The sequence below is a fragment of the Muscardinus avellanarius genome, assembly GCF_963383645.1.
Source record: "Muscardinus avellanarius genome assembly, chromosome: 14".
NCBI classification, from domain to species: Eukaryota; Metazoa; Chordata; class Mammalia; order Rodentia; family Gliridae; genus Muscardinus; species Muscardinus avellanarius.
The window spans coordinates 55,066,613-55,354,970 of record NC_137800.1 but is presented as its reverse complement, the minus strand read 5'-3'; the positions used below and the strand labels follow the sequence as shown (position 1 = coordinate 55,354,970).

General features: G+C 37.8%; 1 protein-coding gene across 1 annotated transcript; it reads right to left on the bottom strand.

Annotated features, from left to right (window-relative positions):
• Positions 1 to 99,381: 99,381 nt before the first annotated feature.
• KCNU1 (potassium calcium-activated channel subfamily U member 1) lies at positions 99,382 to 258,370 on the bottom strand (the record flags this gene model as incomplete). The annotated part of the gene is made up of 29 exons (XM_080710254.1): positions 99,382 to 99,759; positions 102,039 to 102,155; positions 104,680 to 104,877; positions 114,885 to 115,024; positions 118,209 to 118,283; positions 131,423 to 131,609; positions 133,498 to 133,722; positions 137,277 to 137,373; positions 200,423 to 200,463; positions 203,716 to 203,989; positions 204,070 to 204,205; positions 206,087 to 206,184; positions 206,320 to 206,409; positions 209,947 to 210,018; positions 210,389 to 210,501; positions 213,988 to 214,140; positions 215,001 to 215,070; positions 216,600 to 216,682; positions 218,017 to 218,122; positions 221,297 to 221,407; positions 227,574 to 227,665; positions 228,835 to 229,005; positions 233,943 to 234,018; positions 235,306 to 235,381; positions 236,584 to 236,695; positions 238,180 to 238,270; positions 239,750 to 239,811; positions 255,197 to 255,316; positions 258,203 to 258,370. 29 exons carry the CDS (start codon positions 258,368 to 258,370, stop codon positions 99,382 to 99,384), a joined length of 3,732 nt encoding a protein of 1,243 aa, XP_080566380.1.
• Between the last annotated feature and the right edge of the window lie 29,988 nt (positions 258,371 to 288,358).

Genomic DNA, 288,358 nt, shown 5'->3' with positions numbered 1-288,358 from the left:
AGGTTGAAAGAAGCATTTGTAACCTAAGTATCGTCTTATAATAGTAAAACTTTGAACACATCCCTCTATTTCATGACCTTGTCCTTGGTTTGTAGCAGTTGCACCTGACACCCTGTATGCACTGTCAGCTGTGTTGTGCTCTCTTACCTGCCTTTCCTGCTAGTCAGAGCCAGGCTTTTTACTGCAGCTTTTTCTTGCTGGAGTGCTGCCCAATGTGTGGGTTCTTCACACTGAATTTTCATGAAGTGGGGCTCATTCATATGACACTGTTTTCTTTGACCTATAGTTCTCTAGTAAATTCTAGAATATTAGAAAGTATACAATATTTATTTATTTATTTATTTATTTATTGCCATTCTTGGAATTGAACCCAGGACCTTGAGTATGCTAGGCAAGTCTGGTCCATGTTCTAAATTGGGAGGGTTTTGTTTAATTTGATCTTCCCACATTTTTCTTTAGTATTATTTAAAATCATTTAATAAAAAAGTAATAAACAATGATGACAAGGATTTCAACCCCTGTGGAGGTAACAACCGAGAGGTAATTATAGCTGTTAAATTGCTCATGTATCCTTTTATAAATTAAATTAAGCAAACATTTACAAATTGGATTTTATTATACATACTCTTCTGCAACTTGTTTTTTCTTACTAAACAGTAGGTTTTTCCTCCTTGGTTGAGTCAAATGACTTCAGGAGATTATATCTGATTTCTTTGTCCATTGCTATCTCTTGTACATATCTCAAATGGCCACTTACTGGTAAAATGCAACTGGATGGAATTAGAAGACACCCAACTATCACTTGGAATCCAAAAGAACAAGGTTAACTATGTAGGCAAAGAGGCAGAAGTTGAGAAATGTACTTGGATCTTGGCTGGGTTTTGAGGGATCTGAGTAAAGGTGAGAATGGTACTAATGTATTTAGGATCACAGCAACTTAAATTGACGAAAAATCCTTTCAGCTCCCCCTGGCTTTTTCAGCTCTTTGGTTCTTGGATATCTGTCCTGACTACTGTCGGTGTCAGCCTCCTTCTACATGGGTACAGTAAAGTTTAAGGACTTTTTAAAAAATATTTCTCAGGTGATTTTAATACTTATACACACATTTCTTTATACTCTATAAAATAAAGATAATTTTTACTTCTATAACATTATAAAGTATTAATTATTGGTATCAAATAAACCTTGGTTTGAATCTTGGCTTCTGTGACAATTGGCTTTGTAATCGTTTTTTAAAAAATAAATTTTTATTGGTGCACTATAGTCATACATCTTAATGGGATAAGAAACTTGTGGAGATATACATGCACACATCACCCAATTAGCCCTTACCCAACCCCTAACCCCTTTACTCTCCCTCCCTCCTACCCATGCTTGGCTTCCTGATGGACTTTGGTGTGTTTAAGTATATCATGTGCTTTAAAGAGTTTTCCTCTTCCACCCTCCCATCCCCTCAGATGGGTCACCTTAATTGCTCCTCTATAGGATCCCTTCTTCTTCTAGAGTTCCTTCTGATACCCATTTCTCCCTAGTTTTTGCATATTAGGGAAAGCATCTGATTTTTTACTTTTTGTGAAATTTCACTGTAAATGCCATAATTTTGTTCTCCATTATGGCTGAGCAAAATTCCATTGTGTACATATCCCATAGTTTTGAAATCCACTCATCTGTTGAAGGACATCTTGGCTGGTTCCGCAGTTTGGAAATGGTGGCTTGTGCAGCTATGAACATGGTTGCTCATGCATTAGTTTGGTGTGTTGGTTTTCATTCTTTTTGGTAGATACCCAGAGGTGGTATTGTTGGATCATATGGTAAGTTCGTTTTCCTTCTTCTGAGGATCTTCCATATTGTTTTCCAAAGTGGTTGCACCAACTTGCAAGCCCACTAACCATGTATAGAGCTTCTATTTCTCCACATCCAACATTTTTTTTTCAATTCTTGGTCCAAATTTAAAGATGTTGTGAATATCATTTTAAACTCGTGTAAATGTATAAAAGGAGAGAGAAAAAGAGTGGTGTATCTGAACTCCGTTGAAATGGGCAATAACTTGAGGTGTCCCATTTTATTTACTTATTTATGTATTTATTTATTTTAGTGTAGTCATAGCTGCCTAGCAGTGGCTTTGGCATGATGCAGTTTTGGGCAGTGGTACAAAACACATAACAAGAATTGCTACCATTTATTTACCACCTGGGTTTCAGAAAATGCCTACAAAAGGCCTATATACTCTACTTTCCTCATGCGAGATTGTTAATGCCACCAGGTAGCTTATGTTGGAAGGAACAAAGCTCAGACATTCAGTGATTTGCCCAAAGCTTTGAATCTTGCATCAGTAGAGCTTTGCACAAACATCAACATGCTCCTCTAGCATCTGCACTGTCTGCAGTATCACTCTCATTCCCGTAGAGGCAAAAACTTTTTTTTTTTTTTTTTTTTTTTGCGGTACTGGGGATATAACCCAGGAAATTAAAAACTAAATCGTTGTGAAGAAGAAAAGTGTGCTAATAAAATAGGAAAAACACCAATAGAAGGAAAGTCAGCTCAACTTATGACATTTGGGCTAGACTTTGAAGCCCAATTGTATCATTTGCTACCTTTTAACCAGTAGTACCCACAATTTAAGGACTGAAGCCAGAGAACCTATAATAAAAATCCACTCTACTCATAGGAAGATCTAGAAACCAAGCAAAGAGTCTGTAATGCAAGGAACTTTAACATCTCTTTTTAGATTTTTAATTTATTTTTTAAATAGAAGATTTTTGTGAAATTGTTAAGATTAAAAGAGGTTAGTAAGCATGAGAGTTTTATCTTCCAGGTCTGGATGATGTGACAGCCCACCCCTGCCTGATTTTGACTTACCTTCTTCCAGTGTTCCCTTAGCATTTAACTGCTTGAGATGTTTGTCAAAGGAACGTGGTCATATTTTAATTTCTAGGAAAAATACATGCTGCTTTAATGTCATAATTTATGAGACAGCCCAAGAGACTTTTCTCAAGATAGAAATACATGAATGTGCATAAAATCTATGTGTAGACTGCATGCAAGCAGGCCTGCCTTTGGGCTGGGACCAAGCGTCCACATTTTGGCCATGGAGCACTGGTGGAATGATGGGGATCCTGACAGTCTCTGCCAGTGCACAAACTTCTGAGATCAAATTAGCGTAGTCAGAGCAAAGAGGGCATCTGGCTGTGGCTACTGATACTTTGCAGCAGCCTTCAGCAGTTCCACTATGATAATGACCAAGCCCAGCAGTGAATAACCTAATCAAGTCATTACAGGCAACAGAAGCCCTCTGCCCTGTTTGATTTCTTCCCATAATGATATAAAGTGCAGTTTAATGAAGTCAAAGGGGTCCCGGGCCTCTCAGTGTGGCCAGGCCTTTGGAGGCAGCACTATTGAGTCTGCTGCTGATGTTCATTAGCAGCCCAGCCCCCCGTGCTGCTCACCTCCAGGGCCAACAGGCCCTGCTTGCGAGCTACATTTTAGTTGGGGCTTTCTGGGGCAGTTTTTTCCTTGCTGCAGCCCCGCCTGCATTTTGTCTACATAAATTAGACCTTGTGCAGCATATTGGCCTGTCAGGGGACTAAGAAGAAACTGTATATTGTTTCTGGCATCCCTGAGCCCTTCTGCCCCTGACATCTGCTGTGCCTGTGACAGGGAATACATTCTTGACTCATTATCCAAGCAAGTGGAATCCCACCCTGACAGGACCATTAATCAGAATCAAGCAGTCCAGCAAAAAGAGAGAGAGATCCAGCGTGTGTGTGAGGGAGAGACTAAAGGAAAGAAAAGAGACACTTTCTAACTTTGGCTTTGGTGTCATTCCGGGGTCTGGACAACTAGCAATCTATCTTTCTGACTGACAGTCCTGATGGATGGCATTATTTATGCTTTTGTGTATTAAAAGACAGCTCTGGCACTGACTTGTCATTTTCACAGAGGTTTACAAAAAAGTTGAAATTTAATTTGGAGGAAAAGGAGGGCAGAGATCAGAGGAGGCTGGCAAAGTGACAGTCTGCAAAGACAGGAGAGAGGACGAAGACATTTGTGTACAGTGACCGAAGAACAGAGGTGGACGACAGACACTGCAATGTGAGTAGGTGTTTGTAGGTGTGGTTTCTTATGGCTTCATGACTGGATAGAGGAGTCTCTGGGGCTTTGAGAGTCAGCACATGTTAATCATTTTATTGAGATGAATGGGTTTTGTGGAGCAAAGACACAAACGGGAAATATATTTGAGTATCTGGAACGTGTTTGCACATATAGATGTGGAGAAACTTTAAATAGTAATTTCCACAACTAGAGCATTGCCTGACATTGGACCTGCATAAATACAACTGGAACTGCTGTGACTTAGAGCGTATCAGTATCAGCAGACACAGCAAAGCAGTTTGCTCAGTCACCTGGAGAGAAGCGCCACGGTGGCCTTACAAAGGCATGTGCGTGTGAGGAGAGCACTGGGAGAGGCTTCAAGATGCACAGGGGACAAGCAGTGGTACAACACACATTTCTCACACTCTGTCATCACCACGACCTAGAGTAGGACACGAGAGGGAGAGGAATAAAGGATACAACTAAGAGATCACAGCGATGCATATTTATAACCTTCATTTATAACTCCACGCTCTTGAATGACCTTACACTTCCACAGACATCTGTTTTGGGGCCCAACAGCCAGAATGAATCATTTGCTTTAAATTAATAACAGAGAAAACCACTAGTCCTTGCTTTATTCTCCCTTGCTCTTCTGGCCTTGCTGGCGCCTCGGACCTTCTCCCCCAGTCCAGTACTTGGAGCAGCTGCAACGCGAATGACATATCTTGGCGAGGCAGCAAAGTAGCCCCTTGTCCATGAACCTTGGAGGGGACCAAGCCTGCAGCTCAAATGAGCCCAGCACCAAGCTCCTCCTCTCTCTGGCTCTTCCTCCTTTTCTCAAAGGAAGTGTACAGGGACTCTATGTATCAGCTCTGTTTTTTCCCCAGATTCCCCCTAGGTGTTCTCAGCTAAGATCCTGGATGCTGCAGGAACATGAGAAGATTAGAGGAACATTTATAACTCCTAAGATTATATACCTAGCATAGCAGTAGATGGAAAAATAGTCTGTGAGGCAGACTATTTCAATCTGGGGTTAGACTTAGTTTTAAAAGGATAGCTTAGAGCTGGGCATGGTGGCACATGCCTATAATTCCAGTACTTGGTAGACTAAGACAGGAGGGTCTCAGATTCAAGGCCAGTCTCAGCGATTTACTGAGACCCTCAGCAACTTAACAATATCCTGTTTCAAAATAAAAAAAACAATAGAATAGGGAAGGGGTTGAAACTTAGAGGTAGAAGGCCTTTGGGTTCAATCCCAAGTATTGCACACAAAAGAAATGAGAGCTTAGATCGGGATGATGGTCTGACACTAAATAGTGTGTCATAGCAACCACCTTGGTCATTGAGGATGGAGTCTCCTGCTCCTTGCTAGACAGAGACACAAAACTTTAATGTCTAGAATAATAGTCCGACAGTTGGCCAGTCAAGAAAATAATATCAGCTACCAAGTAAAATGGAACAAGCATGGCAGTCAGGATTCTCTAAGGAGGAGAAACTGGTATGTTTTTGTGGCAATAACTTAGATTTCCTGAGCTACCCTATCTATTGGTTTTGTTGGCAGACAGCACTGGGTACCAATGTCAGCTCTGTTCATTTGACTTTTCAAGTGTAAGTGTTCTTATTGTTAAAATAATAATAACTTATTTGGGTTGTAAAAATTAAATGTGATGATATGTGTAAACTATATGACAAAAGTACTGGCACATATAGAAGCCCAAATAATAGCTCAAAGTTAAAGGATCCATGGCTGCAATGAAAACACAGTTCCCTTCTAGTGTTTTCTATACTTTCTATCTGAGGGATCATTCTTTTGAAGGAATATATTGATCTTTCATTTATCTTTATGAATGGCATACATCATTATAAATTGTTTCTCAGTTTAAACTAGAACATCAGGGATTGAAAGAGCTAAGAATAAAGAGTGACTTGGGCTAAGTGTAAACACCAAATACACACTTCAGTGTATTTCACATAGAGCAGTGTTGACATAAATTGTCAAAACAGAGTAACTGACTGTGGGGCACTGGCCTTCATGGTCATAGTCTGGCACTTGGAAAAACATTTGCACAAATGGTCATTTTCAGTGACCCAGACACAGAATCTATGTAGCAACTTTCCTCAACCACAAATATTCTTTTAGGAAACCTTATCATAAATGGGTTGACTTTCATTTACTTTTCTCCAACTGAGTATTTCAGTTTAAGTGCTGTTTCAGTCAGCATTCTTACTGCTATCCTCTAAATACCTAACACAAAAAAACTGAGAGGAGAAAAGTTTTATTTGGGATCATGAGTTCAGCTGTTTCAGTTTATAGCGCTGAAGCATAAATAATGGCGGTGGTGGCAGGATGTGCAAATGAAAGTTGTTTTCACATCATGGAGGCTGGAAACAAAGGTAGAGAAAGGGGAGGGGACAATGGACATATACACAAGGCCACATGCCCAGTTATCTACCCCTTCAGCCACACTCACCTGCCTACATTACCACCCAATACATCTAAATTATCCATCAATGTACTTATCCACTGATGAGATTAGAACACTCATGATTCAATTATTTTTCTTCCAAACATTTTTGCAAACATTTTTGTATTACCAATACCTGAGCTTTTCCAGGGGACATCCTATATTTAAACCATAACAATTATACTGATATTTTTAGTCACTCTGAACAAAGATAATTAGAAGAAAAAAAACTGGGTTGGGAAGACAGAAAGGTGTAAGTGGAATAGATAATAGAATTGAGACTTTTGTAGTTGTAAAAATTACTGCTTTAAAAGAGGAAAAGGAAATGGAGAAAAACTAAAGTTGGCTTTGAAATACATTCTTGCGCTTATTGTAATGTGAGAGCTGAGCCCTGAGAAAGAGAAATGGCAGAGTTAAGTTGGAGTTCTTCTGTGCAGTCCTGCAAAGTCACTGAGAATAGAGCGAGAGAGACTCCAACAGATTGGGGAGGGTGGCAAATACAGCTTCACTTTTTCCAGTGTAAGAGTCCAAGTTTAACTTCATCTCTAGGTTCATGGTAGGACTCAGAAGGGAAGAACCCAGGAGGAGGGAGCCAATAATTGTGAGTCATAAACATCTGGATGGAAGAACAGCCACGGGGTGGGGGGACCCTCTTGGTATCCATATTAAAAGACACTAATTGAAAGGCATTTATATGCATCTCACTGTAACTTAAAAGGAGTGGAGAGCCTGAAGACATTATAGCATGGTGGGGATGGGTAGAGTAAATGGAATTCAACTGTAGAGCAGCCAGTAGTAATAATTAAACATCTGCAGATTGTCTTTTGATAGTCCCCTTAGTGAATCCTCTTCATTATTTCAGCAAACCTTTAGGCTTCCATTTATCTTTCCTGTCCCCGATTATATTTTCTTCATAACATTTTAAGCTTCTTCTATATAAATTATCTTGCTATGAGGATATTTTTGGCTTAGGGAAGGAATACAATAGACATCTGTCCCATTTTTTTCCTGAGTAGGGTAGGCTGGTGACTTCTTGCTGACCAGGTGACTTGATCGCTAGTGGAATGGATTGGTGTCAGCAGCTTGCCCTTATTCCCATTCTAGCCCTTCTCTGGGCCAATTCTTTGATCTTAAGCATTTTATTTAAACCATCCCCACCTGCCCCCAACCCCTGGTCATTCATTTAAAAGTCCTGGTATACTGCTTTCATAGTTGCTGAAAAATAGTTTCTATTCTTATTATATGCCTATGAAAGCAGTGATCAAGTAGTAGTGGGATTTGCAATACATTTTTCTCGAGGGCAAGTGAGACAAAAGCCATGTCAATCTGAAAGACAAAGCACATCATCTCAGGAAGACATTCTATCATAGTTAATGTCCAGACTACATACAAGTGGATTCCATACCAGGTTCAAGAGACAGGCAGAAACACACTCTTTCTCTCATAGTCTAGCAGAGAAAATAAACACACCATACATAAGCCCACTTTATCAAGACAGGCACAGAAGAAGAGAAGGGTCTTCAAAGGAACATATCTTAGGAAAACCTATGAGGCTGTTAGCTGCTCCCACCAGCTCTTTGGAAAATTAGGAGTGCAGGAGCCCTTTGCTGTGTAGAGAAAGGAACTCTTTCCTGCTTTGAGCTCAGAAGTTCTAAGCCCTGGGGTAGTCTCATAAGACAAATCTCAATTAGGCAGACAGTTTGATTCTGGGTCCTTGAGGTTCATTTGGTAGACTCAGCTGTTTGTTGAACCCAAGGGAATTATTCATTAACATCAGTAAGAAACGCCTGACTAACATCTGGCTTGTTGGGGGGGGCTGGGCTTGGTTAATTCCACTTGGAACAACACCAATATTAGTTCTGCTTGGATTAACACCAGCACTAATGATGACACAAGACTCTTACTTTATTAGGCTGATGAAGGAAAAATCTTGCATGTTCAGCCCAAGCCAAAGAACAGAGCCCAGATCCAAGACTCAGAGGCTGAGCCTAATGAGTGAATCAGAATAACTGGACAGAGGAAATGGCCAGCTGGCACATGGACGGAGGGCTACACCAGACTGCTACAGGGATACCCTGAGCCCAGACAAATGAGATGGATACAACTAATTACTTAAGAAGTTATAGGGGTTGGAGGCGTGGTGATACATGTCTTATTTTTTAGGTGCAGGTAAAACAACAGCCATATTTTAAATGTTCAAATACCCACGATAAAAAAGATGGCCTGTGCTCAGGGAATAAAGCCATCTGCATTTGCATTTGGAGTCCTTTCTCTCTTCTCCCACTGTTGGCCTCAAACATTTACATACTTGTAGATATATAGTTTCTCTGCTATCAACCCAGACTGCTGGTAAATATAGTAAATTTATGACAGAAATCTTACAAGGAATGGGGGATATCATGTAGAACAAGATAGGAAGATTTCTGAGTTTGGTTGTTTCCTTATGAAACTCAAATTGGAGTGGGTAATGCCATAAAATAAGCTGTGAGTTGAAGACTGGGGTACTGCAGATGAAAGTATGCTTCACTCCAACATAGAGAGGGGAAAGAGGGTGGGGCAGAAAACCCTTGGATCAAAGGGGCTAATGGGAGTGGGGAGAAGGTGGGGAAAGGATGCTCTAGAACAGGGGACAGCTACTCTTCACAGGAGGGAGCCAGGGTGGTAGAGGGCCTGGGAATTCACCACTGAGGTTTTCAATAGAACTGGAAGTATTAACATCAAGAATGGAGAAACAGTCAGGCGTGGTGGCACACTCTTGTAATCCCAGCATTTGGGAAGCTGAGGCAGGAGGATCACGATTTGCAGACAGCCTCAGCTACTTAGTGAGGCCCTTTGCAACTCAGTGAGACCCTGTTTCAAAATAAAGAATAAAAAATAGGGCTGGGAGTGTAGCTCAAAGGTAAAATGACCCGGGGGTTCCATCTTCAGTACCGGAAAAAAAAAAAAAAAGGAGAAACAGGCAGGCACCAGAGTTATCAGTGTATTGAACTGCGCAGTTTGTCAATGTCTCCATCCCAGATGAAAACTGTTACTGGAACCCAGAAACGTGGGTCAGAAGTTCACTTTAGAGAAGAGTCCTGAAGGCCTACCAGACAACAGGTTCTATCTGTTCTTTCTCAGGTTTAAGATATTTGAAATATTTGTCTAAGTTGTGGCTTTGTGGTTTGAGTTTAGATTCCTCTATATTTTCTTATTTCTCCTCATCTTGAACTGACAAATGTTGAGAGCAATGACTGTGTTTCTACTGTCATTCTGACCTGGCCATGACCAGGACACCAAGTGATGCTACCAGTCTGAGAAGGCCAACAGCCCAGAGTACCCTTGGATCAGGGGTTCCTGGGAAGAGACCAGGGATCCCTGGAAACGATAAAATCCTTCTTTGGGGATTGGGTGCTTTCTCCTCATGCTCAGCTTCAGCTTCCCAGAGTGTTCAATACTCAGCTCCAACAAAATAAACAGTTAATAATTCCAACTGTTTGAGAAACACTTAAGTTTCAACTGCATGTTTATGCAAATATAATTGTAGCTATGTTCATGGACAGTGTCAACAAATTTGCTTTGAGTGTCTTGTCACATGCCATTGAGTACTTCCAGTGCATCAGAAAGTGTTCAGCCTTTTGCTTATATATCGTATTAGGCTAGTCACCAGTGTTAACTGAATAAAATAACCCCAAAAGCTCAGCATCGGCTCCAGAAATGCAGCAGCCAGCATAATTCATTAGTGTAGTAGGAGGCTATAGTCTTATTGAAAAACCAAACATCTAGTTAAAGCAGGATTTGAAGACTACAATTTAATTTCCTTGAACAAATAAAAAACAGTCTGCTGGTGCAACCTAGTTGAGTTTATTGCAATTGACAATATTAAAATTAAAAGAAAAAATTGCTAGTTCTGCTTTCACTGACCTAATGAAATGGAAAGGAACAGTCTGCAAAGACTGGTGATCTTGTTGTTTTTTTCTTTTCATGGCAACAAGCCCAGGTTGGGGACCCGCAGTGGCCTGTTAGCTTTGCTTCTTCCCTTGGCAGCCAGAAATCCTGGTGGGCGGAGCAGTAAGAGCAGCCACAAGGTGAATTCTGGGCTGAGAGTTGTCCCACTTTCTTGCCCTGTTTTTATGGTAGCCCCCAACAGGAGGGTTTTACTGACCTGTGCCAACCCCTGGTAATAAGGGCTAATAGCAGCTGGGCGTGGTGGCGCACGCTTGTAATCTTCGGGCTTGGGAGGCAGAGACAGGAGGATCACGCAGGTTTTAAGCCAGCTGTGCTGGTTTAAGAGACCTTGTTTCCAAATATTAAAAAGTATAAAATAGTTCTGGGAGTGTAGCCCGGAGGTAGAAGGGCTTCTGGGAACCCCAGTACCACACACACACACAAAAGAATAGGTTAATAGCTATGAATGATTAGCAGGTTTTCTGAAAATGTAAACTTTTCTTTCTTTCTTTTTTTTTTTTTTGGCGGTACTGAGGATGGAACAGACAGGCATTCTATCTCTAAGCCACACTCCCAGCCATATTATTTATTATTCTTTATTTTGAAACAGGGTCTCACTGAGTTGCAAAGGGCTTCACTAAGTAGCTGAGACTGTCCACAAACTGCAGTCCTTCTGTCTCAGCCTCCCAAATGCTTGGATTACAAATGTGAGCCACCATGCTGGCCAGAGAAAATGTAAACCTTTAATGAAGATATCCAATAGAAGGACAGACAATCCTGTTTTAAATCTAGGAATTCTTGGCTGTACAAAAGTATTTCCATGAGGTCTAGTTTAGGAGGTGCCCATATGCCTTGTTTTAGCTTTCTTGTCCTATTGGTTAAAATACCTGACAAGAACAACTTAGAGCAGGAAAGGTTTATTTGGGCTCTGGCTCTTAGAAGTTCAATCCATGGTCATCTGACCTCAAAGCAGAAACTGGAGAGGCAAGGTGCACTGTATGACAGCCAATAGCAAAGGAAGAAAGAGGATGCCAGGCACGGGCATTCGAAGTTCCTACGGCCATGCCCCTGCAACCCACCTCCTCCAGCTTGTCTTCCGCCTCTGAGCCTTCCTACACTGGGGGGGGGGCATACTTTTAACACATGAGTTTTTTGAGGGACATTCTAAACCCTAACCATAGCACATTCAGGAGCAAGACATTTGAAGGGAATAGATGCTTGTTACTGAATAAAAAGAACATTCAGTTCTGAGTTCCCCATTTAAAGAAAGCTCTCTTTTACTAACTGAATTCCAAAAGATATTGAGCCAATGTTGCTTTCTAAAAGATTTAGTATTGATTAGGTATCTATATATGAAGGATACCATACATTAATTTAGTTCTAAAACTGTGTATAGTACTTACTGGTTTTTCTCATAGAAGAGGAAGGAGGACTCAGAGAAGTAGCTTGACAAATGATACAGAGCTCATACTAGAGGTGGGACTTTGCTCTACTTGTTTGATTACAATGCTTATTCCCCTTCCACAATACCTTCCAAAGGGTCTGGGGAAACGTGTCAGGGTTTCATGAATGCTTTGTTAGGTAAGCTGTGTAACTAATTTTATGATTTTTTGGGGGGTCTGGAGATAAAGTCTCAATTGTATAGTCTCTTCCACTGGATTGGCCATTGTGGGTAGACTCCTCTCCTCTCCCCTCTAGACTGTGGAGTGGTTAACACACTGGATTGGCCATTGTGGGGATACTACTCTCATCCCCCCTCTAATCTGTGGAGGGGTTAACACCTTTCCTGTTCCAGATACTTCTTCGAGCACCCCATCTGACAAGGAGATACACACAATACACACACACACACACACACACACACACACACACACACACACTTTGATTTCACACCCTAACCCTGAAGAAGGCTGAAGTGATTTTACCGTCAGAAGCCTTGGTAATAGGCTCAGGGAATAGGACCATGAGGTGAGGGTCTTATGTGTCATGTTTTCTTTAGTGTGGGAAAACATCTAGGTTTCAACTGTGAAATAATGAGGTGTCCTATATGTGTATGTTCCATGCTTCCAGAGGACATTCCAAGCAATTGATTCTTTTTCTTCAAGCAGACTACATACTGTATTTGTCTCTTAAAACTGATTCACCATCAAATCCTTTTGTTTCTCTCTCCTTTTTTCCTGACATACTACCCCTCCTTCAGAAATCATTAGATCCCAAATATCTGACAAACTCTATTGTCTCCAGTGCTAACTGTAAACCCAATGTCTTTTCTCTTCCTAGTTGATTTGCTCAAAAAGGGGAAATAGGATGTTTCATGTTCTTGGCAGGTAGGAGTAGGGTATGATGGGGCACACAGAAAGAGTCTTCATCTAGGCTGCAGTTCACTTTCCTCAAAACATCTAAAAATTTAGTCATATCTTATTCTGAAAGGATGAGTTTATTGCTAACAAAACAAAACAAAAAAATTCTTCATGTGCCTTCATAAAGTAACACTTTTCTTCTTATTATTATAACAACTTTATTATACTAAGAAAACGATGACCCCTGCCTAGAGCATGAAATATCAAGGAATGTGTAAGTATTTGGGGGTAGGAGAGGCTATGTGAATCTTTTGATGGGGGCTGTAGAGATCATGAGCACATTATTTTCATGATGTAACAAAGCCTGGTGGTTACTTAGCAGTATGTTAACTGTCTCAGCTTCCAAAATATCCTAGAACTACTCTCCTTTCCATTTCAGTTTCATAGTATCTTCTGAGCCAAAGAGCACATGTCTGGTGTCATTGGGGTCTTACATACTGGAAGCTTTTGCTACCTCTAGTCTAGATACAGATAATAGTTAAATTCTCTGGGGTTTTCCTCTCTTCAGAATTTCTATTCTTAACTCAAAATGTTGATATAACCCATTTATATTAGTTTCTTAGAGCTACCATATAAATCTCTATATCATGGTACCTTGAAACAAAAATTTATTCTCTTATAGGTCTAGAGGCCAGAAGTCAGAGGTCAAAGACTGTCTCTATCAATATTATCATTTCATAATCTAAAACAACTGACCGTACAACTTAGAGGATAGAAGACTTATTTACTAGCAGTTTTTATTTTTTTTATATTTTGGGTGCAGTCCATGTGAGGCCAGGATCTGTGGATTAAGATCATAGTGGTGGGAAGCAGAGAGAAGAGTCAAGGGATCTGCTCTCACATCATAGAAGCTAGAAGAAAGAGAGAAAGGAAATAGAGAATTCAAAGAAAAAAAATTGTCCCTAAAGCCACACATCAGGGACCCACTTTGTCTAGCCAAACTACCAACCTAGGTTACCACTCAGTAAATCCATTACAATTGGTTTATCTACTAATGAGATTATAGCCCTTATAATTTAATTTTATCAACTCTGAACATTAATACATAGACTTTTTGAGAAGCATTCTTTATCTAACTAAAACATTCTCTCCCTGGACCATGAAGAGCTCATGTTCATTTCAGAATGCAAAATACAATTAGTTCATCTCCAAGAGTTCCCAAAGTCTTAATAGTTCTAGCATTATTCAAAAGTTCAAAGCCCAAATTCTCCTCTGAGTCTAAAGACTAAAGATGAACTCTTGGCTGTGAGTCCTGTAAATGAAAATAAAAAAGCAAAATAAAAAGCAAGTTATATGCATCTAATGTACAATGGCACAGAGCAAACATTTGTATTTGAAAAGGGAGGAAGAAGGCCCTGGAAGGAATGGAACCAAAATAGGGTTGAAATCTAGCAGGGCAAACATTTGATCCTGCAACCCCATTTCTGGCATCTCAGGCTTATGGTGGTGAGATGTGATCTTCAAGGGGCCTTGGCAGCCCAGCCCCTGTGGCATGGTTGATTACAATGGGTGGTATACTTGCTCTTACAGCCTGGCTCCAAGGCTCACATCTTGCAGTCTTTTCTTGTAGTAAGTCCATATTTCTGGAATTTTTAAATCACAAGGGTTTTTCTGGCAACTTCGGCTTCACACTCACAGCATTACAAATTGCTCCATTTGAGTCTGCTTTCAGAGATTCTGACAATGTTCAGTGAAAGACACACAGTGAATAGTTTTCAAGGCCTTCCTTTGAAATCTGGAGGTAAACTTCCATGACCTGTTATTGTTTTCTCCACCAAAGCCAGCAATGTCACATAAGTAACAACCAAAATAGATGACCAGAAGGGTAGTCACACCCTTTTCAATCACAGCTAAAAATCAATCAGCCTGCCTCAACCATAGCCACCACTGGGCTTGTCTAAATCCCAGCAGATGCTTATTTGTCTCAATCCTGGGGACTGCTAGGCCCTTTTCAATCATAGCCACCACCACTGGGACCTTGTTTCCATTGTTCTGCACTTGGGCTTGAACTGACTCAACCACATTATTTTTTTGTTGTTGTACAAAACATTCAACCTCCCTTTAGCCATCTTATTTTCTTTCACGGCACCGTTTTTCTGGGCCCCAGCTTTACACATGCCTTTCTGGCTAAACGGAAAATCTATAAACTCTCTGCTTTGCTTTCTGCTCCTGAAATTGGGTGTACAGTTTGCTGAACACAGACATCAATATTCACATGCAGTTTGGACATTTTTCTGTTTTGAGATATTCTCCACAAGCTTAATCTGTCCATAATTTTTAAATTTGGCCTCACACAATGTTTCAGGACATGAGCAAAATGCTGACAAGTTTTATTTTATTTTTTTTGCCAGAATGTAACATGTCTGGTCTCTACTCCATTTTCCTATAAAGTCCTCTTTGCCTTCTAAAATCTCCTGAGCACAATATCTACTATCCACCTTTCTATCGGCATTCTGGCCCTTCCAACTCCTTCCTACAAACCAGTTCCAATGACTCACAAAACATATGGTCAGAGTTAGGTATGGTAGTGACCTCACTTTTCTGATATCAATTTCTGTTTTGGTCAACATTCTCACTGTGTAATCCAAAACAATTGACCATACAACTTTGAGGAAGAAAAATTTGTTTGCTCAGTTTTTTTTTTTTTTTTGAGATTAAGGGTTCAGAACATGTGAGGCTAGGGTTTGCAGATCTCAGAGAATGGAGGCAGAAATCAGAGAAAGGTGTAGAGCAAGGGCTCCATTCTCACATCACAGAGGCCAGAATCAAGAGAGCAAATGAGCACAGGGATTTAAAGACAAAAAACACAGTCTTTAAGGCCACACCCTCATGCACCTACCTTCTCTAGCCTCACCCTAACACCCTAGATTACTACCCAGTATATCCATTAAAATGGATTTATCTACTGATGAGATTGCAACCTTCATGACTTAATTATATCATCTCTAAATATTGATAAATGAGCTCTTTAGGGGACATTCTATATACAACCACAACAAAGGCCGTTCTTCTTCCTCCTTCAGAGGATCTAGGGAAGAATCTATTCCTTGTCTCTCCCTCCTTCTGGTGGCTATCAAAATTCCTTAACTTGTCACATGTCTCCCTGCTCCATCTTCACATCAGTTTTTCCTCTGGTTATCTGTCTCAAGAGAGCTATCCCTCCCCCTTCCACATGTGATGGCAGTTTAAACCTTCCCAGATAGTCTACAATAGCTTCTCCTCTCTAGATCCTAATTCTATCACCTAATTTTCCATATAATGGAAAATTTAATTTAAAAAATTTAAATTTTATTAAAATTTTTTTACATTTAATAAATTTTAATAAAAAATTTTAAATTTTATTTAAAATATAATGAAAATAATTTTTTATTCACAGATTCTGGCTATCAGGATACACTGGGGGCCACTATTCAACCACTGCACCATCTCTGCTTTCCCTATCTTTTCCATACCCCTGTGATCATTTATTCTACTGTGGTAGTCCTCTCTGATCCCAGGGTTAATGGAACACACTTGTGCCTGCCAGTGGTGGCTACCCTTTTTGATGATGATGATGATGATGTTGATGATGATTTGTTGTTGTTGTCATTATTATTATTATTATTATTATTATTATTATTATTATTTTACTACTTGACAAAGAACTGTTAAATCTAATGTAGAAAATTAGAGGCTTTTTTTTTTAATTCAGGGGGCTATGATGTGCTGATTCCATCTTTCCAGACCCATCCTTTCTTCTTTCTATCAAAGCGATGGCAGTTCCCTACAGCAATACCTTCTCATCCACATCATATGCTATAGCACTAAACAGAAATGTTCCTAGGTCCCAGATGATGAACATCAAGAAAGATAAAGAAAAGAAGTGACAAGTATCTTAAGAAGCACTTCTGTCTTCTTTAAAATTACTGATTCCTGTTAACTAAAATGCAGTAGAAATAAAATGAGAAAAAAGTTCCCAGTTCCAGTTGTTACAAAGCAATAGATTTCCAGAAGACAAAAACTTGGCAGGCAAGAACTTATCATTCTAGCCCAAAAAGACAAAAAAAAAAAAAAAAGACCTCCTTTAGAGCAGATGTTCTCTAAGATCAAGGAAAGCAAAGAAGTTCCATCCAGCAATGATGATCTGGGTTCTTATATTTATTCTTTCACTAATAAGTTCTGCATCTAGGAAAAGCAACTTAATCTTTCTGGACCTCAGATTTTTCACATGTAAATAAGGATAAAAACATCAGCCCTGTCTGCCTTGAAAGGTTATTATAAGGATCAAATTAAAAGATAGCTGTAAGAATACTTTAGAAAGCACAAAATACCACCCATCATTTGTGGTCTTGAAAGTAGCCAAGACCTTGAATTTGCATCGTGTAACCTGCACTTCCCGATGCCTGCTGTGTCTTTACCTTCTCTTTACTAAGTCCTTAGAGTTAAATCTGCAGACTTAAAAATGAATCAGTTCTTGCTGTTAATTTAGAGCTGAGATCTCAGGTAAATATTACCTATTTAAACCTTAGATTCTTCATCATTACAAACACTTGTCTGTATTAAATTTAATCAAATAAAGTGATATATTCATAAAATATTGTACAAATAGAAGCTCATGCTATATTAAGACGACTGAATACTCATCCCTCTCATCTAATGGCCCAAACAATCCAGGCAAACTATCAGACATAAATTTCTGTCTACTCCTGACCCCAGTAGCAAATGGTTGGTACTGTGGCAAGCCCTTTTTATTTATATGACAGTGGAGATGGAACGAGAGTAGAAAGGCATCTTGGATTTGTTCTTTTGTGTATCTCATCAGCTAAAAGGATACATTAGTCAGGATGGGATAGCTGCTGGAATAACTAACAAATCTCAGTTGCATAATACAGCTAAACTCTGTTTTTCACTCACATAATAGTCCAAAGCAGAGTGAAGGCAGAAGGTAGTGAGTTGTGTTCCACACACTCATTCAGGGCCAAGGCTTCTTCTGTCTTGTGGCTATGACACCCCCTTAGGCTGCAGAATCTTCCACTTTATTCTATCTATCCAGTCTGTTGAACAGAAAAAGGAATGAGCCGATAGAGCCATTGAGGTTTAGAGGCTAGTTCTAAAAATGGTGTACAATTCTCTTCACATCCCACTGACCAGAACACAGTACACAAGCCCACCATTTAAGACAATGATAAATGAAACCAGGTGGTGTGTTGCATGTGCAAAGGAAAAATACATATGTTGGTGGGCCTTAGTAATCTCTGCCAAAGTGCAATCCTTTAGGTTAATTAAGAGACATTTAAAGTAGGATTTATTTTGCATGGTCCATAGCCAGAGACAATAGACCACAGCTAAAAGATATCAGGTGTTGCTCAAATAACTGTGTGTGTATATGTGTGTGTGTGTGTGTGTGTATGTGTATACACATAAATATTCCATGCCTTAAATAGAGTTGAGGTCCTTAAGATTGATGTGTAACCCAGTTCTTTCCAATTTAAATTAATTTTTATGAAACTATACATAATTGTAGAGTATATAAGTTAAAGTCAAACAGCCTGGGTACAGTTCCCAAGTCATCAGTAGCTAGCTGAATATCACTGACAATATTACTTAATCCAGTGGCTTTCTAACATTTTTGAGTAAGAAACACACATCACATAAATACATAAAAAGGTGTGTGTAAGTATATACATGTATATGCATATGCCATATATATGTTGGGATCAACTTCATTGATTTTTTATCCAGTAATGCGTAATGTCTTTCACTTTGAAATCATTAACTTACTCTCTTTTTATTCTCAGTTTCCACAACTGAAAAATTGGCTTGTTGTAATGATAAACTTAATTCTCATAAAAATTTTATACACTGAGCATTTCATACATGTTAGTAGTTATTAATCATGATAATATTATAATACTTTATATCATACTAAAATTTTTACAACTAGAAAGAGGTAGAGGCAGAATTCAAACAAGGGATTATTCTCTTTGTATTTTACCACAGTAGGATCATCCTAATATAATTATTTCTTCTTTTTTCTTTTCTTCAATCAACCAAGTAGAAAACATTTACTGGAGGCAAAGAATGTGGCAGGTACTGTGATTCCACTGGAAATATAAGGCTGAATGAATCAGGGCTACTGTCCTTATGAGGCTTGAATATCTACTATGTGCTGTGCAGGCCAGGGACCACTAGCCACCTGTGGCTATTTGTATTTACATTTAAATTAATTAAAATGAAATGAAATTTAAAAATTATCTCTTTAGTCATACTATTCACACTACCAGGGTTCAACAGCCACATGTGGCTGCCACATTTAACAGCATGGATATGTCACATATCCATCATCACAAAAAGTTCTAGAGCACAGAGGGCTTGATACGATAGCCACCTATTCCTTGAGCTGGAGGACTGAGGGAAGCGTTTAGAAGAAATGACCTCACATTGTAGAAACCTGAGAATATTTCAGACATTTCAGCATTGCCACCTACTCACCTAGCTGAATGCTTCTTTCATTTTGTCTTGTTCTTACACACCTAGGCAGGTATTCCTTGGCACATGCATCCCACTCAATTCTAAGTAGTTATACCTTTATTGGAAAAATAGAACCCTACTCATGAAGAAACCAAAGAGACTTGCCCGATTCCAGATGCAGACTTCAATATCAGCTGGAGCTTTGCTTTCCAAGCCCTGCTCTGCTGCTGGGTATAAGAAATTCCCTTCTTGGGTCAGGGAAAGCCAGGCCTGATGGCTTTCTGGAGTAGCACCTTCACTGAAGTGCAGTTTGGGGAGTGTTTACAGGAAAATTGCTGGTGACATTATGAGTGCCCTGGTCCTAAAGGCCTGATGAGCCTTTCTGTCTACTACAACTTGTTGACAGTCCCATTGAGTCCTGATTCTTGATGGAAATGGAGCCTGCTGCTCAGCCAGAGACCTGTATCATTTGCTAGATACCTGCCATTTCACCAGGTTAGATTCCACTGTGACTATTAACTGGCTAGGCCTCACCTTAGCTTGGACAATTCTCCCTGCATCTGTGCTCTTTACAGCTCCCAAACACCTAAACTTACTGAAGTATGCAAGAATTTATCATGATATCCTATCCTCACGTACAGAGAGAATCATTGCATAGAAGAACTTTCAGAGAGCAGAAATGTATCTGATTTGGGATGGATGTCTTAGCATGAATGGGGTATATAGTATTTAATATAAGAGAAAGAGCAAGAGCATTGAAGACAGGCCTGAATTCAAAATCATAGTCATTTACTATGAGCTCAAACAAGTTGCCCATTCACATTCCATCTAATGATGGCTCTTCAATCTGTAAAACAAGGGCCTAAATATTCATATATATTGCTTAGGATTTAATGAGGTGAGATGCAAGTGGAGCAACTATTCCCTTAACTTATTCCTGGGCATCGTCATCTCTGCCCTGAACCAGGTCTGTCCATATGCTCTATAACTGGGCCTGTTTTTGTTCTCCAGTTCCTGATCTTCAGAGAACAAAAAAGGCTAAAGGTAGAACCAGTCAAGGCCCCTGTATGTGAGGGGTGACATTGTTCTTTCTAGTCCTGTGGGGTGGAATCTTTGATCTGGGTAAAGCTGGATGGTGGTTTTCGTTCTCCTTTTTTACCTCTAAAAAGACAAGATTGCCAGGGTTACAAAATCCTAGCCTGGGAAATGAGTAGTTATACTTTTATATGATAAGTCATTTTATTTATGTCTCTGAAACAAGCAGATCTTTCACAGATTATGAGGAGCACAAACGAACACCCTCCTGGGGGAAAAACAGCAGAGGATAGATGGAATATGCTGCTGAATCACACTGGCTCTTGTTCAGGTCTTCAAATATTTAAGCTTTATTCATCCATATGATGTTACCATGTGTTGCTCTGGGAATGTCCCCTTCCCCTCCTCATCTATTTTTTGGGAGAGTTCTATTTAACATCACTTCTCAGAAATAAGCACAACCACCTGATAACCCAACAAAAGCCTGCTGTCCTTTCTTCTTCACTGTGCATTTTTTGTTCATAACACTTAGCAAAATATGGTATTACTCTATGTTCATTTGCATGATTGTTTAATATTTGACTCTTGGACTAAATTAGAAACTCCATGAGGGAAGAGACCAGGATTTATTTTTGTACGTCCTGTACATAGTATCTAGTCCCTCAGCATTGGCTCTGTTTTCATCGCATGGTTGCTTTTGACAGCCAACAGGCTGGGTCCAGGTATATGCTGTCCTTGTCCACTCACATTCCTCCTGACTTGTGTGCCAGGCTCAGTAAATCTTTGTTGAAAGAATGACAGAGTTCAGATGCCTTTGTACTAAACTAAAACCACAAAAAACAAAATAGCAAGAGCAGAACAAAGATTAGATGCTTTCCAAAGTTTATTTCAACTAAGAACCAATGAATCTTCCAAGTATACTATTTAATGCTCATTACAAACGAAGTCAGGATAGAGCCCTACAGGTTGAATAGAGAAACTGGTGAAAGGCTCCATATGGGTATAACCCAATTCCTCCCAGTGTCTTTTCAGGGACAACGAAAGATTCCTCTGAGTATTAAGTGTGTAGATGGAGTGTCAGGGCATGTCCAAAGCTAACCTCTCTGACTTCTTTCTCCCCAAAGAGAGAAAGAAGTGCTTCAAATCTGGAGATGCCTCTACCAGAGTGTGATGAACATGCTGACATTTCACATCCTTAACTAAGCCTTGCCTATCAAGTCTCCTTTGGGGACCCAGGGAAGCAAACACCTCTCTTATCCTTTAAGATGCAGTTTAACTCCTTCACTCCTCATCAGATTACTTCCAAACTAGATGTCCTCATCTCCTTTGACCTCTTATTGTTTCCAGGGATCTCAGTTATAAAATTGTGGCAACTCTGGTCTGGTTGAACTAGCCAGGGTGCAGGTGCCACAGGCTTTTCATAGGGGGCATTGTAGTAGACAAAAAATGGTCCCCCAGTGAGGTCTATCTAGGTCCCAATTCCTGTTATCTAAGGACACATTGCCTTATATAGAAAATGGGATATTGCAGATGTGACTAAGTTATACATCTAGAGAGGGGGAGATGATCCTAAATTATCTAGTTTGGCCCAGTACACCCACAAGAGTCCTTCTAAGAGAGTCAGTGTAAGGAGAGGTGCAACAGTGAAGTGACAATGGAGGCAGAGGTCAGAGCCATGTACTTTAAGGATGGAGGAAAGCCTGAATGGATTCTACTCTAGAACCTCCAGGAGAAACACCGCTCTGTCAACACCTTGGTTTTAGCTTGTCTGACTCACTTTGTCTTGTGACCCCCTAAAGTATAAGATTTTAAAATATATGTGTTTTTTAAGCCACTCAATTTTGGGTAATATTCTATAGCCACAATAGAAAACTAATACAGGCACGCTCAGCAAAGACTTGTCTACCTGGATTAATGCTTTGTGGGATGCTCTGCAGGCTAATATTATTTGGAACCTACTTGGAAAACAATGAAATGACCACGAAATTTCTACATAACCCATAAAAAAAGTCTGGGTAATTATGAAGATCCCTGGAGACTCACTAAGAACATAGCTTCAGCCTGCTCTAGAGTCAAGTAGAAGTTTTAGACCTTAGGATCATAGTTAAGGTGGCAGGAGATGTCTACAAAGACAGTCCTTTCAGCTGCCAGGCACCTGTAAAGATGCTATTCTTTATTAATTTAGCTTAGCGTGGGCAAAGTGGCTGTCACCCATGTCACATGGTCTGTCTCAGCCAAAGGCAGCGGCCTCTTTTTCTGCTGGATACTCTCTCCAGAACTGATTGAAGGCAAAGTTGTCATTCCTGGAAATGTCAAAAGCCCAACTGCCCAAGTACTGAAGGAATCCAACTCTGCCTGATTCATGGTTGAGATGGTGGTGGTTAAGGAGATTTCCTCCACCTGAGGAAGCACAAGCCTGCCAGCTAAATCAAATTAAAACAGGAAGGTGGAGAAATGATCTTCATTAAAAGCATACCTGCCACATGACTTCTTCAAGCCAATTTGGCATGGAACCTGCCTCTACTGCTTTTAATAGGTGTGAACTGATGTTTTATTTAACTGTCCACCTTCTCCTGGCTCCTTGCTTTGCCTAGAAAAATAAAGGTTTTAAAATATATTTCTGACTTGTCTGGTCATAAATTCAAGCTATTCCTAGGGTTACAGACTCAGGGAAACATTGGGAGAAATTCTGATTTCTCCTGAATTAGATATGGTATTCAAAAACAACTGGGCCCATATGAATCATGTTTGGAACCATCTGAGCTCTGAGTTTTGGGCGGTAGTTGTGAACTTGTTTTTCTAGTGTTCTTGATTCCTCCCTCTAGTGGCTATTAATCAGTTTAAATGATCTTACATATGCTGATCAAATTCTTATCATTATGCTTTTCTATAAGATATTTTTTATCAATTTTTTAATTTTACTAGTACAGTATCAAGTTAAGTTTTTGTATTATGCTTTCTATTTTTTAAAGTAGAAATTAAATTTAGTTTAACTAACACATAAAAACTTGTACACATTTTTTGGTACCATATGATATTTTAATGACATGTATACATTGTGAGAGTTATTTAATTTTATCAAATCTGTGAATATATTTTCTTTATTGTGTCTACTATAGTGTATTTGAATTTTAAACTGAATATTATTTATTTAATAAATCTTCGTTTAATAAATCTTTGTTTAATAACCATGCTAAGGCTATGAATCTTTCTCTGACTGCAATTTTGTTTGCATTTAGTAAGTTTGAGTGTGATGTTTTGCTTTATATTATTTAATGTGTTTTAATTATAATTTTGACATTTTCTTTGATCTGAGGTTTTTAGTTTAAATTTTTCTGATTGTTTTGTATTTACAGTTCTGTTATTTACTTATCCTTTCATTTTATTGTAGTGAAAGAAAATGTTCAGTAATTTTTGTAATTTAAATTTGGATTTTCTACATTTCTATATTTTACATTTACTTCAATTAAAAAAACATAGCTTTTGCACACAAAAAGTATGTGTTTTTGTATCAGATATGGGAATTTGAAGTGATACAATATGCACCATTATTATATTGACTATATAATTTAGAACAGGTATATTTATAACATAAAAGTCTTTTAGATTTTATTTGGACAATGTTGAGGTTTTCTCTTTCTGGTGTGTTTTAGTAAAATTTCTATTGCATTTTAAACAAATTTTATATATTTTAACTTTATTCTATTTGACACAAACAATAGAGGATAGTTATAGGTTCATTGAGATTGAGTGCTACATCGTCAGTCTTCATTCATAAAATAGGATTCTCTGTCACCTTTAATTATTTGGTTTATAATTTACTGTTGTATGACAGCTATTATGACCACAGCTCTTTCTGTTTTAGTTTTATGTAGTTTATTATTATATTACTTAAAAACTATTGCTCCCTTCAGTAGTATGGGAGAGAAACCCCCAAAGAGATCCTATTTTCAAGTCAGGGTGGGGAAGTCACAGACAGAGGCTAAAAGAAATAACGGGGATAGACTAAAAAAGGAGAGTATTCAACTTCTATTCCTGGAGGAAGCAGAAATTTCCTGGAACTCAAGCATTGCCCGTTCACTCCTTTGATGGTGTGCTGCTTCCTGCCAAGGTAACTGGTAGATATGACGCTTAGTTTGGAAATGACAGTATGTAATAAGATTAGAGGTTGCCTGGTGGTCACTCTGGCAGTCATCTTAGAGACAAGTGGTCTGGGCCAGTCGACCTGAAGAAGAACTTTAAGCATCTTTTCCTCAAATATTAAAACAATTAGGATTGGGTAGAAATTCAGCTAAGTCATGTAAGCAGTACACAGGTTAGCAGAATATTTCATTTATTTGCTACATATTGCTTATCATTTGGGGTGAATCTTAATGAATATCTTCTTGTAGGTAATTTATTTTTGTATACAGAAAGTATATTTTTCTAGCTCCGATTCAGTAGTTTTTCTACAAATAGGTAAATTATCAATTTACATTAACATTAAAAAGACACATATTTGGCATTTCTTAACATATTTCCCTATTGCCATATACTCTATACTTGTGTCTATATGTTTTGTTATTTACATTCTTTGCTGGGATAACTTTTTCAGGACTGCATGCTGTTTCTTCTTAGAAATATTTGATATGCAAAATTGAGAAAGTACATAATTTTGACTTTTTTCTATTATTGATGAGATCAGGTCATTTTGACTTCACTGTCTGTGTTTTGTTGTTATATTATGGCTTTCCTAGCAGAATTATTATTGCTACATTAATTTATGTGTCAGTTATTATATTTTATATTACATACCATGTCTTTGAATAATTAGATATTTACAATCTTTTTCTTTAACATCATTGCCAAATAATTTGTGTTCACTTCTGTTTCTATAGATTAAAATTTCAACATTACCTTTCTCAAACAATTTTTCTTCATGACCTCTTTTTTAGTTTCTTAGACTCTTCTCAAGTGAGGTTTTTAGGGGGATGAATAAAATGGTTAGATATTACAACTTTGCTTAATTTTTAACATTCTTTTAAAACTCTGTATGTATTATACCATTTCCTTTTGGAATATTTTGTTTTGAGGGCATATTCAGGAGATTCATAGGCTATGTCTCAAAGTTTACTGGGAATTTTGATAAATTATGGTAATCTTTTTAGTTTTAGATTGAAATCTTCATTAACTTTAGAAATGTTTTCTTCTATTATGTCTCTTCACACAGTTGGTATCTCATTTTTCTATTTTCTTCTTAAAGCTCATTTGTCACTTATATACTTGTTTTCTATCTCTGCTTCATATATATTACTAATTTTGATAATTTGTGATTTTACTGCTTCTTGTAATTCATGTTTTTTCTATAAAGTCTAGGTGGTTTTTTTCTTTGCAGGCACGATCTCCATGTTTCTGATTCTATTATTATATTATGAATTCTGATTTTGCTGGATCTTATGTTACTTAAATGCCTGCAATATTACATCAAACTGTGTTGTTATTTCTAGACATTCTCTCTTTAAGAAACTAAGTCTAGTAATATTCTCCCTCTTCTGTTTTCAGAGTCCATTTTATTTAATTTCCTTGAAATTGTAATTCTATCTAAATTTTTCTTATATTTTCTTATTAAATCATATTCCAGAGAATGAATTTCATCACATATTTATAATTTATATTCACTTTCATTATTTTTGGGTGCATTTTTCACTGCAGGGATTTGAATTTACTTGCTTATTGCATGTTTTCTTGTTCATTACTTTTCAATGACAGAAACTCTTTCCAGGCTTGCTGTTTGCCTAATTGAAGTGGGTTTTTCATTTTTCCACTTTCAGTCGATTTGCATGCTATTTTAATTCTGCCTTTAACTTTTGTCTGGAGGGTTGGATGACGGGTTGTACTGGACAAGGCAGGTGTTTAGCAGTTGGTAGGTAAGGCGCTCAAGTCAGAGCAGGAAGTTGGAGTGAAAGTTTATTTCTATAGTAGTGAAAACACCATAGGGATGTTTCTGTATCAGACTGTAATGGTTTGGATTTAGACCTCGTGGAAGTGACGTCACAATGTAATCAAATATTCCTTCCTTTAAGTTGTGAGGTAAATTGTTTTTTTATTACAGCAGTGAGAAGAATGTTGACTGTGTTGACTGAGGTGTAATCCGTACATCTCCTTATTATGAGGTGTTTGCAGATCTTCACTTAGCATGACCTTCCTACCCAAAAATTCCCATGGGATTCTTCACCTAATGGGATTCACCTCATTAGTTGGCTAATCAGCTATTAACTCAGTTATATCCAGTGTCTTCTTTCTTCTTATCCAATTTCAGGCTTTTTCTTCTCCTAAAATCATAACTACCTCTTCCTATGTCTACCTGAATTTTATATATTACATAAGACACTAGAGTCTCATCTACTCTGAAATTGTTTGCACCGAGTGTTCCCCACAATATCTCTCTCTCTTCAACATTTTATGTTACTATGTGTACCATGTGGCACCTGAGCATATAAAAATATGTGTTTTATACTTTATGTGCTCTATACTCTATCTGCTCCTGACTATACTTTAATTTCCCAGTATATTATTTTGATATAATAGGTTGCCATGATTTTTAAGTTTATAACAAATGGTTTTTAAACAGGAAAACAAAAACTGTCTTTTCAGTTTTCTCGCCAGTAATGACCCCCTACCCAACTCCTAATTAGACTGACCACTTGTATTAGTTTAAAGTCTAGAAAATAACTTTTATTGCTTCAATGTTTATTTGGTTTTAAAAATTTCTCTAAAATCTCAATTTTAAAGGTCATCAGTAGGTCAACCATTTAAATATCTTTGCTGCAGTGTAAACATTGAATCAAGTTACCTTTTCACTCTGGATTTAATTCCTTCTATCCCTGCATCACTCCCTCCTCTTTTCATTGTTTGTACTCATTTTATCCTTGTGGCAAGAAAAGTTAAATGAGACTGAAAAAAAAATGCAACTGATTAGGGCAGATGAATGAGTTCTGAGACATCTTCCTAAACCCAATCAAGTCTTTAAAACAGATCAATTCCATTTTCCATAGACAGCCTGGCACCTGAGGTATAGGTGACTTTAAATCCTTATTTGTTTGTGCTTGCTGGCTGAGCTTTAGGTTTCTAATGCCAAAAAAGAAAAAAAAAAAAATAAAAGCAAGAATGATTTTTATTTTGCGGTACTGGGGATGGAATCCAGGGCCATTCTACCTCCAAGCTACACCCCCAGCCCTATTTTTAGTCTTTTTTAAATTAATTAATTTTTAAATTTTTGGTGATACTGGGGTTCCTGGAAACCCCTCTACTTCCGGGCTACACTCCCAGACCCATTTTTATATTTTTATTTGGAAACAGGGTCTCTTAAGCCAGCAAGGCTGGCTTCTAACCTGCATGATCCTCCTGTCTCCGCCTTTCAAGTGAGAGGATTACAAGCCTGCGCCACCACGCTCGGCCTTAGTCTTTTTATTTTTTGAAACAGCGTCTCACTGAGTTGCAAAATGCTTCGCTAAGTAGCTGAGGCTGTCCCAGAACCGCAGTCTTCGCTTTCCTAATGCTGGGATTACTAGTGTGTGCCACCATGCCCAGCTAGAAGGACTCTTTTCCAGAGCTTGAATATTTTCCAGAGTCTCCCACTCCTCTCAACAATTACTCACAGGGTCTTCAATATGGCACTGTCCTGAGGGAGGTGAGATTGAGGCAGGCAAATCTAATCCTATCCTATATCTGTACCTCTCTTTGCACACACAGCAGTGTGAGCCAGTTTCACTTTGAGCACTCACTAACTTGTTAGGTTTGAATCAATCTTTGCAATTTTGGCCATCTTGGAGAGCTGTTTGGTAGAGTTCAAGCACTTGCTATTCCTTTAGGAGAGAAAATCTTTAGAAATTTATATTCTGCCCCTTTTATCTCTGTGTCTCTGCCAGAGGTATGCATTAGGGTCTGGCACTTTTCCAAAAGTCATAGGCTCGAGGTTTTGAACTCTTATCTTTTTTCATATGAGAAAGGGGCCAAAAAGAAGTTGACTATCATCTGTGGCTGCTGGTGCCACAGATGAAGACAAGACCCAGAGCTTTGTGTGGGGCAGCTAGAAGAAAATCTCCAGGTCCCCTTGACAATGTGTGTATGTAGGAGAACCCAGGCTTGTTGTCAGTGCTGCGATCTCTGGATTGCCAGATGGGGATGTTATGCTGAATGCTCTGGGTGTGCTAGCTAGAGGAGGCAAGATGGAGCTACACAAATAACTAGAATGTGCAGACAGCTGCGCTAAGCCTGGCATGACCAAAGTCAAATGGATGTAACCATAGTAAATTTATGTTCTGGGAAAGAAAACATGAAAAAAATCCCCCGATGATAAAGATGTTCCACCCAACCAGAAAACGCCGTCCTTCTGGATGGGTGGTGGGAAGTTGCTGACTTGTCATCACTGACCCCCCATGAGTGGAAGTTGCCATAATCAGGGGCCTCTGGAGAGATAACAAGGAGAGCAGGGCTCCCAGGAGACTGGATCCATGAGGCTGTGGGAGAGAGGAAGCTGATCATGCATGGTTCTTTCCATGTCAGCATTCAAGCCTACAGAGAAACCTGAGCAGAACATGCTAGGTGGGCCATCAGCCAGCAGTTTCAGGGGGCTGCAAATGATATGTCAGAAGTAAGGAAAAAAATCAGATTTAAGCCATTTGGGGCAAAAAATGTGACCTTTGTTGATTTCTAAAAGGCATGTCACGCAGGTCAGGTCACAGTCACACCTAGGATCTCTTAAGCAATAGTATCTGGGTTGTGTTCAGCATTTGAATGTTTTGGAACATTATGAGATTGTGTCTGAGGCTTAGTAGGTGGGTCAGAAGACCTGACTTGTAGTGTTTCTACCCTTATCACTTGATGCTATTATTTTTCTGTTAATTATAGTCTTCTGCCCACTTTCCAATAATACTCACCATCTCTTGCTTTCATCCTTTTTTCTTTTGTTCCACTTTCTAGGAGCAGTAATTTTCTTTCTTTTCTTTTCTTTTTCTTTTTTCTTTTTTTCTTTTTGGTGGTACTGGGGTTTCTGAAAGCCCTTCTACCTCCGGGCTACACTCCCAGACCTATTTTATACTTTTTTATTTGGAAATAGGGTCTCTTAAGTCAACGCGGCTGGCTTCGAACCTGCGCGATCCTCCTGTCTGCGCCTCCCAAGCGCAGGGATTACAAGCGTGCCCCACCACACCCAGGAGCAGTAATTTTCAAGTGTGGTTTCCAGGTCAGCAGAGTGCCATCACTTGGGAACTTATCAAAGTGCCTGGTTTCAGACCTACTGCAACGAAACTCCGTGGCAAAGGAAAGCTGTTTCCACAAGTTCTGCAGGTGAGTTGGATGCATGCTAAGGGTGTGTGTGTGTGTGTGTGTGTGTGTGTGTGTGTGTGTGTGTTACCAGAGATTGATACCTCCAAGCTATACCCCCTGTCCTATTTTTTATTTTGAAATGGTGTTTCACTAAGTTGCAGAGGGCCTCACTAAGTAACTGAGGCAGGTTTGTGGCCAGCCTCAGTTACTTAGAGCTCAGACTCTCAAGTACTGAGATTCCAAGAATGTGCCACTATGTCCAGCTACATGCTAAAGTTTAAAAGCTGCTGGCTAGTTGGGCATGGTGGTACACGCTTGTAATCCCAGAATTTAGAAGGCTGAGACTGGAGGATCGTGGTTTGTGGACAGCCTCAGCTACTTAGGTCCTCCGCAACTCAGTGAGACTCTGTTTCAAAATTAAGAATTAAAGCCGGGTGTGGTGGCACACACTTGTAATCCCAGCATTCGGGAGGCTGAGACCAGAGGGTCGCGGTTCGAGGACAGCCTCAGCTACTAAGTGAAGCCCTCTGCAACTTAGTGAGACCCTGTTTCAAAATAAAGAAAATAGGGCAATAGGGCTGAAGGTGTAGCTCAGAGGTCAAATGCCCCTGGGTTCCATCCCCAAACCCGCAAAAAAAAAAAAAAAAAAAAAAAAAAAAAAAAAAAAAAGCTGCTGGTTAGGAAGTAGTATTCTTGCAGTCTGGAACAGGTGGTACATCTCAGAAAAAAAAGGCTCCAGGAATTGTCAATTAATATTTATCAATATTTTTCTGATATTACTTCTGGCAAAGATAATAATTCCCTTAAAATAGTTATTCCAATTTCTCTCTTAAAGGTGACTAGACTTTTAGCTAGACACATCATTCCCTAAGTGAGGACTAAATTCCCAGCTTTTCTTTTGCATTTAAGTGTGACTGTCTGAGATTTGATCAAGGATACAAGTGGATTGGTCATGTTTTATTAATTTTGTTTATCTCAATATTTATAAATGGGTGTGATGATTGCAATTATGCTATTTGCATTGTATCAGATACCAAAGACAACACTCTCAGTTTGGTGCGGCTGAGAGCAGAAAGAAGCTGGATTCCATCCCAACAACTTCAGAACAACCATCTAAGTCTCGGACTTATCTACTTCTGGCTTCTTTTACATGACAAATAAACTTCTACTTTATTTTAATTACTCTTTTCTAGGTCTCTGTTGCTTATAGACAAAAATAATTCTAAATAATATAGTCCTCAGTGGATCTGCAAAACAGTATCTTCTACTTCCACACCCACAATCTTTGAAAATTTAGCCTTTACTTAAGAAAAGAAGGCAATTTCATATTGCTCTGTAGTTGTCTCATAGGAATTCACAGCATTTGGTATGCAATTGCCTAATTTATCCACATAGTTTAGATTTAGCTTATTGACTGTTAAATGAAGCAGTGTGTAAGAGGTAATGATAATTTTCTCATAGGTGACTTTTCATATTGCTGTGTAGCACAGGGAATGTTTAGATGCTGTACAAGGGATGCAGATGGTTCTGTCTGTTGTATAGATGAGCAAATAGAGGCTGAGGACAGCAGAGCTACTTTCCACAGATTGTATAATTGTACTGTGAGTTCTTTGAGGGTAAGAACGGTGTCTTATTAATATCCACAACCTATTAAAAGTACATGAAATAATATAGCAAGTCTTCAATAAATTTTTCTGAATAGTTATGAACTTGAAGCAAAATCAACAGACTCTTCCCTCAGCAGATCTATTTTGATGAAATAAATCAAGTGCACATGAGTTCTGGGTCTTCAGTGATTTTTCTAGACTTAATTTTAGACTTAATTTTAGTTTGAGAGACTGGGTGATGGTTATAAAGAAAGAACCAGTAGAAAATGTACAATTTCCATAAGGAAGGACATAGTAATTTTCTTATCATGACTTTAAAAGATCTCTTTATAGCCTTACTTTTGTCCATGGTAAGTGCTGGTAATTAAGATGGTTGAAAAACTTGGTCCAGATTTCATTGTTCAGCCAGATTCTACTCTTTGACAGTTTATTGTGGGCAGTGTCTTTTTTTATTTTTTATTTTGGTGGTACTGGGGTTCCTAGAAATGCTTCTACCTCTGGGTTACATTCCCAGACCTATTTTTATACTTTTTTATTTGGAAACAGGGTCTCTTAACCTGCGCAATCCTCCTGTCTCTGCCTCCCAAGCGCGGGGATTACAAGCGTGCCTCACCACGCCCGCATCAATGTCTTTTTGATGCTTCTCCTCTTTAACTCAATGGGGGCCCTACTGTGGAGCTATAAATTTGGTCTATTCTCCTCACTCCTCTCTAGACTTTATCATTATTACAACTCAATCTGCAAGTGAGTGCAGGCCTTTGGCACCAATGCTTGGTTCAGTTGAGAGAAATCTAGTTTTCAATGCTGGCCTTTTAACCTACTTAGTTGTGTGTTTGGGCAAAGCATTTGACTTCCCTGGGACTCCTTCTCCTCTAATATAATATTCAAATGATAGTATCACATTTAAACAGAGGGTATAATTATAAAATGAACAAATATTCGGAGTTACCCATTAGGGAGTTTTTCTGGCCTCCCTAATGTAAGCAAACCTGGTAACTCTAGGTTTAACAACAGAGAGTAGTACCCAACCTTTAGTTCTGCTTAAAATTCACATTTGTGGCTCTGGAGATTTACCTTTTCCTTGGAGAATCTTCACTAACTCCTATGACTACCAATGTTACTCACTTTTTTGTCCTGAGGATTGAACACAGGGGCAGTCTATCTCCAAACCACATCCCAAGTCCTTTTCAGTTTTGTTTTGAAACAGCGTTTTGCTAAGTTGATGAGGCTGGGCTTAAACTTGTGATGCTCCTGTCTCAGCCTCCCAAGTAATGGGATTATAAGCCCCCACAAGCCCAGCTTATGGTTCAATTTTAATTAAAATTTTAAGTTTAAATTCATAGCCTGAGCCAGGTGCTGTGGTGCATACCTGTAATCCCAGTACTTGAGAGGCCCAAACAGGAGAGTGACAGGTTCATTGTCAGCCTCAGAAATTTCATGAGGCCCTGCAATCTAATGAAACCCTGTTCAAATTAAAAATAAAACAGGACTGAAGGTATAGCTTAGAGGTAGAATTCCTTGAGGCTCAACCCCCAGTTCCACAAAAAATTAAAAAATAATTCATAGGCTGAAATATATTTATTTATTTATTTATTTATTTATTTATTTATTTGGTGGTACTGGGGTTCCTGGAAGCCCTTCTACCTACGGGCTACACTCCCAGACCTATTTTTACATTTTTATTTGGAAACAGGGTCTCCTAAGCCAGCGTGCGCGGCTGGCTTCGAACCTGCGCGACCCTCCTGTCTCTGCCTCCCAAGCGCGGGGATTACAAGCGTGCGCCACCATGCCCAGCTAGGCTGAAATATTTTTAAATGACTCGCTCTTCCTAAGAAAGAAAGGTGGTAGAATACAAAGTCATAAAAGCATGCTATGAGCTCATAAGAAAAGGCTAATTCATTGCCATCAAGAGATCTAGGCTTGTCCAATGTCTACTAGTTGTCAGATACCATAAGCTTCTGGATATTGTCCACATGGATAATTTAATTTTTGATCTCATGAAGCTAACTGTCCAAAGTACCACCTTGCCTCATTTCCAATATATACCTTATGGTAGGGATTATCTGTCTTCTTCTTCAACTAATTAAACACTTAAGAGAGTGAGGCAGAGAGAGGAAAAAATTCTTCTTAGATAGTTTCAGGATGTTTACAGACTCCTTTCTTAAGTCTTCCTCTTCCATAAATATTTGACATTAAGAAAGTACAAAATTATGTCATTTGCAGCAAAATGAATGAAACTTGAGAATATTAAGCTAAGTGAGATTAGCCAGTTTTATAGAGCAAATAGTAGTATGTTTTCTCATATGTGGAAGCTAGAGAGAAATTGGGAAATAAAAGACCTTAGATAGAGGAGCAGAACTCCGATGGAGTGATGGAGGGGCTTTAAGGGGTTGCAGGTAGGGAAACAGAGATGTAGGAAGGTAAAAGTTTAAATAATGCTATGTACATATATGACATTACCAATGCCAATCCATGACATGTGTGGGGAAGGGGAGGGAGGGAGTGGGGTCTGGAGGAAAATGCACTAGGGACTGTGTGCACTTGTGTTGCTATCACTCTACACCTCAGCATGATGTGTAATTACAATGCACCAATCATAGTATAAAAATCACATAAAAAAGAAAGTCTCACTTTATTTTTTTTATTTTTTTTAATTTATTTTTTATTGGTGCAATGTATTCATACATCATAGTGGTATAAAGAAAATACTTTTGTAGACATACATGCACATCTCGCCCAGTTAGCCCCTACCACGATCCCCACCCCATTCCCTCCCCATCCCTCCTTCCCACGCTTAGCTTACTGGTTGACATCTAGTATTATAGCAATTTATACAATATTAACATTGATAATCTCACATAACAGTTTCATTTGTCTGGTACCAAACTTTTGATGACTTAAAAATAACATTTCAATATTTCTTTTTGCTTTCTTTCTTACCAGAGAATATTTTTTTCTTTTTTTTTTTAGGTGAAACTATCATACATTTATTTATTTATTTTTCAGAAAAAATCTATCCTGATATGGGATATGGACTCTAGATACCCAAAACAGTCTCAAAGAAGAACAAAGCTAGAAGATGTATATTTTCTGATTTCAAACCATATAAAGCTACAATGATTGAAACAGTGTAGCACTGTTCTAAAGGCAGATATATAAACCATTGGAGCTAAATAAAAGCCTAGAGATAAATTCTTCCATACATTGTCAAGTTATTTTTGACAAGGTTTCCATGAACTTTTGGTGGAGGAAATACTAGTCTTTTAACTAAATATTGTTGAAAAATAATAATAAATGAAAAAGAATAAAATTGGACCCTTACCTAACACATATACAAATATTAACTCAAAATAGATAAAAGACCTAAATATAAATCTTAATACTATAAGCTTTTAGAAGAAAGTCTGGGTCATAAAACCTCACAACATTGAAATTGGAAGTGATTTCTTGGATATGATTTCAATGGCACAGGCAACAAAAGAGTAAATAAACTCCCTAAAAAATAAAAAAAATATTGTATATCCAAAGACAATGTAAACAGAGTTAAAAGTTACTGATCCTCTTCCAAGAGTTCCTCCTATGACCCATTTCTCCCTAACTCTCACATATTAGGGAAAGCATCTGATTTCTTATTTTTTGTGCCTGACTAATCTCACTTAGCATAATGTCCTCCAGTTCCATCCATTTCCCTGAAAATGATGTAATTGAGTTTTTTTGATGGCTGAGTAAAATTCCATTGTGTACATATCCCACAGTTTTGTAATCCATTCATCTGTTGATGGACATCTTGGCTGGTTCCATAGTTCGGCTATGGTGAATTGTGCAGCTATGAACATAGATACACATGCATTAGTTTGGTAGTTTTGTTTCTTTTCTTTTGGGTAGATACCCAACAGTGGTATTGCTGGATCAAATGGAAGATTTGTTCCCATTCTTCTGAGGATTCTCCATACTGTTTTCCAAAGTGGTTGCACTAATTTGCAATCCCACCAACAATGTCTTAGAGTTCCCACTTCTCCACATCCTCGCCAGCATCTGTTGTTGTTTGTGTTTTGAATGATGGCCATTCTAGTTGGAGTTAGGTGAAATCTCAGGGTAGTTTTGATTTGCATCTCTCTGATTGCCAGTGATGTTGAGCATTTTTTCATGCATTTATGGGCCATTTGAATTTCTTCTTTTGTGAAGTGTCTATTTAGTTCATTTGCCCATTTTGTTATTGGATGCTTTGTTTTCTTAGTGTTGAGTTTCTTGAGTTCTCTGTATATTCTAGATATTAGTCCTCTATCAGTGGTGTAGGTGGCAAAAATCTTCTCCCATTCTGTTGGCTCTCGATTGAGGTTCTTGATAGTTTCCTTTGCTGAACAGAAGCTTTTCAGTTTCATGCAATCCCATGTATTGATTCTCCTTTTAATTTGTTGTGCCTTTGGGGTCTTGTTGAGGAAATGTTTGTCTGTGCCTATGTGTTGTAGTGTTGGACCTATGCCCTCTTCAAGGAGCTTCAAGGTCTCTGGTTTAATTTCCAAGTCTTTGATCCATCGTGAGTTGACTTTTGTACAGGGTGAAAAAGTGGGATTAACATCCAATTTTCTGCATATGGTTAACCAGTTTTGCCAACACCATTTGTTGAAGAGACTATCTTTTTTCTAGTGTATGTTATTGGCCCCTTTGTCAAAAATCAATTGGCTGAAAGTGTGTGGACTTGTTTCTGGGTCTTCTATTCTGCTCCATTGGTCTATATATCTGTTCTTTTGCCAGTACCATGCTGTTTTTATTACAATGGCTTTGTAGTATAGTTTAAAGTCAGGTATTGTGATTCCTCCTGCGTGGTTTTTGTTGCTGAGAACTACCTTGGCTATTCTGGGCTTTTTGTTATTCCAGATAAATTTAAGGACTGATTTTTCTATGTCTGTGAGGAATGATCTTGGTAGTTTAATGGGCATTGCATTAAATCTGTAGATCACTTTTGGGAGGATGGCCATTTTAATGATATTAATTCTGCCAATCCATGAACATGGAAGGTCTTTCCATCTTCTAAGATCTTCTTCGATTTCTTTTTTCAGTGTTTTATAATTTTCTTTGTAGAGATCTTTTACGTCCTTGGTCAAGTTTATTCCTAGGTATTTTATTTTTTTGTGGGAGATCCTGAGTGGAAGTGTTTTCTGAATTTCTTTTTCAGTGGATTTATGGTTGGTGTACAGGAAAGCTTCTGATTTTTTAAGATTGATTTTGTATCCAGATACCTTGCTGAATTTGTTGATCAGTTCTATAAGCCTTTTGGTTGAGTTTGTTGGGTTTTCTAAATATAGTATCATGTCATCTGCAAATAGTGAAAGCTTAAGTTCTTCTTTTCCTATTTGTACTCCTTTGATTTCCTTTTCTTGCCTTATTGCTCTGGCTAGAGTCTCTAGTACTATATTGAAGAGAAGTGGTGATAGTGGACATCCTTGTCTCGTTCCAGTTTTTAGGGGAAATTCTTGAAGTTTTTCCCCATTTAATATGATGTTGGCAGTGGGCTTATTGTAGATTGCCTTAATAATGTTGAGATATGTTCCTTCTATTCCAATTCTCTGCAGTGTTTTTATCATAAATGGATGTTGAATTTTATCAAATGCTTTTTCAGCATCTATTGAGATGATCATGTGGTTTTTGTCTTTGATTCTGTTTATATGATGAATTACATGGATTGTTTTTCGTATATTGAACCAGCCTTGCATCCCTGGGATGAACCCTACCTGGTCATGGTGAATGATTTTCTTGATGTGGTTTTGAATGCGTGTTGCTAGTATTTTGTTTAATAGTTTTGCATCCAAGTTCATCAGAGATATAGGCCTGTAGTTTTCCTTCCTTGAACTGTCTTTATTCGGTTTGGGTATTAGTGTGATGTTGGCTTCCAAGAATGTATTTGGGAGAGTCCCGGTTTTTTCTATTTCCCGAAATAGTTTGAGTAGTATTGGGATTAGTTCTCCTATAAAGGTTTTATAGAATTCACTTGGGAAACCATCTGGTCCTGGGCTTTTCTTTGATGGTAAGCTCTTTATTGCTATTTCAATATCTTTGATTGTTATTGGTTGGTTTAAGTGTTCTATATCTTCTTGACTCAGTTTAGGAAGGTTGTATTTATCTAGGAAGTTGTCGATTTCCTCCAGATTTTCCATTTTGTTGGAGTATAGTTTTTCAAAGTAGTTTCTGATAATCCTCTGGATTTCTACGCTGTCAGTAGTAATGTCTCCTTTTTCATCCCTTATTTTCATAATTTGGGTTGATTCTCTCTTTTTTTTAGTTAGGTTGGCTAGTGGTTTATCAATCTTGTTAATTTTTTCAAGAAACCAGCTTTTGGTTTTGTTGATTTTCTGTATTGTTTTTTTATTCTCTATTTCGTTAATTTCTGCTCTAATTTTAATAATTTCCCGTCTTCTGCTGGCTTTGGGGTTCAATTGTTCCTGCTTTTCAAGGGCTTTGAGGTGTGTCATAAGGCTATTTATTTGAAGATTTTCTGTTTTTCTTATGTGAGCACTCAGTGCTATAAATTTTCCTCTTAATACTGCCTTCAAAGTGTCCCAGAGGTTTTGATATGTTGTTTCTTTATTTTCATTTGTTTCTAGAAATTTCTTGATTTCACCTCTTACATCTTCTATGACCCATTCTTCATTCAGAAGTGTGGTGTTCAGTCTCCACATGTTTATGTTGTTTCTCTGGGTCTTCTTATAGTTGATTTCTAGTTTCATTCCATTATGGTCTGAAATGACACAGGGAAGTATGTAACATTTTTTAAATTTGCTAGTGCTCATTTTGTGTCCCAGGATGTGATCTATTTTGGAGAAGGTTCCATGAGCAGCTGAGAAAAATGTAAACTCTGCTGTAGTTGGGTGAAATATTCTATATGTGTCCAAAAGGTCCATTTGGTTAATGGTGTTCTTTAGTTCTGAGACATCTTTACTGGCCCTTTGTCTGGAAGATCGGTCTAGTATTGTGAGAGGTGTGTTGAAGGCTCCCAGTATTATTGTGTTGGGATTTATGTGTGGCTTCATGTCACAAAGAGTTTGATTTATGAAAGTAGCTGCCCCTATGTTTGGGGCATAGATGTTGATTATTGTTATTTCCTCTTGCTGGACTATTCATTTTACCAGTAAAATGTGACCTTCTTTGTCTCTTCTAATAAGTTTGGGTTTGAAGTCTAACTTGTCTGATATCATAGTTGCTACTCCTGCTTGTCTTCGAGTACCATTAGCATGGATTACCTTGCTCCAGCCATTTACCTTGAGTTTGTTCCTATCTTTACTTGTGAGGTGTGTTTCTTGTAAGCAGCAGATGGATGGATTCTGGCTTTTAATCCATTTTGCCACTTTATGTCTTTTTATTGGGGAGTTGAGGCCGTTTACATTCAGTGTGATTATAGAGAGATAATTTTTAATTCCCAACATGTTAAGATCTTATTTCTGTTTGAGATACTGTTTATTCTTCTTTGCTTAGTTATCTGCTGGATGGGAATTCTTGTTTCTTTGGTTCTGGCGTGAATTACCCATTTCCTCTTTGCAGTTAATCTCCTTGAGTATTTTCTCTAGTGCTGGTTTTGAAGACATAAATTCCTTCAGTTGCTATTTGTCATGGAAGCTTCTTATTTCCCCATCTAATTTGATGGATAGTTTTGCTGGGTAGGAAATTTTTGGCTGGAAGTTTTTTTCTTTCAGAGATTGGAATATGTTACTCCAAGCCCTTCTGGCTTTCATAACTTGGTTTGGGAAGTCTGGAGTGATTCTAATTGGTTTGCCTCTGTATGTCACATGGCCTTTTGTTTTTGTTGCCTTTAAGATTCTCTCCTTGGCTTCCACATTAGTCATTTTGACAATTATGTGGCGTGGGGATCCTCTTCTCTGATCCTGTCTAAAGGGAGTTCTATAAGTTTCCTGGACCTGTGTATCGACTTCTTGCTCTATGTTTGGAAAATTTTCTGCTATTACTTCCTTGAAGAGATTGTTGATCCCTTTGGTTTCACCTTCTTTTCCCTCCTCTATTCCAATTATTCTTAGGTTAGCTCTCTTGAAATGGGCCCATATTTCTTCAATGTCGGATTCCTGCTGTCGGGTTTTTTTTCTAAATTAGAAACTATGCGTTCATTTTTGGAATGATCATCTTCTAAGAGCGAGATTCTATTCTCCATGTGGTCTAATCTGTTGTTTATACTTTGAATTGAGGCCTTTACTTCATTAATTGCATCCTTTATCTCTTTTTGACTCTCTCTAAATTCTTTTCGAAAGTCCTCTATTATTTCTAAAGTTATTTTCCTAATTTGATCTTCTAGAGATCTTTGGGTTTCTGTGTTATCAGATTCTGATGTTGTGGTGTTGTTGGCATTCACTGCTCCATTGTTATTTCTCTTTCCCATGATATTGGAAGTTTGTGCCTTCTCTGGGTTCTTCCCTGAGTCACTACGAGTTCACTTAAGATGCTCTGGATCTCTAGTCTATGGTATCTCAGTCACCACTACTCCTTTACTGTGTTGTATCACAAAGTCTCAGACCCAGGGAGTCAATCAAGGCTGCTTAGACCGTGGGGGGTGCCAAGTTGGGCATTCTCCAGTGGGTAGTTGTGACTATGATATGATATCTCTGCCACTGCCACTCCCCCACTGGGCTGCACTGCTAAAATCTCCGACACAGGGAGACTATCTGCGCAAGTCCCTGGGAGTGCAGTACTGGGATTTCTCCCCTAGGGGCCGCAATTTGACTCACGGTTGTTGAGTGCACTGATGGAGCTGTAGTGAACTCGGTGGATTCGCTGCTGCCGCCACTGGCAATATGGCACCACTGCCACACCCTCGGCCGTGATGCGGCGTATTTCTTCTCTGGTTTTGAACTGTGCTCTGAGTCCTTGCCAGTTGTGCTGCGCCCAGCCCTTGGGAGCTTTAGATGTTCCCTGCACCAACAAAACTGCTGACTGCCGCCCGGCTGTTCAGCACCTGCTCACCTCGGCTCGCTGTCCACCCCTCCTCTCAGGCGCCTGGTGGCTGGTTGAGTGGGTTGGTCTAGGGCTGTCCGGTGAACTCGCTGCTGCCGCCAGCAGTAAGACGCTGCTTCTGCATCCTAGGCCGCGAGGCCAGAGTACCTCCTCTCTGGATTTGAGCTCTGTTTTGAGTCTCCCTCCTCTCTGGAGCCTGGTGTTGCTAGGGGAGATGTAGGCCGCGCCGCTCCGGCCGCTCCGCGCCGCGGCTCTGGCTGCTCCGCACCACGGTTCTGGCTGCTCCGGCTGCTCCGGCCGCTCTGCACTGCAGCTCTGGCTGCTCTGCACCGTGGGTCTGGCCACTCCGGCCGCTCCGGCCATTCCGCGACGCGGCTCTGGCTGCTCCGGCTGTTCTGGCCGCTCCGCTCCGGCTGCTCTGGCCGCTCCGCTCAGCTGTTCTGGCCACTCTGCTCCGGCTGCTCCGGCCGCTCCACTCCGCGGCTCCGGCCACTCCGCGCTGCCGCTCCAGCCAATCCACGCTGCAGCTCTGACTGCTCCGGCTGTTCTGGCCACTCCGCTCGGCTGCTCTGGCCGCTCTGCTCAGCTGCTCGGAACCGCGACTCCAGCTGCTCTGTACCGCGGGTCTGGCCACTCTGGCCGCTCCGGCCGTTCCGCGCCGCGGCTCTGGCTGCTCCGGCTGCTCAGGCCGCTCCGCTCCGCGGCTCCCCCCAATCCGCACTGCGGCTCTGGCCGCTCCGGCTGCTCCGGCCACTCCGCGCCACGCGGGCGCGGCACTTCGGGCTGGTTTTTTTCCGGTGTCTTGTTTTTCCAGCCCTTTTTCTCTGTCCCTTGTATTTACCGTTTTTATTTCTTTGCAGTGGTGTTTTCTGGCTCTGAAAGGCGCTGGTTTTGAGGTAGTAGAGTTGGATTGTTAGCGGGACTTGTAAGTGCTGCTTTCCTCCGTCGCCATCTTCCCGGAAGTCCCTTAAGTCTCACTTTAAATAGAGAATCCCACCAACTTCAATAGAGGCTACTCTTCCTAATTTATGGCTGCTCCATCAGAACATAGCCAAAAGCAGAATCACAGTTTACTTCTACTATAGCTTATCCCAAACTCATCACATGCATAACCTGTACATGATAGATCTTAGTTCCACCCCTCATAAGAGAATGGAATTCAGATGACTTATATCGGAGTCCTGATCTTCTATCACCTGATCCAGCATTAATTCTCATTATTTCTCCCACTTAAACTGTGTTTCAGCCTAACTGGTCTATAGATGTTACGGTGAAATATGTTACGAATTGGGAGAATATGTTGTGGTATGGGATGATATGGTTTTGGGGAAATGGCCTCTGGGGATCCCTGTTAGGGTCCCAGACACAATTACCCTCAAACCACAACAAAACCCGAAAAACAGAAGAAAAAAAAATGCGGGTTCTTGTCCTGAGCTAAGGATAAGTATACATAGCTCGGACACTTGCTGAAGATTTAAAGAAGTTTATTAAAAAGATAGAAATACTGAAGATAGGGGGGTGGTCCAAGCCAATTCACCACCCAAAGATACAGCACGTGGACTGGACTTTTTATACCCATGACCTCCATCTTGTTTACGTAACAATAAACATCCCTGTAAGGTACCTCCCCTTACCGGGTAAGGTACCTCCCCAGCAAGGTGTGGCAAGGTGTCTCCTTTCATGAAGGGTGAAGGTCAACCCCCTGCTCTGATCCTCCCTAGGCTATCATGTAGATCTGTCTTTAGAAAGAGTAAGCCCTAGCTCCTCTGTCCTACTGACTTGCTAATTACTTTTAGCTAAGTCAATCTAAGTTTCAATAGCTGTTTGCTTCCTGACCAAAGCCAAGCCTTTCTATCTCCAGGTCTGACATTTTGACACAATTACTTCTGAAATATATCTATTAATAATCAAAGCTTTCTCAAATCTTCCTAAGCCATTCTTAATACTGGTACACTAGAAGTATTTTTTATTTTTTATTTGTCTTTTCTTTTCCTTCATGACACAGGATGTCACCACAAAATGGCAACTGTGCCTGTGAGTCAGCAAAATCACAAGATAATGCCTGCATGCCACCATGAAGAGACCAAGATGGCGACTGCAGGTTAGCCTGTATCTCAGCAAGGTCTCCAGCAAGGTTGCCAGATAGTGCCCGCATGCCACCATGAGGCGACCAAGATGACAACTGCAGCTGGCAAGAATCCCTAGACAGCAGTACTTGGGCAGTGGAGGGGTGGGAAGGAAAAGGCAGGAACACTTAAAAAAGAATGTCTGGATATAAAGGACTTCCAACCATTTACTGGACCGCTTACTAAAGGTGCTGAGATCCATAAGGATATTGAAATTCAAAGTACTACTGTCAGGCCACCGTGACCCATTATCCAACTTGTATTGAGGCCAGACCCAACTGCAATAGAAACATAAGCACTCAGGGCATAGGTCCTCCGCTAGACCCAGAGTCTGGAGATTAGAGAGGAGAGGACCCAATAGGGACTGGGAGTCTACTTTGGAGGTTTGGCTTCCCAAAATTGGTCCATGGGCAAAAACAAAGAAAAGGAAACAGGCGTCTCTATTTTCTGATCAATTATTCGGGAATGGGGGTTAAGAGAACAGGAAAGACATCTCAATCCTTTCTCAAAACCAGAGAACAACCTGGTTGTCCAGGGGTGACTCTGACACAGTTGTGCATTTTGAGAATGGAGAAGCTGAAGGTAAGAAGTCAGAAGGCAGAAAGCTGGAACCCGCTGACCAAGGAAAGGGGAGGGAGTTTACCATGTGAGCCCAGTGCGGGACCTCAGGGACACACCCAGTCTAAACGCGGTTAGTCCAATTGAGGGTCGGTCAGAGAGTCTGGGGCTGAAGGAGGGATATAGCAGCAGCAGCAGCAGCAGCAGCAGCAGCAACAACAACAACAACAAATGAAAGAGAGAGAGAAAAAAATCCTATGGGGAAGGGACCCGACCTATCACTGATATGGTAGGAAAGTGCTCTTTGACTGAGCTATACTTCAGCCCCACTATCTTAGTTTCTACAAACACATGATGTTAATGATGAAGAGCACCAAGTAAGGCTGAAAACACAGAGGGAAAAATCTCTATTTTTCGTGTAACTCTTCAGTAAATCTAAAATTAATAGAAAATTAAAAATATTAAAACATTTCACTGGAGAGGCTAAATAACAAATTGGAGATTATAGAAGTGTCAGCAAATTTGAAGGTAGAGTAATAGAAAGTATCCAGTCTGAAGGAGTAAAAATCTAAAACTGAGCTGGAGTAATGTATGAACAAATATCAAGAGGTCTAACAAAACTGAAGTGCTTGGCTGGGTGTGGTGGTGCACTGCACGGCCATAACCCCAATGTTTGGGAGGCTGAGACAAGTTAGAGGCCAGCCTTAGCAATTTAGTGAAATCCTTAGCAACTTAGAGAGACCCTGTTTCAAAATAAAAGGTAAAACAGAGTTGGAGATCCAGCTCAGAAGTAGAATGCTCCTGAGTTCAATTCCAAGTACCAAAAAATAAAACAAAAACAACAAACAACAAACAAACAAACAACTGAAATGCAGGAAGAAGAAGGGAGATTGGAGCAGAAAAAACATTAAAATATAATAGTAAAAGTTGCCGCTGGGTGTGGTGGCGCACAGTTGTAATCCCAGCATTCAGGAGGCTGAGGCTGGAGGATCACAGTTCATGGACAGCCTCAGATACTTAGTGAGGCCCTCCGCAACTCAGTGAGACCCTGTTTCAAAATAAAGAATAAAAAAATAGGGCAGGGGGTATAGCTCAGAGGTCAAATGCCCCTGGGTTCCATCCCTAGATCTGCAAAAAAAAAAAAAATAGTAAAATTTGCCAAATTTAGTAAAATATGTAAATGTCTAGATCAGGAAGTTCAGTGACTTTCAGAAGGGTATACCAGAACAAAGCAAACAAAAATAGTAACACATTATATCTGAGGTGCTGAATCAAAGACGGGGATAACACTGAGTAAAGAAACAATAGTGCTGGGCTATCTTGGTACAATGATTTTTGGAATACCATTGTTGTACTAGAACTGAGAAAAGGGGAGAGAACACAAAGTTTCTAAGTACCTTAACACAGGCTGCACATCTTGGTATTTACATATTTAAATTTTGCATCTTCTTGCTCTCTTGTCTATAGTATGGTTCTCTGACAAAGTTAATTTAGCATGTAATAGCAAATATTCAATGTTCTTATCAAGTATCTTGAGTAGAAGGATAAAAAGTCCAGAATTCAGAGACTGGAGTCATCTCTGTGCAGTCTCCACAAAGGGACTTTCCTCAGGACCCTGGGTTAATCTGTCAGATTAAACTCTTTTGAGAAAACTCAGGAAATCCGAATCCTAACCACACTTAGCTTTTTCCCAAGTCTTAAAATTTCCAGTGTTGACATTACTGCTTGAGAAATAAAGGACATCACACACCTCCCTATTGTGGATTCGTTGCAGCCTTGATCAACTGCCTTTTCTTTCTCCCAGAACATTCTTCTACTAACCCTTTTCCCTCCCATGGGGTTCTATGGTATGTAGTCACTGGTATTGAATGTGCTGGAAGGCTGGCACAGGCTGGGGGCTGGCTGGAGGGGACCAAGGCAGGATGTAGCAGATCTGGAGACAGAAATGAGGGGTGAGTGGGACAGGAGACGGCAACCTGCTGGCAAGAGGCTGACGCTGGACAGGAGGGAGGGATGCCTGCCTTGGCTCAGTGCTCTAATCATCACTGGGTACTACAGACAAAGCTCTACTTCTTTGAATATGTATATTATGAATATGAATTCCACCCTTCATTCATTTCTGTGATGACAGATCTGTCAGCATCTGTGGTTGTTGGCAGCCAGGGGGTGTAGAAGAGAGGGACCCTTTCATCAGGGCACGCCCTGAGGCGCCTGCTCTCACCTCCCCACATGGAGCAGGACTGCTCTCCCAGCAGCAGTGCTGTGGCACTTTCTTCTCTTCCCCACCCTGTCTGCGGCACTCTCTCCTGCCCAGGGCTCTCGTCCACCACCAGACCTGGATGAATGCATCTTTCAGCAAGGGAATTTTTTCCACCTGGTGGATTGATGAAAGCTTTATGAGTTGACATTGTGTGAAAAAAAGAACAAAGTGAAGCCAGAGTGAGTGTGTGTGACTGTGTGTGTGGTAAGGGAGAGATAGAGAGAGACAGCATGTGTGTGAGAGAGCCAGAGAGAGTGTGAGTGTGTGTGTGTGTGTGTGTGTGTGTGTGTGTGAGAGAGACAGAGAGAGAGAGAGAGACAGAGAGAGAGAGAGAGAGAGAGAGACAGAGAGAGAGAGACAGAGAGAGAGACAGAGAGGGAGAGACAGATACAGAGACAAACAGACCAAGAGACACAGAGAGAAAGAGTGAGTGTGTGTGACTGTGTGTGTGGTAAGAGAGAGATGGAGAGAGACAGTATGTGTGATGTGTGTGAGAGAGCCAGAAAGAGTGTGAGTGTGTGTGTGTGTGTGTGTGTGTGTGTGAGAGAGAGAGAGAGATAGAGAGAGAGAGAGAGAGAGACAGAGACAGAGAGACAGATACAGAGACAAACAGACCAAGAGACACAGAGAGAAAGAGTGAGTGTGTGTGTGTTTGTTTGTGTGTGTGTGTGTGTGTGTGAGAGAGAGAGAGAGAGAGAAAGAGAGAGAGAGAGACAGACAGACAGACAGACAGACAGACAGACAGACATGGGGAGAGAAAGAGTGAGTGTGTATGTGTGTGTGTGTGTGTGTGTGTGTGTGTGTGTGAGAGAGAGAGAGAGACAGAGAGACAGAGGAAGTGTTTTCTGGGGCAGAGGTTACAGGAGCTGAAAAGAGCTGCTGAAAACTTTATTACAAACCGAGAGACATTGGGAGCAATAAATCACTCACCTGTCTGCCAGGAGACAGGGAACAGGGCTGGCTCTCCGGAAGAACTGCACACACACTCCCCTTTCCACTTGCATCAGGCCTGGGCATTGTTGTGAACTTTATCCTCTCCCTACTTTTTCCTCTTTCTTAAGGATAAATAAAATAATTGGAAAAGCGAGAGGTAAACGAAAGCCGGAGTCACCTGGAGAATGTGGCTCTTAGCTTTCCCTGCTTACACAGGAAGGCTGAGATATTAGGGGTCGAAGAGAACTTCTTCCCTCGACCTTATTTTCTTAAATTTGTTGGTGTGTATTCACGTAAAAATAAAACATTGTTGGTGTACGCATGTGTGTTTGCATGTATGTGTTTATGTGTGTGCATGCTTCTTCTTGGGTCTTCTTAAATTTTTTTTAAATGGGGAAGATAAAAATGCTTGCCCTTATATCATTGTAAGCCTTTTCCAAAGCAAAAACAAACAAACAAAAGGGTCATTTAAAATAACATAGGAAGTAAAACAAAACAAAACAAGATGGGCATGGAGGCACAGGCCTATAATTCCAGAACCTGGGAAGCTGAGATAGGAGACCACAGGTTCTAGGTCAGCCTCAGTAACTTAGCAACACCTTCAGCAGCTTATTGAGACACTGTTTAAAAAAGGGCAGGGGGGAGTGGGAGGTGACTACTTTCCACAAAAGTCCTGCATTTCTTCTATACTTTTTTAGTGATTTTATTTATTCTGAGGTAGCTTGGACATAGAAAGCTCCTGGGTTGAATCCTCAGTACCACAAGCAACTATTCAAAAGAAACAAAGAAAAAAAAAAGAAAAGTAAAGAAAAGTTTCATAATTCTATCACCCACAGATACCCACAGTGTCCATGGATTTACATATAGCTCTAATAGTTATAAATATTGTGTTTACACCTTTGCTATACATGCAGTTATTTCTGTGAAGCCTTGCAGAAGTCTGAGCAATTTGTTTTACCACCTCCTGCATCCTCCCAAGAGCCATAAAAAAGTTAAAAAGGTAAGTATCTCCTTGGTGGCTCAGGGTAAATAATTCCTCATGCCTTTAAAGGTGGTAATAGGGTTTGGCTTGGGAATAAAAATATCATCTACAGTGACTGGAACACTTTTGATCCAGCCAGCTCCATGGAGAGAGGCCTTCAAGGATAACATCTATCAGAGTTAGGAATAAAGCCAAAATTTCAGAAGAATGCAGTTCATTTTCCTTTTGAAAGGAAATTATTTCTCTTATAATTATTCATACTACTACTAACACCACCCTTGTTTCCCTATAAACGTGTTATTACAATAATGACTTCTAACCTACTTTAAAGTTAGGGAAAGTATGACAAAGAACACTGGTTACAAAGTCTAAGTGCTAAGTGCAGAGCCAGATATATCTCCTTCCTCCCTTCCTTCCTTCTTTCCATCTCCCTCCTCCTCCTCCTCCTCCTCCTCCTCCTCCTCCTCCTCTTCTCCTCTCTCCTCTCTTTCCCTCTCCCCCATCTCTTTCATTCTTTTATTTGTACTGGGGATTGAATCCAGAGATGATGTTCTACCTTTAAGCCTATCCCCTTTTTTTTTTTTTTGTGGGGCTGGAGATGGAACCCAGGAGCATTCGACCTCCGAGCTACACCCCCTGCCCTATTTTTTATTCTTTATTTTGAAACAGGGTCTCACTAAGTTGCGGAGGATCTCACTAAGTAGCTGAGGCTGTCTGTGAACCATAATCCTCCAGTCTCAGCCTCCTGAATGCTGAGATTACAAGCATGTGCCACAACACCTGGCTCATTTACAGGCTCTTGCTAAGTTGCTGAGAACCTCACTAAAGGCTGGCCTCGAACCTGTTATCCTGCTGTCTCAGCCTCCCAAGACCTGGGAGCAGCTCTTGTTCTTCTGTCTATAGTCAGTGGTTCTGTGCTCACATCCCTGTCCCATTGGGTTAGGATGTGAGCACTTCTAAACCACAGTTACCCGTTTCATCCCAATTAATTCATATGGCAATTCTTTCACTTATGATTACTTATCCTAAGCTTTGCCTCATAGTGTAACCAAAATCTTTCCTTTGCCAGGTTTCTTCCCTCTTTGTCATTCCACCTATACTGCTACAATGATGCAGGTTTCTTCTTCTAGTGGATTCTTGGTATGCAAATTTTATTTTTTATTTTTTGGTGGTACTGGGGTTCCTGGAAGCCCTTCTACCTCCGGGCTACACTCCCAGGGCTATTTTATATTTTTGAAACAGGGTCTCTTACGCCAGCGCGGCTGGCTTCGAACCTGCGCGATCCTCCTGTCTCCGCCTCCCAAGCGCGGGGATTACAAGCGTGCGCCACCACACCGGGCTGGTTGAGGTTTTCAATTCTTAATTTGACTTTCAAGCTTGCGAGTTGTTAGCTCCTTTAGTTGATCTCTTCTTGCCACCTGCTTGCTTCCCCATCTTTACCCAGAAAGGGTTGAAATTTCCTTGCCTGCTTATTGCTACCCCTGCATCTTACTAACCTTCCCTGTTGGTGTTCCTTGGTCCTCTGCCCTAAAGTGCTTAGTGTCCCTAGCTCCTCAATATTATTGTCTGAGAGGACTTGTTACAGGAAGTGAAAGGGTGAGTCAATACCTTCCATTTTATGTCAAGGAACCTCCCCTCTGGTATTGTCAACAAAACAAAACAACAGCAACAACAAAAATCACAATGTGTGCTCATGGTGGCTACCTCGGGCAACTAGGTAGATAAGGAAGCTGACTTATTTTCTTCAAAGCTTCTCTGGCTCTCTGCCAGCTCTCCTGGTTGTCTAACAGAGCTAAATTAGGGAGAATCCCCTGGATGAGCTCTCTTAATGGAAATTTCCACCACCACTTTACACCCACCCTGCCCCTTGTAATTGCCAACAGAACCAAATTGCCAAGCTAAGCTTTCTGCGATCAATAAACAAGGCTGGCCCTCTCCAGCAGCCCAGGCTGCTGCGCTCTGCATCGGCTGCGCCTGCATCCAGCCCATTCTGGGTCTCTGGGGTGCGACTCTCTGGGATGCATTTTGCAACATAAGCTATTCTCCTGCTCTGTGAAGCAAAGCAAGGAATTAAAGACAAGCCTGGAATTAGAGTTACCACAGCACTGGGGTTCCGAGAATCATAAAATCATAGAATTATTTTGTGTGTGGGGAAGGGAACATGGAGATCTTTTCAACCTGCTGAATTTACATAATGGGGTGTGATAGGGGAGAAGGAAATGGAAGGAGGAAAGAATATAAAGAGGAGATCAGAGCCTGAAATATCCAGTATTGATGGCAATGCTAAGTTTTAGGTCATGAGTGGGTGACCAGGGTGGAATAAGGGGAAGCAGGTCAAGATTTGCTTAGTATTTCTAGCTAAAGTCTGAGCCTGCAGTTCTTCATGAAAGTGTCATGAATGAAAGGCCAAACGTTGTGAGAATGAGAACTGGAGTCTTCCAATCCCTTGTCCATCAGGTCCATTATGAACTGTTTTCCTCTAAATAGAGTGAGAAGGACAAACACTTTTAGTCTTTAGATCTTGCGGGAAAATAAAAATGTCCCTGAATATCATAGCACATCAAGTTCAGATCATTTATTTGTGTTTTAAAGCACAGCTGCTAAAGGAGAGAAAATGCCCCAAGGGGGCCTTCTTTCTGAAGTCTGTAACGATAGTAAAAGAGAAAAAAAAAATATGAGAATCTTTTTTTCCGTTCTCTATAGCAAAGGATTGAAGTGTTTGGACTTGAAATAAGAATGACATCTGTTTCCACTAGATTTTTTTTTGTGTGTGTGGTACTGAGGATTGAACCCAGGGGCATTCTACCTCTGAGCTACAACCCCAGTCCTATTTTTCATTCTTTATTTTGAAACAGGGCCTGCGATCCTCCTGTCTCAGCCTCCCAAGGACTGGGATTATAAGTGTGCACCAGCACACTTGGCTTGTTTTCACCAAATTTTAACTCTTTTTCCTGATCCAGCTGTGTAGGGCCTTCTTCCTCCAAAAAGTCTTCTTATCTGTGCTTACATTCTATATCTCTTCCTAAATCATCAAAAAGCTTCCAGAGATCTGAGGACATTAGGAACCATGGTGGGTCTTCCAGAAGACCTTGAATGGTTCAAAAACTTCTGCCTGTATGTGCAGTCTCCTTAGAGCCCGCCCCCTTCCAGTGCCATCTCTAAACCAAGAGATGAGATTGTGAGGGCTGGAAGCATTGTGGTCAGAACTCCCTGTCTTGGCTGGCAATGGCTGCCATAGCAAAACTGGGAGGGTAAAACGACAGGACTTTGTTTTTTTACCGTTCTGCAGGCCAGAAGTCCAAGAGCAAGGAGTCTGCAGGCCTGGTCTGAGGCCCATCTTCTTGGCATCTTCTCCATGTATCTTCCCATAACCTTTCTTCTGTGTTTATCTGGGTCATGGGATGCAAGAGTTGACTCTGACCTTTAGATGGAGCCAGATTTGAACACAAGCCAAAGCCTTTACCCCCTACTACTCACCCTGACCTCAAAGCCTGTGTCTTTAAGGAAGGAGTCCATCAATTTAAAGAGATAGACCCACATATAAAGGTTTCATTGACTACTACACATTGCAAATGCAATCATATGTACAACACCTTTATTTAATGGGACTAGGATGGCAGAGTGGTCACCTTTGCAGAGAAAAGATACATGGTCCAAGAAATCCTAAGACATCTGGCCACCAGGCTCTCTGACTCTATAGAAAAGCAGTACTCAGTAGTAGAAAGAAAACTGAACTGGCTGCTGACCTGTCACAATGCTCTGAGCCTACTTTCTACAGGTGGGCTATCCCTGGCAGGTGGGACAGGAGCAGAGGGAGGGAATGGATGTCTCAGTCACCAGCTGAAGGTGGCACATGTTTTTTACTCTGAGCCTGCTGGCAGGTCTCAGATTCTGCAACCTCTTCTGGGCTCCCGCTTTTCTCACGGTAATGAGCTTCCCCTTGCACTTGCTAACACTAACAAATGAGGCCAATTGCAGCCTGCTGTGGATCATCCTTCAATAGTGGTTGACAAGGAGAACAATGTGTTTGTTTGCTGCTGTGTCTTCAAGGAGGATCTTTCATTACTGCAGGAGTGTCAAAGGGCTTTCAGGCTTCCAGTGACTGTCAGAAAGGCCAGTCCAGGCCTGCAGCTGCTGTCAGAATAGAGAGAGGGAAAGGCAAGTCCAGACCTGCTGCGTCTGGGAAGAACTTTCATCTATCTTTTCTTCTTCTGAGTTTCTACAGGAATACCCTTTGTTCTAGTTAAAGAGGCTTGTAATTATAACAATAGCACACTGCCAAGTAGGGTTTTTATTTTGCTCTGGAAGATAGTTACACTATACAACACATTACATTCATAGCTGCATGATAGAAGAGGAGTATCTGCTTCTCTCTATAAAAATATACATTTAGGCCTAAGTAGAGTCACTGTTCTTACCTCAGTTGGTATTATCTGGAGTAGAGATGGTATCATGCCTCTGGGAGATTCATTTCTGCTATTTGGAAGGCAGTAAACAGAACCATGTTTTTTCTTCCAGCCTCTGGTTAAGCCACCCTCCTATTATTTAGGCGATCCAGTGTAATGGCTGTCAGGGTCTCAATTATTAGAAATTTACCCTAGAACACTGAGCATAACCTGCTGACATCAATGGTCTTACCACATTTCTCAAAGGACAAGAACTGGTAGCACATGTGAAGCTGTGCAGGAACCTGTGACCCTGACTTATTATGTGAAATTTTAGCCTCCGACATCTTACCTACAGGAAACCCCCAAAGAGGTGTATCTTGCTCATAGTGTCCCTTTTCTTGCAATGTTTTAAGGTGATTGTGATATTATTCGCAAATTGGATATTATGTCACAGTTTCTGCTTCCAGACACTATTTCTGTCAGATTTCTCTACAACCTACCCTCTTTTTTTTCAAGGCTATTAACTTGAGTGTCTCATGGTACCTCTCTTGTTGGATGTGATGTACCTGTTTATAACTCAGGACTACCTTTTAAAGTGTGAAGTTTTAAAAAAGCAATAAAGGCCCTTTAAAGCACTTAAATTAAGTGTATAGTTTCCTTCTCACACCACCCCAAATAAGTTCTTTTCTTTCAGTTTTAATGGAAGGATCTCAATATTCATGGATAAGCGATTCTACTTGGGCAAAAGAAAATAAAAACATAGAAAAACATAATGCAAAAATGCAAAGATATATGGGAAGGAAAAATTTATTTTTATCATGTTTTTGGTATTAGGGATTGAACCCAGGGAATTCTACCTCTGAGCTATGCACCCAACAATTTTTATTTTTTTAATTTTCAAACAAGGTCCGACTAAGTTGCTGAGGGTCTTGCTAAGTTTCTGAGGCTGGCCTTGAACCTGGATCCTCCTGTCTCAGCCTCCTAAGTAGTATGACAGGCTTGAGCCACTGTGTGCAGATGGGAAGGAACTCTTAAAGATTAATGGGGCAGAAAAGTATTTCTATGATTCAGTTCCTGCATTTGGCTTAGGGTTCATTTGGGTGGCACTTAACTTACATCCTACTATGAGGGTTAGAGATATTTTTTCCTGCACAAGAGCCCTAAAACTTGAAACTCTGTGGTCTTATTAGTTAAAGAGTGAGGTGCTACAACTTTTATCTTCTCTGATGAAAGAGCAGGGTACCAAATCCCTCTCATTTTCCTCCTTCTCCCTCACTCAAATAGGGCTAATCAAGTAGCATTTTATTTATTTATTATTTATTGGTGCCTTATAGTCATACATCTTAATGGGATAAAAGACTTGTGGAGACATACCTGCACGCATCACCTAATTAGCCCTTACCCAATACCACCCCATTCCTTCTCAGAACATCCCTTCTACCCATGCTTGGCTTAGTGATTGATATGTTTGTTTAGGTACATCATGAGCTTTAGAGTTTCCCTCTTCCACCCTCCCATCCCCTCAGTTAGGAAGCCTTATTTGCTTCTCTATAGTATCTCCTTCAAGAAATCGGATGCTTTCCCTAATATATGAAAGCTAGGGAGAAATGGGTATCAAGTAGCATTTTATATTTTAAAAATCAAAAAAATCATAAACTACAAAGCTTTCTATCTTAAGCACTGAGACACTGGATAATTGGCAGTGAATTGGGAAGATAAGAGACTGGCTCTGTGATGGTCAAAATGTGTTCCTCCAAATCCATGCTGAGAATTAATGGATAATATTAATACGTTGGAACCCGGGTGTGGTGGCGCATGCTTGTAATCCCATTAATTGAGAGGCTGAGACAGGAAGAGAACAGGTTCATGGCCAGCCTCAGCTACTTAGTGATGCCTCCACAATTTAGTGAGACCTTGTTTCAAAATAAATAATAGAAAATAGGGCTGGGGGGGGTGGTAGCTCAGAGGTAGAATGCCCCTGGGCTCCATCTTCAGTACTGCCAAAAAAAAAAAAAAGGAAAGAAAGTTCCAAAATTACAAATGGGGGATGGAATTAGGGTCCCATAAAAGGGCTGGAGGGGGTGAGTTTGCACTTCCATCTTTCCTGCCCCTTTTTCCAGGTGAGGCTGTCACAAGAAAGCAGCATGTATGAAGAATAAGTCTTCACCAGACATCCAATCTGCCAACACCTTGACCTTGGACTTTCTGGCCTTTAGTATCATGAGAATGTAATTTGTCTTATTCATAGATACCCAAAGTATTATGTTATTGCTGCTCTACTGGAGTAAGACATCACTGTCATGAAGATACTTAGAGTTTTTTTCTCTTTTCTAAAACTCCATTAATATCCACCCCTGAACAGTACAATCTGACTCTTTTTTTTTGCTCCTCTTTCACTAAGTTTCCCAGAATGTTTGCCCCTGTCCCATTCGACTTCTTTCTTTGTGGTTGGTTCTTTCTTCTTGGCCTTCTCTGGATTACTTGTGAGCATCTATGTGCACCTGTCGTACTAGAGCTGAGCCTATTGTTCATTGACATCAAAGAGCTCTTCTGAGCATTGATAAATGATCAACTGTCATCAATCTGTCACCCAAATAGCAGTAACATCCTTCATGGCAACATGACATTTGCTCTGACTCATAAAACTGACTGGAAATAACAAAAATAGTAGTAATTTCTAATTTCCAAAAACCTTAGTGTATAATGACTTTGCAGGCAGTCTGAGACTCTAGAATGATGAGTATGTTGGTCAAGTGGTAGTGACAGTTGAGGGCCAGAGCTGTTCTCTGGAGGGAGAAAATTATATATATATATATATATATATATATATATATATATATATATATGTGTGTGTGTGTGTGTGTGTGTGTGTGTGTGTGTGTGTATGTATATATATGAGTAAAATTTTTATTAAATCTTATAAAATTTGTAGATATAGAAGAGCTAGGAATGCATGATAACTCAGAACAGGATGCAAAAATAATCAGGATTTATACCATCTCTGGGCTCTAGTTTAGCTCTTATTGGTGAAGGTAAAAGGTAAAGAGACTAAAGAAAAGGGTCCTGATAAAGGCTGGTGATGACTTCTGAAGGAATACGATGTTTCCATTGTCTCTTGGCTCTGCTGGCTCCTCCTGAGTCAGCATGGCAGCTATTACCCGGTGGGTTTCTTATAAAACTCAGGTCTGGCAGCTTGGCAGTTTGTTCCTGGAGAGTGGTAGATATGTTGATTTTCATGCTACAAGTCTAAACTGAGGCTACAGTGTTACACTGAAAATTCCATCAGTAATTTTATTTTTTAATTAATTAATTTTTAAATTTTAATTTGTATTTATTTTTATTAAATTTATTGGTGCATTGTATTTATACATCATAATGGGATAAAAAACTTATGTGGGCATAAATGCACACATTACCCAGCCAGCCCCCACCCAGTCTCCACTTCACTCCCTCCCCATTCCTCCCTCCCATGCTTGGTTTAGTGGTTGACTTCGATATGAATAAGTACATCATGCGCTTTAAAGTGTTTCCCTCTCCCCACCTCCCATCCCCACAGTTAGGTTGTCTTATTTGCTCCTCTATAGGATCTCTTTTTTCACCTGGAGTTCCTCCTATGACCCCATTCACCCTAGCTTTCACATATTAGGGAAAACATCCGATTCCTTACTTTTTGTGACAGACTAATCTCACTTAGGATAATGTCCTCAAGATCCATCCATTTCCCTAAAAATACTGCAATTGTATTTTTTTTTATGGCTGAGTAAAATTCCATTGTGTACATATCCCACAGTGTTGTAATTCATTCATTTGTTGATGGACAGTCCCAGCTACTTTCGTTTTTGCAAAAAGTTTGAACAGTTCAGCTGAAACACGAGGTAAGCAAGCTTTTCTGTAAAGGTCCAGATAGCAAATAATTTAGGCTTTCTGAGGCCACCGTATCTACAGCTCAGCTGTGCCACTGCAGTGCAAAAGCAGCTGTGGAAAAAAAATAGACAAATGAGTGTGACTATATTCTAATAAGACTTTATTTGTGGACACTGGTAGTTGAATTTTATCACATTTTCATGGGTCACAAAAGAGTCTTAATTTGTTTAAGCCATATTAAAATGCAAAAACATTCTTTGCTTATGGTCGGTACAAAAACTACGTAATGGGCCAGGTTTAGTGTTTGGTGATCCCTAAGACAGGAGAAAACTATTTATTGTGAAAATCTGTTCCCCCTAGTACTGGGTGCTGCACACCAGCACTTACCCTGACAGCCAAATTAGGGTGTCTTTTCAAATCTGTGAAGCTAAATAAATGAAGGCAGGTCCCTCTTACCATCTAGAATGCTGTGCATACACACTGGTGTTGTTTCACGTATCAGATTCCCACGCAGAAAACACTGTCATGCCATCAATAATCTTTGGAGGAACCCTTGAAACTAGACTTGCTGAGAGCAGGTTGCAAATGGGCTCTAATGGCTTTTATTTCTCATTCTTGTCACCTCAGATATAATCAGCTGTTTTGTCATTTCTAATTCTTCTTTGCCAGGACTCACCCACTTCTCTCAGTCTTTTGGATAAAGGCTCAGAGGCGAGACAGGCCTCAGTGCTCTTGGGATTGGGAAGTAAGAGAGAGGTGAGGCTGAGCGGATGGAGGGCCTCAGCTCTAGCTGAGTGGTGCAGGCTGGGAAGGTGGTGGAATGACTCCTTTGCCTACTCTCCATTTCTCTGCTGAGGCTCATCTGCATCTTGAAAGTACTTTCTCTGGAAAAAGGGTCTTTTACTCCTTAATTAGAAATGAGGTCTTTTAAGATAGATTTTTCTTCTGCAGAGCAATTGAGCTCTGACTGCTCCCCCAAACCTAAATGTCTGCACCTATTTGGTTATGAGTTACCAAAAGACTGCCTTTTACTATGCCCTCAGCCTTCTTGGAAAGAAGTCAGGAACTGTAAATGATGAGCAAAATTATGAACAAAATCTATTAAGTGAAAATAAAATTCAATTAAATCCAGGAATTCAGTCAATCAATCAATCTATCTATCCATCTATCATCTATCTATTTGGCAGTGCTAGAGAGCAAACTCAAAGCCTTACACATGCTGGACGAGCACTCTACCACTGAGTCACATCCCTATCCTAAGAAAACATAAAACAGGTAAGTGATACATAAAATTAATAAGAGCTAAGAAATTTTTGTGTTTATCATGTCCCAGGTATGATGCTAAACATCACTTTTATATTAACTCACTTTATCTTTACCTCAGAAATATAGGAATATTACTGTTTTCATCTTGTAGGTCAGAAGATGACACTCAGAAGGCAGGTCCTTTCTCCAGATTCCCAGCTGCTAATCAGCAGGAACAGTTATCTTAACTGCCCAATCGGTGGCTGTGCATCTTTGCCAAATCATTTTACTTCACTGAGCCTAAGTGCCTTCAGGTCAGAAACAAAGCCCAAGACTATAAACTTACCTACTTTACTTTCAAGTCAATATTCTAAATCCATTGTTTTCACCCGCCCCCCTTTCAAGAAAGGAAAGTGTGTGTGTGTGTGTGCATGCGTGTGTGTGTGTATGTGTGTGCATGTGTGTGCGTGTGTGTGTGTGTGTGTGTGTGTGTGTGTGTGTGTAATAGCTTAGTAAAAGAACCAAAACTAAATTTCTAAGATGTTTTGGAGTTAGTACTTACTAATGCCAGCTTCCATGCCACTTCCTTCTCTCCTTTCCTCCTCCTCTTCCTTTTCCCCCTTCTCCTCTTTTTCCTCCATCTTTTCCCATGCTGAGGATGGGACCCAGGGTCTCACACAAGCTAGGCAAGTGCTCTTAAGACTAGGATATATCCCTAATCTTCCCATACATTCTTTACATAAACCAGAATGCAATAATAAATAATAAGCACTCACACTCTGTTAAACATAGTGAAGAGATGAAAGGCAGATCTGTTCTGATTTCAGCTTGCAAAAAGCTTGTAAACCATCTTGGATGGGTGATAGAAATCAGACCCAAGAGCTTGTCACTTAAAAATTCAAGATTCTAAAATTTTTAAAAATATTATGCTTATTAGACTCTATTAAGACAAAAAATAGCTGCTAGCTAGGGTTGGCACTCTAGACACTTAGGAGTTTAGCAGAAATGTTTAAGCATTTCTGTATGATTCTTTAACTGAAAGGAATCAATTAACTTAAGTTCCCCATTCCTGGAGTGGTCCAAAGTTAAGTATCACAGACAGAAGAAAGAGCTGGAGCTGAAATTATAAAACTCAAGGCTGTCCTCTGAGCACTTTCAATTTTAAGGTCAAAAGATTGGAATAACTTCTCTCCAGCCAATTAAAACCCCAAATCTAGAATCTATCTTAGGAAGAATGTAGAGGTACAGAAGAGATCTCTAAATCAAATCATTTGATGCTATCCAATGAGCTTTCAGGGAGAAGCCACTACCAACCCTCCCAGGGGATACAAACTGCAATATGTATATATAATCTGGCAGAAGGTATTTCTCCTTTTCTCCTGCCCTGTCTCACAGTTCCTTGTGGAATGACCTGCTCCCAATTTCATTTATATGCCTCATTTTGGTCTTTCAGATATTGATTTTTAAAGTATTCTTCAGGAGAAAGCCACTTGGGGACCTTTACCTTGGGTTTCACAAATGATGCATACCCAGATGCGTTTATCGCTGGTGGAAGCTTTGACTTTTTCCCTCTTTTCATTTCCCTCTACCTAAGTATCTCTTTATTCATTACTTTAATTACCTAATCGTAAATTTCTTTAGGGGGTTACTTAGAAAGAAAATTAGCATCAAAGCTTGGCAGTAAATTCAGGGGCCTTTGGAGACGGTCCAAGCTGTTTCACCTGTGATTAATTAGGTGTTTTTTTTTTTTCCTTTAAGTGCCAGAAGGCTGTTGAGGTCTTTAAGCAGTTACATGACTGCTGGCAGAGACGCAATTATGATTGATGTGCGTCTGGAGTCTGAGACTGCAACCCGGCTTTTGTTGTTGTTGTTGTTGTGGTGGTGGTGGTGGTGGTGTGTGTGTGTGTGTGTGTGTGTGTGTGTGTGTGTGTGCGTGCATGTGTGATTGTGGTGATTGTGAGAGAAACAGAGGGACAGAGACAGACTCGGGTAGCATGAGCTTGGAAAAAGTCCAAGGGTTTTGAAGACATAATGAGGAGCTTTCTTAATACTTCTTACAAATGCATTTCTGGAAGCTCAGAGCCAGAATCTCCTATCAAAATATTTCAGCAATTTCAGACTTGTTGGTTTAGCAAGCATCTTCCTCACCATTAGTCACTCTAAAGTAAGCTCTCTTTATGGTATGCACTAAGGAATGCATATTTTTAACAATCCTTTTGCTATGAAGTAGAGCAGCCAAACCTATTTTAAGAGAGTCCGTGGTATATTAACATTTCATGCTGGTAAAAAAAGGAGAGTGAAGAAAGTGGTCTTTTTGAGTAATGTTAGGTTTGAAATTATCCCCAAAGTCTGGCAATAAAGTCAAAGAAACCTCTTGGTATGTTTTGGGGAAAGTTAGAACTCTTAGACCCAACAATATACTCTCAAGGATGCACTGGAGAGAATTAGTGGTTGTTTTATTATGAGGGCCACTTTTTTTTGTTTTTCTTTATTCTTCATTTCAAAGAGGCTTTGGACTCAGTAGCAGTAATAGTAATAGAAAAAGTCAATGTTTGCCAACATTTGCTGAAGTATATGTCAACTTCTTAGCCCCTAGAACTGAGATCACTACCATCTGACATACACTGCTCCATAGTCTATCATGTCCATGACAACAAAGATGACAAGTTAAACATCTGGCATGAGCTACTCTCTGTGGACCACAGAGACATTAGCCATGGTAGTTTTCATAGAGACTTTTGCCATCCTCATCAGTGTGGCCCACTGGGTTGACAGACTTTCTCTGCAAAAGGCCAGAGAGTAAATATTTCAGGCTTGTTGGCTAGTAGGACATTCTTGCAATAACTCAGCTCTACAACTATAGAGAGAAGGCAGCCATGATCAATAGGTAAACTAATGGACATAGTTGCTTTTCAGTAAAAGGTATCTGCTGAATCCTCACCTGGAGCACTACTTCTCAGGTTTAATGGGCATATGAAACACCTGGGGATCTTGTTAAACTAGATTCTGGTTCAGCAAGTTAGAAGCAGGCCTGAGACCTGCATTCTTCACACAGTACCAGGTGATGGGCATGCTGCTGGTCTAAAGACCATACTTTGGGCAGGAAAGCACTATGATGTCTCCTTAGAATATGTCTTCCCTTTCCATTTCCAGGGTATTTCTAATTACACTGAGGTGTAGAGAACAAAGAACTCTTAGTTCATTAGGGAGACTGATGTAGAACCAGCATGAGATTTAAACCATTCAAATCATTTTTTTTTTGTGTGTGTGTGTGGTACTGGGGATGGAACCCAGGGGCATTCTACCTCTGAGCTACACCCCATCACTATTTTTTATTCTTTATTTTGGAATAGGGTGTCACTGACTTGCAGAGGGCCTCACTAAGTAGCTGAGTCTGTCAGTGAACCACAATCCTTCTGTCTCAGCCTCACAAATGCTGAGATAACAAGCATGTGCCACCATGCCTGGCTCATTTAAATCATTTTCAAAGATTCCTCTAGTACTCCACCTCTCAGGATATCCAGGTATCTGTATTCGGAGCATCACCTTCCAGTTTTTTTACCTTTAAGATTGGTTGTTGAAGGGCTCGTGCTCCTAACTGGGCAGATGGCTGTGGCTGTGGTGCAGCTGCGCTCACAGCTCATCAAAGTCATTTATGCCAGCTCCGCTACCCCTCTGCTGCACCTTCCCTTGTCTCAGCATGCAGGGCTCTAATGGCAGAGCAGAGGGCCCCGCTGTCCCCTGCCTAATTGGCTGCAATGCAAGAGCTAATGTAGGTTGAGAGACCAATTAACTGGGCTTGTTTCTACCAACGCTGCATCTGAACATCAATTATGCTAAACAACATGCTGGATTAAGACATTTCCCTGCCACTATCATTTGCTATGGGACATTTCAGAGCATGGCAGAGAAGAGCTGCTTCCACTGCCTGCCTGGAGGGCTTCTCTCTGTCTCACCACTACAGAGGGCTGGCAGTGGGCAGAGCAGCTTTAGAACCAGGACAACCACAAAGCAAGCACACGACTGACACTAATTGGCTACTTTATCTGAGCATCCCTCTTTAGACCATGGCAATTAAGGTTCAAGAATACTGGAGAATAGGCAGTAAGTGAGAGATACTGGCAATCCCTCTGTAGGACCTGACTGCTCCACTAAGAAATGGAAAACACCAGGCACAAAGATGTTCAAAGGATGATTTGCCTAAAACTTCAATCAATCAGTCACCAAACAAACCAACCAACTAGCTGACCAGGTACAGGAAATTGTTGGGAAGAAGCCATTTGTATTTGCTTCTACAGGTTCAGCTAGTTTTGAATTGCACTCCTCCCTCATCTAATCTCATCCAGTCCTTTCCTGCTTCATCTCATCTCATCTCATCTCATCTATCTCATCTCAGGCTTCTCCCTGCAAATGTACTTCTTGATTTTTACAGCAACATTTTGGTCTTTGAGTGGCTCAGTTTGTTTGATGCAGTCTGATTGTGCAGTTCCTGTGTACTGAACATGCTGAGTAATGAGATTGAAGACAGGATCCCCACCATGGAGTTTAACAGTTTAGTTGGAAGACTGGACTAATGCAGACATCTAGCCATTTGCTAATTCATCCATTCAACAAATATTTATTATCTGCCACTATATTTCAGGGGCTTCACTAGGTACGGTTTCTACCCTAAACAAATGAGCAATAGTCATGGTGTGTGAGCTGTGCTATTGTTTCTGTGGTAATACACTAAGGGGGCACAAAACATGCATAAAAACAGCAGTGCAGTAAAATTGTATGTATGTATTAAGGTGCTGAAATGTGCTGCAGATTTAAAGCAGAGTGTTGGGCTGTCTGTTATTTCCAAAACTGCTCATTTCAAACCTCTACTGTTCTTGTTAAGCCCTTTTCAAACTTTGAGAGAAGACAGACTATCAAGCTTCAGTCCCCGTGATTTCCAGCAACAGAAAAGCTCCATATTTGCATGGAATCTCACCCTTCTTTCTGGTCTTGCAGGAAGAGCTGTAGCTGCCTATGTTGAGGACTGTTCTTTTGCTTTGTGCCTTCAGCCAGTCCTCTTGTCTACTTATGACCTCACTGCACCTGAGATTTTTCTTCTCTTTCCAAATCAGAACCTTTGTCTGGCTTGTTTACTTTTCCTTAGCATGACATTCTGATCATGCTTGTTGTCCATCCCAAGAAAAAAGGTTCTTCTTTACTCTGTACTTTCTTTTCTTTTCTTGCCCCCAAGCTCAGCATTTTTACTTATTGACTTATTTCTTCTATCCATCTTCTACTTCTTATTCTGTGAACATTTGCAATTTGTCCTCATCTATCCCTGCACTTCATAGAAACCACACTTTTGAAAGGTCCCAATAGCCTTCCTACAGCAAGCCTAGTGTGCTATTTGTCTGACATCCTTTTTCTTGACCTTGGCCTGCTGTTGTATATTAATGGCCATCCACTTATCCATGTATCTTCATTTATCTCCCATTTCTTTTACATCACTGGCCAGTCCTCCTATCCTTTGGAAACTCTTATTTCTTTACATGTCCCTAAATACTGTGTTCCCCTGTGTATTTCCTTTGGGCCTCTTTTTATTGTAATCTGTTCCTGAAACAATCTTTTCTAATCACCTGGTGTCAATTTTCCACCATCTGTCAACTTTATAAATACATTTTAGCCAATCTTCCTTCTATCAGCCTCAGCCTCATCTACCTGCCGCTCAGGTGTCTCAACTTTTTACTGCAACCTGTTACTCCTTCTGTATACCCTGTCTTGATGAATGACAGTAACACCTGAATCTTGGATGTTATCGTCACCTTTTTCTTTTCTCACCCTGACTCACAGTTGACCAATAAGTCCTGTCAACTCTTTCTCTAGCATTCGATTACACCTGTCCTCTTGTTTCATTCTTACTTTCCTGCCCGAGTTCAGGCATCATCATCTTTCATTTGGACAAGGGCACTGAGATCACCATCTGATTTCCTTGCCTCTGATATTAGCTCTGATCTTACACCTATTCAGTCTATCTAGTACAATGCAGTCAAGGTTACTTTTCTAAAGTACAAATCTGATTTAAAACAGTGACTGTGGTGGTTCATAATGTAGAGGATAGGTTTGGCAGAGCCATTTGCCTGGCCACAGTGAGGGGAGAGCAGAGAGGGTGCTGGTTTTGATCTAGAATTTCCCCTAAAGGTCCATTATTAAAAGCTTGATTCACAGTCTGGTACTACTGGGAGGTGATAGAACTTTTAAGAGGTGGGGCCGGAACTCATAAGCGCAGAATATACAGTCTTCCATACTCTGCTTAGGCCTGATCTTTGGCCTGATCTTTTACTATACCTTGCAACATACTAAACCGTAATTGTATTGAAAAACTTAAAGATACTTTTGCCCATCCAACTTTTGCCTGAACTAATGGAAGCCTGTAGATCCTATGATTTGAGGAGGATACGACATTGTGCTTCTTCATTGCAAACTGGCCTGTGATTTAAGAAGGATCTTGGGTTGTGTGTGTGTGTGTGTGTGTGTGTGTGTGTGTGTGTGTGTTTTACTAGGGACTGAACCCAGAGGCATTATAGCTCTGAGTTATACCCCCAATCCTATTTTTATTCTTTATTTTGAAACAGGGTCTCACTAAGTTGCAGAACACCTCACCACTAACTAAGGCTGAGGCTGAGGCTGGCCACGAACCTGCCATTCTCCTGTCTCAGCCTCCCAAATACTGGGATTACAAGTGTGCGCCACCATGCTCAGCTATTATTATAGTTCTTAACCACACTATACTTGCTTATATTTGCCTGTAAAATGGGGCTAAAGACAATTTGCTTATCTTTTGGATTTTTATATGGATAAAGGGGATGATACAAGTAAAATACCACTTTTCAAGCTGGGCATGTTGGAGCATACTTTTAATCCCTGCGCTTGGAAGGCTGAGACGGGAGGATCTCACAGGTTTGAAGCCAGCCTTAGCTACTTAGTGAGGCTCTCAGCAACTTAGTGAGACCCTGTTTCAAAATAAAATATAAAGTAGGTCTGGGAGTATATCCCAGAGGTAGAAAGCCCTTGGGTTCCACCCCCAGTACCACCAAAAACAAAAACAAAACAAAACAAAAAACAAAAAAACACGTTTCACTTCTGGAAATGAGCCATCCAGAACCTTTCTCTGTAATGTGAGCCTTTATCCTGGCCTTTTCTTAACTGGGACCCAATTCCCTATATATTCCCCTAAAATATTAGCATAGAGACCAGCAAAAAGCTGTTTCTTTAAAAAGCAATTGTAATAAAGAAAATCATAACCATTATTGCCTTCCATGATTCATTGATATGAAGCCTTTCTTTACCATCCTCTTAATTAGAATTGACTCCTCCATTTTTGTGCGTCTCTAGAAGCTAGTACAGAGACTTCTCTTTAGCTATCATTAAAGGGATTTGTTTAACTGAGAACTTTTTATACGCCAAAATTATGGTAAGTACCACATGAATAACCTCATTTGATCCTCATGACAATTATGTGAAATAAGAGAAACTGAGGTACCGAGGGGCTAAATATCTAAGAGCACTCAGAGAATAAATGAGAAGTGTGTGATTTTGAGAAAATAAATCCTGATTGTTCCCATAGCCTTATTTTTAAGTAATATGCATTGGGGCCTTACCTTCTAAAAATAATTTTTAGCATTTATGCATTGTAATTGTACATGGTAGGGGGATCCACAGTGATACATCTATATATACACATAACATTATTTGTTCTGTTTCATTAGGGTTTTATTTTACTGTGGGGCTTTCCCCTAAAAGAATATTTCTGACTCAGCTGACTGTCCTTCACCCAGAGTCAACAAGGTTTGGGGTCATGGAAAGTTCAGAGTAAAAGGTCTGGGAGAAGATCAGATGGTGATAGCATGAGGATACTGATTAACCTATCTGTAAAATATGTGCTTTGGATTGGTCTTTATTGTATTCTGGTGGTGGTAGTACGAGGATATTGATTGACCTGTAACTGTATAAATACCTCTAAAAAAAACAAAACAAAACAAAACAAAAAAAAAAACCCAGCATCGTCGGCCCAGTAGAGAATACTGACCTAGGAGTAGTTGTCGACCAGGAGAGATATTGACCCAGGAGCAGAGGTCGGCCAGTAGACATAGTAGGCTGGCAGCCTCCCCACGTTAGAATAAATTAAATATTCTGAGAATCAAATTCTTAGAGTTGAATTCTTCATCCTCATGTTTCTCTTCAGAACCCGTACTTTTGCTGGCTGGCTCCGGCATTTTATATACTGCTTTCTCACTGTGAGCTTGGAACTACTTAAGGTGAGATTATTTTTTCCTCTATAATTTTAGTATTTTATACAATACCTAGCATCTTCAAAGATGTTGAGGTAGAAGGAAACAGTTAGAAATTGGGTTTTGTGTTGCAAAGTCAACATAGCTCTTAATGATTAGACATGTTTGTACCTTTGAAAACAATTGACACCTTTCTTTCTTACTGTCTTCTTCATTTTACTATCCCTCCTGCCTTTTCATATGGCCCCTACCATAGACTTACTGTTTGAGGGAGGAGAATGAGAGCTATGGTGTAGAAAGGTTGGAGCCATCATGCCTCTCTGGCCATCTCCGGTCCATTGGAGGAAAGTCTTCTGATAAGCTGCACTCTCTGGCCTTAGGTGAGCACAGAGCTTGCTGTGGGCTTTAATTGACTTCAGGAAAAGGCAGGAACAGTGCAGAAAATCAATGCAAACAGAGGAGATGCTTGGCTCTGTGAGCGCAAGACAAGGTGGAGTTGATGCTTTCGAAAACCCTATGAAACAGTCCTGTGAACACTCATTTTCCCATGTAGAGGGCCCAGCAAAAGGCTACTCTTTCTCAAGGGCTTCCCCACTCGTGCACTGAGGTCCTGAGAATGGCTGGCCTGGAGGCAAGCCCCCAGGTGGCATTGCCTCTATTCCATAAAGCAACCCACATACAACTTTTTATAACTGTGTCCAAATGGATTAGTCCTTCCTGCACAAGAATGTATGTCATTGTCAACATCAAAAACTTCCCTGCTTTGTTCTGGCAGTATCGGCCTTATTGATTGACACCTTTGGAATAACTCACTCACACAAAGCATTTAAACCTGTATGACTTCAAAAAGTAAGGCAGGACAACCCACCTCAAGCAGGACAGCACATACCTAATATGATTATTTCTTCTCTTCCTGGTGATAATAGAATTATGCAAAATCAGACCTGACCCAGTAAGGATTTTCCCTGCAGGATCAAATCTCTGCTATCCCTCACACACACAGACCCTCCCTCCTTTCTCCTCCTCTCCCCTGTTGCTTTCTAGTCGCTCACTTGAGCACAGCAGCAATTCTTTCCATATCTTCTTGCAAGTCCATGAGTTTCTTGCCTGTAAAGTATAAAAAACAATGAAAAAAAGTGGCCATGTGTTTTTAGTGGACAATTGATGAATAAGAGCACCCATCTTTATCATGAATTCATGATGAAATGTTTATTGATTGTCTCAAGTATGACTGCTGTCAGCTTAAGCAGCTACATTTAATATGAGGGAGACTTTTGATAGCAGTCTCAGGACTCTTCCACTTCTTATGTTCCCCAAATTGTTGAATCCTAGGAAGAGATAGGTCTTGCCACTGGACTTTGGTAATCACGACTGGTAAAAGCTGATGGACAGTAATCAAATCAGAGATCTTGGAAGGAAGATCCAGAACTGTTTTTCGGGCATGAGCTGGCCCACATAGCACATGCCTATACCCTATAAGCACCTTGTAAGGGAGGCAGTGACGGAAACTTTTCTAGGGTGGGGAAGACACCAAGTTTATGCTGATGAATTAACAGACCCAAAACACACCCCACCCTGCCTCTCTGCCATTGAACCAGGTTCTGTGTTTACCCTGCATCTCATACATAATTGGTACTCAGACTTTTCCATCACCTTATTGAAGACAATATTTTTCAAATGAGGTTCGATTTAGATCTTTAATTTGGAGTTATTAAAAGGCAAGACTAAAATGACAATGCAGTGAGGATGGGCTTTGAGAAATGTTGGAAATACTTAAGTAGTAAATTCCATTACTTGTGGAACTTTTATGGTCTGCTCTAAACACAGGGATTAAGAAGAAACATACTTTCTGAAGAATATTTTCAAAAGAACAATTCTTTTTAGGCTCCTTGGCAGCAGGGTAGGAAGATTTTCTCTGAGCCTCAGATCAAAATTGAGTGGATTAATATGCCCAAATACAGTATATTTTGTTAAAAAAATGATCAGCATTATTTCAAACTGTTTTTGTTCATGTATTTAGTGGTACTAAACTTTAGGACACATATTCTGACAAAGAATTTATAAATTTATTTGTGAATTAGCTAAGTGAGAATCTGAAAAACTATCAAGCATAACTTTGGTATAACATCTCATATTTATTCTTCATCTATTAAACTAAGAGCTATTTAATATGTAATATTTTCAAAGTACTCTTCTAAGTGTCAAGAATATACAAAAGGGACAACTGAGTCTCTTACAAAATTTCACCCAAGACAAACTCACAAAAAAATTGAAAAAGACCTGTTAGAAGGCCAGGAAAAATAGTCCAGTTGTGATAAACTAGAGTGATCTAAATGGTAGCAATTAATATGGGAGCAATTAATAGACAAAACCAAGGCATTTTTAGAGGCAAAAGTGACTGACCTTAACCAGGAGGTGATATATGCCTGCAATTCCAGTACTTGGGAGGCTGAGATAGGAGGATTGCAGGTTCAAGACCAACCACAACAACTTAATGAGACTCTGTTTCAAAATAAAAAAGGCTGCAGATATAGCTTAGAGGGTTCAAACCCCTATATCCACCCCCCCAAAAGTGACTGATCTTGGTCATGGATTGGATGTGGGTCTCAATAAAGGGAGATCTAACATCTTCCTCCTTGAGCATGAAACAGTTGCATCTATAAGGGTAGAGTTGAGATGTAGAATAATGAAGGAAGAAAGAGTAGGGCCAACAGAATGGTGAAATCAGTTGTTCTTTCTTATATTGAATTTCATATGCAGTGAGATAGCATGGTATGGAAGTCAGTTGATACATGAAACTCAGGAGAGATGTAAGGCTAGAGGTAAGAACTTTGGCATCATCTAGGTGTAGAAGGTATTAAATTTATAGATGCAGATGCAGTTACTAAGGAAGATAATAAACATGAAAAAGAAGCAGCCTAAATCTGAGCTCCAAAACATCAAAAATCTAAAGGTAGATGCCAAGATTTAGCCAATATGGCTGAGAAGCTGTGACCAGCAGGAAAGAAAGAAAACCAAGTGGGTAAGATACTATGAAAGTGAAATGAAGAAGGGGTTTTCAGAGTACATCCATCATGTATGTAAAATGCTGCCGAAAGTGTGAGTAAAATGAGACAGAAGGGTAACCCCTCTGAGAATAACGTGATACTATTTATTTGTTTGTCTTGCTTAAATGCTCAAGCTATATCGAGTGCTATATTGAATAAAAGCAGTAAAAGTAGATATCCTTATCTTCTTCTGAATCTTAGAGGCAAATCTTTCAATTTCTCCCCATTTAGTATGATGTTAGCTGTGGAGTGTTGTCATATATTGTGTTTATATATTGGGTCTTTATTGTGTTGAAGCATATTCCTTCTATACCAAATTTGTAGAGCATTTTTTCCATAAGGGGATTTGGATTTTTAAAAATGTTTTTGGTGTGTCTATTGAGATAATCAGATCATTTTTGTTCTTGAGTCTATTGATGTGGTGTACCACATTTATTGATTTGCACATGCTGAACTGAACTTGCATCCTTGGGATGAATCCCACTTGATCATGACAAATATCAATAATGTACTGTTGAATTTCACTTAATAGTATACAAAGAGATTCACATATCTAAGGACTAAAATTTTATAATCATCAGACATTTGATGTGTAATATAATAAAAACTAAAGGGTAAAATCATAAGTATGCAAGATCCTAATAGGATTAAACACACAAATTTGAAAGAATGCAACTGCAACATGTAGAAATTGTGTATTTAATTAAAATATCTAAATATAAAAAGTCAAGAGAAAATTAGATATAGCTGGAAAGGGACTTCACAACATATAGAAAGTATGTATCAAATATTTTATCAAATATATCCAAAGAGGGAATAATAAATATCCTGGAAGAAAGAAAACATTTAAAGAAACAATAGCTCTAAATTCACATAGGAAACAAAATTCCATACATGCAACATATTACAAGCAAAATAAATAAAAAACAATTCATATCTAGAGGCATTTTAGAATAGCAAAGGCAAAGAAAGGATCTTATAATCAGGCAGAAAAAAAACTAAAGCAAACATTTAGAATAAGTAAGCATTTATTTATTTCTTTTTAATAAATTTTTATTGGTGCATTGTAATTATACATCTTAATGGGATAACTTGTAGAGAGATACATGGACACATCACCCAATCAGCCCTTACCCAGTCCCTAACTCCTTCCCTCCCCCTCCTTCTTTCCCATGCTTGGTTTCCTGATGGACTTTGGTATGTTTGTTTAAGTACATATGCACTTTAAAGAGTTTCCCTCTTCCCCTCTCTCATCTCCTCAGATGGGTCACCTTAATTGCTCCTCTATAGGATCCCTTCTTCACCTAGAGTTCCTTCTGATACCCATTTGTCCCTAGTTTTTGCATATTAGGGAAAGCATATGATTTCTTATGTTTTGTGACATTTCACTGTAAATGCCATAATTTTGTTCTCCTTTATGACTGGGCAAAATTCCATTGTGTATACATCCCATAGTTTTGTAATCTGCTCATCTGTTGAAGTACATCTTGGCTGGTTCCACAGCTTGGAAATGGTGACTTGTGCAGCTATGAACATGGTTGTTCATGCATTAGTTTGGTATTTTGGTTTTCATTCTTTTTGGTAGATACCCAGAGGTGGTATTGCTGGATCATATTATAAAAGTTCATTTTCCTTCTTCTGAGGATCTTCCATACTGTTTTCCAAAGTGGTTGCATTAATTTGCAATCCCACCAATAATGTATTAGAGCTTCTATTTCTCCATATCTGATCATTTACAGTTTCTTTCTTCCTTGGAAGTCCTTCTTTTAATTTCCACACCGATTCCTACTTACTGAAATCCTGAAAGCCAGAAGGTGAGTACTTTGACAAGATGATCTACTCACAACCAATTTTTTTTATAGAGGTCACCTGGGTCCGGGAATCTGCTGAGAGATGAGGTGAGGCTTCCTGGCCACATGGTTGCCAGGATCCACTGGCCATTTGCAGGCTCCAGGCCTGGCCTCACTAGCTCCAGTTCTGGCCTTGCCACACATCAGGCTCCAGTTCCCATTACCATGGGCAGGACATCTATAGAGGTTACCATTGTTTTCTTCCATATGTGTGTGTGTGTGTGTGTGTGTGTGTGTGTGTGTGTGTGTGTGTGTGTGTGTATTTAGTAGGAGAAAACAGCACATGTCATTTGCGGAAGCTGGGTACCCAAATCCCTAGCAGCATTGGATTTTATCTCCTCACCAAAAGCCTAGGCCCACAGCTTTACCATGGAGAGTGAGATCCTCTGCTACAAGCACACCCTGCCCAGTGCGGAGCAGAGGAATGCAGCAGCCATAAACACTGAGGTCTCCCAGGACATGGGGCACAGTGAGCCAGCCCAGCCATGCAGGTGGGGCTCCCTGCAACTCACCCAGGACATTTTCCTTACATAGTATGTGTGTGTTTGTGTGTGTATGTGTGTATGTGTATGTCTATGTGACAAAATTGGCAATTGAACTAAATAGACACTTCACAAAAGATTATAGAATTACAAATAGCCCAACAAATACATGAAAAAATGTTTAACATCATTAGCAAGTAGGGAGATCAAATCAAAACTACACTGAGATTTCATCTAACCCCAATCAAAATTGAATTCACTAAGAATTTAAATAATAGTACACTCTGGCAATGATGTAGGGAGATAGAACCTCTTATACACTATTGACAGAATTGCAAATTAGTGCAGCTACTTTTGGAGATCAGTATGGAGGCTTCTCAAAAACCTTGAATAGATCCACCATACAATCCACTGATACCACTCCTGTGTATCTTTCCAAAGGGATTGAAAGCAGAATATTATACTGATACATGCATACCCATGCATATAGCAGCACAATTCTCGATAGCCAAATCAGGGGACCAACCTAGGTGTCCATAAACACACCAACAAATTAGAAAATTATATGATATAGAAACAATAGAGTACTACTCATCAATAAAGAAGAACAAAATTATGCCATTTGCAGGGAAATGAATGAGCCTGGAGAAAATTTTGTTAAGAGAGATTTGCCAGTCACAGAAAGTGAAAGGCCATGTGTTTTCTCTCATATATGTAAGCTAGGGAGTAATCAGAATTTTTATTTTTTTAGTGTGTTAATGTAGTCTATAACATTCATTGATTTGTGTATGTTGAAGCTTCCTGCATTTTAGAGAAAAATTTCATTTGGTCATGGCATATAATCACTTTAATGTGTTTTTAAAATGGATTGGCTAGGAGTTTGTTGAGTTTTCTGTATCTATATTTATCAAGAATACTGGTTCTTAGTTTTCTTTACAAATGGTATCTTTGACTTTGTTATCAGATGAATGATGGCTTCATAAAATGAGTTTGTAGCCAGGCATGGTGGCACACACTTGTAATCCTAGCATTTAGGAGGCCGAGACTGGAGGATCCCAGTTTGCAGACAGCCTCAGCTACTTAGTGAGGCCCTCTGCAACTTAGTGAGACCCTGTTTCAAAATAAAGAATAAAAAATAGGGCAGAGGATGTAGCTTGGAGGTCAAATGCCCCTGGGTTCCATCCCCAGACCCGCCAATTAAAAAAATGAGTTTGTATGTTCCGTCATTTATTTATTGGTACTGGAGAATTAAATCCAGAAACAGTCTGTTTCTAAGCTGTATTCCCAGTCCAGTCTTCTTTTTATTTTATTTAATTTTTTTTGAAACAGGGTCTTGGTAGGTTGTTGAGAATCTCGCTAAGTTTCTAAGGTTGACCTTGAACCTGTGATCCTGCCTCAGCTTCCCAAGTACTAGGATTACAGATGTGTACCACTACACCTGGGAGTAATTGGGATTTTAGAGGGACTTTAGATAATTAAGAAACTCCAGTGGAGTAGTGATGGGGGATGGAATATAAGGGAGGATAATGATGAGGGGAATTAATGAAGAAAACACTTTCACTGACATTATGTACATATGTGATATTATCAAGGCCATTCTCAGTATCATGTGTGAGGAAGGGAAGGGAGTGGAGAGGAATTTGGGGGAAAGCTCACCAAGTGCCTTGTGCATTTATGTCCCTAACACTGAACTACATTATAATGTGAAACTACAATGCACCAATAAAGTATATTAAAAATAAAAATTAAAAATTAAGCTAGGCATGGACATACACACCTATAATCCCAGTACTTGTGAGGCTGAGACAGGAGTATCTCAGGTTCATAACCAGGCTCAGCAACTTAGTGAGGCTTTCAGAAATTTAGTTTCTCAGATACTCTGTTTCCAAATAAAATAGGGTTGGGGGTATAGCCTAGAGATAGGAAACTCCTGGGTCCTATCCCTAGTACCTATCCAGCATTAAAATAATCAAATAATCACCCCCAAAGATGCAGAAAAGGTATTCGATAAAATATAACACTGTTTTATCATTAATAAAAGGCTCAGTGAAGTAGGAATTAGTAAAATTTCTTCAGTATAAAACTCTAGATATAAAGAGCCTGCAGCTGATGTTACATTTAGTGGTGAAAACAGAAAGCCTTTCTTTTAGAATCCAGAACAAGGCATGATTCCCACTCTCATCACCTTCATTCTACAAAAGACTTGAAGTCCAAGCTAGAGAAATAGGCAAGAAAAAGAAACAAAAGTAACCCAAATTTGAGCAGGAATAAAATAAGTTAGTGTCCAGATTACTTTATCTTAAATGTAGAAAATCCTAAAGATTCCAGTGAGAAACCTGTTAAAATTAATACATATATTTTACATTTTAATCTATTCATCTGAAATCTTACTTAGCCATAAAGAAGGAAAAATATAATTTTTCAGGAAAATAAATGAAATGAAGGAACATTATATTAAGTAAAATCAGTCAGCCTTAGAGAGTCAAGAGTTAAATATTTTCTTTTATATGTGGAAGATAGAAAAATAGGGAAAAAGGAAATTCATGATAATAAAGATTAACACCAGTAGAATAGTGGAAGGGGATAGAGGAAGGAAGAGTGAGGAGATAAAAGAAGCTTGAGAAAGAAAATGTGCCACATGTTATTATGTCCATATATGAAGGTATAATTAACAACCTTACTAGTATGTAAAGGGAGAGAGAAGGTGGCATCAGGATGGGTCTATGAAAAAGCACAAAAATAAATGGTGTCTACATATACATATATACACATACATTATGCATCTGCATGTATAACTTGAATCTCTCTCAGATGCATAATCATCATAAGATATATATAAGATGTATAATTTATTTTTGTATAATTACAATAATAAAATTCTTAAAAAAACTAATAAAATGAATTCAATAAAGTCACAGAATACAAATATAAAATTCACACAATTCACATCAGTTGTCTTTCTGTCTGAAATTATTAATAAACTGTTTACAAGCATATGCCACCACACCCGGATTTTGCCTTCTTTTTGATCAAGGCTTTTTTCTTTTATATACATATATGTATTTTTATTTGTCACAAAATACCCTTACTGTTATGTATATATCAAAGAGTTATATTCAGAAAATTAATTATATTATATATACTTATTGAGTTCATGCTATATAGTATGAATTATTGTAAGATCTGGGAATAAACCAATGAACAAAACAAGAAATAATCTTTTCCATCAGAAGCATACCTACTAATTAAGGTAAGAAGTGGAGCACTAAATATGATAAAAAATTTAAAGTATAGCACATTAGGCAGAGTTAAATACTAAAAAGAAAAAAGTAAGTTGGAAAATTAAATTGAGGGCTCTCATGCAGAGAAAGGTTCACAATTTTAGATAATCTGTGATCAAGGGTTTTTTCTTTTCATTTTGGTTTGCATAGTTTGTGACTCTTTCTCTTTATATTCTTTTAACTCTCTTAATGTTGTTTACCCAAGAGATTATAATGTACATTTTTTGCTTAATAAAAGTATTATGAATTAGCATTTTCACCTATGTTTCCTGCCATTTTCTCAAGGAACAAAGTAGGACATAAAATCATGTTCACTTTTTTCCAGTTCTAATTTTTCCAAAATCTATGCTCCTCCATATCTGACTTTCAATAGCTCTCAATTTCAATTTGTGCTTTTCCTATCCTCATGAGACTACTAAAGAGTATTTTTAGTAGAATAATAAGATTTTATTACCAGTTTGGGGTGATAAATTGAATCAAATATATGGACATAAAGTAATGAACATAAACAATTAAGTTAAAATTTTTTACTGTGGCCAGGTGTAGTGGTACATGCCTATAACCCCAGTACTTGAGAGGTTGAAATAGAAGGATTGCAGGTTCAAAGCTTACCTCAGCAATTTAATAAGACCCTCAGCAACTTAGTGAGACCCTGTTTGAAAATACAAAGTAAAAAGGGCTGTGGGGAGGTTTGGGGGTTGAATTTCCCTGGGTTTAACCCCCAGCACACCCCTCCCCCAAATCACTGTGATGGGAGGGCAAAAGGGAGGGTGCTAGCAGGGGAAGAGATGTGGGGCTGAGCAAAAGTAGAAGTGGCTCTCCTTCAGTGCATTCTTTCTGCCTTAGCCAGCCATTACCCACCTGCAAAATGGATGCAGCAAGGAAATTTGCTGTAAGCAAGCTAGGGAGAAAAAGTATGTTAGCTTTTCCATAGCTGAGAAAGGCTTGCTGGACTGTCCAGAGGCTGAGTTAGTTTGCTAGAAAAAAGAATAAATTAAGAAAGGAAGAAGATGGATTTTGACCACTTGCCTAACCTGAGGAATCTTGTATGAAATGCTACTCTTCTCTTGCCTTTATAAGCAGCAGAGAAAACCAGAAGACAGCAAGACAAAAGCTGCCTGAGTTTCCTTTGCAAAAACCAGAAGAGAGTTGAGACATTTCACCCTAGCATCAGGGATGTGTTAGTTGGCTTCCCAGTAAAATTACAGAAACCACTTGCCTGATAATGATTGTAAATGACAGAGCCCATCAGGAGAGTTTAGTCTGAACCTATATTTAGATTCTCAGGTTGCTTTCTTCTCAGCACACAGGGGCTGGACTTTTCCTGCACTCTTTCAAGCCTTATTAGTGTTCAGGCCTCTTCTCCCGCTCCCTTCTTCTTACTCTCTAGTATTCCCCATGCATGCAAACTGAGAAACTGGAGGAAGATCATACTTAGAGGCTATGGTCTTGTGCATGTATGCTTGTATCACTTTAAATCTCACTATGATGCATGAAAATTATTAAAAAATAAGAAATATATTTTTAAAAATATTACTTTGAACTGGAAGAAACAACTCTTGAGTTTTGAGCTCAAGGGTACTGTTCCTTCATGAAAATATGCACCACCTCATTTAACTCCAGCCTCTCTTAAATTCTTCATAGTTTAATGATTGTGAGATAGAGTATTTCCTAAAAATAATTAGAGATGTTTGGAATTTATTATCAGTCATAAATTAAACTTAACATGCCAAGTAGCAAATGTTGGGGGAGGAATTTTTTTTATTAAAACCAAAACTCTGGATCATTTAAATTTTCCAGAAATCACTATGCCTAGATGTGTATGCATGCATGCAATGTGTGTGTTTGTGTGTGTGCATATATGTGTATATGTATAGTTACATATACATGTGTATGTATAACATATGACATATATATGCCACACCCATAACACACACACATACACTTGTGTGCCTGTATGTAATATATTTCGTACATATAACAGATGTATTACATATACACAAACACACATACATATATGTTCCTTGAAAACCCCGACTCCCAAACTTTAGTGTATGAATCACTCATGGAACATTATTTTTTATTTTTTAAATTTATTTTTCAATTTTTATGTGAAACATATTGAAAATAGCATACATTCAGACTGTGCTTGTTGTCCTCCCCCCCACTTCCTTTTCTCTCCCTTCCAACAATGAGTGTCCAGGTTAACCATGCTATATTTATGCTTTTATATATACTTGGATGTGTCTCCGTCATTAATCAACCTCAGCCTTCTTCCTCTCCTATCCTTCTCTTCTAGCTTTGGTGAGATTTCTCTTCCATTGTATGGGGTCCCTCTGGTATCCCTAATACTTTCTAGTTTGGGCATCTTAGAGAAAACATAAGTCTCTTTTCTTTCCATGCTTGGCTGATCTCACTTAACATAATGTTCTCCAGGTCTTTCCATCTTCTTGTGAATGACATGATTTTGTTCTTTTTTATAGCTGAGTAGAATTCTATTTTGTGTATTTCCCATAATTTGAAATCCATTAATCTGTTTATGGAGACCTAGCTTGGTTCCATATTTTGGCTGTTATGAATTGTGCTGCTATGAACATGGGTATTCATATGTTACTGTAGTTCTCTGTTTCCAACCCATTCAGACAAATACTCAGAAGTGGTGTAGCCAGATTATAAGGTGGATCTATTCCCATTTTTCTAAGGAATCTCCACACTGATCTCCATAGTAGCTGAACTAGTTGCACTCCCACCAACAGTGTAAAAGAGTTTCTCTTTCCCAACATTGTTACCAGCATTTGTTATTTGATTTATTTATGCTTGCCACTCTGATTTGAGTTAGATGGAATCACAGCATGGTTTTGATTTGCATCTCCCTGATGACTAATGATGTTGAAGATCTTTTCATGTTTTTATTGGCCATTTGTATCTTCTTTTGTGAAGTGTCTATTCAATTCAGTTGCCCATTTCTTGATTGGGTTATTTGTTTTGCTAGTGTAGAGTGTTTAGAGCTCTTTATATATTCTGGATATTAGCCCTCTGAGTGTTGGCTGGTAAAGATCTTCTCCCATTCTGTAGGGTATCTTTTTAGATTCTTGATGGTTTTCTTTGATGAGAAGAAGCTTTTTAGTTTGATGCCATCCCACTTGTTAATTCTTGCTTTAATTTTCTGCACTTTGGAGGTCTTGTTGAGAAAGTTATAGCTTGTGCCTATATGTTATAGTGTTGAGCCTCTGCTCTCTTCTAATAACTTCACAGTCTCTGGTCTAATTTCTAAGTCTTTGATCCATCTCAAGTTGATTCCTGTGCATGGTGAGAGGTAAGAATTTAGTTCTATCTTTCTATAAATGGATAGCCAGTTCTCCCAGCACCATTTGTTGAAAAGGCTGTCTTTTCTCCAGCATACAAGTGTGGCCCCTTTGTAAAAGATCAATTGCCTAGGGGTGTGTGGGTTTGCTTCTGTGTCTTCTATTCTATTCCACTGGTCAGTATGCCTGTTGTTGCACCAATACCATGCTGTTTTTACTACTATTGAACTATAGTATAATTTAAAGTCTGGGATTGTGGTGCCTTTTGCCTATTTTTTATTGCTAAGAATTACTTTGGCTATTCTGGGTCTTTTCTTTCTTCATATAAAAATCCATGACTGATTTTTCTAGGTCTATGAAAAATGCCACTGGTATTTTAATAGGAATTTAATTGAATCTATAGATCACTTTTCACAGAACATCCATTTTGATGATATTTATTTTGCCTATCCATGAGCAAGGGAGATCTTTCCATATTTCAAGGTCTTCTTCAATTTCTTTCTTTAATGTTTTATAGTTTTCATTATAGAGGTCTTTTACATCTTTGGTTAGGTTTACTCCTACGTCTTTTATTGGTTTTGAGGTTATAGTGAATAAAATTGCTTATTTATTTCTTTCTTCATGGATTAATTTTTGGCATAAAGAAAAGCAACTGATTTCTTTAGATTGATTTTGTACCCTAAAACTTTGCTGAATTGGTTAATCAGCTCCACTAATCTTTTGGTTGAGTATGTTGGGTCTTCTAGGTAAAGAATCATGTCATCTGCAAAGAAGGATAGTTTTAATTCTCTCTTCCTATTTGAATTCCTTTCATTTCCTTCTCTTGTCTTATTGCTATGGCAAGAGTCTCGAGGATTATATTGAAAAGCATTGGTTATAGTGGGCATCCTTGTCTTGTTCCTGATTTTAGAGAAAATTCGTGCAGTTTTTCTCCATTCAAAATTATGTTGGCTTTGGGTTTATGGTATATTGCCTTAATGATATTGAAATACATTCCTTCTATTCCACTTTTGTGCAGTGTTTTTAACATAAATAGGTGTTGAATTTTGTCAAATGTTTTTTCAGCATCTATTGGCATGATCATGTAGTTTTTCTTCTCAGTTCTATTTATGTGGTGAATAACATGTATTGATTTGTATATGTTGAACCAGCCTTGCTTTTCTGGGATGAAACCAACTTGGACATGGTGTACAATTCTCTTGATATGGTTTTGAATAAATATAGCTAGTATTTTGTTTATAATTTTTGCATCTTTGACCATCAAGAATATTGGTTTGTAATTTTCCTTCCTTGAAGTATCTTTATTTGGTTTGGGGATTAATGTGATACTGGCCTTCCAGAAGAAATTTGGAGAATTTCATCCCTTTCAATTTCCTAGAACAAGTTGTGAAGTATTGGGATTAGTTCTTCACTAATGGTTTTGTAGAATTCAGCTGGAAACCTATCAGGGCCTGGGCTTTTCTTTGATGGCAGAATTTTTATTGCTATTTCTATTTCTTTTCTTGCTATTTGTTGGTTTAGGCTTGCTATGTTCTCTTGGTTCAGTTTAGGTAGGTTATATGTGCTTAGAAATCTATCAAATTTTTTCATGTTCCAGTCTATCAGAATATAAATTTTCAGAATAGGTTCTGATAACCCTTTGAATTTCCTCACTGTCTGTGGTGATGTCTCCTTTTTCATTTCAGATTGAGTTGATTTTCTGTTTCTTTTAGTTAGGTTGGCCAGGGGTTTGTCAATCTTATTGATCTTTTCAAAGAACTAGGTTTTTATTTTGTTGATTCTTTGAATTTTTTTTGTTCTCTATTTAATTTATTTCTGGTCTGATTTTAATAATTTTCTGCCTTCTGATTGATTTGAGATTAGACTGTTGCAGTCTTTCTAGGTCCTTGAGATGTGTCATTAGGTTGTTTACTTGGTGACTCTCTATTCTTTTATGTGGGCACTCAATGCTATAAACTTTCCTTTTAATACTGCCTTCAAAGTGTCCCATTGAATTTGGCATGTCATGTCTCTATTTTTATTTAATTTCAGGAATTTCTTTATCTCCCCCCTAATTTCTGATCTTACCCACTTGTTGTTTAATATTGTATTACTCAATCTCTATATTTTTAAATGATTTCTTTTGGGTTTCTTGTTGTTGATTTCTACTTTCATTCCATTATGATCTGAAAAGATGCAGGGAATTATATTGCATCTTTTGAATTTGCTGGTGCTTGCTTTTTGTCCCAGGATGTGATCTATTTTGGAGAAGGTTCCATGGGCTGCTGAGAAGAATGTGTATTCTGTTGTTCCTGGTTGAAATATTCTGTATGTGTCTATTAGGCCCATTTGGTTTATAGTTTTCTTTAGTTCTGAAGAGTCTTTACTCTTTCTTTTCCTTGAAGATCAATCTAGTGGTGTAAAAGGTGTTTGGAAGTCTCCAAATATTATTGTATTTGGGTCTATATGAGATCTGATGTTCAGAAGCATTTGTTTTACAAATGTGGCTTCACACACATTTGGGGCATAAACATTTACTATCATTTTATCATCTTGGTGGATTGTTCTTTTTAACAAAAGGAAGTGCCCTGCTTTGTCTCTTCTAATGTGTTTTAGCTTGAAGTCTGTTTTTTTGGATATCAGTGTTGCCAGTTTTTGTTCTCCATTGGCATGATATATCTTTTTCCATACTTCCAGTTTCAGTCTGTGACTGTCTTTGGCTTTAAGGTAAGTTTCTTGCAAACAGCGTATATATATATATATATATATATATATATATATATATATATATATATATATATATATATATTTGGTGGTACTGGGGTTCCTGGAAGCCCTTCTACCTCCGAGATACACTCCCAGACCTATTTTATTTTTGGAAACAGGGTCTCTTATGCCAGCACGGCTGGCTTCGAACCTGCATGATCCTCCAGTCTCTCCCTCCCAAGCACGGGGATTACAAGTGTGCACCACCACGCCCGGCCAAATCAGCATATATTTGGATTATGTTTTTAAATCCGCATTGCTAGTCTATGTCTTTTGATTGGTGAGTTAAGCCCTTTGACGTTCAGATTTATAATTGAAATATAATTTTTGTTCCCTATCATTTTGTGTTCTGTCTTCTGTTATTTCTTCTTTACTTATATGCCCTGCTGATCAACTTCATCTCTTCTCTGGTTCTGAAAATTGCTTTTTTCTTCCTTATGTTTTTTTATATTTTATTTCTTTATGTTCTTTATGTTTTATTTCTTTAAGTATTTTCTCTACTTTTGGCTTTGTGTTTATGAATTTTTTGAGATTCTGCTTATCCTGAAACACTTTATTTCTCCATTGTTTTGAATAACAATTTTGCTGGATATAGCAGTTTTGATTAGAAGTTGTTTTCTTTCAAGGTTTGGATCACATTATACCAGTCTCTCCTGGTATTCATGACTTGGGTTGTATAGTCTAGAGTGATTTTTCCCCCCTATATTTTACCCAACCATTGGTTCTCACTGCTTTTAAGATTCTTTCCTTGGCCTCTATGTTGGTCATTTTGATTATTACATGGTGCGGGAAAGTCCTTCTTTGATCCTATCTTAATGGTGCTCTGTATGCCTCCTAGGCATGTAAGTCCAAGTCTCTTTCCATGTTTCTAAAATTATCTGGAGTTATTTATCTGAAGAGATTATGAACGCCCTTGGTATGTACCTCTATCCCTTCTTCAATGTCTTTTATCCATAAGTTAGGACATTTTATATTGTCTCATATTTGTTGGATGTTTAGGTCTTTTTGCTGTAATGACTTCTGTATGCTGTTGACTGTGTTTTCAGTTTTGAATGAATTGTCTTCTAACAGTGATATTCTACTTTCCATTTCACCTAATCTTCCAGAATTTCTTTATATTGCTGTCTTCATTTCCTTTATTGACTCTTTTATTTCATTCCAGACCTCTTTCTGATTCTTTCTTAGTGTCTCCATTTCCTCTTTTATGTCCTGTACACTTGTTTTGAGGCCTTTCATCATATTATAGATCAAGATTTGGAATTCCCCTTCTTGCATTTCTTCTAGGTCACTATTTGTGATTTCTGTTGTTTCTTCACTATTCCTAGTTCTCATATTTTCAAAGTTCTTAGGCTTGTTTTTCTGATGTCTTGGCATCTTTTCTGGGTATTATCTAAGCCAATATTATTGTAGGAATTTAGAGTTGTCAGCAGGTAAGCAGTGCTTTTTCCAATGGTGAGGGTTGGGTAATGGGGGAGGAGATGGGGTGATGGGTACAGGAGTCAGGTAAGGTAGAGGATATGATTTGGTTGAGTAAGAATTTAAGTATAATAAGGTAGTATTTGGTTGAGAATGAGAGAAGGTTAGGTAGTAGGACTCTTGTAGTTAGTAGAGTATATAAGTATGGAGATATAAAATACCTTGAATATTAAACATGGAGATACAGTAAGGGAAAATAAAGTTTTGAGAGAAGAGATTAGATAGGCTAGCATGAGGAAGTTTGTAAAAAAAATGGAAGGAAGGAGAAAACAAACACGAATAAAGTAACAAAATAAGATACAAAAGCTAACAATCTTAGGAAGAACTTCTGCTTTAGGACAAAGCTCCAGCTGTGCCCCACACCTAATTCTTCTTTCCTGGAATTTTTTCCTGGGTCTTCCCTTTCTGTAGTCCTGGGAGCTGGGTAAAATTCAAGTGCTTGGAGATCCACTGTTCCTGGGCCCCTGAGGGGCCGCACACCCATCAAGTCTCCAGTGATAACCGGATTCTTCAGGGTCGAGATCTGCTATTTCAGGTCCTGGAGGAATGCCTCCAAGGACCCCTAATCTGTGCTATGGGGTGGATCCCTAATCTTCACAATGGGGAGCATACCCCTAATCTGCACTATGGTAACCTCCTCCTGCTTCCCAGCTGACACTCCTCTAAAATGTCTTCTCAGCAACTGAAACACTTTTGGTTTTACTTCTGATATGAAACCTAAATGACTCATTGAATTTTGTACTCAGGATTGGCCCTCTTATCCCTTAGATAACCAAAACAAGTGGCCCAAATGTGGGCCATCAATCCCGTTCTTCTCAGGGATCTATCTAACTTCTGTGAGTAATCAAAAAAATGGTTAGAAATTCACTATGTCTAGCCCTTTTCTATTCTACACTCCAATGCCACCCAAATCCACTCATTCTGTTCAGGTTTTGTAATCTGTCTGTCTTAAAGCTGTTTATCCTCTTAGTTTTTCCTTTGCTTAGAAAGCCCAACAAACCATATCCCATTTAGACCTTGGATGATGATTTGGAGGAGGAGAGCTGAAGAAACTCCTTTTTGGGGGTGGCTATTGGGAGGTTTCTTCCAGCCTTGAAGCAGGACAGTATTCAATATCCTGCCTCCCTCACTCATTTTACATCATCAACAAAAGGTCTGGTAACCTCCAGAGGGATTTATCTGCTACAAAGTGTCCTTAAAATTGAAAAAAAAAAGGCTTTACAAATTATATAAAAATTGTTCATTCTGCTTCTTGAATTATTTGCTTGCATGTTATGAAGCAAAAATAGGGCTTTCATAATGGTTTGATATGTCAACATGGGTTCTTGTTCTTATTATCTCTCCTCTCTCATCCTGCTTGATAAATGGTTTTTCTTTTCCTAAATACAGCTGCAGGCCCAGCAGTTATTTTTATCTCTTGTGTTGGATTAATGATTAAAAAAATATGTTATTTTGTTAACAGAGTCAGGGGTTGCATGATACATGCCCACTTTGAAGGTTGGGGTATGTACTGTCTACCTGTGCCCTTTGTGAATCTTTCACTTTTTCCATTTCTTTCTGCTAAAAGTTGTTTATTGTGTCAAAAGCTTGACTTATAATAATAAAATATTCGGGGATATAGTCCTTTAAAATATGAAGGCTTTGAGCTAAAACCCTTTTGTATAATTGGCAATTAATATTGGCTTAATACAGTTTGCTTTTTTTTCTTTTAACTTTAGCCTTAACTATTATAAAAATCTATATAATACCATTTCTAAGTGCAAGTGTTTGTGTTTCAACATTTGGAGTTCAGCTGAGATAACAGCCAGCTTTTAGCTAACCATGGTCAATATTGGGTGTAGCATTTTCCTGACAGCTTAGAGGTAAAGGAAGGATTTTGTTGTTTTGCCTATGTATAAAAGCTTATTTTTGTTACATCTTAGTTCATGTGTCTTAAGTTTGATGGTAAAATCAAAACAGACAAATGTCACTAAAAATTAACATATTTTGTGTTCCTCAGGCTAAGACAAGTAATATTATACTGTCTTCCTTGTAGATGTTTAAATTGTGATGCTCATTTTGAGGATTTATTTTGTTAAAATGACAGTTTAAGCTACTGACTGGCTATTAAAATCAGTAAATTAGGCAAATGTAAGTTAAAAAATTATGTCTAAATAAGGAACTAAACATCAACAGCCAAATATAAAATATATACTTGTGACCATAGATGTATTTATATCGACAAACTAAATGTGTTGTGTATCTAGATTCATCTAAATGTGTCAAAAGTGTTCATAAGTTATAAGTTAAAGTTATGGATTTTATATTTGTATGTGAGCTGACTAATAAGATTTTTTGTCATTTTGATGAAAAAATTCAGCATTAAGACCTGGTTTACATCTGTTTGTCCTGACTGAGTAAATGTCTTATTATTATAAAAAATACAATTGTCTGTCAGGTAACAAGTTTTTTAAATTATTAATGCTGTCCTCTAAAATTATAAAAATCTAGAGCTATCTGATTTTTGTCAATACTATTAGCTTAGTATATTTATAGTTACTAGTTTAGGCCAATGTAATAATGGGTCAATTTTCAGAAAACTCTGCATATATTAATGGATTTCAAAACCTAGCTATTATGTTGACCTAACAAAAATAAGATGCATATCCTGTTGTGTCTCTGACACTCATGCTCCCATTAATCAACTTTTAAGTTTGACCTTTTGGGTTTCTCAATGACAGAGATGAGATAGACAAAATAAAGCACCAGAGGAGACAAATGTAGACAGAGGTTCAAACCAATTTAATAGCCCTGGCATTGGGTGACAAGTTCTTGCTCCCTCAGAGATACCAAAGGCTTCTTCTAGAGAGAGGGAAAGGAGCTGGAGGCCTGGTACCTGTAATTATTACAAAGCACCTGGGCATTGTGTCAGGAATGCCCTGAGTAGATTCCATCTGTATCTGGGCTATGCCACTTCTACAAAGAGGAAACATTAAAAAGCATATTGCCCTCACCTCTGAAGGGAAGTGAGGCTGTCTGCTCCTATTGTGGCTGCCTTCAAAGACTAAAGACCGAGGATGCCCAAGGCTTTGCAAGGCCCCCTCTAATCAGCCCTCTAACCAGCTTGATATTTCAATAAAGAGACCTGAGTGACTCTTGAGGTGATAGTCAAAGTATTGATTTTTTAGATACACAGCTTACTTCTCTGCTTGCTTTATATATTCTAAAGTTCTCTTTTAAAGAGACCTATGTTGTACCTGGTGTTTAGAGTACCCTAAATCCAAATAAATTTGTAATGACTTAAACCTGTAAGTATCTTAGTCTATTGTATGCTAGCAGGACCAATCCTCTAACTAACTCACTCTAATGTAAAATGAGAGCAGATTCATAAGTGAGGAAACTCAGAAATTAGTCTATGTAGTAGTGAGCCTTCAGGAGTTAATAATAAAAAAGAGAGGCTACCTCCTCAAAATACTTTGGGCACCTGATTAAGCATACTCTTCATTAACCTATGTGGCAAAAATACAACTAAGTGATTGTCTTACTCAGATCCTAAAATTGGATTCTCCCTTAGATCAGCTTCTTTCAAAGTGAAAAAGCCCTTTCCAAGTTCTTAACACTCCTGCAGTTTTTTAATCACAAGAACATAATTCCTGGATTAAAACTGTCCCTCTTGGAGACTTTGCAGAAACAAGGTTCTAAATTCAGGGGTATTAGACAAAACACTAGTCAATTTAGCTATCCCAGTTCATCATAGCTGCCTAAAAATTTATGTGGTTCCCTATGGGTGGCATGGCTCCTACTTTTTGGGCCACATCTGATAAATCATATTATAAGTTTTGTTTCTCACAGACTTGAAGCTGTCAAGCTCCAGATGATGCTCCAGATAATATTCCAGATAAACATCTGTCAGAGCCCTTTAGACAGCCATGGACACCTCAAACATCAGCTGATCTAATCCCCTTTCTCAACCTCTCCTGACAAAAGAAGGCCATTTTCCTCCCTGTAATAGCCAGAGTGACACTTGCAACATATCTCCTGGGCACTGGATTGGATGCAACTTTCCTGGGCTTTTCAGGGAATACTGGCTGCTGCCAAACACAATCACCTGTTTGGTCTAGGACACACCCACCTGACATGTGGCTTAGGACTTCACTACCTGCCTGTTGGTAAAATGTTTGGGTCACCACCTTTCCCATCCCTCTCTTCCTCCTCTTAAAATATCACATCCATGGGCTCTGATTTGGTACCAGCTTCTTTTGTGCTATGGTCTAGCCCCTGGATTCTAGGCCTCTATGTTATTCTAATACTTCTTTTCTCCATTGGCCTCTGTGCAGCCAGCCCACAAGATTGGACAGAAAAGAGAACTTCATACTGGATGTCTGCTACTTCCTTATTTGTTCCTTTTTCTTGGTGTCTTTTGCTGGATGTAATAACAGTTCATCTGCTTTTTCAATAGTAATGATGCCTGTCAGCAAAATGCTGCATAGATGATGGTGCTTGTTTCTAGATGTGCTGAGTTGGGACAGCTGGCTTATTCCACCTGTTACTGTGGCTGTAGATTGGGCAACCATGCTGGTGGATCTGTGGCTACAAGGTACCTTAAGATGAAATATACACATTCGGTGTGAGATACCTGGATATTCTTCTCTCTCTAAAGCTGAACCTGCCTATCTTTGCCCCTTCCCCCTACAATCCGTCATCCCCTATGACAGCAGGAAGTAGCTGAAAATGGCTTGGGACCTGATTCCCTCACAATATCCAAAAGGGGGGAATGATAGACCAGTGAGGCTGGTCCTCAGGAAACGCTTCTGCCTTAGGACAAAGCTCTGGCCCTGACCCCACACCTAGTTCTGGTTTCCTGGAAACTGCGCAGGCTCCTTGCATGCCACCCCTGTTCCCGCCCATGCCATTCCTGTGAGCCAGTGATTTCAAAGGTCTACTTACCCTCAATGAGGCACTACCTCCACCAGAGATGACCTATGGCAATCTGCCAGCCCAACCTCTGGTTGGGCTGACCTATGACAACACACCAATTCATCCACAAATCACATATAATCCCATTCATATGACCATTCTCTCTGAATTCTTCTGACCACCCACTACCCCTGCTGCCTGAATAAATCTCTTGGTTGTATGGTTGTCTCCAGTGCAGTTTTTGCCCTTCAAAGGACAAACAAACAAACAAAAAAACAAACAAAAGAATAAAAGGAATAAGAATGAGAAGAGAAATAAAATCAATAAAGGACAAAAATAAATTAAAATGTAAATAACTAGTGACAGCATGAGGTAACAAAGGAAAACAAACAACCAAACCAACAAAAAAAACAAATAAAAGAAACAAAACAAAACAAAACAAGAGCCGCATTTACAAGTCCTGCTAACACTCAATCTCTATTGCCACAAAGTTAGTACTTTTCATAGCCAGAAAACACCATCAAGAGAAAAATAAAAACTGTAAATACAAGGGACAGAGAAAAAAAGGCTAGAAAAACAACCAGAGACCAGAAAGAAAACAGCCCACATGCGGCGGTGGAGCTGCACTGGTGCCATCTTCCTTTGCAGCACCAGGCTCCAGAGAAGAAAGGGACTCAGAATGGAGCTCAAAACCAGAAAAGAAATATGCCAGCATCATGGCCAAGGGCACAGCAGAAGTGCCATATAGCCAGCAATGGCGGCGAGTTCACTGCGAACGTGACAGCTCCAGATCAGCTCACTCAACAACCCACCAGGCTCCAGAGAGGAAAGGTAAACAAAGAGCTGAAGTGAGCAGCTGTGGATCATCTGAATAGAATTCAGCAGTTTTTTGAGCACAAGGAACTTCTAAAACTCCCAGTGGCCAAGTTCAGCACGCCCTCCAGGGACTCAGAACTGAGCTCAAAACCAGAAAAGAAATATACCAGCTTCACAGATGAGGGCATGGCAGTGGCATCATATTGACAGCAGCAGCGTTGAGTCCACCAGGTCCACAACTAGATCAGCGCACTCAACAACTGTGAGTGAAATTGTGGCCCCTAAGGGAGAAATCTTAGGACTGCACACCTAGGTACTTGAGCAGCTTTGATAATCTCCCTGAGATTTTGCAGTCCAACCCAGTGATGGAGTAGTGGTGTCAGAGATACCACACACTAGTCACAGCTTCCCAAGGGAAAACACACAGCCTGGCACCCCCATGGTCTCATGCAGCCTCGATTAACTCCCTGGGTCTGAGACTTTGTGATACAACCCAGTAAAGGAGTAGTTACAACTGATATTACCACAGACTGAGGTCCAGAGCACCCTACATGAAGTTGTAGTGACCCAGGGAAGAACCCAGAGAAGGCACAAACTTCCAAAATCATAGGAAAGAGGAATAACAATGGAGCAATGAATGGCCACAACCCCACAACATCAGAACGTGATAACACAGAAATTCAGAGACCTCCAGAATATCAAATCAGGAATATAACTGTAGAAATAATATAGGATATTTGAAAAGAATTTAGAGAGAGTATAAAAGAAATAAAGGGTACAATCATTGAAGTAAAGGCCTCAATTCAAAGTATAAACAATCGATTAAACCTCATGGAGAATAGAATCTTGCTCCTAGAAGATGATCACTCCAAAAATGAATGCATAGTTTATACTTTAGAAAAAAAGTCCAACAGCAGGAATTTGACATTGAAGAAATATGGGCCCATTTTTAGTGAGCTAACCTAAGAATTGTAGTAGAGAAGGGAAAAGAAGGTGAAACTAAAGGGATTAATAATCTCTTCAAGGAAGTAATAAAAACTTTCCGAACATAGAGCAAGAGATCGATACACAGGTCCAGTACCTTACAGAACTCCCTTTAGACAGGATCAGAGAAGAGGTTTCCCATGCCACATAATTGTCAAAATGACCAATGTGGAAGCCAAGTGGAGAATCTTAGAGGCAATAAAAACAAAAGGCCAAGTGATATTCAGAGGGAAATCAATTAGAATAACTCCAGACTTCTCAAACCAAGTCATGAAAGCCAGAAGGACTTGGAGTAACATATTCCAAACTCTGAAAGAAAACAATTTCCAGCCAAAAATTTTCTACCCAACAAAAGTATCAAATGAGATAGGGAAATAAGAAGCTTCCATGACAAGCAGAAACTGAAGGAATTTATGTCTTCAAAACCAGTGCTGGAGAAAATACTCAAGGAGTATTTTTCTTATTACTACAAATAAGAAATAGGTAAAACACGCCAGAACCAATGAAACAAGATTTTGCATCCAGCAGACAACTAAGAGAAGAAGAAGAAACAGTATCTCAAACAGAAATAAAATCTTAACATGTTAGAAATTAAAAATTATCTCTTAATAATCACACTGAATGTAAACAGCCTCAACTCCCCAATAAAAAGACATAAAGTGGCAAAATGCATTAAAAACCAGAATCCATCCATCTGCTGCTTACAAAAAACACACCTTACAAGTAAAGATAGGAACAAACTCAAGTTAAAGTGTTGAAGGAAGGTAACCCATGCTAATGGAACTCAAAGGCAAGCACTTAAACCAACCAATAACAATCAAAGAGATTGAATCAAAGAGATTGAAATGCAATAAAGAGCTTACCATCAAAGAAAAGCCCAGGACCAAATGGCTTTCCAAATGAATTCTATAAAACCTTTATAGAAGAGCTAACCCCAATACTCCTCAAACTATTTCATGAAATAGAAATAAGTGGGACTCTCCCAAATACATTCTATGAAACCAATATCACACTAATACCCAAACTGAATAAAGAGAGTTTAAGGAAGGAAAACTACTGGCCTATATCTCTGATGAAGTTGGATGCCAGACTATTAAAATACTAGCAACACACATTCAAAACCACATAAAGAAAATCATACACCATGACCAGGTAGGGTTCATCCAAGGGATGCAAGGCTGGTTCAACATACAAAAATCAATCCATGTAATTCATTATATAAACAGAATCAAAGACAAAAATCACATGATCATTTCAATAGATGCTGAGAAAGCATTTGATAAAATCTAACATCCATTTATGATAAAGACACTTCAGAGAATTGGAATAGAAGGAACATACCTCAACATCATAAAGGCAATATACAATACGCCCAGCACTAACATCATATTAAATGGGGGAAAACTTCAAAAATTCCCCCTAAAAACAGGCACAAGACAAGGATGTCCATTATCACCACTTCTCTTCAATATAGTACTAGCGACTATAGCCAGAGCAATAAGGCAAGAAAAGGAAATCAAAGGAGTACAAATAGGAGAAGAAGAACTCAAACTTTCACTATTTGCAGATGCCATGATACTATATTTAGAAAAACCAACAAACTCAACCAAAATGCTTATAGAGCTGATCAACAAATTCAACAAAGTGTCTAGATACAAATCAATCTTAAAAAATCAGAAGCTTTCCTGTATACCAATCAAATACACTGAAAAAGACATTCAGAATACACTTCCACTCAGGATCTCCCACAAAAAAATAAAATACTTAGGAATACATTTAACCAAGGAGGTAAAAGATCTCTATAAAGAAAATTATAAAACACTGAAAAAAGAAATCGAAGATCTTAGATCATGGAAAGATCTTCCATGTTCATGGACTGGCAGAATAAATATCATTAAAATGGCTATCCTCCCAAAAGTGATCTACAGATTCAACATAATGCCCATTAAACTACCAAGATCATTTCTCACAGACATAGAAAAATCAGTTTTTAAATTTATTTGGAATAACAAAAAGCCCCGAATAGCCAAAGTAGTTCTCAGCAACAAAATCCATGCAGGAGGAATCAGAGTACCTGACTTTAAACTATACTACAAAGCCATTGTAATAAAAACAGCATGATACTGGCACAAAAACAGATACATAGACCAATGGAGCAGAATTGAAGACTCAGAAACAAGCTCACACATTTTCAGGCAATTGATTTTTGACAAAGGGGCCAAAAACTTACACTGAAAGAAAGATAGCCTGTTCAACAAATGGTGTTGGCAAAACTGGTTAACCATATGCAGAAAATTGGAAATTAATCCCACTTTCTCACCCTGCGCAAGAGTCAGTTCAAGATGGATCAAAGACTTGGAAATCAAACCAGAGACCTTGAAGCTCCTTGAAGAGGACATGGGCCCAACACTGCAACACATAGGCACAGATAAACACTTTCTAAACAAGACTGCAAAGGCACAACAAATTAAAAGGCGAATCAACATGTGGGATTGCATGAAACTAAAGAGCTTCTGTTCAGCAAAGAAAACTGTCAAGAACCTCAACCAAGAGCCAACAGAATGGGAGAAGATTTTCACCACCTATACCACCGATAGAGGACTAATATCTAGTATATACAGAGAACTCAAGAAACTCAACACTAAAAAAAAAAAATCAGTGAATAACAAAATGGGCAAGTGAACTAAATAGACATTTCTTGAAAGAAGAAATTCCAATGACCAGTAAATACATGAAAAAATGCTCAACATCACTGGCAATCAGAGAGATGCAAATCAAAACTACCCTGAGATTTCACCTAACTCCAACTAGAATGGTAGTCATTCAAAACACAAACAACAACAAATGGTTGTGAGAATGTGGAGAAGTGGGAACTCTAAAACATTGTTGGTAGGATTGCAAGTTAGTGCAACCACTTTGGAAAACAGTATGGAGAATCCTCAGAAGAAAGGGAACAAATCTACCATTTGATCCAGCAATACCACTTCTGGGTATCTACCCAAAAGAAAAGAAACCAGACTACCAAATTAATGCATGTGTATCTATGTTCATAGTTGCACAATTCACCATAGCCAAACTATGGAACCAGCCAAGATGTCCATCAACAGATGAATGGATTACAAAACTGGGATATGTACACAATGGAATTTTACTCAGCCATAAAAAAAAAAACCCTCAATTACATCATTTTCAGGGAAATGGATGGAAGTGGAGGACATTATGCTAAGTGAGATTAGTCAGTCTCAAAAAAATAAGAAAGCAGATGCTTTCCCTAATATGTGAGAGTTCGGGAGAAATGGGTCATAGGAAGAACTCTAGATGAAAAAGGAAATCCTATAGAGGAGTAAACAAGACAACCTAAATGAGGGGATGGGAAGGGTAAAGAAGGAAATTCTCTAAAACACACAATGTACTTAAACATATTGAAGTCAAACATTAAGTCAAGCAAGGGAAGGAGGGATGGGGAGGGAATGGGGTGGGAATTGGGTAGGGGTTAAATTGGTGATGTGAACATGCATGTACACACAGGTTTTTTTTAAACCCCAATATGATATATAAATATAATGCACCAATAAAATTTTTTTAAAAACAGTCCTACTGCTGGGCGTGGTGGCGCACGCTTGTAATCCCCGCGCTTGGGAGGCAGAGACAGGAGGATCGCGCAGGTTCGAAGCCAGCCACGTGCGCTGGCTTAGGAGACCCTGTTTCCAAATAAAAATGTAAAAATAGGTCTGGGAGTGTAGCCCGGAGGTAGAAGGGCTTCCAGGAACCCCAGTACCACCAAAAATAAAAATAAATAAATAAATAAAATAAAAACAGTCCTACTAATTTACAAATATGGGGCTGAGTCCATATTATATCTGTATGTCTAATCACTGTGGTAGATTCTGGAGTATATTCCAATGTCTCCTATTTTCTCTGTACCCTATTGTCAACTTTTGAACCAACTCTCTGCTTGAGCATTTCTCTTATCTCTGGCAGCTATGAGTGGAGGGCATTTATTATAGACTTGGCATGACACCCTATGACTCTGTGCAGGTACCACCCCTTGAGTCCCTTTCCTGTGTCTCTGGAGGTTCTAATTGGACTAACCCGCCAGTCCAATGGCAGGTCCTATGGCTTCTCTGGGCCCACACAGTTATCTGGTTCTGCTCTGGGTCTCTAGAAAGCTCTTTGTACTGCTGGGTCCCATGGATTCTCTGGGTGCACAAGATTGCCTGGTCCTGCTCTGGGTCTCTGGACGGCTTGCTGTGCTACAGAGGGTGCCGCCTTTGGTGAGCACACAGGCTTTTGGCTTGGGTGCCACTCACTGCTTAAGATGTTGGAGCCATGTGGCCGCTTTCAAGCACTTGGGTTATTTTTCTGGATGTCATGAGACTCTTGTTCCAGTGTCGGCTGTAGCTGGTACTCGCAGTTTGGCCCCATGGCCTGAGGTGTCATTGGGTGCCGGTCTGCATCCACAGCAGATCCATCATGCATTTGGGCTTTTTGCAGTGGATCTTGCAGTTGAGAGTTACTGGGTTCCTTTTGCCTTATTTCCTGTTTCTGTTTTGGTTTGTAAGCTGTATTTATTTTGCTTGTCAAGATGCTATCTTCTCAGTAGTTAAATGTTATTTGTTTCACCTACTGAGCTGTGCTGTGTCCCACAGTCACCATTTTAAATTTCTCTTGATAGAACTTTTTAAAATGCAGATTTGGGGATGGGAACCACTTTGAGATGCTGCAGGTTTGAGGATCACATATGAACAGTAGATCTTAGAGTTTTTCATGTGTTTTTCTCTAGCTTCTTCACTTGAACTTACTTGTCTTACTTTTCATTTATAATGGTTTCTTATCATTTCTATAAACTACCTGAACACAGAAATTTATTTGATAGAGGACATTGTTACTATTTTTCAAAATAGCAAATGGCTAGGTATTGAGTCAAGCTGACTCTAGACATTTGCTCTGGTTTCCTTTTCCACTCAAGTAATTGGAAAATACAAAGGTTTATGCACAATCTCTTTAGATTTATGCCAGTTTATTCTTTTTTCTTCAATTTACTAAATTGAGATATTAGTTTATTTCCACATATGCACATACGGTTATAAATTTACTTTTTACTGATTACATATATCACAATTTTTATTGTAATAAAAACACAAAAAAATTTACCACTTTAGCAGGATATGGCAATGCACACCTGTAATCCCAGTACTTAAGAGGTTAAGACCAGAGGATCACAGGTTGAAGGCCACCCTCAGCAATTTAGTGAGACCCTCATCAACTTAATATGATCTTCCTTTGAAATAAAAACTAAGAAAAGCTGTAGATGTACCTCGGAGGTAGAATGTCCTGGGTTCACTACCCAGTACCACCACAAAAATATGTTTACGACTTTAACCATCTTTAAGTGTGCAGCAAGTTAACTACATACATATTATTGTGTAACAGATCTTAAGAAAATTTTCATCTTGCAAAACAGAGACTATACCCATCGGACAACTACTTTGTTCTCCCTTTCCCCAATTACTGGCAATTAGCATCTTACTCTAAGAATTTAACAACTTTAGATACCTTGTGTAGGTGAAAACATGTATATGTGGTGTGTGTGTGTGTGTGTGTGTGTGTGTGTGTGTGTGTGTGTTTGGATCTGGCTTACTTCACTCAGTACAATGTCCTAAAGGTTAATTTTTGTTTTAGCACTAAATAGCATTCCATTATGTGTGTATATAACACATTTTCTTTATCCACCCATCTGTTAATGGTCATTTAAGTTGGTTCCACTTCTTGTATGTAGTGAGCAATGTACAAGGCTGTACAAATATCCTCTGGAGATTCTGGTTTCAATGTTTTTGGATAAATGTTTAGAAGTCAGAGTACTGGATTATATGGTAATTCTATTTTTATTTTTTACTGCTTTCCATGATGCCCATACCATTTTGTGTTTCCATCAACATTGCACAGTGTTTCAGTTCCTGTATTGTCTTGCCGACATTTATTATTTTGCACCCTCTTTTTTTGGGCAGTGGCTGTCAAATGGGAGTGAGGTGATGTCCTGTGGTTTTGATTTGCATTTCCCTGATTACTATGTGCTGTCTTCCTATGTGCCCTGGCTGTGTGTGCATCATCTATGGATCACTTGTCTATCTCTATCTATCTATAATCTATCTATCTATCTATCTATCTATCTATCTATCTATATTTCTATCATCTATTTATCATCATCTATCTGTCTATCATCTTTCATCATTATCTGTGATCATAATCTATCTGGGATGTATATTCAAGTAATTTTTTTGCTCATTTTTAAGTTGGTTTGCAGTTTTTGTTGTTGAGTTATAGTTCCTTATATAGTCTAAGTATTGCCTGTATTATATATACAGTTTTCAGTTATTTTCTCCCAATTTGCAGATGACCTTTTTACTCTGTTATTTCCTGTTAGTAGCTTTTATGTTGAAATAGTTGTATTTGTTCATTTATTCTGTTGCATGTACATAAAAAGCTCTTTTTCTATTTTTTATTTTGATATTTTTAAAGTTTCAACCTTATATTTAGGTATTTAGTCTATTTTGAGTTATTATTATAAATTATTATTATTATTATTATTAGTAGTAGTAGTAGTAGTAGTAGTACTGGTGGTTGAATCCAGAGGCATTTTTCATTTTGAAATAAGATCTTCCTGAATTGCAAGGGATCTCACCACATTGCTAAGGCTGGCTGCAAACCTGCAATTCTCTCTCAGTCTCCTGAATACTAGAATTATAGGTGTATAATATTTATAGGGTATAACAGCTATTTTTTAATACTGTAAGACCAGTATAAATTTTTTTTTGCATTTTTACATTTGGTATTTCTGGTATTATTAAAAGAAATATGCCATAAATTGTAATATGTTGTCTTTTTGTGGATCTCAAAAGTTTGTAATATTCCTATGAAGTTTCACATTTGCATCATAGGGTTGTTGAGTCAACTTTTTTTTTTTATGGTGGTATTGGGGTTCCTGGAAACCTTCTATCTCCGGACTACACTTCCAGACCTATTTTATACTTTTTAAAAAATTCGGAACCAGGGTCTCTTAAGCCAGCGTGGCTGCTTCAAACCTGTGTGATCCTCCTGTCTCCGCCTCCCAAGTGTGGGGATTACAAGCGTGCGCGCCCACGCCCGGCATGAGTCAACGTTTTTAATTCAATGTTTATGTCTTTTATGAATTAGCTTCTTTCAGATGATTTAAAAGAGTTCTTCCTCTATACTTAGTTAATTCTCCAAAATGTGTGTGTGTGTGTGTGTGTGTGTGTGTGTGTGTGTGTGTGTGTGTGTTTCGTGGTACTGAGGATGAAACCAGGGGCATTCTACTTCTGAGCTGCATCCCCCTCCCTATTTTTTATTATTTACATGTTTTAAACAATGCTAACGTTCCACCTTAGATGAGCCAATAAGGTGACCTAATTGAAGGTGATGGAAAGGGGAAGAGAGAAATTTCCTAATGTACATGATATACATACACAAATATTTTAAAGTCAATCACTAAGCAAAATATAAGAAGGATGGAGGAAGGAGGAAACAGGATGGGAAGTGGGAAAGGGCTAAATGAGTGATGTGTGCCTGTATACCTCTACCATGTTGTATCCCATTAAAATGTATGACTATAATGCGCCAATAAACCATTAAAAATTGAAAATAAAGAAACAAAAATTAAACAATGTTAAGGTTAATAATTACATTTATTTTCCTCCACAATAATGCTAGAATAATTTGACTTTGTCATTTTTTATATTTCCTGTTATTTCCTTATTTTAGTTCTAAATTGGTTTTGACCCATCCCAATTCATTACAATTATTGTAATTGATATCCATTCACAATAATTTTCAATTCTTTTCATATCCTTGTTTCTTATATATTACTCCACCTTTGGGGGTTCATTCTCTTCCTACTCAAATATATCTTTCATTAGTTCTTCAGTAAATGTCTCTAAGTTATTTGTTCTCAATTTTTAACACTATATTCATTTATGTCCTCCCCTCTTGAATGATAATTTTTATAATATAATATACCCACTTTTACATCTGTTATTTTTCCCTCAGCTTTCTGGTGTTACTGGTCCATTATAATTTTTCCCTCTCAATTTCTTGATACTAATCTTTTTAACAGAAGGTTGCATATATATATATATATATATATATATATATGAATTATATATTATATTATATACATATATGAATATCAATATGAATATTGATATGTGTGCATGTAAATTAACTTTCCTGTTGATGGTTCACAGGACTTATTAAATCAGAGGATTCTTTTAGAATTTTATCAATTCTTAAAAAACTTATGAGATTTTTCATCTTCCTTATTCTCTCCTTATGGAAATTATTTGTATACTTGGGTAATTTTTTTCCTCCCTATCTCTTTACCTCTCTTTCATATTTTCCATTTCTCGATCTCTCCATCTTGCATTCTAGGTATATTCTTAATAATTTATCTGTGTCTAATTTATTGTTCAATTGCTACATTGAAATTTTTAATTAACAATTTTTGGAATTTTGATTATTTTCAACTATGCCTGCTCATTTTTTCGAAGTTCCCTCTTATTTCATTATGACCTCTTCCCAGATTTTTGAGCCATTTTCATCATAATAAATATATTAATTTTATTATCTTTTTTAGATTGTTCTAATATCCAAAGCCTTAGGGTCATGCTAACCTTCTTGTTTGATTCATCTCCTGATTCTTATTTATGCAGATTTCCTGAAGTTATTTCTAATTTAATTTTTTGACTGTGGGATTATTTTAAAAGTTTAGAACTTTTTTTCCTGATGGTCTCATGTATGCTTTTAATAGTAGAAATCTCTTATGCAAAAGGTTATTTTTTTCAACAAGTAGCACAACAAGTATTACTGGTTTATAATCAGATTTTATATCTTCATTACTTACTCATGCTGCTTCTGCACATGATATGAGTATGGTATTAATTCCTCATAATAAGAGTTTTTCATATTTACATTCTGAAGCAAAGATAAACAATCTTTATTTTTTTTGAGCAGTGAAAACTCCCATTGTTTTTTTCACATATGACCTCTAGTCACAATGGCCTTAAATTCTGTCTTTTCCACTATTGTGTAGGTTCCATGGAGAAATAAATTTTGTCTTGGTTAATACTCTATCACCAGCACCCAGCACAGTGCCTATGGAATGTTCTCTATGGAATATAAGAGTTTAATAACTAAATATTAAAGTAGTGTTCAAAATCTTCTGGTACAACATTCTTTTCTTAAAACAGTAAAATTTACTGAGAAAGTAGCTAAAAATATTTAGTAACTTCCCCAAGAAAAAACAACTTTAATGGGTATCCAAAATATTTCTCAAGTCTCTTGACTCCCTTATGCTAAACATTTTCATAATCTGGCTACAGAAAGTCTTACCAAGTATCGGGGAAGGCAACAGACAAACTATAGTGATTAGTGACTTTCCTCCCACTTATGTGATGGGTTTTGTGAAATACATGCATTTAAAATTTTTATGAGGAAGTAATCTGTCACTTTCATCCAGTTTTGGAAATTAAAAAGCCTAAAACAATTGGCTGATGTTTTTATACACTTTTAAGTTTTTTGAACACTTATTATGAATTAAATATCCACCATATTGTCAAGGGTCTGGTGTTATGACTTGGATTAGAAATGTGTTATTAGTAAGTGAAAGATTTCATTCTAGAGTTGTGGGATCACCTGGGAAATGAGTTGGGGTACTCTTCCAATTTTACTTGTTGAGATTAGTAATAGGAATGCTTACACATTGGCTATACCTTAATATTTCTTTAGCCTTATTCTTTTAACTCATTCCTATAAAATTCTGGAAACTCAAGCATTTCTCATTCAAATTACTCTATTCTTTTGGAAAAGAGATTATTTGGAAGTTATGTTTTACTCAAAAGAACCAAGTTTGTGGTACTGACTCGACAGTATATGTATAGCAGTGGCTTGTGGATTTTGAATATTCATAGGGCTAATTTATAATTTAGTTGTCAGGAATATTTTGTTTTTACTCAACTTTCTTTGTACATAAAATGGCCAGATATATTATAGAAAAAGGGAATGGTATTGTCTTTGTAGTAGACTTCAGTGCCATGTCTTCTAGACCATGAATCATCCTTCGCTCAACATAGTCCTCCATTCACAGGTACCCTGCTCCTCAGACTTTAATACCTGGAATAAAGTGGCCAAAGCTGAGGATACAATATACTTTTAGAGACTAAAATTTGAATGCCGGGCATGGTGGTGCACACTTGTAATCCCAGCGCTTGGGAGGCTGAGACAGGAAGGTTGCACAGGTTTGAAGCCAGCCTCAGGCTACTTAGTGAGGTTCTCAGCAATTTAGTGAGACCCTGTTTCCAAATAAAGTATAAAATAGGTCTGGGAGTATAGTCAAAATGTAAGGTAGAAAGCCCCTTGGTTCCACCCCCAGTACCACACCAAAAAAAAAAAAAAAAAAAAAAAAAAAAGAGAGAGAGAGAGAGAAGAAAAGAAACTAGCTAGAATTTGAGACTCAAAGACAGTTAACCATTTGATGTGTGTTTTAACTTTACCTATAAATTTGAAATTAGAGGAAACTATCTCTTGTTATGTATATGGAAACTCAAATAAAGAAAGTGAACAAAGCAGGATGAAAAGACAGCTAAACTAGTAAGGAAGAAAGAATGAAAGGAAGGAAGGAAAGAAGGAGGGGAGGTTTCCTTGACCCCTGACAACCCTTATTACAATTATTCTATTTTCCACCTAGAGTAAATTGAATTCATTACATCCAAAGCTTAAATACTGAAAACTTTCACTTCCTATGGATGCATGTTTTTGTTTTTATTTTCTAGTGTTTATTTTATATTTATGTTTGGAGCCATCATTTCTTCCTTTGTAAAGCAGGGGCAATAAGATCAAATCATCAAAGATGGTAATACTTTAAGGGCTATAATAAATATTATATGGAACAACTTATGAGAGTTATGATTTATTTTCTTTCTTTCCTTCAACCTATATAGCACCTATCATGTAAGAAGGCTCTCTTACCAAAATAATTATAAGAGTTTGTTTATAATCATTATAGTTCCTCCATTTTGGAGGAAATATTTCCTGGATATGCTAAATGTTTGCTTATTATATTAATAGAGTAACACCTATGTGAAATGACTAAACTGAAGATGAAGTTTACAGAACAGGGAATATGGGTAAATGTTTTAAACCTTTCATGTAATTCTGCTCTTGAATTAGGAAATTTGGAAGGTTACTTATTTCAATATCCTTGATTCATCCACACATCCTATCCTAAGATATGCTAATATTCATTCCTATTAAATGCATATGCCAGACATATATCTAGGTTTCCAAATCCAATCCAGCAGCTTTCCATTTGGATAACTTCTTCAATGCGGCTCAAACTAAATCATTTTCTCTTTAAGAAAAATACAGCATTGATTTTCCTTAAGGGCACTTATATATTTATTTATCACATGATATTCAGTGGGATAAGATTAGACTTTTTCTTTTCCAAAATAGGATAGGCTTGCCAAACAACCACCAAGCAATGGGTACAAAAATGGCATTCTTCCACTGTCATTTTCCTTGCACAAGTTAATCATCTCTGGATATATAGTAGTGGGTTAGGAGCTTGTAGAAAATATCAACAGGTCTGGTTTACATTGGAACCTAAAGCAAATATTCTTCTAGGTTATCTTTAATGTTTTCATTCTCGTTTTCTTTCACCTTTTCACCCAGATTTGTCTTGGATGATGAGAGTTTATTATCCTGACTCAACATTGTTTGCTGAGATGTAGAAAAGTAGCAAGTTAAGGGATTCAGAACTGGCAAAAACAGCTTTGTTGCACTCTCATTCATTGGAGTGGGAAGACAGTTTGTGTCCGAATTCAAATCTGATGCCTCTGGCGTTATATTTACAATTTCATATGCAGGTTGAGCTACAGATGAATTATCACCCTTTTTGTAACAAGCAGTGTTGAAAGGGATGGCACAGAAGACAAGATCTGAAGACAGAAGGTTGAATTCATTGGCTGGTCGAATAATTACAAACCTATAAGAAAAGTCAAGATAAATTCTTAGCCACTGCACCAAAAACAGTCTGGTTACAGGTAACAATCAAAATAAACACATAATTTTGCTGGGCCAAAAGAGAAAATGCTCTTTTTTTTCTTTTCTTTGCTTCATTGTTTTCTGATTAATAGTAAAGATCTCTGGGACACTGAAATAGGAGAGGACCTAGAGCAGGAACTAGGGAGTTTGGTTTTCATCCATTCTGCCTCTGAAACCAACCATCTTTGACATCTCCCTTAGAGAATAGAGTGCAAATGGCCCTCGCCATTCTCATTGTAATAGGAGAGGACTAAGATTGTGTTTTGGCCTGATTGATCTCAAATGGCCTTTCTGACTTCAAATTTATCTGCTTTTGACACATACCACACTGATGAATACAATCACTACAGTACTGAGCACTCAGCCAAGCTTTGTCAAACTGGAAGATTCCAGGTTATTTCCATCCTGGCTTACACCTACCCTAAACTAATGGTAATGCCACGAGTACAAATGATCAGGAATGTAGTAAATCCTCGATAAATGCAAATTAAGTTAATTAACAGTCTGTATTCATGTTACAACACTGAGGCAGATGACCTTGTGTGACTTTCATGCTGCATTTCTCCACTGCTGCCCCAAGTAGTCACCTCCAAGATTGACCTTACTCCCTGAGTAACTACCCGTATTATCTTTCCATTGAAAACACTAAAGCATCTGTCTTCTATTTTAAGGAAGACTTGTCCTGATCATCCATATATTTCTTTTAAATAGAAATTCCATTTCCTTCCTTGAGGTCCCCTCGAGTATAAGCTGCACATTCTCCCAATTACTTTGTTTTGCAGGGTTTTTAGAGGTGTTGAGGACAGGAGTCAAGTTGAGGTAGGGAGAGAAATAGGACATACTGGAATCATCCATACTTCCTGCAATACTCCCATACATCTCTTCTCTCCCAGTGTCTCCACAGTGAGTTCTGTCAAGTCACATAACCTCTCTACATTTCTTTTGTGCTGTCTACAGACCATGTTTAATTAGGTCTTTGGCACTGAAATTCACTTTTTCTTCAAACTCTAAGAACACCATCTTACTGCCCATATACTTCAGAACTCCAACCTCTAGACATTTCTATGACTTTCACTATCAATTTATTTTTGTTTCCAAACTACTCTGTTGACCATGTCTTGGCTGTTATTCTCTGGCACTGTCCCACCTTAACGTGTCTTAAGCTTCAGTAAGTTACTCCTTGACATCACACTTGCTCTCCCATTCCCTTGCTCTGAGTACACCTCTCTTTAACCTCATCGGGATTTCCAGGCCTTTGTTTTTTCACTTTACAGTATGGCATTGCATCACAAATCTACAATAAGCCTTTTTACCACTCCTTTCAGAGTCAATATAAACTTTTACCTCTTCTCAATTCCCTGTATTACCTCTTCCATTTTCCTTCTGAGCAATGGCTATGCAGTGAGAAATTTTTCAGTGCTAAATAAAAATTCCCATCAGTATGACTCTCATTTAGATCTTTATCTTTCTCAGAATTTGTTCTGTTACTCTTTTTCTCTAATTAGTGCAGAACATTATTTTTTACTAGAGGCCACTCCATGTTGCACAATTTAGCTTCTTTCTGAAAAGGATTCCACCAATCTAGACCCACTCTATTATTTTAAAATTCTTCTTCTATGCTAGGTTTATTGTTAATACTACTGTGAGAATCATGGCTTGTGTAAACATAATTGTTTTATTTCTAAATTGCATCCTCTTTTCTTATACCCCATACACACATTTTTTATATTTTCTCAGCTGCTGGAAGAATGATCTTCCATTAATATAATTAAAATCTGAACAAAGTACATCCATGATTTATAAGTACAAAGAACAGTGGCTAGAAGGAAGCACTCCAAACATATTTACCCAATGTATTCAGCAGAGAACAAGTCAATCTTTCCAGTGTAAACAGTGGCTTTCAGCTTTAGAAAGTTGTACAAACATGGATGAAAAGCAGGTTGTGAAAGAACTCAATTAAAATGTAGGTCTACATTTCAATTTTCACTGGGGACAGAAACACCATTCTTCTTATGAGACCAGTACTAATTGAACTCTAACTGTTAGGGTTTCTACTGTTTTTAATGTTTTTTCTTATTCCTATATTATTATCAATGTCCCTAGCATTTTTTCATGCAACTTTAGACCCTGAGCTCTGGACTTCTCCTTCACATCGAATAAAATAGACCTGATTCTTATACTTGAGTGGATGTCCAACACTTTTCATATTAGCATACTCCCCTTTTATGCTCCGGATTGCGTTTTTCTTCATCTATCATGCGGTATAAGCCAACACATAAGATTCCTAAATTATCTAATGAGCCACAGAACAGCTGTCCGAAGGTATTTTTTGGCTGGGGAGAGAAGAGAAAAATTTATGTGTACTGAGCACTTCTATTAAGCAATAACAACAATTACTCAAGGGCCCCTTGCCATTCTTCATAGTAAAAGTTTAAAAGACTAATGGTGACAGTGTGCAATGGCTCACTATGGTAGCTTATGAACTCTAATCCTACTGGTTATTATCATTCAGGTTTTTTTTAAGAACCTCTGGTGGACAGGGGGTGGCATGTGCATGTGCTTAATTTTATTACTCTTGTTTGGTACCATGAAGAATTAATAATAAGTAGTGGACTGAATACTTCTCTTGTTGAGGCGTAAAATGAATTGGATGTTACATGACCTCCAAAGAATCAGCTTCTGATCCCACTCTTACCAAATTCCAGCCTCAGGGTCAAGGTTGTTGACCTCATTCTCCACCTGTGGTCAAGAAGTTCATCACAAACAAAGCAGATTCAAATGCTGTGGTGGATAGAGTGGATGGGTTCAGAAAAGGCAAAAGAGAACAGTCTATGCAGTTTTGTGGATCCTTACAAAATGAGCAAAGTAAGGGCAAGACACCTGGAGAGGGTGAGGGGAGCCCTACAGACTGATTGACTGTTGCTCAGACACCAGCAGGGGCTTGCCAGTGTAGGCTCTGTGGCCAGTCAACTGCAAATGAGGAACACAGGGCTACAGAAATGCAAAGGACCAGACTTGGAAATCTACAGGCCTTTAAAAAAAAACAAACACCAAGTACAGTGTGCATGTATGTACCCATCACGCTGAATCTCATTATGATGTCTAATTACAATGTACCAATAAAAGAATATATAAAAATGCTCAGAACACAGGATGTGACCTTTTCAGTAGCATTTGCTGAGATATAGTGGGCACAAAGAGCATGTTCCTTGTAAATAAAGTTCCATGGATGTCCTCTGAACCCGAAAAAAAAAATCTTTCCATGTTTCCTTGCCAAGGCCTACCCCTAACAATAAGACAGATGGATGTATCCACAGGACAACTGACTATGAGGCCAATCTAAACCACACTAAGAGATACCTCACTCATTAGCAGATCACTCATGTCCATAACATATTCTCCTCTGATTTTCAAATGTCCAAATGGCCCACTAGAATTTACTAGAATTATTATCTTCTTCCTTTGCTATAAGTGATGGCTTCCCAGGAACCTGGCTAAAAATTCAGTGAGTAGTGAGATTTGTAGGCCCAGTCATAGAGTTCTGCCTGATTGCAACTAACCTGATCAGATTTGTTTAACATTTCATTTACTGGGAGAGTGGTCAGACCCTGGTCAGATTGCCTTAGATAAGTCTCTGCTCTGATGTTGGTTGACAACATGGTGGCCTTAAGTAAGCTCTTGCATCTACAGACATTGTTTTTTTTCCCTTATCATTTTTCCTCTCCCCTCCTCTCCTCTCTTCTCCTTTTATTTTATTATTAGTTATTATTTTGTGTATGTATATGTGGTACTGAGGATTGAGTCCAGAGGCATTCTACCTCTGAGGTACATCCCCACCCTATTTAATTCTTAAATTTGAAACAGAGTTTAATTAAGTTGCTGAGGAGCTCACTAAGTTACTGAGGCTGGCATTAAACCTGAGATCCTCTTGTGTCAGCCTCCCAAGTCCTGGGATTATAGGTATGCACCACTGTGTCCATCTAGGCCTCAGTTCCTTGACCTCTTTAGTGAAATTAATGATACCATTATATCTTACTGTATATTCTTGGACAGATTAAGTGAAAAAACCTACAACATACGGGTACATGGCAAGTACTCAATAAGCATTCACTATTACATTTATTATTAGTACCCTTGTCAAGATACGTTATCAAGTTCCTCAGAATATCTGAGACTGAGTAATTTTAAACAACCAAGATTTATCTCTTATAGTTCCAGAGGATGGGAAGTGCAAGCTAAGGAGCCTGCATCTGGAAAGGACTATTATGCTGTGTCAACTCATGACAGAAGGTGGAAAGTCAAGAGACCACATTAGCAAGAGAGAAGGAAAAGGATCTGAACATGTTCTTTTATCAGAAATGTAAACTCAAGACAAAAAATCCACTTCTGCAATAACAGTGCTAATCTATTTATGTATTCATGAATTAATCACCTCTTAAAAGTCTCACCCCTCTATACTGCTGCTATAGAGATTAAGTTTCCAACACAGAAACTTTAGGGAAAAAATTAAAATCATAGCTTCAAGCCTTTCAGATGATTTCTGTAGATTTGAATTTTATTTATCTTTTATATTTACATATATTATTATATATATTTATATGTATTATTTATTTTATTTATATTTATCTGAATGATAGATATAGTAACAACTGTCTTATCTGTCTCTTGAGATTGCTGCAAAAATAAAATTAATCCATGAAAATGCACTGTAAGTTGTAAAACACCTTATGAATATTAGATTGTATTGATTTTTTTGTTATTGCTGTCATCATTATTTCTGTGTGGTAGGTTGTCTATGAACCCAAACAGCCTAGGCCATTTTAGAAACCTGGAGAGTAAGGAAAAGAGTAGACTTACTTGAATATCTGATAAAATGCTTTTGTCTAAGGACAGAAGCCCCAGTTTACACCGTGACCGTCTAGACAATAAGGTAGTGCCTTTTTCTTCATTGACTCCACTGAATTTCTCCTTATCCAGATGTTGCTCCAGCCGAGAGCTAATCCCTCCTGTTACAAGCATCTGAAGTAATTCCAGGACATGGTAATTGTAGAAGGCCTAGGAAGCAAGGACAAACCATGTGTGAACTCAGAAGAGCCAACCTGGGAATTGTAGAGGTGTTGGGACCTGAAATCTCAGTGAGCATCACTGTTTGAGATGGATCTGATTGGACAGAGTTCTGTTTCTCATTCTTCTGATAAAGATCAACTAAAAGTTGATCTTTGAGTTAGGCATAATAAGGAGAAAACCACAATCAACCCAACTCCTGTTTCATTGGAGCTAACACTATAGAAGCAAGAGAAAGTGCTACTCACAAATTATACAAATGATACATCAAAGATGCTCCTCTTCCATAAGAGACCAGAGAAGTGTGCTAGACCACAGATTCCCTCATAATCAGCAATATATATATATATATATATATATATATATATATATATATATATAGTGTGTGTGTGTGTGTGTGTGTGTGTGTGTGTGTGTGTGTGTATTGAGACCTCCTATCCTGGGGAACTACTGATATTATTGCCATCTGTACTTAAGGGTTTTTTGGATGTAAATAACATATTCCTTTTGATGTGACCTGGTTAAGGACAAGTATTGACTTAGTTTTTAATTAATACCTGGATTTTCCATAGATACTATTGTGTATTTAGGATATTGTAAGTGCTGAACTAATAAATTAATAGGGTTTTAGAAAATGACATGCAGGCCAACTTCTTTTGAAACATGCCTGAGTATGATTAAGTCTAGCTACTTTTAGTAACTCCTTTTCTCTAGAATTCTTACTGCAATCACTCTAGACTTGGCATTTACAAGCACATTCATTGTAATGTATTAACTGGGGGGGCATTAAATCTATTTAATATATAATATTTAAAAATTCCCATCCTTTGTTTTATCTAAATTAGACTTTTACTCCAGTTGAAATGAGCATTATCAAAAAAAGAATTAGAAGAAAAACAGTAACTTTATAATCACATAATGGGAATGACTTTGTTACTGTTCTAGAATTTTTACCAATCTTTTTCTCCATTCCTAATCCAGGATATATCTTCTGAAGCCTGGATTATTATTATTGCTATTATTATAATTGCTATTACTCTTAAATCAGAGTCCTGTTCTGCTGCCTGGGCTTGCCTGAAATCCATGGGCATACATGATCCTCTCACCTAATTCCCCTGAGTATTGGGATTATAGACATGTACCACTATGCCTTCTGAAGTCTGCATTTTTTTCTGTATTGAGTATTGAATTTGGGGTGCTCTACCACAAAACTACATTCTCAGACATTTTTCTTATTTTGAGACAAGGTCTTGCTAAGTTTCCCAGACTGGCCTTGAAATTGCAGTCCTCCTGTCTTAGCCTCCAGATTACCAGCATGTGCATGGTGCACAATTTGAGACCTAGATTGTTAAAGTAATCTTTTTACTAGTTTTTCTGATTTTGTTTTCTTCTCCTTTGCAATCCATTGCCCAACATATTTTCAGAGTGATTCTCCAGAACCACAAATTAGATAATGTCACCCACTTCTTCAAACCTTTAATGTGTAACCTGTCTAAAAGAACAAGCCCAGACTTCTTTTGCCTTCAAAACACTTGAGATCTGACACCTCTTCCCTTTCTGGGCTCATTTTCATACACAGCTCCCTGCAGTGCGTAGTTGTCTATCCATAGCTGCATGAGCTCTACTTTTCCTCCTTCATAGTTTTGTTTTTGGAAATCTTGTTCATCTTTCACCAGCCTCAGCCTCCTCATGATGTTTTCCTCTCTTTGTGATCCCCTACCCATTGGCTTTTTACAGTACTTTATTCCTTTTAGAGTTGGTTGTTTGCATAAAATGTCCTTGAGTTTGAATATTTGACTGTCACATTCTGACTGAGTGTCTTTGATCAATTCATTTGTTCTTAGAAGTGGTTCTATAATTTTTAAGTTGACATAATTGTACCCATTTTTTAGCATTGTTTTCAGGATTTAATAAGATCTACCACACCCACTGCTGATTCTTATTCCCTTCACCATTAATTTTCATGTGTCTAGATCATCTGGAGTTATGTTAATGAGTCCAGGATTCTGGTCTCCCAGATCTCCTAGATCAGGGAGTTCATGAGCGGGAGTGGGGGTCAATATTAAATTGCACCCCAGTGGCCTGACACCATTAGTTCTGGGAACAAATAGAGCAATGCTCCTGAAAAATTATGTGTTCCTTTAGAAGATGGATGTGGTCTACTTAACATTCACTTCCTCAAGTGCATTGAACAAAGCAGGTGTTAAAAACTGTAAGAATATTGACTGCAATGAAACGGTGATTTTTAACAAACAAGTATTGATAGTAACTGGGACAAGTTGACCTAAGAAATAATGCAATTTATATGGGTTAAGAGAAAATCAATTGAACTTTTACATATTTTTCAGATTAAAAGGTGACTTCATCTTAGTTTTTGGACTAGAAGATTCTCTTCATGTTTTTTCTTTTTCCCATCTGGCTACCACCCACAAAGATGCTTATGGAATCAGCTCCCTGACATCCAGGAGAAAATGGAAGATATAAATCCAGGTTGAGCCACAATCTGTTTAAGAACATGTGGCCATAGTGTAGAGTGATCAAACATAATACTGTTAGAATAATTCTCTACTGATTAAAGGAGAGGTGTAAATTCTAGGGCTATTATGGTGTTGATAGCTCTAGGGAGATGTGTGCTTTACATATTTAACTGAGAGGCTTAGCTTTTGAATATATCAATTCTTCAGTTTTGACATCAAAAGAATTGTAATTCTATATTGGGGAAAATAATGGGATTTATATGTCACCCTTATACTGTGGATTTTTATCCTTATTCTTATTTGGAGTTCTTTGGTATTGACCTTACTCAAACTCTTTCACTTATTCTTTTCTTTTTCTTTGCTATTCTTTTTCCTTCTGTTTTCTTTTGTTTACTTTATTTTTCTCTTCTCCTGTTTCTTTCTCACTTTCTCCCTCCCATCTCTCCTTTCTTTGTTTCCTTCTCTTCTCCAGAAAATCTGCCAAGTTAAATTTCTTTGAAATACTTTCACACTTCTAAATTTGGATAGCATTTCTAATATAATAATATTTACTAGAATTTCAACTTTCAATATTCAAAAGTGTTTTAGTTCAACGTGTTTAAGTTTTTAGCTTCAATGAAACTTGAGTCCTCTCTTGTGATCTATAATATCACCTAACTGTATCTATGATGACTTGCTAACCACTTCCTGTTTTTATTCTGAGAATCTCAAAGGTCCTAGAGATCAAGCATCCTTTGAAAATGCTCTCAATCCAAAGAGAGGCCATGCTGCAGGAAACTGCAACTAACCAGTTGAGGGAGATTGAGAATTCTACAGAATCTCTGTTCCTCAGTTTTTCTACAAGTAAAGATAAAATGCTCCCTAACTTTATGTCTATTGAAACTCTTCAGTTGTAAAGCCATGTAAGAGTCTCGAATACAGGTCTGACTGGTCTTGCCATGTTTTACTTTTGTAGCACTATGTTGATAGAGGATTAAAAACAAACCTGTGGTGTATTTTTTAGGCATATTCCAACAGCTGGGGCTCAAGTTTATAGGTACTATTACAAGGGATAATTTTAAATCATTCCAGTGTCAAGTGTATCATTTAGAGATTTAGAGGGAAACACCAGTATATCTTATTGAAGAACTGTTACATCTATCAGGAGATAGGATTTCAAAGATCTTATCAAGACAGATAATACTCCAGTCTTTCTAAACAGTGTGTAGGTCATAGCACAACACTGTGGACTTGGCTACCTTCTGAAGACCTACACATTCTTTTTCCTTGGGGTTGTTGGGATGATTCAGAAGAAAAAACTGAGATGTACTGTGATGTTTTCTGAATATACATAGGAAGGAAGAGGCCCCTTAAATATCATAGGAAAAAAATTGCCAAAAATACATGAAAAAAGTTCAACCAGGGAAGTGCAAATCAAAACTCACTGAGATTCCAATGAACTGTAATTATAAATGACAAACAAGAATACAGACAATAGAAAGTACTGGCAAGGATTTTGTTGTTGGAGCTGCAAATTAGTATGACCACTATGGATATCTATATAGAGGTTTCTCGAAATACTACAAATAGAACCACCATATGACCCAGCTATACCATTCCTCAGTATCATTCCTCAAGAATTAAATCAGAATATTATAGTCATAGGGGTAAACTCATGTTTATATTAGTACAATTCACAATAGCTAAGTTGTGTAGTCAAAATAGTATCCTTCAACAGATGACTGTATAAAGAAAATGTGGTCTATACACACAATGGAATTTTACTAAGACATAAACAAAATTATGACATTTAAAGGAATTGGATGAAAGTAGAAAATATTATAAGTGAAATCATCCTGTTTCAGAAATTGAACTATCTCATGCTTTCTCTCATATGTAGAGTGAATCTACCATCTCATTAATATACACAGGGAGGAGGGAAAAAGTGAAGTGGATCCACAGGGAAACACACAAAGTGCTGGTGCAAGTATGTTTGTATCATCTTGAAACTCACTATGATGTATAATTACAATGCACCAATAAAAGTATATCAAAAATAAAAGCTAATTAAAAGTAACATTATGCAGGAAATAGCATTTCACTAATACGGTAGTGGAAACTGGTGTTCTTATATTGTTTCAGAGGTTGCTGAAGTGTAAGCCCCTTCTCCTAAGGGAATCTGCTCTGATGACTTCTAGTTTTGCCCTCCCATTGGTGTAGGCATCATGGAAACAAACATTTAAAGTCAAATGATGTGCACTGATTGTCAAGCAGTGGGAAATGAAACTGTGAAGTAGATTGGAATAGCCAACCCACAAGAGATTCTTTGGGGGAGAATATTATAGGATGTACAAAGTGGGTACATGATCTGTTATGGCTGGATCCTCATTTCACATATGTATTTAAATTGGGATTTGAAAATCCAATTTGTGAAAGAATACAGGATACTCCTATTTTATACCTCTCTGCTAGTCATTATATTCTAAGTTGTAAGGAGTGGTTCTCAAAAACAATTTTTTTCTTTTTTTGGTACTAAGAATTGAATCCAGGGGCATTTTATCTCTGAGTTATACTCCAGGTAGTAAATCTTTTTAAATTTTGAAACCAGTGTCTTACTACATTGCTGAAGGCCTCACTAAGTTGCTGAGGACAGCCTCCTCAAACTTGCAATCCTCCTATCTCAGCTTTCAAAGTAATGGGATTACAGTTGTGTATTATTAAGCCTAGTTTTATAGAATATTAACAGACACCTTTCTTCAAACACAATCCACTGTTGGTGTACCTAAAATATGACACAGGTAAAAGTAGAGTTGCTCTGCTTAACAGAGAGGTGAAAGGAAATATTCTGTCTCATCCTCTCTGCCTATCTCCTCAATGCCTGAGCACCCCCAGAGATGTATTCCTCTCAGCAAAACCTGGAAATTTTTATATTGGAATCACAGAACTACATTTATTGAGGAGTGATTGTGGTAGTGTAGCAAAGTGCTTAATAAATGTGCTTAGCAAAGTCTCTGGCATACAGGAAGTGCTTGAGATATGCTAGTTCTCTCTCTCTCTCTCTCTCTCTCTATATATATATATATATATATATATATATATATATATATATATATAAATATATTAGTATCATCTGAACAACAGAATGTATGAGAAATTCTGCCCTGAAGTCTTTGGGAGAAGACTTACAAATATAATCTAGGGGAGGAGAGCTGTGACCATTAGTGATGCTTGCCCTGAGGATGTGTTATAGAGAAATAATAGCCATGGGGTTATTCTAACTTTATCCCTCCAACCCTCATCTAAGAGATGCTCCAATATGTATGAAAATAAAATTCAGTGTTGGAGCACACTGTAGTGACACTAGATGTTGCCAGTAGATGAAGGTCAATGTTCTCTTCCTCTCTGAGGATATTTAGATGTGATCAGGTGCTAAAATCAGGAGTCCAACTAAGATCAAATGGTACCCAAAGGAGAAGAATGAATGGAATTGGAGGCTCAGGGGCAATGCTGGCCTCATCCTTGAGGTTTATTCTTTCTATGTAAATGGCATGACAGAAAATCACTCCCATTCTTAGAAAGGCAAGTAGAGTCAGCATTAGCAGGCCCAGGGGAAGGGAGAGAAAATTGGTGGCACCCAGTGACTGTGTTTGATAGTCTGGTTCAGCTCATTCTTTCACTCTTATTGTATTCTGTCCATTTTTCTGTGCCACACATCATTCAAGATTCACTAGGTAGACCAGAAGGCTACCAGGTAGGTATTTAGAAATTCAAAGTCCAACCAGCCTACTTAACAGAGGAAGAAATTTTACCCTGATATTCTGTTGTCAAGGACTGACCAGGAACCAGTCATAATTAAGTGTTTACAGGAGTTTTAGGGATTAGCTGATGGTCAATGTGTCTTGTAACCTCATGTGACAACCCCCTTATAGGTTATGATTATTTGGGGGGGTTTGTTTGTTTATTGATTTTTGTTTTTGTTTAGTACTGGGAATTGAACCCAAGGGTGGTTTACCTTTGAGCCATATCCCCAACTCTCTCTCTCTCTCTCTCTCTCTCTCTCTCTATATATATATATATATATATATATATATATATATATATATATAATTTTTTATTTATTTATTTATTTATTTAGTGTGTGTGGTACTGGGATTGAACCCAGGGGAATTCTACCTCTGAGATACACTTCAGTCCTGTTTTATTATTTATTTTGAAACAGGGTCTCACTAAGTTGCAGAGAACCTTGTAAGTTGATGAGGCTGTCCTTGAAACTGCAATTCTCCTGGCTCAGCCTCCCAAGTACTAAGATTACAGACAAGAGCCACCATGCCCAATTCTTATTTATATATTTTTATTTTGAAATAGAGTCTCACTAAGTTGCAGAGGGTCTCACTAAGTAGCTGAATCTGTTCTTGAACTGTGATACTCCTATCTCAGTCTCCCAAGTATTAGGATTATAGATTTGTGGCACCACACCCATCTAGGTCATGGTTATTTGATTTTGTCTATCTCCCTTAGATTTCACCATGGGACCTTTGAAAGGAGCCCTGAAATTTTATATTGCTTATTTGGCTTTCCAGCAAGTAGTCATCATCACTGGGCTTGGTGGTACATACCTATAATCTCAGTGCTTGGGAAACTGAGACAGGAGGATGAAAGATTTGAGGCCAGCCTCAGCCATTTAGCAAGACCCTCAGGAACTTAGTGAGGCCCTACTTCAAAATAAATAAAATAAGGCTGAGGTATAAGTCAGAGATAGAATGTCTCTGGGTTTAATCCCCATTACCATTGCCAAACAACAACAACAACAACAACAACAACAACAACAACAATAACAACAACAACAAAGAAGTCATCTTCTTCTACTGAGTAAAGCCCATCAGTAGACTGTCTGAGACATGTTGAGTGCATAGCATTCCTCTGGCTAGGTCACACTTGAGATGAATAATGAGAGGCATCACTAAGCCCAGGAGCCAACACCTAATTCAAGACTTAATTATCAAGTGTGTGTTTCCCATGCTGGCTTATGTTTCAGACTTGTTTGTCTTTATTTCCACTCATCCAACCTTTAAAGTTCCATCTATCTTGTCTACTATGGTTTCAATATATCCCACCTCCAAAAGCATGTGTTATAAACTCAGTATTCAATGAAATAGTGTTAAGAGGTGGGACCTTTAAGAGGGGCTTAGGTTATGAGAGTAGTCACCATAAATAGATTGATGCCACCATCACTGGTATGGGTTAGTTACCACAGGAATGGATTCTCGATAAGAAGGATGAGTTTTGCTGGGCATGGTGGTACATGCTTGGAATCCCAGTACTTGGAAAGCTGAGACATGAAGCTCATAGATTTAAGGGTAGCTCTGGTTTTTAGCAAGAACCTCAGGAACTTAGTGAGACTCTGTTACAAAATAAAAAATAAAATGGGGTTGAAAGTGTCTATCAGGGGTACAACTGCCCTGCCCTGAGTTCAATCCCTAATAACCACAAAAAAAGCATGTGTTTTCCTGCCTTCCTACCTTTTGACATGAGATGACACAGCAGGAAGGCACTCATCAGATGACAAACATATGGCTGGACTGGATTTCTGAGAACTGTGAGCCAAATATAAATCACCCACTTTTGGGTGTTTTGTTATAGATAAAATGCAGCAACACAATGTTCATCTGACCACCTCTAGACAGAATCGGTGACTCTGTTCCTGCCTGACTGACCCTGTGGAGCAGGGGAGTTTAATTAATTCTCAGGTTTAACTTAAGTCATGGAGATGTTGCCACAGAGGAGTATCTGAAAAGAATTGGGAGCTTAAGTTCATCTAAAATGTTTCCTGCAGACAGGCCAAGTTTGTCAGAAGTCGCCTTCTGCCTGACACTCTAGGTGTTAGTTCCAGGCCAGTTAATTGACATATTAATGAGAGACAGCCTCACAACATTCTGCTTGCAGAGTCACTTTCTCAGAAAGTGACATGACTTGATTCCCTCCAGGGCCACTCTTTTGGTTCAGTCAAGCCTGCATGTTACTTAACCCTTTGGCAACTTCATAGTCTAAGGACTTGTTTGATGTTAGACTATCACTGAAGGAATGGTTTCTGCTGAGAGCTCCATGAGGTTTATGAGACCCTCCACTATAGATAAGACAGAGCACAGAGCCACATAAACTATGTCTTTGAGGAAGGCACACAATTCAGGAATGATGCCCCTTCTATATGGAATTCCAGAAGGCAGAATATTTACTAAACTGTGTTCACAGCCTTCTTTATTTAGTTATGTGTATATTGACACCCAGTCTTTTCATAACCTTTTTCCTGAAAGCATTCTAGTAGAAGGAAACTGCAAGGTAGCAGATTGCCTGTGTTTTCTTTCAGTTTGTTTGTTTGTTTATTTGTTTGTTTCTGGTACTTGATATTGAACTCAGGGGCCTTCTACCTCTGAGCTACAATCCTAGCCTTATTTTCTTTTCACTTTTGAAACATGGTTTCATTAAATTTTTGAAGACCTTGTTAAGTTGCTGAGACTGATCTTAGACCTGCTATACTCTTGTCTCAGCCTCCCAAGTACTTGGATTACAGGTGTGTACAACCACCCAGCTCCTTTAAGTAGTTATTGCAGTTACTTATAAATGCCTGCACAGATTTGTGGCTTTTAGTTCAGTTCCTTGAAGAGCCCAGGTTTGCTTCTGCCTCTCTCCTCTGCCTGGTGAGTTTCTCTCATAATGACCTGAGTGGCACACAATGTTGTCTTCTTTTCAGATATACTACCAGGCTGCCTTCCCTGTGCTGCCTTTTCTGGACATGTACTAAATTGGCATTTCCGTTCCCATATTCTATGTTTCTCTTCTGCTCTTCCCTTAACCTTTGTAATTGGCCTCCCTTGCAGCTACTTGCATGTTGGTTTCCTTCAAGAGTGCAAGCTCCAGGCAGATGAAGAATATAAAAGAATACAGACCTCTCATCCTTGCACAGTGTACAGAGTAGGTGTTAAATAGTAGTTGATGATGTGTGGTCTACAATTAATTGGTAGGTAAAGAGTTGCTGAAAAATGAAAAACCACCATGTACTTGAGAATGCATCCCACCAGAGGGGCAATGTGGAGGAAGATTTCACTTATCTCTGAAAAAAACTCATACTACCGAAGCTTAAGCTTTATTACTTAAAACCCCTGGGTTTTATTATTGATTTCTGCATGAATTATGGTGAAGATCATAGAAAGAAGAGAAAGCAGCATTCCTGAGCTCTGACACCATGGCGCCTGGTCAGCTGAGATGTGCTTGAAGCTGAAGGGCTTGCCTGCATGCCTCCCAGCACCAGGAGCTCCAGCTTTAAGGGCCTCAGGTTTGTAACACTGAAGATGTCATACTTTTGCTCCTCTCATCGGGAAGTTGTGAGAAAAGATGCCATGATGTATGTGGACAGGCTTTATTAGAAAATCAAGGTGAAGTTGTATTGTGAGTTATTAACTACTCAGGTTTAACTCACCCACTCACATCTCTGTCAGGAGTTTGGTTTGGGATGCATGTGGGGTTCTTTGGCTTAGGGGCACTTACTGTGGCCAACAGGGAATCCAGGAAGTTACCAGAGAAGACAGCACCTGTAGAAAAGGAAGTGCTGAGATGCAGGTTTGTTCCTGTGAAGTTCCCATCCAGTCCACCAAGCTGCTCAATGAAGTGGATGTTGGAAGGATTTTCTGAAAGGCAAAAGAGGTAGAAAGGGGAAGCTGACAGAAAAGAAGACTGGAGCTATCATATGCAGCAGAATAAGAGTGACTACCCATTAAAACAGTTGCTGCCTACTTTAGGGTCCATGTGGAATCTACCCTGGCTTTATTTTGTTTTTGTTTTTGTTTCCAAATATCTTCCTCCCCTAAAGAAAGGCATTCTTCTTCACAGGTTGTTTTTCCAAGGAAGTGTCCTGATTATCACCCATACACAATGTCTTTAAAACTAGGACATTTCAGAAGTAAAAAAAGATGCTCTCCACAACTGCGATGGGATTATAGGCATTAATAAGGACCATATGATCACCCTGCTTTAGTCCTTTTTCATAATGCTATGCCACGGATGACTTGATATTTATTTAGGTTCCTAGAGTTAGCTGAGCCAAAAGTGAGTTAGAGCAACGCTTCTTCAAAACTAATGTGTGTACATATCCACTGGGAATCTTGTTGCGATGCAGATTCCGATTCCCTGGGTCCAAGAGTGAGGTCTAGGAATCTGAGCATCCAGTAACCATCTAGTTGCTGCCAATGCTGCTGATGACTGGACAGGACTTTGTTTTTGTTTTTGTTTTGGTGGTACTGGGGTTCCTGGAAGCCCTTCTATCTCCGGGATACACTCCCATGGGCTACACTCCCAGACCTATTTTTTAACTTTTTTTTTTAATGTGGAAACAGGGTCTCTTAAGCCAGCATGGCTGGCTCCGAACCAGCATGGCTGGCTCCGAACCAGCGTGATCTCCTGTCTTCGCCTCCCAAGCGTGGGGATGACAAGCGTGCACCACCACGCCCGGCCTGGACAGGACTTTGAATAGTAAGGACTTAGAGAATTCTGATGAGACCAGTACAAGAGTAACCAAATTAACCATTAGCATAGTCATTTTGGTTCCAGGCTACAACTTAGAGCCCTGAATGCCAGCTCTGCAATGAACTGGCCATTTCTGGGAAACAGTAGAGGCACTGGCTGCTGCTGTTCTTGGACTACTGCTTCAAAAATGTTTGTATAGATAGTGGCATTGGAAGATAGAGAAGCTGTCTTCTGCTAGAACAAAGGAAAGGCATGCACATTTCTATTGTAAAAGATTCTCATTTCTTAAACTCCAGTTCCTCTCTTGTACAGCAGTCCACAGTGGGTGTGGATGTCATTTGGACCCCTTCATATCACTCTGTGGGAAGCAGAACTTGAGCAATGACACAAAATAATGATACTCTGATTACTGTTATTGCTGTGAGTAAACAACTTAGTTTTTGTCTTTTGTCTTATGCCAACATCCAAAAGACTATGGCAGGGTAACTTGTTAGATTGCAGGTAGGATAATGCCTTAGATCTTTCATCATTCTTTACATTACAGTTCTTAATATTACAGATCAAAACAAACATACTGGACATGCAAGCCAGAATATGTTCTTTAGTATGATTGAATTATTCCTTAATTCCTTATATTATTTCCCAGGAAGTTAGGGGGAAATTACATACTAGTGGTATTAGTGAATCATTATAGAACAGCAATATTTTTGTAGAAGATGAACAAATCATGACTAATACACATCTCCTCAAACTTCTACTTCCCTCTCCTGCCTACACACATGTGTGTGTATGCATGTGTGCATGCATGTGCACCCCCCACATACATCCCCCAAGCATTTGTTTGTCCAGATCTTCATCTATCATCTTAGCCAGTTTCCTGAAAGCCCCTGCACATTCTGTACTAAAGTATTGGTCATCAAGACTGTAGCTCCCATATAGATATGACCCTTTTCAGTCATGCAGATATTAAGAAATTAAGTGAGCTGGCAGGTGACTTGTGGGCCTAATTTGACAGGGCTTCCTGCTGCTGCTGCAAGCCTTGGGATGAGTAAAATCTGTGAGTCCTGAAGAGTAGCCAGTTGTAACTCTGGGCCAGTGAGAATATGGTCTTTCTCTTGGCATCTACTCTAGCTGATAGTCTTCTTCTAATTCACAGACTTAGTGTATTTAAACCTAGGGATGATCCAAAAGGAGGGAGAAAAATTAAAACTGCAGCTGACATCCTCAAAGTGGTTACAAATAGCTGGCAAAGAAAGACCTAAGGATCTGAGATGCTCAGAGCCGAATATGAAGAGCCCAGCCCAGGGTCTAGGGTGACTAGATGTTTACAACCTGCTGCATTCACTCCCAGCGCTCATCGCAGACATAGTGGAAGGTGGGGCTTGCCGACTCCCTCCAAATCCTCTGCTTAATTTTTTAGACTAAGAGATCTATTTATCTAATTTGGTGCAAGTCCTGCAGTGCTTAGGTATTCAAAATCATAAAATACCTATTAAGCATGTTGCTATATTATATAATCAGGTTAAATTACATGCCCAGGACCAGCTTTAGAGATTTTCTTTGGGATGCTTCCATCTGGGTTAAAGGCATCATTCTCCTCTTCTACTCAGTTCTTCTCAGTAATGAATCTGAGTATGGTACCATTGCCCCTCCAACACCTTTCAAATGCACATGGGCCCCTTCACTGTTCTCCAGCCTCCTAACTTCCTTCTCCTCTCTCTCCTCATATTTGGAAATGTCTCATGCATGTTCGTTTTCTGTGAGGTATTGAGGAGAGATAACAGCTGATTCTATTACGTCTCCAGGGGTGTTTTCATATTAGAAACTCATCACTCAAGGCTTGGATTCAGATGATACAAAGAAGATACCTGATACGTAAAATTTAAGGACACCCCAAATGAGCATCTCCTCTGTGTCTGCACCCTGCAGGCCTTGCCTCATTTGTCCTAGCCTTGGCCTTGACAGAGCTACCAGAAAGAAAAGATATATCTGACCTCAAGTCCTCTGATGGGTAGATAAATCAGTACTGGGGGTCCTTTCTAGCAGTCTTTGAACCCATCTTCCTCATTTGAATAAGACTGATCAGGTAAATGGTCTCTCTCCTCTTATAGTGGGAAAGCAGAGAAGGGAATTATTTCTGTACTCTGACCCTGGACAGAACAGGCTCCGCCAGATGATGTCACCAGTCGGGTAAAAGCCCACCATGACATCCAGCCAAGCACTTAAAGCTCTTTGAGCCTCACTCTGGTTCTTCAGTTCTTTGATTGTAGATTCTAAAAGAATCTTGAAACATCAATTATGCATTTTAAAGATTTCTCCTTTGAATTTTGCCCTTGGAACACAACTTACTCAGTTCAGTGAGGATGGGGACTCGTCGGTATTTTGATTTCTTATAACTGTCACTGAAGTCATGTGAAATCCCATCTGTAGACACAAAAAACAACAAAGAAGAGATCATAAATGCAAAGCAAAATGATTTATGAGACTTGACCAACATGTGCAAGAACATCATGTAAATTGGTGCTTTATCTTAGAAAATCAGGTCAAAATTCCAAATTCTTTCCTAAAAAAAAAAATATATATATATATATACATATAATCTTACATATATATCTTATATATCTTACATAAATATATTTTATATATATGTATATGTATATATATATATATTTTTTTCTTGGTATCTGGTAGGGAATTGGTTTTCAAAGCCCCCCATGGACACCAAACCCTTCTTATAAAGTGGTGTGGTGTTTGCATATACCTTATGAACATTCTTTCATACACTTTTCTCTCAACTACCTATAATAATGCTATGTAAATGCTATATAAATAATTATTATACTGCATTTTGGGGGAAATACAGGGAAAAGAAGTTTGTATAAATTCAGTACATGTACAAATTTTTATACTTTAACTGATGCATTATAGTACTACATCATAATGTAGTTCACAGTGATAGTGACATACATGCACATAGCACTTGGTGAACTTTTCCCACTTCTCCACTTCCCTATACAGGGTTTTGAGATTGACATTGGTATTTTCATGTATGGACATAACGTCAATGGAAGTGGTTCCTTCATTGATCCTCCCTCCTCATTGCGCCCCCTCTCCCTAAATCATCTTTCGGGCTCCATTCGATTTCTCCTCCATTATCTGAAGTCCCTCTGGTATCCATAGTTTCTGCATTTAAAGAAAAATGCATGCCCCTTCACTTTCTAATTTGATTAATTTGACTAATCTCACTTAACATACTCCAGGTCCTTCAATTTTCCTGCAAATAATATTTCATTCTTTTTTTTATTGCTGAATAGGTATGTATAGCCCATAATTTTGTAATTCATTATCTGATGATAGGCACCTGGGTTGGTTCTATAATTATGCTACTCTAAGTAAGGATATGCCTATATTACTATAATATTCTGATTTCAGTCCCTTTGGAAAGATACCCAGGAGTAGCATAGCTAGGTCTTATGGTGGATCCATTCCCAGTTTTCTGAGGAATCTCTATACTGATCTCCATAGGGCTGTACTAATTTACAGTCCCACCAACAATGTAGAAGATTTTCTTATTTTCCCACATCCTTGTCAGCATTTATTGTTGTTTGAATTCTTGATGATTGCCGTTCTAATTGGTATTGGATGGTATCTCAGTGTAGTTTTGATTGCAACTCACTGCTAATGATGTTGAACATTTTTTTCTGTATTTATTGGCCATTTGTATTTCTTCTTTTATAAAGTATCTATTTAGTTCAGTTGCTTAGTTCTTGATTGGATTTTTTACTATTTGAGGGACAGCTGGCAAAGATCTTCTCCCTTTATGTAGCTCTTTTTTTAGACTCTTGGTTTTCTTTGATGAGCAGAAGCTTTTTAGTTTAATGTCATCTCATTAATTCTCTTAATTCTTGTTTTAATTTTCTGAGATTTGGGGGATCTTATTTTTATTTATTTATTTAAAAATATTTTTATTGGTGCATTGTATTCATACATCTTAATGGAATGCAAGATGGTGGATAGATACATCACCCAATTACCCCTTATCTGATTCCCACCCGATTCCCTCCCCTTCCTTCCTCATGTTTGGCTTAGTGATTGGCTTTCATGTTTGTTAAAGTATATTATGTACATTAGAGAATTCCCCTCTTTCCTCCTCCCATTCCCTTCAGTTAGGTCACCTTATTTGCTCATCTATAGTATCTCCTTCTTCATCTAGAGTTCCTCCTATGACTCATTTCTCCCTAGCTTTCGCATATTGGGGGTCTTATTCAGGAAGTTTTTACTGTGTTTATATGTTGGAAGTACTGGACCTATGCTTTCCTCTAGTAATTTCAAAGTCTCTGGTCTAATTTCTAGTTGACAAGAGTCAAGAGCACAAAGTGAGATATAGGGATTTAATTCCATGTTTTCTATAAATAGATAACCAGTTTTCCCAACACCATTTATTGAAAAGGTTGTCTTTTCTACAACATAAGTGTTTGGCACTTTTGTAAAAAATCAATTGGCTATAATTCTGTAGACTTGTCTCTACTTATTCTATTATGTTTCATTGGTCTATGTGTCTGTTTTTGTGCCAATACCAGGCTATTTTATTACTATATCTCTGTAGCATAATTTTAAGTCAGAAATTGTCATGTCTCCTGCATGGTTCTTATTGCTGAGAATTGCTTTGGCTATTCTAGGTCTTTTGTTTCTTCATATAAAATTTAGGGCTGATTTTTCTATGTCTGGGAAGACTTACCTTGGCATTTTAATAAGGATTTCACTGAATCTGTAGATCACTTTTGGAAGAACAGCCATTTTGATAATATTTATTCTGCCTATACAAAAATATGGGAGATCCTTCCACCTTATAAAATCTTCCATCAATTTCTTTAGTGTTTTATAATTTTCATTGTAGAAGTCTTTTACTTCCTTGGTTAGATTTATTCCTACATATTTGTTTTTGAGGTTATTGTGAGTGAAAATGTTTTATTGATGTCTTTTTCAGTGGATTCATGGCTGGCCTATAGAAAAACTACTGATCTTTTTAGATTAATTTTGTATTCTGGTACTTTGCTGAATTTGTTACTTAACTCTAGGAGTCTTTTGGTTGAACTTTTGGGTTTTTTAAATATAGGATCATATCATTTGAAATTAGAGATAATTTTAGTTTTTTTTCTATTTGAATTCTTTTAATATTCTTTTGCCTTATCACTCTTGCAAGAGTCTTGAGGACTATATTGAAAAGGAGTGGTGAAAGTGTGCATCCTTGTCTTATTCTTGATTTTTAAAAGGGATTCTGAAGTTTTTTCCATTGAATATGATGTTGGATTTAGATTTATTGTATATTTCCTTAATGATGTTGAGGTAAGTTTCTTCTATTCTGGTTTTCTGAAGTGTTTTAACATGAGTGTTGAATTTTGTCAAATGCTTTCTCAGCATCTATTGAGATGATCAAGACATTTTTGTCCTTAGTTCTATTTATCTGGTGAATGACATGTATTGATTTGCTTTATGTTGAACCAATATTGAATTCCCAGAATGAAACTAACTTGGTCATGGTGTACCATTTTTTAATATGTGTCACTAGAATTTTGTTTATAATTTTTACATCTATGTTTTTCAAGGATATTGGTCTATAATTCTCTTTTCTTGAGAAATCTTTATTTGGTTTTAGTACTGAGGTAATACTAGACTCAAAGAAAGAGTTTGGAAGGATTTTCTTTCTCTCTCTCTCTCTCTCTCTCTCTCTCTCTCTCTCTCTCTCACTGGGGATGGAACCCAGGGCTATTTTTTATTCTTTATTTTGAAACAGAGTCTCACTGAGTTTCAAAGAGTCTCACTAAGTAGGTGAGGCTGTCCAAGAACTGTGATCCTCCTGTCTCAGCCTCCCAAATGTTGGGATTACAAGTGTGCATGTCCAGCTGGATTCCATTTCTTTTGATTTTACAAAATAACTTGTAAATTGCTGGGTTTAGTTCTTCTGTAAAGTTTTGTGGAATTCAGCTGGGAATCCAGCTAGACCTGGACTTTTCTTTGATAAAAGCCTTTTTTTTTTGCTGTTTCAATATTTTTATTGCTCATTTTATGTTTTCTGTATTTCTCTTGGTTCAATTTATGTAGGTCTTATGTGTCTAGAAATCTGTTGATATTTTCATGTTTTCCAGTTTATTGGAATATAAATTTTTGAAATAGTTTCTGATGATCCTCTGGATTTTCTCACTGCAGGTAGTGTTGTCTCCTTTCTTATTTCTGATTTTAATAATTTGGGTTGATTTTCACTTTCTTTTGATTAGGTTGGTTAAGGGTTTATGAATCTTGTTAATTTTTAAAAAGAACTAGCTTTTTGTTTTCTTAATCTTTTGTATTTTTTGTGTTGTTCTTTATTTTCATTGATTTCTTCTCTGATTTTAATTATCTCCTACCTTCTAATGGCTTTGGGATTAGTCTGTTTCCGTTTTTCCAGGTACTTGAGGTATGTCATTAGGTTGTTTATTTGGAAACTTTCTATTTTTCTTATGTGGGCACTCAGTGCTATAAATTTTTCTCTTAACACCACCTTCAAAGTATCCAATAGATTTTGGTGTGTTGCATCTCAATTTTTTATTATTTCTAGAATTTTTAATTTTTTACTTTATTTCTTCTATGACTCAGTTTCATTCAAAAGTATATCGTTCAGTTTTCAAGGATTTATGTAATATCTTTATGTCTTCTTGTTGATTTTTACTTTCATTCCATTAATATCTGAAAAGCTGCAGGACAATATATCACTTGGTTTATGGCCCAGAATGTGGTCTATTTTTTAGACGGTTTGATGAGCAGCTGAGAAGAATGTGTATTCAGCTGTTGTTGGGTAGAATATTCTGTAAATGCCTATCAATTTCATTTGGTCTATAATGTTCTTCAGGTCTGAAGAGTCTTTACTTATTGTGCTTGGAAGATTGATCTAGTGCTGTGAGTGGTGTGTTGAAGTCACCCAATATTATTTGAATTTATTTGAGACCTAATGTACCAAAGAGTTTGTTTTATAAAAGTGGGTGCACCCACATTTGGGTGCATTTATGGTTATTTCTTGGCCTCTATGTTAATTATTTTTATTATTATGTGGCATAGAGAAGTTCTTTGATCTTGAATTTTGGTGTTCTAAATGTCTCCTGTACATAGACATCCAAATCTTTTTCTATATGGGGAAATTCTCCAATGTTATTTGTCTAAAGAGGTTTCTAATACACTTGATGTGTGCTTCTAGACAATTTGCAATGCCTATTATCCATAAGTTGGGCCATTTCATATATTCCATACCTCTTGGATGCTCTGATGATATTGTTATATTGTTTTCTCTGTATGTTGACTGTGTGGTAAGCTTTGAAAGAGCTGTATTCAAAGAATGAGACATTATTTTTCATGTAGTCTAGCCTGCCAAAGGTATTTTCTGTTGAATTTTTAATTCATTTATTGACTTCTTCATTTCTTTCAAAGCCATCTTTTTGTTACTTAGGACCTTAATTTTTCTATTTGTATGTTCTTTCATTTTTGTACACTTTTTCTGGTTTCATTTCTGAGGCCTTTCATTATATTGAAAATCAAAATTCTGTATTATTTTTCTGGCATTTTCTGCAGCTAGGTATTGGTGATCTCCCTTGTTTCTGTGTTGTAGGAGTTTATTGTTCCCTCATTGGTCTTTATTCTCATGTTTTCAGAATTTTCAGGTTTGTATTTATGTTATCTTGGCATCTTCTTCTTTGTGTGAGAATTATATGTCTATTTTATAATAATGCCTATGTTATCCTTTTATAGTAAGGCCTATGATGGGAGTATATCTTTGCCTCTACAAATCTGTCTCATATAATAAGACTTTTGAGTTTCTCCACCAAAGCCTCTTTAACAAAATATAACTCTTAGTGCAGGCAAATAGGAGTAACTGATTGGCTGCAGCCCACTGGTGCTCTCCAGGCCCAAACTCAGTAGGGCCAAAGACTATGCTGTTTCATATAGGGCCTGCTGCCTGTTGGTTAGGATTTAATGCCCTACAGATACCACCACTGCTCTACTAGTTGTGAATGTGTGAAATACTGCAAAACACTGACCACCTGGCCTAAGCTCAGAAGGGTCATAGATTACTACGTGCTGAGCAGTGGCCCAGTTGGCTGGGCTTTGATGGTCCAGGTACAACACTGTTGATCTGCTAGCTGATATCTTGTGGAACCCTATCAGTCACTGTGCACATCAGCACAGTGCACATCATATCCATATACACATCAGCCTCAAACTCTGCTGGTGGAGAGAATATTGAATTCCTACCCTGTAGCTATAATCACATGAACCCTGCTGGTCCTGGTCTCCTTGCTTTTAGGGTCCAAGCTCTGGCAGGGAGAGATTGTACTCTTCTAAACCTGGGGCTTGGGCAGTTCAGTTTTTTAGCCACAAGGACACCTCTGCTGGTCTGTTTGGTTATGATCACATGAGACATTATTGGTCTCTTGCACTGGTGGTTGTAGAGTCGAAATACCACCAGGTGCAAGTTAATAGACTTCTGGGTAGGAAATTTTTGGCTGGAAGTTGTTTTCTTTCAGAGTTTGGAATATGTTACTCCAAGCCCTTCTGGCTCTCATGACTTGGTTTGGGAAGTCTGGAGTGATTCTAATTGGTTTGCCTCTGAATGTCACTTGGCCCTTTGTTTTTGTTGCCTTTAATATTCTCTGCTTGGCTTCCACATTGGTCATTTTGACAATTATGTGGCGTGGGGATCCTCTTCTCTGATCCTCTCTAATGGGAGTTCTATAAGTTTCCTGGACCTGTGTATCAACCTCTTGCTCTATGTTTGGAAAATTTTCTGCTATTATTTCCTTGAAAAGATTGTTAATCCCTTTGGTTTCACCTTCTTTTCCCTCCTCTATTCCAATTATTCTTAGGTTAGCTCTCTTAAAATGGGCCCATATTTCTTCAATGTCAGATTCCTGCTGTCAGATTTTTTTTTCTAAATTAGAAACTATGCGTTCATTTTTTGAATGATCATCTTCTAAGAGCAAGATTCTATTCTCTATGTGGTCTAATCGGTTGTTTGTACTTTGAATTGAGGCCTTTACTTCATTAATTGCATCCTTTATCTCTCTTTGGCTCTCTCTGAATTCTTTTTGAAATACCTCTATTATTTCTACAGTTATTTTCCTGATTTGATCTTCTATAAATCTCTAAATTTCTGTTTTATCAGGTTCTAATGTTGTGGGGTTGTGGGCATTCATTGCTCCATTGTTATTCCTCTTTCAACATACAGCAGGGTTGGCTGAGTTATTTTACCTCATAGACACCAGTGTTGATTGTCAATTGGTGATTGCTGGAGATCCTGCAGAGGTGGGGAAACTTCCCACCCCACCTCCACAGGGAGATTTGCAAACTCATCTACCTAGCAATTCTATTTGTTACCATAAGTTCCTATAGCTGCATAGGTTTCCATTGGGACACTTTGAAAACTCATAATCTTTAAGAGTGCCACTCAGGTTTCTGTGGGGGGTGGGTGTGAAACTGCAGCTCGAGTCCTTGCAAGGGGGGAAGGAGTTCAGCTCCAGCTGTAGGAGTTAGCTGGGCAATTTGGATGGTTGGTCTGTAGATTAACAGTGTCCTGTAGCCACTGGGTTTTTTCAGTAAGGTTCTGCCATTTTGTATTTTGAGTTTAGCTGAAGTTGGAGGATTTCACTAGACTGTCTGGCTGGGATGTCTGGAAAGTTATGTCTTGAGGCATCCAAGTGTGGTTCTCTGCACTCACTGGCTCAACAAGATTCTACTTCTTTTTTGCTGGCACTGTTCTCTGAAAGCCGTGGGTCCCGGAAGCTGCCAACCCTATTGCAAGCTCGGCAAGATGCATTTTTCTTAAACCAAATATCTTTTATCTGTGGTTGGGTTGAATCCCCTGACAGAGTTCACAGGTGAAGAAAGCCAACTGTGTTTAGGAGTCTTCAGTATCTCCTTTTGAGAAGGGTGGGGTGTGTGTGTGTGTGTGTGTGTGTGTGTGTGTGTACATTGATGTGTGAGTTTTTAAAATAGCACTTTGAATACTTTACAAAAAGGGCAAAACTTTCTCAGTAGTTGCTTATTGATATCACAACTAAAAATGACTGTTCTCTACAGAGTGGTAGCACCTGGTAATGGTTGAGCGAGGCATACCTCAAAATGTATCAATTTACTTACAGAAACTTTAGTGAACTATCAAAAATTGGTAGTGGTGCTCCATTAGTGTGTCTAGAAACATGGCAACTGGCTCCTGGCACTACCCTTCTTCAGATTCTCTCTGGGTGGAAGTACTTGCTGGTAACTATTTTTTCTGCTCAATGAAGCTGGTTGACCTCCACCCCTGCTGCCCTCTCTGGTAAACCTGCCTGGGTTTCTTTAGACACTGGGATGTGATGTCACTTGGGGCTCATGGCTTCTGTTCTTTGTCTGTAGATAATTTTCCTCTGTGTTAGAAGAGTCCTGTGAGTTTGAATTCTAGAAGGGAGCTGATGGCACAGAACTGGCCTGAAACAATTTTGTTATTCTGTGAACTATGAGAGATTTTTCCTGAAGCATAACTTCAGAGTTTGGCCCTCCAAGTTAAATTAACAATCTAAAGTAAGGAAAGAGAGGACAGAAATGGGAAAACTAAGGTATAGTGTTTTACCAACATAATTATCTTATCATAAGTGATGCTTTAAATTGGTTGGTTATTTTACCAGAACTTTTTTGAGGGTGTATTGGAAAGTTCAAACTCTATTTGTGATTAAGATTCTCCACTGCTTTGGAAGGGTTTGAAAAATTCAGAGTCATTTTGTTTCTTGAGTTCGATGATTAGTAAGGAGAAGAGGGAGAACAAACAGAGGAAAGCATTGTCAATGAGGAACAGACAAATCAAGTGAGGACAAGGGGGCCACCAAAGTGGACACAGGAAAAGAGAAAAACCAAAGGAGCGTCCTATGTACTACAATATTTAACACCTTCTCAATATCCCCAAGAAGCACTCAAAAGATTCACTTCTTGTTAATGCACAATAGAACAGAATATGTTTCTGATCTCCACTAATTCCAAGTTATGGATATAGGAGAAGCTCCATGCAAAGAGCCAGGCATTTTTGGTTTACAGTTAGAACTCACAGTGACCTCAGCAATCTCCCTTAGTTTTACGTGAAGAAATAGAAGTCTAGAGGGATAATTAGATTCAATAAGTTATTTAAGAGGATAGTTTGCATCAGTGGCTAGAGATTCATGGGACCTGAATACTATAAGCTGTTTTTCTTTTTAAAAAAAATCTGAGGTTTTTATAATTCAGGAAGATTTGAGGAAATTGAGATGCTACTTTATTCCCAGAATATATGAGATGCTTTATCTGCTATATGTGTCCTTCCTTCCTTTTTTCCTTCCCCTCCCCTTTCCTCCCTTATGCAAACCCTTGAAAAGTATTCCACTTTAGGACTGTGAACAGTTCTGTCCCAGTTATATATAACCTGTAGTAAACACAAAATATTTTCAAATAGTTCTCACTAAAAAACAAACAAACAAACAAAAAACAACAGCAACAACAATAAATCCCCAGACTTGAGGGGCTGGTAATTGAGGTGGGGAGATGACTAGACAGGCATCCCTGACAGTGGAGAGCAATCCTGAGGGATGACTAAGAGCCTTTCAGGCAGAGAAATGGGGAAAAGAAACCTAAGGCAGGGAAGGACCATGAGTGGGGTGAATTGAGAGAAAATTCAAACTTCACTAGCCTGCAAGGTCTTTATGGCTTTCCGTAATTGCCACAGGGAAGTATTACACAGAAGTACAGAATGGAGATTATCTGATAAGTATTGGTAAATGATCCCCCTGGTGGCTGTGAGCAGTAGGTGCAGTCTGGACAATCAGGAGACTGTCACATCAACCTGGTGAATGTTGTATAATTAGACCTCCCAGCGTAGGGTCTACAAATCTTGGCCAAAATCAGGTGTTTGAAACCCATGGGAGGATTTGACACCTTGATAAGCACCCACTTCTAAGGTTCTTTCTTTCCAGAGCACCTACTTCATCCCTCAAGTTATGCAATGTGTGGCTGGCCTTTATAGTAAGATATTTCAATCAGTTTCTCTCCATGGGAAATCCTGCTTTTTGATTCCAGTTCCCAGTTAAGAGAAGAACTGGAATAGCTAGTTTTCTGAGTTGACTGTTTTAGTTATGTACGGGAAACATCTACATTGCTGAAATGAATAGGTACTGCTTCTGACACCGACTGAAAGACAGAGATTGCCAACTCCACCTTCACCTATCTTTCCTCAGTTAATTTGCATAAGTGTCAGATCATAGCCTGCATACATTTTTAATGCCAATATTTTTGCTACCTAATAGTACACAGTATTATACCTGAAATCTTCCAGGCTGGCAGGGTGCTATTACAAAAGATTGCTTAATTGTAGATTACTACTATACATTTAAATTTCAGTAGCATATTAAGTTGTCAGCCTTAATTACCGTTATATGTTTAGATTATACCACAGATTATTTAGCTCAGTACCTAGGTTTGCCAACCTGTTCTCCTCCTGATGTGACAGGGCAGTAATTAGAACATTACTGAAAAACCTTTGGGTTTCCCTGGAGAGGTCCAGGAGTCCTAGTGATTTATGGTCCTTTGGAGAGTCCTTGTCTGCTGTATCCTCACTCCCTTATACCCTTTGGCAAATCTCTATATGAAATAGCTTTGATGCTCCTCACTTGGCTTTATAAGGAGTTTATTATGGCATGAAGATGTGGGAAAGCACACTAATCACACAAAATGCTCATTTGGTTTGTTAGGAAAAGGTTTCTCCATCTCGATACAATTGCCACTCTTTATCATGGGGGGTTGCCCTGTGCATTGGAAGATGTTTAGCAACATTTCTGACCTCTATCTACTGCATGCTGATAGTATCCCCTGAACTGTGATGACCAAACATGTTTTCAGACACAGTCATAGGGCAAACTTGTCCCTGGCTGAGAATCACTGACTGAGGGAAAGAAAACTATCTATGAGTTGGTTGTGTTTTGGTGCTCAGTGTGGAGGAGTGCTCAGTAGGGGAGTTTCCCAGTCCTTTACACTTTCAGTTCTTAGAAATGAGAGTGTCCACATCTTCAATATGGTACAAAAGTACCAGTAATGTTAAATGAGAAGGATGATTAAAAGTGCCAAACAGGCTTTTCTGAAGATTGGGGATTTCTACATATAAATTTGAGGCTGACCCTATGATGCTACAGTAATTGGTGTAATTCCTGAGAAGTATGTGGGTCCTCCCAAAATGTGCTAAAAATTCAGGGTCACCAATAGCTCCCTACCAGATAAACAGGCTTATGAGTCTGTTAAAGCCTGTGTGGAGTGATGGAATGCATTTTTATTGAGTGATGGAGAGTATCACTTAATGAAATGTGATACTCTCCATCACTAAATGAACATGGTCCCATTCATTTAGGGAATGGTGCAAGGCCCACCCCATACATTATGCTCTACATTTTTCTTTGTATCTTTGGGGAAATTACCTACTCACACTTCGTGATGATTCAAATACTCTGACATTCCTTCCCTCTCTCTTTCTCTCTCCAATACTTGCCCTCTCTTTCCTCTATTTTCTTTTACTAAACCCATTAGTTGATGCTTTATGGGCACCTTCTAGACTAACAGAGAACCTGAGACATCACACACACAAATATATTTTTGTTGAATGAACATATGAATGAATGAATAAATGAAAGGATGAAAATCACAAAACATAAGGAAACCAGAATTAAAATCACAGGTTTATATCTTGCTGGACTATATAGAATGTGATTAAAAAGTTGTGATAATTATCATCCAGATCATTAACTATGTAGTTTATGATGGTTGATGATCCCCTAAGGATTGAATAATGTTTAAAAATTTATTTCTGTGTGAATGATATTGTATTTAAAGTGAGATATATTTTTCTCTGTCCAGTTATAGAGTTGTGAGAATGCAACTCATTCTCTCACCCCCCCTACATATCAAAGATTAGTCTGAGCAGTGACTCTGCTTGCTATACTAAGGAATCATGTGATAGAGTACAATAGCCCTGCCATGCATCTTCCAATTTTCTCAGCTGAGGTAAGATCTCATATCCACTTAGTTTAGCTTTTTATGACACTTTGATATTCACAAAGTGCTTTGTTATGTGTTCTTCTCTGCAAAGCACCCTAAACCCCATGGATGCTTATTGAGGATATGTTGAGTAGCTGACTTAGTTCACCTACCAAAGAGTAGATTCCATCTTTATTCCTTTGTCCTGAGAACCTTGTCTTTTACTACCTAGCAATAGTAGCTGGAAGTCAAAAAGAATTCTTTTGATTTCCATGTTTGACTCATGACCATTTTTATCCATAGCCATAATCATGGAGAGTCTTGCATTATCATTGGAATCTGACTTTCCCCAGTGCTTTGCAAAGCACACTATCTGTGGTCAGCTGTGAAACAGCCTATGGACCCAGCACTTCACCTTGATACAGAACATCATCTCCATGGGAAAATGGTCAGATCTAGTTGGTTCCAATTAGGGGTTACTTTCATTTTTTGAATTGGAAATCTGTTTTAGACACAGAACACTCACTTGAGTGGCTAGTAGTCAGAATTTAGAAACAGACTAAGGTATAAGCCATTTTCCATTTGGTAGGAAGAAGAAAAATCACAATTTTGTAATGGAAGTGTACCTTAAGCATATTTTGGGCACAGTGAAATACAGGAAGTTCTTCAGGAATACAGCTCAAGGGCTCATTTGTTTCAAGTCAACAGATACTTGATAAGCATCTACTAAGGGATAATAAGTATACAGGATCCTGGAAGAAATCCAAAAGAGGAGGAGATATCATCTCCAACCTAAAGAGGTTCCCTCTGTTATTTTCTTCTGTTTTTTCAATCTGAATCCAAAATAAGACAATTTTGTAGAGGTTTGAAGGGATGTTAGAGATAATCTCCTGAAATGTGTTCATTGAAAGAATCTTGAATAAGAGAATTACACTTTATCTTTTATGAAACTTAGAATTGAAACTTGAATATCTATAAGATCTAATGAGAACTGATTACTAATAATACTTCTCATTGACTATAACAACCTATCAGTTGCTTCAGTTAGATTAATAACAAAAATAAAAGCACTTAGTAAGGCATGGTAGCACATGCCTATAATTTCAATACTTGGGAAGATGGCAGGTTCTAAGAAAGCCTCTGCATCTTAATGAAATTCTCAGCAATCTCTTTCAAAATTAAAAAAATAAAAAGGACCAGAGATATAGCTCATGGGTAGAATGCATCTGGATTCAACAACAACAACAACAACAACAACAACACTTTTACTTTTCTGTAATTTTCCCCACAAATGAAGAAAACTGTTATATGCCTTCTAATTATAAGGTAGATATTGGTCTTCATTTGACTTAGAATCACAGAGGAAATAACTATTAGACTACTCCTATATCAGAGTTGGACAGCATCGTAGAGGACATCTTGCCCAATCTCTCATACTCCTTATAATAAGAGAGGAGTTAATTCTTATTCCTTAGCCCAGCTCCTTAGCCTCTTCCCATCAGGGGTATTATTCTGACCTTTTGTCAAAGTTTTCTCAGCAGAGGAACTGACCCGCAGTGACCCAATGTTCAGGGTGGCCATGATGGTCTCTGTGTCTACCAGAGTCTGGCTGCTGGATGGCTTGGATGGAGGTGCTAAGATAGCACACATGGAGCATGTCTCTATGTTGACTGCATGCATATCCGCAGGATAGAGTGCTGATCCCTAAGGAGAGAAACCCATATTGAGAGGTGGCTGGACAGATGGAAGGGTTTTATAATCATGGCTCGTTGTGGTGGCTCTTTGTGGATAATATTATTTTAAAGCTAATGTCTCTCCAACTTCCCCTGGCTTGATTCTAAAACTTAGTTACCTGATTTTTGACACATTTATACTTATTGATCATTAGCATTTTATTCTAAATAAATTCGACAAGACCTTTCCAGAGAGCAGATTTGGATGAGAGAAAGATAGCAGCTTGGGAGGAGCATGGGTCCCTTGGATGATTCAGATGGGAGAAGAGAAGTATCCTAGAGTGCCAGGGTGAGGAAGAGAGTTAAAAAAAAGAGAGTTTATGGATCTAAAGAAAAGTTATGTATCCATACAAACTTGCTAGGGACCCACTCTACTTGAACTCTATGGATTAACTAGCAATATGGCAGATACTTCTTTCCTGTGGTGAAGAAATAGTGAAAGACATGATTCTTCCATCAGGAAATTTGGAGTTTGATATTATTATATCCCAAACTAGTTTGGTATGGAGACTTCTGGTCATTTTCTTCCTTTGTATGAACTTAAGCAAGGAAAGCAGAACAGGGAACATTAGGGTGACTTTTTGAAAGAGTAAATGCAACATGCTTTTTTAAAGAATTATTTCTTATTTTGAAAAAAATATTTCTTATGTTGCCATCATGATTTCATCAAAATCCAAATTCTTTGGTATATTTCACAGTGCACATAATGGTTTTTTTTCATCTAGGGAATTAATGGTATAAACTGGGATAAGAACCCATAAAATTAAGCTGGGCGTGGTGGCTCATGCTTGTAATCCCAGCATTTGGGAGGCTGAGACAGAAACAGGAAGATCGCAGTTTGCAGACAGCCTCAGCTATTTATTGAGGCTGTTTGCAACTCAGTGAGACCCTGTTTCAAAATAAAGAATAAAAAATAGGGCTGGGGGTGTAACTTAGAGGTAGAATACTCTTGAGTTCCAACCCCAGTACCACAAAAAATAACCTATAAAAATTAAATGCAAATATAACTATAATGCTACATATACATAATGGCTCCTGTGATTTCCTACTACTTTGTTTATAAATACTGGATTATTTATACACAAAATAATTTATTTCTCATAGTTTTGCAGTCCGAGAAATTCAAGATTAAAGGATTATACCCATGCAAGAAAGAATAGGGCCAAATTGGATCTTTTATCAGAAACTTGCTCTCACCATAACTAACCCCATTACCCTGATAACATTATTAATTAATTCATGAATTCATGGCAGAGCCCTCAAAACCCAATCTCCTCTTTATGGTTCTACTTATCAACATTGTTACAATGGCAACTAAATTCCAATGTTAGTTTTGGAAGGGACACTCAAACCCTAGAAAAAGCATTTCTCAAAAGTGCAAATCCAATTGCTCCAGTTTATATTTCTAAAAAGGACCATCTGGCACTACGTGTTATGAATAAGATTTCTCCAGAAAAATCAAGAAAGAACCAAAAGACCAGCTGGAACTAGCTTCTAGTTTAAGCATTATATTAGAATCAAACTCAGAAATGCAGAAAATTCTTTTTTATATAAAGATCATTAAAACTTCATGGTTTGAGCATAACCTCAGGAGCCACACATCTGGATTTAAATCCTATTTTTGCACTTACCTGCCATGTAATATTGAGCAAGTTGATTATTCTTTCCATGCCTAAAATTCAATATCTTTAATATCTACCCACTAAGGTTGTTTTTAGCATTAAGTGAATATAAGTAAAATGTTTAGAACAGCCTCTGACACCATTAATGACTATATAACTGCAAATACTTGCTATCATTATTATTAATGACATTATTATTATTATAATAAATATTCATTTTCTTTATGTGATACTTACAGGCAGAATGTATATTTGGGGAAAATTACGGAGAAATCGCCATTCTTTCTGCAAGTAATCCAGAGACCCAACAAACACAATGTCCTTCAGCTCCTGCCGGGTATAGTTGCTAGCTCTTAGGGGCATCACAAAGTTCCGAAGCCCCATCAGGGCTGACTGGGCATCTCCAAATATGCATGCTACGATGTGGTTCCGAAACCCAAGTTTGGACTTGTCAGCTCGTTTCTAAGGATAAGCATGTCGGAGTCAGGTCATTTTTTTTTTTTTTTTACAAGACGAGAATTTCTCAAAGAGGACACCCTGCTTTTATCCTGGCCTTTCTAGGTACAGCCACAGTAGCACTTTCACGAAGCTAATAGAATTTTGCAAATTTCTTATAAAAAATTAAACTTATGCACAAGTGGTGTAATCATAACTTTTTTCATTTTTGTGGAATTTCTTCTCATTTTCTTTTAGTTTTCTGTTGGCCTAGACTGAGTCACTTAAAACTAATGTATGCATTATTACTCAGAGTGTGAAATTACTAGACCAAGTGGGGAAAATATATTTTTATTTTCATTATATGTTTTTAGCCATATTGAATGGTTAAGTAAAAAATTGAGAATGCAAATTACATTGCTAAACTTATGTCTTTTAGACATTACATAAAGTTAAAATATGTTGCTTATTCAGTAGGTTTTCATACAATTGAACTACATGAAGTTGCCTTTTTGTGGGTCAGAATGGTTGAAGCTGAGTGTGGTGGCATATGCCTGTAATCCCGCTATTAGGAAGGCTGAAACAAGTTGATGAAAATTAGTAGGAGAGCCTGAGTCACATAGTGAGACTCTCAACAACCAAATAAGACCCTTTGAAATAAAATATTAGGACTTGGTGTGTAGAGGTAGAACAATACTAGGTTCAACCCCTTAGTACCATACACATATGCACACGTGAGAAAAAAAAGGTTAAGTATTAGTAATTTTATCTTGTGGTTCAACATGAAAACACTAAATTGATTCAATAAACTCTTCCCTGAGACAAGAAGGCTATACAATTTCTATTTAATCCCAAACATGCCAATTGCTAATATCACCTCTATATTCAAGTTGAATACAAAATATGCTAGACATATGCTTAGATTGAGATGCTTCCACATTCATAGAGACTCTTAAAACAGGTATAACTAAAACGTGGATATTTCTGTAAAAAGCTTACTATTGGTCCATGTCTGATTTCTTTTCAGAAATAGATGATGTCATTTCTTATGTCATTGGGATGTAAGGGAAAGAGTCCTGGACATAGGACTGGAAGACTTTACTTTGCATTCTGGCTCTTTTCTTAGCTACGTGTGTAAACAAATAACTTTAACTTCTCTAACCCTCAATTGCTTTATGTTTAAAATAGTAAAAAATAAAATCAAATGTTAATTTTGTTGAGGAAAGTCAAAAACATATTGAAAGTACAGTGCTTAACTCATTAACAGTTATACACTGAATGTGTTCTACATTCCTAGGCACATGAAGATTTAGGATATTTGAATGGACATATTATTTTTATTTATTCCAATTGTGTTTCAAACAGCAGAGCTGGCAAAAATCTAACAGGATGAGTTAAGTAACATCTGATATCTCCACAATTAGAGTTGATCAAATTAGCAAATACTAGGAAATACTCTCTTTCTAAGGAGATCTCCTTGTGAGGAGAAATGAAGCTTCTTGTCCAGAGAGCTTTCCTGGAGAGTGATAGGAATCTTAACCAAATCTATTACATAATTGTCTCTAGTTAACCTGATTAGTTTTAACTTGAATAATGAGGCCTTGAATGGTATTTAATGTAAAGTGCCTGAAGTCCGACAATTGCTCTTCTGAGGAGAACTAAACAATTAGAAACAAGATGCATGGCAGAGTGTGTTTATGGGCACAGCTAGAGAGGCAATTTCTCCAACAAACTGCAGCACAAAACTGCCTCCCAATTAAGAATGATGGTGGCTTTGTGTGGGGGAAGAAGAGAATGTGCTATTTGTTCAAAGTTAAATCGGATACTTCTGCTTGACCCTTCTGCACATGAACCAAGTTTAAAATCTCCATAAATTTTGAAATCTAGATATTTCTTTCCTTGAGGTACAAATTTTAAAATTCTTAGCATTTCTAAGCTAGAAGATCTTCTAAGCTTATTAAAAGACTCAGTTTTTCTCAATGAAACATACTCTATATCAACTATCACAAGGGAAATACCTATAATAGTGACTGTCTCTGTGCTTAATAAATGTGGTCTAACAAGATGCCTATTATTTACCTTTCTTGGTCTCTTGGCTGCCTCAATCTACACCTACCTTCACTTTTTTTTCTAAAGATTTGCCTCTCACTGAAGACATGTTTGATTTCCTACTCAGCAGATGTTTATTTTGCTAAAATGATGACTTTCAGAAACCCCTATAGTCTTCCAGTTGATGTGACAGCTCTGACAATTTTAGGCTCTGAGCAAATGATTGATCATGCTTTTACAAAATTGGAATATAATCTGTCAGGACACTGGCACTAAACCACACATATGGTATGTGTGCATGTGTGCATGTGTGCATGTGTGTGTTTAATAAAAAAATTAACTACTTAGGAAAGCAAGAAATATTTACAATTATTAATTAGTCATAGATGAAAAATTATATATGGTGTATATAGTATGCAAACAATCATTTTTATTAGTTAAATTTACCAGCTACTGCTGATAAACCACTCAAATGATACTTAAGTTTTTAACTCTGAAAAATGAGAATAAATGGGGATCCAAAAAGCAAGCGTCAGAGCCTGGATTATGATACAAGGCTTTTCACATCTTGTATGCTGGGATTTCAGTGAGCTGAGTTAGTTTGTCTTTTTGAGAAGAGAGGGAAAGATGGAACTATAATCTACAAGGATTCACCCAGGTCGTATGGGGCTGGGGTGGGACCACTTGAGAGATACACTTTGGATAATATGTTAAATATAAGTATGGCCAGATTTAAGAAAATATATAGAAAGTTCAAAATTTAAAATCCCAAAGTTAGGGAAATATTTATTTTAAAACAAAGAAATGACTACTAAATCCTTTTAAAGAGTAGGCTAATCTACTAATCAGATTTACAGGTGGTGCACACATTCGGGAGGGAGGTGGAGACCAGAGAATCATGGTTCATGGACAGCTTCAGGTACTTAATGAGGCCCCTCAGAACTTGGTGAGACCCTGTTTCAAAAATTATAAAAACTAGCCGGGCGTGGTAGTGCATGCTTATAATCCCCACGCTTGGGAGGCGGAAACAGGAGGATCGTGCTGGCTTAAGAGACCCTGTTTCCAAAAATAAAAAAAGTATAAAATAGGTCTGGAAGTGTAGCCCAGAGGTAGAAGGGCTTCCAGGAACCCCCGTACCACCAATAAAAAATTATAAAAACTAAAAAATAGGACTGGTGGTATAGCTCAGCAATAAAATGCCCCTGGGTTCTATCCCCAGTACTGCCAAAAGAAAAAAAAATCAGATTTACTAGTAAAACCTCAACGTTTTAGATCATTTTAAGTGAGTCAGTTAAACTTTTTTTAAAAGAAAGAGGTAGCAGCGGAAGACACCTGTATTTTAAGTCCGTGACATTACCACATCGTCATCTCTGTGGAATTTCACAGGGTGATATGACACATCACAGGACATCTTTCATATAGTTGATGAGGTGTTTTTTCTTGCAAATTCAGTTTACAAAGAGACATTACAGGCCATTCTTTATTCTGAGAGATGCTTCATTATAGCTGAGACATGGTGCAAGATCACCTACCAAAATCACATTTTCCAAAGGTGTTGATTTGCACCAATGATACATGCCACTGGTATCAAGCTGTTCAGCCTCTTCCTCTGTATTATTTAGGAGAGCCCTAAGTAAGAAAAATGGAGAGTTAGTCTGAGAACATTTGAGGCTCCAGTGTAAAAATCTAGGATATCTTATTCCTGCTTTTAATTTTGCTACTATCACGATGCCATTACTACTTCGCAGAAATCATGAGGGGTGTTTTAGGTATCTTGGTCTAGAATGTAAAGGTTGTGAGAGCCTTCATCATGAGTAGCTTCTCTTCATTGGACTTTGCCTCTTTTCCTCCTTTCATCTCTCCATTTTTTCTTCTCATGGATGTCTATTGAAATCTTCAGATTTACAAAATATACTTTGCGTTCTTCATGTTTTCTCTCTTTGTCCTGCATCTGTCTACACTCCGTTCCACTCCTAACCTGTTCTTGGCAGAGCCCTCTGCATTGCAGCCCCTCAATGCAAGTAGGCCCAACACTGCTTTGCAATATATTTAACTACTGAAAGAGTTTGATGACCTTTTGAAAAAGTTCACTCAATTTCTAAAGAAAGTATATTTGTTTGTTAGACAATATTAGGAACCCTTCTAGACTTACAGGAAGTTTAGAAAGGACCTGCACAGGCCATATATATTCATATAAACTTAGACTAGATATACTTATATAAATTTAGGACCTGCACAGGTTATATATAATATATAAACTTAGACTGCAAATCAACCTTGGGTTTTCAGGGGCCGAACACAACACAGGCCATTTTTCATTTCATGCCATGTTGTACTCAGATGAACAGGTGTTTCCACTCCATGCAGACATTCAGGGCCTTGAAGTGACAGATTCTGTCCCATCTTAAGGTCACATCCTCTGGAACACACATCCTTCTCAGTGCAGGGGAAGAGGATGGACCAGGAAAACCAACTTTAATCTTTTAATTGCTTTGGCTTAAAGTGACACACATCATTTCTGATTACATGTCTTTGGTCAAAACCAGTTGTCTATCTCCCGCCATGGCAGGGGGTTGAGGAATGTGAGAAACAATTGGAATATTTGGTATTTCTGTCTTTGCCAGACTTTAAAGACCCTTCCACATTTTATGGATAGAAGGGAAGAGCTAACAAATCATAAAGTGGAGACTTGAATATAATGTAGAGGTAGAGGTTACCAGTGTTCACAATCTCTAACTTTACCCTCCTTTCTGAGCATATGAGCAGGTAAGTAGGGCTGCAGGACCAGAGTGTGACTTGGCAGGCTCTCTTCTAACCTGCTACATACAGAATCAGTCTGGGTACATGACTGGCTCTGTGGAGTAGAGCAAGTGCCTCCTTGCCCTATGTTGGACGTACAGCATGAACGAGAAATAAGCCTTCATTATGCAAAGCCACTGAGATGTCCTTCTTGCTACCACAGCCCAATCCTCTCATAAATACCTTGTCCCAAAACATTTTCCATAGCATATCAGTAACTGGAGAAGTTCTGAGGAATTGTTTCATAGCATATGAAAGATTATCAAAAGGTATGTGGTAAATAAATCCTTTTAAAATGGTGTAATCCAGTGTTTCACAAAGTTATCTAACAACATAAAATTTTATTTATATACATTTGTTTTATTTTTTATTGATTTTTCTTATTCAAAAATATTTGTTGCTATCCCCAGAAAAGCCTTTTGGGGCATGCTGAGTCACACTGATGATTCAGGCTAGTGACAGCACTGTCCTGTGAAATTTTAATATACCTCTTGGAAGAAATACAACCTAACGCTATCTGTGCTACAGGGGTTGGAATTTTGCTTGTGGGTTAAAATAACTCCAACATATTAGCAAGCAATTCTGTCTCCCTCAACCACAATACTTTCTAAATTGCTATCATAAGTCACCAGTGTAAAAAAAAAAAAAAACTTACCAAAACTTAGATTGAAATATCAGAATTAAAATAATGGAACAAAAAAAGAGGACCTGGGCAGTGAATCCTGAGCAAGAAGAGTAGAGCCTTGGAGAAGGGTTTAGAAGAGCAGAGGAGAGAGCAATTACTAAAGAGATTGGCCAGTACTTTTCCTTTGACTCCATCTGCATTTGGGACTTAAGTAAAAATTTCATGGGTGTGGTGGGTTCTAGTCATGGAACTATTCAGAAGATGTAATATGACCCTTGAGATCAGCTTGACCAACACAGATCACCTCATTCACTATAACGAGTATGTCTTTTGGTTTTAAGTATCCATAATTCCTGAGCCCAACACTGAGTTCTGAGAGTTCCCTTTGGTCTCCCACTGGCACTGGACAGGACCATAGTGGTAGCATTATGCCAAGCTCACTGAAGTTGTCACAAGAGTGACACCCAGGGTGTGAGTCTGGCTTTGGTTTCTATCAAGATTTGGAAGACTGGCTGCATTACTCAGACTGCTTTTTCCTTCAAATTGCTTCTTAGATACTGGTCCTCAGATTTCTCAAAACACATGATTACATAATGTACCCCCCATGGACACCTTGAAAACATTTTGGAAATTGCTGTCTTACCTTCAGTGAGGGGCTTCCTGCTCTCCACCTTCAGCAGTCAAGCCTACAACTACTACCACTACTTTTCTTCTGTCACTTCTTTCAGCTTTCCCCGCATCCTCTCCCTTCCCACCCCCACACCCTGTGATGAATGAAGAGCCCTTGGTCCAGTAATTAAGAGCCCTTTTGGCAAATGGAAGATGATCTTCTCCCAAGCACACTTTGACTTGACTCAGAATAGCAAATAAATCACTGTATACTTTTCTATCATAATGAAAGCATGATCTATGTATACAAGCTGTCACAAACAACATCTTTCCTCATTCTGATGTTATTGCAAACATCAACTCTGCCTTAAAGGAAACACCTGTTGGAAACCCACATAAAAGAAAAGGCTGGAGGAGACCTACTTTATTACAAAGGCATTCTTCTAGTGTCCTCACCAAAACAAAACCTCACACAATTTAGATCAGCACCCATTGAAAGCTCCCCTAGCATCTGCTCTGTAAATGACATAAAGTTTGTATAAATATAACTTCCCAAGGAGACCAATAAATTATCCACAAAAGTGATGAATGGGACAAGTAGATGATGTGATTGAAGAAGACAGGCATGGAGAACACCGTTACCACAGGCAGAAGTTTCTTGAGTGAAGGGGGTTAGTGTGTAGGAAAGGCTGGCAAAAAAATGTGGTGGGAGTTATCTGGGATATGCTCAGCAGAATGTGCTTGGGATGAGAAGGAGGTTGGTTCCCTGATTGCAAGAGATGCCTCTGACTGCCCATGGAACAGTGTAATATTTCTTCCTGGGAGAATCCAGGAGGCCTTTCAAAAGCCCTGAGTTAAGTCTCTAGATTCCACCTGTGAGAGTTCACAGGTCAAGTGGACCTAGCGAGAACCCTTTTGTGGTCATCTATGTGTGGACGTGCTGTATAGCACATGAATGGGGCCTCCAGCTTCCTTTCCCAATGCCTGCCTTCCTCTGGGCTGCTGTAACATATGAATAAATGTTCATGAGAACTTGCCCCAGTTAAGAAGTGGGCCAGCCGGGCGTGGTGGTGCACACTTGTAATCCCAGCATTTGGGAGGCTGACACTGGAGGATCGCGGTTTGCGGACAGCCTCAGCTACTTAGTGAGGCCCTCTGCAACTCAGTGAGACCCTGTTTCAAAATAAAGAATAAAAAATTGGACAGGGGTGTACTTGGAGGTCGAATGCCTCTGGGTTCCATACCCAGACCTGCAAAAAAAAGAATGTGTGCCTTTCCTCTATGCTTTCAGTAGACATTCTTCATAGAACTTTTATCCTCTTCTACTTCCTCTAAGTTATCCTTTACAAAGTCTATAGCGTTAAAAAATAGTATAAAAGAAGGCCTATATGCCTTTGGATTTCAATGGTGGCACCTGTTGAGATAGAGATCAAACCAGATAGGCAAACCTCCATTAGGCAGGTGGATTAGGTTTCACAGTGCCAGGTCAGGCAGCATGGTTTCCAGGAGTATACATCTCCCATCATTATGTCCTTCACTTTGTAGACTCGACTCAGATTATTTTTGAAGATGAACTGATGGCAGATGAAATCCTCTACTGTTAACAATATCTTAAAGGAAAGTTCAAAAGCAGCTGGGTTTGGTGAGACATGCCTATAATTACTGTACTTGGGAAGTTGAGGCAGGAGGAGTGCAGGTTTGAGGCCAGCCTCAGCAATGTAGCAGGACTCTCAAAAACCTAGGAAAGCTTATTTCAAAACAAAAAAAAAAATAAAAAAATCTGGGGTATATCTCAGAGGTAAAATGCCCTGAGTTCAATCCCTAGTAATACCCCTCCACACACATATCAAAAATATTTTTCTCCTTTGCAGATCTCATTGTTCAGTTGTGTTAGAAAATCCTGGCTTAAGACTCTTGAAAAGTTTTTCCTTTTGTTCAAAGCTTGAGATATACAATACCAAGTCTCATGAAATCTTAACACATAAAGTCTCCTGCTAGTTTCAGTGACCTTCTTGTTTAAATTTTTGAAAACTCCATTCCAGCTGTTTCTTAAAAGTAATGGTAAAGTTTCCACCAAAAATAAAAGGGAAACTTTTCAGTCCCAGAATGCCTTTAATGGTGCTGAGAATTTTGTATCTCAAAGGTTAAAACTTTCTTCTCTCTAATAACTTAGTATACAATAGCAAGGTTATTCAGTCCATATTGACTTGGAAATACTAATTTATTATCAATGATGACTATTATATCCTGTGTTATGAAAAAACTCACCCAAAACTTGTAAAAATAATTAACATCAGAACCAGGAATTGTGGCACACACTTGTAACCCTAGTACCTGGGAGATTGAGGCAGGAGGATCATAGGTTCATGGACAACCTCAGATACTTAGTGAGGCCCTCCACAACTTAGTGAGATCCTATTTCAAAATAAAGAATAAAATAGGGATGGGGTATAATTAAGAGATAGAATGCCCCTGGTTTCAATCCTCAGTACACACACACACACACACACACACACACACACACACACACACACACACAGTTAACATCAAATTTTCACAAACAAAAAAAAAGAGAAATTTTAAAGTCATTCTTATGGGGCTGCCTTTCTTGATGCCAAAAGAGGACAAGGAAATCACAAGACAAAGTCATTAAAGATCAATATACTTATGAATACCAAGGAAACTAAATCAAGAAACACAAAAAGAATTATCTACTATAATCAAGTATGATTTATTCCATGAAATCAAGGTTGGTTTAACATTTAAAATTTATCCTTGTAATAAACCATATTAATAAAACAAAGGTGCAAACCTCCATGATAATTCAATATGTGTAAGAAAGACACTTGAGCAAAGGACAAGATGCTTTTATGATCAAAACAATTAGCAAATTAGGAATAGAAAGTAACTTCCTTATGCTGAAATACATCTTTGAAAATCTTACCACTAACATCATATTTAACAATAAACTTGAAATCTTTCTTTCTATAATTTAGCTACAAGACAATTATATCAGTTTTCATTGTTGTACTAGAATTTCTAGTCAGGACAATTAAGAGTGTGTGTGTGTGTGTGTGTGTGTGTGTGTGTGTGTGTGTGTGCATGCATGTGTGTATATGCACAACACACAAAAGGCATTCAGATATATAATAATATATTTGCATAAAACATACTCTTGCATATAGAAAATATACACACCCCACACAACCATCTAATAAGAAGATTCAGCAAGTTTTCAGGAGACAAGAACGATAGGGAAATATAAATTTTATTTCCATACAGTAGCAATGAGCAGTCTGAAAATAAAATTAAGAAAGCAATTCCATTTACAACAGTGTCAAAGAGAATTAAAATAATTTAGAATAAATTTCACACAAAACATTTAACAACACAATATTTTCTTCAGCAAATCCTGTAAGGTTTTGTTGAAAAAATTGAGAAAGATCTAAATAGATGTAAAGATATTCCATTATTATGGATTATAGGACAAAATATTATTAAGGTGGATAAACTCTTTAAATTGAATGAATATTCAAATAAATCTCTATTTTAAAAAAAAAACAAAATTTAAGCCAGGGGTGGTGTGCACACTTGTAATCCCAGTACTTGGGAGGCTGAGACATGAGGATTGTGCAGGTTTGAAGCCAGCCTCAGCTCCTTAGTGAGGCTCTCAGCAACTTATTAAGAGCCTGTTTCCAAATAAAATATAAAATAGGCCTGGGAGTGTAGCTCAGAGGTAGAAGGCCCCTTGGGTCTATCCCCAGTACAGAAAAAATGCTAGTATTTTTATGGCAAAACCTAGCAAAATTATCCTAAAATTCAAATGGAAATAGAAGGAACTGAGAATAACCAAGCAAAACCAACTTGACAAAGCTGGGAAATTAGATTTCCTGATACTAAAACTTACGTCGAATGACATTAATCATGATAGCAAGTTACTGATACAAAAATAAATATGCAAATCAGTGGAATAGACTTTATGCTCAATTAATTTTGAACAATGGTACCAGCAAGGTGTAATAGAAAGAATGGTATTTTCAACAAACACTGCTGGGACAACTAGATAGATAGTGATATAATAAAAGAAGCCAGACACAAAAGCTACACAATGTATAGTTAGACTTTTATAAACCTGTAATGAACAAACCAACAGAAACAGGAAGTAGATTAGTTGTTGCCAGAAGATGTGTAATAGGAAAACTGAGAAGTGATGGCTTCTGGGTATTAAGTTTCCTTTGTGGGCAATGAACCCATCCTGTATGTCCATACATAAATACTCTATATTAACTACAAGAATCCTACTATAGTACCATCTCTCATTCTCAACCAGATACTACCTTATTACACTTAAATTATTAACTAACGTAATCATATCATTTACTTTACCCTACTCCTACTATACCCATCAACCCAGCTTCTCCCCCCTCAACTAACCCTCACCAATGAAAAATCACTACTTACTCATGCATAAACCTGTTGACACCTCTAAATCCCTACAGCTAAGATTGGTTCAGAAAGGTTATCCATAGACAATACACAAAAAGAAAGAAGGTGCCAGGACAACAGAAATATAATCTTGAGAATTCTGAAAATATAAGAACACAGAACAGTGAGGATATAAGGAAAATCATGAATACTGACTTAACAAGAAATACAAGGAGAAGAATTCTGGAACCTGATCTTTAATATGATGAAAGGCCTCACAGTAAGTGAAGCACTCAACGGACCGCACATCAAGGTTTAAAAAACATATAGGTCACAAAGTATTTTGCTCACACTGCTGGGCTGACTCTTTATAAAGGGAATGGCAGACAGAACAACTGACCTTAACATCTGAAATCCATCAACTCCATTATAACAGCAAGGAGAAGGTACCCCAGAGAAACACAGTATTGATGATCTGCAGGTAGAACAACACTGGAGCGATAATAGACACAGTCGTTAGAGTTAATATCAAAGTGTGAGTGGCAGCTGGAAGCATCTCTCCCAATAGCAATATGGAGCATCACCTATCAACAATGATTCACAAACAAAAAGAAAGAAGATGCCAAGACAACAAACCCAAGAATTCTGAAAATATGAGAATGAGGAAAAGTGAGGAAATAAGGGATATCATGACTATGGACCAAGAAGAAATGCAAAAAGGAAATTTCAAATCCTGATCTTCAATATGATGAAAGGCCTCACAGTAAGTATAAAAGAAATAAAAGAGGAAATTGGGACATTATGAAAAATAAGATATAGGCCTAGAATAAAATAAAAGAGTCAATAAATGAAATGAAGACAGTAATAAAAAGAAAATATGGAAGATTAGATGAAATGAAAAACAGAATATCACTATTAGAAGACAGTTCATTCAAAAGCAAAAGCACAGTCAACAGTATACCAATAAAATGCCTAGTAATAAACCTAAACAATGATGTAAAAGATCTCTACAATGAAAAGTATAAAACATTAAAGAAAGAAATTGAAGAAGATCTTGGAAGATGAAAAGATCTCTCTTGCTCACTGATAGGCAAAATAAATACCATCAAAATGGACATGGTGCCAAAAGTGATCTACAGATTTAATGAAATCCCTATCAAAACACCAATGACATTTTTCATAGACCTAGAAAAATTCTTCATGAATTTTATATGGAGAAAGAAAATCTCAGAATAGACAAGTGGTTCTCAGCAAACTATACAGGACACATCACAATTCATAACTTCAAATTATACTACAAAGCAATAGTAGTTAAAAGAGTATAGTATTGGCATAATAACAGGCATGCAGATCAGTGGAACAGAATAGAAGGTAAAGAAACAAACTCACACACATATCCACTTGATCTTTGACAAAGGGGCCAAAGTCATATGCTGGAGAACAGACACTCATTTCAATAAATGGTGCTGGGAGAACTGGCTATCCATTTGTAGAAAGATGGAACTAAATCCTTACCTCTCACCATGCACAGGAATCAACTTGAGATGGATCAAAGACCCAAAAATTAGACCAGAGACTGTGAGGTTATTAGAGGAGAGTATAGGTTCAACACTCTAATATATATGCACAGGTAGTAACTTCCTGAACAAGACCTTCAAAGCAAAGGAAATTAAAACAAGAATTAACAGGTGGGATGACATCAAACTAAAAAGTTTCTGCTCATCAAAGGAAGCCATCAAAAATCTAAAGAGAAAGCCTACAGAATGGGACAAGAGCTTTACCAGCTAACACGCTGAAAGAGGGCTAATATCCAGAATATACAAAGAGCTCAAAAGACTCTACACTAGCAAAACGAATAACTTAATTAAGAAATGGGCAACTGAATTAGAATAGACACTTCACAAAAGAAGAGATACAAATGGATACAAATTAGATACATGAAAAATGTTCAACATCATTAGCAATCAGGGAGATGCAAATCAAAACTACACTGAGATTCCATCTAACACCAATCAGAGTGGTATGCATAAAGAAGTTAAATAACAACAAATGCTGGTGAGGTCATAGGGAAATAGGAAATCTTTTACACTGTTGGTGGAAGTGCAAACTAGTGCAGCTGCTATGAATATTAGTGTGATGATTCCTTAGAAAACTGGGAATGGATCCATGTTATGATCCAGCTATACCACTCCTGGGTATCCTTCCCAAGGGGTTGAAATCAGAGAACTACAGTAACATATGCGTACCTGTGTCCATAGCAGCACAATTCACAATAGCAAAAATATGAAGTCAACCTAGATCTCCATCAACAGATGAATGGATTGCAAAATTATGGGAAATACACATAATGGAATTCTACTAAGCAATAAAGAAGAACAAAATCATGTCATTTACAAGAATATGGAAAGACCTGGAGAACATTATGTTAAGTGAGATTAGCCAAGCACAGAACGAGAAGGCACATATGTTTTCTCTAATATGCTCAAGCTAGGGAGTATTAGGGATACCACAGGGACTCCAGATAATGGAGGAGAAACTTCAGCAGATCATAACCTTGTAACTCCATGACATTGCTGAGTTAACTAGGTCTTTACAGTGAAGTATTATGTTAACCTAGCTAGAAGTTGCCTAGTTTTTGTTTGTTGTTCTAGATTCTAGAGGCTCCAAATTCTCTGGTGGCATTGCTTCTGTCTTTTCTAGTGTTATTGATATTTTCAAGAACTCTGCCTTGACTAGTCTGTACCTGGCAGCTCATTCAGCTGTAATTCATTTTTGTTACACTGGAGTGCTGTTGGTGAGGTGATAATATGCAGAAGATAGGGAGATTACATACTTTTATGGTTTAGTCTCATGACTTTTAATGACCCTGCGTCTTGGAGCTGTGACCTTCAAAGTGTATCTTCACACAATCTTCTGGTCCCTTACTCTCAATCCCAGTGAGACAAGAAGCTTGGAGGGATCTAGAATAGGAGACATGGCATTTATTCCTCTAGACCAGACAGAGGACTATTGAAAGCTGTTCCCCTGGAGAGTCGGCTGTTGTGATGAGAAATCCTGTGTTTATTTCACAAAAGTGACTCTTCCCACCTTCCAAAGTCTCTGATTGGATTTTTATTTGGCTCTTCACTGTGAGAATTTGATGAGGTTCCTAAAAGTAAAACTCTAATGGGAGTCCTTTTCTTCTTTTAGGTGAGGTTCAGCAATTTCTTGTGCTTCAACTAGTCCACACTCAACCTCCAGTAATTCATCAAAATTAGCCTTTGAGTGACACTAGCAGTTTATAGCTACAGAAGATGCTTCAATGTAAGTGAGTCTTGATGGTGACTCTCTCTAGCTTTCAGGTGACAGTTTGCTCTTTGACCTTAGTTATGTAATGGGCCAAGAGAAGTCTTGAATTTTTTATTTCTTCAGTTTTCTTTTGTTGTAAGGAGAGGAGTGATGACCTCAGATTCTGTCCATGTTGGAGCTAAAGACTGAAATTTGACAGTAGCTTCATTTTTTTTTGCTGTATCATGGGTTTTGGAGACTGGTTTTTCTAGACTACACAATCAGGTAGCCCCTTTTCAAACGTGATGCACATCTCAGCACTCCCCATCTACCTGGTTAGTAGGAGAACTCCTCTTTCAGTAATTAAATACACTTTTTCATGTGTCATTGTGACATGATTTATGACATCTGTGTAATTGTCAGAATTACTATGGGTAATTAAAATATGAAGTGAATACTGCCAGAGGCTCCAGGCCCTCTCTCTGTCCTCATTAAATATCAGGAGTTGACCAAATTATAAATAGGCTGGTTTGCACAAGTTCCTGGCAAAACCTAATTATGAAACTTATCCTTATTCTATCAGAACTCACTCCATTAGTCATGCAAATCCTGAAAATGATTAAGTTATTTTATGTGCTGGAATTGTGGGATTAATAATAAAGAGGTTGATAGCAGTAATTAGACATTATCATCAAAATTTGTGATAGCAGGTTGCTCTGGGTCAAACTTGCATCTCTCTTTGACTCTGGACCCAACACATACACACACACACACACACACACACACACACACACACACACACAAACACACATACACACTTCCCTAAAATAAAGAAATGGCTTGATGGTTTAAGTGAATTTGTAGTAAATATTTAAAAATTATTTTATTGGTGCATTGTATTCATACATAATAATGAGATAAAAAATTTGTGTAGACATACATGCACACATTGCCCAGTTAGCCCCTACCCAATTCCAACCCCATTCCCTCCCCAACCCTCTTTCCCATGTTTGGCTTAGTGGTTGACATCTATGTTTGTTTAAGTACATCATGTGCTTTAGAGAGTTTTTATTTATTTATTTTTTGTTGTATTTTAAATTGTATTAAGAGTAAATTTTATTATTTTTAATAAAATGGGATAAAAAACTTGTGTAGACATACATGCACACATCACCCAATTAAATGAGAGATAAAACAAGGTAGAGGAAAAGGATTTCTTATTCTTTTTTTCCTCTACTAGGGGACATTCTGCCTCCAAACTACACCTCCATTTCTATATTTTTACTCTTTATTTTTTAAACAGGATCTCAGTTTCAGAGGGCCTCACTAAGTAGATGAGGCTGACTTTTAGCCTGTGATCCTGCTGTCTCAGCCTCCCAAGTACTGGTATTACAAGCATGCACCACTGTGCCTGGCCAAGGAAAAGGATTTCTAAATTTTATTTGAGATATTCCCTTGGAACTGGTCAGAGACAGATATCTGGTGATTATCATCAGCAAAATTCTTTTCTTTCAGAATAAGCAAAGTAGCACATGGAGTAATATAATTGCTCTGAAGTTTTCTCAAGATATGGCTACTGAAACAAAAGCAAGTGATAACTTTAAGCTCTGTTTCTTTAGAGGATCATGTCTTGCCTCCTTTCTAGGAAATGGGTGTCTATACTGGAAGAGGTATATAGCTGCTGATTAGTAATCAGGCTTTGGTTTTAGGGCCATACTTGTCTTCCCAGAGGTGTTCCAGGATACAGACTGATGGGGATTTTGTTGAGCACCAGCTTTCTCAGCATGGGCTTTGGTAAGAGAACAGGAACAGCCAGTTCACATCAAGTGCCCAGACAACAGAAAAGGCAAATCACTTGCTGCTTAACTTGGTGAATCATTGTCACGTTTGAGATAAGAGAACTGACATATTGAAATTTTTAAAAAATCATGATGTTTATTCCAAAGGGGCTAAGAGCTTGGGTAACTCAATAAATATCTCTGGGTCAGGAGAAATAAGTAATATGGAAGAGATCAGGAAGGAAGAAAAGAAGGGAGGGAGAAAAAAGGGAAAAGTAAAGGAGAAAAGGAAGAAATAAGAAAATGTATATTTTACAGTTAGATGCGGCATTTAAAAGGTATAGTTTTCTGCAGGTGGGACTCAACCAAATTTCTAATTTGGTCAAGTGGGGTTTACACAAATGTTCCTTTGAAGGGGCAATAGGGAAAAGAGTGAGAGAAGCAGAGCTGTTTTTCACTGGAATTCAGAATTCCAGTTCCACATACATAACTGATTAACTGCCTTTATGAACTCTTCAGCTAGCCAAAGTTTACCTTTCTCTATACTCCCCCTTGGCTCAGGACAGGCAGTTTTCTGTGCTGCTAGATGGGACTTCAAATGAAAGGCAGCAATTTTTCTTTGAACTCTACTTAGCATGAAAAAGTTCTCAGGGTCCCTGCCTACCTCCAATATGACTGGTGAATGTCTACATTTGTCTGAATGGCATCTTCACACAAGTATAACAAGTCAACACACTCGATTGGAAGTTCTTTTGGAGAGGACATAAAAAAAGAAATGATCCAAGCAGGCAAAGTACTCACAGATTCAGTAGAGAAGAATAGGCATAGTATGGGGAAGGAAGCTGCTCAAGTTCAGATGTTCATCTACAAATCACTTCTGTTAGTCATATTTTCACAAAGTACCCAACATAAACAACTTAGAGGAGAAAAGACCTATTTGGCTTGCAGCTTCAAAGATTTTAGGCTTTGTCACCTGGTTCCATTTCTTTGGGCCTGAGATAAGGTGAGGAAAAACATCATGGCAGAAGGGCATGGTGGAGGAAAGTTGCTCAGCTCCTGGCAGCCAGAAAGCAAAGAAGGGAGAGGGAAAGGAAAAGAAAGAAGAAGGGGTAGAGAGAGGAAGAAGGAGAAAAAGGAGGAAGGGGGAGTCATTGTTGTTGGGAAAAGATAAACCCTTCTAATACACACCTCAAGTGATCTACTTGCTTCAACTAGGTCCCATCTCCCGGTAGACTGTTCAGCCATCAGTGGAGTAATACAGTAAATGGATTAATCCCCTGATGAGATCAGAGCCCTCCTGATCCAGTCATATTTAAGAGCCCTGCCCCTGGACTACGCTGCTATGGGGGGCTATATATATTTTTTGGTGGTACTGGAGGTGGAACCCAGGGGCTTTCTACCTCCGGGCTATACTCCCAGACCTATTTTATACTTTATTTGGAAACAAGGTCTCACTAGGTTGCTGAGAGCCTCACTAAGTAGCTGAGGATGGCTTTGAACCTGTGAAATCCTCCTGTCTCAGCCTCCCAAGTACTAGGTGTCTACCACTATGCCCAGCTAATTCATAGCTTTTGGGAGACATTGCAGATCTGAATCATAACACTATTTCCTTACTAAGAGCACTTTTTAGAGCCACTGGAAAGAAATCTCAATATTTAACAATCTGAAAATGAGAAAATGAGCACTACAGACTGTTAAACTCATAAAAATGCAATGTTTTGTATGAGAGGAAGCACGAATCTGGTTGCAACATGGTGAGCCAATTGTCGACAATTGTAGAGGTCACTAAACCTCAAGTGCACACACACACACACACATATATATATATATATATATATATATATATATATATATATATATACCTCCATGTGTTTGTGAGTTGACTTTTCACAGCAACACCATGATGTAAACAAGAGAAAACACTCTTATTCACATTTAATGATGATGAGAAGTTTAGTAACTCATTTGAAGTCCCAAGATGATGGTAAGTGATGACTTTGGATTTTTGGCACCTAGACTTCGTGTCTATTGTCTGTTCCTCTACAATATGCTGGTAATTTGTGGCACTACTCAGAATAAAGGTGGTAATGGGCAGAGCAAGTAAATGAGAAGAAGTCAAACATGCTTCCCCCACTCCTAAAACCTTGGTTGGTGTTTTAGTCAATTGATTCACTTGCTTCAGTGAACATCAAGCCTCAGGACTTTGCAGAAGGGCCCATGGAACAATTACACAGATGTCTAGCCTCATCAGAGAAGGACAGCTTAAGACACACAGGTATACTCTTCAGCCTGGGAGAGCCTTGTAGCTGCTGCTTCAAGGAGATGCTGAAAATTTCCAGGGGGCTCCCTTTGTTCCTTTTACATGGATCACAAAAGCCCTGAGAAACAATGCTCATTGAACACACTCCTTTGTGAACCAATCCCACAAAGATGCTTGCAAATTTATCACTCACGCAAAGATTATTATTATGTATTATGTAATATTATTTATTATTATTATTTCATTTTTCTTGTGCTGCTATTATTTTCTTAGTGTTTTCAAATTTCTCTTTCTTTGGAAAGAAAGCAGTATGGCACATTCACCTCCTAATGTGGATGTGTATTAGCAAGAGGCACTTGGAGAAAATTCATTCAAAAGCTGCATTTGTTGATTCTGCTATGGAGCCCAATACTACTACCTCATCCTTTGCTTAGAATCCAACAGGGCGTTTGCCAGTCAAGGATTCCAACCAGCTGGTAAAATTGGCCTAAACAATTGGACAAAAGGAATACCTTTCCTCAACAGCAGCTGCCCCACCTCTTTCTCCTCTTTGCTTGAGAACACAGTTTTGCACTTGTCCTTCTTACCAATAACTGGAGGGTGGAAATTATTCAGAAGGCTCATGTTTGACACCCCATCTGTTCATTTCTGACAGCAATATATAATGTAAAGCTATAAAAACTTGAAAAATAATGCAACATAAAAAGGGATTGACTCAGCTCCAAGAGGCCATAAATGGTAACAAATACCACTGGATGATTTATTTCATGCTGCAATCTTTACAGTAAGTCATCTTTCAGACATTTCCTTGTGACAGGTTTTAATAATATTAATGCCCAGAGCAATCCAAATCATCGCCAATAGACGTATTTATCAAGCTGCCAATCCGAGTAAATGAAATTCTATAAGCAATAATGTAACATGTTTAAAGGAAGCTAATAAAACAAGTCAGCAGAGAAATATGACTTCAAAGTATTCTCTCCCTCTAATCCAGTCCTGTGTGTTATACAGCCAAAATGCAAATCTCTCCATACTTGATTTATTGCTCCAAAAATACCAATGACCTTTTCCCAAGCTTCTGTATATTCACTCTCACACATTCATAAAGCCTGCAGCGCATCCTGCCAGAGCTGCTGAGCACTGGAGTACTTAGCATTTACCATTAAATTTGTCTTGCTTTACACAGGTATTTGATTGGCAACTGCGATGAATAACATTCAAGTTACCAAGCCTTATTAAAATGTGACAAATATTAGAGCCATAAACAAATCTTTACAGCGCCCACACTTGGTGGGCCTTCCAGAAGACCCGAGAGAGTGACTTGAGTACAATCCTGATGATTTACCAGCTACCAGGTTACTTTTATCTGAGGAAAAGCCAGTCTACCTACCTCTTCCCTTTAAATTCAGAATCACATTATTATTATTATTATTATTATTATTATTATTATTATTATTATTCCTGCAGATCAGGACATAACAACTGTTAAAGCATTTCAAAATGACCAGACTCCTGCAGGAAGCCTTCCTTGTAAATTTCACTAATATTTTGATCTCAGCACAATATGTGGCCCATTCCTCATCACAACTATCTAATTAATGACTCCATAATAGCACAAGGCACATTTATGATAAACATCAAATAGCAGATGGAAACATAGACTGAATTCACAGATTTGATCCAGTCTACAACTAACTGGTGGCTGATTTTCCTTCGAGAATAGACATATGCCTCTTGATCTACTGCTTATTGGACAGGATATACACACCTATGCATGTGTTCTAATTGTCAGGATAATTTTGAAGAGTACTTGTTTCATATGAGTATGGTTCATATGTTTATTTGGAGTCACCTTGGGAATATCTGTCAAGCTCCTGTCTGCATTTATTTTCTCCTTTGAGAACTACCCAAACCCTTGCTCAATGGTCAAGTTTATTCTGGAGGACTCCATCTCTGGAGAAGATCCAGCGAGTCAGGGAAATCTGATTCATAGTGAATCAGACACTCATTTCCTGTAATGATAACCAGACGCTGAGAGGCTGTCACCTAGCATGAGCTAATACATGACTTTAGATATGGCTTTATTCCCACAAAACCATCCCCACTGACAGACGTGGAGAGACGCTTTGTGCAGAAGTGAAGCAACACTACAGCAGATATAGCCTGGAGCAGCTTGGTCAGCAGGGACGTTCGCAAAGAACGTTCCCAATTCCTGGTTCCAGTCTCATCTGAAGCCATCATTGCTTTCTCCCTTATGGTTTTTCTGATTTGTATCTCCTTATTAGACATTTTCATGCCTTTATTTTAATATTTATTTTGGTACTGAATGTTGAACCCTGAGACATCCTATCTCTGAATTATACCTCCTGCCCTATTTTATTTTGAAACAGGATCTCATCTCGCTAAGTTACTGAGGTACCTTGCTAAACTGCTGAGGCTGGTCTCCAATCTGCAATCCTCCTGTTTCAGCCTTCCAAGTTCTGGGATTACAGATGTTTGTCACCATACCTAGTTCTTATATTTATTTTAGAATAGTTTCTCTTGATTTCCACCAAGTAGGCATTAATTAAAATATTCCCATTTAATTAATAAGTTAGTTGCATAAAAACCACATGAGAGACCCATTTTTGTTTGAAAGGGACTACCTTCTTACATAGAAAAGCTAAGTAATTTTTTAGATGTTACTAAAATACAAAGCCTTTTGTGTCTTGATTATTTTGTTTTGGCATAGTTTTAGAATGTAGGAAAAATTTTCAAGACAAAAAATGGAGAGAAACATATTCTGGATACAAAGACGCAAGGCAGGCAAAGAAGTACCATGGATATGTGGGAAGAGAGGATTCAGAGGACTAAGTTCAGAGAATTTCTGTGAGAGGGCACAATTGAGGATTTGCTCTCATTTCTAAGGGTCCTGAAAAACCAGCAAAGGAAAGTAATACTGTCAAATTTCCATCGTGGATACATCACTCAAACTGTGATATAGGAAAGGATGAGAAAAGAGAAGAGTAGATGAAGGAGAACAGGTCATTGGAGACTTCAGGAATAAGCTGGCTCAGGAAAAGATGAAACATCTAGAATAAGGAGATGATAGTTTGGTATGGGATTGGAACTGAGAAAGTGCCAAAACTGAAGAGACTCAGGAGTAAAGAGGGAAATAGAGGATTGGCTAAGGTTAGGAACAGAGGCCTTCTCGCAGCTCAGGTGTTAGTGGCTCACAGACCTGGCTTGATTGACTGTTTTCTTAATTTGTTTTACCCTTTGTTTTTGCCTAACTTACTGTGTGTGTTTCTGAGTGCAGTTTATTGAGGTAGGTGAGACAGGAATTGGGTACCTGAAGAAAGTTTTAATTTTATAACTTTATCCCCAAATTTGGTGCAGGGAAGTTCTTCTGCAGTCTAGTCATTCTTCCTATGTTCACATTTATTTCTATTTATTTATTTATTTATTTATTTACTTACTTATTTATTTATTTTTGGTGCATTGTATTTATACATCATAATGGGGTAAAAAAAACCTTGTGTAGACATAAATGCCCATATCACCCAGCCAGCCCCCACCAAGTCCCCACCCCACTCCCTTCCTATCACTCCCTCTCATGCTTGGCTTAGTGGTTGACTATGATATGAATAAGTACATCATGTGCTTTAAAGAGTTTCCTTCTTCCCCCCTCCCATTCTCACAGTTAGGTTGCCTTATTTGCTCCTCTATAGATCTTCTTTTGAACCTGGAGTTCCTCCTATGACCCATTTCACCTTAGCTTTCACATATTAAGGAAAGCATCTGATTTCTTACTTTTTGTGACTGACTAATCTCACATAGCATAACATCCTCCAGTTCCATCAAATTTCCTGTAAATGCTACAATTGTGTTATTTTATGGCTGAGTAAAATTCCATTGTGTACATATCCCACAGTTTTGTAATCCATTCTTCTGTTGATGGACATCTTGGCTGGTACCGTAGTATGGCTATTGCAGCTATGAACATAGATACAAATGCATTAGTTTGGTAGTCTGGTTTTCTTTCTTTTGGGTAGATACCCAGAAGTGGTATTGCTGGATCAAATGGTAAATTTGTTCCCATTCTTCTGAGGATTTTCAGTACAGTTTTTCAAAGTGGTTGCACCAATTTTCAATCACACCAACAAGGTTTGAGAGTTAACACATCTTCACATCCTTACCAGAATTAGATATTGTGTTTTGAATGGTTGCCATTTTAGTTGGGGTAAGGCGAAATCTCAGGGTAGTTTTGATTTGCATCTCACTGATTCCCAGTGATATTGAGCATTTTTTCATGCATTTATTGGCCATTTGAATTCTTCTTTTGTAAAGTGTCTATTTAGTTCACTCACCCCCTTTTTATTGGATTTTTTTTTAGTGTTGAGTTTCTTGAATTCTCTGTATATTCTAGATATTATTTCTCTATTGGAGGAGTAGGTAGCAAAAATCTTCTCCCGTTCTGTTGGCTCTCAGTTGAGGTTCTTGACAGTTTCCTTTGCTGTACAGAAGCTCTTCAGTTTCATGCAATCCCACATATTGATTCACCTTTTAGTTTGTTGTGCCTTTGGAGTCTTGTTTAGAAAGTGCCTATGTGTTGCAGTATTGGACTTATGCCCTCTTCACGAAGCCTCAAGGTCTCTGGTCTAATTTCCAAGTCTTTGATCCATCTTAAATTGACTCTTGCGCAGGGTGAGAAAGTGGAATTAATTTCTAGTTTTCTGCAATTGGTTAACCAGCTTTGACAACACCATTTGTTGAGCAGGATATCTTTTTTCAGTGTATGTTCTTGGCCCCTTTGTCAAAAATCAATTAGCTGTGTGAGGACTTGTTTCTGGGATTTCTATTCTGATCCATTCGTCTATGTATCTGTTTTTGTGCCAATACTATACTTTTTATTTTAATATAATGGCTTTGTAGTATAGTTTAAAGTCAGGTATTGTGATTCCTCCTGCATGGTTTTTGTTGCTGAGAACTACATTGGCTATTCTGAGCTTTATGTTGTTCCAAATAAATTTAAGGACTGAATTTTCTATGACTGTGAGGTAGTTTAATGGGCATTGCATTGAATCTGTAGATCACTTTTGGGAAAATGGCCATTTTGATGATATTTATTCTGCCTAGACATCAACATGGCAGGTTGTTCCATCTTCTAAGACCTTCTTCAATTACTTTTTTCAATATTTTATAGTTTTCTTTGTAGAGATCTTTTACCTCCTTGGTTAAATTTATTCCTAAGTATTTTATTTTTTTGTGGGAGATCCTGAGTGGAAGTGTTTTCTGAATTTTCAGTGGATTTATGGTTGGTGTACAGAAAAGCTTCTGATTTTTTGAGAATTTTTTTGTATTCAGACACTGCTGAATTTTTTTATCAGTTCTCTAAGCCTTTTGGTTGAGTTTGTTGCATTTTCTAAATATAATATCATGTCATCTGCAAATAGTGAAAGTTTGAGTACTTCTTTCCCTATTTGTACTCCTTTGATTTCCTTTTCTTGCCTTATTGTTCTAGCTAGAGTCTCTAGTACTATATTGAAGAGAAGTGGTGATAATGGACATCCTTGTCTTGTTCCTATTTTTATTGGGAATTCTCAAAGTTTTTAATATGACATTGGCTGTGGGCTTATTGGAGATTGCCTTTTTAATGTTGAGATGTTACTTCTATTCCAAATATCTGTAGTGCTTTTGTCATAAATGGATGTTGGATTTTATCAAATCCTTTTTCAGCATCTATTAAAAGTGATCATGTGATTTTTGTCTTTGGTTCTGTTTATATGATGAATTACATGGATTGATTTTCATATGTTGAACCAGCCTTGAATCCCTGGGATGAACCCTACCTGATCATGATGTATATTTTCTTGATGTAGTTTTGAATGCATGTTGCTAATATTTTGTTTAGCAGTTTTACATCCAAATTCATCAAAGGTATAGGCCTGTAGTTCTCCTTCCTTGAACTGTATTTATTTGATTTTGGTATTAATGTGATGTTGGCTTCATAGAATGTATTTGGGAGAGTCCTGTGTTTTTTTCTGTTTCATGAAATAAATTGAGGAGTATTGGTATTAACTCTTCTATAAAGGTTTTATAGGAGTCACTTGGGAAATCATCTGGTCTTGGGCTTTTCTTTGATGGTAGGTTCTTTATTGCTGTTTCAATTTCTTTGATTGTTATTGGTTGGTTTAAATTTTCTATATCTTCCTGGATCAGTTTAGGAGGTTGTATTTATCTAGAATGTTGTCAATTTCCACCAGATTTTCCATTTTTTTGGAGTATAGTTTTTCAAAGTAGTTTCTGATAATCCTCTGAATTTCTACAATGTCAGTAGTAGTAGCTCCTTTTTCATCGCTTATCTTCATAATATGGGTTGATTCTCTCTCTCTCTCTCTTTTTTTTTTTTTAGTTAGGTTGGCTAGTGGTTTATCTATCTTGTTAACTTTTTTGAAAAACCAGCCTTTGTTTTTGCTGATTTTCTGTATTGTTTTCTTATTTTCTACTTTGTTATTTTCTGCTCTGATTTTAATAATTTCCTGTGTCCCACTGGCTTTGGGGTTAGATTGTTCCTCTTTTTCAAGGGCTTTGAGATGTGTCCTTGGGTTATTTAATTGTTGATTTTCTGTTTTTCTTATGTGAGCACTCAATGGTATAAATTTTCCTCCTAATGTGGCATGGAGAACCTTTTCTCTGATCTTGTTTAAAGGCAGTTCTATAAGTTTTCTTAACTTTTGTATTGACCTTTTGATCTATGTTTGGAAAATTTTCTGCTATTACTTCTTTGAAGAGATTGTTGATCCCTTTGGTTTCACCTTTTTTCCCTCCTTTATGCCAATTATACTAGGTTAGCTCGCTTAAGATGGGCCCATATTTCTTCAATATCCAATTCCTATTGTCGAATTGCTTTTTCTAAGTAATAAACTGTGTTCATTTTTGGAGGGATCATCTTCTAAGAGTAAGATTCTATTCTCCATGTGGTCTAATTGATTGTTTATAGTTTGAACTGATGCCTTTACTTCAATGACTGCATGCTTTTTTTTCTTTCAGACTCTCTAAATTCTTTTCTAAAATCCTTAATTATTTCTACAGTTACATTTCTGATTTGATCTTCTGGAAATCTCTGCATTTCTGTGTTATTAGGTTCTGTTATTGTGGGGTTGTGAGGGCTCATTGCTCTGTTGTTGTTCCTCCTTCCCATGATTTCAGAAATTTGTACCTGTTGCTTTTGGTAGATTTTTCTTAGTCTCTAGGTGTCAGCTGGTATATTCAAGGGAAAGTTGTTGTATTGTATTCAACAGTGAAGGTTGAGTAAAAAGGGAAGTGTAGGAATAAATGGAATAATAGGGGTAAGGTTTCAAATAAGGTCAAATAGTATGAGTATATGAGTTTGGTAAGTTAGTATATACTAGAGATTAGAGATAGTAATAATATAGTAATATTTTAGTAACCAATGTAGGGTTTCTGGTATAGTGTTATGAGGTGGATATAATACAAGACAAGGGAGTGATAAGAAAGAATAGAAAAGGGATAGAGAGGAGAGAGTACATATGTACAAGGGAAGAAGCTTGGAAAGAGGGTTAAACAAAACAAAATAAAACACAAAAACACACAAACCCCTCCCCCAAAAAGAAAAAAAAATGTCAGGTATACACTGTCACACACAAAAAAAGAATGAAAAAACCCAGACAATCGCATTATTGAATTAATGTGATTGTGCAAATAAATGACTATTCAGCAGTCTCTCTGTGTAGATACTGAGTGCCACTGGCACCTTTCTCTGTGAGTCTGGTTCTCTGAGTCTTCTCAATCTATGCAGATAGTCAATATCAGTCAGGCTGGATTTAATATTGAGTGCAGGTCACCCTCCACACTTTCCACAGATTTGGAGTCTAGGTATCTCCCTGCCTCTTTTGGTAGTGTATGCCTCTGAGACCAAACTCAATGTAGGAGTCTCTGTTCTTCATAGGCTAGGGCTGGGCTAGTCTGACTTCTCCCTATTTGCCACAATTGGGATGTCTGTGGTGTTCCCGAGATCCTACTCATTGGTTTTTGTGTTAAGCATAAGGTTCCCCACACACTTTACAATGATCAGAGCCTGAGTCTGTCTGAGCTTCTGATATAATCAACAGCAGATCCCACTCCCACCTTCTCTGGGTTCTTCTCCAGGTTAACATGACTTCACTTATTGTGCTCTGGATCTCTGGAGGGTGTGGTAATCTCTGCAGCCACCACTCATTTCCTGGGTTTTATCGCAAAGTCTCATACCCAGGGAATTAGTCACAGCTGCACAAGACCCTGAGTGTCCCAGGAGAGGCATTTTCCCTTGGTTAACTGAGACCAGGGTGTGGTAATTTCTGCCATCACTACTCCTTCACTGGGTTGAACTGCAAGATTTCAGACCCAGGGAGTTTATCAAAGCTGCGCGAGTCCCTGGGGGTGCAGTGCTGGGATTTCTCCTGTAGAGGCTGCAATTTAACTTACGATTGTGGTGTGCGCTGGGCTGGAGCTCTCATGTGCATGGTGAACTCACTGCAGTTGCTGGAAATACAGCACCAACACCACACCCTTGTATTTCTTTTCTTGTTTTGAGCTCCGCTTTGAATCTCTGGTGGAGGGTGTGATAGGCTTGGCTGCTGGAAATTCAAGCCAGTCTTTGTGCTGAAAGAACTGTTAAATTACAACTGACTGGATTACAACTGGTTACTTCATCTCCTTATTTTGTCCCTGGAATCTGGTTCTGTGAGGTAAGATAGTGTTGGTGCGGCCGCCACAGCCACACGTTGGACAAATTTCTTCTCTGCTTTCTGGTTGTTTTTCTAGTCTTTTTTTCTGTCTCTTGTATTTATAGCTTTTATTTCTCTAATGATAATATTTTCTAGATATGTAAGGCATTATTTTTGAAGCTATGGAGATTGAGTGTTAGCAGTATTCATAGGTGCTGTTTTACTCAGTCGCCATTTTCCTCTCTGAGTTACATCCCTATGTTCCCATTTCTTCTCTTCATCCCCACTTTCTTTTTGCTTGACACTCCTGTCATGCACATCTGGCCTGAAGACTGTAATTCACATTGAAAACAAGCCATCTAGTTAGTTATTAATTTAGGGGTTGAGATAGAGATTGAAGAAGGCTTCACTCTTCTAAAGTTTTCACATGCATACTCAAATGCACACCCTCTCTCCAGGGAATTATGATGTCTTCCTTTTCTACAGTTATATTATTTCTCAGTTTGGAAAAATACTGGATCTGGTGAGTCCAACAGTAAAGCAAGATAAAGGACAAGAAGATGAAGGGTAAAAGGAAGAGGTCTTGAGACAGCCCCCCCCCAAAAAAAAAAAAAAACAAAACTGGGGAAGAGAGAGGTAATATGGTTCCTTAGGAACCCATTTTCTTTACTTTGACTTCCTCCTCAAGAAAGAAAAACACACACACACACAAAAAAATGGGCAAGTGAACTAACTAGACACTTCACAAAAGAAGAAATTCAAATGACTAAGAAATGTATGAAAACATGCTCAACATCATTAAAAGTCAGAGAGATGCAAATCAAAACTACCCTGAGATTTCCCCTGACTCCAACTAGAATGGCAATCAATAAAAACAGAAACAACAACAAATTCTGGTAAGGCTGTGGAGAAGTGGGAACTCTAATACATTGTTGGTGAGACTGCAAATTAGTGCAACCACTTTGGAAAACAGTATAAAGGATCCTCAGAAGAATGAGAATAAAACTACCATATGATACTGCAATAACACTTCTGAGAATCAATCCAAAGGAATGGAAACCAAATTACCAAACTAATGCATGTGTGTTTGTGTTCATAGCTGCACAATTCACAATTTCCAAACTAAGGAACCAGCCAAGATGTGCATCAACAGATGAATAGATTACAAAACTGTGGGATATGTGCACAATGAAATTTTACTCAGCCATAAAAAAGAACAAAATTGCATCATTTGCAGGGAATTGTACCTAACTGGAAAAAATTATGCTAAGTAAGATTAATCAGGAACAGAAAGTAAGAAATCAGATGTTCTCCTTAATATTTGAAAGCTAGGGAGAAAAAGGGTCATAACAACTCTAGATAAAAATGGATAAATCATAGATGAGCAAATAAGGTAACCTAACTGAGGGGAATGAGGGGGTGGAAAAGAAAAAAAAATCCTCTTCATTCACAAACATATCAAAGTCAATCACTAAGTCAAATATGAGAAGGAGGGAGGAGGAGGGAATGGGGTGGGAGTTGGGGAAGGGCTAATTGGGTGATGTGTGCATGTATGTCTCTACTATCTTGTACTCCATTAAGATGTATGACTACAATGCACCAATAAAAAATAAGATAAGCCGGGAGTGGTGGCGCACGCTTGTAATCCCCGCAGTTGGGAGGCGGAGACAGGAGGATCGTGCTGGTTCGAAGCCACCCCCTCTGGCGGAACCCCAGTACTACCAAAATAAATAAATAAATAAATAAATAAATAAATAAATAAATAAATAAAATAAAGGGTCTGGTAGGAAGGGAGACCTTGCAAGCCCCTTGGAAGGAGGGACAGGATTAGAGTCAACAAAAGTGACCTGCTTATATACAGTATAAACACCCACATTTCCTCTGTGGTCTTCTTCCTGGTCCTAAAGATTTCAAGTCTTCTGGAATAGATCTTTTTAATCTTTAAAATAAGGTGAATGTAAAAGTCACTCAGATTGTCCCTGTTTGTTTTCTCTTTTACTATGTTTCCCCAATGGTGTAGTGGTGCACACTGATAATCTCTGCACTTAGGAGGCTGAGACAAGAGAATCACAGGTTGCCAGCCTCAGCAACACAGTGAGGCTCTCACAAACTTAGTGAAACTTAGTGAGACCCTGTTTTATGTATAAAATTGGGCTGAGGGTATAACTCAGAGGTATCATGACCCTGAGTTTCACCTCCAATACTACACACACACACACACACACACACACACACACACACACACAAGTTGACCCAAATACTTATGGATTAGCTGCAAAGAAACCCATTTAGAATTTATCTAAGAGAAGTTGGAGCTTTTTGCTGCTGGGTCATTGATTTTTATTTATTTACTTTTGCCAAACCATACCTTATCCAAAGTGGCTTAAGGGATGATGTAGGATGAAAATCAGTTAACTTTGGGTTAGGTGTGGGTTGTGGTGGGCAAGATGCTGCGCACCATTGTTTGAAGCTTGGATTCCCAGGTCAAGCAGATGAGTTGGCCCTGAGGAGCCTTCCCAGCTGTTTTTTGTTTTGTTTTGTTTTTACCTCTAAGCCTCTTAGTGACTAAAACTGGTTCCAGTGCTGGTCTGAAAAGTGTTTCTCAAAGAACTAAAACGGAATTTAAGTGAGAAGAAACAATGTACTCATGTCCCTGGCAGCTAAATACCTAGGCTGTAGGCAAAACCTGAAATCGAGAATATTTAGGAAAATCCCAGAAATTTCAGATTTGTATCCAAGCATTGGAAAATACAGGCACCAGATATGCCTGATTGTAAAATCAAACAAAATGCTTTAGTTGAAACAAGTTGAGCTAGTCTGTATAAAATTTATTCTTCATAAAATACTATTTTATGAACTAGAATTTCTTGTATTTTTTGGTGGTGCTAGGAATAGAACCCAGGGACTTTTCCTTACTGGAAAAGCTCACTATGACACATCCTCAAATCATGAACAGAATCTTTAATGTGCTCTTTACTTAGAATGCAAATATAAAGGTATCAATCATAGGGATGACATTTATAAATAAATAAAAACGATCTATGCTACAAGGCTATTTGCCTTCTTTTCAGTTAGAAGACATACCACTGTATTAAAACACTACTTTCAGAGAGGGAGAGAGGAAGAAAAGGGGAGGTATGGAAACAGAAACAGACCAAGCAATGTTATGTGCATAAATGAATGTATCACAATGAAACTCAGTATAATGTACAATTATGATCTGTCAAAAATTAATTACAAAGTATATATTGCTGAGTCAAAAAAGAAGACTACTTTAATTCAAAGTGAGTAAACCTGGCCATATCTCATTTTTGGTTCTTGTAGAACTTCCTCTGTATGGGTACATCTGTAATGTATGCATGTGTTGGTATTCACAAAGTGTCAATGTATAAAGTAAGTCACATATATGTTTGCATATGATTTGCTTTGCTGATTATGTTTTATGAGGCAATACAAAATTGTTCCAAAGAGTAATCTATCTGCATATATATACACTGGAAATTCTAAAAAGAAATATGTGTATTAAAAATGTCTTTCAGCTGGGTGTGGTGGTACACACTTGTAATCCCAGGATTCAGGAGGCTGAGACAGGAGGATAGTGGTTCACAGCCAACCTCAGCTACTTAGTGAGGCCTTTCACAACCCAGTGAGACCCAATTTAAAAATAAAGAATAAAAAAAGGCCTGGTACTATTACTTGGAGGTAGAATGCCCCTGGGCTTCATTCCTAGTACTGCAAAAGCAACAAAAAAAAAATGTCTTTCATTATCTAAAGCAAACATTTCAGGAAAAATTTGAGACAGAAAATGGCACCCTTTTCTTCCACTTATAAACTGCCCTGTGATCTTTTTTTTTTTTTTTTTTTTTTTTGGTGTGATACTGAGGTTCCTGGAAACCCTTCTACCTCCAGGCTACACTGTCAGACCTATTTTTATACTTTTTTATTTTTTTGTTTGGAAACAGAGTCTCTTAAGCCAGCGCGGCTGGCTTCGAACCTGCGCGATCCTCCTGTCTCCACCTTCAAAGCGCAGGGATTACAAGCATGCACCACCATGCCCTGCTCCCTGTGATCTACTTTTAACTAGCCTTTTCTCTACTAGTATATTAAATTCAGATGAAATACACTAATACTTGTGTTCATTAGAGGGAAACCAGAAAGCAGAGACACAACAAGCTGGTTGGATTAAGGCAGGAACTGGGATCAGATCCAACCTGGGGAAGAGATGAGCCTCTCCAAACTGGCCTAACTCCTGCAGGAGGCAGCATAGGCCACCAAGACCCTAAGAAGGTGTGCAGCAGCCACCGACTCTCTAACCACATGGGTGTCCTGACTCTGCTGGCCTTGTCTGAATGTAGATCTCTGGAGTATAGGAAGCTCAAGGTTTTAAAGGAAAATGAGGGCATACCTAGTATCATTATATAAGTCCCTCCCTCCAGAATTTCATATGACAATCTGCTCCTTGAGAGTGTAAAATAGAATAGCATTTAGCAAAAAAAATCATATATATATACATATATATACATATATGTGAATGATTTCCTATGTATTATGGATTATGACTATTGCTTCAAGAGAGATGGGCTTGTAAATAAAAAAGAATAATGACTACCATCCTCTGCTTTTCCTGGGGCTTTGACAACAGAGTAGGTTTCCAAGGAACCAGTCTACTTAGTTTACTTCTTTGCACTATCTGCAGCAATATTTCAGAGTGAAATAAGTAAAATATCTGTTCCTTTTCATTTATAAACTGTAAAGATATCAGGGAAAAATAAGTAAATAAGAAATATGTAACCCCCATGGTGTAATCCCAGGAAATGAAAACTCCCTTCTCTTAAATACCTCCCTCTGGCATAATTGACTTTTCATGAGCATTTTAATAATGATATTTCAGCAGGTTGCAAGAGATTTTTCCCTCTCTCTTCTGTTGTTGTAAATTATGGTTTGGGAAAAAAGTGTTATAAATCTAATTACATTTCACTTATATTAGCTTGTCAGCACAATCTTCCAGTATGTTTACCAAGTAATCCCAATATTTACAGTTGACTTAATTGGCTGTGGGGTAGAAGCAATGAACAATGTTTTATTGTCCTGATTTCTGCCCACGTGCTGAAGAGACAGCTGCTAAGTTGTGAAGCTACCCAGTGACCCTGAAGATTTGTTGCCCTTGTGTTTGCTGATATTGACCAGCTGTGGAACAGGCTGGGTGGAGGAAAAAAGGGAGGGGAAATGGGGGAAGAGTTTGGTGAACATGTATTACTAATATTCTCTAGGCAAGATTCCCCCCAAGTATTTGGGGACTATTACAGACTCAAAACTCACCTGTCCTTGTTAAGTTTTTTTGTTGTTTGTTTTTTGTTTTAAGATGGATGTGGTAGCACAGGCCTGTAATCCGAGTACTTAGGAGGCTGAGACAAGAGGATTGTAGGCTTGAGGCCACCCTCAGAAATTTAGTGAGGCCTTCAGCAACTTAATGATACCTGTTTCAAAATAAAAATTAAAATAGGGTTTGAGTGTAGCTCAGAGGTAGAATTAACCTGCATTCTATCCTCAATATCAAAAAATGAATAAACAAATTTATAAATAATTGCATGAAAGTCAAGAATATAGTGGGTGAGTAAATATCCTTTACATTTGATGCTGAGTTGAGGAGACCAGTTATGGTCCTGTTCATGACTTTCAATTTCAAAGCTATTTGTGGTCTTTAGTATTGAAGCACAACTTCAACATAAAATGAGATGTTTTTTAAAGTCTCCTATCCTCAGAGAAAGGGCTAAGACAAATAAACCATCCCTAGCAGGCAAAGGTCATACTGCTTCTCCAGGAGGATGGAACTGGTCTACCTCTCTCATTACTCATGAGCATTTTTGTGCTGTTTATTTGCCATTCCCCTGATTTAAGTGGAAATGACACCTGTCTTTACATTGTCTATCTTTCCCTCTCATATACTACTGGTGTAAGCATAAATATACAATATTAATTTTATTTCTGTAGACAGCTGCTTCGAGGTGACTCTCCAAGACTGTGGACTCAATTATTTTGTGGGACAACACCATCTTCTGGGTAGAGATCATTGTTAACACTTATTGAATTCTTATCCTATGCTAGGAACATCTCTAAAAGTCTTCCACTTAATCCCCTCTTAGTTCCTATAAGATTGGTACTCTGTTTTACAGAGGAGCCATCTGAGACAAGCCGTGGGACAGTGGGTGACTTGCATATGGCTACACAGCATGGAAAGCACAGAGCTGAAATCTGACCCTCCAAGGTCCACTTCTGGAGCCCCAACCATACCACAGGACTCCATCCCTTCCTCCTTTATCATTCTTTCTGAAAACTAAAAGCTGACATACCAGAGAACACAATAGATATTGAGGTGTTATTTCAGATGCATATAAGGTGTACTGAATATTGCTAAAAAATCACGTCCCCCTCTTCTGGTTGATGCCTGAAATTCCTCATTTAGGACTTCATTTCTTAGCCTTGATCCACAGTGAAACTAAAGCTAGTCCTGGAAGGGCGAACACTTTATGTTTCTGTTTTTACCAATGAAGGCTCAAATTGCCAATGTTGGCAGGGAAAGTCAGTCCCTGGGGATAGAAGGGTGTTGTAGAGAGGCAAAGATCATAAAATGCAAAGTCTGCGGAATTTGCCTACATCACCTCCCAACTGTACAAGTCATGCCACTAAACCTGGAATAGTTTTCCTTAGAATCATAACTAAGATCCCATTATCTTCACCTTGTCTTAAGAAGCAGGTCTTTTCTCTAGGATCTTAAACAGACAAGGTCCATGCCTTATTCTTTAGGAGAAGAGAAATGAGCTGAATAAAGAAAGTATGCAAATCTTCAAATTACCTAATGCAAATAAATATACACTCAGTGAATGACCAGTCATTCCACTATAATTTTTATTTCCCTCTTCTGAGGCCTGTTTTTTCATCTCACCTTCCTCATCTTACCACCCAGCCAAATCAACCGAAATCTCCATACACACAATTCCTAGGAAAATTTGACATAATTTTCCTCAAGACCTGTCCACAGATTCACAGCGAGGTTTAAAATGTGCCTTACTCGCTCCTTTATTATAGACAATTGAACTGGATGGGTTAAAGGGAGGTAAAAGTAATGAAGGAGGCATGTTGGATTTTCTACAGTGCAACTCTGATGCTTTTTTTATATACTAATAGATACATACAAACATATATATAAATACACGTGTGTGTGTGTGTGTGTGTGTGTGTGTGTGTGTGTGTGTGTAGTGGGATGAACTCAGTGGTACTATACCATGTTGTTACATCCTCCCCACCAGAATTTATTGTTTTTATATTTTGAGACAGGTTCTAACTGAATTGCTGAGGCCTTGAACCCTCAATACTCCTTCTTGGCCTTTCAAGTCCTTGGATTACAAGTGTGTATCACTGCTTCTGGCTCATCTCTTAATGACATTATCAGTGTCTCTCCCAGAGCAGAAGTTAATTTTTTAAAACAAAATTTTTATTGAACAAAAATGGTATACATTTAAACTATACTTGGTGCCCTCTTCCCCCACCCCTATTTTCCCTTCCCCCCTCCCACCAATGCTTGTCCAGGGTAACCATGTCATATTCATAATTTTACACATATTTGGATGTAGACCCTCATTAATCAAGATAAGCCTTCCTCCTCTCCTATCTTTCCATTCAAACTTTGATGATATTTCCCCTCCATTATCTGGAGTCCCACTGGTATCCTCTGTGTTCCCTAGTTTGGGCATATTAGAGGAAACATATGTACCTTCTCCTTCTGTGCTTGGCTAATCTCATTAACCTAATGTTCTCCAGGACTTTCCATCTTCTTGCAAATGATATAATTTTGTTCTTGTTTATGGCTGAATAGAATTCCATTGTGTGTATTTCCCACAGTTTTGCTATCCATTCATCTGTTGATGGAGATCTGGGTTGGTTCCATATTTTGGCTATTACAAATTGTGCTGCTATGAACATAGGTATGCATATGTTGCTGTATTTCTCTGAATTCAACCCCTTTGGAAAGATACCCAGGAGTGGTATAGCTGGATCATATGGTGGATCTATTTCCACCTTTCTTAGGAATCTCCACACAGATCTCCATAGTGGCTGAGCTAGTTTGCACTCCCACCAACAGTGTAAAAGAGTTCCTCTTTCCCCACATCCTCGCCAGCATTTGTTGTTATTTGATTTTTTTATGCTTGCCACTCTGACTTGGGTTAGATGGACTCTCAGTGTAGTTTTGATTTGCATCTCCCTGATGGATAATGATGTAGAATATCTTTTCATGTATCTATTGGCCATTTGTATCTCTTCTTTTGTAAAGTGTCTATTCAGGTCAATCGCCCATTTCTTGACTGAGTTGTTTGCTTTGCTAGTAAAGAGTCCTTTGAATTCTTTGTATATTCTGGATATTAGCCCCCTATCAGAGTGGTGGCTGGTAAACATCTTTTACCATTCTATAGGCTTCCTCTTTAGGTTATTGATGGTTTCCTTTGATGAGAAGAAACTTTTGAGTTTGATGCTATCCCACTTGTTAATTCTTGCTTTAATTTCCTGAGCTTTGGAGGTTTTGTTGAGAAAGTTACTGCCTGTGCCAATATGTTGTAGTGTTGAGCCTATGCTCTCCTCTACTAACTTCACAGTCTCAGGTCTAATTTCTAAGTCTTTGATCCATCTTGAGTTGATTCCTGTGCATGGTGAGATATAGGGGTTTAGTTCCATCTTTCTACAAATAGATAGCCAGTTCTCCCAGCACCATTTGTTGAAAAGGCTGTCTGTTCTCCAGCGTATGAGTTTGGCTTCTTTGTCAAAGATTAATTGACTAAAGATGTGTGGATTTGTTTCTGTATCTTCTATTCTAATCCACTGGTCAGTATATCTGTTATTGTGCCAGTACCATTGCTGATTTTACTACTATTGCTCTATAGTATAATTTTGAGTCTGGGATTGTGATGCCTCCTGCATGTTTCTTATTGCTGAGAATTGCTTTGGCTATTCTGGATCTTTTCTTTCTCCATATAAAGTTCATGATTGATTTTTCTAGGTCTCTGAAGAATGTTGCTGGTATTTTAATGGGAATTGTATTGAATCTATAGATCACTTTTGGCAGAATGGCCATTTTGATAATATTTATTCTGCCTATCCATGAGCACGGGACATCTTCCCATCTTCCAAGGTCTTCTTCAATTTCTTTCTTTAATGTTTTATAGTTTTTGTTGTAGAGGTCTTTTACATCTTGGGTTAGGTTTATTCCTAGGTATTTTATTGGTTTTGAGGTTATAGTGAATGGAATTATTTTCTTTGTTTCTTTCATTGTGGATTCATTGTTGGCGTAAAGAAAAACCACTGATTTCTTTAGGTTGATTTTGTATCCTGTGACTTTGCTGAATTTGTCAATCAGCTCCAGAAGTCTTTGGTTGAGTTCTTTGGGTCTTCCAGATAAAGGATCGTGTCATCTGCAAACAACTCTGATGCTTTTATGAAGCCTGCAGCTTTTTGTCTGCCATTTTTAAGCAGTAATAATAAATCATTGCTAATTTCCACACACACTTAATGAATTATTTCCCTGTACATGGTACTTTGCCAGGAATGTGTATTTTGCTTCTCAGACATCTTATTTTTGTGTATAGATGCAAAATAAGGATGAAAAGAGGCGTTTAGATAGTCTAAAGGAAAACTCCTTTAATTCTTTCCAAGTTTTTATTTTTATATTCTCCTCAGGTTCTTTTTCATTAAAATTATTATTTATGTATGTGCATATCTCTCATTCCTTACACCTATATGCCTATATATCCCTAAATACTTAGACACATGTGTAGGTGTATAAATGTATATGTGTATATATACACCCTACATATCCAAAATGGACACACTGTTTTCTTTGTTCTGGATATGGATAGTTGATTAAGATACTTATTCAGCTTCGCAGAAGACTCACATCCCTCCTACTGCTTCTGATTGGATCAAAATAACATCATCAATTAAAATTAGAAAAACATCTTTAAAGGTTCTGAAATCTTGGGTAGGAAGTCAGGGGATTGGAAGCATAAGTACTATTGGGGCTCCTGGAAGAGATAACTCTGGAAGATGAGACATTGGCTGTGTGGTATTAATTAGGTGAATATGGGTTTTTAGAACAAGGCTTGAAATGCTGCAATCAGAGTGTACTCAGCAGTCATATACAAATGACAGAATCAAGAGATGTTTTTGATTTATCTATATGAGGTTCAAATAGAAAAACCTGTGCTTCTCTATAAAAAGTGATTGCAAAGTTTAAAGTAAAAGAAAAGAAAAATAAAGCACTTGTGCAGATACTCTATTATTATCAGTTTCTGTAGAAAGCTCCAGAATGATATGGAAAAAGAAGCAGAGCCAGGTATGATGGTTCATACCTATCTTCTGCCCCTGGATAGATTCTGAAAGCCAGTCTTCAGTGGAAGGTCAGATATCACTGCGGCTGAAGGATGGTGATTCTCTTGCCTGGATCATCTGGAGCACATAATTCAATGAAATGTGTAGAACTGAGAGCAAGGCCTAGATTGTTATCCTGATACAGTGATGTGGGTGTGATACAGGGGACATAAAAGTGAGAGTTCATGGGTACAGATGCCTTAGGAGTCACACCTGGCATAAATTGTGTAGGTTGGGAATAAGTGTTGCTGAGTAGAAAAGGAACTACACAGCAACTCTGTGGTCAATGCATTACTTCCTAACATGCTCCTGACTTGGCAGAGGCAATCTTTCTAAACAAACTGCCATTGCTTCTGGAAGGCACAGGGAGACCCACAGAAGAAGAGATGGAGCTCCCATGAACGAGAGTGTTCTGGAGGGACTAGGAAGGTTTGTTTGGATAGGCTGCACCAGCAGCAACTACCACACTGCAGTCTCCACTGAACACCCTGTCAATGTGCTTTCTCTGCTGGGCTGGTGGCCTGTTCATGGTGCTAGCACACAGTGGATGAAATCTTGAGAGTTCTTGAACTGTGCCACTCCCCGCAAATGTGAGAGAAACAGATTGCAAAAGCAAGGAGATCTAAGTGCTCCAGAGAGAATGGCAGGGGAGGGTATGAAGGATGCTCAGCATCATGCCAACATAAGCCAGTTCTAACTAGCTTCCATTTTATTGTCTATCATGTGCTATGTAAGAACTTGATCTGGCTTATTTCATGGAATCCTTGTAACATTTCAATAATTTAGCTTCTAATATTATCTGCATAGCACAGAGAGGGAAACAGAAACTCAAAGATGAAAGAGAATGAGGGTTCATGTCTGATCTAGGAGCTGTGGCTTGTGCCTGTTACTTGTGATCCCTTGAGTTTTAAAACTGATCCTGGCTTGAGCATTGGGAAGGAGAAAGAAAATAGCATGTACAGCCTGTGCTATATCTAGAAAGACATGGAGAATGTGAACATAAAGTTGACATTGTAAACATTTTCTTGCCCATAGATTTCACTATGATGGTGAGGGAAGGGAAGTTAGAAAGTATTTAAATTCTGATGTGGCCTATAAGAGTTGACTTACACAGATGCAGAGGAGGATTTCTAGGGAAAGGCTGATATGCCCAAAGGAGACAAACTTACAACTGAAATGGCTTCTTCTCTTAGCCCAGGTTTATCACACACTGCTTGGAAATTTCTATCTCTCTTTTTTCACTGATTATACACCTTTTAGCATTTTATAAACTACCTTTTACAAAATAATAATTTAGAAAATTATAGTGTTACTAGTCATTCACAACAAAATATAAACTAGTTGTACTTTAAAATTGTTCTGCTATCTACTTAAAATCAGTTTTTCTAAAGAAGTGGGTTTTGATAGAGAAGAGGCTGAGAATAACAATTGATGAGTGGGTAAAATGGAAAGAATTGTCCTAAAGTCACCCAAAGTTGGGTGGCCACAGTAAAGAAAGTAGAAACTAAAGCAAAGGAATTCAGATGTTCATGAGGTGTGTTTTATTTATCAAAAAAATGTATATAGATCTTACTTTAGCTCCCTGAAAAGGGAGAGAAAATAAGTACAGTCTCTCTCTTATATTAAACACAATCCCTTGATTTAAGAACACAGACCTCAATTAAATAGAGTTAGCATTTGTTTATTTATTCATTCATCAACAAATATATATTTAACTACCATCTGTTAAATAGTCTTCTGTGTGCTTTTCCACAAACCTAATAGCTATTTATAGCATTGCCTATTCCGTGAGAAAAGAAAGACACTCAGGACATGAAATATTTGACTATAACTTGTATATAAGAGATGTCTATAATGCTTAAGTGCTAAGAATAAAAGGCAGTAATTTCTGAAATTATTGGAAAGTCCACTGGTAGCCTGAAGATGATATCTTTAATGGCATCAAGTCCAGTGTCAGGAAAATTATAAATAATATTGTTCTGGCTTTAGTATGTGAATGTAATACTTTTAACACATCAAAAATGGATCACAGACAGCAGGTACCACACATTTTACATGTTTTTCAATAATATTTACTTACCATCTTTATTAAGCCAGCCAATCTATTTTATCACTTATTATTGTTACCAAAGATATATGTTTGCCAATTTGTTAGCTGGAATTATCGTTGCCCCTCAAATGAACCACACAAAAGCAAGCAAGAAAATGAAGAAAAAGTAAGATAAACAAAGTTAACTAAAACAAACCAAGAAACAAAAATTCTGTTTTATAGCACAAGTGGGAAGAAGGTCTGTCATTAACACTGCTTTTAATCCACTGACTTTGATAACTCCATTAATGCAATGTCACAGAAATCCACCCCAATGGTATGTATCTACTGAAGTGTCTACAGTCTTCCCTTCTACAGGGGAGATATGTTCAGATCCCCAGTGAATTCCTGAAACCACACATAGTACTGAACCTTACACATACTATGTTTCCTTTTCTATACATTCATATCTTTGATAAACTTTAATTTATAAGTTAGGCACAATAGGATATTAACAATAACAATAAAATAGGACAATTGCAGCAAAATACTTAATAAAAGTTACTTAAAACACACAAATTGTCCATTTCTGGAATTTTCCATTTGTTTCTTTTGGATTGTGGTTGACTGTGCTTAAATAAAACCATGGAAGCCAGACATGGTGCCACTCACCTGTGATTTCAGTATTTTGAATGCTGAGACAGGAGGATTGCAGGTTCAATATAAACCTCAGAAACTTAATGAGACCCTTAGCAACATAGCAAGACTATCTCAAAAAAACAATGAAATATAGCCAGGGATGTAGCTCAGAGATAGAACGCCTCTGGGTTCAATTCCCAGTGTCATAAAGAAATAAGCAAAATAAAAAATAAAACCATGGAGAGCAAAACCAAAGGGGGAAAAATGAGGATTGCTGTGCCTCATGTAAGAGAGTTAGCAATGTGACCATTAATTAGTCTTTCAAAGCTCTGTATTTTATTTGAACATATTTTGATTTTGAAATACAAAGTATAAGTGGATTAAGCATCATCTCTAAAGATCATTTGGCCTCTGGACCTCTCTGGGGCTTTTCAAAGCATATTTAGGAATCCCCAACTCAATACAGGTCTGATGGACCATGTATGCAGATGGGTCAAGCTGCCTGAGCCATCTCTTAGATGTCTGATTCAGATCATTCTCTTCATAGACAAAGAAGGAACTAAAAACAAGTCAGTAAAATTGGTTTGTTTTTTAGAGCTGCATTAGAGAATAATAGAAAAAATAGTGAAATTGAATGGCTAAAATTATACTTAAGAATTTTCTGTGACTGTCTATTGTCCCTGACTAGCAAACCTTTATTATTGTAGAGAAGACATGGCAAAGAACACATAAAACCCCAAATGACTGGAATACTCAGTGTGTTGTCACATATGTTGTCTTCACATTCTCCAAACAACTTTCAAATTTGAATCATGTTTTTGTAACAACTTCACATTAACATAAATGCAATGTACATAGTTATACACACACAAGCTTAGTATCAATAGCCAAGAATGTGTTCTTAAGAAATTTAAGATGTTATTTTTCCTTGCAAGCTAGTCAGGCTAGCTAACTGATGTGTGGGAGGCACTACATTTTTCTCAGGTCCTATCCACATAACTCTGTCTACAAGAGTTGAAGTTTCCACTATCTCCCATCTTGACAAAAATTCTACCTCCTGCAGAAATCTTCTTGGAAAAATCCATGCAGTACTGAACTCTTTTTCTGAACTTCTACCAGAACTTTGGCCTTTCATATATGTTATAAATACATCTTATTATCCAACTTGATTGCATGGAGGTTGAAATATGATTTCTATATCTATAAAAGCCTCAGACACAGTGCCTACTTAGCATAAAGTGCACCCAATAAATATTTATTAACTATTTTCAAAGGAGAAACATATGGAAATCCCAATGCCAATCTGTTTGGTTGTTGGAAATAGTGAGGCAAAAATCTAAATCCTGAGATTCCCTAGCACCTTTTCTTCAACTAATTTCTAGTTTTTTTTTTTTCCCATAGGTTAGTCTATCTAGTTTTTAAAAATTCCAGAACGAAAGGCTAGAAAGGGCAGAAGCTGTTAAGTCTGGACTTTTATATTCCTCTTAGAAAGTGCACCCATGAAGTGGCTCAGACATATGATGCTTATTCTACCTCTGGGGAAGATACAGAAAAACCTCCATTATCCAGAAATCCAGACTTCTCAAACAGAAGCATAGATCTTTGTGTATTAAAATAGGTAAATTATATCAAAACCAAGATTAAGTAATGGATTTGTTTCAAATCCATACCCTTGGAAGACTTCACATGTATTACATAATCTGTCATTTTTATATACTTTCTGGATATACAAATTGATAACTGCAAAAATAAGAAATATTTAATGAGCAGTTACTAGGAGCCAAGACTCAAATTGTTTTTCTTTTTATTTTTTTTGTGGTCCTGGGATGGAACTTAGGGGCCCTCTACCTCCTGGCTACACTCCCAGACCTATTTTATATTTTATTTGGAAACAGAGACTAAGTTGCTGAGAGCCTCATTAAGCTGCTGAGGCTGGCTTTGAACCTGAAATCCTCCTGCTTAGCCTCTATTGTACTGGGATTACAAGCATGTAACACTATACCCAGCTTTCTCTCCTCTCTCTCCCTCTCCCTCTCCCTCTCCCTCTCCCTCTCCCTCTTCCTCCCCCTCCCCCTCCTCCCCTCTCCTTCTCCCCCCCACTCATTACCTTTTAATCAACAGTTCCATATCTCCCTTACACCTCAAGCTCTGGTAATTACCTTTCTATTATGCATTTCTGAACTCTAGTTTATATTTTACATGTTATAGTTTGGATATGGAAAGTTTCCTGGAAAAGCTCATGTATTGGCAATGCAAAAATTTTCAGAGGACTTCCGGGAAGATGGCGACCGAGAAAAGCGGGGCTTAAGAGTCCCGCTAACAACAAACCTCCATTACCACAAAATCAGCGCCTTTCATAGCCAGAAAACACCATCACCAGTGAAACAAAAAATCACCAGGCTCCAGAGAGAAAGTGGACTGAGAACAGAGCCACAGAGGAGATAACCGGCCTCACGCCCGAGGATGTGGCAGACGCGGCAGCAGCGCCATACTGCCGGTGGCACCGGCGAATTCACGGGACGGCTACAGCAAGCCGAGGTGAGCCACTGCAGAACAGCCAGGCGGGATTTCTCCGCACAGAGAGCATCTAAAGCTCCCAGTGGCCGAGCTCAGCACACGCTGCAGGGATTCAGAGTGGAAATCAAAACCAAGAAGAAAAACACCAGCCCCACAGCTGAGGGCGTAGCAGCGGCGCCATATTGCCACCGGCGGCAGCAGCACCGAATTCAGCGAGGCCAGTACAGCTACATCTGCGTACTCAAGAACAGTGAGTCAAATTGTGGGCCACAGAGGAGAAATCCCAGTACTGTACTCCCTGGGACTTGACCCAGTGGGGGAGGGGCAGTGGCAGAGATATCACACCATAGGAGAACGTGCAACCTGGCACCCCCCACAGTCTAAAGCAGCCTCTATCGATTCTCTGGGTCGGAGACTCTGTGATAAAACCCAGTAAAGGAGTAGTGGGGTCTGAGATACTACTGACTCGAGATCCAGAACACCTTAAGTGAAGTCATAGTGACCCAAGGGAAGAACCCAGAGAAGGCACAAACATCTGAAATCATGGGAAAGAGGAATAATACTGGAGCAATGAATGCACACAACCCCACAACATCAGAACCCGATAAAACTGAAAATCAGAGATTTCTAGAAGATCAAATCAGGAAAATAACTGTAGAAATAATAGAGGTGCTTCGAAAAGAACTCAGAGAGAGCCAAAAAGAGATAAAGGATGCAACTAATGAAGTAAAGTCCTCAATTCAAAGCACAAACAACTGATTAGAACACATGGAGAACAGAATCTCACTCTTAGAAGATGAGCAAACCAAAAATAAACACATAGTTTCTAATCTAGAAAAAAATATCCGACAGCAGGAATCTGATATTGAAGAAATATGGGCCCATTTTAAGAGAGCTAACCTAAGAATAATTGGAATAGAGGAGGGAAAAGAAAGTGAAACCAAAGGGATCAACAATCTCTTCAAGGAAGTAATAGCAGAAAATTTTCCAGACATAGAGCAAGAGGTCGATACACAGGTCCAGGAAACTTATAGAACTCCCTGTAGACAGGATCGGAAAAGAGGATCCCCACGCCACATAATTGTCAAAATGACCAATGTGGAAGCCAAGCAGAGAATCTTAAAGGCAACAAAAGCAAAGGGCCAAGTGACATTCGGAGGCAAACCAATTAGAATCACTCCAGACTTCCCAAACTAAGTTATGAGAGCCAGAAGGGTTTGGAGTAACATATTCCAAACTCTGAAAGAAAACAACTTCCAGCCAAAAATTTCCTATCCAGCAAAACTTTCTATCAAATTAGATGGAGAAATAAGAAGCTTCCATGACAAACAGAAACTGAAGGAATTTATGTCTTCAAAACCAGCACTAGAGAAAATACTCAAAGAGATTAACTACAAAGAAGAAATAGGTAACACACTCCAGAACTAGAGAAACAAGATTTTCCATCCAACAGACAACTAAGATTGGTTATCTGTGGAGATTCATTATTTATGTTAGTCTTTTACCTATCTCTAAAGGGTATTGTTTGCCCTTATTGTTGTTAATTTCTAGGATTTCTAGTTGGAATATTAATATACCTTCAGATATAGCATTTGGAAATATTTTATCCCATTCTATTAGTAACTGTTAACTATGTTTACATTGTCTTTGGATATACAATATTTTTTTTTATTTTTTAGGGAGTTTGTATACTCCTCTGTTGCCTGTGCCATTGAAATCATAACCAAGAAATCACTGCCAATTTCAATGTTGTGAGGTTTTATGACCCAGATTTTCTCCTAAAAGTTTATAGTCTTAAGATTTATATTTAGGTCTTTTATCTATTTTGAGTTAATATTTGTATATGGGATTAGGTAAGGGTCCAATTTTATTCTTTTACATGTAATTATTATTTTTCAAAAATATTTAGTTAAAAGATTATTATTTCTACCACCAAATGTTCGTGGAAACCTTGTCAAAAATAACTTGACAATATAGGGAAGAATTTAGCTCAAGGTTTTTTTTTTTAACTCCAATGGTTTATATATCTGCCTTTAGAACAGTACTACACTGTTTCAATTATTGTAGCTTTATATGGTTTGAAATCAGAAAATATATATCTTCTAGCTTTGTTCTTTTTTAAGATCATTTTGGGTATCTAGAGTCCATATTCCATATTAGGATAGATTTTTTTCTGAAAAATAAATATATAAATATATGATAGTTTCACCTAAAAAATAGAAAAAAATATTCTCTGGTAAGAAAGAAAGCAAAAAGAAATATTGAAATGTCATCTTTAAGTCACCAAAAGCTTGGTATCAGACAAATGAAAGTTATGTGAGATTATCATTTTTAATTTTAGATAAATTGCCATAATACTACATGTCAACTACTAAGCCAAGCATGGGAGGGAGGGATAGGGAGAGAATGGGGTGGGGATTGGGTGGGGGCTGACTGGGAAAAGTGTGCATGTATGTCTACAAAAGTATGTATCCTACTATGATGTATGAATACAGTGCACCAAAAAAATTTTTTTTTCAGAGGTGAAATAATTGCATTAGAGCTCTTATCAGTGGGAAAATCCATTGATAGATTCATGGTTTGAATGAACTTATTAACTGGTAACTATAGTCAGGTGGAGTGTGGCTGGAGGAGGTAGGTCACTGAGAGTGCAGCCTTGGGGACTCTATCTGTCCCTGATACCTTCCTTGTTCTCTTTCTTTCTGCCTGCTATGAGCAGCTTTCTTTCACCATGCCATGCTGCCATGGTGATCCTGCCTTATAGTTAGCCAACTATGGACTAAATCCCAGAAACCATAAGCTAAATAAATCTTTCCTTTTCTAAGTTGTTTTTGTTAGGTATTTTGATCCAAGTGAACTAACAAACCACATAAAAGTGAGATTATACAATGTTTGTCATTCTGTGTTTGCCTGCCTTTTCTTAGTACAAAGTCTTCAAGATTCATTCATTTTTGCAGCAAATAGAAATATTTCATTTTAAAAAAGAGTGAATAATACTCTATTGTGTTTATACACATATATTATATTTTGTATCCTTTTTATCTTTTGACAGACACTTAGGTTAATTCCATACCTTGGCTATTGTGAATAGTTCTGCAATGAACATGAGAGTACAGAGATCTCATGGAGATACTGATTTAGTTTCCTTTGGATAAATTCTGAGAAGTGAAATTGCTATATCCTATGCATTCTATTTTTAATTTTTAAGAAACTTTCATACTGTTTTGCATAATGTATATACCAGCAAAGTGCTTTAAATACTTATTGTCATTAAATCATTTCCAAAAAATCTGCAAATATTCATTACATTATGTAAAGTCAGAAGATAATGGCTATGTTCTAATGATTGCATAATATTTACTTTAGTCAATAGCAATTCTTAATCATTAAAGATCTTCCTAGTATATTATACCTACTAAACAGAAATGATACCAACACATTGCAGAGTTATTTTTACTAAAACATAGAGTCATAACACTTTAATTGACCCTTTACTTAAAATCAACTGAGCAGGTCACCCTCTACTTCCAACCTTGCTTTCTGATTAGTAGAAGTTTTAGAATACTAAAGAGCTGCAAAGATAAGGGAGCAGTAGAGAAATAATTTGTTGAGCCTATTTTGTAGATGAAATTAAATAAATTCAAGTAAACATATTGGATATAGGGAACAGAATAATAATAGAAAAGCCATTATTAACAAACAGCTAAAATTTGACCCTAATCTTCATTTCTAGACTGCCTAAATAGTCTATGAATGGTTCCTTCTAAAAGGAAATTTTATGTGTAACTTTTGGTTATGTGGAAATGGATGATCCATGCAATAGTAAGAGGAGGCATATTTGAGTAGCTTAATGATATGAAGGCAGACATGCATTCATTTTGATGAGAAACAATCTTACTGGTCTATACAGAAGATAATAGAGCAAATATTCTGGTTTAAGCCAAATTTTACTTGCTAAATGATTCACAGAAAACCAAAAGGTCCCAGACTTCTTTGAGGATCTTACCTGGTGCCAGTGTTCTCGTGGTTAATAATGCTTTTATCACTTTTTGGCAAATAATTCGGCACTCCTGGACTAGAGAATTCCTTCATGGTCTTCATTAGCATAAATGCTGTCCCTGCAATAGCATAGTAATCTTGGTGAGCTGGCATGATTGCTCTTCACAAGATATTTTCGGATCATTCCCATTGGCTAAGCCCTCTACTAAAGATGGGTTGGGAATTCCTTAGATATAGCCTAGTTCTAAGAGTATGCATTGAATTATTGTAAATTCTTCGGTTATCTTCTACAGAATTAGATGGTGAGGATTTCAAATTCATATGGCATGTGAGAATAAATACCAATTTATTTATCTCTTCACCTTGCTAACCTGTAAACCATTTTCATCTCATCCAAGAGGGCTGCATCTGGAAAGCCTTCTTGCCACAGATGGGCACTGGAGCCACCCGAGAATTCTAAGAAAGCATCCCTGTACAAGTCCCATCTCCTTCTTGTAAATATGATCATGTTGTAATTCATTCTCCTTGAACATTGCCAGTTTATGCTTTATCTTTCCTTAAAGAATTCCCTCATTTTTAATTTTCACTTTTGAAGAATTTGGGCATTCTAGGGGATATGTGTCGAAAATGTTGGAAATTTCCAAATCTTAAAATTACATGAAAGTTACTCATTTTTCTTCTGCTAAATATGGACAATACCGTGACTTTGAAGGGTGATTTCAAGGGTAAATGACAGAATGTTGGTAATGCAATCGATGAGATGAACAATATGAACTGCTTTCAGGTAGAAACAAGATGACAAATAAGCCATTATTTATTTCCTCTCACACCTGTGTGTTGGTGCTCAGTTATACAATTCTTCCCTGAAACTCCAATTCCATCCATGGGTCCTTTTCCAACACTTTGTGTTAGAAAGCTGTGGTAAATTCATAATAATTGGCTCTGGGTATCATGATAAAAAAAAATCACATCGTTTTTTTTTTTCCAAAATGGCGACTGAGGGACACAGCACCTCTCAGTAGCTGAAGTAAATAAAGTTTAAATACTGAGAAAGCAGTGTCTAAATCAACAAAACAAATACATACCAGGAACCAAAACACATCCTGTACCTCGGCGGAACCCTGAACTTGAACAAGAAGAACAAAGATCGGACACGGGACCTGCTGCAGATACAATCTGACCGCGGACCAGAACGCTGAGCCGCGGGCTGCTTTGGCAGCTGTCCAAGGAGCTGCCTGCCCGATATTTCCACGGCAAGATAATCCGGGAATAAAAACGGACTTAGGACCGCATCCTAAGCAGCGAGCAGCACCCTCCAGAACTCTGTCTGCCCACCAGCGACCGGATCACATCGGCACAGAGACTCACACGGATTCCTGCACCAAGACAGGTACCTGAGGGCGCCCTAGTAACTGGGGTCCTAGCGTGTGCGGAGTCGCAGTCTCAAACCCCCACCACGGGCTCAAGCCTCAGAGCACTCTCCTCGCGCTTCCTGCCTGTCCCCTACTAGTAATCAGCGCCTGTACACTGCCCTCCTAAATTGGAGCCTGCTTCTGTGGCTAACCCCTGCCACCTTGCCAGAGCCTACCCTCCAGGCTGCAAAAGCACTGGGAGACCCGGAAATCTCCTTGGGGCACCCCCAGCCTCTACGTCCCGCGGGACGCAGAGACCATTGCTGGACACCGCACACTGGACCCTTGAGCACCTACCCTGCACCCCTGGCCCACCGCGGGGTATTCCCAACCTCCTGGTAGCCAGATGCTTAGTTCTAAGTGAGAACACAGCTCAATACACCTTGGAAGAACATACCAGCAGCAATAGACAGCTGCACCCACTCTCACTAGGGTCCAGTATTAACAGGGCATCCAGCCTGCACTCTTGGAATAGGCAGAGCTCTGGCAGTAAGTGTGGCCACCCAGGAACCAGCATTCATTTGCCCAGGGCACATCTTGGGACCACACCTGGCTAGCCCAGCTGGAATTTCCAGAGACACAAGAAAATCCATCGGGCCACAAAATCTGCTCAGGACCTCAGGGGGAAGTGCCAATTACACTTTAGTCACTCTCCACCCCTGCTGTAGGGAAGCACAGGCTGGAGGCGAGGGTGGTGAGTGCAGATGTGCTGACCACAGGTTAGAATTTCGCAGAATCTGTGAACTGTACAGAATCAAATAACAGTGAAACCAGACACCCGGACACATAAACCTAAAGCAGCTAAAGGAGAAAAAGGTGTCCAAACACCCAGAGTGACTTAAGAAGATAAAAATAGAGTACAAAGAAAACTAAGAGACATTGGACGGTATCCTGAAAGCTACCAAGCAATCAGATACACACATATTATATGGACCTGACCCCATATGCGTAAATAAGTAGGACTGTTTGTTTTACTTTTAATGTGGATGTTATGTTTTCTTTTGCTTTTAAAGTGCTTTTGTTTTAGTATGGTTATTGCTGTTTTCTTTTTTTTTCGTTTTCTTTCTTCTTTTAATCCAAACTTCTCTTACTTTAACTTGTTGTTTTATATATATATATACATTGGATAGTTTGCCTTATTTCTTTATTTCACACGGCTGCTAGTTCCTTTTATTTTATTCCTCTTCCTTTTTCCTCTTTCTTCCCTTTTCCTTCCTTTTCTTTCATTCTCCTCCTTTGATTGGTTTACCTTCCTTTTTCTTGGATTACATAATAGTCTTGGTATCTTGAGCGGATTCTTTTTTTTTTTTTTTTTTTTTTTATGTCTGCCTGCTCCTACCAGCATCCCTATTTACAAACCTTCCCACACTAACCTACATACATTTCTCCCCCAAAACTTTTCCCCATAATATACCTCATGGTTTAAAACTCAAAGTATTTTTTATATCCATAACTACTCTACTAACAACAAGAGTCCTAGTAGTTAACTCTCTCTCATTCATAGCAAGTTATTACTTTATCATACTTAAAGTCCTTCTCAACCTAACATATCCTCCACCTAATCTGACTCCTTTACCCATCACCCCAGCTCCTCCCACATCACCCACTTTCAACACTGGAAAGGCTCTGCTGACTGGCCGATACTCCTAAACTCCTAATATTAAGATTTGACTAAACACATTACTCACGAACGATGGGTAGAAATCAGAAAAACAGGACAGAGAACACTATAAATATGAGAACCAGGAGTTATGAAGAGACAGCAGAAATCACGAATACTGACCTACTAGAAATGCAAGAAGGGGAGTTCAGAATCTTGTTGTTCAATATGATGAAAGGTTTTAAAACAAGTATAGAGGAGGTTAAAGGTGAAATAGAAACACTAAAAAAGAATCAGAAAGAGGTCTGGAATGAAATGAAAGAGGCAATAAGTGAAATGAAGACAGCAATAGAAAGAAACTCTGGAAGATTAGATGAAATGGAAAACAGAATATCAATATTAGAAGACAGTACATCCCAAACCGAAAACACAGTCAGCGATATACAGAAATCTTTACAGCAACAAAACCTAAACATCCAGCAATTATGGGATAATATGAAGCGCCCTAATTTACGGATAATAGGCATTGAGGAAGGGATAGAGGTACAGACCAAGGGCATATGTAATATCTTCAAGGAAATAATCTCAGAGAATTTTCCAAATATGGAAAGAGACTTGAATCTTCAAGTACAGGAGGCATACAGAACTCCACTGAGACAGGACCAAAGAAAAACCACTCCACGCCACATAATAACCAAATTGACCAGCATAGAGGCCAAGGAAGGAATCTTAAAAGCAGTAAGAACAAAAGGACAGGTGACATATAGAGGCAAAACAATAAGAATCACCCCAGACTATACAACCCAGGTCAGGAATGCTAGGAGAGACTGGTATGACGTGATTCAGACCCTGGAAGAACATAACTTCCAGCCCAAATTAATCTACCCAGCAAAACTACTATTCAAGATCAATGGGGAAGTCAAAGTCTTTCAGGATAAACAGAATCTCAAAAAATTCATGAATTCAAAGCCAACATTAGAGAAAATTCTTAAAGAAATAAATCATAAGGAAGAAAAAAGAAGCAGACTCCAGAATCAGAGAAGCGAGGAAGTTAATAAGTGGGCCATTTAAGTAAAGAAGAAAGATCACAACACCCAAGAGTAGACAGAACACAAAATGGCAGAAAACAAAAAGCATATTTCAATAATATCACTTAATGTCAAAGGACTTAACTCACCAATCAAAAGACATAGACTGGCAATGTGGATTAGGAAACATAATCCAAACATATGCTGTCTGCAAGAAACTCACCTCACAGCCAAAGACATTCACAGGTTGAAGGTGAAAGGATGGAAAAAGATATACCATGCCACCAGTGACCGAAAAAGAGCAGGGGTAGCAACCCTGATATCCAACAAAACAGACTTTAAAATAAAACACATCAAAAGAGACAAATCAGGGCACTTCCTTTTATTAAAAGGAACAATACACCAAGAAGATATAATGATAGTAAATATTTATGCCCCAAATGTGGGTGCAACCACATTCGTAAAACAAACCCTTCTGGACATAAGATCCCAAGTAGACCCAAATACAATAATTCTGGGAGACTTTAATACGCCTCTCACACCACTGGATCGATCTTCGAGGCAAAAGATGAGTAAAGATGCTCTAGAACTAAAGGAAACCATAAACCAAATGGACCTAATAGACGTTTTCAGAGTATTTCAACCAGGAACTACAGAATACACTTTCTTCTCAGCAGCCCATGGAACCTTCTCCAAAATAGATCACATCCTGGGACACAAAGAAAATACCAGCAAATTCAAAAAATGTAATATAATCCCATGCATCTTTTCAGACCACAATGGAATAAAAGTAGAAATCAACAACAGGAAACTCGAAAGAAAGTATTCAAATTCATGGAGAATGAATGATACACTACTAAATGACGAATGGGTAAGAGCAGAAATTAGGGAAGAAATAAAGAAATTTATGGAAACAAACGAAAACAGAGACACAACCCACCAAAACCTATGGGACACCATGAAGGCAGTACTAAGAGGAAAGTTTATCGCATTGAGTGCCCACATAAAAAGGATGGAGAACCACCAAGTAAAGAACCTAATGAAACAACTCAAGGATCTAGAAATTCTGCAACAATCCATTCCCAAAGCCAGCAGAAGACGAGAAATCATCAAAATTAGAGCAGAAATAAATGAAATAGAGAACAAAAAAACAATTCAAAGAATCAATAAAACAAAAAGTTGGTTCTTTGAAAAGATTAATAGAATTGATAAACCCCTGGCCAACCTAACCAAAAGAAAAAGAGAATCAACTCAAATTACCAAAATTAGAAATGAAAAAGGAGATATCACCACTGATAGTGAAGAAATTCAAAACATTATCAGAAACTACTTTAAAAATTTATACTCCAATAGATTTGAAAACCTGGATGAAATTGACAGATTTCTAAACACAGTTAACCTTCCTACACTCAACCAAGAGGACATAGCAAGCCTAAACCAACCAATAACAACCAAAGAAATAGAAACGGCAATAAAAATTCTTCCACCAAAGAAAAGCCCAGGCCCAGATGGGTTCCCAGCTGAATTCTACAAAACCTTCAGTGAACAACTAATACCAATACTTCATAACACGTTCCGGGAAATTGAAAGAGATGGAACTCTTCCAAATTCCTTCTATGAGGCCAGTATCACATTAATCCCCAAACCAAATAAAGATACCTCAAGAAAGGAAAACTACAGACCAATATCCTTAATGAACATAGATGCAAAAATTCTAAACAAAATACTAGCTATACGCATTCAAAACTATATCAAGAGAATAATTCATCACGACCAAGTCGGTTTCATCCCAGAAAAACAAGGCTGGTTCAACATACGCAAATCAATACATGTTATTCACCACATAAATAGAACCAAGAACAAAAACCACATCATCATAGCAATAGATGCTGAAAAAGCATTCGACAAAATCCAACACCCATTTATGTTAAAAACACTGCAAAAAATTGGGATAGAAGGAAAGTACTTCAACATCATCAAGGCAATATACTGCAAACCCAAAGCCAACATTATATTGAATGGGGAAAAACTGCAAGAATTTCCGCTACAGTCAGGAACAAGACAAGGATGCCCACTTTCACCTCTCCTTTTCAATATAGTCCTTGAGACTCTTGCTGCAGCAATCAGACAAGAGAAGGAAATCAAAGGAATCCACATAGGAAGAGAGGAAGTGAAATTATCCTTATTCGCAGATGACATGATCCTTTACCTGGAAGACCCAAAGAACTCAACCAAAAGACTTCTGGAGCTGATCGACAAATTCGGCAAAGTCGCAGGTTACAAAATCAACCTAAAGAAATCAGTGGCCTTTCTTTATGCCAACAACGAATCCACAATGAAGGAAACAAAAACAACAATTCCATTCACTATAACCTCAAAACCAATAAAATACCTAGGAATAAACCTAACCCAAGATGTAAAAGACCTCTACAACAAAAACTATAAAACATTAAAAAAAGAAATAGAAGAAGACCTTGGAAGATGGAAAGATCTCCCGTGCTCATGGATAGGCAGAATAAATATCATCAAAATGGCCATTCTGCCAAAACTGATCTATAGGTTCAATGCAATTCCCATTAAAATACCAGTGACATTCTTCAGAGACCTAGAAAAATCAATCATGAACTTCATATGGAGAAAGAAAAGACCTAGAATAGCCAAAGCAATTCTCAATAACAAGAAACACGCAGGAGGCATTACAATCCCAGACTTCAAACTATACTATAGAGCAATAGTAGTAAAAACAGCATGGTACTGGCACAAAAACAGATATACTGACCAGTGGATTAGAATAGAAGATACAGAAACAAACCCACACATCTTTAGTCAATTAATCTTTGACAAAGGGGCCAAACACATACGCTGGAGAAAAGACAGCCTTTTCAACAAGTGGTGCTGGGAGAACTGGCTAGCCATTTGTAAAAAGATGAAGCTAAACCCCTATATCTCACCTAACACAGGAATCAACTCAAGATGGATCAAAGACTTAGAAATTAGACCTGAGACGGTGAAGTTAGTAGAGGAGAACATAGGTTCAACACTACAACATATTGGCACAGGCAGTAACTTTCTCAACAAAACCTCCAAAGCTCAGGAAATTAAAGCAAGAATAAACAAGTGGGATAACATTAAACTAAAAAGTTTCTTCTCATCAAAGGAAACTATCAATAACCTAAAGAGGAAGCCTACAGAATGGGAAAGGATCTTTACCAGCCACCATTCTGATAGGGGGCTAATATCCAGAGTATACAAAGAGCTCAAAAGGCTCTACACCAACAAAACAAACAACCCAATCAAGAAATGGGCAAATGAACTAAATAGACACTTCACAAAAGAAGAGATACAAAGGGCTAATAGATACATGAAAAGATGTTCTTCATCACTGGCCATCAGGGAGATGCAAATCAAAACTACACTGAGATTCCATCTAACCCCAGTGAGAGTAGCAAGCATAAAGAAATCAAACAACAACAAATGCTGGCGAGGATGTGGGGAAAGAGGAACTCTTTTACACTGTTGGTGGGAGTGCAAACTAGTTCAGCCACTATGGAGATCTGTGTGGAGATTCCTAAGAAAGGTGGGAATAGATCCACCATATGATCCAGCTATACCACTCCTGGGTATCTTTCCAAAAGGGTTGAATTCAGAGAAATACAGCAACATATGCATACCTATGTTCATAGCAGCACAATTTGTAATAGCCAAAATATGGATCCAACCCAGATCACCATCAACAGATGAATGGATAGCAAAACTGTGGGAAATACACACAATGGAATTCTATTCAGCCATAAAGAAGAACAAAATTTTATCATTTGCAAGAAGATGGAAAGCCCTGGAAAGCATCATGTTAAGTGAGATCAGCCAAGCACAGAAGGAGAAGATACACATGTTTCCTCTAATATGCCCAAACTAGAAAACACAAAGGATACCAGTAGGACCCCAGATATTAGAGGGGAAATACTAGCTAAGTTTTAATGGAAAGATAGGAGAGGAGAAAGGCCGATCTTGATTAAGGAGCATCTTCACCTGAACATGTGTAAAATTATGAATAAGACATGGTTAACCTGGCCAACCATTGGTGGGGGGGGGGAGAAAATGGGGGCGGGGGGAGAGGGCACCAAATATAGTGTAAATGTATACTATTTATGTTCAATAAAAAATTGTTAAAAAAATAAAATAAAATAAAAAAAAATAAAAATAAAAATAAAAAAAAAAAAAAAAATAAAAAATAAAAAAAAAAAAAAAAAAAAAAAAAAAAAAAAAAAAAAAAAAAAATCACATCTGAAATGCTTTGGAAGTTCAATGTTTCTCATCTACTCTTTAAATATCTTGTGTTACCTGCTTGCCTGAACTGACTGCTGGCTGATAATGGCAGGGAGACTCTCTGAGAAGAAGCCACCAGGGAGATAGGAAAAGTCAAAATATGGTCATGGCTGCTACTCTATTTCCTTGCCCACCCAAGTAGAGAAAGGAGATATTATCTTCTTTCATCTTAGTTAAGCATCATTTCATCTCTTTGCTTAGGTGAGTCAGAATGCACACTTAGCCAAGCCCAGCCTGTAACCCCACATAACACCTCACTGTGAATAATGGTGGCCAGAAATAGCCACCAGAATACCTCAATGTACCATTCTTCTGATGTCAAGCTTTCTGAAACATCTTAATCCATAGAAAATCTCAACTGAGTCCAAATACACTTCTGGAAAATGAAGAACAGCCTTTGAAAAAGTGATTTGTTGGCTTAATGCAGTAGCAGTTGTACCACACACGTGCTAAAAGTTAGGTTTGAAATAAGATCGCGCCTGCTGTAATCTCCAGAAGCCTTCACATACATAAGAAGCTTGATGGGGGCTTTGGGTTGACTGGTGTTTCTTTATTCCACTGTTATCTTTTGCCCTGAGGGGAGTGGCTCTCAAAGGGGAGATTGAAAATAAAATCTGAGAGGACTGGTTGTGTTACCAACTGTCAGTCTTTAGAAGCTAGCTGGTTTAGTACCAGTGATAGAAGCTGAGTTCTGGAATGTAAAAGACAACATGACTGAACTTGCTTAGGAACAAGAGAACTTTCGGGGAGTCCCTGCTTTTCTCAGAGCCTAACTCTTCGGCCAACAACATTCACCCAATATTAAAAATGAATAAATATAAAAGAAGGTGTGTGAGTGTGTGTGGGGTAGGTGAGTACTTATGTACATATCTCAAAATTTTTGCCAAAGCTTTGAATTTTCTCTTGTAATATTCTTATTAAAGGCACCTTTGAAAACATATTAGTAATTTGTATAATATTGGAAGTTCTTATAAATATAGAAATAAGTGCATATATGTGGGGTTGGACTGAGTGGTTTCTGACTGGGTATTCACTGTCTGAAGTTCAAGGATGAAGTGGCTCCATTGAATTCATTCAATTCCTTTCAACTCTGAATTACACACTTCTAATTACCTTCAAAAAGTAAGACTAAAAGTCTTTTCTCTAGGAGGTTGCAAAACAGAGTAGATAAAGAAATTACAATAGTCTATAGTTGTCTTTGTCCCCAATTTCAGTACTGCTTCAAATACTTGTGGGCAGAGGGATAGTAAAGAATAAGTAGAGAGGTAAAATCCCTTCTTCAAGATATAACTAACTAGCCAGGCATCATACTTGGGAAGATGAGACAGGAGGATTGCAGGTTCATGGCCAGCCTCAGCTATTTAATGAGGCCCTCCTTAACTTAGTGAAATTCTGTTTCAAAACAAAGAATACAAATAGGGCTTGTGGTATACCTTGATAGTATAATGCCCTTAGGTTCAATCCCTAGTATCACACACAAAAAAGATGTCCATAAACAACTGACATGTCTCTGATTTCATTCTACAATTTGATCATTTTATTAATTTATAATATCTTTATATATAGCTGACAGTGTATAGTGCACAAGTAATTATTTTCTCATATTTTAGGCCAGAAAAATTGAAACAGATTTTTGCCTAACACTCTAGGTAGATTTTTAGTATTTTGACATTGCTTACAATGACTTCCCTATAGATACCTTAAAGAAGATTATTTGGACAAAGCATCAGACACAATAAAGGAATATATGTGATACCTGTGAGTGACTGAAAGAAATTAAAGTCCTTCTGTACTTGGCCAACAGTCTGAGTATCTTTTCCTTTTTAAAAAGACTATCATCATCATTATCATCATCATCATCATCATCATCATCATCATCATCATCATAATTTGGTTCTAGGGACTGAACTCAGAAACAATTATACCTCCAAGCTGCACCCTCAGACCATTTAAAAAATATTTTGAAACAAGATCTTGCTAATTTTCTGAAGGTTGGCCTCAAATCTGTGATTCTCCTATCTCATTCTCCCAAGTACTGGTATTATATGTGTGATTCACCAAATCCAGATAAGAAATGATTTTTAAAGCAGCCTTTACTTTTTTGCATATATAATAGGAATGCACATTAAGACATATGATTTCCACATAGAAATAATTTCACTTTTTTTCTATCTTCCTCAAGAAATCATAGTTCAAATGAGTTAAAACAATGCCCACATTATTTGGATAATCCTGAATCTACTCCAATTTACTGAACTGCTAAAATTATGTATACATTTTTAATACTTTACAAATCCCTATGACATAACTTGCAGATGACATCACATACATGGACAAGAACCATTACTCTTGAGAGCAGAGGGGGAAGCAATGACACAGACATCAAAACATAGTGCAACATTCATCTGCCTGTTATATACAGACCCACAATCAGAATGGCATGAAAACTACTAAAGCCATGGCACTACTAGCACCAAGGAAAACGGAGCCAGGGAAAACAGGTAGAGAAGTATTGTGATCACCTGAACAAGGAGGAGGGCCCGAGCTGTGTTTCTGCTAAGGTCTAGAGAAAACAGGAAGCCACAGGCAATGGCTGGGCTGGGAAAGTAATTGCAGCTGTCACAAATGCAGAAATACAGATACTTGTAAACAGTCTTTGTGGCCTTGTTAGCAAGTTTCTGGCCCTTTAAGTGGAAATCATTGGACATATGGTTTCCCTGAAGCCTGCTTCAGAAAAGAAAGAGTCATGCAGGAACACATCTCCTCCAACCTAACACTGCTGAGAGAGAAGGGCTCTGGCTGCACCTCACAGCTGCTGAGCTGAGCCAATTTGGGGAGACGAGATGGGAGATCATTAGGGTGGTTCTATTTAACCTTCCAAGTTTAGAATCTCCTCTCTATGGGACATTGGCTGGGGTGATTATTTTCTAAAAGAGATCAATGATTAGTTTTGCATGTTTCTGAAGAAGTAACACAGGGCCAAGGCTAGAATTTTAAAAAATGAGGTAGGATGAATCAGTAAGTTTATCTAGCAGAATCTGAACCATCTACTCATACCATTACTGATATATTTTTTCTGTACCTAACTTCTTTCACACCCTCTTTCCAAATTCATTTTTACGTATTTTTTGTACTGAGAATTGAACCCAGGGGCATTCTACCCTAAGCTATATTACCAGCCCTTTTAATCTTTTTTCTTAGGATCTTGCTAAATTCCAAAGGCCCTACTAAATTTGGAGGCTGGCCTTGAATCTGCAATCTTCCTGTTTCAGCTTCCCAAGTACTGGTATTATGGTCATGCTTCACTACAGCTGGCTTATTTTTATAATTCTAGTTCCCTATAGGTGCAACTCTATCACAACAGAATATTAGCATTTTTCACACTTTTTGCAGTGCTGGGGATATTTTTGCAGTGCTACACAAGTGTTTTACCACTAAGCAATGCCTCCAGCCCTAACATTAACATTTTAATAAGGATTCCCAAAATGACCTTAGGGGTTAAGGAATAGAGGGATTTGGATATACCTTTCCTAAGGGCCATTTTCAAACCACTCACCCTTCTTTTTCCACTACATACAAACAATCTCATGAACCCCTTATAGCCCTTGTTAAGGACAACTGTTCTAAAGTTTTGGGTGTCACAAACTACATTGTGAAATGCAAGTCAGTGAACTGTATAGTTCGGGCTGGGAAAGTTCCTGCCCGATAACTAATCTAATTTCATCAAGTAAAATGGCAGAAAGACAATTACTACTTCTACTCAGAAGATATCCCCTATTGCTTTTCATGCTCAGAACCTCCCATTGCCAAAATCAGGGAAGGGGTTAAAATAAATATTAGCTACTAGCATTTCTCTTTCCATTCCAATTTTATTTGTATTTCATTTGTGGGAAAATAAATAATAGGATTATTTTTGAGTTTAGATAATATGATAATTAACACACACATATAATTTGGAATTTTTCAGGTACTAGTCACGTGCTTTTCACTAATATAATACATTTACATATTCTTTATGTATTCACATTTAGCCCATTAATATATGAATATTATCAGCATTTCAAAGAAATATAAAGCACACTGAGAATATAAGTCGTTTGGCTAACACCACACAGCTAAGACTTCATCAATCCGTAATCCACACTATTAACCATCATAGGAACTTGCCTCTAATGTTAGGTTATAAACTTAGGTAGAGAGCCGTTGGTGTGATCCTAGTTTGGAGAAATGGAAGTAATCAAAGAAAGAGGATGGGGAAATAATACATCAGAATTGGAAAAGGCTACAGAGGTAATGCGGACTTCCTTTTCTAGAGATGTTTATACACTGAGACCCTAATGGTAACATGTCTCTGTAAGCCACAGCCAATCACTGGAATAACTGTGATCACAAATCAAGTCCTCTGAACCCTCATTAAGTATATTAAGGAAGAGGACATTGGCATGAATAAGAAAACCTAATGAGCTCAATAAAGAGATAATTATTTAAAAGGTGTAGACTGGAGATAGCCTTCATCTGCTTCTAAAATCATAAAATATTCTATTTAAAGTTTGCCATAATAAGAAGTCAGTACGTTTTCTTTTTTGTTATTTATTGAGAAGCTCTGGAGTCCTTTTTGAAAGTAAATTCTCTGGGAAGATTTCCAGAAACTATCATGACTTTTAAACCTATAAGGCCAAGCAGCCCTTTTCTAAAATGATGTTCTTTTTGATATATGTAGGGTAGGATTAGCTCTCCAGATTCAGATTTGCACACCAGTCTGCCACAGGAGCTGTGAGGATTTTATGGTACTCTTCTGCCATCCTCTGGTAAACTAAGTTAACCACAGTTGACAGACTTGCTCTTTAAGAAACTCAGGAGCAAGATAGAATTCAGAAGAAAACATACCAAGTGCTATATGCATGTATATTTCTATCACTCTAAACCTCATTATTATATATGCTTATAATACACCAATAAAAGTATCAAAATATTTCTTCTGGAAGAAGTGGGATGGGCTTGGTAGTAGCGGCAATTGAGAATCAGTATGCAACAGGAAGCAATGATTCTATTCTGAAATAAATGAAAGATTCTAAGAAATATGATGGCTACATCAAAATAAGGAAGTTAAACTACAAGTTGAAAGTGTTATTAACTCTTTCACTAGATACTATAAAACATGTCCTAGAAGTGATCAAAATTTGGCATATCTACAAATATGAAGATGAAGGCAAAGTCCTTTTTTGGGGTACTGTGAACCTAGGGGCTTCCTGCCTCCAAGTTACACCCCTGGTCATTTTTATTTTTTAATTTATTTTTATCATGCATCCATTCATTCATTCATTCATTTTGTGGTACAATGAATGGAATCCAGGGCATTCTACCTCCGAGCTACATCCTATTTTTTATTTGGAAACAGGATCTCACTGACTTGCAAAGGGCCTCACTAAGTAGCTGAGGCTATCTGTGAAACTCAGTCCTGCTGTCTCAGCACCTCAAATGCTGTGTGCACAAGGGTGTGCCATCTCATCTGGCATTTTTTTTTTTGAAACAGGGTCTAAGTTGTTGAGGGTCTCACTAAGTTACTGAGGCCGGCCTTGAACCGGCAATCCTCCTGTCTCAGCCTCATAAATACTGGGATTCCAAACATGTGCCACCATGCCTGTCAAAGATTATTTTCAATACAAAACTTTTCCCCCTATATAGTAGAGCAACTTCTTGTTTTCAAATATTTATTTGTAATAAAACAACACAATAAACATTGGCTAAAAAGGGGATGAGAATTTTATAAAGTGATTTTGTCTGTGGAATGACTGATGGCAGTGTATAGGTGTATGTGTATAGTAATTTAATAAAGGTTTGGTGTGTATGGTGTTTACAGAGCCATGCTCAGTTTACATGTGGTATAATGATATGTGTACAGAGGTTATACTTTCCTTATTTTGTTCTTTCTTGTTGTACTCAAGAACACAGGGATTCCTTTCCCTTTATATCCCAGGATTATAGCAGTTTTTATTCCCTGTCTCAGTTCCTGTGGCAAAGGCTAAATTCCAGGTGAGGACAGCTGAGAAGACTGAGGGTCCTACTTCACAGGTGAGCTTGGTCCTAGTCTCCCAGGGTGGAAGCAATGAGCCGTTGGTCCCCTCAACTGAGGTCATGCTTAAAGCAGAGGCTGCCTGACAGAAGATGTAAACAAAGAAGGCCAGAGGCTGCCGGCACTTGCAAGGCCTAGTCGTAAAGCAGGTTTGTCACCTCAAGAGAAGTAGACCATTGTGCCAGTCTTTCCATTAGTCACTACACACATGTACACACGCAAACACACATGTGCACACACACCAGCTCTGTAGCTGTGGTTCTGAGATCTTGCCCAGTGGGAGAAGCAGACCGTAGGAGTAAAATTTCTGAAGTTGTGGCCAAGTGTATGGAGAAGTTCTAGACTCAGGGTACTCTTGAAAGCAATGGCTATTTGGGTGGTAAAAAAAAAAAATTAGGCAGAAGCTGGTACCTTCATGAGAACAACAACGTGAAAAATAGGTCAATTTACCATAGTGAACCAGGAAAAGAAACAGCTAGTAATCTCTTACAGGAGGTAGAACAAAGTTTCAAGTCTACTCTCAAAAATTGTCCCTGTGAGCAACACATCCCTCTTAGTATGGTCAGAGATAGTGAAGTAAATCAGGTGTGGTGGTGTACTCCTGTAATCAGATTTGAGGCTAGCCTCAGAAATTTAGAGAGAACCTTAGTAACTTAAAAAACCCTATTACAAAATAAAAAATTAAAAAAGAGCTAAGGGGGTATATCTCAGAGGTAGAATGCCCCTGGATTCAAGATTCAATCTCCACTAAAACACACACACACATACACACACACACAAACACACACACACACACACACACACATATATATTCACACAATAAATAATAAAATAAATAAATAAATAAAAGTAACCATCAGCTATTTAGCAGAGTCTAAAAGCTAGATGTAATACCAATAGAGGCAGCAAGCTTACAGAGCAATCAGGAAGTGGACAATTAAAAACAGATGTACTAAAACCACTGTCACTTCAGTAGTTGTCAATGACTGCAAGCCAATGCTACACTTCTGATGAGCAATATCATTGGCAGAGAAAAAGATTTCAGTGAAATAGTTCAGCCACATTGCTAATCAAACAAGCAATGACAACAGCATACCCTGGTGTCCAGAGTTGCTATAATATATTATATAAAATGTGTGCTTTTTAGCAACAGCAAAAAAAAGAGACATGTAAAGAAATAGAAAAGTATGACCCAGATACACGGGGAAGAGTAGGGAAAAAACAAACAAAAAACTGCCTGTAAAGGAATCCACAAGTCAGACTTAGCCATATCTTAAGGAGAGATATTATAAACATGGTCAAAGAACTAAAACTAACCATCCTGAAATAATAAAGGCATGATCTCTTCAAAGAGATAATATGATAAAATTATACACCATGATCACATTTTCCAAAAGTGATCAACAGATTCAATGCAATACCTATTAAATTTCCAACATCATCCATCACAAACAGAAAAATCAGTCCTTAAATTCATTTGGAACAATAAAATACCCAGAATAGTCAAAGTAGTTCTCAGTAACAAGAACCAAGCATAAGGCATCATAATACTTGACTTCAAACTATACTCAGGGCCACAGTAATAAAAACAGTATGGTACTGACATAGACACATAGGCCAGTGGAGCAGAATAGAAGACTCAGAAGCAAATCCTCACACTTAAAGCCAGTTGATTTTTGACAATGGGACCAAAAAATACACTGGAAAAAAAGACAGCTTCTTCAACAAATGATATTGGCAAAACTGGTTAACCATATGCAAAAAAATGGAAATAAACCCCACTTTTTCAGCCCGCACAAAAGTCAATTCAAGATGCATCAAACACTTGGAAATCCGACCAGAGATCTTACAGCTCCCTGAAGAGGGCATAGATACAACATTTCAACACATAGGCACAGGTAAAAACTTTTTCAACAAGGCCTCAGAGACACAAGAAAGTAAAAGAAGGATCAATACATAGGATTGTATTAAACTGAAGAGCTTCTGTACTGCAAAGAAAACTATCAAGAACCTCAACAGAGAATTGACAGAATGGGAAAAAAATTGCCAACTACTACTCCAATAAAGGACTAATATCTAGAATATACAGAAAACTCAAGACACGCACATCTAAGAAAACAAATAACCCAATCAAAAAAATGGGCAAGTGAACATCACACATCACAAAAGAAGAAATACAAATGGCCAATAAATAGATGAAAAATACTCAACATCATTAGCAATCAGAGAGATGCAAATTAAAACTACCCTAGGATTTTACTTAACTCCAATTAGAATGTAAAACACTAAATCACAAAAAACAACAAATACTGGTATATAAAAGTGGAAACTCTACATTGTTGGTGAGAGGCAAATTAGTGCAACCACTTTGGAAAATAGTATGAAGGAACCTCAGAGGAATGGAAATTAACCTACCATTTGATGCGGCAATACCACTTCTGAGTATCTACTCAAAAGAATGGAAATCAAATTACCAAACTAATGCATGCATATCTATGTTCATAGGTGTACAATCCATAACTGACAGACTATGAAACCAGTTAAGATGTCCATTAACAGATGAGTGGATTACAAAACTATGGTATATGTACAAAATGGAATTTTTCTCAGCCATAAAGAAGAACAAAATTATGTAATTTGTAGGAAAATGGATGAAACTGGAGAACATTATGTTAAGTGAGATTAGTCAGTCATAAAAAGTAAAAAATAAGCCAGACATGGTGGCACACGCTTGTAATTACAGTATTTGGGAGGCTGAGACCAGAGGATCGTGGTTCACGGACAGTCTCAGCTACTTAGTGAGGCCCTCCGTAACTCAGTGAGACTCTGCTTCAAAATAAATAATAAAAAAATTGGGCAGAGAGTATATCTCGGAGGTCAAATGCCTCTGGGTTCCATCCCCAGACCAGTAATAAATAAATAAATAAATAAATAAGTAAATAAGTAAAAAATAAAATAAAAAATAAAAAGTAAAAAATCAGATGCTCTCCCTAATATGTAGCAGCTAGGGGGAAAAGGGTCATAGGAGAAACTCTAGATGATGAAGAAGGAGAAACCATAGATAAGCAAATAAGGTAACCTAACTAATGGGGATAGGAGGAGAGAGAATTCCTTAATTACATGATGCACATTCACAAACATATCAAAGTCAATCATTAAGCCAAATATGAGAAGGAGAGAGGGGGGAGGAAATGGGTTGGGAATTGGTGAAGGGCTAAATGAGTGATGTGTGCATGTATGCCTCTACTATCTTGTACTCCATTAAGATGTCTGACTACAATGCATTGAGAGAGAGAGAGAGAGAGAGAGAGAGAGAGAGAGAGGAATGGATGAATGAATATGGATAGGCAGATGGAAATTTTGAAAAGAACCAAGTAAAAATTCTAGGATTGAAAGGTATACTAATTGAAGTTATCATTTGAAAGATTAATGCATTTCATAATGTCCCTCAAAATTCATTTCTACCCCAAACCTAATAATGTGACTTTCATGGACTGAATTGTGCCTCCCTCTAAGTTCATATGTTGAAGTCCTGACCCTCATAGTGATTGTATTTGGGGACAGAAGCTTCATAGATATAATGAGATCAAAGAGCAGGTCTCTGATCTGATAGAATTACTGTCCTCAGAAGAGGAAGAAAAGAGGCCATCACATACCTTGTTCTTTGTCCCTTCCCTCCCAGGTGGCACAGTAAGCAGGTGGCTGTCTGTGAGCCAAGGAGAGGACTCACCACGGACCTCTTGATTTTGTACTTCACAACTCAGGAAAATTGATTTATGTTGTTTAATTCACTAAATCTATGATATTTTATGGTGGCATCCTAAGCAGGTTGATTCAGTGACATTATATTAAAATAGTGTTTTTCGGGTTTCAACTAGTCAAGGATCTCTCAGGATGAAACCATTCTTTATTTTGGACGAATTCTAAGTTTAATAACTGGTACCAAAGTATTCCATGAGACACCAGAAACTGGAAAAAGCAAGAAGAGATGCTCCCTTAGACCCTTCAGAAGTGTGGCACTGCAGGCAACTTGATTTCAGATTTATGGCCTCAAGAACCGTGAGAGAATAAATTTCTGTTGTTTTAAACCACCAAGTTTCAGTAGTCTGTTATGACAGCTTTAGAAAATGAATTAAGGAATATGTGGTAGGCAGAGAAATACGAAAAAAAAATTTTTAAAAATGACCATGTAGGCCGAGCATGGTGGTGTACGCTTATAATTCCAGCACTTGGGAGGCTAAGACAGGAGAATCACAGAGGTTCAAAACCATCCTCAGCTACTTAGTGAAGCTCTCAGCAACTTAGTAAGACTCTGTTTCCAAATAAAAGTATAAAATAAATTTGGAAGTATAGCCAGAAGTAGAAAAGCCCCTGAATTCCACCACTAGTACCACACACACACACACACACACACACACACACACACACAAAGACCATGTACTAATCCCCAGAGCCTCTAGATATGTAATGTGACAAGAGGGATTAAAGGATCCAGGTAGAATTAATGTTGCTAATCAGCTAACTATAAGATAAATAGACTTTTGGATTACCTAAGCAGGCCCAATGAATCACAAAAGTTTGTTAAATGTAGAACTGGGAGGTAGAAGAGCCTTTGTTTTCGGTATGTATTTAAATACCTCACTCTTCTTTAATTACTCTTGTAATCACTTTTAGGTTCCACCTGGATAATCCAAGAAAATCACCCCACATCATGATCCTTAATTTAAGTACATCTGTAAAGTTCCTTTTGCTAAGACAGTGTATTATTTATAGATTTTCGGATATCTTTCTGAGCCAATATCCAGCCTACTGCATAACATATTTGAAGAGCTCAGTAAACTTTAGGTAGGGTAAATGTGAAGAGATCTGCAGATACATCATAGTGACAATGTGGAAAGTCAAAGACAAGAAGAAAATCTTAAAAGCAGTACAAGAAAAAATGAAGTGTGACTTACAAATGAAACTAAACAAGGTTATAGTTGACCTCTCACCAGAAACAATGAAAGGAAAAAGCAGAGATGACATACACAAAGTGCATAAATAAACTGTCAACCAAGAATTATATATCTAGCAAAATGAAGACACCAAGAAAAAATGGTAGGAAGACTGCAATATGTTGCTCCTTTATAAAATACAGAATAAAGAGGCAAAAACTGTCACAACTTTTTTTATCTTGGAAAATTAACCATCATCAAACTGGAAAATATTTAGCCAAGATAAAACTCTATCCCTTAGTAAGAAAAGCCAATATTGGGTTGTATTAATTTATATTAGTCTCATCCCTAGCTTATTAGTGGTCATATTCTTTCAGAGGACTAGAGCAGGGCTGCAGTTGTTTCTAAGAATCATTTCCAAAGAAGAATTATTATTTCACTTGTCTGTTGGTTTCCTGGATTAATTACTTGAATGGATTCTCGCTTTTAATGGCACTTACACTTTTCTAGTGCTAAAGTCTATCTATTGCTAAAATTATCTAGTGCTAAATTCTTTAATATCACAGTTTCCTGAGGCAATATATAACAATTAGGGAAATAAAAGACTACATACAATACTAATGTGAAAAAATGTAAGAATGAGATGTCATGGGGACTTTGAAAACTCTAGAATATGTCTGAGAATCTAAATAACAACATGCATGCCTAGCACTGTGCATATGTGGGCACATGTTCTGGAAGGCCTGAGAAGCCCCATAACTATCACCTCTGACTGACTGAGGTTCTGTGAAAGCAGGAAATGAAGGCTAAGCTAATGCAGAGTTTTCAACTGTCTAGCTGAAGCACAACCCAATACAAACACATAATGCCCTGACAAACATTGGTGTTAGGATTATTGGTTCCATGTGTTCAGTAAAATATCTAATTCTTAGCTGACCATTAAGCAGAATACTCAGTGGCTGAGAATGGCAGAGATACACACTTTACAGAATTAGATTTAAAAAATTACTAACCAAATGATGATAAATGTAACAGGCAGTAATAAAAAAAATTTGAGAAAGGGGTGAGAGAAGCTGATTGCATAACTTCCACATTATAATCATTTCAGCATCTACCTATATGTTTTTTCTCCTTAGGCATTTTATTGTACAATTTTTGTACAATAAAAAAGATTTTATTGTACAAAATTTTCATTTGTATATGATGGAAAGCATGGCAGAAAGATCCCACTCACCCCTTTACTTTGTGAGAAGCATCTGTTTTCCAATTACGCTCCTGCAAAGTTCAGGGTTTTACACAGAGTATTTAGCAGTTGTGTTGGTATTAAATGTGTTGGAAAATAAGGTATAAATCTGAAGACAGATCAGAAGAGAGCAGGAGGAAGCCTGCTGCCGAAGAGCAGGTGCCAGGCGCTCGGAGCCCTCCAGGGCGAAGTGGGCAATGCAGGCTCTTAACCACAGGGCTTGATTTTCTGAAGCCACTTGTTTACATACTCAACAAGACCTATGGTGTCTAGGATATTATCCCCTTCTGAAACAAACTTTACAGAACCGCCATTTAGATTTCCTTTAACAGCTTTCATCAAACAGTGCTTTTTGTGATCCCTCCTCCTGGAATATGGACACAAAATAATTATCCATTTCAGGAACGCATGGAATTTTCTCCATTTCTTGCTTGCCAGTTAAAACTTTTTATCTTGGGCACGGCGCACAAAAGCCGGGGCCGGGTCGCGGGACCCTGGGCCCCGGGCCAAACTGCGAGTAGCACGCCAGACCCCTGGAGAAACCGGGCCCAGTAAGACGCTGGGTTCTGGGCGGGGGTCGTGCGCGGGGCACGCCAGCTGGGGCCCGGGTCGTGGGACGCTGGGCCCCGGACCAAACTGTGAGTAGCACGCCAGACCCCTGGAGAAACCGGGCCCAGAACAGAAAAAGATAAAGAAAAATATTGGAGAGGAGGTAAGAAAGCCGTTATGGATGCCAGGACACTGGAGATGCAGACAAAACTTATGTAAATGCACTGGAACTTATGGAAAAATTCGCCGTGAAAGAGGACTGCTATTTCTCTATATTGTTAAGAATCTCAGACATCACATATAAGGAGAGAGTTTAGCGGAGACCAAGGAGAAATGCGGTGTTGAAAGAGTTGTCCACGATGGTGGTGGAGACTTGTATTCAGGAGAAGCAGAAACCGGATCTTACCAACTTTATTTTTTTGGAGAAATTACACCAAATGTCGAATGCTACCATCACGCATGCTTAGGAACACTGGACAACATTCAGAGTGGAAAAAGAGCCTGGGAAGGATTTGAAACGGTGGAGGCAGTGGCAATGCCAGCGGCCAATACTCAGGGGAGGCAGAGATCTGCTACATTACACCTGGAACCTTTGAAATAATAACCACAGAGACAGTGATCGGACAGTGCTGAGGGGTTAGGCGGGCGCCGGGGCCAGTGGCCGACATCGGAGCTTGCTGTGAGGCAAGGCCACTACTGAGGCCTCCGTGGCGGGGATTGGAACCTGCAGAGGGGTTAGACCGATGCTGGGGCCAGCGAGGCCGGCATTGGAGCCTGCCGTGAGGCAAGGCTTGTGCTAGGGCCTCCGAGGCCAGGATAAAAGCCTGCCGAGGGGTTAGGCCGGTGCTGGGGCCAGCGAGGCTGGCATCGGAGCCTGCCATGAGGCAAGGCCGGTACTGGGGCCTCCGAGGCCAGGATAAGAGCCTGCCGAGGGGTTAGGCCGGTGCTGGGGCCAGCGAGGCCAGCATCGGAGCCTGCTGTGAGGCATGACCAGTGCTGGGGCCTCCGAGGCCGGGATCGGAGCCTGCCTTGAGGCAAGGCCGGTACTGGGGCCTCGAGGCCAGGATAAGAGCCTGCTGAGGGGTTAGACCGGTGCTGGGGCCAGCGAGGCCGGCATCAGAGCCTGCCGTGAGGCATGACCAGTGCTGGGGCCTCCGAGGCCGGGATCGGAGCCTGCCGAGGGGTTAGGCCGGTGCTGGGGCCAGTGAGGCCGGCATCGGAGCCTGCCTTGAGGCAAGGCCGGTACTGGGGTCTCGAGGCCAGGATAAGAGCCTGCCGAGGGGTTAGGCCGGTGCTGGAGCCAGTGAGGCCGGCATCGCAGCCGGCCGTGAGGCATGGCCGGTGCTGGGGCCTCCGAGCCCGGTATTGGAGCCTGCTGAGGGGTGAGGCTGATGCTGGGGCCCTCAAGGCCGGCATTGGAGCCTGCCGTGAGGCAAGGCCAGTGCTGAGGCCTCCGAGCCGGGATTGGAGCCTGCCTTGAGGCAAGGCCGGTACTGGGGCCTCCGAGGTCAGGATAAGAGCCTGCCGAGGGGTTAGGCCGGTGCTGGGGCCAGCGAGGCCGGCATCGGAGCCTGCCTTGAGGCATGCCCAGTGCTGGGGCCTCCGAGGCCGGGATCGGAGCCTGCCGAGGGGTTAGGCCGGTGCTGGGGCCAGTGAGGCCGGCATCGAAGCTGCCTTGAGGCAAGGCCGGTACTGGGACATCCCAGGCCGGGATAAGAGCCTGTCGAGGGGTTAGGCCGGTGCTGGGGCCAGCGAGGCCGGCATCGGAGCCTGCCGTGAGGCAAGGCCGGTACTGGGGCTTCCGAGGCCAGGATAACAACCTGCCGAAGGGCTAGACCGGTGCTGGGGCCAGCGAGGCCGGCATCGGAGCCTGCCATGAGGCTAGGCCAGCATCAGAGCCTGCCGTGAGACATGGCCAGTGCTGGGGCCTCCTAACCCGGGAACGGAACCTGCCGAGGGGTTAGGCCGGTGCTGGGGCCAACGAGGCCGGCATTGGAGCCTGCCGTGAGGCTAGGCCGGTGCTGTGGCCTCCGAGGCCGGGATTGGAATCCTGCCAAGGGGTTAGACCAGTGCAGGGGCCAATGGCCAGCATCGGAGCCTGGCGTGAGGCAAGTTCACTCCTGAGGCCTCCAAGGCAGGGACCAAAGCCAGCTTAGGGGTTAGACCGGTGCAGGGGCCAGCGAGACCAGAACTGGGGCCTCCCATGAGGCAAGGCAGCTGCTTGAGCCAGCGAGGTCTGGATCAGTCTACTGAGTAGCCAGGCCACTACTGGGACCATCAAGAGTGGGATCGGTACTTGCAACGCAGCATGCACAGAGAAATATCGCAGAAAATATAAATCAGACGCTTCTCTTAATCAGCAATAACTAGGAGGAAAAGGGCAACAGGAAGAGGATGAGCTATAGAAAGGGTCCTATAGTGAAGCAACTAATGTGACCAATCAGAGGGTATGTAATACTGGAGGACGGAGCCTCTTTAAAAACACAGGAGGTACATAAACAAATGCATCAAAGTAAATCACCAAAGAAGTGTGGGATGGAGGGAGGGGGAGGGAATGGGATGGGGGCTGGAGGAGGGCTAATTGGATGATGTGTGCTTGTGTATCCTCTCAAGTCTTGTACTCCAATGTGATTGATATATGACTACAATGCACCAATTTAAAAAATAAATTAATTAAAAAAAACTTTTTATCTTGGACATTTACTTTTTCTTGCATAGAAGGTGTAAGTATGTACGGGAAGGGAGTACTGCAAAGCTGCAGGTTGCTGTGCTGGTGCTAAGGGTAGCTCTCCAGGACTACAACGCAGGCGCAGCCGCTGTTCCTCACCCAGTAGAGCAGCTACTTGGATAAGGGACCGGGATTTGGAATGAAAAATAGTGGATCTTAGCTGAAGAGCCACGAGCTTCTTTGAAGGCAATGAATATACTTCAGCATTTCTACTAAGTTCTGCTGAATTGTCTTCTGCAGTCTCATATGGGTTGCTCCCAACCATGGGTACCAGACAATCGCTGTAGAAGTATCCAATTGTGGACATGTTCAGTATAGAAATATCAAATCTATCGCAAGCTGGCCAACATTCCCAACAGACACAGCCAGCACGAGCAGCATGAAGCCTGCAAGGTCAAGGTCCGGGGCCAAGTCCCCACAGGGCACGAACTTGGCGGTGGTGATGGAAACCTGGAGCCTGGAGGCCCAGGGACCTGGAGGCCAGGGTACCTGAAAGTCTGGGGAGTAACATTCACTTTTAAACATAATATTAAGACATAGAAAGAAAGAAAAGGTATAACCCATACCTAAGGAAAAGCTATCAATGCATATTGTCCTTGAGAAAGTTGGGAATTATACTTTCTAGTCAAAGACTTTAAGCCAACTATTTGAAATAGATTGAAAGATCTAAAGAATATTAAGAAATCTGAGAATGATAACACAAAATATAGAATATCAACAGTTATAAATTATAAAAAGGAACAAAAGTAGAAATCTTGGAGTTGAAAATTACATTAACTAAACTGAAAATTTTACAAGAGGAATTTAAGATCAGGTTTTACATGCAAAATAAATAACCGGCAAACTTAATATAAGTCAATAGAGATTATTCAGTTTAAGAGACAGAGGAAAAAGAATAAAGAATACTGATGAAGCCTGAGAGACCTCTGGGAAAGCATCAAGTGTACTAATATATATTTAAAGGAAGTTCTGGGAGAGGAAAGTAAGATAGGGGTAGAAAAAATATTTATCTAATGGACAGAAACTTTCTAAATTAGAGGCAAACATTAAACTACACATCTAAGAAGATTAATAAACTTAAATTTAATCTAAAATGCAGACATAAGTATTATATTCCTTTTTATTTTGGTCATGTCAATAGTAATATCCCCTGTTTCAGCTCTGTAATTTTAAGTGTATTAAATTAATGATAATCTAACATAGAAATAAGGCATGAATAAAAATTATGGTGGATATAAATCAATGAAAGATAGAAAAACAGTAGATCAAAATCAATTAAAATAAAAATTCTTTGTTAACAAAATGGACATTTTAGTAAGCCTGGCCTCAAAAAAATGAGATATTTATATTACTAAAATTACAGAGCTGAAACAGGGGATATTACTATTGACATGACCAAAATAAAAAGGAATATAATACTTATGTCTGCATTTTAGTAGCATTCTAGGCATAAGAGACTAAGAATATTAGAAATAAAAATAGCCCTGATAATGGATCCACATTTTGAGTTGATTTAATTTAAATTCTGAAACAATAAGGTTTTACCCCCAAATTTAAATTCACCTAGAAGAGACTAACTTTTATATATTTTATTTGTATACTTTTATTGATGCATTATAGTCTCACATCATATGTAATTCACAGTGATGGTGACACATGTACACAGCACTTGGTAAGCTTCTCCCAAGCTCCATCCTCATTCTCTACCCTTCCCCATACAGGGCAGGATATTGAGATTTCAATGGTATTCTCACATATGCATATAATGAGAGATTACCTTTTAAACTAGAAGGGACTAAATTATCATAAATACTTGAGATTTATTTTTCTTTTCCTGTATTTAAGCAGAAAAAGTCCTTGGTAAGCCAGTGAGTTCTGTTAGAGAAAATGGTGAAAGTTACTTTTGCTTATTCTTGTGTCAGGATGAATAAACTTTAACCCGCCTACTGTCCATTAAGAAAATATATTACTCAAGGAATGACCGGGGGGGTGGAGCTCCCATGGCCACCCAAACAGTTACATACATGTCAAATTATCAGGCTGTAGTTGGGAAAATCAGTATGAAATAGTGAAAAAAAAATGTCTGGAATGGAATTTGGCAATGCTGGCAACTGGCTATGTGACTTTGGACATCACCGAATCATTTTTGGAACTAATTTGCCTGGCCTGTAAAATGGTCGAGTTAGATGACTAGAAAAGGCTTCTTCCAGCTAAAAGATCAATTCTTAGGTCTTGGATACCCAGTGAAAAAAATGCATGACTCATCTTGGCCAAATTCAAGTGTGCATTGTCCTTCATGTGATGAGACCCTCTTCTCTTTCCTTGGCCAGACCCTTACAAGCTGGGCTAAGGATGGCTAGATATAAAAATTCAATTACCTGTGAGGTGTGGTCGGCTCTTAATTTTGCAGCTACATTTTGTAATCAGCTCAGGATTATACACATCATTGTGACAGGTAGAACAGTAGAAAAAGGCTCTGGACAATGAAAGTGAATGAAGAATGAGTTATGTGAGGCTCTACATTCAGGAGGCACTGTGCCCACTCAGCCTGCATCTCCTTAGGCAGTGTTTACTTTGCATTTCCCCCCATAAAGTAATAAAAACAAATTACCTTCTGACTTCTTTTGGAGTTTCAGCAATGAAGAATCCTAATGTGTTCTTACGTAGCTTGACTTTTGCAGGTGGATTCAAAATCAGACTACTGGAAATGGAAAATAAAAATACAATGATTTTATTCCCTCTTATTTCTGCGGTAATATTTAGCATCTCATTCTGTCATTACCAAGGGAATTTCAAAGTTGCCTAGTTAATAGGATTCAATTTCCTTTGATTCTCAAACACAGTAGAAAATGTGAATTTGATTGTATTTAGTCCTTGAGTTGGCACCAGCCTGACTGCTGAGCTGCATGCACAGCAGAGCTGGGGGAAGCTGCTGCTGGCATTACAGCATAAATTCAAGATGGTCCATATAACTTAGAGTGTGATGCCTTGCTCACTTGGGCTCTCCAGGACACATGGGCCAGGACCACACAGTCGATAGTATATGGTCATAATGGTGGTCTTTATCCTTAGGCTACTTGCCTTTAAAATGAAGTTACATCTAACTAAGCAGCTGAAATTCAATGTCTATTTTATTTTATTTTATTTTATTTTACTTTTATGGCACTAGGGATTGAACCCAGGGGCATACTATCTCTGAGATATACACCTAGCCCCCTCGCTCCCCTTTTTTTGGATGGAACCCTTCTACCTCCGGGCTTCACTCCCAGACCTACTTTATATTTTATTTGGAAACAGGGTCTCTTAAGCCAGCAAGGCTGGCTTCGAACCTGCACAATCCTCCTGTCTCTGCCTTCCAAGTGCGGGGATTACAAGCACGTGCCACCACGCCCGGCCCTAGCCCCCCTTTTTAGCTTTTGTTTTGAAACAAGGTCTCACAAGGTTGCTGAGAGTCTCACTAAGTTGCTGAGGAACAGCATCTTGAACCTGTGATACTCCTCTCTCAGCCTCCCAGGTATTGGATTATAGGTGTGTGCCACTGTGCCCTAACAGATGTTTATTTTACTTACCCATGAAGTTTTTAAAGTTGTACATTTCTTTTGACTTAACTTTTGCCTATTTTGATTGCAAGATTTTTAAGAGCTGGACCTACATGAATTATGCCTATTTCCATAGGACTTGGACATTTTTATTTTCTACTTTATAGTTTATGTATTTGGAAATTCTGCCTTATAAATTTGTATCCATATACTTCTTGATGCAGTACTCCACTATGATTTTTTGAGTTATTTATTGTATTTATTCCTGTTTGTCTGGATGTCCTATCTTTATTTTCTTCAGATTTTTAGAGTGAGTTTCTCTGAACTCAGGTTTAATATATAGCTATGAAGATACTCTCACAATAATATATCTTGACTGCATTTAATGTAAAAGGTAAACTTCTTTGCAGGATTTTCCCAAACTGGAATTACTGCTTGATTCCTTTCTTCACTAGTCATGGCCATTCACTCTAATTGGAAAGTGTTCACCACTGGAACAAACTCATTAGTTATCTGACTAGGGTCAGGTCAAGCATTAGCAGGAAACAAACTATTCCCTACAACAATTTGGTATGATTACCTGGTGTATTTGCAAGACTTAAAGTATATTTGAGTATATCACTAGGGAGGATATAAAAAGTAATATAAAAGGTAATAAAAGATAGGTTTTCGCCAGTATATCAATACACTAGTCTAAGTCCCAGCCATTGAGATATCCAGTCTTCCTTCTACCAGCAGGAACTCTGATATATTTAGAACACATGGTGACCAGAACATAGTTCCTGGAGCCAAACTAAGTTCAAGCCCCACCTTTGCCAGTTGGTTGTTGTGTGAGCTTGGAAAAATTATTCAAATTTTCTGAACTCATTTCACAGCATTGTTGTATTTAAGAGTTAATATATGTAAACTGCCTATGGTAGCACTGGTCATGAAGTACAGTCACCAGAGAGATTTCTATTATCATTATCTTTACCAAATCAGATTTTAATCCCTTCAATTCATCAGACTTTTGAGTGAGAACCTGAATCAAATCTATGTTGGAGCAGGTCTTTCTTCCACTGTGGGTAGATACTTTCCAGTTAGTAAACAGTCCCACGACTTCTTGAATCTTTATGGAAATGAGCTGCTCAGTAAATACTCATATTCCTGCTCTGTGATACCCTGACACTAATAGTTTACAGAAATTTATATAGTATTACAGTTGGAAGATTATAAACAACATGTGGTCCAGTAGTTTTCTAAATGACAGTGAACAAACTCACTACATGATAGAAGCTTAAGAAAAATTTCTTTGATTCCCCTACCTTTAAAGGTTTTTGATTTTACAAAGTCAGAATAAGGATTTTAGAATCTTTATGTGTTTAAAATTTTGCAAATAAATTTTATACACAGCCCACATTCTTGAAGGTCAAACAAAGATGTTACTGAAATTCCATTAAGTTTTAGGCCAGTCTGAAACCTAAACTGCCTGCTTTATGATTCTGAGACTTTCCTTCACACAGGATCTGTTTCTGGGAGAAAGCTCATCTGTGTAGATGCTTGCATAGTGAGGTTTAGATTGCAAGATTCTCTTAAGCATGACACAATTGCTAAATAGAATTTAGCTAGCCATGCGATACTATATGTTATTCTTTTCTTAATGACTTTCTTTTTATGGTAACCCACTGAATTTTTCTACCCAGATACTCACAACCTCTATATACAGATATATCTTTTCTTCTTTGTAATCTTTCACATGTAATCATTCCCTCATAATCTATCTGATATCATTCAAAATTCAAATTTTGAATGTTTCTCTATAATTCTAGGATTCTTGGTAATGTCAGGTTTGGAGCTGGTAAGGGTCTTAGAAATTACTTATACTTCCTTCCTCATTCTACAAATGATGAACACTTTTACAAGGTCATGGAGCTAACAAGTCATAGTCAGGATCAATATTTCGACTAATTTTATTTTAGTTCAAGTTAGTTTTTCACTAAAAACTCACTCATACATAATGCAATATAATATCATTTTCTGCCCATCATCCTACTTAGTTACCATTCTTATTTTTCAGCAACTTTTATCTCTATATTACTGTAATTGATTCACTTTTCCCTCCTTTCTTCCCATTTAAATTAATGTACATATTACTTGATCTAGTTTTTCCTTTTATTACATGAGGCATTTTCTTCTCATATTATCCACATATGGGTTTTGGGGGCTTGATGATGACTCAATGGTGCCACCTCTTTTCTTCATTTATCATGTATACCAACAGCAGACTTTGTTCCATAGACCAGTCAAGTTCCCCTTAGGTGACTTTGTATCTTTCTAAGACTAGAGTTTGTGGGAGAATTTTTCTCACAAATAATTCTATTTCATGATATTGATTTATGATCAAGACTTCCCAAATCTGGAAATATTATTAAGAGGAACAACTATAAGAAGGTGATCATTTCTTCTCTCCCCTGCTCATTAGAGGGAACTGGTGCGGGGCCATAGGAACAAAGCAAAGTGTGCATCCTCTAGGGACACGATCCTAACGCCAGTCATTAAAGATGGCACAAAGGGCACCATAAATAAAGGGATCCTGGATGCCCAAGAGGATGGCTTTCAACAAATGGCAAGGAGCTTAGTTATGGATCTATATTTAGAAGAGTCTTAATCAGAAATATTCTCCTCAAAACAACTGAAGTCATGAGAAGCCTTATTGGTACCAGTAACCACCGTGATAGAGGGACAAGTGTTCGATGGCTATCAGCATGATGTTCATCTTCACGAAGCAGATCCTGGAGAGGAAGACAAGGAGTTGTGAGGAGAGAGAAAAAAAATCAGGATTCCAAGGTACAAGAAGAGGGCCAGCACTTTGTGTTGGGAACATTTTATGTTGGGAGAAAACCAGCACCACAGCAGAGGAAGGGACTTCCAAACATGGAATTTCCACTTGCAAGTGACCCTCTCTGGAGTCCTCAGCCAATGCCAGTGGACAGAGGTAAGCTATCTCACGTGTACCATAAACTCCTAGGCTGCAGGGACTCTGAGATATTCATTCAGACATCAAGAATTGTCATGGAGCCTGATCTACAGTGAGCCACCATGAACAGCACTGTAAGAATGTTGTGGTGTGAAGAACAAGGGAAAGAATTTCACTTAACTTACCGAGAAACCTCAGGAAAAGTCATTCCAGTGAAGTCATCAGAGAGACGTTGAGTCAGAATTTTGTTCTTTAGACCACTGAAGAAATATTTTTGCCAGGGATATTTAGGGAAAACCTGAAATACATAATTGTGCAATATGGAGCACATTGATACTGAATATGGTGTGTGATAATACAGGTCATACATACAGCTAAACAGCAAGCCAGTTTTCATTGCATTTAGGATACAGAAAGGAGATTTACACAGTAGACTTTAGATATGGTTCTAAAACATCTTGATTTTTTTTTTTTTACTGATAATACCATATAACACAAAGAAAAAATATCTACGGCTTCTATCTAGAATCAGAACCTTTCATAGATTTAGATGAATTAAAAGAACTAGTCAAACCAATGCCAATTATAATATAAAAATTAAAAAACTGTAGGTTTTAGGCCGGGCGTGATGGCGCACGCTTGTAATCCCCGCGCTTGGGAGGCAGAGACAGGAGGATCGCGCAGGTTCGAAGCTAGCCCCGCGCGCTGGCTTAGGAGACCCTGTTTCCAAATAAAAATGCAAAAATAGGTCTGGGAGTGTAGCCCGGAGGTAGAAGGGCTTCCAGGAACCCCAGTACCACAAAAAAAAAAGTTAAAAAAAAACTGTAGGTTTTAAATAAATGGGAGATATAAAGGAGAAAGCTCTCTGTGAAAGGCTAAATGCAGCCTGAGGGGAGACTGTTGGATAATTCCTCTCTGATCTTTCTGTAAGATTTGTCTTGATCTTTCAGGACCTACTCCCATGAGAATTATCCTCATGCTGCCTCAATAGAATAGGACAGACTCCTCAGAGCCCAGAATCTCAGATAAAAGCCTAAAATTTCTAAAACCTCTGGAAGGCTTTCTCTCACTGTGGAAGGATTTTAGCTAGTCCAGAAATTCTCAGGTGGTCATTTTGTTGGGAATTAGTGTGTTAAAAAGGACCGCCTACTTCTGGTAATTTATTACCCTACCTCCACATTCAAACTCAGCTGTTGTCTTTTTTCTATTATCCAAAATCTTAGATTAGATTCCTCTAATGAGAAGCACTTCCCTGTCTGGACACTTCATATCATTATTTGAATCTCAATTACTAAGGAAACTGGACTGGTGCTTTTAATCTAAATGTTTCAGTTTTTGAAAGAAAGTAAAAATGATAACTACTAAGATGGAGAAGGCTTCCTGAGTGTTTTACAGATCAGAAAGGAAAACAAAAAGAAAAAGTAATTTGGAGCAGAAGAATGGGAGTTCAAGCAATCCAGATGGATTATGTCTAACCTAAATTTAAGCATAAGGCAGTGCTTCTGAACCTAGATCCAACCAGAAATGCTCTTCAGCCTACAATGTTCACAATATAATGAATATAATCTTAATATAGTATAAATATTACATTATTATAATTATCACAATATTATAATGAATGTAATTATAACATGACATTGACTTAAGTCCTTCTAATCTGAGTACTCCCAAGTTTTACAGACATTAACTCAATAATTGAAAAAAGTCAGGTTGTAAGATTAGTGACCCATATGTAAATGGAGAAACTCAAGGTCAGAGCCAGTGAGTACATAATTCAAAAAAATTGAGACATAAAACTCTGAAGCCTGATTAAGCCAAAGCCAATGGGCTGCTACAGGGTCTAAAACTCTGGAGCAGACCACAGCGTTAAAAAATGTCTCCTGGATTCTTCCCAGTATGAAATTTTGAAAGTGAGGCTCAGCTCATAATTTATTTAGAAAAATATGGAATCAACAAATATCTTCTATATTTTATCATTGTTATTATTTAAATACTTTATTTGTCCATTGTAATTATACATTATAACAAGGTTCAGAGTGAGATAAATATGCACATAGTATTTTGGTGTGTTTCCCTCTGGATCCTACATTTTTATCTTATATATTTATTTTTAAATTTATTTAGTACTAGTGTACTAAATTTGTTTAGTACTAGTGACTAAACTCAGGGGAATTTTACCTCCAAACTATACCCCTAATCTTTTTTAATTTTTATTTTGAAGCAGGATCTCATTAAGATGACAAGGTAGTAAAAAAACCTGTGATCCTTCTGTCTTAGCTTATTACTTCTGGGATTACAAGCATATTCCTCCACACAGGATCTGGATCCTATACTTTAAAATTCATCTTGTGGTGATTATTGGCAGATGACCATTCTTAATAAGGATTGTCAACTCAAAACTGAAAAGAAAGTAAAGCATGGGATCGAGTTTAAATCCCCCCTTCTATATTTTTTATGAAGGCAATGTCTTCATATGTAGTTTTTGTTTCATTTATCGTCTCCTGCCATAGGTGTTGAAATTATAGTCATTATAACTGATACTGAAATGCTCTAACATTTTATTTGCATACTACACAAGCAAAGGGAAATCCATATAAATAGCTGCTGCCCAGGCCACCCACAGTAAAAGCATGCACATGGTAGCTTCCAGGCTCATTCCCTACACCTAGTAATCATATCTTTTTATTTGTATATTACATCTCTTTGTACTCATAGAAGATATTGCCAAAGATTCCATTTGTTCCAGTTAGCATTTTACTTACCAGAGCATTTTGCATCTCTTTTGCTGTTTCTTAATAGTGTCAGGGAAGGAACAGGAAAAGATGCAAACTTTTTTTTTTTGAAGAAAAGAAACAATACCAAAAGAGAGGCCAGGAGGGAGACTGAATACATAAAATGGCAAATATGAGTTCAGAATTAGATGGAAAGGAAGGTCACTCTCTGGAGGATATTTGGATGAGGATTGCAGGCCATACTAGGGTTTGAGCTACTCTCCCAGAGCATTTCATGGCAATGGTATTCGAAAATCTGTACTTTGTGCTGTAGAAGTTCACCCCAGTAGTCCATTTTTATTTTGTTTCAGACAAAGGCAAGAAGGTTTTGATGTGGGAGATCGTGGGAAGATACCCAACAGTAGAGATGCAGATTGTGGACTAGAAAGTTCTTGGTCTACTAGTCATTAACTTAGTACATAATCAATTATCTTTATCAACCCACTGCTTGGATACTACCTTAAAGTTTTAAAGGGAAAAATACACATTGTAACCACTCAATAACTGATCATTATTATTGCTACTGCATAAACGTTCCCTAAAATATTCTGGAAAATTAGGTGTTGATTTTTATTTATATCATCATTTCAATTTGGTTAACCTAATCTTGTTATGCTAATTATTTTGCATTTATTCATATTTAAATATGTAACTTCTCCATTAATAATGAAACATTTAAGTTTCTACTCTCAATAACTAAACCTTTTCCAAACTTATGAGTGTTTTTACATTTATGACTGTCAAAATGGGACTAGGACACAGAGCTATGATTTTTGTTTTGCAGATAAATACTGCAAGAATAAGCCAAGTGACTCCTTCAAAGTCAATGAAGTACCTGGACTTTCAATCTAAATATCTCAGCTCAAGCAGAAATCAAATCTCATTTTATGGGAACTCCTCGTTTCCCCTTTTTATTGTGTCTTTTGTTTGTTTGTTTGTTTGTTTTTCTATTTCTGATCCTAATGTGTGGGGCATGGAGTTAGAACCAAGATTTAGCATCAATTTACAATTACCTTTTTGTTTTGCTCAACAAATAGAGATGTCAGAAATGTACACAGGCCTGGCACCAAACAGCCTTGGGCCATAAATCCAAGCTTTAATTCAGCAAAACAGATAATGTTGTCTCCAGTATTCCAGTTCCAGCTGGGAATCTTTGGCAGGAAAACCTGTTTCATGGTAGAAAGTAGGTCAAACATTAAGAATACTCATACCACAAACAAACCTCTTTTGGGTCTTATGTCTTTCATTTAATTTACTTAGATCATTTACTGCTCATTCTTGGGAATAAAAATGGTGCTCAGGTCAATGGATGTTATAAGAACAAATTCAGCATTTGAAAGTAGTTTGTTTTTAATGGCTTCCATTAAAAATTAAATATAGGACAAATAGCTTAGATCTCTAATTTTGACCAGATTTTACAGTCTTATGTAATTAACAATTCACAAACCATATCAAAGTCAATCACTAAACCAAACATGAGAAGGAAGGAGGGGAAAAAATGGAGTAGAAACTGGAAAAGGGCTAAAAGAGTGATCTGTGCATGTATGCCTCTACCATCTTGTACTTTCATTAAGATGTATGACTATAATGCAACAATTAAACAAAGTTTTGAATTTTTAACAAAAATATACTAATTACCTAATATTAAAAATTTCATAATGAAAAAGACAATCTTAATAAGACTCCAGATTTTACCTGAGTGGCAAACTTTGTGGGTGTATGAGTGGTATTAGGAATTGAACCTGGGGGCTTTCTACCTTTGGGCAACACCCCCAGCCTATTTTTTGGTCTCTTTTGCTTTTGAAGTAGGATTTTGCTAAGTTGCTGAGAGTCTCCCTAACTTGCTGAGGCTGGCCTCAAACCACTGATCTTTGTGTATTAGCCTCCTGAGTACTTGGGTTACAGGAGTGTATCACTATGCTGGTCTAAATTTTTCTAATTCCTAGACTCATTAGATTGCAACCGGTTCACATAGTTCCATATATCTAGAGAAAAAGAGACTGAACATGCTAGAATATTACAATACCTTGTTATGGGACTGGAGAATTTGTATGATGATTCTGGTCTTAGGGTAGTAGTTCTTGATGGAGAGCACCCTGCATAAACCACAATTAGGCTCATTAGGGAAGTGTCATATTGGCTTTTCAATATAATTCAATTCAGAGTTAAGATAATGTGTGTAGGTAAGTGTTAAAAAGATTCAGATACTACAAAAATTCAACATTATATTGTTTTCTTAAATGTTCTATTTAATAGCAGTCAGAGAAGAGTGGTATTGTTTCAGTGACTAAATAAATCAAATCTATAAAAAGGTCCTTGCTTGGCATGAGAAGACTATGGTCTTCTGGAACAAACTTCTTGGAGAGGAAATAAATAGTTTCACAAGCTTTAGCCTTCAAACAAACATAATAATTGCACATAAATATACATATATGTATGCATATATATATATATTTATAAATATATACTTAGCTGCTATATATACTAACTTGAATTAGCTTGTAAAATTCAGCTTTCTCATTTTATAAATTAAAAAAGTAAGATCCCTTTCTTTTGCGGTACTGGGGATGGAACCCAGGGGCATTCTATCTCCGAATGATATTCCCACATTCCCAGCCCTTTTTTTAAATTCTTTATTTTGAAACAGGGTCTCACTGAGTTGCAAAGGGCCTCACTAAATAGAAGATATCTCTTATATGCACTGTATTATGCATGGGACAAGTGGTTTACTGTTTTTTGCTATGTATAGGGTCATCTGCAGCTATGTATATTTATTTGTCTCGGGAGACTGGAAGCACACCTAGGTTAAACACAATATCTTTGTCAGGGCAATAAGAATTGAATATTTGCCAGCACAAGTCAAGTTCCCACTCATATATAGTTCACAAAGCTCACAATTGAAAGATGGTTACACTAACTCTATGCATCCTGAAAAAACTTGCCAGTGGTCATAGGCACATACTGAACCATGCATAATATTTCACCAGGACTACTGAAAAAAAAATCTCAATAAATAAAATGTACTAATGGAGTTCATGAATGGCTTTATTTTATTTATTTATTTATTTTTTGTGGTACTAGAGATGGAACCCAGAGGCATTCTACCTTCAAGCTTCACCTCCAGACCTATTTGTTTTTCTTTATTTTGAAACCGGATCTCACTGAGTTGCAAAGGGCCTCACTAAGTAGCTGAGGCTGTTCGCAAACCGTGATCCTCTGGTCTCAGCTTCCCAAATGCTGGGATTATAAGCATGAGCCACCATGCCCAGCATGGCTCTTTTGTTTTAAGGGAGGAGAGGATCTTAATTATAATGGTGCTATCTAAAAAGTGACGAGTTGTTTATATGCTTGCTTTTAAGAGTCAGATATCTATCCATATAAGTAACAGGAAAGAATACAGAAAAGCACATGGACACTTAGATGCTCTATTGTTAATTCATTTTGTGTCCATTTGTACAGCCTGGGGGGTGTGAGCACAAAAAAATTAGACATAAACCAGAAATATGATGAATCTAGTGCTTTGATGAATGATATCTTTTCATGTTTGGTGCTATGCTCTGGGCTTTGTTTGAATTTAAAAAATCAGCCTTGAAGCATACAAAACAGAGAACCAGCAGCTTCTTACCTCATAATGTTGGAAGTGTCTTCGGCATGTGAATCGCTGCACAAAGGGTTGGCTATGATCAGGCATGCTTCTGCAGACTCCACCTACTCTTCAAGATTAAACAGCAGCCATCTTGTTAATTAAATAGCAAATACTCTAGTGCTCCCCTTGGTGGGGTTTCTTGTGGTTTAATCAGAAGGTTACCAATGAGAAAAGGAATACACTTGGGCATGGTGATAAGATGTCTTTACATGTGGTTCATAGTCCTGACAATGCTAGGAGGCCTACAGCTGATGGACCAGATCACAGGGTCCAGCTTGAGGTCATATTGCTTTAAAATAGGTAAAGTAAGAAGTTATGTTTTCTTATTACCATCACAATTATTTCATGTCTAGTGATGAGCAACAAGACCTTTTTCAGCAATTCCCTGGGTATTTATTTGCTTTTCAGAACAGCAAAGAATGGAGAAATCAGGAATATGATTGGCCCAAAGCAAGCAGTCAGTTGATACTTTGGATTTGAAATTCTAAGGTTCTAGAATATTGAAATATCTCTTATAGTTCTGAGTTGTAAGAAAGGGGAAGGTCATACTGAGTTTGTCATTTTCTGCTTCAAGTCTTTATATTTACTCTACAGACCTTCGATTTGAACTGAAATATTTTGGTTTATTAATCGTACAAAACTTAGAACATGGCAGGAAGTTGGCTTTGATCTAAAACCAACTGACTGAAGGGTTTGCCACTTCTCATTATTTGTAGTCCCACCCTTAATAGGACTCCTGCTACTTCCCTTCATGCTTCTACTATATTAGTGTGTCTAGTTGGTTAAAGATGATGAATTCTTACCATTCTATCTTCTGATAATAGTTCTATTTGTGTGGTAAACTCAAACATGCTTTTGTTATTTGTATCCTTTTTAGGTCTTTAGACATAAAGCTATCATAAAGTAATCATGAAATATTTAAACAAATAATTTAAGTGTAAGTATAGGTAAATGGTGAGGTCTAATTCATATTTTTTCAGGAGAACCTGGAAGTCAATTACTACACTATTTTTGATCAGTTTTTTTTTTTTTTTTTTTGGTGGTACTGGGGTTCCTGGAAAGCCTTCTACCTTTGGGCTACACTCCCAGACCTATTTTTTATACTTTTTATTTGGAAACAGGGTCTCTTAAGCCAGCGCGGCTGGCTTCGAACCTGTGCGATCCTCCTGTCTCCACCTCCCAAGCTGGGGGATTACAAGCGTGCGCCACCACGCCTAGCTTGATCAGTTTTTAAAGTTGAGAAATGAAATTCACCCCCCAATACACACACACACACACACACACAAAAAAAAAAAAAAGTTAAAAATCTGGAATAATAGCTTTTGAAGTAATAATACACCTTATCATCTTAATTGTCACAGCTTAGGAAAACTAGAAGAAAAAAGTTAGATCTTACCGCAACTCGCCTTAGATCCTCCCACTTTAGTGCAGATCCAGAGACAAAAGTTGTATAGGCCATGTAGCATTTAAAGATGGTTTCCAGTTCCAAAGAAGGAGGGGACCTGGGTAAAAGAATGTGTGGCAATGATAGGAAAGGATGGCTGTTTCTGCTTCAGAGGTGATTCTAATTAATTGTTTATTGCATTTACTAGAACCCCTAATTTCCTCTTGGGAAATAATAAATATCTTTTTAATAACTAATATGCTTAGGTGATATTGATAAATCAACCAAAATCTGGGGGTTAGTTAATATCTCAGGCCTAAGCTTCATGGTTTTATTAAGTATAATTTCTATGTTATTTCCAGCAAAAGTTTTACCAAAATTATGCCATGATAACATGGGTTGCTCTTTTTCTAATATTCTGTAGCAATTTCTTCATGGCTTCTCTTGCTCCTGAAAACAGTCTCCATGCAACCCTTCAAGCCTCTGCCTGTGGCACGTCACAGCTAAAGGGACATATTTTGGCTTTTGGTATAAAAGGACTCTACTTTTGGTATCCATTTTTATTTTTGTATTGGGGGTGAATCCCAAGGGAATTCTACCTCTGAGCTACACACCCAGCTCTATTCTTTATTCTTTATTTTGAAACAGGGTCTCACTGATTTGCAAAGGGCCTCACTAAGTAGCTGAGGCTGTCCATAAACCGCGATCCTCCCGTCTCAGCCTCCCAAATGCTTTGATTCCAAGCATATGCCACCACGCTCAGCTCCATATTTTTAAAATTAATTATCCACTGCTTCAAAACAAAGCATTCTAGAAGCTACTGACCTAAAGCAACAGTAATTTGTTATATCTGTGGTTCTAGGCCGGCTGGTTCCAGCCAAGTGATTCTTGTTTTCATACCTTGTCATCTGGGGCTACCTTTGTGGCTTTGTCACTTTGAAGGTATGACTAGAGGCCAGATTGCCCCAAATCATGCTTTACTCACACCACTGGCTTCGACTATGTGACAAGAGTAGCTGGGAGCTGGCTGGAACTTCCCCCAGCAAGGTAGCTTAACCTTTTACTTGATGGCTCAGGACTCAAAGCCTAAGCTGAAGCTGTCAGTTCCCTTAAAGGTTAGGCCCCCAAGCTTCACATCTTCTGCATTTACAGGCCTGCCCAGATTCAGAGGAAGGAGAAAGACTCTATCTTTAAATGGAGGAATGGCTTAGGTATACAGATGTGTTAAAGAAAAATTACCTTAGTTATAGATTATAATAATTCCTTTAAAGGAAATATAGTGATGAGATAGGACAAAATTAAACAACACTGATTTAGACAGGAGAGAATGGGGAAGGGCTGTGTACTGAGGGATGAAAATAAACTGGCTATAAAAGTCAGGAGAAGAATTTCAGAGAATATACTAATAAAGAGGCTTTTACAAAATTTCAGGAGAAAGACAATTTTACTTTGAGTAAGTTTATGATGGTAGAAATTAAGCAATAGAAAAAGAATTTACTTCCAAGGCAGAATTGATGATACTGATGAAAATATATGCATGGCTTGAGGAAGACAAGAATATAAAAAATAATTCCTCATTTTCTGTTCTGAGGTACTACACTGAACAGGTCCTATTTACTGTGGTGGAAAATGTTGTTTGCTTTCTTTCTCTTATTTTTATTTTTCTTGTGAGATGGCAAGATGAGATAAAAGATCTTGAGGTCACCTTTGGCAGTGTTGACCAAGAGGGATACTTTATATGCTGGGGTGGAAATTTTCAGTAGGCAACCGGTTGTGTGAATAGGGGGCCAAAGAGAATGTCTGGCAGAGGAAGTAAACTTTGGAGTCATCATAATATAGACATAGTTGACCAAGGCTTCCAACATTATGCATTTAAAATAATTCATTCATCAAATTTAGTACATATAATAAAATAAAACTAACATAAATTAGTCCATAAAATATGATAGGAGAAAAATAGATCATTTTCCAAGCATCTCATGATTTCATTATCATCTCAATTGGATTATAATAATTAGCTCATCACTAATGTTAGCACTTCCAGCCCCTTCTATTTTTTTTTTACTATTTTCTAACTAAGGATTCTAATAATGTACACATTTAAAAAGAAGTAGGTATTGCAATAATAATGAAACAAAACTACTGGTGGTACATCAATAACACATAAAAGTAGTTGAAAATGATATTTAATGTTGCATATCCAAGATTTCAAATTCATGGTGAATGTACAGAATATTCAACTATAAAATACACAGAGGTCACAGTAATTTAATATACTGTCATGTACAAGATCTAAATATCATTTCAACCCTGGCTAACTTATTAATGCAGATTCATTGTTTGAGAAAAAACAATGTTAGTTCTCTACCTATCACATATAATGAATCCCAGAGAGCCTGAATATTAAGAATTACAATATGAAAATGCAAAAACAGTAGAAAAATATTCACTTAATCCTATAACAGAGAGGTCTAAGAATGCCAGGAAAGCAAAGAGCCAAAAGAAATGTATTGATAGATTAGAGTAAGTGCAAATCAGATGCTTTGATGTTGAAATAAAACCACAAAAAATTAAAAGGTAAAAGATGGAGGAAATATACATGTAATAAAAAACACAGAGGACTAATATAAAAATATATTGAGCGTTTAAAAGTCAATGACGCAACAGATGATCCTCCTAATAGGAGAGAATAAAAGACAGAGGAGTTTTAGAAAGAAGTAAGAATAGACAAAAACACACAAAAATGTTCAATCTTATCAGGACCTAAAATAAAAAATTATAGAACAAAACATTAAGAACATATTTTATATACTTAAACTATATTTAAAAAATTTAGTTGTATTAAATATGTGTCGCCTAGTATTTGACAAACTATTTAACCTGCACTCTGCCAGTGAAAAGATAAACTCCACAGGACAAAAAGTCAAGTACAATTATTTTTGTATCAGTTTGAATTTGACATTTCTTATACTGATGATGAACAGTCAAAGTGCATCATATGGGTACAAAAATATAGTCATGTATGATGATAAAAGTGTAGAGTATCCTAAATTCCTAATTTTAGGCAGCCACTTAAATAATATTAGTACCTATGTAGAAAACATTAGGAAAAATATATTTCAAAGTATTTCCCCAGGTTAGATTTGGAAACAATATAGTTTTCTTTTTCTTTCTTGTTTATTATTACTTCTTAAAATTTCTATAAATTCTACAAGTATAATTTTCTTCCAATGAACTCTTCTACACATATTTCAAGTATTAATTTAGAACTCAGCCATACAGATATACTTACTCTCCCAGAAAAACAATCTCAGTGTTGATTTCTCCTGACCTGTGGCGAAGAAAATTCCTCAGGAAAGCAGTTACACTCTCCACAGTGATGTTTCCACAGACTACAATGAACCTAGGCAGCAAGAACAGGAAGATGAACTGCCTGAGGAACCGACTTCCAATTGCCCCAGGAAAACAGATTCCAAGACCCCCAAGGATAACCAAATCTTCAGATGCTCAAATTCCTCATAAAAATGATGTAGTATTTCCATATAGCCTGATTACCTTCTCTCCTATACTTTAAAACATCTCTAGATTACTTATAATACTCACTACATAGTTGTTCTAGTCTATTGGTGGAGAAGAATGACAAGAACGAATTATAATTAATTTCTGATGCAATTTTTTCCAGTATTTTCTATCTGTGTTTGGTATAACCCATGGATGCCTCTTCTTATTAGAATTTAGAGATGGACAGTTAGCTTGTACTTGGCTTTAAACAAATTTGGTTTTGGAATTACCCAGGGCTGAGTCTCCAATGTGCAAAATGAGAATGCAAATTTCTGCAGTCTTCTAGCTCATCTCAAGCAAAACAAGTCATGAAGCAGTTATACTTAGCTTTTTAGGAATACAGTCATTATCTCTAGGCTTGTTATAGCTACTTATAACTTATAATGGATTTTTAACTCCATTTTCTCCTTGATTTCTGATTACTGATACAGACTATTTTCCATCAAAAAACTGATTCTCATAATGCTTCAATTCATTTTACCATAGCCAAATACTATTATGGTTCACATAGCACCACCTTCTAGATTGCTTCAGGCTTTCTTCCACTTCTAAAATTACCTAGTAGGTCCATAAACATGAGTCCTATGGAGAGACATCTATGCCAGGTACAGAATCTATGTTTTTGTAGTGGAAAGTAGCTGTCAATTTTCTTACACTTAATGCACTTAATCTGTTTTCCTGTTAGTCATTTAAGAAAATTGAAGGCATAATTCTAGACTAAGTTAACCTTAAGTTTTCCAGACATGATTTAGCATTTGTTTCATGTGACTTTTTTTTTAAATAAATGGGGATAGACTTTGGCTTATCTAGTTTATCTCATTGCTTTTCTTTTTCATTGGCTTCATTATATTTTTCCTTTCATCTTTATACACCTTGGTCAACCACAGATGTACTGACTGTGTTAGAAAATCAATACAAAGAAATGTCTCTCCATTGTTTTTTTTGTGTGTGGGTGGGTGGGGGGGGTGTCTGGGGATGAAACCCAGAGGCATTTGACCTCCAAGCTATACTCCCTGTCCTTTTGTTTTTTTATTCTTTATTTTGAAACAGGGTCTCACTAAGTTGCGGAGGGCCTCACTAAGTAGCTGAGGCTGTCCGCGAACCATGATTCTCCGGTCCCAGCCTCCCAAATGATGGGATTACAAGCGTGCGCCACCACGCCTGACCCATTGTGTCTTTTTTAAGGGGGGCCAAATAAAACAGAATCACATCAGAGCCAAGGGTTATGATTCTTTTCTTCTTAGATGGAAAAGCACAAAACAGAAACTAAAGTAGCAGAAATCCACAGAGAAATAGAATAAAAACAACTCTCTAAGAAGCATTGTAGAAAAGGCTAAAAGTTGCTTTTCACTGTAACAAATCTCCCCATCCTGCTAATGGTTCAGGAAAGTTTTATCTAGGACTGCTGAATTCTGTTAATTATTTTAAATGTGAGACATGGATTTAACTTGATTCATTAGGTAAAATTTATCATAAGTCAGGTGCATGATGGAAATGAACAAAGTGATTAGTAATAAATATGAGTACAGTTCATGATAAGAAAAGTAGAAATATTGTCGTAATCAATTCTATTTACTAACAGAATATTATAATATTATCTGCCATTTTGGTTCTGTATGTTATCAGAATCAAAATGGAGTAAATAAGTGTCTATTCTACTAAAAAAATAAAGCTAGGAGGTAAGAAGAGAATCTCACACATGACTGCACAATGATAACTATCATAGAAGACTGTCTTTCACAAAGTACAGCACAATTCCACACTCACAATAAATACTTCTACAAGGACATCTGTCTAGTGACTGTCTAACTTCACACTGGTACCATCTGTGTTATTGTCCTTGTGGCCAAGAATTATTTCTAAATATCTTATGTAATCCTCCTATTTCACTTTTTTAAAGTTGGTGAAATATAGTCTCACATCATTATGTATATCATGTTGAAAATGGCATATATTCACATAATATTTGGTGTCTTCCGCTCCTCTCCCCTCCGTGCTTCCCCTTTTCCCTTTCTCCCAATACTGGGTGTCCAGGTTAACAATCTTATATCTACATGTATACACATAGTCATATGTAGTTTTTTCTATTAATGAACCTCAGACTTCTTTCTCCCCTACCCTTCCTTTCTGGTTTTGCTGAGGTTTCCCCTCCATTATCTGGAGTACTTCTGGTAACCCTAATACTCTCTAGCTTGAGAATATTAAAGAGAACATATGTCCCTTCTCTTTCTCTGCTTGGCTAATCTCATTTAACATAATGTTCTCCAGGTCTTTCCATTTTCCCGGGAGTTACATGATTTTGTACTTCTTTATTGCAGAGTAGAATTTATTGTATGTATTTTCCATAATTTTGCAATATATTCATCTATAGATGGAGACATAGTTGGTTCCATATTTTGGCTGTTGCAAATTGTGCTGCTATGAACATGGGTATGCATATGTTACTGTAGTTCTCTGATTTCGACCCCTTGGGAAATATACCCAGGAGTGCTATAGCTTGATCATATGCTGGATCCATTCCCAGGTTTCTAATATCTATAGCAGCTGCAATAGTTTGCACTTCCACCAACAGTGTAAGAGTTCCTATTTTCCCACATTCTCACAGAATTTGTTGTTTATGACTTCTTTATGGATTCTATTCTGATTGGGGTTAGAGGGAATTTCAGTGTAGTTTTGATTTGCATCTCCCTGATTGCTAATGATGTTGAACACTTTTTCATGTATCTATTTTGTATCTCTTTTTTTGTGAAGTGTCTATTCAATTCAGTTGCCCATTTCTTAATTAAGTTATTTATTTTGCTAGTGTAGAGTCTTTTGAGCTCTTTGTATATTCTGGATATTATTAGCCCTCTATCAGCGTGGTAGCTGGGGAAGCTCTTTTCCCATTCTGTAGGCTTTCTCTTTAGATTTTTCATGGCTTCCTTTGATGAGCAGAAACTTTTTAGTTTGATGTCATCCCACCTGTTAATTCTTGTTTTAATTTCCTGCACTTTGAAGGTCTTGTTCAGGAAGTTACTACCTGTGTATATATGTTGGAGTGTTGAATAGCTTCACAGTCTAATAGTGTCTAATAGCTTCACAGTCTCTGGTCTAATTTCCAGGTCTTTGATCCATCTCGAGTTGATTCCTGTGCATGGTGAGAGGTAAAGATTTAGTTCCATCTTTCTGCAAATGGATAGTCAGTTCTCCTAGCACCATTTGTTGAAAAGGGTGTCCTTTCTCCAGTGAATGATTTGGGTCCCTTTGTCAAAGATCAAGTGGATATATGTGTGTGAGTTTGTTTCTGTATCTTCTACTCTCTTCCATTAATCTGTGTGCCTGTTATTATGCCAATACTATGCTGTTTTAACTACCATTGCTTTGTAGTATAATTTGAAGTTATGGATTCTGATGCATCCTGCATGGTTCTTATTGCTGATAACCACTTTGGGTATTCTGGGTCTTTTCTTTCTCCATATAAAATTAATGAAGAATTTTTCTAGAAGTATGAAGATTATCATTGGTATTTTGATAGGAATTGTATTGAATCTGTAGATAATTTTTGGCAGAATGTGCATTTTGATGATATTTATTTTGTCTATCCATGAGCAAAGGAGATCTTTCCATCTTACAAGGTCATCTTTAATTTCTTTCTTTAATGTTTTAAAGTTTTCATTATAGAGGTCTTTTACATCATTGTTTGGGTTTATTCCTAGGTATTTTGTTGGTTTTGTGTTTATTTTGAATGAAATTTTATTTCTTTCTTTGAGGATTCATTGTTGGCATAGAAAGGCAACTGATTTCTTTAGGTTGATTTTGTATCCCACCACATTGCTGAATTGGCTAATTAGCTCCAGTAGTCTTTTGGTTGAGTCCTTTGGGTCTCCTACATATAGGATCATCTGCAAATAAGAATAATTTTGATTCCTCTTTTCCTATTTGAGTTCCTTTGATATCCTTCTCTTGTCTTATTGCTTGGCAAGAGTCCTGAGGACCATATTGAAAAGAAGTGGTAATAGTGGACATCTTTGTCCTGTTCCTAATTTTAGTGGGAATTATTGCAGTTTTTATCCACTCAATATGATGTTGGCTTTGGATTTATTGTATATTGCCTTAATGATGTTGAGATCCATTCCTTCTATTCCAATTTTTTCAGAGTTTTTAACATAAATGGGTGTTGAATTTTGTCAAATGCCTTTTCAGCATCTGTTGATATGATCATGTGATTTTTTTCTCAGTTCTATTTATGTGTTGAATAAAATGTATTGATTTGAATATGTTAAACCAGTCTTTCTTTTCTGGGATGAAACCAATTTGGTTGTGTCTTGATATGGCTTTGATTGTGTATAGCTTGTATTTTATTTAGAATTTTTGCATCTATGTTCATCAAATATATTGGTCTGTAATTTTCTTTTTAGAGGTATCTTTGTTTGGTCTTGGTAGTAATGTTATACTGGTCTTGTAGGAGTTTGGAAGAATTCCATCTCTTTTGATTTCCTGCACCAAATTTTGAAGTATTGGGATTACTTCTTCTCTGAAAGTTTTGTAGAATTCTGATGGAAACCTGTCTGGGCCTGGGATTTTCTTTGATGGCAGAAGATTTATTGCTGTTTTTATTTCTTTGCCTGCTATTGATTGATTTAAGTTTGCTATGTCCTCTTGGTTCAATTTAGGTAGGTTATATGTGCTAAGAAATCTTTTGATTTCTCCCATGTTTTCCATTCTATTAGATTATAAGTTTTCAAAATAGTTCCTGATAATCCTTTGAATTTTCCCACTGTCTGTAGTGATGTCTCTTTTTTCATTTCTGATTTTAATGATTTGAATTGATTCTCCTTTTTTTTAGTTTGATTTGCCAGGGGTTTGTTCATTTTATTAATCTGTCCCTGAAGTGTGGTGCTGCTCGCTTAAGATGTTGGAGCTCTGCCACCACTTACTTCACCTGAAGTCCTTTGTTTTCTTGCAAAAATTTCTTGGGGCTGTAGATCTGGCATTCATGCTTCAGGCCAGTGGCTCAAGATGGCACAGACCACCTTTTCAGGTCAGTCACACACTTGGGCTCTTTGCTATCAGTCTCATATTCTGACTGTTGAATTTTATTCTACTGTGGTTCCCTTTTCATGTTTTTGTTCGTATGTATATTTGCTACTTTGATTTTCTTGTAAAGATGTTGCTTTATCATTAGTTGATTTTTGTTTGTTTCAGTTACAGAGATAAGTTGCATTCCACAGTCTCTATTTTCTCTTCCTTTATTTCACTTTTTAATTTTATATTTTTACTTTTTAATACTATGGTCTCTTATGTCCCCCAGCCTGGTCTCAAATTCCTGGGCTCAAAAGATCCTTCTACCTCGGCCTTCCAAGTAGATGGAACCACAAGCATGGACCACTGTGACAAGACTCCATTTAACCTTTATAAAACTCCCTTTGTCCAGTTGCAATGGTGCTATCCTATAATCCTTGTACTTGGGAGGCGGAGACAGAAGAATCTCAGGCTCAAGGCCAGCCTCAAGAACTTACTGAGATGTTCAGAAACTTAATGAAACCCTGTTTCAAAAGTAAAAAATAAATAAGGGCTGAGGATTAAGTTCAGAACTAGAATGCCCTTGCATTCCACCCCCCAGTACCACAAATAAAACAAAAAATAATAACACCTCCTCTTGCTTTTACCTTCTTTAATATGCTCATAGGTTACTATGGCATATATATTTCCACTGCAAAGCTCTTCTATTCACAGTTAAATATTCTCATTCTTTGAACAATTTCTCACTCTCTCACTGATTTTTATTTAGGTTGATATTTGATCTAATGCTCTTACAAGCATCTGGATAGTAGTTTGTGGTGTCATGAGGCAAATAATTTATTCATATGGTGTTGATTCTAGCACTGACCTCTTCAGTGAATTGAAGTACCTTGTCAATATAGCCACTCTCAATTCTGTAACTAGGCCAAGAAACAGGCATCCAGAATGAGATATGTGACTGGTAGAAAATCTTAAACTGTAGAAATTGTACTTGAAAAGCTACTTACTTCTTTCCTTTGACCACTTCATAGGAACTGGTATATGTCCTCTTGTTAGCAAAAAGGTCCACCATTTCAGGGATGTAGTTTGCAAACAGTACCTAAAAATGATCAGCAGGTGCAACCTTAGGTTTCATTATTTTAACAAACATCGCCAAATTCCAAGACTACCAAGAATAAAAAGGCACATCTAATTTTTCTCCCTTTGGCAGGGATTATGATAGTGAACTGCATTTAAAAAGGGAGACCTTTCTTTCATTGTTTCTTTCTTTCTTTCTTTCTTTCTTTCTTTCTTTCTTTCTTTCTTTCTTTCTCTTTCTTTCTTTCTTTCTTCTTTCTTTCTCTATTTTAGTCTATGGACTTGGTTAACTTTTAATAAAATGCCTTTCAGTATTCAAAGTGATAAAAGCAAAGACAAGTAGGCTACTTTCCTATGAGTTTTGTCCCTTCCTGACTTCTTTTTTCTTAATTCAGATTTTGTACTGTTTCGGCCTTGGAAAAAGTAAACGTGGGATTGAGGGGATTAGGGAATAATAACTAATGGATGTTTTTTGCTTTTTTTTTTTTTTTTGGTGGTACTGGGGTTCCTGGAAGCACTTTTACCTCCAGGCTACACTCCAGACCTATTTTATACTTTTTATTTGGAAACAGGGTCTCTTAAGCCAGCGCGGCTGCCTTCCAAGCGCAGGGATTAAAAGTATGCGCCACCACACCCAGCTGAATGGATGTTAACACTATGGAGAGTGAAGAATTCTATTATGGTTTTTAAGAAACTAAATTGCTAAAAAACAAAAAAAAAACATAAAACAAAACAAGAGCATTGATTAATCCTTACTACTTTCTTGAACCAAGCATAGATGTCCACTTATCTGGAATAAAATGCTGATGTGTTAAGACTTATTGATTTGGGCTGGATTAAACAGAGCTTTCTTCAAATCACATCTCAAATGCCCTTTTTCTCGAGAAGAAAAATTTTAACTTGATGGGCAAGGATGAAGAAGAAAGGGTTTGCACAGTTAATTTAGAGACTAGTAAGGAAAGTCTTTTTTTTGTACTATTCTTTATTACTGGAAACCAAGCATCATGGTCTCTAGAGTTTGGAAAACTCTGATTTGGAAAATATGGTATCTATACTTTTTTTATTTTAATAGAACATCTTCTTTAAATAAAGCAACATTCATTCCCAAACCTAAATTGCTTTATTTTTCACCATTACTCAAAATTTTTGTTTATATGTCTATATTTCAAATATATTAAAAATACTTTTCACCAAACTCGCCAGGGTGAAGAACATGATGAAGGTCCGTCCTAGGGATGTCTTGGCTACCACATCTCCAAAGCCAACAGTTGATGTTGTTGCCATTACCAGGTAAATGGACTCGAAATATGATATATTCTGTGAATTTCTACCTTTGAGCCAGGGATCACCAAAATTTTCCACCTGTACAAAGAAAGAAGACTTAGAAAGATTTCAGAATGGAATCCAAGGGAAGGTTTAGAAAGAATAGATGAAACATTGAACAAATTTCAGTTAATTCAATCCAGATGATAAATGATTCTTTAGCTCCTATCAGGGCTTTGCAAATTGTGGGTAGTGATGGTAGTCTTAGTTTTCTTAATTGGGATTGCTGAAACCTGAGGGAACATGCACCTTGATTTGAGTATTTGGAATATTCCATCATGGGTGCTTCCCCATCTTTTTTTCATGAGGTATATCACTGCATCCTAGAAACCAGGGTCTCCATAGGTTTTGATTGAATAATTACCACTGGACCTTATTTTTTAACCAGATCAGAAACATCATTAAGAGAAGCAGCACTGAAGCAAGCTCTTAGTTTCAGTAAGCTTGAGCACATGGATACTAGTGTCTAGGGAAAAAAATAAGCTTTCCAAGTTATTTCCCCCTTCTGTGCCAAAATTTTTCCAGTGATTAAAATATAACCCAAAACATTTTCCTCCAGATCTGAAGAGAAACACATCAAGTGTCATGTGCATTTATGCTCCAAAATAATTTAAATAACTCTTTTAAATTTTATTTTATTGTCTTTGGAAGAATTACTTCACTTTGTCAAATTCCTTCTGATTTCCCCAGCATCTCCTTAAACAAGCCTCATGGTTTACTGGGGAGGGGCAGGGGGAGAGTGGATATCTTCAGCTTCAGCTTGTCGACCTGTTCACTGTGCTCTTCTTATGAATCATGTGGGTACTGACCCATTAAGCCATGGTGGGAAATAAATCAAGGTTAAGATAAAAGATTATGGCTAGGTGTGGTGGCACATGCTTGTAATTCCAGTACTTGGGAGGCTGAGACAGGAGGATTGTAGGTTCAAAGCCAGACACAGCAGCTAAGTGAGGCTCTCAACAACTTAGTGAGATCCTGTTTCCAAATAAAATATAAAATAGATCTGGGGGTATAGCCCAGAGGTAGAAGGCCCCTGGGTTCCATCCTCAGTACCCCTACACACACACACACGCATACACACACATGCACACACACACGAATAAAGGATTATAAACAAGTGGTAAGATTTTGAATCATTATCTTACCTCCCTATCTCAAAACTAAATATCATAATTTTAAAACTTTGTGGTTCACGCTGGGCGTGGTGGCGCACGCTTGTAATCCCCACGCTTGGGAGGTGGAGACAGGAGGATCGTGCAGGTTTGAAGCCAGCCATGCTGGTGTAAGAGACCCTGTTTCCAAAAATAAAAATAGGTCTGGGAGTGTAGCCCGGAGGAAGGAGGGCTTCCAGGAACCACAGTACCACCAAAAAAAAAAAAAAAAAAAAAAAAAAAAAAACAACCAAAAAAAAAAAAAACTTTGTGGTTCTACCTTAATGAAATATACTGTGGAGGAAGAGGATACAAAGACTCTCCTCTCTTCTCACCTCTGTTTGTATTTGTTATATTTACATGGTATGTTTACATTTTAGTCTGTAATTATAAGTTCCTTAGTTATGCGTCCTCTGGTTTACATTCCTTAAGTACTCGCCACCCTACATTCCATCATGAATTGTCCATTCTCGTGTCTTAGGTTTTTTTATTTTTTAATGTTTTATTGGTGCATTATATTCATACATAATACTGGGGTAAAAACTTGTGTGTACATACATGTACACATCACCGATTTAACCACTACCCAATTCCCACCCCATTCCCTCCCATCCCTCTTTCCCTTGCTTGGCTTAGTGATTGACTTCGATATCTTTAAGTACACTGCATGTTTTAGAGAATTTCCTTCTTCCCCCCTCCCATCCCCTCCTTTAGGTTGCCTTGTTTGCTCCTCTATAGGATGTCCTTTTTCATCTAGAGTTCCTTCTATGACCCATTTCCCCTTAGCTTTCACATATTAGGGAAAGCATCTGATTTCTTATTTTTTATGACTGACTAATCTCACTTAGCATAATGTCCTCCAGTTCCATCCATTTCCCTGAAAATCATGTCTTAGTTTTGATACTCTCTTGTGTAGCTAAATTTTTATCAAGATAGCGTTCTTTTTTATTCTTTCTTTTTTGGGGGTGGGGGGATTGTACTAGGAATTTAAATTACTGCCTACTGGCCTGGAACCTCACATAATGTCTCAGCCTCCCAAATACTGGGATTACAGGTATGTACCATCATGTTCAGATATGAGGCATTTTATTAAAGGTGCTCATGGTCTATTTTTCCTTACATGCTTAAAATGATGGTGTAGGGATTTTATAGACTGTTTCTATTTCTTCTGGTATTAATTGATGCTGCCAACTGACCTGATGCCTGTTTTAGAGCCCCCCCTCCTTCCACAGGCCTTGCTTTATTTTTCTTGATATTCTTCCTTGTCATTGAAAGTCAGTAACTGTTCTAACACTTCTTTGAGTCAGTAATTTAAGAGAGATTTTTTTTCCCTGAGATATAGTGTGTCTATTAATCTGTAGATGCAAGGTTCATTTCCAAGCACTGTCATGGTGGCATGTGTGTCCTTCCCTTGGAGACATTTATCTAATATGTTTGGTTGATTTTGTCTATCTGCTGTGTTTCTGCTCCACAGGTAAGTATCTGTCGTTTATCTGGCACCATTTCTACTTCAGCCCTGGTATCCATGTTCCTGAACATGTTCTCATCACTTTTGCTGCATTTCACTTCCTTCTAATATGATTTCAGCTTTACAACACTTTTTCTTCTTTTTCTCTAATTTCAACCCGTTCTTCAATTCCCATTATTGTTTAATAATCCCTTAGTTGAAATCTTATAAATCTTTGTATGAAGGATCATTTTAGTTTTTTCTGGAAAAACTTATTTATATTTTTCAAATATGAAGAGCTTTATTCTTGCCTTTTCCTTTGTTCCTTTGAGTGAATTATCATATAATTATTGGCCTTAGAGCTCTAATGCTAGTATTTATCTGCCCTCCACCTTATCTTTTTGTAGTTCTTGCAGAATTTAAAGCTTATACACCATAATGATTCCTCTCTAGCTAATACTCATCTTTAGAACGCTATCAACTGTTAGTTGAAGGACAGTGTGAATACAGGAGGTGATGAGTTGGGACCATCATAGCTTTATTTTGGTTTGCCATTTCTCTACAATCTCTACTATTTTTATCTATTCTAGTTTGCTCTTACATCCTGAAAATCGCGTTCTGGAGGCCTTTATCTCATGAGCCATTTGGTTGCTTCTCCTTTCTGTGTGCTGGGAGTCCCCTCAATGGGGAGGTTGCATTTACTGCAGGAGCACATGCTCCCATGCAGAGGAGCCAAGAAGGCAACTTTGGTGATTGCAGCAGGTCATGCAGAGGTCATGGCCAACCCATGGGCGCCTGCTATCCACAGGGACAGCTACTCCTCGGTGGCTCTTGGTGGCCTTGGGAGAGTGGGGGTGTCACACCATTGCATTTCCCGCAAGAATTCAGAAATCCAGGTTTTATGTAAGTTTTCCATAAAATTTAGAAACTGTTTAAAATAGAAAACAAAAAATAACTAAGTGAAATAATTCATGCCTGTGTCTGAGAGCCTTTCATTGGAACAGCTTATTGAGGCAAAAGAGGACTAAAGGTTTCTCCTATAGCATTCTGGGGTGGCCAGCAGGTCTTTACAGGAACACTGATGGTTCCTTCTCCCTGGTAGATGCAGGAGTTAGGTCAATTCTATAAATTCAAGGATCTGCTGTTGTTGCTATAACACTTCAGGACAATCTCTGTCCTGCTTTGAAAGCTGAGGAGAAGCAAAGCAGGCTTCAGATATTTTTAAGTTTTCTAATGTAGTATGTATTTAATATGGAACCTTTTCTTGATGAACTGAGGATGGTAAATATTTTGCCTTTTCCCCCCTTTTTTTCTTGTTATTGTTTTAATTACATTCGAGAGAACACTGGTAGAAATGACTTTTGCTATATTTTCTATTTTGTTTTGTTTTCTTTCTCAAGGGATTCTGCAGGCTTTTAACAACCTACATCAATTTCTAAATTTTCTAATGACTATTCCTCAACTGTCCTTAAGGAGGAAAATCCAGGAATTTCTTTCCTCTTGTTAAAATCCATTTGCTGTGTTGTTCATTGTGTGGGATAGAAACTGACTTTTCCTACTGGCAAAGGAGGCAGCAAGATACACAGATTATTTCAGGAGAATCAGAGAGGCTCCAAAGCTTCCATTTGCAATAGCAATTCCCCGCCTCCCACACCTATCCAGCTTTTATAACTGAAATTTTCTAATTGGGTTTCATTTTTCTCTTTTCTTTCTGTGGGAATGGGGATGGAACCTGATCACTTGCACACATTAGGCAAGTCTCCTTTACTGAGTCATGTTCTCAGCAGCAGCTTTTTATTTTTTGTCTTTTTGTTCATGTATGTGTATGTGTGTGTGCGTGCGCATGTGCGTGTGCATGTGTATGTATGTGTGTTACTAGGTATTGAATTGAACCCAAAGAAATTTTACATCTGAGATACACCCCAGCCATATTTTATTTTTTTATTTTGAAACAGGGTCTCACTAAGTTTCTAAGGGTCTTGCTAAATTCCTGAGGATGGCCACCAACCTGACATCCTCCTTTCTCAGCCTCCCAAGAACTGGGATTACAGGCATCCACCACCATAGTCAGCTTATTTTTTTTTTATTCAAAAATCCCTGGAAGATTTTTGCAATAAGTTCTACCTATTGCTTATACCTTTAGATCTTGCTAGGTCTAAAAGTATAACTTTTCCTAAGAGCAGATTTTGAACATTATAAGGGGAACAGAGATATTTTGATTGTGGATATATACATTTGTGACACATTTGAGAGTGGAATAAAAACCTAAATAGGAGAAGGAAAAAGATAAACCTCTCTTCTCTGCATATTCCTCTCCAATTTTCAGAGTTAGGATGCACATGCTGATGGGTGATTAGGGATTTTCATGAGATGCTTACCAGATGAATAAATCCTGCTGCTGTGAACCAGGTACTGAGAACTATTGATAACAGTTTGGAAAACTTCACTGAATTACTAGAGGAAGAAAGACAAAGAGTTGCTTGGTCTCCTTGAACAGGTTACAAAACAAAAACAGCTCCTCATCTAAGATTTTGCTTGCTACTCAAGTATGGTTCATGGGACAGGAGTAATGACATTCCCTGGCCCCATGAGAAGTGCTGACTTCCAGGACTATCTTGCACTGGTGACAAGATCTTCTGCTTGATAGTTATAAAACTCAGCTAGTTCTACATACAGTAACAATAGTGGATTTTGTTGTGATGTCCACTAGCCTCATATGATATAGGTTTAAAAGTATACAATAGGGAGATCAATATAAAATAAATTCAAGAGATTTCTATCAATAATGTCAGGAGTTCAGGGAGTGGGCTTACAATGTGAAATTGAGTAGATCACATAAATAGAAAGTCACGTAAATAGAAATAGTCACATAAATAGACAGTAGATCACATAAATAATGAGTCCAGATTGCTGGACTCATACTAGAATCTTTGAGGACAGAAGGGAAGAGGTGCTACTGTTACTTAAGAAAAGCCCTAGGGTTTATTGAAATCTCTGTGCTTTTCAGGCAGGTCCACTTCACACAAAAATAGCTTTTCCTATCCTGATTTCTCCAAAATGCACACACTTTTATGAGTGAAATATACCTGGCCTGTGATCCTTGATACTTCTAGGAAAAATGCAGGTCCACTTCACACAAAAATAGCTTTTCCTATCCTGATTTCTCCAAAATGCACACACTTTTATGAGTGAAATATACCTGGCCTGTGATCCTTGATACTTCTAGGAAAAATGTAGAAGTGTACGGATTTTTCTTGTTGTGGTACTGGGGACTGAACCTAGGGGCATTGTACCTCCAAGCTACACACCCAGCCAGAATGTGGTGGTGCATGTTTATAATACCCAGACTTGGAAGGCTGAAACAGGAGGATCACAGGTTTGAAACCAGCCTCAGCAACTTGGCAACACTCTCAGCAACCTAGCAAGACCCCTTTCAAAACAAAAATTAAAAAATAACTGGGAGTGTAGCTCAGAGGTATAATTCCTTTGGTTCAATCTTCACACACACACACACACACACACACACACACACACACACACACACATTGAGAAGTTTTCAGCCAATCTGTGATGTAATATGATGAGGGAAAGTGAAAAAATAACATTGTGAATTCTGAGGGACTTTATAAGTTTTACACTTAATTTCAATGAGACATGAATGGAGCTCCTGTTACCGTTAACATTTCATTTTCTAATCCAAACTATGAAGCAAGTAGTACATCAGGCAAGGCTAGCATTTACCTGGTCTTGATGGCTTGCAGGATTTGCAAGATTTGTGGAAGTTCTAGCAGCCGCAAAGCTCTTAGAAACCTTAAACCTATAAAGCAAAGGAAAGGAGGAAGCTGTCCAAAGAAGAAGGTCACTCCAGGAAGCAGCTTCAATTAGAGCACAATTGAAATGGCATACTTGCTATTGCTCCCTGAAATGTTCAGAGATAATATCTTGTAGTGTTTGAGGTTGAAGAGTATGAGAAGTTCAAATCCTGGCCCTAAAACTTATTAGCCTTTGTCTTCTAAGACAATCCTCTTCTAGTTCTTCATGTGCAAAATGGGAATTACAGTGGCACTTACCTTATACAGCTGTGAAGTTAATACAAAGCACATTGAAGCATGCCTCCTGTATGATGAGCACTATTGATTTTACTTTAAATCTTCTTTAGAATTGGGAGCGAATTTTCCCTCAACCACTTGAACTCCTGACTATCCAATCTCTATAACATGCATTTCAATGTTTGTGGGATTTTTTTTGCTTCATATAGTTTGCTAATAATGATGGCAAAGAATAAAACTGCTATATATTTTATAGACAATAAATCAAAATATAAAATTACATAAAAAGAATAAAATCTAAATCATACCCATATGTAGTCAACACATTCACCTCAAAAGAAAAAAAACTAATCACATAATTTCCAAACACGTTGCAGGATGTATAGATATGATGATTAGCTCTTAAAAACCAGGGAAGGTTTTCTATTGCAGTGCATGAGGGATCCCAGTACACAGGTGCCTGAGGGGAATGGGATTCTGGAGCCTTGCCTCTATGGTTGTGGATATAGCCACTCCATCAACAAATATGGAACACCTACTGTGTACCAGGTGCTTAACTAGATATTGAAGTCAAGAAATGGTTTCTGAAAATACTGTACAAAACCATCTAATCAAGGGGAGGGGTTTTTAAAATGACAAGCATCACCAGGCATGGTGGCGCACGCTTGTAATCCCAGCATCCCGAAGGCTGAGACCGGAGGATCACGGTTCGCAGGCAGCCTCAGCTACTTAGTGAGGTCCTCTGCAACTTTGTGAGACCCTGTTTCAAAATAAAGAATAAAAAATAGGGAACGGGGTAGAGCTCAGAGGTCGAATGCCCCTGGGCTCCATCCGAGACCCTCAAAAAAAAAAAAAAAAAAAAGACAAGCATCAAGGACAACAACAAAAAAAGAAGGATAAATACTTACAAAATAAATGAGTGTTTTTTTCTCTTTTTGTATATTGTTACAGATTCACACAGCACACTTACCTAGCCAATTACTCTTCAAGTAATAAGAAATAAAAGTAGGTGGGATGGTAAAAATGTCTACAATCGAGTTCATCTCCAGCCAGAACTTGATTTTGTCATCAGCTGCCAAAAACTATGAAATAGAAACAAACACCCTGATTGCTATTATGCTCTGGGATGTCACAGTGAGCACAAAAGAGGCATCATGCAGCTGCATCTTAGGCATTGACCAAAGCATTGATTTCATTCCACTTAACACGGGAACAACACATCTGAATCTACACAGATCTATAGACACATAGCTTTAAGATACAGAGATGGTGCCTTTAATGGGTGTTCTAAATGTGAACATATGCCCATTTTACTTATTAGATTTTAACTTGCACTGCACAATAAACATTTTGATCTTTCTAATGCTCTTAGAGCTTTTTTTACATATATAATTATTCCAATATTTATATATAAATTATATATTATAATTATATATATATAAATTATATATTATATATGCAAAACCCCTCTGTGGACAATGAGGATACATCATTTAGACTTGTCTCCAGTGGAAAAGGTACAGCTTTCTTGAATCCTGGTTGGCCATGGTCTGTGTTTATGAGCTTCTAAGATTAAGAAAGTCTGACTTTTTTCTTATTTTTCTTTTTTTGTAGTACTGGGGGTGGAACCCAGGGGCTTTTCTACCTCAGGGCTAACTCCCAGACCTATTTTATACTTTATTTGGAAACAGTGTCTCACTAAGTTGCTGAGAGTCTCAGTAAGTAGCTGAAGCTGGCATGGAACCTGTGTGATCCTCCTGTCACAGCCTCCCAAGCGCTGGGGTTACAAGCGTGAGCCACGCCACACAGCTAGAAAGTCTGATTTCTTAAAGGAAGAGTCTGACATAAAATGAGATTTTGATGGTCAGAATGAGTTTTAAAATAAGGTCATAAAATGCATATCATATATTTGTGTATGTGTATAAATATTTATGTGTAAAAGATTTGTTCATATATATGAAATGTCTTTTTTTATCGATGTGTACATAAATATATATGTATATATATATATATATATATATATATATATATATATATATACTTTACATATATGTGGGCAGTCTACTATAAGCATGGAATTAATAAATACATTACAGTCTAGACCTAAAATGAATGTTTATTAAATGTTTGTGGAATAAAAAATCAACTTAATTAATGAACATAGCAATACCAGAATTTTTATAGCTACATAGCATATATGCTATTAGTGTACCCAATGACATTTGTAGAGACTTGTCATTCAAGTTCTGCTGGCTTGTGATTATTAGTGAAAAAGCTTTCTCAGTGGTAGGTGAGAAACCAAAAGGACATTGTGACAGAATGATGGTATTTAATAACGGGGTTGTTTTTTATGTGTGTTGGAATTTTGGATCTGATTTCCAATTTCAAGTGCAGGAGAGGAAGAGAGAGGCTTTAGGTCTCTCCATATTTAACAACTCTAAGCATAGAACCTCTATCTGTAAAACTTGAAAACTCAGGTAATTGTGTAACTAAGGCACACACAGTTCTCTTTGTATAACTCCTGTTGTGTTTGTGCATTTACTTCCACTTCCTATGGGGTACTTACTCTCAATCCAAAATAGAAACTAAAGAAAGCATTGAAAATCAAATCAATAGGGATGGTTTTGTCTTCATATGAAGAACAGCTTCCAACAGGGCTGGAAAAGAAATAGTGAGAGTTTGTAAAGGCAAACATTTCAAAAGCAATGTCCATAAAGGACAAATAAAGGGGAGGTTAGGAATTTTTTATTTATTCATTACAAATGGTCAGTTCAGAACTTAAGTTCAAACTTGAAGGAAATTACCTTCCTCTCGGGAGCTGAGCTATGCATAAACAAAACCACTGGACCACCCACCGAGTTGAAAATAACAGGAAATTAACCACCACTTCTATTATGGCTATTTGGTTTCATTCCAATTTTATCAATGGGGATTCAGAGCCATAGAGATTATGTGGCTTAATTTTCAAGACCATCTACCCAGTAAGGATATTTTAGCTTCTGTATTCTGTTGAGATAGAGCTGCCCTATGTCAAATGGACTGATCTTAATAAAATTCAAAGAGCAATTTTTAAAAGACCTGTTAAGAATTTACAAAACCAGGCTGGGCAAGGTGGTGCATGCTTATAATCCCAGCATTCAGGAGATGGAGACTGGAGGATTGCGGTTCGCAGACAGTCTCAGCTACTTAGTAATATCCTTCCCAATTCAGTGGAACCCTGTTTCAAAAACTCAAAACAAAGACTAAAAAATAGGGCTGTGGTGTAACTTGGAGGTACAATGCTCCTGCGTTCCATACATGGTACTGCAAAAAAAAAAAAAAAAAATCACACACACAAAAAAAGACTACCACTTTCCTTAGGTTCTCTAAAGTTGTTTGGCTTTTGTGGCCCTGCAAATCCTAATTTGATTTTAGTTGAGAATTCCATATAATTCCAGGAAGATTATCATGGAGCTCAGATTATATTAGTTTTAGCCTCCCCCTCCCATCTGTTCTGAGACTGCAGTGTGAGAAGGAAATGCCTTTGGAGAAGAAAAGAGAGCATTGTATCAGAGGTGGGGGTTTAGAATCTTTTAAAAAATGATCCAAAGTTCTCTGAAACCTATGAGCAAGGCTGAAACTGCTGTGGAACTTCTGCTTCAAACCTGAGGAATTCAAAAGCCTTCTTAGGTGGTGCAAGCAAGGAGATGACAGGTGGAGGCTTGGACTTCCAGACTCAAAGGTATATCTGTGTGCTTCACCTTGGTCTTAACAGTCAAGGATGCAGGGCAAACTTATTTTGCAGAACTAGGGGCAATTAAATATCATTTTTATAAGGGTGTGTGTGTGTGTGTGTGTGTGTGTGTGTGTGTGTGTGTTGTACAATATGTTAAAGAGGGGAAAATTACGAAGTTAATGAGTAAATTATTAAAATAGATAAGAATGACTGGGGCAGGGCCTGGTGGCCCATGCCTGTAGTATCAGTATTTAGGAGGCTGAAATCCCAGGATTGAGGCCTGCCTTAACAACTTATCCAGCCCTCAAAAAACATAGTGAGACATTGTTTCAAAATACAAATAAAAAAGATTAAGGGTATAGCTTGGAGGTAGAATACCCTGAGTTACATCTTTAGTTCAAAAGAAAAAGAAATGACTCACTCAGTAGAATTGATGAAATAGATGATAAGAGACCCAATGCTTAGTACAAAGACAAGGATCACCTAAAACAAAAAAAAAAAAAAAACAAGTAAAAATGTGAAAGTACATTTCATTGACATGATATATAAACCAACAAAATTATTACTTCTTTAAAAATAAAATTTTTATTTCATATGCTTATTAATGTGGGCAGAAAATGGAAGAGAAGAAATGTGTTTTCACTTTCTCTTTTGCTACTGCACATGTATAGCCACTTACACATTTATTTATGCTAGTATTCATTTATTCAAGAAAAATTAATTGGTCTTTATACTAAATGAATATGTACCAGTTTTACTTACCTAATTTTAACTCTCATATATTTCAAAATAAGCAGTTTATCTTTCTTAACTAACCTAGAGGTTATCAAATATTTGTAAAGTACTTAACATGTGTTATGCTCTTCATGCATTAGAAAATGTGGGCCGTTGAATAAAATTCTGCACTTGAATTGCCAATCATAGAAGAAATTTTTCCATCCTAAAGAAGAGTCACAACTTTGATAGAAAGGGCAGTACTATAATTAAAAGAAGGAAATGAATACTTTCAACGTGCAGTAAAAAATGCAATCATTTTTTTTTACGGCTGAGTAAAATTCCATTGTGTACATATCCCACAGTTTTGTAATCCATTCATCTTTTGATGGACATCTTGGCTGGTTCCATAGTTTGGCTATGGTAAGTTGTGCAGCTATGAATACAGATACACATGCATTAGTTTGGTAGTTTAGTTTCCTTTCTTTTGGGTAGATACCCAGAAGTGGTATTGCTGGATCAAATGGTAAATTTATTCCCATTCTTCTGAGGATTCTCCATACTGTCTTTTTTTCTCTTTTCTTCTCTTCTCTTCTCTTCTCTTCTCTTCTCTTCTCTTCTCTTCTGTCTTCTTTCTTTCTTTCTCTCTCTCTTTCTTTCTTTCTTTCTTTCTCTCTTTCTCTCTCTCTTTCTTCTTTCTCTTTCTCTTTCTCTCTTCTTTCTTTCTTTCTCTCTCTTTTTCTCTTTCTCTCTTTCTTTCTTCTTTCTTTCTTTTCTTCCTTCCTTCTTTCTCTCTTCTTTCTTTCTTTCTTTCTTTCTCTCTTTCTCTCTCTCTTTCTTCTTTCTTTCTCTCTTTTTCTCTTTCTCTCTTTCTTCTTTCTTTCTTTCTTTTCTTCCTTCCTTCTTTCTCTCTTCTTTCTTTCTTTCTTTCTTTCTTTCTTTCTTTCTTTCTTTCTTTCTTTCTTTCTTTCTTTCTTTTTTGTGGTACTGAGGTTTCTGGAAGCCTTTCTACCTCCCGGCTACACTCCCAGACCTATTTTTTTAATTATATACTTCTTATTTGGAAACAGTCTCTTAAGGCAGTGTGGCTGGCTTCAAACCTGCGCGATCCTGTCTCCACCTCCCAAGTGCAGGGATTACAAGCGTGTGCCACCACGTCAGGCTCCATACTGTTTTCTAAAGTGGTTGCACTAATTTGCAATCCCACCAACAATGGAATTTTATTCAGCCATTAAAAAACACACACACAAATTGCAGCATCTACAGGGAAATGGATGGAACTGAAGGACATTATGCTAAACGAGATTAGTCAGTTGCAAAAAGTAAGAAATCGGATGCTTTCTCTAATATGTGAAAGCTAAGGTGAAATGGGTCATAGGAGGAACTCCAGGTTAAAAAGTAGATCCTATAGGGGAGCAAATAAGGCAACCTAACTGTGGGGATGGGAGGGGGGGAAGAAGGAAACTCTTTAAAGCACATGATGTACTTATTCACATCATACTCAACCACTAAGCCAAGCATGGGAGGGAGGGATGGGGAGGGAGTGGGGTAGGGACTTGGTGGCGGCTGGCTGGGTGATGTGTACATTTATGTCTACACAAGTTTTTTTTTTACCCCATTATGATGTATAAATACAATGCACCAATTGAAAAAAAACTTTAAAAATGCAGACTCTTTGATTGACAAAAGACCTATTACAATCAGGTAACTTTACTCCAATAGGTAAAGCCCCAAAGAGTTTACAGGTATCCAAATTGATTAAATACTTGTTACCTGGAATGGTACATTCAAGTAGAGATGCCAGCTATAAGGGCTAACACCAGAATTCATTCCAAGGACATAACAAATCTATGCCAATATAGGTAAATAGGGTCCTGCCTTGTCAAATAACCTTTTAATATTGGATTTAGAGATGGATCAGCTTCTGTGACCCAAGGGAAAATGAAATGGAAAAGAGTAGCCATGAGAGCCCAGGAGAATATGGTTTTATGAAGTAAGGTGTTCTGCTTTCTGCACACAAAATGCAAAGCTCTTAGTAAACATTCAGACAATCTGTAGTTGAAAAACTGACAAAAATTTACATATTCACAAATTCATGGGTGGTCACAAGTGACATTAAACTTATGCTCACACAAATGAACACAAAGTGATTATAAAATAAATGGTAGTCGTGGTCATGCCAATTTTTTTGTGAAAAGCCACACAAAACATTAGCATCAAGATCATAAATGTATTAGCACATCAGAAGAATGATTCAGAAACAACTAATTATAAGAACCAAGTGAATGAACTAACACAAAGAATTAAGGGTAGAAGATTAAATATTCCAAATTAAAATTAATTAAGGATGCAGATAATAGCTACAGACATACACTTTTACCTATTAACACTTGGAAAGGGAGAAGATAACACATGGGAAATATCCCAAGATGCCAAACATAAAGAAAGGAAAGTAGATAAGTGGACAATTATAAAAGACCTGCATGCAATAATTACATGGTAGGAAATGTCAACTCTACATGCATTTAAAGGACAAATGGGCACCCCTGAACTATACAAATGGTTTCAAAGAGAAACCAAAGAATAACATGACATGAGGCAAAAAGAGCAACACAGGTCTGTAAAAAATGTAACATGTCACTAACAATTTTTAAATTGAGAATACTAACAGATACATGAATGTCAAACATATTTAACTGTACGATGGAAGATATCTTTTATTTTTATTGTATATGCCCACAAAAATTTGAATAATAATGGTAAATATTTACATGTTTGGGTTTAGCTTGAGCATCAGTCAAACCATCAGCTATTACAACCAGAGCATTGATGCTTTGGAATGCAGCCTATGGGCCCCCTAGGATAATGGAAAGTGACCAGGAAACCCATTTCGTACCACATGAATTTTAGTGCCTAAACAATAATTGGAATAGGCAACAGGATTTTCATTTACCTTAAAACCTTATAGCAGCAGGATACATAGATTTAATGTACTACTGAAAAGAGAATAACAATTATTATCAGCATTCCCAAATTTCCAACTGAAATGCTTTATGTATGTTTCAATCTAAATCAGAGAGAACTTAGAATTAAGGGAAGTCTACAGTCCTATTTAAATGCACTCATTAAAAATATAAAAAGAAGGGAACAAAAAAGACCTAACATGTTACCTTATAAGGTGCTTATCAATGCTAAGGGTAAAAATATCTCCCTATGTGAAACTGTGACACTGGGAGATGGAAATACATGTTGGCAATCAGGACAAAAGACAAAAGAAAATCAACACTCTCTGTCCATACAATTACATACATAAGTCAGCTAATCATATTTGCCATTCTGACATTTTTGGTCATCTTTACAAACACAGCAATAACAAAATATTGGCAAAAATCACACTGAATTTCACAGGAAGGCTAAATGCCTGCAATCCTGTGTACAATTACAACATTTGTGTCTGTGTACTAATGTCCAAGCTCAGACAAAATGCAATTGAGTTGTCAGTCTTAGAGCCTTTTATATACCCTCATAATCATCATTTTTCACATTATAATCATCTATGTCATCATAACTCTCACATCCTACTACTTATTTTCCCCACAAAGTCAATGCTATTGCCCAGACACTATTAGCATATCCGCAACCTATTACTAATGCAATCACTAACTCCACAGATACAAATACGGCCACTTGAAACATAGGTACACACCACTTTAGAAAAGTCACTCACTGGACCCTTGCATGATAGAAACATTAATTGAAATAAGATATTTGTGGACAGGCAAGACAGTTCCCAAAGTCTAACAAATATTGCCTGGGAGGTAACACATATAGTTCACACTTTTATGTGTGGTGGCAATGGACAGATTATGACTAACAGAAGATGAAGCATATAATTTCCTTAAATCCACTGGGCTGGCCATGCCACATGAAGTATTATTTCCAAATTATGATATATTACTTTCCAATTTACCATTGACAATTGTATCATGCTCAACACTTAAGACATACCAAATTAATAATACATTAAAGTCTTAAGGTAGAAAACATAATGAACACAGAAAACTATGAAAACAAGACAGATTATTACATAAACCCACTACTACTAGCACATGCAAGAAGACATAAAACCCACATTTCCATCCAGGCATGGTGGCATACACCTGTAATCCTAGTACTTGGGAGAGTGAGACAGAAGGATCGCAGATCCAAGCCATCCCCAGCAACTTAGCAAAACCCCAGTTCAAAAATAAAAATTGTCTGAGGTGTAGCTCAGTGATAGAATGTCCCTGGGTTCAATCCTAAATACTTACCAAACAAAAAAAAAGCAAACAAAAAACATTTTTAAAGATATTTAAGGATATTATTATTAAAGAAAGGAAAGACCTGTTGTGATAGGCAGACATACGACAAAAAGGCAACTTTGAAACAAAAGCCCAGGTTTACTCTTGATTCACAAATTATTCTCTTGACATCATTTTACCAGCAGAAGGATTCTGGAATAATATACAGTTTTAAGTAAAATGCCCAGTATATCACAGCCTGACATTGTAAGACATGAGGACCCCAATAGATGTAGCTTTAGACATATTTCAAAATCTTGCTATAGTAGGAGTGCTTCATCAGGATCCTATTACAGGGAACATTGGAATGACACTCACACATTAGAACAGCACCCCAGAAACCACAGTTGACAAAAGGCTGCACACTATCTGCACCAAAATTGTACAGACTCAATCTATATGAATCTTGATGCACTTCTAAATTAGAATAATATACAAATAAATGACAAATAGAATCTACATAGAATTTAAAAAGGATGATTTTTGTCATAGACAAATTAATGCTGCTGCAATGTTAAAGGAATATAATACACCTCCTAAACTACCACCAATTGACCAATACCACTTAAGAAAATCACTGCAATTGTTCATAGCACTTGGCATAATATCAATTTTAGCAAGCTCAGGGACAAAGGAAACAAAAATACAGGAAATAAATAAAATAAACTTATTTAATTTCCAACATAACGTGGATGGTTTTCAGCAATCAATGTCATACATAGTAAGAGTGCTATACACATTGATTCAGTAAATGTGTGCCCTATTGCAAAAACAGGATGACTGGCAAAAATATAAAGAACAATTCAATTGCAACCTTAACCATAAGGTGGGCATCATAAAAACTAAACAACAAATTCTTAGGAAGGCTTCAGGCAAATGTAATAGGATGCAACAGCTACTAGAATGTACATGGCAAGACATTAGCATACTAAGTGGATCTTTTACAATGACAATTTTGATCAACATCAATAGCATAAATTGACCCATCTAGGTCTTCTGGATGCTCATAACCAGGAGATTGCTCATTACACATAATTAATCTCTTAGTTGGAACATATTGGTAGCTTGTCCCACCCCAGCAATACCAAATACATACATGTTATGGTGTGATATGGAATGTCCTCCAAAGAGCTAATTGCATTAATGTTCAGAATTGATGTTATTGGCTCATGGGTGTTGTAATCTCACCCATGGAAAAATCTATTGTAATGGATTTAATGGGTGGTAGCCTAGACAGATGAGTGTGGTTGGAGAAGGTGGATCCCTGGGGGTGTGGTCTTAAGGACTGTGCTTGTTTTTGGATCCTCCTGCTTGCTCTCTTGCTTTTGGCTTCCAGGATGTGAAAGCAAAGCCATGCTCTCTTCCTCTCTCTCTGCTTCCCACCTCCATTCCTTTAGTTCCACAGGCCCAAGTGGACATGGACTAAGCCCTGAAATCTCAAAAAAACTGTGAACAAATAAATATCATTACTCTAAATTTGTGGTCAGTTGTTTTGGATTACATTAATGAGAATTCTTTTCAAGACAATGCACTTATAAATGTTTAGCTAGAGGAGACCCATTAAACACATCAGGATACTCTATTAACAAAAATGGTATATAAAAGGTGTATTATATAGTGTATTGTACATTTAAGTGTATATTTAAGTATATTATATATTTAAGGAGATTATCTTAGATTGTTATCCTATAAACATAGCACCTATATCTACATATGTCATGAATATAGGGAACACTTTATGGATATAATGTCATAAACAGTGAGGTGCAATATTACAATCATACCTCACAATCAAAGTCTCAGTTTGTTATAAACTCAGAAGGTATACATTTAACAAATGTAACCAGTGTTACAATGAATAGAAAATGAATCCTGTGGGTCAATATGATACATGCAGATAATGTTACTGAAACAAACCAGGAGGATCTCAAAACATCAGACTTCCTTTTATAAAAATAGATATGTGAAATACTCAAGGAAAAAATGACAAAAAATTCAGAAAGATAAAATATTTTATATAAAAATGTAGTACATATGAAAACAGTAAAATTATGGATGAATGTGATTTTTAACTCTACGAATAAGAAGAAGTACAGTGCTAACCCCTCAATAATCACCATCATGTGCACGCATATGCACGCGTGCGCGTGTGTGCGTGTGTGTGCGCGCGCACACACACACACACACTAGCAATCTAGTGCCAAACATTTAAATTAGTTCAACAATTTTTGGAAGGAAAAAGAGAGGAAAATCATACGGAAGGCATTATTTAAAAAGAAAATATAAAAATAAAACATGCAGAGATACACAGAGAAACACAGGTTGAATTTGAATTACCTAATGTTTATGATATTCCATTAAAATAGAATTATTTACATTAGAAGATACCAAGAAATAAAAGTAATAAAAACAAATAAACTAGAAATGTAAATATCAGCCCAATATCAGTGCTTACTATACCCTGAGTGGTTTACAAGTATTATTATGTAATTTTCCCCACAGGGCTTTAATGAGATTTTATGATCTTCATATTCATATTATATGAATGAAATCCAATTTGGAAAGTGAATTTTTCCAGTATTACTTAGTAGGAAGTAGAAGGCTAATTTTGAGCTTATATTTCTCAAAATGGAAAGCCACCATGACTTTTGCTTTTGCAGTAGGATGAATAAAAGTTTTGGCAAAACTCCTAGTTGTATATCGCATACCCATTCTCATTTCTTTATGAATAGCTCCTCTATTTGTTTGTTTAAGCTACTCATATTTAGATATTCTATTGGGAAGTACATTCAATTTCTAAATATTCTAAAGACCAATAAAACAGATTAACATAATGGAGAATGATTAAGCACCTCTGTCAAATAAAAATAAATATATCTTTAAATCAATAAAAGAATAAAAATCCAGCTACATGACATTTACAAGAGGCACACTTAAGAGGAAATAAGAAAGATTGATAGAGAATGAGCAAAGGCATCCCAATCAAGTATGTATAAAATGAAAGGAGGAGAGTCAGTGTTATATGCTAATATTGTATTCTTGTTCCAGAAAAAACAGTGTTACAGGTGATAAAAGGGGTGCTTTGTATTGGCAAAAGGCCTGTTTATAACAATAAAGAAAGTATAATAGGTGGTGTATGCATATATAAGAATATACATCATTTAAAGTCTGTTGAAATGCAAGACATACAATAAAATAAAAAATTATAAGTGAAAATTTTGACACACTCCTTTCAATCATTCAGTAAATAATTAAGAATATAGAAAATATATATTATATAGGTAGTATTGCTTATACTCAAGTAGATAATATATAGTATTTCTATTTTTCTATAAAAGTTTATTAAATAGTAGTAAAAATGATCACATACTAGGCAACAAAATATTTTCCTTAAGTCTCATCAAGTTGAAATCATAAAATCAAGTGTCATCCTTGGACTATAAATTTTTACTAAAGTAAGAATAGCCACCTTATCTCCAATCTAAGGCCCTCTTAATGAAAATTACATAATTCAACATTTCCCAAGATAAATTATGAATCAAATGAGAAATCAAAATTAAAATGTAAAACAACTTAATAGATGAGTAAGGCATTAATAAAAATAAGAGCATTGCTTGTCAAGTCTATGTCATATGGCAAAAGAATTACTCCAAGGAAACATTTTTATAACTCAAATATAACTCAAGAAGCCGGGGGAATTGGGCCAGCTGGAATGGCTGTCCCCAAGACAGAGACTGCTTGAGAATGGTGGGATCAGGCCCTGGGTGTGTGCAGAGCTGTCCTGGATCATCTGGTCCAAGTTGGGTGAGGTAGAGTCACACTATTCCTGAATACTAGGATCCCCAGACTGACAGGCATATTACAGCAAGCCCTTGGTGGAGCTGATGGAGAAAGAGAAGTATGCTTAGGGAGGGGCTCAGGAAGATAACTCAGCAAAGCTGCCCCAGTGATGAAATCCAGCTCTGTGTTTGAAGATCCAGTGATCAGAAGATTCACCAACGTGACAGTGAAAGGAGAAAACAGAAAGTACTGTCAGAATCGTCAAGACACAGACAACAGAAGCTGTGGCAAAGAGGCAGGCAAGGAGTACCTGCCAGTGAGTACCATGCCACTTCTGCTGAGGAGCACAACCCCCACCACCACCTCCACCTGATACCTGTGATGGGTCTGGCACCTATATTCAAGGGTGGACATTTCTAGGAGGTTCTTGTGTCCTTCTAGGGTCAGCTGCTTGTTTTCTGTCCTCAAAGTGGATGACTACAGAGTGTGTAGAGGAGTCTGAATGGATGCCGGCATGGTAAAAGCTGACCCTGAGCTGTTGAGGGCTCCCACCATCAGAGCCTTTGATCAAGTAAAAGCCTGGCCTGCAGGGGATGATCCAGCCCACCACACCCTACCTGCCATAGCTGGTGGCAGGAGGAGCTGTGAAACTCAGAGTCAGTCGTCAGCCCCAAGAATCAATGGAGCCACTGCCATTTTGAAAAGCACCTTGCCTTGAGAATGCTCTTTCTTAAAGGCAGGCTCCACATGGAGGACTGAGCAGCATGTGTATTGCTCATTAATTCTTTCTTCCTGTTTTTCTCTTCTATCTCCTTGAAAAAAGGAAGTATGTGTTTTGGGAATTTCTCCTAAAACACTCATGGCCCATTCCAAACTTCTCTTTTCAGCTTGTGGTGGACTTTGAGGTAATATGAAGGGAACCAGCTTTGGTAACAGGAAAGGGTCATTCGAAAATTACCATGCTACACTAGTGTGATAAAGTATCATTCATTAAAACTAGAGTGAGGAAGGGAATTAAAATAAATGAAAACAAAAAAAGACACTAAAATCAAATAAAAGATAATTACGTGTGTGTGTGTGTGTGTGTGTGTGTGTGTGTGTGTGTTCACATATGCATTCAGGCACATATGTATGTATGAATAAATATACTTTTTATAAGATTCGTGAAATGTATGCACCTCCTGGAAGGCTAAGTGAATCCAAAAGGCACATGAGAGGGAAAGTTGGGAATAAGGAATAGAGAGTGAAATATAATCTTCTAAGCATCAAGGAGCCATTCAAAGTTGCATAAATTCTATTTTTCCCCTTGGAAAATTTTTTTTGGCCTTGAAAATCAATAAAAACTTTCATTTAAAACTAAGGTAGCCATATTATTTATTACCCAAACATATAAACTTTTAAGAATGAAAGAGGTTATATTAATGGAGAACCAGCAAATCCTTAGTTTTATGATCTCCTGGTTATAACATATAATGTTCAGATTGATTTGGTAATTATTCCATAAGGCCTTTAACAAGTAGTAATCAAATGAATAATTGGAGGAAATTGTTCAAATCTCTAGATAGGCACAAGAAACTAAAAGGGAGTCAAATTTTCTGATACTAGTCTCTAAATATTATTTCACAAGTTTATTATGAAAGATATTTTTATAATAATAATTATTAAAAGAGTTGATTAATGTAATATAAATGTTAATATATTTAATTGAATAATTATCAAACAAAACATAAAATTTACAGAAAACCCATCCAGCCAGATGGATTTATTCAATTAATGCATGAATTATGGGTGTCACTTATTGCTGAATTAATTGAATTGTTCAATGAATTAAGAGGATTCAGAATCAGTATTAATTTTTAAATATTTATAGTTATTAACACTGAGAAAGTCTGCCTACAAAAGTATAAGTAATTTATAGCTATATGTACTTATTATATGTTATGCATATATATTTTTGTACTTATTAACTCATATAATGATCACAACACATTAATTAATTATAATATATTAGCTCATTTATTTATCAAAATCTATAGATAATATTAGCTCATTTATTCATTAAAATCTATAGATAATATCTTTCATCTTATAATTTTCATTTATCAACAGGAAGTAATGACTGTCTCTCTTTTGTAAAATGCACTGTAAAATGCTAATGGGAAGAGAACTAACATGAGGATCTGTAGGTAGATTGATTGTAGAAAATGTCATTCATGAAAGAGAATAGCCCTTACCCGCTGAGCCTCTGCCCTTGGAAAGTCAGCTCATCCTCTCCCTACTTCCCTTTCTTCAGAGACATACCTCTCTTTGAAGATACAGGACCTACCGTTTAACTTGAATTCAGATCTAATCTTACTTAAGCTGGTGCCACTAACCATTCAATTTACCACTCTGTACAAAGATATCTCACAAGGAGTAAAAATAATTATTATTTCAAAATTTATATTTCTGCAAATGTAATTGAAAGGAAGATATAAATTGTCTTAAGTAGACTGAGTACCTAAAGAAACAAATCTGAAATGTTATTGAGTGCTTTCATATTTGAAGGAAGAAACTCATAGCAGTGGTTGCTTCTTGTGTTTGAGATAAAGAAAAAAAATCTTACTCTGTTATCTTTGTACTTTTTGAATGTTGTACCATGTGTATAAAATACATGAACAGTGTAATTTCCACCAATGATCAGCATATAAAAATTAAGCAATTCACCAAAACTCAGTAAGAACATAGATTATTCCCTACCAATCTTCATTCATATAATAAAAATATCAAAACTAAAGTATATTATCATAATATATGAAAAATTACTGATGTTTGGTGATATATTAATATAGAATACAGAACAATGAAATTAAATGTAAAAAAGCACATGAAGGTACAACTCATCTCAACTAGGTAGACAAGGTTCGTTTTAACATAAATATTGAATGTAAAGTGCATAGGGACTGATTTTTTCCAGTATGTATATTTTTCTGTAGGAGTTGCATTTCACTTGCCAAACCAAAAAAAAAAAAAAAAAAGAAAAGAAAAAAAAAAGAAAAAGAAAAGAAAGAAAAATACATTAAAATAGGTTTTATTTTTACTGGTTCATTTTCTCAGCATCATTTTTCAAATATTCTTTCTCGTGTCTGAAAGACATGAGCTACAAGCTACACCATTTGTTCATTTAGCTACCCTGTATATTAAGGCTGACAATTGATGATGTTGCTTTTGCTAATGGTTTATTCATCTTCTGACAGTATTACACACTCACAGAAAAGATTATGCATCTACAGAAAGGATTTAGGGCAGAATACAAAGACATAAAATCACACACAGATTACCTGAAAAAATAGAAGCTAGAAGAGACGCAAAAATAGATTAGAGCCATAAAATTGAAAAGAATAATTAATAATATTATGTCCCAAACAAGCCATAATTTTTATTCTAAATTTCCCATCCAAGCTGGGTGTGGTGGTGCACTTTGAATCCAAGCATTCTGGAGGCTGAGACCGGAAGATTGTGGTGCACGGACAGCCTCAGCTACTTAGTGAGACCCTCTGCAACATAGTGAGACCCTGTTTCAAAATAAAGAATAAAAAATAGGGCAGGGAGTGTAGATAGGAGGTCAAATGTACCTGGGTTCCATCCCCAGACCCGCAAATAAAATAAAATAAAGTAGAATAAAATAAATTTCCTATCCACACAGCAACAGAGAAACATTGTCAGTTACACAATTAACAACAGCACCACCCAAACAACACACAAAGTCACACAGAACAGGATAATTGCTTAGGAATTGGGCCATATTTGGAGTTAGATTCAGAGAAAAATATTTTCTCCCCCAAAAACCATATTTTGTGGTCTACTATAACTTGAAGCCCATAGATAATACAGAATTTATCAATGCCTCATTCTGTTCTAATCTAGAAGGTCTCTGGTCATTCTGCTTTGAAGAGAATATTTTTGTTTGTTTGTTTCCTTTGTATGTTGGATGTTTCCTCCTCCTCCTCCTCCTCCTCCTCCTCCTCCTCCTCCTCCTCCTCCTCCTCCTCCTCCTCCTCCTCTTTCTCCTCCTACTGGTCCTCTCTTTTTTTCCTCTCCTCCCTCCCCTTCCTTCTCCTCCCCTTCCTCCTCCTCTCTTTTCCCTCATTTTCTTTGTTTTCCTCCCTCTCCCTTCTTCCTACTCCTCCTTCCTTTCTCCTCTTCCTCCTCTATCCCTTCATCCTTCTCCCTTCCTCTTTCCCTTTCTTCTCCTCCCCTTCATCTCTTCTTCCTTCTCTTTTCTTTCCTCCTCCTCCTTCCCCTCTCCCCTTCTTCCCTTCATTCTCCTCCTCTTCCTCCACCTCCCCTTCCTTCTTCTCCACTCCCCTTTCTCCTTTTTCTCCTCTTTCTTTTTCCTCTTCCTCCTCTCTTCTTCCTCCTCCACTTTTTTCCCTTTATCTCTCCCTCTTCCTTTTTCAGTTACTTCATCCAATGAGTGTTTGGCCATTCATACTCTCAAAGTATTAAGGACATTAGTCTGTAGATTTGTTTTTACTTGTTATTTTTGTGGTTTTTTTTTTTATCAGACACTGCACCTTCTTCGAAAAAGAAAATTGAATTCTTTCATTTATTTTGTATGACCTGGAATTATTTAATTAGTATTTGAAGTATCCATTCCTTAAAGATTTAGTAGACTAGAACTTGAAACCATCAAAATTTTCCACAAAATGGTGAGGAAGAGAAGGTAGAGAGGATGATTACAGGTCTTTGATGCTTTTTTTTTTTCAAATATTTAAGTTTCTTTCTTATATGAATTGTTTTGGTAATTTATATTGTCATTAGGGATCATTGAATTTTTAAATTTAATTGAATATATTTTCCAGTTTCCTTTTGTCTGAATTTATTTTCTCATTTTAATGCTTTATTTAAATATTCTTTCTCCTTGTTTAGACTAGCTACTAATTCCCCTTTTAATTGTTTTATTCAAGTAATTAGCTGTTTTATAATTCACTAATTTTTTTACTATGTTTTAATTTGTTCTGCTTAAATTTAATATTTTTTAATTTTTAGCTTGATGCTTTATTTACTTGTTTAATTATTTTGTATTATAGCTTTTAAGTGTTTTTGCATTTAATTTAGAACAACTTTTATCTTATACTACATGGACAAGGGATGTATGAGACGGTCATTATCCTTTCTCTGAATATTCTGCAGTTTCTCAGGAGCCATTTAAGAGAGAAATTTAAATATTTTTAGCTGTTGGGTTTTTTATTTTGTTTTTTTCTGGGTATATTGATTTTATTATTTATTACATAGTGTTCAGTGAATGCTCTCTGCTTTTTACTTTTTAAGTTTTTAAATTGCAATTTTATGTATACAAGAAGATGTTTACAAATAAACCATAAATATTTGTAAGTTTAATATTTGTTTTAGAGTATGGGGTATTTAAACCATATACCTGTTATTAATTAAGGTAATTTAATCTGTTTTGCCTATAATAATTATTATTGCCTATTTAATATGGTCCAGTATGAAATAGGTGAACTAAAATCTAATAGTACAAATATGCCTCTTATATTATTATTTAATTTTTTAATTTTTAATTTAAGAATTATTTAGAAGTTATATCCTCAGTGTGGTGGCATTTATAATATCATATCTTGGTATGGTTTATTATATCTATTATGACAAAGATTACATGTTGAGTTTTGTGCCCCTAAAAAAGGTAGATAGAAGTCCTAACCTCTAGTACCTCAGAATGTAACCTTTTTTGGAATTGGGACTTTTGCAGATATATTCAATTTAAACTCAGTTATAAGGTCATAGGATCCAATTTGACTGGTGACCTCATATGAGGGGGAAATTTGGGCACAGATACACATGGGGATAGCACCAGAAGAGCATAAAGGCAAAGTCAAGGTGATGTGTTTTCAAGCCATGCTTTGAAGATTTTCAGCAACCACCCAGAAGCTGGAAGACAGGCCTGGAATTTTCTTATAGCCTCACAAAGCCACCAACCTGGCCAATGCCTTTGTCTCTAAAAGATGGAAAAAGAAAAGGCACATTCCTAGATGATTTAAACTTCCCTAGAGCTTTTATAAAGGCAATTTTATTAATATACTTCTAAGCAGACTTTAGCAATTGATTATACCTGGATTATAAACATAAACTAGAAAAACACCAAGTTTTTGCTAATATATATATTTTGCTAATATATATACATATATATGTATGTATGTATTAGGCAGAGGATGATCCCCAGCTCACATGAACCTCCTTCTACCATATTCCTGTTTGATGGCAGCCGACCATGTATGGCAGGTACTAGCTTTTGTTTTTTCAGGTCAATCTCTACTGCTGTAATGATGACCAGTGTAGCATTATTTATAAGGCAGCTATCTCCAGACAGTGAGAAAAACACATTTTTTGACATAGGTTCTTCTTTCAAGGACTAATAGTTCACTGGAAGAGACAGGCATGTACACAGATAATTTTAATAATGATATTCACTTGGATTCTATGGAAGCTGGGGAAGGGGCTCTTAGCCTACTATGAAGGTCAGGTAAGATACCCTGAGGACTTGAAACCTGAAATGAGTTTTAATATATTTAAGTTACTGAGATTATAACAAGATGCAAAGCAGTAAACACTATACATGGGAAAAAAATGTTAGTTTGCGTAATGAAGAAAAAAGAACGAGGTCTATTGGAATAAAAGGAAGGGAAAGTAGCTGTACATTCAGGCCAGATTAGTTTGCTAATATCAATTTTTTAACATCTCTGTGCCAGACACCAATGCACATTTAAAATAATGAAATAAATGCATACATCCTTTGTGTGCCTCTTGCAGACAGGCTATAGAATAAATAAGTAATCTAGTGCACAGTAATTATATATACAATCAAAGCAGAAGGACAGATTGAGAGTGGTAGGCACAGAGAGGTGGAATGTTGGGAGGTAGATAAGAGCACCAGGAAACATAAGATGCACACTTGTGTGATAAAATTACATATACTAAACTAATCACATTCATGCAAAAGTCATTTAGCAAGGCAATGACAAAAATGTACTCACTAACACTTGTCCCACGATGGTTTGTGCCGAAAGCATCATTTCTATATGATCACGAAATACGCCATAAAAATAAAGCCTTCTTAAAGGGTTTGGGTCAATGTTACCTGATGAGAAGAGTTCCTGAAAACAAGAGAGAGGGATTGGCAGAATGAGCTGCACGCCGGAGACAGTGATCTGCTTTACTGATGCTGATAATGCTTCTCTCCTGGTATCAGCCAGAAGCCACTCCAGTTTTACCGGGGAATGTGGAAGGTGTGCATCTCATAACTCATAGAATGCATGTTACTGGGTTTGCATTTATCTGCACAGCCTTCTTCATTCTGAATTCTCAACAAGACTCCAAAGGCACAAGAAACTAAAAGGCAAATCAATACATGGAATTGCATGAAACTGAAGAGCTTCTGTTAGCAAAGGAAACTGTCAATAACCTTTACCGAGAGCTAACAGAACGAGAGAAGATTTTTGCCAACTACTCCTCCAATAGAGGACTAATATCTCGAATATACAGAGAACTCAAGAAACTCAGCACTAAGAAAACAAACAACCCAAACAAAAAATGAACAAGTGAACTAAATAGACACTTCATGAAAGAAGAAATTCTAATGCCAATAAATGCATGAAAAAATAATGCTCAACATCATTAGCAATCAGAGAGATGCATATATCTTAATGGGGTACAAGATAGTTAGAGGCATACATGCACACCTCACTCATTTATCCCTTCTCCAATTCCCACCCCATTCCCTCTCTCTCCCTTCTTCTTATGTTTGGCTTACTGATTGACCAATATGTTTGTGAATGTACTTCATGTACATTAGAGAATTTCTTAATGAAGGGGATGGGAGGGAGGAGGTTACTTTTTTAGTGTAAAATCTTTTAAGTTCTTTGTATATTCTAGATATTAGTCCTCTATTAGAAGTGTAACTGACAAAGATCTTCCATTCCATAGGTTTCCTTTTTAGACTCTTATGGTTTCCTATAATGTGCAGAAACTTTTTAGTTTAATGCCATCCCACTTATTAACTCTTGTTTTAATTGAGTTTTATGATTCCGTGTGTGTGTGTGTGTGTGTGTGTGTGTGTGTGTGTGTGTTACAGGGGATTGAACCTAGGGACGTTACACCTCTGACCTACACTCCTAGCCCTATTTTATTTTTTATTTTGAAATCACATCTCACTAGCTTTCTAAGGGTCTTGCTAAGTTGGTGAGGTTGACATCGAACCTGCAATCCTCCTGTCTCAGCCTTCCAAGTATTGGGATTATAGACATACACTACACACCCAGATGATTACTTAATTTTTACACTTGTGTTTTCTGGATGGTAGGAAGGGAAGTATTATTAAATGAATGACTCTGACAGAGTTTGCATGCCAATCAAGGATTTGTCCTTTAATACATGGGCATTCCTGGATTTTGCCTGAGAATAGAATTGTAAAACATATTTAATGTGAAATTAATATGGAGTCTTCATTTCCATTTTACTTTAAAATTGGAGGCACTTTCTGTGAGAGAAATTGACACTAAGATATAATCAAATCATACTATGGATGTAGTAAATCTTTTAGAATGCACAGTTATGGAGAAATTCTAACTCTCCAAATAATATTAAAAATGGCTTTTCATGATAATGAGATTTGTGACATTTTTGCAATTGGCTGACTTTTCCAAAGGCTTAGAGAAAATCAGAGCACTTTTAATTTGATTAAGTATAAACAGATTCTTGAAAAGTCACTCAACTTTTATCAAATTGTCTCCTTAAGATGTGAAACTGAACAGTACAGTATTTAGGTTGCTCAGACCCCATCTCTTAACATTTTGTAACATTTGCTTAATATTTAAAATTAAAAGTATGCCTGGACTGAAGTAGAGATAAATTACATTTAAAATTAGAAACAAAAATATAGCAAATTTGAATTGATAAATGTTCTTTTATTTTTTTATAAAACTATAAAATAAATATAATGGAGAAGATGAAGCAGAAGAGTATGATTATATATATATATATATATATATATATATATATATATATGATCTATGTATATTAACCAAAAGAAATAGATATCTGTATGCTGATTCATGAGAGCCATTTACACATAAGTCAGTGTCTTAAGACTCCCCAATTTTATGACCCTCTTTATAATCTTTAATAAATAAATGGTATAAAGTGGACTTGTTTAGCAGCAAAATTTATAAACTTTAAAATTGAACATTTTTTATAGAAATGCAAGTTGTACAATATGAATAACCTTAATAATTTACCAAGTTCTTATGAATTATGCTATTTTATGTCACCCTTTCATATTAAGAGGAATAAAATTTTCCATGTTGGTTACAATGCACAGGTAAAGTATCTTCTATTATAAAAATTGCTATAATCTATCCAAGAAACAAAGATTGGGAGACCAAAATGAAAAGAAACTACACGGGGCTTAATAAAAAAAAAAAAAATCTCTGCCTTTGAACTCTGATAATAGGAAAGTCATTGTGTGGCATTTGTGAGCTCTGTTTCAGACTCTGAATAAGGTACCATTTGTTCTTGTCAACTTTACCAGATGTTATTCTACAACATCAACCCTTGCAAAGCTGGTTTGAGTGTAAAAGGTGTCTGCATTTGTGGCTGATGTAGGTGTGTTATGTTCACCTGTGAGTATGTACACACTATGCGTGAATAGTTTACTACAATGAGGATGACATCAATATCTTGTTCCTTTTCACCTCCCTTGTTGTACTTAGAACAATGTTTTAATATTAAAACATTTTTTCAGAACAGTGACTTCAGCTTCCAGAGCTGATGTTCATCATCATATATAGGAGCTGTTGCTTCTCTCAGTGATGAGGAGGCTGGGTTTATACCCACAAGCTCTGGAATGGCAGCCTGAGGCACCAGAACAGAGCTGGCTCTGTTAGCTTAAAAAATCCAGAGGCCTAAATTGCTCGCTAAACACAAACACATGCCAAGCCTATCTCTGATCTTCTTACAGAGGGATCCCAAATGAGAAAACTGACCAAGATAATTCCCGTTCCCTTGATGTCTTTTCCTTTTCTCATGATGCTCCAGAATAATCTGAAAATGAACAAGATGACAAGTCCACTGAAGAAGGTCACAACAGAGGAGAGAATAAATGCTGCTTGAACCTCACTCGTGCAGGACGTTTTCCCCAATTCTTCTTCCATTTTGCTCTGGTAGTTAGCTTGTAGCAGTAGGAGACGGAACTGTTGGGCTAGTCTATGATGTCATGATGGCATGGTAACAGTTCCGGGAAGTAGAGCTCTTCGCATTACTGTGTCCTAGCACTGGGTGTTGTAACTAATGAGGAATTTCAAAAGCAAGGAGCGCTAACTGCCCACCCTGTTGCTGGCCCAAGGTTGCAAATTAATCAGTGGCTGGAGACAGCAAGGGCCTCCCAGCAATAGTGGTCACAAGATGAGAATTCTGAGCTTTCCCTGTGACCTTGAGGAGACAACATTCATGGGGGCTAGGGCCTATTTGACTTGTTCAGTCAACAACCTCAAAACAGTTTTGGTAAAATGGCATCCAGCCCATCTGCTTATGAATGAGTTGGTTATGGAGAACATATATAAATTGTAGATATGAGAGATATATTAGTCTAAATATCTAATGTGCAACACGGGAGCTAGTTAGTAAAATTATAGCATAATCAGAGTTTTTGCTAGAAGATTTAGGTTCTGGGTACTCTGGACACACATGCACATGTGCCCCCACACACAAAACTATGCAAGAAGATGGTTGTGTTAACTTGTTTGGCTGTGGTAACCATTTCATTATGCATGAATATATCAAAACACTGTGTTGTAATAAATTATAAACATCATGTTTAAAATTTACATATATATATATATATATATATATATATATATATATATATATATACTTTTTTTGGTACTGCATTTGGAACCCAGGGGCATTCTACCTCCAAGCTACACCCAAGCCCTATTTTTAACTCTTTATTTTGAAATAGAGTCTCACTGATTTGCAAAGGGCCTCACTAAGTAGCTGAGGGTGGCTGTGAAGTGCGATCCTCCTGTCTCAGCCTCCCAAATACTGGGATTACAAACATGCACCACCATGCCCGGCTGTTCATATAATTTTAAAACACAAAAATACTTTGAAATTAAAAAAATTATTAAATAAGACAAGGCTTTTAGAGAGCACAGACATTATAGAGAGCAGTTCATCTCTTCTTTTGGGGACACTTCATCCTTTTTTTCATTTAAAAATATTTTATTAATGCATTGTAGTCATATATCTTAATGGAGTAAAAGGCGGTAGAGATATACATGCACACATTATTCATTTAGCTTTTCCCAAATTCCCACCCACCCTTTTCCTTTCCCCCTCCCTTCTCATGTTTGGCTTAGTGATTGACTTTGATTTTTTTTTTTTTTTTTTTTTTTTGTGGTACTGGGATTGAACCCAGGGGCCTTCTACCCTTCTACCTCCGGGCTACACTCCCAGACCTATTTTATATTTTATTTGGAAACAGGGTCTCTTAAGCCAGCTAAGGCTGGCTTTGAACCTGTGCGATCCTCCTGTCTTAGCCTCCCAAATATGGGGATTACAAGCGTGTGCCACCACAACCGGCTTAGTGGTTGATATGTTTGTTAATGCACATCATGTACATATGGACATTTCCCTCTTCCTACTCCTCCCATCTTCCTCAGTTAGGCCTCCTTATTTGCTCATCTATGGTTTCTTCTTCTTTGTCTAGAGTTCCTCCTATGACCCTTTTTCTCCCTAGCTTCCGCATATTAGGGTGATTATCTGATTCTTACTTTTTGTGACTGACTAATCTCACTTAGCATATGTTCTCCAGTTCCATCCATTTTCTTTTTTTTTTTTTTTTGACTTAGTTTTTCAGAATTTGATTGGTGCAATGTCATTGCACCAATAAATATACATTATAGTGAGATATTTAGGACTCTTCCTTTATATCTTTTTTACTTTCATTTTATTTTTTAATAATCTCAGAAAAAAATTATGTTGTTTTCAGGTAAATATATGGACCTGCAGAGCATGCTGTTAAATGAGATTATCTAGTCACAAAAACTGAAGGATCATATGCTTCCTTGTATATGTGGAAGCTAGGGAGTAATCAAGATGCAAGATGGACTTTAGATAAAGGAGGAGACCCCAGTGGATCGATGAAGGAGTCTAGGAGAAGGTGAGGGAGGATTAATAAAGAAAGCATTTCCTGTTGACATTATGTGCATATGTGAAATTATCAATGCCAATATCAATATCATGTATGAGAAAGGGGAGAAACTGAGGAGGAATCCAGGGGAAGCCCACCAAGTGCTGTAGGCATGTATGTCCCTATTGCTCTGAAGTATATTATGATGTGAGACTACAGTGTCCCAATAGAAGTATATTAAAGTAGAATTGTATTGGTGCAATGTCAATATAGTGAGATGGATGGGACCTTCCTCTTTCTTGCTTTTCTTTCTGCTCTTGAGCAAACCAATTGGTTCAACAAAAATAAAGTTGAAAAGGAGAGAGATTTCTTTTATCTTTCTCTGAGTTTTTTAAAGATGTGAGGAATGTTGTACATGATAGTTGCACTAGTGGATGGTAAAATGTCAAAGTTTTAGGTGGGCCTAAAGGAAAATGGATGAAACTACAGAATAGTGTGCTAAGTGAGATTAGCCAGTCATAGAAAATGAAGTGTCCTGTTTTCACTCATACGTGAAAGTTACAGAGAAATTGTGAAAGAGAATTTCAGATAAATAAGGGAACATACTAGTAAAATAGTGGAAGGGGATTTGGAGAGGAAGATGGGGAGGTAAAAGGGAAGATTTGGTGATGGAAGCAGTTCAAATAAGTCTGGTGTTTGGCATATTCTTATAATCTCAGTACTTAGAAGGCTGAGATAGGAGGATCAAGGGTTCAAGGACAGTGTTAACAACTTAGTGAAGCCCTCTGAAAGCAAGTGAGACTCTGTTTCAAAATAAAAAATATAAGCCAGATGTGGTGGCACATGCTTATAATCCTACCATTTGGGAAGCTGAGATAGGAAGATCGCAGTCTCTACTATGGGAGTACAGGGTACCCCTTCCACACACAAGGAGACCCCTCCCATTTTCTGTATGTTGTACTACACATTTTTAGTAATTCCCACTGTCTCACACCTAACCTAAAACAAGACAATTCTCTCCCAAGTTTTAGGCTTCTTCGCACTCCACCCCATATATATATATATATATATATATATATTGGTGGTACTGGGGTTCCTGGAAGCCCTTCTACCTCCGGGCTACACTCCCAGACCTATTTTATATTTTTTAATTTGGAAACAGGGTCTCTTAAGCCAGCGTAGCTGGCTTTGAACCTACGCGATCCTCCTGTCTCAGCTTCCCAAGCGCGGGGATTACAAGTGTGCGCCACCACGCCTAGCTACACCCCACAACACCCTATAGTATAAATTGCTTTGCCATCCAGATTTGGCTTATCCCTTCTCCTATAACATAAGCCACCAAGTCTGGGACACTTCTTGCCCCTCCACCACTGCCCACCACACTCCATCAAGCCCAATACCCTCTTAGCCCATCAACCTTACAAGGCCTCAAACCCATTATCACTTGTCTTCTGCAGACCAAAATCCTAACTAACCTATCCCCCCTGACATCCCCATTAAGTGATCACAAAGACTGATGGATGATACTGACTGATTCAGGGCCCCAGATAATCAATCAAGCTGCTATGCCTGCACATCTTGTTGTCTTCAGCCCTTATGCCTTTTGTTCTCATAATCCCTCCCTCATCCCATTTCTCACTCATTGTTATCAAAAATGCTTTTTTCACTGTTCCCCTTCACCTAGCTTGCCAATATCTTTTTACTTTCACCTAGATAGAGTTTGACTTTCACAGCTCTTCCCAACTCACCTAGATAGTTCTACCCCAACGTTTTATGGACAGGCCTCATTTTTTAGACAGGACTTAACCTCAAACCAACTACCCTAGACCTGACTCCTAGTACCCAGCTGCAATATGTAGATGACTTACTTCTCTTCAGCCTTTCTTTAGACCTCTCCCTACATCACACAATTCTTCTCTTAAATTTCCTGGCAGTAAAGGATACAAAATACCCTCCTCAGGGTTTTCCATTGAAAACTCTTTTCTCATTTCTGTGGGAGTCTTTCTTACAAGGTGATTTCTTCAGTTACTCCTGGGATTAAATTTCTACCTAGCTATATAAGTAGATCTTTACTCAGTTTACAAGACCTCCCCACCAAAAGTGAGAGGAGGTTTCACCCCATCTATAATGCCATCAGACCCATTATTCTGGCAAGCTTTTTATTAGGAATCATACGAAGATTCACTACTCTTAAGACCTGGGTTAAAAGTAATATGGTGTTTCACCTATCATGCTCTGAAGACCCATTTCTGTACAGGTAGCCTCACCTTACCTGAATATGCTCCCCCCTCATCTCCTACCAATCCCTCAAAATGACTTTTAGTTGGGCCTAGGCTTTTTCTCTAACTCATTTTGAAGGTCTCAATCTAACAGGTCATATATCACCCAAGACCCTCATAACCAGACCCATCCCAACTCAAACTTGCCTAAAATACCTAGGTACCTTTCTGCCTCAGCTGCTTTCTCCCAATAACAGAATCACTTTAGGCAAACTTTTCACCTACTTGTGTGTCTGGATCCTCACACTCTCATTGCCCAAGAGTCATATGAACATACCTCTCCTTTCTATGATTGGAGACACTAAAATCTGGCCTCATGGTTTATCCAGCGGTATGACTAAATACCTTCTGCAACATCTCTCCCCATGCCAAGTCAGGACCAAATATATGTCACCTTCCAGAGTCCCCTTTTGGGTCCCCCTTTTGCACATGGCACCAAAAGCTTAAGGGTAAGAACAGCCCAACTCCAGAAGGAATTAAATGGTACTTTAAGACACTGGCCAAATCTCCTGAACTGGGCACCATAGATCACTCCCATTATGACCACACTTCTTGTTTCTCATCTTCATAATCTTTGCCCCTTGCATTTTAAATGTACTCTCTCATTTCATCTCTTGAAGGCCAGTGTCATTAGGCTGTGGGCAATGGAGGGGAGGAGAATGGCTCTTATGAAGGGATGCCGAGGTTGACTGGCTTTCTAGATGATTTCTCAGTGGCCTAAGGACCACTCAGTGGCCTAACTTTAATATGAAAACTAAGAAATGAAGATGATGCTACTAAAGTGTTTTTGTTTGCTTGTTTGTTTGTTTTGGGTACTGGGTATTGAACCCAAGGACATTCTATCTCCAAGGTACACCCAAGTCTTATTTTAATTTTTATTTGGAAACAGTATCTCACTAAGTTGTTGAGGCTAGCCTTGAACCTATGATTTTCCTATCTCAGCCTCCAAAATACTGGAATCATAGGTGTTTGCCACTATGCCTGGCTTATTTTGCATTTTTTTAGTTCACATAAAGTTTTTCAACTTATCAGTGATTAGAAAAATTGCTCCAATTTGTAAATATCTCTGTCATTTATTTCTGGACTCTAAAATATTCTAGAAAAAATGTATTTCATAATGAGATTGAGTAAATGGCTAATTTTATATTTTTCTGTCTTCAAGAAACATGCCATATCTGAGAATGAAACATAAAAACATTTTAAGTGCACACAGCAGCACTCATTAGTGTGTGTGTGCAATACTTCTGAAAATATAAATTTGGTTGTCATGTTACCTTTCAAAGGCCTAAATATATCCATTTCACTTAATGCTGTAACCCTACTGCTTTCTGATCTTACAAGCAGACAGTTATTTTATATCTCCGAAGAACATCCACAGCATTGGTCAAACATTTGTTACAAAATATTGGGCCCAGTCTTTACCTTTTACTACCTTAGGTTTCCATTCTTACTTTAACCCCTTGCTTTCAGTTTCATCAACAGGAGAGATGGTGTACTAATCACTTGTAGAGAAAGTTTATCTTTGAGGGAACATGATCTAGTCCATCTTTATTTAGATCCTTCATCTATTAGAACTCACTGTTTAAAAAGGGCACTGTTACCTAGGCATGGTAGCACACACTTGGAATCTCAGTACTTGGAAGGCTGAGACAGGAGGATTACAGGTTCAAGGACAGGCCTTAGCTACTTAGTGAGGCCCTCCATAACTTAGACTCTGTTTCAAAATAAAGAATAAAAAATAGGGCTGGGGTGTAGCTCAAAGTTAGAGTGCCCTGGGTTCGATCTCCAGTACTATAAACAATAAAAAATAAAAAAGTACAATGTTTTCCTGAACCCTGTGTCTCTTGTTTATTCTAACGGTACTAAGCACAGCAGGATGTTCCACTGAAGGGAGAATTTTAATCCTGTAGCTTAAAGCTTAAGGTCTGGAAATGGATATTTTTTATGTATCTATGGATTTTTTTTAGAAGCTAACAGTTCTGAAGAGGCTGGCGTTATAAATAATATAACTGCATTTAAAATCTGTGAAGAAACTTTGAGGTTTATTTATATTTTTTGTGGAATTTACTGGCTTAATTCTGAAATATAAGACAAGTTTCTTATGCTCCTAGATTTCTTTTTGTCTCATGAGTAAAAGGAAGAGGACAAACTGGTGTCTGAAATCTCTCCTAGCATTTACAGACTGTGGATTCTTTATTTTATGCTCCTAGATTATTTCTCTGATAAATTCTAAATACCTCACCATACTTTAGTGTCTGATCTCATTGCCCAAATAGATTCTTTTAAAAACAAACAAGAAGAAAGAAGTATCTCTTCTGAGTGGCTTTTTTTTCTTTTCTTTTCTTTTTTTCTTCCAGTACTGGAGATTGAACCCAGGGGCATTCTACCTCCAATCTATACCTAGCCTTATTTTTATATACTTTTATTGGTGTATATAGTCTCACATCATAATATAAATTATGTTAACAGTGATATACATGCACACAGCACTGGGTGGGCTTTCTCCTAACTCTCTCCCCATCTCCCCTTCCCTATGCAGGGTACTGAGTTGACATTGGTATTCTCACATATACACATAAAGTGCTTCATTCATTGATCCTCACCCCAACCTCCCCTAGACCACCTCTCGGGCTCTACTGCAGTTTCTTCTACATTATCTGGAGTACCTCTGGTATCCCAATTACTCCCAGCCTCAGCATATTAAAGAAAACATATGACCCTTTAGTTCTGTGGTTGGCCAATCTCACTTAGCATAACATTTCCAGGTTCTCCCATTTTCCTACAAATGACTTAATTTTATTCTTTATTGCTGAGTGGAATTGCATTGTGTAGATATCCCATAATTTTGTAATACATTCATCTGTTGATGGACACCTAGGTTGGTTCCATAATTTGACCCCAGCCTTATTTTATTTTTAATTTGGAAACAGAGTCTTTCTAAGTTGTTGAGGGCCTCACCGAGTTGCTAAGGCTGGCCTTACACTGACAATCCTTCTGTGTTAGCCTTCCAGGTAATGGGATTACAAGTACGTGCCACCACACCCCACCTCCAAGTACTTTTTGATAAGATGGGTGTCTTTTCCACACATTAACTTTAAATGTTTTTCAATCTCATGAAATTTTTTTATACAGGGAACATAGTTACCTTGGCTACTACCTCTGATTCCATTTCTAAATATAAAGTATCTCTTGTTATGGTTGTAATGGTTTTATGAGCTCTTTTCCTCTATTCAACTAGATTTTGTTGAATAGGGAAATTAAAACTAATAGTTGGGTGTAGCTTCAATGAATATTTATTACAAAATCAGTAGAAAATAGAAAGGGAAGAGAAAAAAACAGCTTGCCTGGCAGCCATGCTGGAGAACCTGAAAATGGAAATATACCCCCTCTCTGTCCCCAGCCTTTAAATACAGATTTTATATTGGTTTGCTCTTAGCATTACCAAGGCAATGGGCTAGTAACTTTTTTTTTTTTTTTTTTTTTTTTTTTTTTTTTTTTTGCCAGGTGGTGCCTCTTTGTCTCCAGACAGTACACTTATAAGTGCAGGGGTCAATAATCTACCTTGCTTTCACCTCTGTTATACTGGGCTGTATTGGTTGCCCATCAACTATGGGTGCTTTGAAGCAGCAATACAAGAATTTTACCTTTCCTATATCTAGGCTAGGTCACAAAGAAATGGAGGTAAACAAAGGTGCTGATTGCTTCTACATATTTATGAGGCCTAAGGTTTCAATTATCTCTAGGGCTTCCAAGGCTAACTGCCTTCATTTCCTTTACATTCTTACTATAGATTAATCATTAAAACAAAGGGCAGAGAGCTAGGAGAGCTCTGCAGTGTAACAGCTGCCAGCCGTCCCTGCCTGAGTGCCTGCGCAGCATTCAGGTTCTGACTGCCTTTTACATTTTGGAAATTAATACTGGAGCAATTTTCCAAAACAGGCACATTCCTTCCTATAATATGATTTGAAAAATGCCAGTTAGTTTTCCAGAGAGACCTCTTTCTCTCTTTCTCTCTTCCAGTCTCTCATTCATTGGTTTTTCTCACTACCTTGCATTTTGTGGCATTGTAATATTATTCCTCAACTGGGATGTTTGCAAACTGTATATGTGTGCCTACCCTGTGTTTCAAATACCTGGAAGAATTAATTGGATGAATTACTGAGTAAAAAATGAAGACTTTCTTTGATCCCAGTAATTTCTTTTATTGGTGATTCCCAATTATGTATTAAATGTTTGGAAAGTGATTGTTAAAATTTTGTGTGCAAATAGAAAAATTAAGACAGGAGGCCTCTTCATTTGACCAGTAGATGGAACTGTTTCATAGAGAATGAGAGAGAACTTTGGTTTTGGTTTTATTTTTTTTTGTTTGTTTGTTTATTTTTTCCCCTTATTGTAGTTGTTTAAAGAAGATGGAGGAAGCCACCTGGAAAGGAGAAGTGAAAAGCAGAAAGTAAGAGATCAGGAAAGGATAACCAGTCGTGAAACGTTCAGGGCTTCAGGATTCTTTTCACCTTACCCCAAGCCTGTTTTCTGTCCAGGATTTCTCTATCTTCTGAGAGTCCATCTTTCTTGAAAAAGAATAAAAGTGTAAACTTCTGGTAAGTCTGAAGTTTTTTCTTTTAATAATCTCGACAGATCCTTGAGAGTCCTAAAAATCTTTTCAGTAGAATGAATAATGCAATCAGTCTCTTTGGCAATCAGGCCAGCTGAGCATCAAGCTGGTGATTTTATCTGAATGCTTAATGCCCACCAACAAGAGGAGGGTGAGGGAGATAGCAGCAGAGGCTCACTGTTTGCTGTTCCAACTAGTGATTCTTGCCAGGGTTCCAGTCCTGTGATTATCATACCATCCCTTTTCCCAGCCTCTCTATGGATCCTGTTTGGAATTACTGGTCTACCCTTGAAAGGCTGCAACAAATCACCAAGCATTGTCCCAGTGGCTGGTTGTATTGTTCCTGTGGGTGCTGTGGAAGCTTGCTTCCAAAATCCTAATTACAACAAACTGTGTACTTGTTTGAGTCCTGACATGAAGCTTAGGGAAAAAACAAAACAAAACAAAACCAAAAAAACCCAAAACAGTTGTCACCAGCAGCACCAGAGATGAAAGCCATGATTTTTGTGTCAGCTCAAACTGAGTTGGCATGCTCATACTAACACTCCTCCCCAAGGTCCCTGTCTCCTAGCAAGCTTTGGCAGGGCATGAAAGGATTGGTCTTTAGCTCCATCTTTGGTTTGGATACAGCACAGCAATTTTCTAATTATCTCAGGAGTGAAACTAAAATAGAGATATGAAATAACTTTCTAAATACAAAGAGATTTTAATCTCTGTATTTTAAAGAAAATACAGTGATATATGGCACATGCCTGAGACAAATGAAATGCTCTGACATAGATTAACATTTTCTGAGACAGAAATTTGCTTATTTACCCAGTTCTGTTCTTTTTCTGATCAAAGGATAATGTTGCCTTCTTTATTAATATTTCTGACTTTTATTCATCAGTATTGTGGTTTTAATTGCATTTGTCTACTTTAATTTCCTCTCTATAAAATGCTTTTGGTATAGAGCTCTCTGCATTAATACATATATTTTCTTTTATCAACATGTCCTTGAAGAAGGATCATTGAAACATAATAGAAGAAGCTGTATAAGATAGTATTGGTGTACAAAAATCAAATCTTTTCTGACCAGGAGAGATAGTGAACAGCAATGTGATGGTAAGATATTATTTGCTTGTCTAGAAGGTCAAGCCCTTGATAAGTAACCCCTTCCTTTAATAGTTGATACTGTCTGTAATCAGTAGCACCTGGTCCCTGACCAGCACGTGCCAAGCCGAGGTTGCGATTGGAAACCATGCCACCAGGGGCCAGTATTGACTAGTTTTTGCTCTAAAACTTCTAACCACAGATATTTGCCCTCCTCCTGTACCCCTGCAGTGCCTTCTCATTTTTTAAAAGAGGAAATGTGTTTTTTTGTTTTGGTTTGGTTTTGGCCTGGGGTATACAAACAAACAAAAACACCTTCAGAAATTACATTTTGCAATTTTTGCTTAGAGGAAAAGAAAAGCGGTTTTGAGAAAACAATGAAATAAAAAGAGCCCTTGACTATCTCTTGCTTGGCAGAGGCCCTGACTCACCTCAATGACATTGGAAGGACAGATGTTTGAGGCTGTGCACACCAATTGCATTACTTTGGCTATAAAGTGTCAAACTAATGCAAAAAATAATGGGAACTAATGCAATGCAAGAATCCTTCTCCTCTCCAGATTTCCATGTCAAAGACTTCTAACCTTGATTTACAGAGTTAATCATTGCCCTGGGTCATCATCCCTGATTAAACAACTCAAAAAACCAGGACAATGAACAACTTTCTTGCTTCTTCACTACAAATGTCCTTTTCTGAATTGGCTTTTCTTGCTACATAAACCATCTTACAAAGGTAGTCTCTTTTCTAGATAATCAAGATCCACCACAAGAAAACAAAGAAATAGGAGAAGCTAAGTGTGGTGGCACAAGCCTGTAATCCCAGTCCTTTGGGCAGCCAAGACAGAAGGATCCCAGATTTAAGGCCAACCTCATAAATTTAGCAAGGCTCTCAGTAGTTTAACAAGTCACTGTTCCCGAATTAAAAAAATGAGACAAAACAAAAAAGCAAAATAGGGCTGGGGGTAGAGCTTGTAGGTAGAATAGCCCTGGATTTAATCCCAGTACCAAACACATGCGCGCGCGCGCACACACACACACACACACACACACACACACACACAAGAAAGTCTTAAGGCATGCTTATATTCAATATGCTGATATAAAACAAAAAGGGAGAAGACATTTGATTAGTTTTCCCCAGTAAGATGGTGGTGCAGTAGAAGGGTACTCCAGGACCCTCCTCTGTGGCTTCCTGGAGTCCTTTCTAATTTCCTGTTCAGCTATAAGCTTCTGAATCTGTGTTGGTTCCTATAGTCTTCTCTTTAAACCTGGCATGCATTGGTTGCCATTTTCCCACATCCTACCTGTCTCATATCCTGCCTACTATTGGAGTGAGTGAGGCAGCTGTTGGCAGTGGACATGTCCAGATTCTAGTACCCTGGCCTGGCCACCCGATACTCAGAGGGACTCACTATTAACCTGCCTGCTGGGGCTGGAGGCAGGCACCAGGCTTCCTGTGGGAGGCACCTCAGTCCACCCTGCTTCCCTATTTTCAGAGAATTTTTGGTTTGAAAACATACATTTCCAGCTAATAGGTAATCTGTCACTTAAATGCTAATAGAAATCACCTGCTCCTCAAATAATCATTAAACAAATTGACAGTACAATAGCTGGACTTCTCAGCTTTAATACAGGCTGGTTGGAACTAAGTAGACAGAGTGAAAGAACCCAAACAAAACACTGAACATCATTTAAAAACCTGTTATCACAAGGGAATCACCAGCCTCTGTGCACTGTGGCTCCTTCACTGAGTAGTTGAGGGCATATTTGGCTGGAAAGAAGCAGCCCTGCACCTTCAAGGGACGGTTTTAACATTTCTACACACAAAATTTGGGGAACAACGAAAAAAAACAACAAAAGCAACACATAACCTATCCAATTCATAGATCACATAGGGATACTATAGGAAAGGATTTTGTAAATTCAAAAATATTAAGGCCTCTGTGAGTTAAACCTTTGAACACTTAAAAGTCATAGTATAAGTTATTTATTGAGCATAGAGTTCTGTATTAAAATTTTAGGCAGATTATCTCACTAAATTATCACAACAGTACCTAGTAGAAAGATTAAAAATTCAAGGCAAAGAGAAATTCAGTGATTTTCTGAGGGTCTCTGAGCTAGTAAGTGGTGATTTTCACTGAAAGTGCTCTCTAGCTGGCTCCAGAATCAGTGCTCTCACCACTAAGCAGCACTGCAAATTATTGCCTCTGCCTTTGGCAAGGGAGTGTGTGTGTGTGTGTGTGGGGGGGGGGGTATTGAGAATTGAACCCAGGCATTTTCTACCTCTGAGCTACACCCCCACTCCTATTTTACTTTTATTATTTTGAAATCGGGTCTTGGTAAGATTCTTGAGGGTGGTCTTGAACGTGTGATCTTTGTGTCAGCCTGTCACTGAAATTATTGGTATGCATCACTGTGCTCAAGGAACTCTTTAACATGGAGGATGCTTCCCTACAGAGAGGTTAAATGCCCTCCTTCTTCAGGGACACATCAAGGGGCACTTGATGTTAATGAAGGATCTTTACTAATAGTATTATAGAACTGCCCTGATCATCTCCACTGCTATGATCTGAAAATCATGTATCTAAAGAGAAAATGGAAGGTTGAGTACATGAAGGGATGAAGCCAGCCAGGACGTCTAAGTAGCATCACACTGCAGCTTGCACAGAGGAGAAGCATTCTTCTAAGAAGCCCCCAGATCAGGACATCTATGCTTTGAAGGAGCAGCTGTCCTCTGGGAGACAAAGCCACGTTCATCTAAAACTACTACATTTGTTTTAAAATACTGATGATTGAACCCATGGGGCATTCAGTCATGTACCTGTGAGCTACATCTCCGACCCTTTAAATAATTTTTAAAAAATATTTAGACAGGGTCTTGCTAAGTGTCTGGGGCTGGCCTGGAACTTGAGATCCTCTGTCTCAGCCTCCCAAGTGCTGATATTACAGGCATAGGCCACCACTCCTGGCTTAGATCTACTCCTTTAGATATCTGAACTCTCAAAACATGCTGTGAATCTGGGAGTAGCTCAATATCTTTGAAATACTTCAAGAAGTGTCTATAAGCTAAATAAGGCATTTTCCATTCAGTGCTCAGTGTAGGCATCTGGAATTAGACCAAGCTTCCCACTGATCTTTTTAAGGTGCACATTGCTTGGTTTGAGTATAGTTCTAAATGGGGGATTAAATTCATGTGGGTTGATTCTATGTTGATAACTCATCAAATCACTCAGCTAAGAATCACCATCTTCTTTGTCTCCCTCATGGCATTTTACAAAACCTGTTCACACTTTAATGAGATGAGTTAGGTGGAGAAATAGGTATGCAGGGAGGACAAACACACAAAAAGGAGTGAAAACTGTACAGAGGCATGTATGTGGTGAGTAATTGTAACCTCAGGGATGTAGCCATAAAGAGGAGTAAGGAGCAGACAGCATTAGACCAGATAAGATGTAGAGTATGAAGGAAGGAAACAGTCATGTATGTCATTTGAAGAAATGCCATGAGATGCATGAGGCAGCATATGTGCAAAGGAGAGAAGAAAGCAGAAGTAACATCTTTGGAATATAGCCATTTTACATCTCTACAGTCATAGTCTTGGCTGGTGAGTGTTATGATACTAAACTTACTGCAGGAAGTGAGTTAACTTATGTAAGAACACAGAACTGATTGGAAATAAAAGCTCCAATTTTCTCTGATCCTAGAGCCTGGGTTCTTTCATTCAAAGCATGTCTTCTTTTAATTGCATAGCTATATTGTTTAAAGGAAAAATAATATTTATAAATAAAAGTCTAATGAAAAGAAAGAAACTAAGAGCCAGTCATTATTCATAAGATCTGATGAGGAAAAGATTTTTAAAGTATAAAAGTAATAAAACAGCACAAAATATGGATTTCTTTGATTGTATGGAAATTAATTCCTTCATATTTCATAAAATCATAAAATTAAAACAAAACAATTTTTACAACAGATAAATGGGATATATTTTGAAAACTGTCAAAAGTAAGATATCATTTATAAGAAATACTAAGTACTCCTAGAAAAAAAAATAAGGACATTCAGTGATAAAAAAAAAAGATTTAAAAAGTAGGATCATGTCATCTGCAAATTGATAAAATTTCAGTTCTTTTTCTATTTGAATTTTTTAATATATTTCTCTCTTTTTTTGTGTGTGGTACTGGGGGTGGAACCCACAGGCTTTCTACCTCTGGGCTATACTCCCAGATCCATTTTATATTTTATTTGGAAACAGGGTCTCATTAAGTAGTTGAGAGCCTCACTAAGTAGCTGAGGCTGGCTTTGAACCTGTGTGATCCTCCTGTCTCAGCCACCCAAGCGCAGGGATTACAAGCATGAGCCACCACACCCGGCTATTTCTCTTTTTTATCATTCTGGCAAGAGTTTCATATTTATTTATTTATTTATTTATTTATTTATTTATTTATTTTTGCAGTACTGGGGATGGAACTCAGGGGCATTCGACCTCTGAGCTTTACCCTCAGCCCTATTTTTATTCTTTATTTTGAAACAGGGTCTCACTGAGTTGTGGAGGGCCTCACTAAGTAGGTGAGGCTGCCCATGGAACCAGGATCTTCCAGTCTCCACCTCCGAAATGCTGGGATTACAAGCATGTGCACCATGCCCCAAATTTTTCCCCATTTAATATAATGTTGATTTTTGGATTTATTGTATATTGCCTTAATATGATGTTGAGGTAAATTCCTTTATTTCAGTTTTTTCAGTGTTTTTAACATAAATTGTTGTTGGAGTTTTTGTCAAATGCCTTTTCAGCATCTATTGAGATAAATGTGTGATTTATGTCCTTGTTTTATTTCTATGGCAAATGACATGTGTTGATTTGTTTATGTTGAACCAGTCTTATATCACAATCAAAAAATGAGAAATTGAACTAAATAGCCACTTCACAAAAGTTGAAATACAGTCAGGCATGGTGGTGCATGGTTGTAATCCCAGCATTCGGGAGGCTGAGACCAGAGGATCACAGTTTGCAGCCTCAGCTACTTATTGAGGCCCTCTACAAATTAGTGAGACCCTGTTTCAAAATAAAGAATAAAAAATAGTGTAGGGGTGTAGCTTGGAGGTCGAATGCCCCTGGGTTCCATCTCCAGACCCTCAAAAAAAAAAAAAAAAGAAAGAAAGAAATACATATTACCAATAAATACCTAAAAAAAGTTCAACACCATTAACTATGAGAGATGCAAATCAAAACTACACAGAGATTCCATCTAATCCCATTCAGAATGGCAATCATCAAGAAGCCAAACATCAGTAAATACTGGCAAGAATATGGGGAAATAGGAACATTTCTACACTGTTGGTGGAATTGTAAATAGTGCATTTTCTATGAAAATTAGTGTGGAAATTACTTAGGAAACTAGGAATGGATCCACCATATGATCCAGCAATACCACTCCTGGGTATATTTCCAAAGTGACTAAAATCAGATCAGTATAGTATTATATGCATATCTATATTTATAGAAGCACAATTCACAATAGCCAAATTATGGAACCAACCTAGGTGCCCATCCACAGGTGAATGAATGGTTTACAAAATTATGGGATATATACACACAACGGAATTCTACTCAGCAATAAAGAACAAAATTTTGTCATAGGAAAATGGATAAACTTGGAGAACAAGTGAAATTGGCTAGTCACAGAAAGTAAAGGGCCATATATTTTCTCATGTGTGGAAGCTAATTAGAATATAAGAGAGACTTTAGATAATGGAGGAGAAACTCCAGTGGAGTGAGGGAGATGTTCTAGGGGAAGGGAGGGAGAAGAGGGAGAATCAATGAAGAACTTACTTCCATTGATATTATGTAGAAACGTGAGAATACCAATGTCGATTTCAATATCATGTATGAAAAAGGTGAGGATTGGGAGGAAGCAGGAGAAAGCCCAAGTGCTGTGTGCCTGTATGTCACTATCAGTACAGGCTACATTATGATGTTAGAATATAATGCACCAATAAAAGTTAATAAAAGATAATATGTGAATACAATCCAAAAATTCAAATAAAAGAATGTCCTCATTGTTATGAGTACAGAATGTTTCCTCATCTATTGCTGTTGAAAATGTAAATGTTATCCAAATATCAATTATTTATTTATTTGATTCAATAATTCATGTTTAGGTATCTATCCCTAATAAGTAATAAAAATTGACAAAAATTCTTCAAAAAGACTGTTTTTGATACTTAAAATTTTATATACTAATGTGGTACATGTTATAATACCTGAATATATTATGTAGTGTTTAAATGAGATTAAACATATCTATCTCATCGATTACCATTTTATTAAAATAATTTATGCTGTTAATGGAGGAATAATGAAAAATGCCTACATGTTAAATAAAAAATGAAGACATTCATTGGTGAATGATTATCCTGCCATAATCAGTATGGAAAATTATCACAAAAACTCATTGTTTTTTTTGTTTTAGGCAACAATAGTAAATGTTGTTCAGAATACTTAAATATATGTGCTCAGGAAAAGAAAGCTAGCCGGAACTGTTCTGAAAGGCTGCTTTTTATCTTCTGTTATAAGATTATGGTATTTAAAATATATTTTTATAGTCTATAATATGTACTATTTCATAGCAAATGCTTTAAACACAATAATTGTCTGGAACATAGCTCATCCTTCCCTCACCTTTGGTAGAACAGACACCACTGAGAAGTTGCTATGTGGCCATGAGGGTAAGCAGAGTCCCTACACAAGGAACGTTCAAGCAAATGATCAAATGTGAAATTACAAATGAAACCAAAAGCTATGAGTAAAGATGATAATCTTATTAAGAATTCAAACATATGGAATTGAAAGAAGTTGATCTTCCAGAAGTGGAGAATAGAATAGAGGTTACTTGAGGCTGGGAGAGGTTGATCACAGGTGGATTTGAAAACAACAGGCTGAGGTAAGGGCAGGGAACAGGCTTTAGAAGGCAATGGGGCTATAATAATGCTTGTGCATTATTTGTATTTTATTATTACCACAGGGAAGCCACTGAAGCATTTTGAAAAAAGACCTAACATTTGATTTTTATTTCTGAATCTCTTTCTGTAATGGGAAAAAGTGATAGGGATGAAGTATAGAGAATAGAATGGAAAATGGTCAAAACTCAAGTCAGAGCTGGGCATGTTGGAGAAGGACTATATCCCAGTACTTGAGTACTTGAGACAGGAGGATTACACATTTGAGGCCAGCCTTAACAACTTAGAAAGGTCCTCAGCAATTTAGTGAGACACACACATAAACAAGCCAGGAGATACAACAGTATGATGAAATCAAAGAATGGTGTTAGAAAAAACAAAGGATTTGAGAGGTATTTAGAAGGTAAAATCATGAGAACGTGCGTGTGATTGAATGTGAGATTGTGGTAAGGCACATGACATTTATTATGTGAAATCTAATTGAGATTTATTTACTAGACTTAAAAAAGTTGTTAACAGCTAGTGAACTTTATCATGTAATGGGGGAAAGTATTTAAAATGTTCTCTTAATCAGTGAATTTATAACAAAAAGAATAAGTTCAAATAAAAAAAGTAGTTGACTTATTCAAAATTCTAAATTCCTTGAAAGGATAAACAGGTGTGCCCCAGGTTCCAGTTGGAGCAAGGGACCTCATCCTAGATTTGTTCACAGTGCTCAGCATGTTGCAATCAGACTGTTTTGATCCACTTGCCTGATGCTTCTGAAGTGCACTGCTCTTTGCTAGGGAAGGAAAGAATATGGCCATGAGAGTGTTCATTTGTGCTTTATTTCAGGTAAGGGACTATGGGATCTGACACATTAATAATGTGATTTCCCCTTTACATATGTTGTATCAAATGACAAAATGCTCATTCTGTTTTCTTTGTTATAAATATTGTATTATGGCAAATCTCAGTCTCTTACAATAGAACACAGCACTTGGTGTGAGATCACTTGGGCCATCAAAGGTTTGGTTGCATAAAACTATAGGGATGTCTTATTTTCTTTCCCACTGAGGACCTGTGTCTACTGTGTTTGCAAAGCTCTCTTGTCAGAAAGACAGCTGAGTACTGAGAAATTATTTTATGTTTAGTATTGTGCTGTGGATGGGGTTAGGAACATAAAGTAGATTTATAAAATAGATGCTAGCTTGATATGGTAAGCCCAATACTTGGGAAACTGAGACATGAAATTCACAGGTTTGAAGTGAGCCTCAGCAATTTAATGAGGCTCTCAGGAACTTCAGGAGACCCTGTTTCAAATTTAAAAAAATAAAACAAAGTAAAGTAGGGCTGAGGGTTAAACTCAGAGGTAGAACATCCCTTGTTCAATTCCAAGTACCCAAACCAAATAACGCTAAAAAAGCAGACTGTAAAGTGTTCTACTGGTAAGCAAAACCCATAAGGAAGAAAAACAGACTTGGCATTTGTTAATAATATTGAGATTTCAGTTACTTGGGAAGATACAATGATTGGTGATTGTTTGAGACCCATAAACCTGAATTTTATGTTCCAGAATGGGCCCAGATGCCAGCATTGTATATTCACTATGGCTTAGGATTTAACAAACAAACAAACAAACAAACAAACAAACAAAACAAACTGAAAATTTCCCCAACACACTGAAACACACATTTATTTCTTTAAAAATGACCTTGAAGAGAAAGTTGTCAACTAAGTTTGAGATGAAAGTTAGTGGCTCCGAAGGTTATATTTCTGAGACAAGAAAGAAAATGTAGGAATCAAATGATAAGTTTAACTCAGCATTATTATGCCCTGTACAGAGAAATAAGTGTAAGCAATTAGAAAATGATTTCAGCAGCCAGGCGTGGTGGTGCATTTGGGAGGATGAGACAGGAGGATCACGGTTCACAGACAGCCTCAGCTACTACTTAGTGAGGCCCTGTGCAACTCAGTGAAATCCTGTTTCAAAATAAAGAATAAAAAATAGGGCTGGGGGTGTAGCTCGGTGGTATAATGCCCCTGGGTTCCATCCCTAGTACTGAAATAAATAAATAAATAAATAAATAAATAAATAAATAAATAAAATGATTTCACAATTGCTTCTACCAGAATTTATTTTAATAACTTTATAAAAAAGCTTTAGTCCTAAATTCATAGAGCAATTAATTTTCTAAGGGGGGTCACTTAAAATTTTAAGTCATACTTCGTGACATTTTACAAAGAGAATGATATAGTAATAGTGGTATCACTAAATTTCAGAATTTGGGAAGGTCTAGGTACATTTCTCTCATGAATGTACATTAAAGTGTTAATGTATGAAAACAACAAGAAGAAAAGTATTTGAAGAGGGGATACAGTTTATAAATAATTTATTTTCCCAGTTGAATATGTATTTGGAGATAAGGCAGTTTAACAAAGAGTCATAAAAGTTTGATAAGAATAATACCAATTGAGAAAGACAGACAAACAGGCAGGCAGGCAGACATAATGGGAAATGTAGTGGTGCAGGTATGATATAAGGTTGGAATACCATGAAAATGCATATTGTATAAAATCTAAGAGAACAAATTCCAGAAACATTGATTGGATAACTGAGGTGCTTGAATTCCAGTCCTACGTGTTTCCAACAAACTCAGTGACATTTGGGGGTGTCATACCTATTTTCTCTGATATTTTATTTCTTTTTAGAACCTTAATTTCTTCACCCATAAAATGATTTCAGCAGATTGAATAATGCTGGAGGTATAGTTCAGTGATTTTATGGCTTACAGGCAATCATGCTTTTTTGTTGTTCTACTGAACAGTAGATGTTGTTCAACCAATATTACTTTAAAATGTTGTTTTAATGACAGTGCAATGCTTATTATATTATCCTGATTGCTTAGATATTTCCTATACATTTAGTTTGTTTTCAATGTGTTTATTATAAATATGCAATAGCATCTATGCAAATTTGTCTACATCTCTAGTGACTTCCCTGGATTTATTCCTAAAAATCAAATTACTATGTCCAATAATACAAGCATCATTAAGAGTTTAATATTAGTTGCCAAATGTTTCCATAGGAATCATGTGCTATTTTTATTTTTACTGAAACTCCTAGACATTTTTTTATCCATACTATCACATTTAACATTTTTCAAATATTGGCTCAGTTGATTATTTAATATTATTTTCTTATGTTAATTTTTATTTCTTCCATTTTAAATTGAGTATTTCACATGTGCACTTGTAAGTTACAGCTCTTCACTAGAAAATTTTCTGTTAATATCTTTTGACATTTTTTCTCATTGTAATACCAATCCCTCTTTGTTTTGGTGATGAACATCTTTTTTTATTAGGGTTAACATTCACATTTCAGTTCCTCTATTTGTAATCCATAGTCATCCTGACCTTACCTACTTAAGATTAAAAATGTTCAGCAATTCCACAAACCCAGAATGTCCAACTCTTTGATCAAGCATTTCTTCTTTGTTATTATTATTTTTTTTTGTGGGTCTGGGGATGGAACCCAGGGGCATTTGACCTCCAAGTTACACACCCTGCCCTCTTTTATTCTTTATTTTGAAACAGGGTCTCACTAAGTTGCAGAGGGCCTCACTAAGTAGCTGAGGCTGTCCGCAAACCACAATCCTCTAGTCTTAGTTTCCCAAATGCTAGGATTACAAGCATGTTCCACCACGCCCGGCTTCATCAAGCATTTCTGAGATCACCTTATCACATGATTGTCCAGGAAGTTGGTGAGGGAATGGGGAACAATCACAAGAAAATCAGGCATCTGTTGTACTAGGTGATTACTACTACTTCTGAGTGATTGTCCTTAGCCAAAACCAATGCCACCCTCCCCAAATATTCCTGAATTCAAACAGGACATCCCTCCAACTGGCTGTCAGTAGGCCCCTCTGTGACTTTTGATCAAATTTTTGGAAGGGGTTTTCCACACCAGATCATGGAGTTCTTAAAAATAAGAGTTTATTCTGTTCCTTCTTGCTGAAGGTCTTTCCTAAGACAACAATTGCTTGTCAAGGAGGTATCTCGAGGGTGCAGTGGCTGAGGATGGACAGGCCAGCTTTGCGTGGTTCTTGGAGGCAGCTTCTGCATCCATCTCTAGACTTCTTCTGGACATTCTGCTAAATTTCCTTTCTATCCAGTCCATAGGAAGATTCATTGGCATGTCCAGCCTGATTGTGCTCAGGATTCATGTCCGTCTTCCCAAGTGTCCCTAACACTCCCTGTGTGTTCTGTGGTAGCTGGGCTATCAAGCAGCCTGATAGCAAGATAGCAGATAGGATGTTTTCAGTGATGGACTCACACTTTCAGTCTGAACCCTGCCAAATACTGCTACATAGTGTGTAACACTATTTCTAACTTTGCTTTTGATGTTTTACAGTATACAGAAGTTCAAATTTTAGATAATCAGCTAATTTTTCTTTTTTCTTTGTATTTGTTTCATTGTCATTCAACATTAGAAGTACCTCAGTCATATGAATGTTAATGTTCATTTGCAAGACACTCTGCATAAAAAGATTGAAATGATAAAAGAAGCTGGCTCTACAAGTTATAGTTCTGTGTGTGCTTGGCAGAAAAACATGCTCTAAATAATAATAAATAATTAAAACTTAGATTATAAATGTTGTGAAGGAAATGGACAGAATGATGCACTAGAGAAGAAATGCGGAGGTCATGGAAGCCTAAGAAGGTAGAAACTGAGCAGAAGCTACAAAAACGTTAGACAGGAGGTGGGGGAAAGAGCAAGATTTCTCTAGATGGAGCTAGGAAGGTAGACCTTGGTGGCTTGAGTGAGGATATGGTGGAAGGAAGGCAGAAGGATGCAGACAGAATAGACAGTAAGGTAAAGGAGAACACTTGTACTACTGCATGGCCCTGCACTATGTGGAAATAGGAGAGGGAGATAAATAGGAGAGCCAAGAGAAACTTGGTCAAATAAAGTCCTATGAAGAGAATCAGCTCTCATCCAAGGCAGAGTAATCAAGAGCTGGAGGAGGATTTGCTGTTTCCAGGTGAGGGGGTACAAGGTGGACAATAGAGACTTTGCAGAGGCAGGAAGGGAAAACAGTGTATTAGACTATGAGATGCACCATGCAGTCAGGAGATGAGAGTACAGATGACAGGAAAGAGAGCTGGTGGTACTGCAGGTATGCAGGATGCAAAGTATTGTGGGAATATCCCTGATGCTATCTGGAGAAAGGTAAGAAACAATTCAAAGTATAGACTTAAGAAATTCACGAGGACTTCCGGGAAGATGGCGACCGAGAAAAGCGGGGCTTAAGACCCCCGCTAACAACAAATCTCCATTACCACAAAATCAGCGCCTTTCATAGCCAGAAAACACCATCACTAGTGAAACAAAAAATCACCAGGCTCCAGAGAGAAAGCGGACTGAGAACAGAGCCACAGAGCCACAGAGGAGATAACCGGTCTTGCGCCCGAGGACGCGGCAGACGCGGCAGCAGCGCCATACTGCCGGCGGCACCGGCGAATTCACGGGATGGCTACAGCAAGCCGAGGTGAGCCACTGTGGAACAGCCAGGCAGGATTTCTCCGCACAGAGAGCATCTAAAGCTCCCAGTGGCCGAGCTCAGCACACGCTGCAGGGATTCAGAGTAGAAATCAAAATCAAGAAGAAAAATGCCAGCCCCACAGCCGAGGGCGTAGCAGCGGCGCCATATTGCCACTGACGGCAGTAGCAGCGAATTCAGGGAGGCCAGTACAGCTACATCTGCGTACTCAAGAACAGTGAGTCAAATTGCGGGCCACAGAGGAGAAATCCCAGTACTGTACTCCCTGGGACTTGACCCAGTGGGGGAGGGGCGGTGGCAGAGATATCACACCATAGGAGAACGTGCAACATGGCATCCCCCACAGTCTAAAGCAGCCTCTATCGACTCTCTGGGTCGGAGACTCTGTGATAAAACCCAGTAAAGGAGTAGTGGGGTCCGAGATACTACTGACTCGAGATCCAGAACACCTTAAAGGAAGTCATAGTGACCCAAGGGAAGAACCCAGAGAAGGCACAAACATCGGAAATCATGGGAAAGAGGAATAATACTAGAGCAATTAATACCCACAACCCCACAACATCAGAACCCGATAAAACAGAAAATCAGAGATTTCTAGAAGATCAAATCAGGAAAATAACTGTAGAAATAATAGAGGTGCTTCGAAAAGAACTCAGAGAGAGCCAAAAAGAGATAAAGGATGCAATTAATGAAGTAAAGGCCTCAATTCAAAGCACAAACAACCGATTAGAACACATGGAGAACAGAATCTCGCTCTTAGAAGATGAGCAATCCAAAAATGAACTCATAGTTTCTAATCTAGGAAAAAAATATCCGACAACAGGAATCTGATATTGAAGAAATATGGGCCCATTTTAGGAGAGCTAACCTAAGAATAATTGGAATAGAGGAGGGAAAAGAAAGTGAAACCAAAGGGATCAACAATATCTTCAAGGAAGTAATAGCAGAAAATTTTCCAAACATAGAGCAAGAGGTTGATACAAAGGTCCAGGAAACTTATAGAACTCCCTTTAGACAGGATTGGAGAAGAGGATCCCCACGCCACATAATTGTCAAAATGACCAATGTGGAAGCCAAGCAGAGAATCCTAAAGGCAACAAAAACAAAGGGCCAAGTGACATTCAGAGGCAAACCAATTAGAATCACTCCAGACTTCCCAAACCAAGTCATGAGAGCCAGAAGGGCTTGGAGTAACATATTCCCAATTCTGAAAGAAAACAACTTCCAGCCAAAAATTTCCTTCCCAGCAAAACTTTCTATCAAATTAGATGGAAAAATAAGAAGCTTCCATGACAAACAGAAACTGAAGGAATTTATGTCTTCAAAACCAGCACTAGAGAAAATACTCAGAGAGATTAACTACAAAGAAGAAATAGGTAACATACACCAGAACCAGAGAAACAAGATTTTCCATCCAACAGACAATTAAGATTGGTTATCTGTGGAGATTCATTATTTATGTTAGTCTTTTACCTATCTCTAAATGGTATTGTTTGCCTTTATTGTTGTTAATTTTTAGGATTTCTAGTTGGAATATTAATATACCTTCAGATATAGCAATTGGAAATATTTTATCCCATTCTATTAGTAACTGTTAACTCTGTTTACATTGTCTTTGGATATACAATTTTTTATTTTTATTTTTTAGGGAGGCTGTATACTCCTCTGTTGCCTGTGCCATTGAAATCATAACCAAGAAATCACTGCCAATTTCAATGTTGTGAGGTTTTATGACCCAGATTTTCTTCTAAAAGTTTATAGTCTTAAGATTTATATTTAGGTCTATTATCTATTTTGAGTTAATATTTGTATATGGGATTAGGTAAGGGTCCAATATTATTCTTTTCCATGTAATTATTATTTTTTAACAATATTTAGTTAAAAGATTATCATTTCCACCACCAAATGTTCGTGGAAACCTTGTCAAAAATAACTTGACAATATAGGGAAGAATTTAGCTCTAGGCTTGTATTTAACTCCAATGGTTTATATATCTGCCTTTAGAATAGTAGTACACTGTTTCAATTATTGTAGCTTTATATGGTTTGAAATCAGAAAATATATATCTTCTAGCTTTGTTCTTTTTCAAGATCGTTTTGGGTACCTAGACTCCATATTCCATATTAGGATAGATTTTTTTCTGAAAAATAAATATATAAATATATGATAGTTTCACCTAAAAAATAGAAAAAAAAATTCTCTGGTAAGAAAGAAAGCAAAAAGAAATATTGAAATGTTATCTTTAAGTCATCAAAAGCTTGGTATCAGAGAAATGAAACTGTTATGTGAGATTATCATTTTTAATTTTAGATAAATTGCCATAATACTAGATGTCAACTACTAAGCCAAGCATGGGAGGGAGGGATAGGGAGAGAATGGGGTGGGGATTGGGTGGGGGCTGACTGGGAAAAGTGTGCATGTATGTCTACAAAAGTATGTATCCTACTATGATGTATGAATACAGTGCACCAATAAAAAAAATTTAAAAAATAAATAAATTTTTCATCAGAATAATAAAAAAAAGAAATTCACAAAATTACATGTAATTTTATTTCCTCTGCAATTCCAGATGGTGTTTTTGTAACAGTCTTAACTGGGAACAGAACTGGGTGGGGAAAGTAGTATTCTCATTGGGAGTGAGAGGTAAGATGCTGGTCTTTCAGCAACTACTTTCTCAATCACTCTGTATTATAATGATCAGTCAAGAAGTAGGAATTAGCCGGGCGTGGTGGTGCATGCTTGTAATCCCCGTGCTTGGGAGGTGGAGACAAGAGGATCGTGCAGGTTCACCGCGCTGGCTTAAGAGACCCTGTTTCCAAAAATAAAAAAAATAGGTCTGGGAGTGTAGCCCGGAGGTAGAAGGGTTTCCAGAAACCCCAGTACCACCAAAAAAAAAAAAAAAAAAGAATGTAGAAATTATTTTATAAGACAGATTTAAAGACACTGATACTGCACTTTGCAAATAGGACTGTGTCAATAACCACAACAAAAACAACAGATGATTCTCTAAAGTGTCATTTTTGCTACAGAGTTGTAAAGAAGACATTTCTAAAGCCAATGCAAGCTTTTAATACATGAGTTTTAGAGGACATTCCAGACCCAAAACAGAGGAATATATAGTGAAACACTGTTCAGCCTTAAAAGACAGAAATCTTGTCATTTGCAACAACAAGGATGAAGGTGGTATTTAATAGAATTGTAGAATAATAGTTACCATCTGCCTGTGGGAAAAGGTAATGGGAAATCAGCTTTTAAGGGTATGAGGTTTCAGTTTGAAACAATAAAAAGTTCTAAAAACAGACGAGATGGTTTCACAATAATAATGTATGTAAGGACACTGAATTTTTTACTTTTAATACTTTTAATTTATTTTATGATATGTGTGCTTAATCACAAAATAGGCCACTGGTGATCTGAGCACTCCATGTTGTATCCCTTCAGTAAGCACAACTTGTTGTTTGGTTTATTATTTGTGATAGTGACAAATGAGTTTTCTCCATTGCAACCTTATTTTTTCTTTCATTCACAATTAGAAAATATCTCTGTGGAAGTATTTTTTTGTAGTGCCAGCAACGTTTTATCTAAGGGTTTTAGCGCTCATTGATGACCCTTGCTTGATTCAAGTATTTATTAAGAGCTATTAGATGGTGGTGGATTTTCTCCTGTTGGTTGATCTATACTTATTTGCTTACTCTTTTATAATAAATGAGCTTTCCTTCATTAATTAGGGCTGTTTGGTGACATTTTATGGTCAATAGAAAAGCAGTACAAGTGCTTAATCACTTCTCACTGACTTACCAGTTTTCAAGGAAGAGCTTGGTATAATTGTTTTCTCTAATGGGAGCAATCGTGTGTGCATGCATGCACGTGTGCATGTGTCATTAGGAATTAAAACTGCATAAGTTAAATATGATTTAATAAATGCAGATCTTATTTATTTTGTGTTGCGATTGGGCTCTTAAAAGCCTCCAAGGGCCATTGCTCAGGTCTTAGTTGCCAGCCTGTGGGCTGTTGGGAAGCGGTAGGTAGGGTCCTATCTTAGAAGGTAGGGCCTCAGAGAAGCAAGTCAGGTCATTGGGGGTGTGACCTTGGAGAGGACACGGAGACCCCTTCCCCTTCCCTCTCTTTCTGGCCACAATGGGTGTGCAGCTTTGGTTCACCATGCGCTTCCTGCCGTGCCGCATCGCCTTGCCAAAGTTCAGAGCAACTTGCCAAGTGATCATGGACTGAAACCAAGAGAAAGATAAATCTTTCCTCCTTTTAGGTTAATTCTATCAGATATTTGTCACAGAGATAGAACGCAGACTAAGATAGTTTGCTGTTCTGATTTTTTCAAAGTTGATAAGTAGTAGAGACCTTTTCAACTGAGCCCTGGCTCTTGAGAGAACTCTGTTGATCTTAGTAGCCTTCTAGCTGTCTTGAACAAAGCTTGCTCCAGCATCCTATGTTGGAAAAGGTCATTTTTAGGAGAGCACTGTTCCTTTTAGTGGATAAACTTAGAATGTAGGTTTTGAATATAATGGGTGCTCAGTACTGCTTTGGTCTTATTGCTTTTTGGTCCATTCATGGATGCACTGTTTTTTAAAATCATGAATTTTTATAGTTGTTTTTTCAAATGTAGGTGGCTAAAATTATATAACTCCTTCCATTCTATATTCATTACCTTTTTTCTCCTACAATGAAGTCTTGGCACATAATATTAAATAATTATACACTGATAGCTTAGTATAAACAATAAAAGTTTTGAAATATTAAGGACTATTGCTCTTTTTTTGGTTTCGAGAATTGAGCCAAGGTCACTTTATCTCCAAGTGACACTCCAGCGAAATTTTTTATGTTGCTGAGGGCCTCATTAAGTTGCTGAGACTGGCTAGCTCAAAGCTGTAATTTTCTGTCTTAGCCACACAAATACTGGGATTTTAGGCATGTACCTATATACTTACATGGATTAATCGCTAGAAAAAATGCTAATGAAAAAAAAAACAGTATGGTAACGTTTGTGTATGGAAAAAGGAGAAAGAATACATATATTATTTTACACACACCCACACACACACACACACACACACACACACACACACTAATAAGTAGAATAATTAAAAGAAACAAAATGATTACATAGTAGTGGTAAAAAGATATGGGGTTAGGTGACAGAGACAAACTCAAATTTCCTGAGCTAACTTTGACTTTTGAACTTTGTAAATGGCAGACTCCAAAGCAAAAAAATTCAAAATTTTGAAGATATTTTTAAGAGCCACAGTCATTCATGTTTTATTGACTCAATTGGGACTACAAAGAGGTCTATGGAAGCATCTGCAGTAAAACACATGTGCTTGATGTTTTGCATAGACATTGTGTTTCTTTTAATCACAGTGAAAATCTTTTAAGGTGGGTGTTGATAATCTTCAACTTTCCATTGTTTGTTTGTTTGTTTGTTTTTAAATTTGGAAACCGCGTCTCTTAAGCCAGCGAAGCTGGCTTCGAAACTGTGTGATCCTCCTGTCTCTTCCTCCCAAGTATGGGGATTACAAGCGTGCGCCACCACGCTCGGCTTATAGTTTATTAGTGATAGAACCAGGATTCAAATCTAGATACTGAAACTTCAAAACCATGCATTTTTAAATACATGGGGAGGAAATTATAGACATATTTATCCTTTGAACTAACTATTCTCTTTGTAGTAATTTGCTTTGAAGAATATATATATATATATATATATATATATATATATATATACTAGTCCAAAACATTATTTATGAAATAATTAATCAGTATACTATTTATATTATTAAAAGCTTGTAAACTAATATAGAATTTCTCTAATTAATGGAGAAGTTGAATAAGATATGATGCATGTATATAGTGAAGTACTATGCAGCCATATAAAAAAAAGTGGGATATTATTCTCTGTCTCTGAGTCAATTGCTGATTTTCAATAACATGCTGTGCTGGGTAACCCCTGGAGAGAAGAGCTAATTACTCTACTCCTATCATCCCCTACTACATTTGTTTTCAGAAATCCAGAACTAAAATCTATGTGACTGATTTCTACCTTAAAATATCTCACCATTTTGAATCCTATAGATTTTCTAAACTTTAGCAATTCTCTCTGTTTTCTTATCATCAAATATCAAGACAATTCTCACAAATGTCCATTGAGGATCTAGGTGTGGTGGCACATGCTTGTAATGCCAGCGTTTGGGAGGCTGAGACAGGGGGATTGCGGTTCACAGCCAGCCTCCCCTCTTAATGAGGCTGCAAAAAAAAAAAAAAAAAAAACCCAAAGCAACAACAAAAACCCCACAAATATCCATTGAGCCGAACAGACCAAGTATGTGAAAAAAAAAAGAGATTTTTTAAAAAGTGCTTGGATCATACTTGCTTAGTGACATTCATGCAAAAAAGCATGAGTCTCTATCATACACTGAATCAGTATTTCTGAAATAACTAAAATTTTATTTATATTTTTATTTTTGTAGTACTGGGAATGGGACCCAGGGGCATTCTACCAATGAGCTACACTCCCAACCCTATTTTTTATTCTTTATTTTGAAACAGGGTCTAACTGAGTTGCAAAGGGGCTCACTAAGTAGCTGAGGCTATCTGAAAACCATGATCCTCCTGTCTTAGCCTCCCAAATTATGGGATTAAAAGTGTGTGCCACTATACCCAGCTTGACATAACTAGAATTTTTAATTTAAGAAAGTGATCAACTATGAATTATCTCAGGTATTTATAGGATTAGAAAGAGTAGGAACTTCTGGATTTTAATACTCTATTGTATATTTAAACCATCGAGTTGAGTTTCAAAAATGAAAACACTAAAAAATAGGGCTGGGTATATAGCTTGGAGGTATAGTGTCCCTGGGTTCCATCTTTAGTAACACACACACACACACACAAAAAAAAAAAAAAAAAATAGAGCTGGAGGTGTAACTTGGAGGTAGAATGCCCACGGGTACATTCTGCAGTACTGCAGAAATTAAATAAATAAATAAATAAATAAATAAATAAATAAATAGAGTGATTTACATTCAGTCAGGGTTATTAGAGAATAATTTAACATTTCAACTAGTTTTATTAACATTTCTGAACACAAATATTTTTTTCCTCTTTAACATAGTAACTAAAGCTCCTTAGTTTTTATTTTATTTTTGGCCCTGGGGATTGAACCCAGAGGCGTTCTACCTACAATATACACTCCCATTCCCATTTTTTTATTTTTATTTTTGAAACAGTCTTACTAGGTTGATGAGATCTCATTACTTGCTGAGGCTGTTCTTAAACCTGCGATCCTCCTGTCTCTGCCTCCCAAGTACAATAATTCCAAGTGTGTGCCACCACATCCAGTATCTCCTTGTTTTAAAATCTTATAATGATGCGAAAGATATTCAATGGAATCTTCATCTAAGTTAAACAAACAAAGAAAATAATTACTTCTTACACATGATTATATACAGTGTTTTATCTGGATGTATTATTTTACTATTTTAAATTTTATGTCATGCTTCTAATATGTACCTTAC